At 45.8% G+C, this 287168-nt stretch overlaps 9 protein-coding genes across 15 annotated transcripts in view; 8 read left to right on the top strand and 1 right to left on the bottom strand.

Annotated features, from left to right (window-relative positions):
- The first annotated feature begins 72948 nt into the window (after positions 1–72948).
- Sin3A (SIN3 transcription regulator family member A) lies at positions 72949–123354 on the top strand. Of its 2 annotated transcripts, none has more exons than XM_077669233.1 (20): positions 72949–73084; positions 77343–77664; positions 80405–80501; positions 82336–82490; positions 84599–84890; positions 90075–90281; positions 93619–93705; positions 93802–93939; positions 96696–96884; positions 103994–104080; positions 104191–104309; positions 106806–106936; positions 107790–107887; positions 107986–108102; positions 108615–108905; positions 109867–110607; positions 112493–112840; positions 114884–115059; positions 121831–122158; positions 122732–123354. In XM_077669233.1, the coding sequence occupies exons 2-20, from the start codon at positions 77369–77371 to the stop codon at positions 122951–122953; spliced, it is 4119 nt and encodes a 1372-aa protein (XP_077525359.1). In that variant the 5' UTR covers positions 72949–73084; positions 77343–77368; the 3' UTR covers positions 122954–123354. The 2 variants fall into 2 exon arrangements, with proteins under 2 accessions (XP_077525359.1, XP_077525360.1); XM_077669234.1 differs by lacking the exon at positions 72949–73084 and adding an exon at positions 73965–74399.
- Positions 123355–123840: 486 nt separating this feature from the next.
- LOC144136700 (uncharacterized) lies at positions 123841–181385 on the top strand. 2 transcript variants are annotated; one of them, XM_077669236.1, is made up of 19 exons: positions 123841–124135; positions 125469–125545; positions 129995–130130; positions 130741–130863; positions 131572–131622; positions 133469–133519; positions 138010–138283; positions 145948–146172; positions 154586–154667; positions 158647–158707; positions 161098–161175; positions 163990–164181; positions 165091–165140; positions 174710–174792; positions 174870–174940; positions 175438–175539; positions 178309–178410; positions 179524–179578; positions 180980–181385. In XM_077669236.1, the coding sequence occupies exons 1-19, from the start codon at positions 124058–124060 to the stop codon at positions 181105–181107; spliced, it is 2019 nt and encodes a 672-aa protein (XP_077525362.1). In that variant the 5' UTR covers positions 123841–124057; the 3' UTR covers positions 181108–181385. The 2 variants fall into 2 exon arrangements, with proteins under 2 accessions (XP_077525362.1, XP_077525363.1); XM_077669237.1 differs by lacking the exons at positions 174710–174792; positions 174870–174940; positions 175438–175539; ... (1 more) ...; positions 179524–179578; positions 180980–181385 and adding exons at positions 169223–169278; positions 172280–174217 and having other exon boundaries at positions 123842–124135.
- A 1830-nt stretch (positions 181386–183215) lies between these two features.
- Positions 183216–211267, top strand: boi (brother of ihog). Its single transcript, XM_077669238.1, has 17 exons — positions 183216–183981; positions 188153–188238; positions 189638–189940; positions 191902–192048; positions 192305–192448; positions 193462–193635; positions 197345–197455; positions 197767–197922; positions 201166–201309; positions 201402–201494; positions 202079–202291; positions 203083–203258; positions 205282–205501; positions 207952–208140; positions 208679–208785; positions 209047–209131; positions 211099–211267. The coding sequence occupies exons 2-17, from the start codon at positions 188160–188162 to the stop codon at positions 211134–211136; spliced, it is 2379 nt and encodes a 792-aa protein (XP_077525364.1). The 5' UTR covers positions 183216–183981; positions 188153–188159; the 3' UTR covers positions 211137–211267.
- An 800-nt stretch (positions 211268–212067) lies between these two features.
- Nup44A (nuclear pore complex protein Nup44A) lies at positions 212068–228401 on the top strand. The gene is made up of 8 exons (XM_077669239.1): positions 212068–212315; positions 213649–213699; positions 213878–213983; positions 222418–222700; positions 224098–224337; positions 225983–226073; positions 226166–226244; positions 227948–228401. The coding sequence occupies exons 1-8, from the start codon at positions 212205–212207 to the stop codon at positions 228127–228129; spliced, it is 1143 nt and encodes a 380-aa protein (XP_077525365.1). The 5' UTR covers positions 212068–212204; the 3' UTR covers positions 228130–228401.
- On the top strand, positions 212324–213311 carry LOC144136703 (U6 snRNA phosphodiesterase 1). Its single transcript, XM_077669240.1, has one exon. The coding sequence runs from the start codon at positions 212413–212415 to the stop codon at positions 213250–213252; it is 840 nt and encodes a 279-aa protein (XP_077525366.1). The 5' UTR covers positions 212324–212412; the 3' UTR covers positions 213253–213311.
- A 1892-nt stretch (positions 228402–230293) lies between the features above and the next one.
- LOC144136704 (homeobox protein PKNOX1-like) lies at positions 230294–266054 on the top strand. Of its 5 annotated transcripts, none has more exons than XM_077669242.1 (11): positions 230294–230904; positions 231795–231921; positions 233453–233721; positions 234611–234782; positions 239893–240174; positions 246198–246305; positions 249382–249496; positions 251108–251241; positions 254447–254523; positions 254814–255028; positions 259778–266054. In XM_077669242.1, exons 3-11 carry the CDS (start codon positions 233492–233494, stop codon positions 259897–259899), a joined length of 1455 nt encoding a protein of 484 aa, XP_077525368.1. In that variant the 5' UTR covers positions 230294–230904; positions 231795–231921; positions 233453–233491; the 3' UTR covers positions 259900–266054. The 5 variants fall into 5 exon arrangements, with proteins under 5 accessions (XP_077525368.1, XP_077525370.1, XP_077525367.1 ...); XM_077669244.1 differs by having other exon boundaries at positions 230841–230904; positions 254814–255016; XM_077669241.1 differs by lacking the exon at positions 230294–230904 and adding an exon at positions 231062–231330.
- Positions 266055–273283: 7229 nt separating this feature from the next.
- On the top strand, positions 273284–277310 carry LOC144094675 (uncharacterized). Its single transcript, XM_077628596.1, has 3 exons — positions 273284–273436; positions 274135–274228; positions 274801–277310. The coding sequence occupies exons 1-3, from the start codon at positions 273284–273286 to the stop codon at positions 276150–276152; spliced, it is 1599 nt and encodes a 532-aa protein (XP_077484722.1). The 3' UTR covers positions 276153–277310.
- Positions 277311–284601: 7291 nt separating this feature from the next.
- LOC144094676 (uncharacterized) lies at positions 284602–285378 on the top strand. The gene has a single exon (XM_077628597.1). It carries the CDS (start codon positions 284653–284655, stop codon positions 285307–285309), a length of 657 nt encoding a protein of 218 aa, XP_077484723.1. The 5' UTR covers positions 284602–284652; the 3' UTR covers positions 285310–285378.
- A 794-nt stretch (positions 285379–286172) lies between these two features.
- Positions 286173–287168, bottom strand: part of LOC144094677 (uncharacterized) — a 4102-nt gene continuing 3106 nt past the window's right edge. The window contains exon 3 of the mRNA XM_077628598.1: positions 286173–287168. This exon is cut by the window's right edge and continues 1124 nt beyond it. The gene's annotated coding sequence lies outside the window, so the exon portion shown is untranslated.

The raw sequence follows: 287168 nt of genomic DNA on the forward strand, positions 1-287168 counted from the left end.
ACAATATCCGACTCTCGAATAAAAAAGGAACTCCTGCGCCTTCTAGCGCGGTCTCGTTCACGAACACTGCCGATGCCCCAACCGTACCGCAGCCTCGTTCGAGCTTTCTGTCACCATTGCGTGCTCACCGGCCCCACACGGTTTGAGCGCGGTGTGGTCGACGCGAGTATCGTGCTTGCTTCCTGGCGCAGCAGCTTAACTGGCAAGGTGTCCTCTCATGTTCGTAGCAGATTCATCGCACGATTCGACGTCTAGGAGATATATATGACTAAAAAGTGCGTATTTCGAAAGGTAGGTACATTCAGCGGTTTTCAGTGTCGCCTTGGAATAGAATTAAAATTTAGTTTTGTTAATTTCAGTTAATCATCATTTAATTGTTCTCCTAAGAGGAATACTTGGATGGCAATAGATAGAGCCCAGTATCGTAATAGGTATTGAAATTATCGATGAGGTTAAATACGTGCAATGCATTCTAGCCCTGGTGATGAGTTGGTTACGCATACATCTTTTGAGAAAGAACAAGTGAGGATGTTGCAATCATTGTATGAAGAGTAAGCTTCAAAGTTACACTAAATTTACAAACAGCAACATGCAGAGCAAAGTTTGTCCTTCGTGTTACTTTCTTACGTTTTTTTCATGTTCAAGGTTAGTTCCACACGATCTGCACCACAAGGCCGAGTTCCTATCCGTCTTGCATTCGTCGGTTTCACAGTGAGGACAAATTGAACTTGACTTACGTCCAATCATATTCAGTTTCTAATCCGGTTTTTCAGCTGTCAACAACAAGATAATATAGCTAAGCGGATACCGCCGTCTGAAAACACAAGCGGCAAACTTTGCTGTCTTGTCCACCCACCACTCACATCCACCCACCACCTATATCTACTTGCTCAGACCTCCACTCACTCACACTCATCTCCACTCACACTCACATCCATTCACTCAAAATCACACCCATGACCACTGCCACGTACTCACTCGCATGTTTATGTCATTAGGCTGACCTTAGGTTGGCTCGGCCTTTGAGGCTCGGGCTAGGGCCGTGCAGTGAACTTGCCAATATGCCCTCACTACCCATCGCTTCTTTGGTTGGTTGAAAAACGTTTATGGAACAAAATGGTGCCGCGCTGTTTTCAGTACCGAGGAGGATTGGGGCTGTTGTTTCCCCCGTCGCAGTCCGGATGTCCAGCTGACGCAGCCCAGCGTCGGAGTAAGTTTGCAAGCGAAGTTGAGAGAGACGGATCCTTCTTTTCCCGAGACAAAGGCGGGACTCTGCTGCCTCGGCTCGTCGGGGGCCGGCGCCTAGCAGTCGCCAGGAGGACGGATTTGTTGTCCGTTCATGGGTCGCGCGTACCACGGCCTGTGCGTGTTCTGGCTAACGTCTCTAATGCATGACCAGAAGCAGCACCAATCCGAGCTTTCGTGCCGATTCGAATGCAGCAAACGTTCTTTGTTGCTTTATTTACGCCACTGCGTTAATGTCCCACGGTTCTCCAGAAACTCTGGCGTCGGTGTCGGTGTTGTTAGCCTCGGCATTGTGAGCGAAAAATCAAGTGTATGACTCTGGCAGGAGGTCCCCAGAGAGCAACCTAGGCGGCAGGAGGACCACCTAGGCCATGTGACCTTGTGGCGTCCTCACAACCTGCCCACCGAAGCAGGCGGCAGTTAAATTAATGATTGGTCGCTGAGCAACCTGGCCACCACTGAGAGCACCTGCCATCGCAGGGCAGTGGGGCGCGCATCTCCTAAGGCTGCTGTGCAATCGTTTTTTTTTTCGCATGCGCACTCATCCTTGCGACCATGCGCGCGGGCGCGTGAGGGCGCGGAGCGGATAAGGCATTGTAGGATCAAGTTTGCTGCATGCGAGCGAGCGAGCGGACGACTCCGGCGTTCTGATTGGCGCGCTCGTCAGTGTCACCTGTGCGGCCGCACAGGCATGTGCCGTAGCAAAACACCAAGATATCTTGCCGCACGAATACACACACATTGATATTGTGGCTCACCCGAGACATGTTTAGCTGTGTGATTTTTTTGTAGCAGGTAAAACCGCGATCGGCTGTGATAGTCATGGATCTCGGCGCGGCCGATTCTGACGTCCGCGAACGAACGGCTCCAAAAAACACTTCGCGACACCGACACTGTTACGTCTTGCGTAGACAGCGTAGGTTTGAAGGCCGCTCGGTCAGCTCGGTGTAGACGGCGACAAAACAACTTGGGGGAGGCTGCCGCTTGCCACTGTTGCACACGGTGAAGCTCGAAGTCATTGTCAACACTCGTAATAGTTTGATGCAGCCAATACTATGTGCTTCTCGGCACAGCAACCACGTACAAGGCCTGGTTTCTCTCACCGCTTCGCGGGCGGCCATCTTGCTGAGGAGGCGCGGCCTGGCACCGCTGCTCTGCTATGCCACGGGACAGCAGCCAATACCGTGATGCGACCATCCGGTCGTGCGGCAAAAAGTTGACCAACTTCGTGCGCATAGGCGGATGCGTTCATGCGCCCCATTGTTCGGCCCTTGCGCACTGTCGCAACCACGCGTACGCATGCGGAAAAGAAGTGATCGTACAGCGGCCTTCAGCCTATGAATTACTGCGCCAGGACGGCTATGAGGATTCCCGGGCATGTACGAATGTAAAGTAGAGAATGTCCTTCTGCATATATCGGAATTAAATCATTACGCTATCGCGTAAGTCTGCTTGGGGAACCACCTCCAATTCTGCAAATACCACATGTCTGCTAAGATAAAATAAAGTCAACGTACTTAGTTCATTACTGAACTAATTACGCCGTTCTGCCTCTTACCTTGTGCCCGCCGTCGCCCCCAATGTAGACCCAATGCAAAAAATATATTTAAAGCAGGTTACTTTTTTTTACTGCCCAGCACTTCTAGTAGTCATTCCCCACATTTTTGTAAATGTTCTCTGAAACACCCGACATATCGTCTCGGGTTCCACGCAGAGCGGGCACATAGGGAAGACCGCCAGACAAGACCTATATTCGTAGAACATTAATTCACGCGCACGACAACGTTGACGCGTGAAAGAAACCTCAAGCTTGCGTGAACTCCATCCTTTACTGAACCACGGGTAGAGAAATAGCCGGAAGTCTGTCGAGGAGTTAACTACCTGCTGGTGATGCGAATTCTTCCAATTGCATATTACCTGCGAAACCTGGCCGCTGTAATATATGCGCAGGTTGGAAGGAGGGATATGACGGGGCCTTGAAGAGATGCATTCGCCAGAGTATCAGCAACCTCACTAAATGAATTCCTCTGTGCCCAGGCACCCTACCAACAGTAATCATCACACGTGGGATGGTACCAAGCATTTGAGTAAGCGGTGTGCCTGTTATTACGTAGACGCTCTGAGTGAGGAACACAAGGATAAAGAATCCACAATAATCGTAGCAGAAGACGAAGAGCTGTTTAACTTGAACAACGCCAGGACTACTGCTGGAAATTCGGGCCATATAATTGGGGATGAAGTCTGGTAGGCGGAGTGATAATGACCAATCAATAGAGAGAAACTACCCACCCCGGCCTTTTCTTCACACTGAAAGGCGTCTGTCGCAATGAGAACATGAGAACGAGAGCACACCAAGCAATCTTGTAATAAGCTGTTGAGCAATTGGAAGGGCATATATCTTGCGTGGTTTGGAAAGATGTCATCAAAGATAATCTGAGCAAATGCAGAATTGGCACATATCTGAACGATGTCCGAAATGAGGAGGACGTTTAAGGGGTCAAGGAGAGATTGCACAAAACAAATTTGTGGAGCAGGGAAGCGAGACCAGCTTTCGTTGAAAAATGCCCTAGACTGACGAAGAAAAATCAAATTTGAGGCATGAAGCGACGAAACGCACATATTTACAAACGCTTGGCCTGTCAAAGGTGCATTAAAGAGGAATCTGAACTCGACTTTTTACCGCAGGAGCTCTATCCACACGTTCCGGGCATTCTGAGAAACTTCGAATTATTTTCCTGTGTGGACGATTGCACTAATTAAATCGGATTAAACGTCCCGGCTACCGCCTTTTTTTTTTTTTAGTCCACGCGGTAGGTAGGCGGAGTCAACCGATGCGTGGAGTGCCTTTCAGCCAGTCCAGTGGCGGCTCCGCTTTCGCTTTTATTTTGCTTTTTAGGTTTCTGTGAATAAGCAGTTTAAGTCACAGACAATATAGCCGCAAATTAGGCCCACGGAAATAAGAATACACGAGGACTCTTTGTTTTACGTATCACTCCGCCTACAGCAGAGCGGCAAGCCGCTACGGGACAGCGCTCCGCTGTCCGACGCACCTCTGTCGACGCATCGCGTTCATTTCGTGTGCACATCACAACATCCTAGCCTGAAACCTATTTGGCAGGGGTTCAACAACCCATTCTCTGAAATGATTGACATTATTCGGCCATGCAACACCCCTTCAGTTAACTTTACGAGATTCGAAGTTGCAGAAATAGGCTTTATATTGTCAAACACGTAACAGTCTCCCTGCTTTTTAAGTACATGTGTAACCTTCGCTAGACGCCACTCATTTGGGATCCATGGCCCTTTTAGAAAGTAATTTAAAAGCGCCAGCAACTCGTGTGGAGATTCCCCTAACAAAATTTTAATCATACAAGAAGTGACATCATCAGGGCCAGGGCCCAGCGGTGGAAGGCGGGACACAGAGAGCTGAGTGACTGTGACCACTTCGAAATTGCTCAAGGCATTTCACGCGCTCGGCTTGAAAGTAGGAGCCCATGTATATGTGTATAATGGTGTTTGTGTGCCCGTGCCCTGAGATCTCCCTTCTTGGACACACGCATTCGCGGACCCAATGCGACCATGCGGGCGCAGCCACTGTGTTAAGCCGTTTATCGGCCCTGACAATCGCGGCGGGCGTCCTGCTCTATTGCACAGATTTCCTATCCTTTTACACTTTCTTGTTGCCTCTTCTAAAGAAACTTTGTTCATTCTCTCTCCTTCTTATTTACGCTGGTCGCAGCTCAGGAGCTTCAGGAATACGATGGTAGATATGTCGCAATAATAATAATAATAATAATAATAATAATAATAATAATTGTTTTGGGGGGAAAGGAAATGGCGCAGTATCTGTCTCATATACCGGCGCACACCTGAGCCGCGCCGTAAGGGAAGGAATAAACTACTATAAGAACAACTTTTTTTTATTAAAAATGGTTTTTCATGTATAATGAAATAAACAAAATCGTAGGAAATTGCTATTTTCGGAGGCGCAGTTTTTTCCAGTTGGCTGAATAAACATAAAGCTGATACGTAGATGACATGATTTTTGAACACGTTTCTGTCACAGTATGCTTTGAAATGGAACTAAAGATAACAGCAGGATGCTAAAAAATTATCTTCGCCAAAATCAATCTAGGAGAGCGTTTCTCACAATGACACGATAGACTATGATTTTTTATAAAGAAATCTTATATGTTCAAGAGCAAACTCTGAGTCACTGGCGTGTAATCAGCCCGCTTTGAATTCAGGGAACAGTGATAAGGTTTAACTCGATAGATACGTGAATCGCCAGCGGAAATCAGGGCATGCTTACCATCGGGATACCCATCTATCAGCCATCTCTTTTTTCTCGTGGTGGCTAATCAGGATAAAAAAAGAAATGACTTGAGTGGTAGCCCTGACATCTAACAACAATGCGCTGAACAGCTCTGCAGTGTACATTCGCGGTCGCAACCTCCGACTTCTCCAAGAAACACTGTTCGTCCAGAGGCACTGTCGACACCCTGAAGGCCAGTAAGTGATCGAAAAGCCGTTCTCAATATTTACTGAAACGACAAATACTTTTCCTGTCATTTACATGAGCACAAATAACTTTATTGTATTCACACCGCAGAGCTGATATGCAGTCGTTTTCTCTGGTTCAGCAATTTCATGTTCACATAACGAGCATTGCGCGTTGAAATGCCTTTTCCTCGGGTTACGTCGAACTCAGGTAACTTGGGTGAACTAAAGCCATTTAATTATTATTTTTTAACTGTGGTCCTTTTGGCGCATTTGAAAGCTGTCCAATGAAAGCGGAGTTTTTGGCTAATTCTCACTTCTTTCGAGAAAAAGCCCGCAGCAAAATCCCAGCGCGCACCCGTCCTTCAGCGTATCCTCCGCTGTGAAGGAGCATTTTTGCATCCTTGGAGGCTCAGTGCCACTGCTTTGGGCGCTTTGTTAGAAATGTTGAGATTAAGCCTAAGCCAACAAGTACGCAGCAACGAGAAGCGGGCTAAAAAAAAAATAAAAGTTCCTGCATCATACTTACTGAAATTCGCCGTTGTCACAAACATGGCACAATTTATGCTTTTCAATTAATTAAACATACGTAAGCGGCCCATGCGGTTAATAATACTATGCTTTGGGATATAGTTCAATTCTTAGTGTATTTGTCCATCCAAACACAGAGTACGGTGTACGCAGTTTTTTTTCTGTTGGTATTTTTTTTTCTGGTTTCCAACATTACCCCAGCGCTACCGAAGTAAGGTCATACGTGTTTCTCTTTGTTGTTGTTGTTTGCGATGTACCTTTTTGGCTGACCTTCACCCACCTGTAACAGGACGACCAAGCATTTTCAAAGTTTTCTCTGAACGTGGGCGACGGTTGAGGAGATTAAATTCAAGATGGTTCTTTGCGTTTCTTCGGAGGAGCACAGGACCTCTCCAAACGTGAATTCCATGGTGTTGAAGGAGCAGACGATTGATGCCAGATGATGGAGACAAAGAGAAAATATATTTACAGGATGTACAAAAGCAAACTGCTGTTTACAGGAGCTGGGTAACACAGACAGTCAAACTCACTACAACATTAAAACAAAATTCTCACACAGAGAAACACTCTCTACAAGACCTTGCACATCGACGCGAGGTTAAAGTCTAGGTCTGTAGAATTACGTGTCATTGCGCGAAGCCTCTAGCTCAAATAGACAGGACTGTTCTCCAATAATATTACATGCAATTCTAAAGCCTTTGCAAACAAAGAAGTTAGCGTGGTCATATTTCGAGGTCCGCCCTTAACTTCAATAACCAATGAAGGTAGCCACAGTCCCTGAAGGTTGGGCCCTTCTTCGAGCCCAGGGTTTGGCTAAAAAGAAAACGAAACACACAACGAAAACATTCTGAACACCCTGTCTCCGGGGGGAGTTCTCGCCCTTATTGCTTGATGCTTTCCTTTTCCCTGCCGCACCCGCGCGTCGCCTCTCCAAGGATGAAGGTTTTTTTTTTTTTCAACTAATTGGCGGGACCACTAATCCACTGGCTCGCCGCAGGAATGTCAGATGGCGGAGGCCCGTGACGCTTCGGTGCCATCGGGAGTGGCAAAAAAAAAGGGGGTCCCATCGCGGAATGCGAGGCTGTTCGCATATTTCCGCAGACGCGCAGTATTTGGATTCCGCCCTAAGACCAAGTGGCGCCATGTGCTCGTTGTGTGCGCCTCGCTGCTTTCTTGGTGCACTTAACAAAGCCAGGAGCCCTCGGCCGTCACAGTGGTGCTGTCAAGCAGCCTCTGACACCTGCGTCTTTGTTACTGTTTGCAGGGGACACGCGTGTGGGGGGCGCTCGAAGCTTCACTGAGTACTCTCCGCGTAGGACGGAGTCCGCAGCAACCACAAGCTAAAGGAAAGAAAAAAAATGAACGTGTCGATGAAGCAGGGTCTTGCAAGGAGTAAGGGGACTGGTGAACAAAGGACAGTGTATGAGAATCTCCATCGTCCCCCGCAAAGCCTGCAAAAAGAGGCACGGCCGTTGCCTGCTTTCGATTAGTTACGCTCCCTCCGCGTTTTCCTAGTACTTCGGAAACCGTAACTAATTGACGGAAATCGGTCCGGGGATGTTGGGGACTCGTCAGTGTGAAGTCCGCTCCTCGGGGTGTAGTATACCGCCGAGCACAAGTGTTGTTGCTTCAACAATTTAAGAGGTTTTTTTTTTTCATTTCTTCCTGGAAAACAAAAACCTTTTATTGGCGTCGTGTGTTGTTGCGTTTTTGCTACTATGGTTTTTGCACACTACGCTTACTCCGAAGTCGTCTGTGCGCGGAACACACCATGGATACGGAATGGGACATATCAGTAACGCCACTCTCTGTTCCTGAAAAAATAAATAAAACGACTGTCTCGAACCAAGTAGCTCATCGCTCTATGATGCTTTGAGCGCCCATGGTGGCGCAGGTGCAGCGCCGACAGCTTTCCCTCTAGTTAATAGTAAGAAACTCTATGCCCTATCCGACAGCGTCACCCTATTCTAAAGGTCTCTATTCACAACACTGAGCAAGAATCGACTATCGCCGGTCGTCAAAATCCACTCGCTTCTGCCTCGGTTCAAGAAGGTGCCTCGCATTTCTCCCTAAACGTGACGAAATTCTGGCGTCCGGGACAAGACTCTGACGCCACATAAGTAAGCGCTGCGAAAGGAGAACGAACCTCGAAACATGGTGGGATCTCGAAGGTTGAATTTTGTAGCGATTCGTACAAATCTGTCTAGCGAGTAGCAGATTTGCGCATTTTTTTTTTTTTGCATTGCACGGATCAAGAAAAGTTAGTATCCATGGGCACACAATGGACCATTTTGAGTCAGCTTCTCCCCAATGCTTGCTTTCCCACCAAAAGGTCGTCGTTCCCAAACGAGTCTTGCATTCTTTGTAGAAGCGAAAAGAGCAAAGGTCGCCCTTCTGAGTAAAGTCAGGAATGTTGCCAGGGTACTTCAAGATGTCCCCATGAGGGCGGTCGAAAGATTACAATAGTAATGTATAGAAAAGGGGATTGCAGTCAACCTCCTGTACCACTGCATTCCTGTGCTGACAGTAGTTAGCTACCTCATACTAAATTTTCTAAACATTTTCTGCTGAACAGCATTGTGAGTGCAAATTCCGCCCTTCACCACACCTCGCCCCCGCACCCCTAGCAAGCACAAGGAACAGCCCACTCCCCACAGCATGGTCTCCTTCCAAGAATTTCCCTCGGGTGCCGATGAATGGACGTCTCCCCCCTCCCTTTTCGAAGAATGCGAGATTTCTGTCCGCGGTTTCGGGTTGGAAAACTGTAGAGGGCGCTCAATATTCTGCAACCCGACGTGTTAAAAGGGGAGCTCGCGGCGGGAAGCGCTCTGTTGCCCAAACGACTCTGCCAAACGACGTTGCCACGTGCCAACCTGCCCTGACAGACCTCTTTCTGCGCGACCATCAGACAGCGACGACTTGGTGAGCTTACCGAACTTCTATTTTATCGAATAGAACATTCTTCCGCAGTGTGGTTTACCTCGCGTTGGTACAAAAAATATTTGCTGCGACTCTGCGCCACGGGTTGGGAAAACGTGTCGCGTACGAGTAACGTCTTCGTGTAGCTGGCAAGAAAGCTCGCCTTCCCGGCCGCCTGGACGTACAGTTACCCAATGTTTTGGGGCGAACCAGGCAGTTAACCACTTGTGGAAACCTGTAATACCCTTGTCACACGGGCGGTGTTAACCGCGATTAAGGTAACAGTGGTTTGCGCTGACTGTGGTTACTGCTGTCTGCGCAGCGTAACAAACCGCGGTTATCGCGAACCGAGCTTGGCGACCTCGGTTTGCGTCGCTAACCGAGAATGTGGCGGCGTCTGTGGGCGGAAAGTGCCCGTAGGCGTCCGAGTGCGAAAAGCGCGCGAGCTGTCCTGGTACAAGAACGTACTTTTTTTTCACACTAAAGTATGTTTGAAGAGCAACGCATTAAAATAGGCAGTGTGTACAGCGCCGTCCGACAGCGCGTTTAAGGAGCCTTCGAGTATCGTCCGACGGCGCAGGAACAGCAACGTCCCGCGGTGCTCAAGCTGCGCATTCTGCCGTCGTGATGTCGAAAAAGCCCCGGTCCCTGCCGCATCGTTAAAGTAGTAGACAAGTTCGCAACACCGGATTCCGCGAGCGTACAGCAATGGTGCCGCCCGCGACCGAAAGGGGACGACGGCGCTCTGGAGTGCTACTACTCCTTAGTCGTCACTAGGCCTAATTTGTTTCGCATTCAAGCTACAGTGGACTGCACTGTTGAATTGACCAGCGATATAGTAAATGGTTTACTGATGGCACTTCCTTACTGACAACCACACTGTCTCATATTAAAAGAAAGGTGTATTATCGATTTCAGGGACGCCTTAGCAGCGGAGCTGGCGTGCAATCAGGTCTGGTCAGACGCGCGGCAACGGCGGCAGCTGCTTCGTGGCTGCGAACATAAAGCTAGCTTGTATCGCACTTAATATTCCTGCCATCAACTCAGTACAGCTCAGCGATTCTCGAGGAAGATTCCCTTATTCCAGGGATTATTATTTGCGAGAACGAAAAGGGTTAGCACGGTTTTCTGTCACTGGCGCCAGGGATCCGTCGTATATAGAGATGTTGCCTTGGCAAGGACGGCTTGCGGGAGGCGCGGCGATGTACACGGCGGTTGGAGGCAGTGCTGCCACAGGATGGCGCTGTGACTAGACGCGACAAAATAATAGTGGATGAGAAAGTCCCCGATGAATGGCGATTAAGTATAATGAACATGATATATAAGGGGAAGGGGGACAAAGCAGACGTAAGTAACTATCGTCCCATAACAGTGACATCTGTGCTTTACAGGGTGGGGATGCATATTATAAAGGATAGATTGCAGGCTTGGGTGGAGAACGAGGGGGGTGTTAGGGGAACTACAGAATGGGTTCCGGAAACAAAGGAGGTTGGAGGACAATCTATTTTCATTGACACAGTGTATAGAAATTGCGGAAAAGGAACATAGGCCCTTATGGCTAGCATTTCTGGATATTAGGGGAGCCTATGACAACGTTACTCAGGAGCATTTGTGGGATATACTGGGCACATTGGATGTGGAAAATGGAGTAATTAATCTTTTAAAATATATATATAGAGGTAACAGAGTGCTCATAAAACGGGAAAAAATGTATCAGGGCCTGTAGAGATACAGCGGGGGGGAATTGATTAAACAGACATTACCGGGACTAATATACGCGGACAATATAGTGATAATGGCTGACAACAAGGAAGACCTATGCAGTACAGAGGGAGATAGATTAGGCTTCAAGTATAGTAAGGAAAAATCTGCAGTCATGATATTTAATGAAGAGGGCGGCGAGCATAGAATACAGGAGTTCGTGCTAAATGTAGTGAATGAGTACAAGTATCTTGGGGTGTGGATAAATAACAGTGTTGAGTATCTGACAGAGCATGAAAAATATGTAATGAATAAAGCTAGTAGGAATGCAGCTGTCATGAAAAATAGGGCACTGTGGAATTACAATAGGTATGAGGTGGTAAGAGGGATCTGGAAAGGGGTGATGGTCCCTAGCCTGACCTTCGGTAATGCGGTCCTGTGTATGAGGCCAGATGTTAAAGCAAGGCTGGAAATTAGGCAACGGGGAGTAGGGAGGTTAGCTTTGGGAGCACATGGCAATACACCAAATCAGGGGGTACAGGGTGATATGGGATGGGCGTCTTTCGAGAGCAGAGAGGCTAGCAGTAAGATAGCATTTGAGGAACGATTGAGAAAGATGGAGGAAAAGCGGTGGGCTAGGAAAGTTTTCAGATACCTGTATATAAAGAATGTTGACACGGAATGGAGAAAGCGAACTAGAAAATTGACAAGCAAATATCTGGACAGCAGTAAGGGGGCAAATCAGCAATTATCGGTTAAGAAAAAGGTTAAAGAAACAGAGAGAGCTTTGTGGAAAACAGGGATGCTGACGAAATCGGCACTGGGAACATACCGGACCTTTAAACACGAAATTGTCAAAGAAAATATCTATGCTAATTGTAGGGGAAGCTCTTTGTTGTTTGAGGCCAGGACTGGAGTTTTGCGGACTAAGACGTAGAGTCAGGTACCATGAGATAGACACTTTGTGCATTGTGTGCGGAGAGGAGGAGGAAACGGCTGAACACTTGATACTTTTCTCTAAAGAGCTTCACCCTACAGTGGAAAGCAGCGGGGCTGACTTACGCAAGGCATTGAGGTTTAGGGATAGTGAAGGGAAAGTGGATTTTAAGAGGTTAGAAGTGCCCCGCCGCGGTGGCTCGGTGGTTAGGGCGCTCGACTACTGATCCGGAGTTCCCGGGTTCGAACCCGACCGCGGCGGCTGCGTTTTTATGGAGGAAAAACGTTAAGGCGCCCGTGTGCTGTACGATGTCAGTGCACGTTAAACATCCCCAGGTGGTCGAAATTATTCCAGAGCCCTTCACTACGGCACCTATTCTTCCTTTCTTCTTTCACTCCCTCCTTTATCCCTTCCCTTACGGCGCGGTTCAGGTGTCCAAAGATATATGAGACAGATACTGCGCCATTTCCTTTCCCCAAAAACCAATTATTATTATTATGAGGTTAGAAGTAATCAAGCGAAGGTTATCTGATTGGTGGCTAAAAGCAAGACAGGAGTAAAATTTCACAAGACATGGCTAGGTAGCTTGAGCCACCGCCCGATGTAAAGGGTTCAGCCATATCCATCCGTCCATCCATCCATCCATCCATCCATCCATCCATCCATCCATCCATCCATCCATCCATCCATCCATCCATCCATCCATCCATCCATCCATCCATCCATCCATCCATCCATCCAGCGCAGGGCCAAGTTAATTCAGATATAGGCTTAATTAACATGCAAGGTGCCAGTTATAGACTGAAATGGGAGGAAATAGGAGAACAGTTAAGGCAGGAGGAATTAATGATATATGGTTTAGTGGAAATGCATCTTTTAGACATGGAGCAACCACCCTGTAACCCAGACTACGCATGGGAATATTGCAATAGAACAGAGGGCAGCAGAAAGGGAGGTGGAATTGGGGCATTCATTCATAAAAGTATGAATTTTCTTAGGGTTAGACTGGGATGCAGGGAACATTTATGGCTAAAAGGAACAGTGGCAGGCAAGCAAACACTCCTTGGCTTTGTATACCTGTGGACAGGGGTTAATGCCAAAGAGGAAAACAGGAAAATGTTAGAATGTATTGCAAGCGACATTGAATAGCTAGGAGGACAGGGCGAGATAATTATATTAGGCGACATGAATGCACACATAGAAGACCTGGATGGGTATACGGATTCTACAGGAAGCATGCTGCAGGACATGTGTGACAGGCATGATTTAGTTGTATGCAACAGCACCGAGAAGTGTGAAGGGCTCATAACATGGGAGGCGGGGAGTCTGCACTCGACGATAGATTATGCACTAATGTCACAGAGGATGTATAAAAGATTAGGGGTAATGAACATAGATGAAGATGGTTCCAGAAGTCTAGGTAGTGACCACAAGCGTTTCAAGTTCAGCTTCAGAAGAGAAATTAAAGGACTGAAGCGAGATGAACAATCAGAGGGGAATTTTTACTCAGAAAAGCAATTGGAAGCAGCAGCCAAACAAATTGAGAAAGTAATTCTTGAAGATAATGAAACAGAAGGGACATATACCAAATTAACGCGATTACTGGAGCTAGAGCTAGCTAATGCGCGAGTAAAGCTAAAAGGGAAAAGACGCAAACCCACGAGTTTGTGGGATGGAGAGGTCAAGAGGGCGATAGAGAAACGTCAGGAAGCGTCCAGGAAACACAGATATTCCAAGAAGAGTGGGGGAACCAGAAGCTTAACTAGACAAGAAATAGTATACCTTCATAAAGTGTAGAAGGGAAGCATCCTATTTGATTAATGAGAAAATTATAAGAAAGGGTGCCCAATGGATGTCAAAAGGAAATAAAAAGGATAGAAAAGCAGCTAAAAATTCTGGAAACACCTAAATGCAATGAGTAATCAGATTAGGCTAGAGTAAAGGTTTATTGTTACAGATCAGGATATTCGAAAAGAAGGGGATGAAGCAATAAAACACAAAGGAACAAGGATGACAAAAATTTAAAGAAAGGAATGTTGTTCATAATTTATCAAAGGAGGATAGACCGGTTACTGCAATAGCTTCACTTGAGCAAAGAGAGTGGGAAAGGGCAGAGAAGGTTCCTGGTGGCGCATCAACAGGACTAGATAGTATTCCGATTATGTTGATAAAGAAGCTAGGACCAAAATCCAAGCAAGCATTGATACAGATAGTGAATAAAATGATAGTGGATGGGAAAGTCCCCGATGAATGGCGATTAAGTAGAATGAATATGATATATAAGGGAAAGGGGGACAAAGCTGACGTAAATAACTACCGTCCCATAACAGGGACATCTGTGGTTTACAGGGTGGTGATGCAGATTATAAAGGATAGATTGCAGGCTTGGGTGGAGAACGACGGGGTGCTAGGGGAACTACAAAATGGGTTCCGCAAACAAAGGAGGTTGGAGGACAATCTATTTTCATTGACGCAGTGTATAGAGATTGCTGAAAGGAACACAGGCCCCTATGGCTAGATTTTCTGGATATTAGAGGAGCCTATGACAACGTTATTCAAGAGTATTTGTGGGACATACTGGCCAAGATGGAGTATATATATATATATATATATATATATATATATATATATATATATATATATATATATATATATATATATATAAAGGTAACAAGAGTGCTTATGAAATGGGAAAAAAATGGATCGGGGCCTGTAGATATACAGCTGGGGCTTAGGCAAGGATGTCCTCTGTCTCCTTTGTTGTTCATGTTGTACCTGCAAGGGTTGGAGGCCAAGCTAGAGAGGAGTGGACAAGGCTTCAACCTTTCTTTTTTGAAGCAAGGAGAATCGATTAAACAGTCATTACTGGGACTAATTTACGCGGATGATATAGTGCTAATGGCTGACAACCAGGAAGATTTACAGAACTTGATAGACATATGTGGTACAGAGGGAGATAGATTAGGTTTCAAGTTTAGTAAGGAAAAATCTGCAGTCATGATATTTAGTGATGAGGGCGGTGAGCATAGATTACAGGAGTTCACGCTAGAGGTAGTGGATGAGTACAAATATCTTGGGGTGTGGATAAATAACAGTGATGAGTATCTGACAGAGCATGAAAAATGTCTACTGAATAAAGCTAGTAGGAATGCAGCTGTCATGAAAAATAGGGCACTGTGGAATTACAATAGGTATGAAGTGGTAAGAGGGATCGGGAAAGGGGTGATGGTCCCCAGCCTGACTTTCGGTAATGCGGTCCTGTGCATGAATGAGACCAGACGTTCAAGCAAGGCTGGAAATTAAGCAACGGGGAGTAGGGAGGTTAGCTTTGGGAGCATATTGCAATACACCAAATCAGGGGGTGCAGGGTGATATGGGATGGGCGTCGTTCGAGAGCAGAGAGGCTAGCATTAAGATAGCATTTGAGGAGAGACTGAAAAAATGGGGGAAAACCAATGGGCTAGGAAAGTTTTCAGATACCTCTATATAAAGAATGTTGACACAAAATGGAGAAAGCGAGCTATCCGTTAAGAAAAAGCAATTATCCGTTAAGAAAAAGGTTAAAGAAACAGAGAGCTCTGTGGAAAACAGGGATGCTGACGAAATCGGCACTCCATGGGAACATATAGGATCTTTAAGCAGGAAATTGCCGAAGAAAATATCCATGATTAATTGTAGGGGAAGCTCTTTGTTGTTTGTTTGAGGCCAGGACTGGAGTTTTGCGGACTAAGACATATAGATTCAGGTACCACGATATAGACACGTTGTGCATTGCGTGCGGGGAGGAGGAGGAAACGGAAGAACACATGATACTTTGCTGTAAAGGGCTTCACCCTACAGTGGAAAGCAGCGGGGCTGACTTACCCAAGGCATTGGGGTTTAGGGATAGTGAAAGAAAGTGGATTTTAAGAGGTTAGAAGTAACCAAGCGAAGGTTATCTGATTGGTGGCTAAAAGCAAGACAAGAGTAAAATCTCATGTCATGGCTAGATGGCTTGAGCCACCGGCCGATTTAAAGGGTTCAGCCGTATCCATCCATCCATCCATCCATCCATCCTGCGTGGCAAGATATTTGAAAATGTCGCACCGTAACCAATAATGGTGGCAAGCCATGTGACAGCACGAGCCGTGAATGTTGATAGCCGCAGGTAACCACGGTTAGATTGCCCGTGTGACAAGTGTATAAGTCGTCTTCTCTGCAATCTTTGTTTTCCGACCGAAATATCTCGGAACCGAGACTACACAGTCACTTTCTTCTAGGCATGAAAAGGAGGGGGACCGTCCTTTGTCACAGAGTAGTGGGTGTGTTCCTTGTTCTGGCTTTAGGGGTGCGGGGAGGGGAGGGAAGCAGTGGAGTGAGGAAGTTGCAGCGAGGGTGTTGTTCAGCAGAAAGCAGCAGGAACAAAGGCCCATTTCCTACCTTACTGCACTGCTGCCCAAGGTTGACTGCAATCCTCTCTTCTATGCCGTACCATGTGCTCTCTCGACGGCATCACTGGGCCATCTTGAAGCTTCAACTGGCGACATTCCTTACTTTACTCAAAAGTGGAAACTTGACTCTTTTCGGTTTTACAAAGAATGCGGCAGTGTCGTCGAGGAACGAGACATTTGGGTTAGAATGCAAGGCTTTGCGGAGAAGCTGACTTACAGATTTATAGAGGGCTTTAGTCCGCCGTCAGCCGAAGTGCTCTCTGAGAACGGAGTGCAAGGAATGCTGAGCCTAGGGGGTGTTTTGCCAAAAATTTGTGAGTCCCGGCCCAGCGACAACGTGTTAAGATAGAGTTGACTACCTGCACGAAGTACCGTGAAAAAAGGGGCGCAGATGAGTGCGTCAACCGTCTACTGCATTATCACCAAAAGACAGGAATTGCAGAGGGAGCAAGCGGCTCGCTGGTACCGACTAGCCGGCAATCCTAAAGGTGCACTGCATCTTTGCAATCGGTGAAACAGCGCTGAATAGTTTCTGCAACATCACACAGCGGCAATTAATCGTGGTCACAAAAATGGCTTTTCTTGTTCTAACCGTGTTCTAACTGGAAATGTCTCGCTATGGAGTTTATAGAAAAATGTCTTGGTGCACGGAGGGAGGAGCATTTTACGCACACTTTTGTGTACGTCACGTCCCGGTAAACCAAAATATGTAGAATGGTACTTGAATGGAGGGAAAATCATACAGATTAAATTACTGCACAACCGTTTCCTAGACACTGAAAACAGGAACTGAGGGGACAAAGGAACAGCCAAATGCACCTCATGCATAAAGCCCCACAAAGACGGGCGATCAGAAACACAGAAGACACAGTGAGACAGAACTTGCAAGAGATCACACGATCGCTGCTTCGAACTGAATAAAAGTGGACCTAGTGAATGCGTTGCGGTCTTGGACTTCGTCAAATGAAACTAATGATGTGTACATGAGTAATACTCTGGCAGCGCTGCAACACGCTGCTGCGTTCCACTATGAAAGGCGAAGCTTAAGCGTCCTCTATTTTTTTGTATAGCTTTTATGACATTGGTAAAACACAGCAGTAGGTCGAGCCACCCATAATTAGCGCAGTTTGTTTTCGCCTTAGGAAGAAACTCCTCGCCGCTCGTCTCGATTACGGCAAACTGAACGAGAGAGCGGACTACAGGACGCGTTGTTATGGCAATCTAGGAGTGCTTCATTTCGCTATCTTACTTGTGCGCAAATTGTCAACGCATACCTTCACGCTGAAGGTGTTCAGTGTGTATCTACGTTTTTACCCTTTTCCAAAACGGAAATTACAATTACGTAGTTCCCAAGCAGTGCTCGGGAAAAGAGCGAAGAAAGGGTTGTCACCAATAACCGCAATCAAAAACTGATTACTGTTCTTAATTGCCGATTTCAGTGCGAGTGCCAACTGTTATGAGAGTGAGATCTATTCCATAGAGAGAACGACGTTTCCATCGTCTGTGTGCTGCTCCGGGTCAGACCTTCCCGTATCAGACATCCTTCCTGTTGTTCAGATGAGTATACGAATAACATGATGGTACTCATACCGCAGCGCTGAAATGCAGTCATTCTCTCTTGTTCAACAACTTTGTTTTCACATAAGGAGCATGCGCGTTAAAATGCAGTTACCTCCTGTTAAGTGCAACGTGTAAATTGAGTGGACTAAAACATGTCAGCGCACGTTAAAGAACCCCAGGTGATCGAATTTTCCGAAGCCCTTCACTACGGCGTTCCTCAGATCTTGGGTAGCTTTGGGACCCCCTGGTCAAATAGCTGGCAAAAAAATAAAAAATTTGCCCTGACACTGTCAGAAACCATAAAAAACGTCGCGTCCCCATTTAAGAGCCAATGCGAAATCCCTTCATCACATTTGCCAGCGGGCCGTAGCTAAATGCGCTTGGTAAAAATGCTTGAAATGCAGCGCAGTTTGAGAAAAACAAAACATAATTCTCACCGTGCCGCTGTCAGAAACCGGAGTGCTGCCCAAATCCGTGCCACAACAGCCGGCTGGCCACAAGCTGTGCGCGCCCCTTCACGAACTGCGCACTCCAAGACAGCGGCCGGCGTAGTCAGCCTAAAACACAGCATAGGTCGGGAAAAACATTTCTCACCTTGCCGAGAGACCGCCACAGTTCCGCATTGAAGACCAGCACAGACATAAAAGCACGCAACCTGCGCGCACCAACGAAAGGCACCGCACGCTCACTCGCGCTAACGACAGCCTCCCATTCGCCGCGAGGTCGACCTACAGGTGGCAATAATAATAATTGGTTTTGGGGAGAAAGGAAATGGCGCAGTATCTGTCTCATATATCGTTGGACACCTGAACCGCGCCGTAAAGGAAGTGATAAAGGAGGGAGTGAAAGAAGAAAGGAAGAGAGCGGTGCCGTAGTCGAGGGCTCCGGAATAATTTCGACCACCTGGGGATCTTTAACGTGCACTGACATCGCACAGCACACGGGCGCCTTAGCGTTTTTCCTCCATAAAAATGCAGCCGCCGCGGTCGGGTTCGAACCCGGGAACTCCGGATCAGTAGTCAAGCGCCCTAAACACTGAGCCACCGCGGCGGGGGCAGGTGGCAACGGTGGTTTAGAATTCTGGATATTTAATTTTTGTGTTCTCGAGGTCTAGCTAAAATCTATTTCAGGATGAATAAAGAGAAAACAAGAGAGAGGTTCAGATTCCTGTATATCTATTTCTTGGATTTCACAACATCCCTAAACCCTTTCTGGAGTTAATGTTTTCACTTTTTATGTTGTTTAACGTCCCAAAGCAACTCAGACTATAAGGGGGCACCATGTATAGTGCAAGGTTCCGCACGTCGGTCCACTAGTGTGGATAGGCAGCCGGCGGCGCCCGCCGAAACATACAATCGGCTCTTCACTTCAGAGTTTGCGGAGGGTTTCCTGCCGAAGAAAACGTGCCTTTTGCAATGAATGAATGAGTGATCTATTTGCTAAAATGGCGAGCGCGAGTGGCGCCATCTGGTTAACAGCGGTGGCGAAAGGTGGACGCAGCTCTCTGGTTCAGTTAGCTGTGAGCGAGGCGAGCGGTAAGGTGTTTCCTGCGAATGCGAAAACAAACTTCGCTAACTATGGGCGCTTGACTTACTGCATTGTTTACCAGTGTCATAACAGCTATAAAAGCACTGCAGTCAAGGTAGAGAAGTTTTTTTTTTATGGCTTTCCTTGGAGATCGTCCGTGCTTGCTCATCCACAGAGGGTCTACTGGAAAAGAGTGCATTGTGGAACTCAATTCATGACTGTGAACTGGGAACTGCTGTGGGACTTAATGTACAGGGAAGGAATGCGCTAAGTGAGTCACAGGAAATGGCCTACAGTGAAGTTCTTGGAGCTAGCGTCTCCAGTTTCAGTCTTCGTTTGTTATGCTCACCTGTAGTTCAGCGCGTCAATATCGTTTTTTTTTTCGTGCGTGTGTGTACGCCGCGGGTGCGACGTCGTACTTCTGACAGTTCTTATGTCGTTTTACACATTGTTTTACATAAGCTTTTATTTATGCATGTTTATAATTTTATTACCTACAGTGGTTTAGAATTCTGTATATTTAATTTTTGCGTTGCCGAGATCTAAATTAATTTTCAAGATAAATAAAAAGTGAAATAGAGAGTGGTTCAAATTTCTGCAAATGTATTTCTTGGATTGCACAACATAGCTAAACGCTTTCCGGAGTTAAATGTTTTGATTTTTATGGGGTTTAATGTCACAAAACGACTCAGACTATAAGTAGAGTGAACTAGAATATAGAGTGTCGCAAACGCCTGCGTCGTCTGAGTATCAAAATTGAGGAAAAAACGCTGCGAACGTTATCCTTTTCCAGGTGCCTTTTTAGAGGTGGCAGAACCCGCGCGCTGCGTCGCGTGGTGGTTAGTGAACTCGCTTCACACGCGCAAGACTAGGGTTCGATTACCGCTGAACAAGCAATTTGTTTTTCTTTATTTCATTTCAAATCACAGTTTGATTTCGTGCAAACAAGCCGTGGTAGAAAAAAAAAGGCAACCGAAACTGAAACTGAAATTTGTGCAGTGCCGCTTTGCTCCTGCCGCCAGATTATAACGGCCGGAACCTCCGTGCCACCTGCAGCGCCAATTTTGAATGCACGTTTAGAGAACACCCGACGTTACTCTCCAAGCTCCGATCTGTGATTTTAGCAGATCAGTCAGACAAACACGCCCTTCAAATAGTACTAGGAATTGTTTCGTTCAGCTTGACGTCTGCGAGCTGCACAGTGTACGTCATGCAGACGTGCGCTGTCACTTTAGAATGACGCCCTGTGGGGCGAGTTGGTGCATGACTGAAAAAACTGCGTCGCAATGAAGACAACACAAGGAAGAAAAAGACGACACATGCTCACACTACCAACTGTTTATTGGAAGAAAAGGGGCACATTTTTAACTCATTTACCGTATGCCCCCGCTCTATCGCTCACAACCCAGTAACAAGTAGTATGCAAATTACAAGAATAAAAACAAAACGCAGAAGGCTTATCTACAATTCGCTTAAAGCCCTAGCTTATGTAAAGATTACACTAAGCACTAGGGTATAATAGAAACATAAACCAAACAAAATCTTAGCAATAGCAGTGTCACTCGATCGTAGCAAATGCTGTGTCATGCATTCGACGTATCCAAAAGCAGTCAAAGCCTTCAACGTAAAAGAACAAAAACAAAATAAAACAACAAAAACAAACATAATTATAAAAGCCACAACAGTCCCACCCAGGTGTGGGAGTCGGAGGCCGGAAAGGAAGAAATAAGTGTTGGCCCAGACAACGCTGAGGCATCCTGGAAATGTCCCCAGGATGCCACCACTGGTATATTTGGTTGTCCTCAGGATCTCCTTCAATGATACTCAAAAAGGTCTGAGCAAGTCATTTTGTCCGGCCTCAGTATGTTTTGAAAACACCCTCAAAATTGCACCCCAGGCCTTTTATAGTGCATTTTGCAGGACATTTGTATCACCTCAGGACATACTCAGGACATCCTGACAAGTGCAAAAGCGACTTTTTTAGTACATTTTTGGGACAATATATATTGCTGATCTCAATTGCTTCATTCGATGTTCAGTGGTGTGTAGTTCATATCTGCGAGCCCTATGAGGTGTGCCAAACTGCACGTGCTGCTGGAAGTGCTCGATGTTGCTTAACAGCTGTTATACTCGAGGACAAGATTGTGCAATACTTCAGTGGAAACTGCACCCAAGGGGCACAAGCTGTTAAAAATTTAGCTCACGTTTCCACGTCAGTGCCAGAAAGTTGTCCTCAGGTATAGCAGCTTTGAGAAACGGTAATTCGTGTAATGTACCCCAGTTCAGCATGAGCATCAAAACAGGAAGGAAAAATAGCAAACAAAAACACACAGCTGAAATAATTTATTGCAGCACTCTTTACACTTGTTCAGCGCAGTCGGAGACTCCTTTTCTTGAGACTATTCAGAGAAGTCAAACTCTTGGGCTGGGCCTCAAAAAAATAAATTCCGGTAAAAACAGTGCACCTTCAAACTAACGTAAGTACACAATGGAACCTTATGCTTTATTCGGACAATTTGGGCGCTTTCGTGAAAGCAGTTCTTTTTGCTAACAAGAACTATATCGTGCTCTGAATAGTGTGCTGCATACGGAACAATAGGTTAGGTCAAAGTGCTGGAAATTCTCTCCAGTAGTCAATGCCTTCATTTGAAATGCATCACATCGCATTCGAGCTTCCATTGTACAGCACAGTGGAAGCTGAAATGCAAACTATAGCTAGAAGAATAAAAATGAGGTGGAGCGCGTTTGACCAGTTCTCTCAGATCATGAATAGCAGTTTACCAATATCTCTCAAGCTGTATCTTACCAGTGCTCACCTATGGGGGCAGAAATGTGGTGCTAATGAAAGAGGGTTCAGTTTAAGTTAAAGACAACACAGCTAGTTATGAAAAGAAAATGATAAGTGTAATGTTAAGGGGCGTACAGGAAAAGAGTAATGGGTCGGGAAGCAAACACGGTTAATGACTTCCTAGTAGAAATCAGACAAAATGGACTTGGGCAGGGCATGTAAATCAAAGGCAAGATAAGTGATGGTGGTTGAGGGTAATGCACTGGATAACAAGAGAAGGCAAACGTCGCAGGGAATTGCAGAAAGTTAGGTGGGCGGATGAGATTAAGTTTGCCGGGATAAGGTGGCCGCAGCTGTCAGATGGCAGGGTTAATTGGAGAGACATGGGAGAGGCCTTTGTCCTGCAGTGGGTGTAGTTAGGCTGATGATGATGATGTACAGCGCAAATACCTTGTATGAAGGAAATAAGCCTATACAATAACATGGAAAGAGTCCCTTCCACTTGTGCCCTGAAGTGGGGCACATATGAAGGAAGACAACACTCACCAACATCAATTCCAGCATGGGGGATCTTTTATTTTTGGGGTTAAGGAAAAATTAGCAGCACAATCATTTTTTACACTCAAGATAATTGATTAGAAAGTGACTAATAGAAGGTGACTGGATTAGATGACTAACAGCAATTATGGTGAACCCAGACAAACAGGCGATGGCAGCAATATCATATTAGAAAGCATAGTCTATCTCTAAGGACTACAAAGTAAAATCTTTAATGTCTGCACAATCCTTTTCAGCACACTTGTGCACTGCAACAGTAGCACACATAACTCTTTTGCTTCTACAATTGAAATACAACTTAACATCAACTGCACATGCTGCACAGCTTTCAAATGTAGCTTCCGGAACTTCTCTGGTGAATGCCACAGCCAAACCTTAACGATACTTTCGATGTCATTTTTTTTTGTTTCTGGAAAGCTTTGCTTACAGCCTCTGAAAAAGAAAAACTCTCATGACAGCATTTGCAATACTCAAATAAATTTTACACATGCTCACAGGTACATGCAGAGCATATAAAGGTAAATTAATATGCAAAAAACTGACTGCCACCCTCATCAAGATGCTGCCAGACAAATGAACAAATTATAAACCTGACAGACACACGCCACTGATCTGGATATTTTTTCCACAAAGAGCTACATGCACAGGGTAGAAAATTTGTCCCATTCGCATATCCAACTGCTGCTCTTGATGACGATGCGTAATAGGGTTCAAGTCCAGCATTTTGAAGGATGTTTTGCACCACAGAGTGCGCGCCAGGTATACCTGTCGCAACGTCACTGCCCGATGCTGATCCGCCATTCACTTTGCCACTTTCTGCTCCAACACCGCTTAAGAAGCGCCTGTTTGTCGACTCCGGTCCACACTCACGCGATGTAGGTTCCGAGGTGGTGACGAACAACGCTATTTGCGACGTGTTCCATTCATGAGAAGTAGACGGTTCCACGGCCAGTTCACTTCGAGCACAGTTTACCAGCTGGAGGCATGTGTCAACAACCCGTTTTCTTTCCCGGCGGAACTGCCGCTCGTTCGTCCTCACCATGTCCAACGGTGAACGGTAATAAAATCCTAAAATCTTTTGCCCGGATCACTAATTCGGGTGAGTTGAAAATGGCGCGAACGTATCAGTAGTGGTAAAGAAAAACAAAGATGCTACAGAAACAAGGGACGAGCGGCGTTGCTTATCGTTCTTGCTTCTTTTATATGGTGTTTCTATTAGCTTTCTAACTTTGTTTTTCGTGACAACACGCGTTGGCCCACCCGCGATGCCATTCTGGCAACGCCTGTCAGTGCGTGTCGTCTATGTGGCTGGGCTGACGCGAACGCACTCGAGGGGGGATGCGCTCTGTCCTCGAGACCGGCCGTGACTTGGCGTCCAGTTAACGCGGCGAGTGCCACAAGGCGGCGCAGGGGGTGTGTCACTTAGGCCTGAAATATCTGTCTGTCTAGGCAACATTATTTTTCTTTCTTTCTCTCTCCCCACACTAATGTCTGTCTGTCTGTCTGTCTGTCTGTCTGTCTGTCTGTCTGTCTGTCTGTCTGTCTGTGTCTGATCTGCTGGCACCACCATACCAGCCCACGGACCGTCCGCCCCGTCCATAGTTTCTTACTCTAATTTCGAGGGAAAGCCAAGCTGGCGCTCTTCACTTCATCCACCATGGACGCCCGAGGCATGTCGGGAACACAACACATCAGAGTGACATCTATGTTGACTGTGCTAAGGATAGGATTTTTTTTCTTGGTTTTTCAGTTTCGTTTTCATTACTGTGGTTTTTTTCTGATGTTTGGTGCGCTTTGTGGTTGTGTAGTGCTGTTAGTGCAGCTACGCACATAATTCATTTGGGATCACTGAATGTCCCTGAATGAAGGTTCACTGAATTTGGCAGCATGAAGAGAAAGCCCTCTTTCGCCGTGGGAAAATTCGCTGGTCGTTTACGCCTATCTGCTTTTATGCTAATTTACTGCGATGTGCAGTTACCATGATTTATTACCGGACATGGCAAAACAGCGGTTCCATGCAGCATATAATTTGCGAAAATTTGTATTTCACCTGTCGTGGTCATGTTTTAGGGCCAACCCATGTACGTCATGCGGTCTTCCCGGCATTCTCACGGTGGATGAAGCGCCCTTTAAGAAACTCGGATAGACGATGGCGCCAGATTTCGATATAGGTAATATTTAGAAACTCTCTGACCCTGTCGCCCGCGCTACCCGCGAGCGTGGTCCTATGCTTTTAGCGGAGAAACAACCATGATGCATTTCGTTTGGCAAGATTTCGTTTTCCAATCTGCCTGTCTTTCCTTTCCCGGCAGAGCCCTCTCCTTTTTTATATTCGAATTTTTGCCCCGTTGGTCGCGTGACCCTGTGACCGCATCGCCCTTACCCCCTCGGCCAATCAGCGACTATTGCGATTAACTCATGATGCACATGAGAGAGATGTGCACGCATCGCATGATGTGCACGTCAAAATCGCATGATGTGCGCGTCAAGTCTCCTGCTGTGCCATTAAAATTCACCTCGCGCCTAATTCTATTATGCGCTGGCAGTGCGATGGCATAACAGATGCTCTTGCCGGATGTGACGTCACTTCTGGTCCGCTTACGTAATTTTCCTCCAGCCAATCCCCGTTCCTATTCACATCAGTTCCCTCCCGCCAAAGGTGACGTCATTTCCCTTTAGCCGATTGGCGAATTTAAGGCTGAATTTTTTCCCCATGGTGCTCCTAAACGCTATAGCAATTAAGAACGAAAATGAGGTAAAGCACTGCCTTTCAGCAACTTTGATTCTAACACAAACATGCTTTCTTGCTGCAGGTTATGGGTCCGAAGGAATGGCGTCTGTGGAAGCACGCGAAACTCAACAACTGGCAGCTAGGCCCGGAGTACGGTGGCCCGGAGCTATTCTCCTCGGCGAACGAAGCCTACGCCCGGCTACAAGAGATCAAGTTGACACTTGCCAACAGCGGAGCCGATTTCAGCGCGCCATGCGCTCGAGGCAGCTGTCGCCCCTGCGAGTTGCCGCGCCAGCTGAAACAGTGGAACCACGTCCTGGCCCCAGTAAACATTCAGCTGAGAGAACGGAACTCCCCTGGCGAGCTGGAGCTCATCTCTTTCGACGTGGCCGGCGACCTGCAGGACCGCGCATGCCTCCTCCAGCGCGGCCTCCTTCTCTTTCACTGGCTGCTGACCACACACAACTGCGTTACCGCCATCCGAGTGGACGACTGGGGCGTGTTCCAGCTCCCCGCGTTCTTTTACTCTTTCTGTGACGGCCTGCACAAGAGCCGTCGCCTGAGGAGCCTCAAGTTGTACTCGGAACTTCGTAAACTGAGTCTGCACACGTGGCTGCTGGCTGCGATGGGCTGCCTGCGCAACATTGAAGAGTTCGCCTGTCCCAGCCTGCAGTTTCCTGACGAGCCAAACAACAAGGCTGCGCTCTGCGAAATCGTAGCGAAGAACGCCAAGCTGGCTCGGCTTGATGTTGAGCTATTCGTCGGCAGGCCGCGTAGGATGTGGCTTTTCGCTCAGCAGCTCGCGAGAAGTGCAGCCATCACCGACCTGCGCATTGACGTTACCTGCGTGAGACCGAACGAACACGAAGCGTTCTCCAACGCTCTCAAAGAAAACCACTCACTTCAGTCGCTACGCCTGGTCGGATCACTGCGGGTGCGCACTTTGAGTGTCGCTGCGATCACAAGAGCAGCGGAAGGATTGAGGGCGCTGATAACTTTGGAGCTGTCCCATTTTCGCGTCACCACCAGTGAGGCCTGGGCGTTGGCAATGTCCCTTTCCCTCAACCGGACAGTGCAGCATCTGGCGCTTCTCTCGTGCATGCAAATCTTCTCGCCCGTGACCAGCGAGCCAAGCACTCCAGACGAATCGTACGGGGGCGCTCACTGGCGCATCCAGCCCTTTGTGTACATTCTATGCCACGCGACATCACTGCGGAAGCTCACATTGTCTTTGAGTGACTTCTCCAACAGGGACCGGCGGGTGTTCTTCGAGGCGCTGGCGCTGAACGACGTCGTTGAAGAGGTGCACATCCAGGACCGCCGCCACTGTTACTCGCGCGATCTGTGCCGCGCTATCTGCGAGACAAACACTGGCAGCCGGGTCAGGATTGGCACCGTTAATGTAACCGGGAGGTGCTGCGAGGAGTTGAAGAGGTTGCACATTCGAGGTGCCTGCATACTGGTCGAGGCGACAGCACTCCCTGGAGTAACGTACAGCTGTTTAGCGCAGCTGCAGATGCTCTACAGTTTGACAACCCTGTCCGTGAATATAGCGGCAGACATTGGCAAAGAGTCAGCCGAGTTGCTCGCACAGTACCTGCAGGAGACACGGCTGCTGGTCGAGGTCACGATGAGCTTCTTTGCGGGCCGTTCCGACTCACTAGTGCTACTCGAGGCACTCGCTCAGAACACGAGCATCACGACGCTCGTCGTCGATCGCTGGTGTGACACCAGGCACACTGCACAAGAACTGGCAGGCGTCGTCTGCTCAAGCAAGAGGATTCGGGCGCTAACCTACCACTTGACAAGCAGGAGTCCCTCGCCAGCGTTCTTTTCGACGCTTGCCAGGTACATTAAGGACAATTGCACACTCATTTCGGTGAAGGCTTATCGGCTGAGAGCCTCAGCTAAAGACTGGAACATCATCCAGGAATCCTTAGCTCGTAACAGCACGCTCCTGGTCCACGCCGCGCAATACGTTGTCGGCTGTGCGGTGAGAAAAAAAGAGGGAGCAAAAGCTCTCGAGCTTCTGGGCTTGGACCACATGCTCGTCTCCAAAGTCCAGGAATTGGCTTCAGTGGACGAAGAAGAAGCTCAGAGGGCAATCAGTAGCAGGCTCGCCGACCTGAACGACTTGCACGTTGGCATGCACGTCGCCGGTGTCGTGGGGGAGAGTGTCGTTTGCCGAGACGGTGCCGGGGGTCGCCCTTGCCTGGACACAATGCCATACGAGTGCTGGCGGATCTTGAGGCGGTGTTTGCGAGTAAGGTATGTTGTAGACAGCCAAATGTGTTAGGAATTAGGCCAGTTTTGCACAGCGCAATCTTAAGTATCAAGTTAAGAACTTTATGTGGCGACCCATGCATTTAATTATGTATATGAACGCGCAGCTGCGGGAGAAACGCATTATGAAGAAATCATTTTATTGTGCGGCCTCTGCTTTTTTAATTACTTGTGCAGTTGTGATTTGTAACGTTGTGCAACAAAGCATGCCTGTGATTATGTACATAAATGCGCAGCGGCTGCAGGAACGCATTATGAAGTCAAGTTGTTGTGTGTTTTTGAGTTTTTTTGAACACTTGTGGAGTTGTGGCCTGTAACTTATAATAATTTGAATAAACATCTATTTTCTTGCTTGCTAAATTTGACCCATTAGTCATGGACCACTGGATTTGTGCATAATAGAAGAAATCTGCTTTGCTAAATGGTCCAGTGATCACATGCAGAATGCCCAACTGTGCATTTGCAGCTGCGGTGCGGTTTCCCAGCTACAGAGCATTTCATGAAATTGCTGCTTTAGTACTTGCATCATCTCCCGAGTATCAGCATCTTCACCATCTTATATGGAGTAGCAAATTCTGGCGTTCCCGCAGGCTGGAGGCCTCTTCCACGCGTTTGCGTTGCCGTGTTCCCCTGCTAAACTTCTACGTTAACAGATCTGCTCTGGCGCGGTCTCCCTGTTTTGCCCATTTTGTGCCGAACCTGAGACAATCGATCACTACCTCTTGTTCTGCCGCCGTCTCAAAGAGGGGACTCCTGCTTTGCTTTGCTATGCAAAATTTCCTTTAAGAACGCAGCAGCTCCCATTCTGAGACTTCTTTTTTTTTTGTCTTCCAGACCAGTCAATACGACCTCGAAGCATTACATGCAGTATATCTGAATTCGCACATAAATCCATTGTCCTGCATTCAATTTCCCGGTAGCTAATAGGTCCCCTATGGTTCCTGCTTCCAATCTGTCAATATCGTATTAATGGTTTTTCTTTCCTCAAAGCGCTTCTGTCTAATGCAGTCCACCGCCTGTGTCTTGGCCACTCTCCCGTACAGTGCAATACGTCATGTTTATCTGAGGCCAACAACAACCACGGCCGGTCTCGAGCGGAGCGCGCTTTTCTTCTTACGGCCTTCGCAATGGGGTCTGTTTCCGCCTCCCGCCGCACCTCTGTGGGGTCGCCACTGCCCCACCGCTGCGACCGCCGTTCACTCCGAAGGAGAACGCGCGCTCGCTCCCAATTCGGCCCGCGTCGGTGGTAACTGTCAAGCCTTTATATTTTGCCCCTTACGCTTTACGCAAAGACCGCGTAGTCGGCCCCTTTCCCATGGGCGAAATCTGAAACAACGGATTAACGTTTGCGCGCTCACTCCTTGAGCCGGACTGTGCATGCTCGAACGTATGCTTCGAGCATACACGTCAACACGTTCTACCCTTATATTTGGCTAAAAATCAAGGCTTCCAGCTTCTATAGTTCGTCTTCCGGCAGGTTCTTTGAGTGCGTAGAATGATATGCGGCATATAATACTTGGATGGCGAGTTTCAAGGAGTAAAGGATTCTGCAGAGCAAATATAGGTGCTGAAGTTTCAAGCGCAGCTGCTTTAAGTTTGCATAACAGCGGCATTAGCAAGAATTCACGATGCTACCCTGGAAAACGCGTCATGTCATTCGCGAAAGGAACGGTTATAGACGGAATCCAACCCTGGCTGCAGGAGCAGAGCACGTTGCAAGCACGCGACGTCCAAGATTTCCTCTTGGAAAGGCATTTTGAAGATTGGCGGCGTCTCACGACCGCCCATCCCACCACATCACAATGCGAAAATTAAGTGACTTGTTTACAGTAACTGCAAGCATGCACTAACTGCCAGAAAGCAAAATTAGGAACTGCGCTCTGTCTTAATAAAATCGGCCTTTACGAGCGAGCAAACTTATCTGAGAGGCGATGACTACCAGCTTTGCATTATTCTCCTGCATATCTGTAGCCTCGTCATCGCTTTCGATAAACCTCCCGTGAGAATGAACTTTCCTCACGTCATTCAGGAAACAAAGTAGCAGCACAAAAAGAAGTTTTCCGCCACTTAACGGAGCTGCACTAAACCTCACAGCAATGCGCGTTATACCAGCTGGCTTAGCTTACAATGTAAGGAACTAAAAATGAACATCTGGAATGCTGACATGTTAGTAAAATCCCATGAATTTAAGAGAATAGGGCATTCAAGTCCATAATCTGTCTTTTACAATGATATTTAATCCAAATATTTTAGGAAGTTTCAGGACACGCCACAGGTTGAATATACGTGGAGAACAAAAAATGGCGCTCTGTATGGTAGCTGAAGTCACTCATTGGACATACATACTTTCTGAAATTGTAATACTCAGTACATGTCAATATCTGTGGCAGCATACGCAGCTTGTACTGGTTGCTTCTGTTACGTTCTGTTAACGTTAGTCAGGCCAGAATGACGACAAGGAAGCTTGCGTCCAACTAGAAAACTGTTTATTGGGGCTAACTCGTGTCCTCAAACAGAAAGCATGGAGTTCGCCGGCGCAGCGACAAAACAAGTGCTCAGTCAACGAAGGTAAGAATGACGGTCGCTCTCGGCCTTGAAAAATTGAAAGGTTACCAGGAACTTAAAACATTAGACGCCTAATGCGCTTACGGCAATTTTGAACATGAAGAGAGACTTGCACGTGGCTACAGTCATTCCAGAGAAATCTGGTGGCCCCTTGTTTGACAACAAAAGCGTGAAGGCCGCGGGCCATTAGCTTCGAGCAGAGAACATTTTATTTCAATGCTTCTTGACACTTGCTCTCACATTAGTAATTGGCATTCTTGCATATTGATACAGGCCTCTCGTTTAGGGAAGTTGTGACGTATATGAGGGTGAAAATATATTCAGGACGTGCGAGAAGTGATATCGGTGTAATTAAGTACTATATACACCTCCCAGCAATCTTGCAATTTATTTGACAGTTCAACGACTCAAGTACCGTCTCAAACCACCCGCTACGGTGCTATCAGATTTACGGTTCAAGCGTCGTACAGAATTTTTTCCGCGATATAGTAAATTTTTATGGGACGAGCACAAAACTTTCGTTCTCTGAGATTTCATTATTGATCTTCCCCTTAGAATATATTAACTTGTCATTTAATCACGGACTATGACATATACGAGAGGAAATGATCAGAGTGTTTCCTTCTGGACTTAAGACCACAAATGCTCGACATAGTTCTGAGGAATGAAAGAGTGATTCCTCATTTTCAATGTTTTCACCGAGCAAAGTTTGCGACGAAGAATCAGTGCGCCATGTGGACTGTGCTGCAGATAGGCAGTTTAAGCACCTGCATTTTGTGTTTCTTTGATTTCGGTGCTGCGCGCTCACCATGAACCAGAGGGCTACATCGCGAGACCAGGCAAAAGCCACCCGCCGCCTCAGATGCAGGCGGGGAGCGAGCGGTGGGGTCGTCGCGCCTCTAGCAGCGGCCGGCGGCGTAATGCCGGTTTCACATGCAAGCGAACCGCTCGCGAACTCCGCCGCGGTGGCGAGTACACCCTCTCTCAAGCGGCGCGTTCACACTTGGACATTCGGCGGCGAGAGCGAGCGGAATCCGCTTCCGCGGCAGAGATTCCGCCGAAATACCCAGCGGAAAGGCCGATTGGCCCAAAACCGAATTCTGCCGCCGCAAAAAAATCCGCCGAATCTCGTCAGCCAATAGGAAGGCGAGTACCCGCGGCGACAAACATGGCGGCGCCCTTCGATGCAGGACGCCTCGCTTCGGACTGGATTCGTCGCTATTACTGCATTTTTCAGCACGTTCACAGGCCATAACAGAGACAGCGGTCTTTCGCTTTGTCTTATCTCGGCCATAAGAAAACGTTTGAGCGATAAATTTGGTTTAATTTTTATTTCGGGTGACGATTCTTTCCCTTTCAGGCTTATGAGGGGCGTCGAGTTGTTGAAAACAATGGTTCCTGTTCTAACCACCAGATGGCGCCACTGGGCGTTTAAAAAGTGAGAATGTTAGAAATGTCGTAAAGTCCGACAAAATCGCTTGCATTTAGCGTACGCAAGCGTGCATAAGGTTTTGGTATGTAGACAGTATCGATTAACCTCTTGCCACATCTGTGAACGCCGTGAGCAGACGACATACACACGATGAGCGGCGATGCGGTGGCCGGTAAGTGTGAACGAGACAGCATTTCGGCGGCCGCGGATTCCGCTTCCTCTCGGCGGAGAAAGCCCCAGCGGCTGGAGCGGCGTGGTTCGGGCAAGTTGGAAATTTTCGCGGCGGCGACGCGGCACCACCGCATCTCAACCAATGACGGCCCGGCGTTGCCAAGCGAGTTTGTACGCCGCACGTACGAACTTTTGTTTAAAAAATAAATTGTATAAAGTGCTGTTTAATGCTTAAAACGCAATAATTATATTTATTTAAAGGAACTGTGAAAAGTATTGACAAAATAATGCTTTTATATTACGCTTTTTTGTGTTTTCCGGCCAACAAAACTGGTTGCAGGCCACCAAAACCGGTTGCAGGCGCATATCTTTTGTCAGCAACGTTGGTTTTCGCAGCGGTGGGAAACGCGCAGCGGCGATGCATGTGAAAAGAAAGCTCGCGAACCGCTCCGCAGCGCCGCGCCGCTGTTCGCTCTGTTCGCCAATTCGCTTGCATGTGAACCGCCCTTAACCCCCGGAGAAAAAGTCGCATTGCTTCTGCGGCGAAAGCGAAGGCCGTATGAAAGAGCGCGCGCGCCCTTCTCGAGACCGGCCGTGCAACAACAAATCCCGGCGCGGCACATGCGCAGAGCATTTTAATCGTCAGCAGTGCAACGCGGCAATAGCGCTTCGTCCTCTCCTCCCCGCGACTCTCCGGCTGGACGTGGACACCTGCACGATGCTCCATTCCGTCCACACGGGGACACCCCAGTCAGCGAGGACCCTCAGTCAGTTAGCATGTTTGCCACAGGGCAAGTTTCCGATCACTTGTCGCTGACCGCGCTCACCAGCTATTAATGAAATCCGCCTTACCACAAGGGTAAACGTCGAGGGCTCCCTTCGTAATGTTTTGCTACCCAATAAAATTGCTGGGTCTAGCAATGTTGCTTGGGACACCGTCAGCAGTGTGGGCGCGAATTCCCCGTTTTGTACTATTTTGCTAACATCGCGTTGTGTGCCTGCAGGTGCGATGGCTCTGGGTTTTACGTACGGCACACGCCAATTCCTCCTTTGTGTCGGGCGTGACGTCATTCGAGCTCGCATCTGGCCCCGTCTGACCACATCTGACAAGCACTTTGATGGGTCGTAAGCATCCACGGCGCTGTTCTGCTCCATCCTGAATGTGAGCCACTGCTGCGCTCAGCGAGTTGTTGCCATGAACAGCATTTAAACATCGCCTTCGCTGCGGCGTCCAACGTGTTCGTCGAACAAAGTACTCCGCCGCCTGCATCTCCCATCACAATAACCGACTCTCGAATAAAAAAGGAACTCCTGCGCCTTCTAGCGCGGTCTCGTTCACGAACACTGCCGATGCCCCAACCGTACCGCAGCCTCGTTCGAGCTTTCTGCCACCATTGCGTGCTCACCGGCCCCACACGGTTTGAGCGCGTTGTGGTCGATGCGAGTGTCGTGCTTGCTTCCTGGCGCAGCAGCTAAACTGGCTAGGTGTCCTCTCATGTTCGTAGCAGATTCATCGACGATTCCGACGTCCTAGAGATATATATGACTAAAAAGTGCGTATTTCAAAACGTAGGTACATTCAGCTGTTTTCAGTGTCGCCTTGAAATAGAATTAAAATTTAGTTTTGTTAATTTCATTTAATCATCATTTAATTGTTCTGCTAAGAGGAATGCTTGGATGGCAATAGATATAGCCCAGTATCGTTATAGGTATCCAAATTATCGATGAGGTTAAATACGTGCAACGCATTCTGGCCCTGGTGATGATTTGGTTACGCATGCATCTTTTGAAAAAGAACAAGTGAGAATGTTGCAATCATTGTATGAAGAGTAAGCTTCAAAGTTACACTAAACACAAACAGAAACATGCAGAGCAATGTCGTCCAGTGTGTTACTTTACGATAGTTATAGACGATAGTTATAGAGCCCAGTCTCTTTATAGGTATCGATAGTATCGATCTGATTACACACACGTGCAGTGCATTCTGGCCCTGTTGATGATTTGGTTACGCATCCATCTTTCCAGACAGAACAAGTGAGGATGTAGCAGTCGTAGTATGAGGTGTAAGCTTCAATGTTACACAAACAGAAACATGCAGAACAATATCATCCAGTGTGTTACTTTCTTGTGTTTTGTGTTATGTTCAAGGTAGCTCCACACGATCTTTACAAAAAAAAACCTAAACATTTTGATAGATTTGCCTGTCTGGTTGGGTTTGAAACTTATAAGAAAGTGAACATCTCCAGCCAAAAAACTTTAATTTCAAACCCAACGAGGTGACTGGGGGCATTTGTTAGCATCTTTAAGTGTGGAGGGGAGGAAGGGGTCAAAGGAACGAAAGCTGTGATGCGAAAGGCGTGGAGGAGGGGAGGAAGGGAGGGGGGGGGGGGGGGTTAAGGCTGTGAGTCACGTTGTCACACTGTGGGGAGGCGGTCAATGTCGACTTTTTTTCGTTGAGTTCCTGGGCATATACTGGCCCCAGGTTTCCTTTTGTGCGGTTGATGTTGTTCAGGGTGATTCTGATGTGCGAGAATTCGAGAAGGAGCCTTTTGTGGTAATTTGTTTCGGTTCCGACGATGCTGGTTTCGTCGAAGTTGATTCTGTGGTCTGAGTCTTCGGAATGTTCGGCTACAAGATTGCGCTCACTTGCGAAGTTGCGGACATCGTTTTTATGTTGCCGAATTCTTTTTTTTTATTGCAGATGTGCAGTTGCTTATACTATCTTTATCAAAAGGCCGAGCTCCCACGTTCATTCATCGCGCGTTTCTAATCAGGTTTCTCGGCTGTCACAAACAAGAAAACAGATAAGCCGATACCGTCATCGCAAAATAGAAGCATCGAACTTCGCTGCCGCGTCCGCCCGTCACTCACATGCCCCCACCGCCTATCTCTGCTCACTCGCACTTTTACTCACATCTCACTCACACTTATATACCTTAGGCTGGCGTTAGGTGGCTCGGCCTTTGAGGCTCGGGCTCAGGCATCAGAATGAGGCCCCTGCAGTGAACATGTCAATATGTCCTCGCTTCTTTGGTTGGTTGAAAAACGTTCATGGAACAAAATGGTGCCGCACTGTTTTCAGTACCGAGGAGGATTGGGGCTGTTGTTTCCCCCGTCGCAGTCCGGATGTCCAGCTGAGGCAGCCCAGCGTCGGAGTAAGTTTGCAAGCGAAGTTGAGAGAGGCGGATCCTTCTTTTCCCGAGACAAAGGCGGGACTCTGCTGCCTCGACTTGTCGCGAGCCGGCGCCTTGCCACCGCGAGGAGAACGGCTTTGTTGCCCGTTCACTGGTCTCGCGTGCCATGGCCTGTCCGTGTTCTGGCTCGCGTTTCTAATGCACGACCAGAAGCAGCATCAATCCGAGCTTTCGTACCGATTCGAATGCAGCAAACGTTCTTTGTTGCTTTATTTACGCCACTGCGTTAATGTCCCCTTTCTCCAGAAAATCTGGCGTCGGTGTCGGTGTTGTTGGCCGTGGCATTGTGAGGGAAAAATCACATGTACGACTCTGGCAGGTGGTCCCCAGAGAGCAACCTAGGCGGCAGGACGACCACCTATGCCATCTGACCTTGTGGCGCCCTCACAACCTGCCGACCGTAACAGGTGGCAGTTAAATTAATGATTGGTCGCTGAGCAACCTGCCCACCGCTGAGAGCACCTGCCATCGCAGGGCAGCGGCAGGCGCATCCCTTAGCCGCTGCACTACTGCGCCAGGATGGTTATAAGGATTAGCAGGGATCTGAGAATGTAGAGAATGTGCTTCTGCTTATATGGGAATTAAATCAATACACTATCGCTTTAGCCTGCTTTGGGAACGAGCTCCAATTCTGCAAATATAACGTGCCTGCTAAGATAAACTGAAAAAGTGGATTAATGCATTTAGTTAATTAGCGAACTAATTCCGCCATTTTACGTCTCTTGTGCCCGCCGTGGGCCCCAATATAGACCCAAAGCTAAAACAAATTTTGAGCAGGCTATCTTGTTTAGGGCCCAAGCACTTCTAGTGGCAATTCCTCTTTGCGACTAATTTGTTTGGTTCCATGCTCCACAAATTTGTTTTGTGAAATCTCTCCTTGTTACCTTAAACGTCCGTCAGATATGTGCCAATTCTGCATCTGCTCAGATTGTCTTTGATGACATCTTTCCACACCACGCAAGATATATGCCCTTCCATTTGCTCAACAGCTTATCACAGGATTGCTTGATGTGCTCTCGCTCTCATGTTCTCAGTGCGACAGACGCCTTTCAGTGTGAAGAAAAGGCCGGGGTGGGTAGTTTCTCTCTCTTGATTGGTCATTTTCACTCCGCCTACCCGACTTCACTCCTATTTATTTGACCCGAATTTTTTGCAGTAGTCCTGACGTTGTTCAAATTAAGCAGCTCTTCGTCTTCTGTTAGGATTATGGCGGATTATTTATCCTTGTGTTCCCCACTTAGAGCGTGTACGTAATCAAAGGCACTCCGCTTGCTCAAATGCTTGGTACCACCCCACGCGTGTTGATTACGGTTGATTTAGGTGCCTGGGCACAGAGGAATTCATTTATTGAGGTTGCTGATACACTGGCGAATGCATCTATTCAAGGCCCCGTCATATCCCTTCTTCAACCTTCACATATATTACAGCGGCCAGGTTTCGCAGGTATATGCAATTGGAAGAATTCGCAGCATCAGCACCTACCTCCTCTACCGACTTCCAGTCACTTCTCTACTCATGGTGCTGTAAGGGATGGCGATCACTCAAGCTTAAGGAGAGATTGCACGAAACAAATTTGTGGAGTATGGAACCGAACCGACCGCGGTGGCTCAGTGATTAGGGCGCTCGGCTACTGATCCGGAGTACCTGGGTTCGTATCCGACCATGGCGGCAGCGTTTCGATGCAGGCGAAACGCAAAGACGCCCATGTTCTATGCGATGTCAGTGCACGATAACGATCCCCAGGTGGTCGGAATTATTTCGGAGCCCTCCACTACGGCACCTATTTCTTCCTTTCTTCTTTCACTCCCTCATTTATCCCTTCCCTTATGGCGTGGTTCAGGTGTTCGCCGAGATGTGAGACCGATACTGAATCATTTCATTTCCCTGAAAATCAATTTTCGCTTTAATTTTTTATGGTAGCGAGACCAGCTTTCATTGAAAAATGTCCTAGGCTGACGAAGAAAGATCAAATTTGAGGCATGAAGCGACGAATCGCACATTTGTACAAACGTTTGGACTGTTAAGAGCTGGAATCTTGAATTCAATGATGGAACCAGCGCCTCCAGGTGGAAAACGGAATCGGCCATTATTTTGGAAGGCCCAGACACAGGCGCAATGCCTCCCGCTCCAAGAGAAGAAGGGAGTGAAATTTATGCGCAGGCGGCAGGCGCTCCAGAGAAAAAGACACAGCCGGACGGTAATACTGGACGGATCGACATACATTTTATAAATCATCCGATGCGAGTGCCTTCTAATGCCGGAACGAATGTAGCTCAGCCAGCGCACCATGCCGACCGCTCGGATTTATTTCACAGTGATAAGCTCTATGTGGGTCCACGAGGAATTACATGGCGCCGATATACAATAGAGATATTAACTGGATAAGAGAGCGGAAAAACCAATAAAACATATTTATTTACATTTAAGGACAGGATAAAGTCTCCTGTCCTTTGGTCCAGGACATTGAGGTAAGACTGTAGGTACAGAGAGTATATCATTCTCGGAAGCAAAGAAGGCGATGCCTTCTGCCTACACATAGGTTGTAACCTTATGACAGCAGGGTATACTGCTAAGTATGATGTTCAAAAGAACACGGGAGAGGACCGCTCCCTGGGGCACTCCTTTCACCTGTCGAGATCTGCCAGAGGAAACACCGTTCTGGAAGCAGTAAAATTTTATGTCAGCCAGAAATTTAGAAACCCATGCCACAAAATAGCTCGGAAGTCCCACAGCCTGTAAACTTTGCGACAGCGATCAGTGCCCAACGCTGCCATAAGCCTTCGGCACATCAAGCGTAACAAGCGCAGCGTATTGCTTTCGGCGACGAGCTAATTGTATGCGGCTCTTCAGGTCGGTATGAGCACACCATATTGAGCTTCCTGGCCTGAAACCTAATTGGCACGGGTTCAACAACCCATTCTCTGAAATGATGGACATTATTCGGCCATGCAACACCCTTTCAGTTAACTTTACGAGATTCGAAGTTAGAGAAATCGGCTTTATATTATCAAACACGTAACAGTCTGCCTGCCTTTTAAGCACATGTATACCCTTCGCTAGACGCCACTCATTTGGAATCCATGGCCCTTTAAGAGAGTAAGTTATAAACGCCAGTAACACTGTGTGGAGATTCCCCTAACAAAGTCTTAATCATACAAGAAGTGACACCATCAGGGCCAGGGCCCACCGGTAAATGGCGGGACACAGTTTGTGAGAGTTGAGTGATTGTGACCTCTTCGAAATTGCTCAAGACATTTTACGCGTTCGGCTTGAAAATAGTATGTCTTTGTACAACAGTGTTTGTGCGCCGGCGCCCTGAGGACACCCTTCTTGGACACACGCATTCGAAGGCCCAATGCGACCGGCGGACATAGTCGGCACTGTTAAGCCGTTTATCGGCCCTGATAATCGCGGTAGGCATCCTGCTCTATTGTGCAGATTTCTTATCCGTGGTGGAAAATCTTCAAGCGCCGACCAATCGTTAAAAAGATGACGTTTCGGCCTCGACTTACGGGGGCCTTGTTCACAACAAGGCCCCCGTACACTTTCCCCTTACAATTTCTTGTTGTCTCTTCTAAACTTTGTTCTTTCCTTTCGCTGTAATTTCCGCTGGCCGCCGCTCACGAGCTTCAGGAGTACGATGGCAGATGTTGCAGCCAGCAAAAATATTTTCCTTCACGTATGGATTTATCTTGAAATAAACCACTGAGAAGAAGAAATTTAGAATTTTAATTCTTACATAATTTGCATCTGTTGCGGTACGCAGTATATTTATCGTTTCCTGCATCTTCTGGGAAATAGAGGACGACAGATATAATGGCTCCTGTAAGAACAACTATTTCTAAAAAAAAATCAAAATCATTTTTCATATATAAAGAAATTAACCAAGTCGTAGGGAATTGCTATTTTCGGAGACGCAGCTTTTTCCAGTTTTCGGAAGAAACTTAATGCTGGTACGTAGATGACATGATTTTTTCACCCGTTCCTGTCACAGTATGCCTTGAAATGGGAACCAGAGATAACTGCAGGGCGATAAAAAATCATTTTTTTCGCCAAAATCAATCTAGGAGAGCGTTTATCACAATGACACGATAGGCTATGATTTTTTTTTAAAGAAATCTCATTTGTTCGAGAGAAAACTTTGAGTCACTGGAATTCAGGGAACAGTGATCAGGTTTAACTCGAGAGATACGTGAATCACCAGCGGAAATCAGGGAATGCTTATACCATCCGGATACCCATCTATCAGCCATCTCTTTCTTCTCCTGGTGGCTAATCAGGATAAAAAAAAAGGGACATGAGTGGAAGCCCTGGCATCGAACAACAATGAGCTGAACAGCTCTGCAGTCTACATTTGCGGTCGCAACCTCCGACTTCTCCAAGAAACACTGTTCGTCCAGAGGAATTGTCGACACCGGAAGGCCAGTAAGTGATCGAAAAGCCGTTCTCAATATTTACTGAAACGATAAATACTTTTCCTGACATTCATATGAGCACAAAGAACTTTATTGTATTCACACTGCAGAGCTGAAATGCAGTCGTTTTCTCTGGTTCAGCAACTTCATGTTCACATAAAGAGCTTGCGCGTTGAAATGCCTTTTCCTCGGGTTACGTTGAGCTCAGGTAACCTGGGTGGACTAAAGCCATTTAAATATTATTTTTTTAACTGTGGTCCTTTTGGCGCATTTGAAAGCTCATCAACGAAAGCGGAGTTTTTGGCTAATTCTCACTTATTTCGAGAAAAAGCCCGCAGCAAAATCTTAGTGCGCTCCCGTCCTTCAGCGTATCCTCCGTTGTGAAGGAGCCTTTTTGCCTCCGTGGAGGCTCAGTTTCACCACTTTCACCAGTTTCACCAGTTTCACAGCGTGCTTTGTTACAAATTTTGAAATTAAGCCTAAGCCAACAAGTACGCAGTAGAAAGAAGCGGACTAAAAAAGAAAGAAAAATAGAAGTTCCTGCATCATACTTTCTGAAATTTGCCGTTGTCACAAACGTGGCACAGTTTATGCTTTTCAATGTCTGGTTTAATTAAACGTACGTAAGCGGCCAGTGCGGTTAATAATACTATGCTTTGGGATATTGTTCAATTCTTAGTGTAGTTGTCCATCCAAACACAGAGTACGGTGTAAGGAAATTTTTTTTGTTTGATTTTTTTTCTTCCAACATTACCCCAGCGCTATCGAAGTAAGGGAATACGTGTTTCTCTTTGTTGCTGTTGTTTACGATGTACCTTTTTGGCTGACCTTCACCCACCTGTAACAGGACGACCAAGCATTTTCAAAAGTTTTCTCTGAACGTGGGCGACGGTTGAGGAGAGTAAATTCAAGATGGTTCTTTGCGTTTCTTCGGAGGAGCACAGGACCTCTCCAAACGTGAATTCCACGGTGTTGAAGGAGCAGACGATTCATGCCAGATGATGGAGACAAAGAGAAAATATATTTACAGGATGCACAAAAGCAAACTGCTAGTTACAGGAGCTGGGTCACACAGACAGTCAAACTCACTACAACTTTAAAACAAAATTCTCACACAGTGAAACACTCTCTACAAGACCTTGCTCATCGACCCGAAGTTAAAGTCTAGGTCTGTAGAATTACGTGCCACTGCACGGGGTCTGTAGCTCAATTAGACAGGACTGCTCTCCAATAATTTTACATGCAATTTTAAAGCCTTTGCAAACAAAGAAGTTAGCGCGGTCATATTTCGAGGTCCGCCCTTAACTTCAATAACCATTGAAGGTAGCCACAGCCCCTGAAGGTTGGGCCCTCCTTCGAGCCCAGGGCTTGGCTAAAAAGAAAACGAAACACACAACGAAAACATTCTGAACACCCTGTCTACGGGGTAAGTTCTCGCCCTTATTGCTTGCTTGATGCTTTCCCCTTCCCTGCCGCACCCGCGCGTCGCCTCTCCAAGGATGAAGGTTTTTTTTTTTTTTCACCTATTTGGCGGGACCACTAATCCACTGGCTCGCCACAAGAATGTCAGATGGCGGAGGCCCGCGACGCTTCGGTGCCATCGGGAGTGCCAAAAAAAAGGGGGTCCCATCGCGGAATGTGAGGCGGTTCGCATATTTCCGCAGACGCGCAGTATTTGGATTCCGCCGTAAGACCAAGCGGGGCCATGTGCCCATTGTGTGCGCCTCGCGTGGGGGGTGGAGGGGGGTGGGGGCGCTCGTAGCTTCACTGAGGGCTCTCCCCTTAGGCCGGAGGTCCGCAGTGACCACAAGCTAAAGGAATGAAAAAAAAATATATGTGTCGATGAAGCGCGGCCTTGCAAGGAGGAAGGTGACTGGTGAACAAAGGACAGTGTACGAAAATCTCCATCCTCCCCCACAAAGCCTGCAAAAAAGAGGCACGACCTTTGCCTGCTTTCCATTAGTGACGCTCCCTCCGCTTTTTCCTAGTACTTCGGAAACCGTAACTAATTGACGGAAATTGGTCCCAGGACGTTGGGGACTCGTCAGTGTGTAGTCCGCTGCTCGGGTGTAGTAGTATACCGCCGAGAACTCCCGGGGCTCCAAGACCCCGACGACGGCGGAAGGACCACAGCCTTCGACAGCCGCTCCTTGACCTGGCGAGTGGAGTGGCACTGCATCCACGTCACCGTATGTTTGTTTACTCCGGTTCGTTGTGAACGTTTCGCTCCATTTTAATATTATACTGCCTTCGTTAATTGTAGTCGATTTTGTGTAATTTACATGTGCTCCGGAAGCAATGTGCAAATATGCGAATGTGCATATATTGTGCTCTGCTAGTAGCTATCACTACGTATTCATTGATTAATGATGTAACGACGCGTTTTATTTGCCTGTGTTCGTTTTGCTGAGAATACATTGTCGTTACCTGAATTCATGGCCCTGTGGGCGACACAAGTGAGTTTTAAAAGAGGGGGCCCCCAAGGAAATAGCGGGCCCCAGCGCTACGCACGACTGCGCCGGTGAGTTTGAGAATAGGGGTCTCCGCTATGCCTGAACCTAGAGCCTGAACCTTGGGACGCACGCCTCTTTGAACCTCCTCCGGTTTCTGACCTCAAGCGACGCGTACTTGCTAAGCCTAGCAGCTCTCTAAACACGGAATCAATATAAAAATGTCGCGTATTTTATCCCTAAAATTTGTGGTTCACGTAAGTTCACAAAAAGCGAAAGCTTCGTGAGCCCTTAGTTGGCCGTGAACGTGGGACACAGCGTAGCGGCAACCACGAATCGGTAGTGAAGCGAGCGGTCCCCGCCTCGATGGACTCCGCGATGTTTCCTACGCTATCCGGCGTTAAGGGCGGTTCACATGCAAACGAATTGGCGAACAGAGCGAACAGCGGCGCGGCGCTGCGAAGCGGTTCGCGAGCTTTCGTGTCACATGTGTCGCCGCTGCGCGTTTCCCACCGCTGCGAAAACCAACGTTGCTGGCGAAAGATATGCGCCTGCAAACGGTTTTGGTGGCCTGCAAACACAAAAAAAAGCGTAATATAAAAGCATTATTTTGTCATTTCTTTTCAGTTTATTTAAATAAATATAATTATTGCGTTTTAAGCATTAAACAGCACTTTATACAATTGATCTTTTAAACAAAAGTTCGCACGTGCGGCGTACTAAATCGCGTGGTAACACCGGGCCGTCATTGGTTGAGATGCGGTGCTGCCGCGTCGCCGCCGCGAAAATTTCCAACTTGCCCGAACCTCGCCACTCCAGCCTGTCCTGGTTCAAGAACGTACTTTTTTTCGCACTAAAGTATGTTTGAAGAGCAACGCATTAAAATAGGCAGTGTGTACAGCGCCATCCGACAGCGCGTTTATGGAGCCTTCGAGTATCTTCCGACGGCGCAGGAACAGCGACGTCCCGCGGTGCTCAAGCTGCGCATTCTGCCGCTGTTACGTCGAAAAAGGCCCGGTCCCTGCCGCATCTTAAAGGGCAATTCACACGACGGGCCGTTCGCCCACAGCCCGCGCATCACGTGTTCGTGCGTCACCAAATCGAGAGGCGTGCTGTCGGCCCGCGGACAGGACAACCAAGGAAGTTCAAGTGCCTCTCCCCTCGTGGGAATGGGAATTAGTGGCGGCGCGCGAAGATGCGCGCGCTTATTATATGGAAGTGAAAAGAGTCAAGTTCTTTCTTCAGAGTAAACTCAGGAATGTCGTCATTTTTTTTCTCAAGATGCATGGCTCCGAGAGAGCAGTCGAAAGAGTACAATGGTACAGTATAGAAAAAGGGATTGCAGTCAACCTTCTGTAGCAGTGGAGGCTAAGCAGGAAGTGGGCCTTTGTTCCTATGCCACCAGTAGTGAGCTACATCATACTAAACTTTCTTAAAAAATTTCTGCTGAAGAACACCATCGCTGCAACTTCCTTCCACCCCTCCCCAACTCCCGCATAGCTATACTCCGTTTCATGTGTGTATGCTGTGGGTGCGGCGTAGTACTTCTGAGAGTGCTTATGTCGTTTTTCACTGTTTCACCTAACGTTTTATTTATGTATTTATATCATTTTATTGCCTACAGTAGTTTAGAATTTTGTATATTTTATTTTTGCGCTCCCAAGATCTAAATTATTTTCAAGAGGAATAAAAAGTAAAATAGAGATTGGTTCAAATTTCTGTAAATGTATCTCTTGGATTGCACAGCATAGCTAAACGCTTTCTGGAGTTAAATGTTTTTATTTTTATGGCGTTTAACGTCCCAAAGCGACTCAGACTATAAAGCTTCATTCACACTTGAGAGTCGCAGAGCTCGCGCGACCCGCAGTTGCCTGCGACTACACCGCAGCTCGACAACACCGATGTTCACACTTGCAAGGGCGACCTGCGGGTCGCCTTCTCGTTCGATTCTCTTTTGAAATGAGAACTCTTGGGAATGACGCCGTTCGCGCGCTTTCGAGAGTTTCGTCTGCTTTGGCCGCGTCTCCTGCGCTCGCGCTTGGCCCTCAGAAGTGCTCTGGTCCCTCGATGTTAGCTATGTAAGTACGCACTGTGACGACCTGAGCGAAGAGGAAGATATAGCGGCAATGTGCACCGCGGCCGTACAGGCGGCCTGCCAGCCAGCCTGGATGCCGACCGCTAGCGTCAGAAAAATGCGCTAGTATGTTGTTCGCGTTCATACCATGCTCTGGGAAGTCGAACTTAAAAAATGAATCAATTTTGAGTGTCGTTGACCAATATCGAGCTGCTGGATACAAGCAAATTTCTTCTCATAGCCGCTTTGCTGCTGTTGTCCAAAGCGGCTCGATCGCCTGTCGTCTGCTTTCTCCGCTGCTGAAGGCGTCGCGGAAATCGACCATATTTCTATATTATCACGAGACGGGGTCCACAATAAAGCCGTGACAAATGTAGCATCTTGGTTGCAGCGCTGGTCAGTTCCGAAACGCCCTCGGCTGCGGCATCGACGTGAAAACGGCTAGGCTTAGCGACGACTACGGCAGCCAAGGAGCAGAGTTCGTCGCTCGGTGCACCCGCGAGCGGCGTCGTTGCCGAAGTCTCGGCTCGCTCGCCGATTGGTTCAGCGGTTTGCGACTCGCAATCGCGAGGCTGAAAAATCGAGCAGCGAGCGACTGGGCCGCGACTGTCGCTTTTCGACCAACGCGACCGTTTGCGACTGTCGCTTTTCGACCAAAACAGTCGCGCGACCTCTGCGACTCTCAAGTGTGAATGGGCCCTAAGGGTGCACCACAGTGCAAAGTCCAGGTCACTTTCGACCACTTGAGGTTCTTTAGCGTGCACTGATATCGCACAGTATACGCGGGCATCTAGAATTTTGCATTCATCGAAGTGCGACCGTCGCAACCGGGATCACACCCGACTCATTTGGGACAGCAGTTGCGCACCAAATTACTGAGCCACCGCCTCGGCCTTTCTGGAGTTAAGTAGTATAAAAAATACGACCAAAATAATTCATTTATTTGGTGCCTTCATGAAAAACCTGAAATAAAGGCCCTCTAATTTCGAAGATCCTTTGCAACAGTGACATCGTCTTCTTGTCTGCTTAGAGCTATGCTTCTCTCAGGGGAATACACATGAAGTAAAACAGCGTCAATCATCAGGATATAGAGCATTATCATCTCTGTGTAGTAAGCTTGCGTCTTTCGTTATTCACAGTGAATGTAAGCTACATAGTTGATTTAAATATCTTAGTTAATCAGACACTTCTTTCTCGAACTCTAAATGCAGTTATTCTCAGTAAGTTTAACAGTGCTGCCGGATGTCGCAGTGACGTGGGGACTGCAACGCGGTTGCTCGAAATCGATGATCAGCCCAACCTGAAAGCTATATCCGCAAAAGAAACGCGCGTTGACCCACTCGCGATGTCATTCTGGCAACGCCGGTCAGTGCACGTCTTCTATGCGGCGGGGCTGACGCGAACGGACACGAGGGGGACGCGTGCGCCGCCCTCCAGTTAAAGGGCGGCTCATATGGAAGCGACTTGGCGAACAGCGGCGCGGCGCTGCAAAGCGCTTCGCGAGCTTTCATTTCACATGCATCGGCGCTGCGCGTTTCCCATCGCTGCGAAAACTATTGTTGTTGGCAAAAGATATGCGCTTGTAACCGGTTTTGGTGGCCTGCAAACACAAAAAAGCGTAATATATAAGCATTATTTTGTCATTTCTTTTCAAAGTTTATTTAAATAAATATAATTCTTAAAACAGCACTTTATAAAATTTATTTTTTAAACAAAAGTTCGTACGTGCGGCGTACAAACTCGCGTGGCAACGCCGGGCCGTCATTGGTTGAGATGCGGTGCTGCCGCGTCGCCGCCGCGAAAATTTCCAACCTGCCCGAACCTCGCCGCTCCAGACGCTGGAGCTTCCTTCGCCGCGAATTCGCGCGCGGTTCGCTTGCATGTGAAACAGGCTTAACGCGGTGAGTGCCACGAGGCGGCGCTGGTGGTGTGGTCACGTTTTTTTGTTTTTTTTGAGCACGTGGTTGCAAGTGATTTTTTTTTTCTAGCATTTTGGGGTAGGAATCATAGAGTGCTGCTAAGATGGTCAAGCAACTGAAGGTTATATGCAAGGAGGGTGAGGCGTCGGTGAATGTGAAAGAAACGCGGTACAAATCTAGTGGAAGCCGAAGGCGCGGATTTTATGTGCAAATGCTGCGTATTAGGTGCACGCCTGGACAGGGCTGACGAAGCGAACACCAGCCTAGTGTTACGTATGGATGTTCTAGAAAGAGAGCTTCAGGTAGCGAGGGCGGAGAAGCGCAAACTCCAAGAGCAGCTTAGTAAATTGTTGAACGCAAAAATGGCTGACACCGCCAAGCGAAGCTACATTGGCGGACATTCCAGCGCCAGCCACGTGGATGGGGCCTGCGCTGGCATGGACAGCGATAAGGAGTTAGGTCAGTCGGGTTCAGACAGGAACAGCTACGCACACCTGGCAGCTAGGAAGTCTGGAGGAGATGGAGAGAAGGGGAACAAGCTAACTTCCAATAATGAGGTCGAAGCCACAGATAAGAGGCGGCATAATAAACCGAATGTAATAAAGCCAATGTAATCAGAGCGCCAATGAGAAAGACAGCAGTGCACAGCAATGCGTCATCCCGCCAGTAACGAAAGATGAAGTAAAGAAAGCCTTAGAAGCAATGAAAAGGGGAAAAGCAGCTGGGGAGGATCAGGTAACAGCAGATCTGTTGAATGATGGAGGGGACATCGTGCTAGAAAAACTAGCCACCCTGTATACGCAATGCCTTATGACCTCGACTGTACCAGAAGCTTGGAAGAATGCAAACATTATCTTAATTCATAAGAAGGGAGACGCCAAGGACTTGAAAAATTACAGGCCGATCAGCTTACTATCCGTTGCCTACAAAGTATTTACTAAGGTAATCGCTAATAGAGTCAGGGCAACGTTAGACTTTAATCAACCAAATGATCAGGCAGGCTTTCGTAAAGGATATTCTACAATAGATCATATTCACACCATCAATCAGGTGATAGAGAAATGCGCAGAATATAACCAACCTCTATATATAGCTTTCATTGATTACGAGAAAGCATTCGACTCAGTGGAAACCTCAGCAGTCATACAGGCATTGCGTAATCAGGGGGTAGAAGAGCCTTATGTCAAAATACTGGAAGATATATATAGCAACTGCACAGCTACTATAGTCCTCCATAAAGTCAGCAATAAAATTCCAATAAGGAAGGGCGTCAGGCAAGGAGACACGATCTCGCCAATGCTGTTCACCGCATGTTTGCAGGAGGTATTTCGAGGCCTGAATTGGGAACAGTTGGGAATAAGAATAAATGTAGAATACCTAAATAATCTGAGATTTGCTGATGACATTGCCTTGCTGAGTCACTCAGGAGGTGAACTGCAAATCATGATCAACGAGTTAGACAGGCAGAGCAGATCGATGGGTCTAAAAATTAACATGCAGAAAACCAAGGTAATGTTCAACAGTCTAGCAAGGGAACAACAGTTCACAATTGGCAGCGAGAGCCTAGAAATTGTGCCGGAATACGTCTACTTAGGGCCGGTAGTGACAGCTGATCCGGATCATGAGAGGGAGATAACTAGAAGGATAAGAATGGGGTGGAGCGCATATGGCAAATTCTCGCAGATCATGAGTGGCAGTTTACCAATTTCCCTCAAGAGGAAAGTGTACAACAGCATAATCTTACCGGTACTCACCTACGGGGCAGAAACGTGGAGGCTAACGAAAAGAGTTCAGTTTAAGTTAAGGACAACGCAGCGAGCCATGGAAAGAAAAATGATAGGTGTAACGTTAAGAGATCGGAAGCGGGCAGAGTGGGTGAGGGAACAAACACGGGTTAATGACATCCTAGTCGAAATCAAGAGAAAGAAATGGGCTTGGGCAGGGCATGTGATGCGAAGGCAAGATAACCGCTGGTCTTTAAGGGTAACGGAGTGGGTTCCAAGAGAAAGTAAGCGTAGCAGGGGGCGGCAGAAGGTTAGATGGGCGGATGAGATTAAGAAGTTTGCAGGCAAAGGGTGGATGCAGCTGGCAAAGGATAGGGTTAATTGGAGAGACATGGGAGAGGCCTTTGCCCTGCAGTGGGTGTAGTAAGGCTGATGATGATGATGATGATTATGAATAAACCGAAACTTAGGATGGAGGATGGTAATACCCTGGTGCTTATCGGGGGTGACTCAAATATGAGTAGGTGCAAAAGAACTATAAGGGAGCATGTAAAGGGTGATAAGCCGGTAGAAGTCGGGGCATTCCCAGGCAGGAAAATGGACGCAGTACTGAGGGAGACAAAAAACAAACTTTCTAAGAATGTTGAAGAGCGCAATTTGGTAGTGATAGCGGCGGGACTAAATGATGTTTTGAATGGTGAAGCCGCAAAAGTAGTGGAAAGATTAGCGGAGAGAGTTGACGATTTAAGGGTGATAGCACAGCAAGTCCAGATCGTGGTGTGCACAGTGCTGGAAGTGCAAGGACGGAAAGGATAAATTGCCAAGGACGTTGTGGCTGTTAATCGTGAGATAAGGAAGTTAAGCCAGGAAAAAGGCGTTGAAGTGGCAGACATAAACAGGGAAGTGCATAGAGCAGGCTTTGGCGGAGGCTTTACACGAGATGGCATCCACTTTAATAGAAGGCTAGGAGCCGAGATCGGGTGGCGCCTGGCAGGCCGGGCAGTAGCTTTTTTAGGGGGTCCACTGCGGCTCAGGGCATAGGGGTAGGTAGAAGCAAAGTAGAAAGTGTAGCAATGAAGGCTGACGCCAATGAAATGGCCACTAGGAGGTTCAGGAAGAAAACTACAAAAAAGAAATTTAACACCAGGATCAGGTACATAAACATGCAAGGCGGTAGAAGAGAGCGAAGTGGTTAGAGATAGAACAGCAGTTGAAGGATGAAGAAGTAGGTGTATACGCGCTATGCGAGACACATCTCAGGGATCTAGAAGACCCACCATTTATTGATGGCTACGTCTGGGAAGGGAGCAACAGAACAACAACGGAGAGGAAAGGGAGGAGGAGTAGGTATGCTGATACATCAAGGAAGAAATTGGCAAATAATAAAGTCAACTTGCAAAGAACGTGTCTGGGTATCGGGTACAATTGCCGGTAAAATGACATGGCTAGGAGTAGTTTATTTAGAAACAGGGGACGAATGCAGGCAAGAGAACACGGATCTAGTTAAGTGTCTCAATGACGATATAAAGCAGTTTGGAGAAGGCGCCGATATTATTCTGTTGGGGGACATGAATGGCCGCATCGAGGATCCGGGTGCATACACAGATTGTAACGGGAAGTTGATGCTACACTTCTGCGAGCGACACAACCTAGTTATTGTAAATAGAGACACTAAGTGTGAGGGACAAATCACGTGGGAATCCCGTAACAGGCAAACGACCATTGACTATTGCTTAATCTCGCAGGGGATGTATATTCTCGCAATGATGGAAATAGACGAAGAGGGGAAGTACAGCCTCGGTAGTGATCATAAGCGTATTACTCTACAGTTTGGAGCCATGCTCAAAAGAGAAATGAAGGGAGTCAAAAAGAGTACGCAAAAATTAAATGAACAAATAGCGCAAATAGCGGCCTGCATAGAGGAAGCAATAGAGACACATCCCATGGAAAAGTGGGATTATAATAAGTTAGAACTACTCATTAGTACGAAAATAAAACAAGTCAAAGGAGTAAACCGCTGGAGAGGAAGGAAGGAAGCCACGAAGTTGGTGGAATAAGGAATTAGGGAGGCCATCGAACAACGACGGTTGGCATCACGGGAACACAGAGAAGCAAAGAGGGGCGCAGTTATCTGAAGAGGAAATAGGCCGAAAATGGGTATCTTATCGACAAAATAAACAACAAGTGCAGGTCCTCGTCCAGGCTAAAATAAAGCAGTCCTCTGATCGCTAGCTGGCTGAAGTTCGCGATGCAACTAAAGGGGGGCCAAGAAAATTCTGGAACTATATAAGCTGGCTGGGCAAAGCGAATCACAGAAAGCAGGAACAGATTCACGATGCCGAGGGAAAATGTTTAGAGGGAGATGACGCTGTGAACTACATTTCATCAGTGATAGCTGAGTCATTTAAGAAAGACGATAGGGTAATCACCCCAAATGAAGGAGCAACATCGGACAGCACAATAGAAAACAGCGTGGAACTAAAGAATCATAACTGGAAAAAGGCGGAAGCAAATATTCCAAGATGTACGTCCGCAGGGATCGACGAAATTCCAATCAAGCTAATTAATGAACTTGGCCCAAGAGGCAAGGAACCGCTGGTGAAAGTATTGGAGGCAGTCATAACAAACCAGCAAATTCCGCACAGCTGGAAACAGTAAAATGAATTTGATTTATAAAGGAAAAGGCAAGAAGACGAACATAAAATCCTTCCGACCGATCACGATAACATCAGTTACATACAGGCTGGTGATGCAGGCAGTGAAAATAAAAATGTAGTCATGGGTAGAAAGTAATAGAATACTCGGAGAACTTCAGAACGGGTTCAGAAGTGGTAGGCGCTTAGATGATTGCCTGTTCGTGCTTACCCAGTGCATAGAAATAGCTAAGGCGGAAAACAGACCTTTGTATTTAGCCTTCCTGGACTTAAGCGGTGCATACGACAACGTGAACAGGGAACTCCTGTGGAACATATTAAAAGGTGAAGGTGTCGGTCATGAGGTAATTAATTTTCTACAGGAAATATATCGAGAAAATGAAGTTGAAATAACATGGGAAGGAATTAAGAGTACAACAACTGTCCAGATACACAAAGGATTAAGGCAAGGTTGTCCTCTATCACCGCTGCTGTTCATGCTTTATATGATAAGTATGGAAAGAAGGCTACAAGGAAGCAATCTAGGTTATGATCTGTCATACACATTAGGCGGAAAGGTCGTTGAGCAACGACTACCGGGTTTAATGTATGCAGACGATATTGTACTGTTAGCAGATAGCCAGGAAGATTTGCAAACTTTGGTGAATTGCTGTGGAGACGAAGGAGACAGTCTAGGTTTCAGATTTAGCGCAACTAAGTCAGATGTGATGGTTTTCAACGGCACAACTGATCAGGAGCTTACAATACGAGGCCATGAAATACCCTGAGTGGCCGAATACAAATATCTCGGGGTATGGGTAAACAAAGGGCATATGTACACTGAAAAGCACGAACAGTCTCTCATAGCAAAAGGCCGAAGAGATGCCGGGATAATGAAACATAGGGCATTGTGGGGGTGCAACAGGTATGAAGTCCTCAGAGGTATTTGGAAAGGAATAATCGTGCCGGGGCTTACTTTCGGGAATGCGGTTCTATGTTTAAGAGCTGAAGTTCAGTCGCGATTAGAAGTAAATCAGAGAACTGTTGGAAGATTAGCACTAGGTGCCCACGGGAAAACCACAAACGAGGCAGTACAGGGGGATATGGGCTGGGCAACGTTCGAAGCACGGGAAGCTCAGAGTAAAGTACTATACGAAGAACGCCTGAGGAAATTGGATGATAACAGGTGGGCAGCTAATGTATTTAAATACTTGCACAGAAAGAGCGTTGACACACAGTGGCGGAAACGAACTAGAAAGCTGGGCAGTAAGTTTGCCAGAGATGAGGAAGGAGAAAGAAAGAGCACTAAACGACAGGTTAAAAACGTCGAAGGTAAAAATTGGATAGATTCAATGGAAAAGAAGCACAGTGCAGAACTATATCGATGCTGAAAAAGGCATATCAGGAAGGAAACGTTTTATGATAACTCAAGAGGCAGTGCCCTCCTCTTTGAAGCTAGGTCAGGGTGTCTTAGAACGCGCAGCTACAGAAAAAAAAATTAACGAAGAAGATGACACATGTGTTGTGTGTGGTAAATCTGAAGAAACAATAGAACACCTCATCCTAAAATACGATGGTATCCATCCCGATGTCGATGCAGGCACAGTCACTCTTTCTGAGTCCTTAGGGTTTAGAGATAACAATAGCCATGTAAATAAATCCGCGGTGGTAATCAGCAAAAAGCGATTGGAGGATTGGTGGCACAAAAGCAGAGAGGTGACATAAGTTTTAAAGTGTAGGAAGACGTTTTTTGAAGAAAATGGCTAATTTTATTAACAACTTACAGCAGAGTAAACAAAAATAACGAAAAAAACTGAGCATAGTGGCAACCACCACTGCCCCGTTTCAAAGGGGACGCTCCTAACTTTCATCCATCAATCCGTTAGGGTCACGTAGGCCTCAAATATCTGTCTGTCTTTCTGCCCTTGGGCAACATTATTTTAACGCGACAGCGTTAAGGAGCTCCTGTCGCAGAAAAGTCAGCGTCGGCCGTGAGCGAAAAATCCCTCCTCCTGCTCATCCTCCTCGCAATGTACGCCACTGCCCCAACAGATAGCGCGCGACTGCAGCGCAAGGAAAGGAAGGGACGCCTGTCACATATTTCGGTGGACAACCCGGACCGCGCCGCAAGGGAAGGAAAATGAAATGAAAATTGATTTTAAGAAAAGAAAACCCGCCGCGGTGGCTCAGTGGTGTAGGGTAGTGTTTAGTGTAATTGGTTTTTGGGGAAAGGAAATGGCGCAGTATCTGTCTCATATATCGTTGGACACCTAAACCGCGCCGTATGGGAAGGGATAAGGGAGGGAGTGAAAGAAGAAAGGAAGAAATAGGTGCCGTAGTGGAGGGCTCCGGAATAATTTTGACCACCTGGGGATCTTTAACGTGCACTGACATCGCACAGCACACGGGCGCCTTAGCGTTTTTCCTCCATAAAAACGCAGCCGCCGCGGTCGGGTTCGAACCCGGGAACTCCGGATGAGTAGTCGAGTGCCCTAACCACTGAGCCACCACGGCGGGTCTTCTCTGCTACACGAAAATTCGGTTTTAAGATGACCTTGCCTCATCGTCATTGCACTACTTGTCCTAATTACGCTCGGAAGACGAGAACCAGATACTGCGCCATTTCCTTTCCCCAAAACCAATTATAATTATTATAGAAGAAAAGAAAGTGAGGCCTGTCTCACATATCTCTGTGGACACCCGAACCGCGCCTTAAGGAAGGGAAAATGAAATTAAAAATTGGAGGATGCTTAAACTTCGTCTTGAGTGAGACGCGACAGCGTGTCGCAGCGTTGCCGAGGAGTACACGGAACGCCATCGCCCGTTTGGCGCGACGCGTGGCCCGTTGGACAATTTAAGGAAAGGACACCTGTCTCACATATCTCGGAGGACACCCGAACCGGGCCGTAGGGCAAGGAAAATTAAATGAACCATTGCTTTCAAGGAAAGGGAATGACTCCTGTCTCACATTTATCGCTGGACACCCGGATCGCGCCTTAAGGGAAGGAAAAATCGATATCAATCAATCAGTCAATCAGTTGTTCAATCAATCAATGATCAATCGATCGATCCATCAATCAATCAACCCTTAACGCTGTCGCGTTAAAATCCATTCCCTTAGGCGCGGTTCAGGTGTAAACAGAGATGCGCCATTTTTTGTTCACGGCCAAAGACGCCGACGACACCGGCTTTTCTGCGACACGAGCTCCTTATCACTGTCGCGTTAAAATGAATTTTAATGAAAGGAAGTGACGCGTCTGACATATATCTCGTTCGGGCGCAGTGGGGCTGTGCGGGCACGCAGGAATCACGCGGTGAGCGGCGATCAACGCCGCGCACATCCAAAGCGCGTTCACCACGAAGCTCGCGGCTTGCTGCCCGTTCGTTCGGCGCGGAAGCTATGCTGGCGTTCGTGGCATCGGGTTCGTCGAGAACGATGTGCCGACGAACCACGACTCCAACTTGAGTCCCGCGCGGTTCGGCAAGGCGCCTGGCAGCGCTTCTGCGTGGTTTGCCGTTCCGCGCGTCCGTTTCACCGTACGTAGCGTAAGGCCCGTCGTGTTACTGATCACACCATTCGAGTTTCGGAAAGTGCATCTGCGACCCGGACATTTCAAGCGTACATGTCTCTCATTGCTAAACATACAGTGCCAACAACAAGCTCAGCCAGGGAAACGTACCTCCCACTGCGTATATCCTGGCATAGCGGAGCTAAGCCACTGCCAAATTTTCTTTCTTTTTCTCTGTCCGCACTAATATGTGTCTGTCTGTCTGTCTGTCTGTCTGTCTGTCTGTCTGTCTGTCTGTCTGTCTGTCTGTCTGTCTGTCTGTCTGTCTGTCTGTCTGTCTGTCTGTCTGTCTGTCTGATGTGATGTGATGTGATGTGATGTGATGTGATGTGATGTGATGTGATGTGATGTGATGTGATGTGATCTGATGTGATGTGATGTGATGTGATGTGATGTGATGTGATGTGATCTGATGTGATGTGATCTGATCTGATCTGATCTGATCTGATCTGATCTGATCTGATGTGATGTGATGTGATCTGATCTGATCTGATCTGATCTGCTGGCACCACCATACCAGCGCACGGACCATATATGCCCCGTCCATAATTTCTTACTCTACATTAGAGGGAAAGCCGGAGCTCTTCACTTCATCCACCATGGACGCCAGAGGCATGTCGGGAAGACAACACATCAGATTGACATCTAGTAGCTTGTTGACTGTTCTACGGATAGGATTTTTTCGTTGTTGTTCAGTTTCGTTTTCATTACTGTAGTTTTTTTCTGGTGTTTTGTGCGCTTTGTGGTTGTGTAGTGCAGCTACGCACATAATTCATTTGGGATCGCTGAATGTCACTGAATCACGGTTCGCTTAATTTGGCAGCATGAAGAGAAAGCTCTTTTTCGACGTGGAAAAATTAGCTGGTCGTTTACGCCTACCTGCTTTTATGCTAATTTACGGCGATGTGCAGTTACCATGCATGTTTTATTACCGGACATGGCAAAACAACGCTTCCTTGCAGCATACATTTTGCGAAAATTTGTATTTCAGCTGTCGTAGTCATGTTTCAGGGCCAAGCCAAGTAAGTCATGCTGTCTTCCCGGCATTCCCACGGTGGATGAAGCGCCCTTTAAGAAACTCGCATAGACGATGGCGCCAGCTTTCGATTTAGGTGACAATATTTAGAAACTCTATGACCCTGTCGCCCGCGGTACACGCGAGCGCGGCCCTATGCTTGTGGCGCCACTAAACGGAGGGCGGAGAAACAGCCATGATGCGTTTCCTGAGGCAAGAATCCGTCGAGTGCCCACTCTCTAAGATATTTCTTTACGAGAGCATACGATAACCTGGTCCAATCTGCCTGTCTTTCCTTTCCCGGCTGCGCCCTCCCATTTTTTAAATTCGAATTTTAGCATCGTTGGTCGCGTGACCCGGTGACCGCATCGCCCTTACCCTCTCGGGCAATCAACGACTTTTGCGATTAAATCATGTGCAAAATCATCAGGGCACCTAATTCTATTATATGCTATCAATTCGATGGCATAATAGCTGCATGCAGATGCCCTTGCCGGAAGTGACGTCATTTTCCTCCAGCCAATACTCGGATCTAGTGACGTCAATTCCGTCCAGCCAATGGGGACGTCACTTCGCTCTAGACGATTGGCGAATTTTATGACCGAATTTTGGCCCTATGGGGCTCCTAACGCTATCGCAATGAAGTACGAAAATAAGGTAAAGGACTGCCTCTCAAAAACTTTGATTCCAACAGAAACATGTTTCCTTGCTGCAGGTTATGGCTCGGAGGGACTGGCGTCTGAGGATGCACTCGAAATCCTTGCACCGGCTGTGCCCGGTGCTGTTCTCCTCGGCGAACGAAGCCTATGACCGGCTGCAAGAGATCAAGTTGATACTGCGCAACAGCGGAGTCAACTTCAGCGCGTCATGCCCTCGAGACAGCTGTCGCCCCTGCGAGTTGCCGCGCCAGCTAAAACAGTGGAACCACGTCCTGGCCGCCGTAAACATTCAGCTGAGAGAATGGAACTCCCCTGGCGATTTGGAGGTCATATTTTTCGAAGCGGTCGGCGACCTGCAGGACCGCGCATGCCGCATCCAGCACGCCATCCTTCTCTTTCACTGGCTGCTCACCAAACACGAGTGCGTGACCGCCCTCCGAGTGGACGACTGGGGCGTGTTCCCGCGTTTCGCGTACTTTTGCCTTTTCTGTGACGGCCTCCGCCAGAGCCGTCGCCTCAAGAGCCTCAAGCTATGCTCGGAATTTCTTAACTTGACTCTGCAACAAAGGCTGCTGGCTTCGATGCGCGGCCTGCGCAACATTGAAGAGTTCGCCTGTCGCAAGCTGCACATATCCAACCAGTCAGGCAACACGACTGAGCTCTGCAATCTCGTATCGAGAAATGCCAAGCTGTGCCGGCTTGCGGTTGAGGTATTTGACGGCAACTCACATGGCATGTGGCTTTTCGCTCACCGGCTCGCGAGAAGTGAAACCATCACCGACCTCCGCATTGACGTGACCTGCTTGAGAGAGGACGAAGAAAACGCGTTCTTCGACGCTCTCAAAAAAACCCGCTCACTTCAGTCACTACGCCTGGTCGGATCACTGCGGGTGCGCACCGTGAGTGTCACTGAGATCGCAAGAGCAACGGAAGGCTTGACGGCGCTGGTAGCTTTGGAGCTGTCCTGTTTTCGAGTCACCACCAGTGAAGCCTGGGACCTGGCAATGGCCCTCTCCTACAGCGAGACAGTGCAGCAGCTGGCGCTTCTCTCGTGCATGCAAATCTTCTCGCGCGTGACCAGCGAGCCAGACACTCGAGATGTCTCGTACGGCGGCGCTCACTGGCGCATCCAGCCGTATCTGCACCTTCTGCGCCAAGCTACATCACTGCGGAAACTCACATTGTCTATGAGTCAATTCGACAGTGGGGAACAGCGGGTGTTCTTCGAGGCGCTGGCGCTGAACGACGTCGTTGAAGAGGTGCACATCCAGGAGCGCAGCCACTGTTACTCGAGCGACCTGTGCCGCGCTATCTGCGAGACCAACACTGGCAGCCGGGTCAGGATTGGCACCGTTAATGTAACCGGGAGGTGCTGCGAGGAGTTGAAGAGGTTGCACATTCGAGGTGCCTGCATACTGGTCGAGGCGACAGCACTCCCTGGAGTAACGTACAGCTGTTTAGCGCAGCTGAAGATGCTCGACACTTTGGCAACCCTGTCCGTGAATATAGCAGCAGACATTGACAAAGAGTCAGCCGAGTTGCTGGCACAGTACCTGCAGGAGACACGGCTGCTGGTCGAGGTCACGATGAGCTTCTTTGCGGGCCGTTCCGACTCACTAGTGCTACTCGAGGCACTCGCCCACAACACAAGCATCACGACGCTCGTCGTCGATCGCTGGTGTGACACCAGGCGCACTGCACAAGAACTGGCAGGCGTCGTCTGCTCAAGCAAGAGGATTCGGGCGCTAACCTACCACTTGACAAGCAGGAGTCCCTCGCCAGCGTTCTTTTCGACGCTTGCCAGGTACATTAAGGACAATTGCACACTCATTTCGGTGAAAGCTTATCGGCTGAGAGCCTCAGCTAAAGACTGGAACATCATCCAGGAATCCTTAGCTCGTAACAGCACGCTCCTGGTCCACGCCGCGCAATACGTTGTCGGCTGTGCGGTGAGAAAAAAAGGTGGAGCAGAGGCTCTCGAGCTTCTGGGCTTGGACCACATGCTCGTCTCCAAAGTCCAGGAAATGGCTTCAGTGGACGAAGAAGAAGCTCAGAGGGCAATCAAAAGCAGGCTCGCCGACCTGAACGACCTGCACTTTTTCATGCGCGTCGCCGGTGTTGTGAGGGAGTGTGTTGTTTGTCAAGAAAGTGCCGAGAGTCGCCTTTGCCTGGACACAATACCATACGAGTGCTGGACGATCTTGCGGCGGTATTTGAGAGTAAGGCATGTGGTAGACACTGAAATGCGCTAAGAATTAGGCCAGTTATGCACTGCAGCATTCATAACTTTCATCTTTAGAACTTTGTGTAACAGCCCATACCTCTGATTATGTATATAAGTGTGGAGCGGCGGCAAAAACGCATTATGAAGAAGTCCTGTTATTGCGTGTGCTTTGTGTTTTTTAATACCTATGCAGTTGTGATTTGTAACTTTGTCTACCAACCCATGTGTGTGATAATGTATATAAGTGCGCAGCGGCAAAAATGTATTATGAAGAACTCACGTTATTGTGTGCCCTTTGTGTGTTTTTTAATACTTGTGCAGTTGTGATTTGTAATGCGCTGCTGCGGCATAAACGCTTCGTGCAGAAGTCATGTTATTGTGTGCCCTTTGTTTTTTTTTAATACTTGTGCAGTTGTGAATTGTAACTTATAATAATGTGAATAAATTTCCATGTTCTTGCTTGCTAACTTTAACACATTAGTCTTGCAGCACTGGGATTTATATATAATAGAAGAAATTGCGTTGCTAAATGAGCCAGTGATCACATGCAGAATGAGAGGGTCATAAATGTTACGAATAGATGGGTTTACTTACCAAAGGTTTCGGACAGTCCGAAACCGTTGGTAAATAGACCTAGTTAACTGGAAATTCCGGCCAAAAATGAGAAGTTGAGACTGCATAGACTGCAGCAGATTGCATATAAAACTGCGCATGGTGGCGGGCACCGCCCGTAGAAACTCGCACAGTGGACTTATCGTCGAATAATTGCGTCGTTAGCACCACACACTTGTAGTGTGTCGTAGAGCGTTACAGAAAGAGCTGCGTCCGTGTCAAAGCCTCAGTTTGTAAACGTTAAACCCACACTGAAATCATATTTGGCGGACGTTCCGAGGGAATTTGTCCCACGCATGTACTTTTACTTGCCGCGGACACATTGCCCACATGACCGAGAGCTGTACCCCTGTGACACTGGCAGTTTCAATCTCCATTGAGCCAATGGACATCAAACTCGACAGAGATCGACCACTGCCACACTACGGCTTTCAGAGACCATTGAACTCTGTGGACATCGACTCAATGTAGGTTCGCGGGTGGCACTTGAATCTCAAGGGCCACTGAGAACAACCTAGGCACATTACGTTGTAGAAATAACATGAAAACTGGAATTAAACAAAAAATTGTCTTATTTTATGGCAGAATTTTACCTTACCTATAGATTACATTACATTACCGAATTCATAAGCTAATTTTTATCCGGTAGTCAAATTACAGCTCCGCGGAACTTCCGCCGGTCAGATGTAAACAAACCCAGGCTATTTCTGTTGTGCGGCGTCGCCTTGGGTATAGTGAACTAGAATACTGTATTCTAGTATTCTATAGCAATGGGCTTCGCGGCGTCCATGCGGGGCTCCCTTTCGTTTCAGCCCTCAGGGCACTTCGCGACAACCGAGACCAAGAAGTGCCCCACAAATGCCGCAAAGACAGTAGCTATGACCACGACAAAGAAGATCACTGATCGGTGGCAGCTTCGCCGGCGAACAGTGAATGCTTCTGAAACGAAGTGCGCTTCGCTGCCAGTCGCCGCCCCGGAATTGCTGTCTCGAGATTGTGCCCAAATGTGAAGTATTTGAACAGCTTTTTCTAGAAGAAAAAACTTCAATTACAGCATAACTTAGGCCAACATTGGCTCGTTTCACTAAACTTCGTTTTTTTATGATTATGTTGCAGTCTTCCCTTTGTAACGGGCGGGCGCATAATAAGGGTGCCATGGCTGGATACTTACACACATAAAAACTGCAACACTATCAAGCGCGCAGAGGCAAATAGACACTAAAATACCGACGAAAACAGCTCTAGTGTCGCACCAGCGTCCACCACTCAGTGAATAGGCACGTCGTCGCTGCAACGGTCACATGGTTTGCCGTATCCGTTGTGCAGCCCTCGTTCGAAGAGCGGAAACCCAGTGGATGGGTGGGTAGGTGGACGGACGGACGGACGGACGGACGGATGGATGGATGGATGGATGGATGGATGGATGGATGGATGGACGGACGGACGGACGGACGGACGGACGGACGGACGGACGGACGGACGGTAGGATGGATGGATGGATGGATGGATGGATGGATGGATGGATGGATGGATGGATGGATGGATGGATGGATGGATGGATGGATGGATGGATGGATGGATGGATGGACGGACGGACGGACGGATGGGCAGTGGTTGATGCCACTATGCTCAGTTTTTTTCCTTTATTTTTGTTTACTCTGCTGTAAGTTAATACAATTCGCCATTTCCCTTAAAAAAAAAACGTCTTCCTACACTTTAAAACTTATGTCACCTCTCTGCTTTTGTGCCACCAATCTTCCAATCGCTTTTTGCTGATTTCCACCGCGGATTTATTTACATGACTATTGTTATCTCTAAACCCTAAGGCCTCAGGAAGAGTGCCTGTGCCTGCATCGACATCGGGATGGATACCATCGTATTTTAGGATGAGGTGTTCTATTGTTTCTTCAGATTTACCACACACAACACATGTGTCATCTTCTTCGTTAATTTTTTTTTCTGTAGCTGCGTGTTCTAAGACACCCTGACCTAGCTTCAAAGAGGAGGGCACTGCCTCTTGAGTTATCATAAAACGTTTCCTTCCTGATCTGCCTTTTCCAGCATCGATATAATTCTACACTATGCTTCTTTTCCATTGAATCTATCCAATTTTTACCTTCGACGTTTTTAAACTGTCGTTTAATGCTCTTTCTTTCTCCTTCCTCGTCTCTGGAAAACTTACTGGCCAGCTTTCTAGTTCGTTTCCGCCACTGTGTGTCTCTCTTTCTGTACAGGTATTTAAATACCTTAGCTGCCCACCTGTTATCATCCAATTTCCTCAGGCGTTCTTCGTATAGTACTTTACTCTGAGCTTCCCGTGCTTCGAACGTTGCCCAGCCCATATCCCCCTGTACTGCCTCGTTTGTGGTTTTCCCGTGGGCATCTAGTGCTAATCTTCCGACAGTTCTCTGATTTACTTCTAATCGCGACTGAACTAAAGCCCTTAAGCATTGAACCGCATTCCCGAAAGTAAGCCCCGGCACGATTATTCCTTTCCAAATACCTCTGAGGACTTCATACCTGTTGTACCGCCACAATGCCCTATGTTTCATTATCCTGGCATCTCTTCGCCCTTTTGCTATGAGAGGCTGTTCGTGCTTTTCCGTGTACATATGCCCGTTGTTTACCCATACCCTGAGATATTTGTATTCGGCCACTCGGGATATTTCATAGCCTTGTATTGTAAGCTTCTGAGCCTATTGTAAGCCTGCGGAAGCGTAGCGCCCTCATGCGGTGGCGTTGGCAGCTTCCGGCAGAACAGGACGATGTGCTCCGTTGTTTCTTCGTGCGCTCCGCAGGCTCTACACAGGGTGCATTCGACAGTAGTGTCGAAGCACTTTCGATACGTGAGCGTTGGCGTGGCACCCGCGCGTGCCTCAAACAACAGGCGGCTGCCAACACTGTTGTCGTAGAGGCTCTCGACGCAGACGTCCTGCTTGGCTGCCCTGTACACTTCCAGCGCCGACTTCCCCTCCGTGGCAGCCCTCCACGCCTCTCGCTCCTGCGCACGCACTTGGGCGTCAACTGCCTTGGCCCATTTCCTCGCGCTGTCGGCCCGGACTTCATCGCTGAAGAAGCCGATCTTGCGACGAAGGTGTTGGAGTCGCTCCGCCCATGTAATCCGCAGGCAGTTTTGGCTGACATAGTCGAAGGCTCTGCGCGCCCACCTGTCTTTGTGCATCAGGCGCTGCCGTCGTAGGCTATTTTTCTCCTTGCCTCGCGAGCCTCGAAGGCATAGACCGGCCGAGGTCTTTCTGCACCGCCTCGTTAGCCACCCGCCCATGGCACCCCGGCGCCAGACGACACACCGCTCGTTGGCCACGCTCAAGCCATTCCCCTGTGGGCGATGTCACGCAAATGACTGCCTTCGCAAATGACAGTGCGGGTGCATGAACTGCTTCCTACATCTCGAGGACCATAACAAAGCGATTGCAGCCCCATAGGCACCCGCTTTCGCAGTATGTTTCCCGCTCGCTGTGAAGCTTGTTTCAAGTGCTCCTTATGTCTTGCTGCATATGCTGGCTGCCCCGATTTTTGCTAGACCCGGCATCTGCCATCGATACTGAAGCACCTGAGCTGGGGCAGCGGAAATAAAGGATAGCAGGCAGAATGGAGAAATGAAATGACAGAGGTGAGGGTACAGGAAGAGAGGATAGGGGGAGATGTAATATACACGAACTATTTACACAATAAGAAATGCGTCAAGGTTGTGCGCATGATTAGTTCATGATGGAGCAATAAAAACACGCGCGCACAGCACTATGTCGACTACAACTGGAGCGGGCCGGGCGTCCAGTTGTTAATCGTCCAAAGTGGAACTCGCGGAGCGTTCGGTCGCTGCGTGTAACTACCTGGCGGAGGACAGACGGAAAGTCAAGGCCGTCTGTTCGAGGGCTGCACAGAGGTTCACCAAAGTTCGCTCACGGGTGCGCGCACTGCCCTGCGGCCACAATAGCGTTTTGAGGGAGTCTGGTAGTATGCCCAGCGCCTTATAGGCCGCAAGCATATCGCGACGAGCATCGGTGAACGCGGCACAGTGAAGGAGCAGGTACTCTAGTGTTTCCACTGCACCGCATCCGTCACACACGTCACTCGTCACGATTGCGTGAAGCTCCCGTCGTTCCCTGGGCCAAACGCAGCCAATGCGCGCGCGGAGGATCATTGCACGTTGCGACCGCGTAAGTGAGCGACATCCGGTGATGCTGTCGATGCGCTCACCGCCTGCGATGCGTGGGTCCGGGTGCTGCTTTCGGAGATGGCCGTGGACGGCCGCACGCACGTCCTCCAGCGCAAGGGGCAGATCGCTGGGAGGTAGTTGATGTGCGGCGGTCGCGAGGTCGTCAGCTTCTTCGTTGCCGGCGATTCTGCAGTGACCGGGCACCCACTGTGCACGCAAGGCGCGCATCCTCTCTGCGCGAGGCGCTCGATGCGCGAGCGAATGTCCCGCACTAGTGGGGTACCGCGGCCGTTAGACTGCAGGCGGCTGAGGGCGGCGCGGCAGTCGCACAGCAGTGCACTCCTGTGCGGCGGAGGGCAGAGGGTGAGCAGCAGGTCCGGCCCGAGCCGGATCCACTTCAACTCCGCCTTGGTGGAGGAGCCCAGGAAGGTTGCGTGTTGCTGGCTGGGCAGTCGCAGGGCGGGGATGGTAGTCGCCGCTGCAAGGGAGCAGCTGTCGCGGGCCACGTAGCTGTCGGTGTGCACGAGGAGATGGTCCTGGAGCTCTGACTCTCTATGAATACATAAATGTTTTCATCACCACCACGCTGCCGCAAAGTTGCCGAGTCACGTGTTCGGCTGCACGCGCACCGGCGAGCTGCGCGCGACTCCAGAAGCGTTGCCGTCAACGTCCGGCGCGTCCCAGTGGCGCCTATTACCGCCAAGTCGCGAGCTGGTCCGTCCGCAGAAGACAATTGTGGAATACTTCCTCTCCCGACTAATCCCGTAGACGAGGAGGGGCCCACAGGATGATTCGGGCTTCTCGTTCCCACGGGGCCAACGGGGTCGCCCAAGGCCGCAAGTTCGTCGATGGGAGACGCTGCGTTAAGGCGCGCATCCCGGCCCCTGGTCTAATGCGACGCAGGAACCGAAACGCGCAGCAAAGGAAACGGACGGAAGGCTTTACAGAAAGAAACACGCGTCCTCCCAGCAATAACACTCCACCTTCAGGGTTAAATGCAAAAGCGACGCGACGAGACGCTGGTCGGGCTGGTGTGCAACTTCAAAGCACGCCGCCACATCTCCGGAATACCGAGCGCTGACAGAGCATCGTAGCAGCGTCCGAAAAGGCACGCACGCCGCAGCAAACGCAGTTCCCAACAAGTGCTCACCGCCATCTCCTGTCACTACCAGCTTTACCACGACCGACTCAAGGAAATCCGAAAACGTTTGGCGCCACGTCTGACGCATATATCCCAAGTTCGCGCAGAGGCTTACAAATGACAACGCGACTGCAGTACTATATATTCTAGGTACTATAGCAATACTGAACCACTGCCCCTGCCTCCTCGCGCTCGAAAAGGTTTCCACATGCCATACGCTACGCGGGTTGCATCCGCTGCAGCGGCTCTGTGGTAACGGCACTCTCCCGAGTGCCATGCAGTATCAGTGCACGTTAAAGATCCCCAGGTGGCCGAAATTATTCCGGAGAACTCCACTATAGGGCACCTATTTATTTCTTTCACTGCGCGTGATAGTTCATGATGGAGCAATAAAAACACGCGCGCACAGCAGCGTTCCGAGATAGTGTGCTACCTTGGACGATTAACTGGACGCCCCACTCCATTTGTAGTCAACATAGTGCTGTGCGCGTGTGTTTTTATTGATCCATCATGAACTAATCACGCGCACTACCTGGACACATTTCTTATTGTGTAAATAGTTTGTGCATATTACATCTCCCCCTATACTCTCTTCCTGTCCCCTCACCTCTTTCATTTCTTTTTTCCATTCTGCCTGCTATCCTTTATTTCGTCTGCAGCATTCCGGGTACATTTCCCGGATGTACCGCGAGGAAAGGTGCATACTGCCAGAACCGCACACAAACTCAGCAGGCAACAACAGACGATCCTGCGTCGAGCGTAGGCCGGATCGCTTACGCATACCGTACTGTTGAACCGCATGTACCCTGCGGAACACGATACGCTCTGTCCTTTTTGCAAACGAAAAAAGGGCACCCTGTCGCACGTCTTGGCAGAGTGCACAAAACTCAAGACCTCCCCCTCCTCTCCTTCCCGCCAACACCCCCACTCCCCAACCCCTTGAGCGATAAGAGACCTTGTTATCCAGCCCCGCGCTACCGATTCAGCTCGCTCTGACGAACAAGGGCCAGGAGCTGCTGGGAACATATGGGTCCCGTAACTAGGGGACCACCCCGTCTGGTGCCTGCGTGCACCACCGATTTATTTCGGGCTTAATAAATGTTGATTCATCATCATCATCCGCTGCCCCAGGTCAGGTGCTTCTGTGCTAGCAAAAATCTTTTCCTTCGTTTTTATTATTATTTTCATAAAAAAAAACACTTACTACTACTTACTACTCTCACCTTCCCCCTTCCCTCACGGCGCGGTTGAGGTGTCCACCGAGAAGTGAGACAGTTACTGCGCCATTTCCTCCCCCCACCCCCCAAAAACAAACACTATTTCGGCTAGTGAGCCAGAGAACCCGGGTTCGAACCTGGAAAAGGCGGCCGCGTTTCTATGCAAGCGAAACGCAAAAGGCGGCCATGTGCTGTGTGATGCCACTGCACATTAAAGATACCCAGGTGGTCGAAATTATTCCGGAGCCCCCATTACGGCACCTCTTTCTATCTTTCACTCCGAACTTAGCAGTGACATTAGTGACCATTTGCCAGTTTTCTTCATTATCAAGAACACTCAGCCTTCCAAAGCTAATAGGTCAAATACAATAACAAATCGTGAAATAACGCCTCACACAATAGAGGGCTTTCAACATGCAATCATGCAGACCGACTGGAGTGATGTTTTCGCGCTTATTGATGCAAACGAGGCGTATGATAAATTTATGGAAATTTTCAAAGGTCACTATTTCACTTCCTTTCCAATCAAGTCACATCGGCAACACAGAAAGTCGCGTAAGTCTTGGGTTACACGCCAACATGTCAAGCTTATTAAACAGAAAAACAAACTTTATCATTCATTTATCCAGTCTCGCGACGAATTAAAATGGACGGAATTCAAGTCTTTCAGAAACAAACTAAATAAGAATTTAAAGCAAGCAAAGTACAACTACTATCTGCGCATTTTTGACGGCAACTGCTTGAGAAACTGTGACGTAGTGTGGAAAAAATTAAATGACATCCTTAACAAAAACAAACAAATGGCAATCATCGACAACCTTGTTATTGATGACACAGAAGTGAGTGGCATAGATTTAGCTAATAAATTCAACGATTTTTTTTGTTGAAGTTGGAAACAGTACATACTGCTCTGAAGCAGTCAGAAATATTTCTAGAGTGCAAAATACCTTATTTTTTAGCCCCGCTTCTGTATCGGAGGTAACAAGGCTCTTTCAGGCCCTTAAAAACAGCAGGGCTCACGATTCAGATGGTTTAGAAATTCAACCAATCAAGCAAGTAATAGATGAAATAGCGCCTGTTTTAACACACATTTACAACATTTCACTCTCAAGTGGAGAATTTCCACTTCAAATGCAGGTTGCTAGGGTAATAATAATGCACAAAAGAGGAGATAGAAATGAACTGACAAATTATCTATACTGCCCATATTCTAAAAAGAATTGGAAAAAGTAATAAATTCACGCATTATCGCTTTCGCAGAAAAGTACAACTTGATAACCGAACATCAATTTGGATTTAGGAAGTTTCGCTCGACAGAAGACGCTCTCTTTAGTTCATAAGGAAACGGTGTTAGAAAACTTTGAAAATAAATTAGCGACACTAGGAATCTATATCGATTTCAGAAAGGCGTTTGATTCTGCTAATCATCTCATACTAGTTAACAAGCTGGAACGATATGGGTTTCGGGGAATTTCTCACCGCCTAATTAAATCCTATCTTCATGGGCGTCACCAGTTCGTGGAATTAAACCGCCTTAAGTCGAGTGTAAAACCTGCCAGATCCGGAGTTCCACAAGTCATTAATCTGGGACCTATCCTGCTCTTTTTTTTATATAAATGATACTGTAAGAATTCCCGGAAAATATAAATGCATAATATATGCAGATGATTGCACAGTGCTGGTTTCAGGCAAGGACCTTTCGTAAATAAAAGGTTTAGCAGGTACTTTCTGTTATGGGCTTCAGGAATGGTGCCGTATAAATAGATTAATTATGAATGAATCTAAAACATTATGCATTATTTTCCGCATACCAGGAACCCCAATTACACCACCTGAGAATATTCACTTAGGGCCCTACTGCATAAAATCAGTAAAACACGTAAAAACACTGGGAGTAATCTTTTCTGAAAATATGACTTAGAACGAACACATTAAAAGGATTTCATTGAAGTTATGCAGGGTCGTAGGTATGTTGAACTGATGTCGCCAAATACTTCCCAGTAACATTAAGAAACTTTTATACAACGCTCTATTTAATTCACAAATATACTACTGCGCCTTAGTGCGGGCAAACACCTGCGGAACTAACATTACCAAACTTTTATTACTTCAGAAGAAAGCAATCCGTGCAATAGAAAACAAATCTAGGCTTGAACATACACAACCACTTTTCCGAAAACACAAGGTTATGACAGCAAATAATATTTACACACACAAACTCCTATGTGCCTACAGAAAAGCAGTGCAAGGAAGATCAGGAACAGTTTTAAATTTAGCAGACCTTACAAAAAATACAAAAACGTACTCTTTTCGGTACCAGCCGCCATGGTTTGTTCCCTTTTCGCGTACTGGCTACGGCACCGAAAGAATTAGACATTCATTACCATCCATTTTAAATGATTTTGACTTCCAGAGCGTGGATGTTATTTCAATCACGTGTAGACACATCGCCAACCTCTTTGTCAGGTGAACCATGCTGATGTTGTTTTTCATGTCCGTTTTCCCCTTCTGTTTCAGTCTTTCGGTGTTGTTTCATCATCTCTGTGTTGTGCACATGTATAACAATGAATCCTTTATTTCATTTTTACATTTCGTTTTACAAGTGCAGTTGTACTTCAAGAAAGGCCTGTGAAAAAAATAAACAATAGTGTTTCAAATATGCACCGTATGCCTCGCCATTGCGCCTGATGTAAAGGTGGCTGGAGCGCCGTCAAGCTGCCGATAGAGCAGCCTTTTCTCCAGCCACCTATTTTCGCTCCTCTGTATTCAGTGGCGAAAATAAACATGACTATTATTATCAACTTCTTCCCTTCCCTCACGTTAACTTATTCACCGAGAAAAGAGACAGTTGCAGCGGCTTTAATTTAAAAAAACCCAGACACATACACACACTAATGACGCCAGACTATCAACACGACATTCGTGGTCTAGCCGGAAGTCCAGATTGCACATACTGCCATGCACATTAGCAAGCACACCCTTTGAGAGTGCGCGCACCCCGTCTACAGTGGCGAAAAGCTGTAGATGCGATTGTTTCATCTATATCTTCTCGTCTCAATGTGATCCGCAGAATTGCACGTGAGCAATGGGGAAACCATCCTTCTTCAATGGTCAAACTTCATGAAGCGCTGGTGGTCAGCCGGATAATGTATCAATTGCCTTTAATTTCCCCCTCGGCATCACAACTTGAGCGTCTCGAAGTTGTCCACAGAAAGTGCCTAAGAAGAGCCATTGGAGTTCCCCAGGCGGCTGCGAATAAGGCAGTACTTCATGAGTCCCTATCGAAACCTCTTAGCCTTATCGCTTCTCAAAGACTATTAATGCATCTTGACCGCTTAGGAGAGACGGTAGCTGGGCGATCCCTTCTCCAGCGGCTCTGCAAGAGATATGAGTCGAAGGCTTACTTGGCACTCAATACTCTTAGTTCTTTAGGCATTAATGTCCGAAGGCAAAGGAAACGGTTGAAACCCCCCTGGTCTTTTCCGACCCTCGACTGTAAGGTCACAATTCCCCATGTGCGCTCAAAGCGCAGCTCTCCTTTGGCAGCAACGCGTTCGCTTGTACTGGAATACTTGGAAACAGAGTATGCCTGCCATCTTCAAATTTTCACGGATGGTTCTGTGGACAAGGTCAAACAAGCTAGCGCAGCGGCTTTTTACATTCCTTATTTGGACTGTAAGTGGTCCGTACGCTGTACTGCTGTGTATCCTCCACAACGGCTGAAAGTGTTGCTATTGAGGCGGCTTTACGGAAGTTAGGGTCTTGTCCGGCTCAACCTGTTGTCATCCTAACTGATTCAAAATCTGCCCTTCAGAGGTTAGAGCGCGGATTCCCTACTGACGCCTTGTCTCTAAGCTCTCGGCGCTTGGTGCAGAATCTGTACAGCAGAGGCTTTACATTTCCAGTGGGTGCCCTCTCACATAGGAGTCAACGGTAACGAGGTGGCAGACAGTCTCGCCCATAAAGCTCTCTCAAGGATTCCATCAAAAAAAGTACCTCAAGATGGGAAAAGTCTCTGCAGGAAAACGGTGCTCGATCACTTCAGTACCCTGTGGAGTGCGTCCCACAAGCCATTCGTGACCAAGGGACTGAGAAGATCTCAGGCGACCCTTCTACATCGAATTCGCACGGCCTCTGCTCGCACTCCTGCATGGATGCATAAGACCGGCATAGCATCGTCTCCGCTCTGCTCTTTATGTGGTGTGTGCGGGGATATCGAACATTATATTATGTACTGCCCAAAGTACAACGCGGAAAGGCATATGATGTTCGCTTCCTTCAAGAAGACGAGAACCCGTCACAGCACAGTGCAGGACGTTGTCTACCCGAGTGGAAACCAGACATGCAGAAGGGAGGCTGCACGCCTTCTTTTAACATTTCTGCAGAACACGGATCTTGTTTTTAAATGGTGACAGCAGGAACGGACTATGGCCTACTGTGATTGAATGTGTGCGTAGATGGTGTCTTCCGGAGTGGACTACTTTATACTGTGAGTGAATGTGTGTATGGAGTGTGGCACTACAATGGCCTATGTTCTAGTGTGACTGAATATGTGCATAGATGGTGACTTCTGGAGTGGACTCTGATGTGAACTGTGTGGATTGATTGTGTGCATAGCTGGTGACTGCGGGAGAGAATGTGTGCTATTATAAGAGACTGTGCGCTTAGCGGGGTAGATGCGGCATTGTTAATATCGAAGGAACGCTGCGGTGGAGCAATTGCCGGCAGACAAAGCAAGGCTAACCCCACCTGTAGCATTCAACACCTCAACCTCAACCTCAGTGCGCGCACATCCAAGCCACCAGAGAGAACACCCTCAGAAATATACCATTGAATGAATCAGTCAAGCTTTATTTCCACACTAGGAAGGGCTAGAGATGATGACTTGGGCACTGAGCGGTCTTCCCTGGCGCTCGCGGCCAGCGTTGTCCGCTGAACCAGCAGAAGCTGGTCTTGCAGGTTGGCGTTGGTCAGAAGCGTCTCCCAGCACACACTGGGAGAGCTGGCTTGCTCCCACTCAAGGGACTGCATCATGCCTACTGCCCCTCCTGGTATGTCCGCGACGTGTTGGGCAAGGAGTGGTAATCCAATTTCCCTGGGAGGTCGGACCCGACCTTGGAAAAATACGATTGTTTTATCTCTCTCTTATAACCAATTTATATTTTCTATACCGGTTGCCCGGTCTACAAGATCGAGAGAGGGCGTTAAAAGGATATTATTACAAGAAAAAAATGGACCTGGCAGCCCTATCCGGTAGACCTGCCCAATCCGCTGCCTTGCCCCTGCCCGATGGGAGACGGTGGTGTCCAGCTCCGACCCGGACCACCAGCTCCAGCTGGTGAACCCGGCGCGCTAGGCAGCTAAAGCCGCAGGGGCCCTGGACTGGGAGCTCCTCCCAAAGATCAAGGGCAGCAAGATGGAAGACAACCGCATCGCCTTCTAAATAAAACCAATAAAGTTTATTCCTCCTCCTTGAAGGTCAGGGTGCATAGAAATGCAGAAATATTCTCTGTAACGCTGTTTGTGCAAGCATTTATGGCGGTGCCTTGATGGCGCCGCATAGTGTTAACCACCGTGGTGTTAGCACAGCTCCTCCCCCTTTCTCCTATTAATGTTCGGCTTCGGACCGCATGAATCACAAATGGGCCTATGCGGAGCAAGCGCTTCGTTTCATGCGTCCATGATACAACACTGCACCCACATCCAGAAGACAACCATTTAGTGCTCGGCCCAGTCGCCACCCCTTCCAGAAAACAATCCATCAGCTATCGGCCCACGTGGGGATGGACACTTCGTCCGTCACCACGTGCGTCGCGCGCGTTATACACCGTTGCTAGTTATAGACTTGAAACTTACCTGCTATGACCAGCACGGCACCGTGCACTGTGTGGTTCCAGCTGGAGCAAAGTGAGGTTGAATAGTACTATGCCGTTTCTAAGCTGAGGACCAGCCTGTGAATCGTTTCTAGCTGAAACCACATCATGTGAGAAACAATATTTATATCTGAGACAAGTTCTGCTTCAAAGTGCGACGGTGCCACTTGGATCCCAACGTTCTAGGGCCCCTACTGACAGCAACTCAGCTGGAACCGTTCTAAGAATAAACCACTTAATTTGTCTAGTATACAGTGTTGTGCGTTTTTATCATGAAGACCTTAAAAAGTTTCCCCGCCTCAACCGCTGGCTCATTTGCCGTGAAACTGCACACAGAGCTTACTTATTATGGTAACTTTTGTATTGTAGCAAGTTTGACAACGGTACTTACTTAGTTGAGCCGTGCATGATGCGAAAACGCAATCGTCTACGTAGAGATCGGCGAACCAAACCCCGCAGACGACGTTTTTTCGCTGAGCTGCGGCAGTGGCGCCATCTGTTTTTGGCAGTCAAAAGCGTCACGACAAGGCCGCCGAGGCGAGCGTTTCGAGAAGCGCTGCCCTTTGAATATGCCGTTCCGGCCGTTTCGACTGCTTCAACTGAAGCGCTTGCAACAGTTTCGGCTAATTGAGCGAGCGGAAAAAAATTATCAGAACAACAAATTTAAAGAGGCTTTACCTTTCAAAGATTATTGTTTGCAACGCTCGTGTCGGCGGCCTTGTCGTGACGTTTTTCACTGCCGAAAACAGATGGCGCCACTGCCGCCCTTCAGCGAAAAAGCGTTGTCTGCGTGTTTTGGTTGCCTCGCCGCGGTGGCTCAGTGGTTAGGGCGCCCCACTACTGATCCGGAGTTCCCGGGTTCGAACCCGACCGCGGCGGCTGCGTTTTTATGGAGGAAAAACGCTAAGGCGCCCGTGTGCTGTGCGATGTCAGTGCACGTTAAAGATCCCCAGGTGGTCGAAACTATTCCGGAGCCCTCCACTACGGCACCTCTCTCTTCCTTTCTTCTTTCACTCCCTCCTTTACCCTTCCCTTACGACGCGGTTCAGGTGTCCAACGATATATGAGACAGATACTGCGCCATTTCCTTTCCCTCCAAAACCAATTATTATTATTATTATTATTTTGGTTGCCGATCTCTACGTAGACGATTACGTTTTCGCATCATGCACGGCTCAACTAAGTAAGTACCGTTGTCAAAGTTGCTACGATACAAAAGTTACCATAATACGCAAGCTCTGTGTGCAGTTTCACGGTAAATGAGCCAGTGGTTGAGGCGGGGAAATTTTTTTAAGTGTTCAGGATAAAAACGCACAACACTGTATTAACGCAGGTACACATTTTTGTATGAGAATCTTTTTTAGCATTGATGTTTCTAATCATAGGTAACATCCTTATGCATCTGAAAGTTGTCGTGTTAACTATGTGTTATCGCTGGGCGAGCCAAGGCGAACCGCTTGTACGCCGTGAGCGTGCATTGGCCAATGAGAGAGTACATCGTGAACTGTTACAGCGTTCAGTCACTGTGACAGAATATTCTGAACGCATTATGCAGATGGATACTTCGATATATCAACAGAAAAGTGACATTGCAAGCGAAATCGATTCTATTAGCAGCTCCTAAGGTAGCCCTTCTGATCGTTAATTAGATCATCTTGCAGTATCGCTAAGTAAAAATGTTCAAACAGGAAACTAATAAAAGTGTGCAACTCCTTTGGTGCCATTTTCTGTGGTACCAATATTGACTAGAACCAGCCGAATTAGAGTCATTCTAACTACAAATGAACATAATAAGCGGGTGTTCATGAACATTAATAATAATCAGAACTTTGGCACGTTTATGCAAAAAGCAGGACTTGATAAAACAAGAACTATGGCAAGTGCCCTGCTATAGACCGCTCTGAGGCATTGGAAACCATCAGCAATCGTATACGGATCTATTTTCAACATTGTTTCAGTACACAAAACGTTTATGACAATAGCGTGCATAGTTTGCGTTCATTAAAACATTCGCAAAACTTCGAAAAACCAGCGACACAAGACATCCAGCCGCAAGAAACGAAAACGAAACCAAAACTGTTTTAAAAGTTCTAGCCAATCCGTAGCCAGTTTTTCAGCTTCCCGCGCAAATCTTTCTTTTTGCGCGCGTGTTTTGTTCTGTGTTTTTTTGGCGGTCTAGCCCAAGCTGATTGGCCGAAGGCAACCCAAACACGAGTGACGTAGTTATTCAGGAAAGGATTTCATGGCGGAGGTTTTCAGTTGTTCGTTCTCGCGTCTTTTAAATTCGTATTCATCGTTACCAAAAGAAAGGTAAATACACTTACGTTCCCAACTTTCATGTTACGGAGTGTTCAACTTTGCGGGCGCGCATGTATTTCTTGTCAGGCATGTATTTCTCCATCTTTGAGCTGCATATTTTGATGGACCAGCAATTCTCAAAACATCCAAGTTAATTGGAGATATTTTCATGGCGACAAAAAAAAATATGGCATTTAATGCCAGCGGAATGTTTCTAGTGTGTATATAAACCACCAGACTTAACGCTTGTTTCCTAATTCAGCGGTTTCTCAGCTGGTGCAACGTCTAACTGTACGACGCTAGCGTTTCTTGCTGAACTGTGCCGTTGCGCCGGGCGTTCTGCCTGAAATCACTACAGTTTTTCGTCGATTCGCATTGGAATTTCTCGTCTGCTGTGCATTCTGCCTAGACTCGCGGTCGTCTGACGTCAGTGCAGGCTACGGAGCCTCGTTCATCTGTAGCTGTGTGAACGCGTAGTTCCATTTCGTGCAGATACAGCTCCCGCGATAACTTTGCAGCGTTATTACTTGTCCACTGTCCTGTGTTCCACTTGCGAGATCTGCTTCGTAAAGGCGCTTAAAACAGCTGAGTCGCCGTCTTGTTGGCACTGTTCACTCGCAGACGCTAGCTAGGCGCCTTGAGCGGATTAGCATTCGCGATTCCACACTTGCAGTAATGCTCAAAGTTTCACCTTGTGCTAAGTGAAATAGGCACGCTAAACGGTTGCGATTAGGCTTGCGGGTGCCGCGACAACAGCAATACCTATTTTGCGTGGACGCGTGCGAGAAAGCGCTGTTCCGTTCTCTCGGGAGCGATACGCTTGTCATACGTTCGTTCGGGCCAGGTGACTCTCCCAAGCGTCGTGGGCGAGTCTACTGGGCAGGGTAGGTTGGAAGAGGGCGGAGCTGCCGCTACGATCGGCTGCACGGAGCGCGTTCCTAATCTCGCAGCTTGCTTTGGGCAGCGGACACTTTACAGAGCTCTTACGTTGTCGCAGTGAGACGACGCCCAAGGGTCGTTTTTTTGGTCGCTGTGAAAGTTCGGGATGAAAAATGACGAGCGAGCCGCACCGCGACGCGCTCAGACGGCTTCGCAGCCGCGATGTGCGTGCTTCGGCGAGAGCGCGGCTCCCTCGCTCGGCGGCGCTTTTGGACTTTCCCCGTCGTGTGTGCGTGCGTTGTAGTATTGCCGAAGAGCGTTGTGTTAGTTGTGTGTGTTGCTCGTGTGGCGCGGCCATATTTGCTTCGCGAAGATGCACAGCGCTCTGCTGGTAATCTGTCACCGATTCCGCAGCATGTTGTCGTCGCAGGCCGATACGTTTGATACGGTAAGCAGTGCAGCACAGCTGTTTGCGCGGGCTTTAGAAACGAGCGAATCACGGCGCTGATCTCTGTGGTACCGTCTCGCGGGGTTGGGCGGCCAGCTCTTTTTCGGGGCGAGACTTTGAAAACGGCCGCGCTTTTTTTTTTCTTTCTCTGGCACTCGGCGTGGCGCGGACTTGGTGTGAACAGCCCGTGCCGCATGCGATCCCAGAAAACGTAGCCCTTGTGAGGTGCCTTACTTCACTGCGCTGGGCACGATCTCGATCCTTGGGCTCGGGTATGACCTTTCCGCTGACTGCGTTTCGCGTCGCGGTTGCCATTGAGTGGCACCAGCTGAGCTGCTGCATGTGCCGCCGACGCGCGAGCTTCTTCCCCTTCTTCTTGGAGGCTCCGTCGCGGTCGCCGCTGGTCCGCTTCGAAATTCCGGCCCGGCGGGGGTATGATGCCCCGGCCGCGTTTCGCCGTCGCCCCCGTGGCTCGGACAGCCGACGGACCCCCTGTTCTCGGCTAGCGTCCTGGAAGAAGGGGAAGGTGGGGGGTGCGGCGGCGCGGGAGGAAGTCGTTCAGTGCGTGCGGATTCGGGTGCCGCTTTGTTGTCCCGCGATAGAAAGTCGCCCGGGCGAGGACGTCTGATCGCGTAGGACCTGAAGCAGGCCAGTTCGTCTGGTTCGGAATAAAAGTGGAACGGCGTGCGCGGAACTTTTCCTCCGAGCCACACGCGTAGCGTCCCTTGGACGCCGAACGGCTGTCTGAAGGCTTGCTTACGGGCCCGCTTGTCGCCAGGCCCTGTGCCGATGCCTGTAGTGGTTGAAAGCGTTCACTTCGGTATCACTCGCCGTTGCATTTGGGGTAGAATGCAGGTTCATGCTGTCGCGCTTTATCCTGCGAAAAACGGCTTTGTTTCCTCGCGCCCGTCTGAGGTCTGCGTGCTGGAAAAAACACGTTTGCAAGCTTCATTTGCAGCAAGGGGAAAAAATGTTTACTTATGAGTCGTTTTCTTCAATCAGGAGCTTGGAAATGATAGTGTATTTGTAGCAATTGCCCGTGCTGAACGTTTGAGGTCAAGGTGCATGCATAGGCTTGTATAAGTCACTGTGCCTGCCATTTTGTTAGCATAGCCTCGCTACTATTTGCAGTAACTGCGAAACGCTTGGATATATGCTGGAAACTGCCAGAAGAGTCGATCTTAACTCTGCTGAGCTCAATGATGCAGCCCAACATGTGCATGTCATGCTCTACCTTATTCATGTGTGTGAATTTGAGAGGGTTCTTCATTGCATTTTGTGGAAGGGAGAGAGCTTTCAGTAGCTTGCTTGCGGATTTCCTTGGGTTATGTAGCGTTCATTCTGTGCACATATATTTATCATCCCTTAAATGCAGGTTGTCCAGTTTTTCTCCGTTCCACCGAACTGTATTTCTTCCCATAATTGAGCATGGTTGTCCTGCAATTTATGAAAACATTTTCAGATTGCTTGCATTGTTTTCTGATGTATAAATTTGTGGTCACGGTTATGTTTTGCCGTGATGCAACTTACAAGGTTCTTGCACTTTATTGAAGCAGGATAGCGAACATTGTTGTAACTGTGGCTTTCACTAGCATGCATGTGTTATTGCTTGTGTGCACATTATTAGGGAAACCAATATGACAAACACACACACATACACACTTGCATTTCTAGATATGCGTATGCTGGTCCAAAAGCACGTGCTTTAACACCATTGCTCTGCCTCTGCCTATAGACCTTCCAAGGAAGGCTGCTGCATCTCAAACACTGGGAAATTGTGAACACACTAGAGGGTGTGTACTGTGTGATGCCATGAATGTTTATCATGTTTGTGTCAGCCCAAAGACTAGTTGTTTTTAGCTTTGTAAACAATGTAATGTAAAAATGCATGGTTAGGCAATGGAGGTCTTTTGCAGGCAGTGCATTTAGCGTGTCACTTAACGTAGTGAGTAAGCAGCAAAAAACAAATGTATATTGCTACACTAATTGAACCTTTAAGTTGAGTACAAAATAAAAAAACAAAAGTATTGATCTAAGTTAAGTCTCTTTGCAGGAGGGGTGTTAGTGCGCCATTTGGTGCTTTGATGACAAAACAATGGTTGGTGCAGATATTGACTGTCACCCTCATTGTTGTCAGGACAGGTAATGGCAGTCCATTAGATTTTCGCTTTCATAGACATTGTAGGCTTTGTAAATGGGTGGCAGTTCACTGGAAGTTGCAGAGTCACTTGGTGCTGTCTCAAAGGCCTTCACATGTGGGAAGCATCTGTAATGTTAGTGAATGTAATGCGGCGTTTGAGCACGCAGCTTTAGGTGTGTTCGGCTCAGAGTGGAGGACTGCTGGAGGACTTCCACTAGAAATCATTCAATTAAAGTAATGACAGTGCTTGTTCACTTGTTCCAGCTCCTCCTGGAACATGCGTGCTTTACCGCAACATAGAATTTATTGAAGGCTATGTGCTTGCAGTGTTGACATTTTGCAGGAAGCAAGAAAATGTGACATATTTGAACAGAAACAGCGTAGGGACAGGGACAAGAAAGAAGACGACTGGACAAGTGCTGTTACAAGGCCCAATGTACAAGAAATGAACTCAGTAACACGGCGAGTTGAGCGAGTTGGTACATACTTGAACAAAAACAGCGCAGGACCAGGGACAAGAAAGAAGAAGATGGGACAAGCGCTGTGCTATCTTGTCCCTGTTCCTGCGCTGTTTTTGTTCATGCGCCAACTCGTTCAACTTGCCGTGTTACGGAAGCATGACATAACATTACTCGACACTAGACAAGAACATATTGTATGGAGTTTAGAGACTAGTACATACTGCCTAGCTCACTTCACGTCTTGTGCATTGTTCTTGTGCTGTATGGTCTGATGTTGTTTGCTGTTTCTTTTTTTTTTTTTCGCTTTTAACACACCCTGTGTTGTCTTTCTCGGTGGCACAGCTGTGCACTCTGGAGAGGATGAGACGATGAGTCGCCGTCCGGACGAGCACCATCCTGGACAGAACTCGTCGAACAATGCTGGGTTTGCGGGCCGCAATCATGCGTCAGGTGGCTTCCACAGGCCTTCGCTTGGGGTGCCCCCTGGTGGGGGTGGCATAGTGGGCGGTGCAGTGGGGTCACGTGCCAAGCCCCCCTCGCAGCGGCAGCCCCTGGCCCTGCTGCAGGACTCTTCTCACAGTGGTGGGGGCCCCGCTGTCGCCGACAACCGTGAGAACATGCAGGGCCCCAACGTCCAGTTCACCGTGCAGTCGTCAGGCTTCCAGTGAGTCCCTGGCCATCAGGAGGTCATTAGTACTGCCTTAGAGTAACGCTGAGGGCAAATTGAAGTTGGCCTGTATTGACTGGTTACTGTGTTCTAATGAGAGACCGTGCTTTCACTGAAAACAAGTCTTTATATTTTAGGACGGACAAAAAAAAAACAAAATAGTCACCACACGCCATTTTTATGAGCTGTGGTGTAGTCACTGATTTTATTTTGGTCGCTGGTCTCCAGGTCTAGGCCACACCACTGTTTTATTATCACACGTTTGAATCTATTGGTGTGAAAAAAGCAATTGTTTATATTTTACTACAATTATCTAAGTAACAGACAGCAGGCACACCTTTTGGTACTAAACGAACATCATCTGAGCAACAAAAAGCCACACAATCAGTTTTACTAAGGATAGATATTCGATATGTCCTTGGTGCCTCTTTGGGTCCATGAATTTATGAAAATAAATGGGCAGTGATGCTCAGTATGTGTGATGGAAAAGCATGTATTATTGTCCTGTGGCCCGTGAAGGCTCATTGTTACTTGCAGGTTTGCTTATTAGTGTTTTGTTTTTCACTGATGCTGTTTTCACGTGTCAGGTCGGTCAGCCATAAACGCGGTAAATCTGGCATAGATTTCAGAATGAAAGTTCAGCTTTTGGAGAAAATTTTACTCTCCAAAGTTTGTAAAACAAGTATGGCTTGCCGTAGTATCTTCAGTAGCTGTGTATGGTGTAACTAGAGATTAACCAGTCATTAGTGTGTGTTTTGCTACACGAAGTGATTGAAATCTGGTCAAGTAATTTATCTTGCAGTTTTATGCAGCTGCACATGATTGTATGTTTGTCATCCATTATTTGGTGCATTGAAAGCTTAAGTGGCAAGACCGTGTTATGGAATTTGTGCTAAATGAATAAATTGCGATTGCAAATCATGAGTTCAGTATAGTCACTGCGGCTATATCATTGGAACACTATTGAATACTGTTCTGCCGTACTTGAAACAACTGAATCATTTTTGCAGCATGAGGTACTTATCTAAACTTTCATAACAAACACAACACTTTGTGCCATTATTTTGAAACTTCATCTTTATCCAGCATGATACTTTAATGCTGCAAAATGCAAGTGCTCCGCTTAGTTGGAGGGAAAAGTTATCCATGCCACATTTGCTAGGAAGAAGCGAGTGTGAGCATTCTTTGAGTCTTGAGTTCTACTGTGATTGATGTGTGTGCAATTAGAGTAATGCTGTGTTTTACCTCCATCTGCTATCTTTTGCATCAAGAGAAAATTGGTACGCATGTTCAAACTTCCTTCCAAGTAATGTAGAGAGCAGTGTGAAATTTATTGTGTGATTGTTTTTGTCATTACTAGGTGGTTCAAGGAATGCGTTATAGTGAGCTTGGCAATGGGGAAAGTGATGAAATTAGAAATTAGATGTCCAGGCCTGCGTCATCCTAATGTGTTGGAGCAGTTTTCTGCTTTTATTCCTTAAGTAATGGCAGGTGGTACTGTTTCCCTTTTTGGGGGCATCTATCTGTGATTTTCTGTGTGCCATGTCTTCTGATTGTATTAATTCCACTAGTTGCTTCCCGTAATTAGTGACCAGGCTTCAGCTAGTGATAAATGTTGAACAGGTAGTGCCCACTGCAGGTGAAAACAGATGAGATTAGAGTGAAGTGAGCCATGCCAAGAATCTGAGACAGTTCGCTTCGCCATAGACTGCCGTGAGCGATTTGTCATGCATCGTGATGATGTCGTGGTGAAGATGCGCAGGCCTGCGGTGAAGCAAGCCAGTTCCAAAACGAACCATCTTGTGGCTTCTGCCCCTAGTGATGGGGGCACAGTCCGTGCCACAGTCTGTGTCATAGCCTGAGCTTTTCAAGTGCTATTTATAGGTAGCTGTAGAAGGCCAAATTATTTTTTTTTCTATAACTTGATGGCAAAATTTAAGCCAGTGTGCTGCCAAAAAAGGAATACATTACTTTGTTCTCATATTTTCTTTACATTTTACTTTTGCATCTGATGCAGGCACCTCCAAAGCCTTCTTTTTGATGTGGTGCGCACAAGTTTCTATTTATGCAATGTCTTATGCTTGCAAAGCAACACTTGTGCATTGGTTGTGGTGCTCTGTTGTCAGCTTGTCTTGTGGTGACATTGCTGTGGTAAAAAAGCAGACCAGTACTGCACAATACTTTGAAACCTTTTTGTAGCAGTCTGTTTTACTGCTCGCCTCTCATCCTGCCACTGTGGGTCCGTGGTTAGGGCGCTCGGCTAAGCAGCTGGCGGACCCGGGTTCATTCCCAGTCGTGGTAGCCGTGCTTCCATGGAGGCGAAATGCAAAAGGCACCTGTGTGCTGTGACATACTAATCCATGTTCAAGAACGCCAGGCGGTGTAAATTAATCCGGAGCCCCTACACTACGGTGTTCCTTACAGCTCGTGTTGGTTCGGCACGTTAAACCCCACAATTTGCAAGTTAGTTTACCTTTCGAAAAGCTTATTTTGGTGTTTCCAGTTTTGTTGCTTGTATCCCTTACAAGCAGCCACATTACATAAAACACATTTTACTAACCTTTCCTGCATCTGTTCATGAAGTTCAGAAAACGGCTTATGATTTGAGCAACTTCAGTGTCCTTCGGTACAGCAGGATAGTTGCACGTTTGCCCTAAGATGTGACATTCCTTTGCCTAGCAAGGATTGGTGCCAGTGCATCTTGCCCTGAGCTTTTGTTATTTTGTCATGCTCACAGGCCACGCTTGGGAGCTAGCAACCTCTCGCAACTGGGTCACAACCACAGCCCATCGTCGGTGCATCATCCCTTGGGCGGACAGCCTCATGCAGCTCAGGTGAAGGCTGGAGCCAGGGCTTTTACTCCGTGTTCTTTGACCTGAGTGTTATAACAGATGCCACAATTAAATATCCTTAATTGTGAAAACTTCCAGTGGCCTGCACTTTTACCAAGTGTGAATTTCTGCCCAATTACCGTAAAAACCGGAATATAGGTTGAACTTTTTTTCAAAAAACCATGGTGAAAAGTCGACCCCTGTCTTATATACCGGTCATTGGCGGAAAAAATACGGAAGTCTTGCAACAATGGGCGGCTGAAGTCAACAGCCTCCATCACCATCGCCATCAGCAGCAGTGCCGCCATTTTGCGTTTCAGTAGATGCAAAGCGGAAGCTAACGGCAATTTTCCGTCGCCTTCAAGAAAAACACGATTGAGTACGAGGAAGCTCACGGGAGCCTGGCGGCACAGCGCGAATTTGGAGTATCCGAAAAGAGCATTCAGTACTGGCGGAGGCAGAAGCTGCGTATTATAACTTGCAGCAACCAGAAGAAAACATCATTTCGTGGGCAGACCGTAGTGTATCGAGAATAGGAAGGAAACGTTGCGCTGCGAGCAAGATCCCTGCCTGTGACTGCTGAATGCATCCGCGTGAAAGCGGCAGAGATCGCGCGTGCCTCTAGACTCACGAGGGCGCAATTCAAAGGCTCGCCATCCTGGTTGCGGCGATTCATGAAGAGGAGGGCTTTGCTCTACGGCGCCGTACTTGCCTGTGCCAGAAACAAACACGCGGGCCGATTGGTGCGCGATATTGTTAAAAAATTTGCCGGGTGTACATACAAGCAGCATTTAAATGAAATTAAATACTGTCACCATTGTGCAACCTCTCGAGTCGCATTTGTTTCAAAGTAAGGACTTTCCCATTGAAAAAGATTTTTCATTTTTAGAATTGGTTGGTTAGGGGGTCGACCTATATTCCGGTCCGACCTATAGTCCGGTTTTTACGGTACATTGCATGTTTAGAAATCACCCATTTTGAGTACATTTTCTCTGCTCTTTCTTTTTTTTTTATAGGGCTAAATAATATCAAGAAAGCTGGCTAGGTACTTTGACGTGTTCATGCTAAAATGGATTGTTTTGAACTTTATGCTTTGTGCCTACTTGAGACCGGTAGTGTGTGCTTATGTTGAGCCCTTTAAACTTTGAATTTAGCTGATAAAATTGTGGCTTGTTTAGAATCCTACACAGTCTGTTTCTCACCTTGCTTTTGCCCTCTGATATTGAATTTGAAGTAGTTTATGTAGGATTGTAAATGTTTTCCATAAGTAGCGCTACATTTATTTTGCTCTTCGTCTTTTACAAATCTGACTACCATTGCAAACTGCTAAGGTGGTGATTGCACTTGCAGAAATACCAGACAGCATTTGTGCTTAATTGAAGCTTTCTTTTTTTGCTTTCGAGTAATAGATACGTCTTTTATTTGGTGGAGAAATTTTTATTTGTCTTATAGAAAAATGGTTTCATTAAGGGCGGTGCATGTGAAGTGAAGGAAGATGAAGTGACAGTTGCCACGTTGGCAGCTGTTGATTGGTTGGCTCATTAAGCTAGGCCTTGTGTTCCTGAGTGCTAGTCAAGGCATCTCCCACCCATGCCTTCAAGTGAAACAGTCATGGCCCTGGATGGCTCTAATCAGGCAAAAGGGATTTTTTATCACTTCTAGTATATCCAGGGCACCAAGGCACATCCTTGGGCTGACGTCTGCTGTTGAGATTTTTCTGATCACTGAAAGGGGAGGCCAGTGCATGCTGTACTCGGTTCACATCTGTGCAAGATGAAGGGTGGCTGTAAGTAAATTGGGGTTCGTTGGTTTTGCTGACTTGTCTCCATACTTGCAGGCACATACCCCTCAACTCCATGGGCAGCAGCAATTTCAGAGGTTGAAAGTGGAAGATGCTCTGTCATATCTCGACCAAGTCAAGTTGAGGTTTGGCAACCAGCCTCAAGTGTACAATGATTTCCTGGATATCATGAAAGAGTTCAAGTCTCAGAGGTGGGTCTAGTTCTTGCATTTCTTTATGCCCTTCACATCTTGCACATTTATGCTTGCCTAGTAGCAGCCAAGAAAGTCTGTGTAGGTTTTTCTGATGCAGTTTGAGACAAGCAATTTTTGTAACACTTTTGAGTTGAAGGTAATATTTCATGGTAATTTTGTGAGGTGGCGACATTGAACATACTGCTCGACCAGCGCTGCGTAGAAAACCTGCTTGGATAGCAGCCTTGCTCAGGGACAGCTCAAGGTAGCATATGCTTAGAGCTAGTTTAGGACTACACCTACAAAATATTGATTTTTTTTCCCCCTTTGACTGGCAAGAAGTCCTTTCTCCCATAACCACAGCAGGCATGCATGGCAAATGCATTAGTTCTCAAATTATTCTGTATAGTTCATAGACCAAATTAAGCCTAGCAGTTCACCATAAAGGGCATGAAAGATTTTGACGTTTTGAACAGTTCTAGTAACTGCTGATTCCTTGCTAGGCATTTATTTTGTTCTTCTAAACTGGAAAAGCTCATTGTGTAAACACGTACACATTGAAATAGAGAACATTTTTAAAATTTTATTGAAGGCGGGAATTTTTTCAGTGGTACATTTAACATCTCCTGCTGTATGAAAAGCCATGGTTCGATTTATTCTTGCTGCTTCATGCTGTGTTGCGCTCATGGAAACAGCACTTCAAGCATCTTCATTTGCTGAATATTCAGTTTTTCGTCATGATATCTTTCCAGATTTCTGTGGTTTGCCTAGCTGTACTGTGTACACAGGCTGTTTTCTCTTGCTTTCCCCGTTTTCATCTCTTTTGTAGCAGCAGGGAGTTTGCCTGTCATTGCTTTAAAAATAAAAAGATTACAATGTGTTATGGTTGCACAATTACCATACCAACAAGGTTGATGAATGGAAAGGGCGCTGAGAGTATTATTTCAGGCTGATTGCTGGAGCAAGATCTTACAGTTATGAATTTTTCGGCATTAATCTTGTTTTGAAATTAGCCCTGTGAATGAATTTTTGAGCCTTGTTACAAGGGCCTGGACAGTAAGACGGCAGAACTTGAGACTGTGGAAGCTCTCTGTGCAACATTAGGTCCTTTCGTATATTCCTTAGTCACTGTGGGTTTTGAGGTTTCTTCTGCGCATTTTTTATTTTCAAGGTCACCATATTAGGAGTCCCATTTGCAGCATTTATAAAGGCGACTGTGCAAATGTAGTGAAAACTGTGTGTCCACCACTTAAGTTACGTTCAGCCATCACTTTGTGGCCTTCAAGATGGCTGAAGTAGCATTTGCAGATAGGCAGGTAGCATGGGCATCAGACATCTTTATATGTGGATAGCATTATAGGTTGCTGAAGCAAGTTTGGTGTCTGTAATTGAGCTTACTGGGAGCTGCAGTGTGAAAGCTCAACCACTATTGTAGTGTGAAAGCCCCGAAGCAGTATTAGTGGATGAAGAAGACTGTGCAATGCACAGCACAAGAGTGGGTTGCAGTTTAATGCGAGGCTTGTTTGGCTGCGGCGATAGCCTAGTGCTCTCGCAATTATGGATATTGATTTGATTTCTTTTTTAACGGGGCATGACATCGCTGTTGCTAGGCAATGCAAGGATGGTAGCTAAAGCAGGCATTGCAGTTTGGCAAAAACAAAGCCAGTTAAAAGGATGAGTTGTGCTGAGTGAATGTGAACGACCTGCTGTGTTGATGGGGGGGGGGGGGGGGTAACATGGAAAGAGCTGGGGTTTTTTGTGCAGCAGAGAGAAAAGTGGTTGAGCAGCAAGGATAACTTTTATCAGGCAGCAGCATTTCTCTTGTGGCAAGGACCTCGACACAAGGGGCGTGGCAAAATACGCAGCTAGTCTATGTGCGTAGTGTGGCAACACTCCCAAAATAAACGTAAGTAGAGTGCCTCATTTTGACAGCTCTTGCTTCGTTTTCTCTCACTGCATGATGAGCCACTTAGTGGTTCTCGTTGAAGTGCAGAATAGTGATTGTATTTCTTGAAAAACCAGGCATGCTGTGCGACCAAGTTGGCAGGGTCCAGTTGCGGCAGTGAAATTGAGACTTCGAACTTTTACCGGTCGCATGCTTATGTGCTTGCTCTGTGCCTGTGCAGCATTGACACTCCTGGTGTGATCCAGCGGGTTTCCAACCTGTTCAAGGGACATCCAGAGCTCATTGTGGGCTTCAACACCTTCCTGCCACCAGGCTACCGGATCGAAGTGCAGGCTAATGAGCAGGTGAACGTGAGCATGCCTGGATCCTTGTCGACGACCCTGACGGCTGGGGGAGGCCCCGTGGGGCCCGCTCAGCCAGCAGTGCCGCAGGGTCCCCCAGCTGCTACGCCCGCCGCTCCCGGCATCACACCGCCAGTCTCAGCTGCGTCATCGCCACCGACGGGCATCAAGGTAAAGTAGCCTTCGGGTTATTTATTCATGTTTGTCTGTCTTTACAGTAAGTGGTATTACAGTGCCATCTACATAAACGATATTCAGAAAACCGGAAAATCTGGTTCTTATAGCCGATTATCGTTATCTCTGGACTTGCAAAAAAAAAGCAATAAATTAGCTCTGGTTCAACCCTGCTGAACCCAGTAAGACGAGCGAAAGCTTTGTTAATGTAAGTTAACATAGTGAATGGCACGTCACGTGATTTCCGGCAGTTGCAAGAGTACCGTCGGCTCCTCATGCGCAGCTGTGGCAAGGCACAGTGAGTCACATGATTCAGTAGCTGCGAGGTAAGCGAGCGCTGTCGGCTCAACGCTTGCAGCTGTGGCGAAATGTGGCGGGTCACGGGGCATGACATCAGAGCCAAGCCTTCGCTCCTCCTGGTTTGAAGGTCAAATTTCATAGCCACATGACCTACAGGTTTGTACGGGAGGAGTCGCACTTTCACATGTAGCCATCGTAACTGACCCTCCTGTGAAGGACACACAGCGTCTCGGCGCTCTGCCAAGTTTGCCAGGCAAGCCGCTCCCACTGGAGTTCCTCTCAAAAAATAAACGCCCTGCCGTTAAGGGGGGACATGGTCGTTCAGGCCGAAAATTCGCGAAAAAAAATGGGTTTTTCAATTTTGTCATTCGGATTCACGGGGTCATTTTGCACCTGACGTCGTATTTTTAGAAAGAAATAGCCAGTATTTGCTTAGTAATAGCCATTTAAGTTTCCGAAGGCACATGAGTTGCCTTTTAAATTAAGGTGAAATCGCGCCTCGCCGTCGCTCGGTACCTACGCGCTCCCCCGACGCCGTTTTGGTCTCGTTCGCAAGCTCACGCCTCCAGCTTTTTTTAAAAATAAGTAAGCAACGCTGGGATTCTTTCGTTAGCAGACAAAAAATGACCGCAAAGGAAACATGCGCGCCGTGTTATCATTGGTTAGAAAAGCCATGTGATCAAAATGGCGCTCTGTGATTGGGTAGGCCTCGGGTTAGGCTTGTCCGCTCCTGAACCGCGGCGCCACTTTGAGTCTGCCGCGCGTCGTGTGTGGATGAAGTAGAAGTATCGCTTGTTTCATCGGTTCAACGGAGAAAACGCAAAAGGCACAAGGAGCCTGGACTATCGCAGCCTCCGCAGAGCAAAGGTCAAAGTGCGGATGGCGCGCTGCCAACCGCACCGTGAAGCGCGTTGCGGACCCGCGCCGTCAACAGCGACGCATCGCTAGTGCCGTCACCGGCTCTGCTCTCTAGCAAAAACGAAGAAAACGCGGTTCGAATTGACGCTGGAATTGACGCAGCTTCAGCAGGGCAAAGGCTAAAGTGTTACTGAAGCGCTGCCAACCGCATCGTGAACGGCCGTGAAAGCGCGTCGCGGACCTGCGATGTGATCGCCAGTGCCGTCGCCGGCTCCGCTCCCGAGCAGAAACGAAGAAAACTCAGTTTGAGTCGACGCTGCAATTGACACAGCCTCAGCAGGGCGAAGGTCAAAGTGTTACTGGAGCGCTGCGAAGTGCGTCGTGAACGACCGCGAAGCGTGTCGCGGACTCGCGCCGTGGACGACAGCGCACCTCCAGTGCCGTCGCCGGCTCTGCTCCCAGGCAAAAATGATGTGCAGTTCGAGTCTACACCAGCCCCATATGCATCGATGCTGGAATTATGACCGATAGCGATGTGATCGAAAAACTAGGGCCCATGAACGAGTGATACTTCGTTTTGAATTGACGCTAGCGACAACGTGAAAGACTGAGCCATTCATCGCGTCTGTTTCTGAGGCTCCACCAAGAAGCGAAAGTTATCTGTGGGCATCATTAAGATGGCAAAAATGCGGCACAGAGATGCAATGCACCCTGATTATGGCCCTTGTGCATTCCTATGAGTTTTAAGTTGTTCCTGTCGCATAAAGATGGTAGGAAACGTTTTTTTGTCGTTTTCTCAAAACACCAATTTTGACTCATTTGCAATAGTGCAGGGATGATATCTCTGGTTCTAGGTGGGCTAGCTTCACAATTCTTTTTTTGTTGGAAAGATGAACTCGCAGAGAGAGATTGAAATAGGACTAAATCAGGACCAGTTGCCAATCAGCATAATTTTAAAACAATACATTTCGTCTGAGCTTCCATATTGAATTTTTCCTTGTAAAGTTTAATGTGCTGTAACTTCCTTTCAAATGGGCCTCAAACAACCATTTTTGTCTTATTGCACTCCATGGACATTCTAGATAATGTCTGTATGCTGAACTTCACCATGGCATTTACCGTTACAAAATTAATGAGGGACGCCCCTCTTAGAACTATTTTCTTTATTTATGAACAGATTTGCGCCAAATTTTCACTGTTTGTACATTTCCATGTGCTGATTACAAAACTGCAAACAGTTTTCTCCTGCAGTAGATAGTTTTAGATTTCTCACGGATAGTATGTCTTTTGTTTGGAGGAAGCTTGGTTAATAAACAAAAGATCTTGTGAAGACTATTTCTATTTATAAATTATCTAGAGTCACCAAGGAGTGCAGTAAGGCATAAATGAGCATTCTAGGGCAACTTGGACGAAAGTTACAGCTGGTCAAACTTGAGAGGGAAAAAGCTCATTATGATGACCGAGACAAAGGATTTATTTTGAAAATTTTCCTAAGGATGCAGTGGTTTAAAATTAGCATTACTGCGCAACCTGTTCATTTATCTTTCTAGCACAAAAAAAATTGTAGTAATAGCTGGTATAGAACTGGAGATATCGCTCCTCCAAAATTCTGAATGTGCCAAAAATGCAGTTTTGAGAAATTGGGGGAAATCGTTTTTGGCATATTTTTGCGGTGCCAAGGCTAACTAGAAATGGCTGAAGGGTGTTCTGGCTGGTCTCTGATGTGGAAGCACTATTTCCCGTCGACGTAATTGCGCTTGCAACAAGGAAATTGCTGGTGAACAGATGTCATGGGGTGGAGGCTGGAACCTGAGCCAGGTGCCTTTGCACAGCAACCTCCCCAAAGTTGCGGCGCGTGACTGCATAATGACGGCGCTCTGATCGCAGTCAATCCCTAACAAACGATACCAGTGATATGTGCTCTTTGCTTATCTTGCCCCTCAATACATTCAGAAGCGAGTTCATTTCGTCAAGGTTTCCGATTCCGAACATTGCGGGACACCGTTTCGCGACAGCCGCCAGTGCCGCGCTACTAGCATTACTTAAAAGTTTGATCTATCGCGCCGTTGCTGGCTATCCACGAAAGTTGCTTAGGTATCGCTTCTTCATCTCCACAATCACGATTATGCTGTCTGTATGCAGCAGGAATTGCCCTGATCACTCCTCGCCGTCGCGCTAAGCACTGCCGGTGACAGCGTTATCGGGCCATTGCGAAGCGTCGGTGCTTCATTGCCGATTGTACTCAACGCGCTTCAGACCTTTACCTTTCGCTCCCTCATGATCACTCCTCGCTGCAGCGCTAAGCACCACCGGTTACAGCGTTACCGAGCCATCGTGGAGCGTCGTCGCTGATTGTAGACACCAGTATGCGACGATGCAGCGTACCCAGCGCGCTTCGGATCTCTATCTTTCACTCCCTTTTAGTGCTTTCAGCCTAAGGGTTGCTTGCGCAAATCGAAATATTTCGCATTTAGCGGCCAAAGAACCTCACTTGGCCATGGCAGTGGGACAGCGCAACTCACTCAGAATAGCGCCGGGCTACAAGCGGTAGGCGCCACCAGCCAACCAAATGTCGCCATTTTTGGTCATGTGATTTGGAAAACCAATAGCAGCGCTCGTTTTGTTCAATTTTGTTTGCTTGTTTATTGCCTCCAGGGCTTGCTCATAGTAGCCAACCGGAATATGGGAAACGCAACCTTTCAAACGAAACCAAAATGGCACCGGCGGAGCGCGTATTTCTTGAACTGATCGGTGCGATTAGACCTCAATTTAAAGGGCTGCGCCCACGGTTTCACATCTATAGAACGCTATAACGCATGAATTAGATGGTATTTTTCAATGAAAACTCGTAGATAGCTGCGTAATGACCTCAGGATCGTGAAAATGAAAAGATCAAAAATCCGATTTTTTGACCAATTTTCAGCCGCAAAGAGCCGTGTCCCCCTTCAATTAACCACAATGTCACTTTCCCAATCACGGGCATCTGTGCTTAGAGTCCACCTCGGCGTCCCTTGAGGGTTTCACGTGTTCAGATAGCATCAACTGCTATCGTAAACAGCATTTACCAGTGTCGGCCAGTGTCACCCAACCTCTTCGTCGCACGCGGTTGGAAGCTTCCTGTTATCACTACTCACTCTGACAGTCTGTGTCAGCTTTTCTCTTGAATCACTCACGTAAAGCGCAGCCGGAGAAAGGTGCAAGGAACAATGGTCAACTGTTTTAGTTACCAACTTTGCCCGACTGTGCATTGACGCGGCGGTTCGCGATCTGACACCACTTTACGCTATTGCCAGTTGTCGTCGGTGCTGACGACCACAGATTATGGTTTTTCTTTGCTCTGCTGCCTATTTTTTACGCATTTATTGAAGTTGCAGGCTCGCCCACTTGTACTTTTAGATTGTTCATGGTGATGAATTTTTCGAAATGGCAGCACCCAAACGTGACTGAAAGTGCCAAAAAATTCAAATTAGCCAATAAAAAGCACCAATTTTGTCACGTGGTACAAGGCAGCCATTCGGAAAGCTGCGTCATCTTTTTTGTTTTTTGGTGTTTTTCTCGGCTTCGAATTGGGTTGGTTGGTGTGAAAGAAAGCCAGTGAGCTGCGTTATCAAAAGAGACCAAATAGAACACATTGTGGCAGCTGGTTTTGAATTGCACAGGTGTAGAAAAATGGACATATTTTGGTGCATCCCCGAGAGTTCCTCCCCGTAGCGGCACATTTATCGGGCAATTTTTCAAAAACTGCACATGGTGGAGAGCCACCTCAAGAATCCGAATATGACAAAAGTGAAAAATCAATATTTTTGCGAATTTTTACCTCTTGAGACTCATGTCTCCCATTGATTTTGTATCTGGACGGTCATTTGCTTTTCGTTAAAACTATGGGAATGGGGGCTGCATGCAGTAAGCTGCTGCGGCAGCATGGAGCTGGGAGAGTGGTGCCATTTTATTCAGCGTGAGAAAACCATTTGTAGTTGCGGAGAAAAAGTGCTTACATTGGCACTTTTTTTACTGTGGTTTCAGGGTGGCCATCTGCCTATGAGTGGCCCACCTCCCAGTGGTGGTGTGGGTGGAGGGCAACCACCACATGGTAGCCCCCCTTCGCATGCCCCTGTGGTGCCCCAGCCGGCCGTCGGCAGCGGTGGCGGGCAGGGTGCTGCGGCGCCGACCTCTCAGGCCAGCCAGCCAGTCGAGTTCAACCACGCCATCAACTACGTGAACAAGATCAAGGTGGGCACTCAGCTGTGGCACAAGGTGGTCTGTGTACTTTGGAGCTACCTGTCACGGTGGCTCAGTGACAGTGGCTTAGTGGCCATAGCATGAGGCTGCCAAGCACGAAATTAGCAGGTTTGATCCCAGCCTCATTGGCCACATTTTCTGTGGGCAAGCCCGTAGCGGCCAGCTAACCAAGCCCTGCTGCGCGCCGTATATGTCGTTGATTGGCACGATTGCGATTGTCCGTGTGGTTCTGCCTCCGGTGCACCGAAACTGCGCTCTCATATATGTGCCGTTCGCTGTTTGTGCACTGAAGCTGCCTCACACACGACGCTGCCGCTTGTGAGTGCTGTGACGCAGTAGTGGTGGAACTCCAGCGCCTGTGCGTTGCACTGTCGGGGAGCCCCTTACCACCTTTGATCAGTTCTGCTTCGACGCTCCCGACAGTACCGTAAAAACCCACGTATAATAAGAACCCGAATATAATATGAGGTGAAGTTTTAGAGATGCGAAATGGAAAAAAATTTTACCCGTGTATAATACGAGTGACGAAAGCTCAGAGAAGACATTTATTCAAATCGCATCTTGCACTTCATTTCAATCGCTTTCATCTTCAGCAGCACCTTCTTCGGACATTTCTTTGTCTAACAAATGATCCCAAATGTACTCATCTTCCGTGCCATTGAGGGCATTCAATATGCCGCACTTCTTAAAAGAATGACGCACAAGATCTGGGATGGCCACCGACGCGTCCATGATCCATTTGCACAGCTTGGCTGGCTAAGCCCACTTCAGCCGACCCGGTTGGCGTCACTGCAGGCTCACCTGAGCACATTCACTTTGCGCAGCACCACTTGACTGCGTCCTTGAAGGGTTTGTTTACACAAACATCAAGAAGCTGTAGTTGTGACGTCATCCCACACGGAATCACAACAAGTTCAGTGCCGCAGTCGCATAGCAGCTTCTTCACCGAGTCAGCCAAATGGCAAAGAAACGCATCCAGCACAAGGATGGACGGCAGAGACAACAGTGCACCAGGTCGCCTACACCACACGGACTACCCAGTCCAAGACTAGGTCCTCATTCATCCACCCTTTCTCATGAGATCTCACGATGACATTTTTTGGCAGCTCCTCACCTTTTGGCATTGTTTTCCTCTTGAAGGTCACGTAAGGGGGGAGCTTGCGGCCATCTGCCGTGCACGATAACATGACTAACTCGCGTCTTCTCGTTGCCAGCGAACCGGACGCTAACTTGTTTAGACCCCTTCTCGTGCACGGTGAGGGGAGATAGCATGTCCATGTAAACTAGCGTCTGATTGGCATTGCCTATTTGGCCCAACGGAAAGTTCTTTGACTTGTGCTGGTGTAGTGAAAAGCCAGCACGGCACATGTAGCGATGGATCCAGTGCTTCGCACGCCGCTTTGAAGGCAGAGCGCGGTATCCCTTTTTCTTTTGCAAGCTCTCTAGCTTTCATTTCATTTCATTTCATTTCATTTTATTACCTTAAAGACCCCTCGCGGGGTATTACATAAGGGGTGGGATTAGCAGAAAAGGCACAAAACAATGCCACTAGTGATCATGAACAAAAAATGTTGTTTAGATTGCTTGCAAATGATGAAGGACAGGTGATGTCGACGATATGCTGGGGAAGGCCGTTCCAATCTTTAGCTGCATGTGGGAAGAAGGAGGCTTTTCTGAAAAAGTAACAGTTCGGGCACGTGGGCGAAAAACTTGAAGCGTGTGGCTAGTGCGATGAGAAATGTATGATGCTGGCGTGATGTAAGGGGCACGGTTAAGTGATGAGTAAAAGAACTTGTGGTACAGTGATAGCGTGGCTATGCGACGACGAACGGAAAGAGGCGATAGTGCTGATTTGGTTTTTAAGGCTGAAACACTGACGTCGTAGGAGTAAGAAGAATGAATGAACCTTGTAGCGCGGTTTTGAACGGCTTCTAGATCGTTTACGAGGTTAATATGATGCGGGTCCCATATGGCGGATGCATATTCAAGTTTAGGTCTAATGAGTGACTTGTAGGCGAGCAATTTCACGTGATGTGAGGTGAGGCGAAGGTGACGTTTAAGAAATCCCAGAGTTTTGTTAGCCGATGATATCACGTTAGTAACATGTGCATTCCATGTTAGGTCATTAGATAATGTGACGCCTAAGTATTTGAAAGATGATACAGATTCTACGGACTCGTTAGCGATTTTGTATTGGAAGGCATGAGTCTTTTTGCGACGGGTGATGGAAAGAAGCTTGCATTTGCTAGGGTTGAGGGTCATAAGCCAATCTGCGCACCACTGTTCAATTTGGTTAAGGTCCTGCTGGAGGGCTTCATGATCAGTTATATTTGTAAGCTCCATAAGCTCCACGCTCACAGCTAGATGCGCGGCTCGCTGTTGCCATACGAACTCCGTCAGGCCAAGTTCAATTTCTGGGAATGCGCCATTCTTCGGGGCCGTGAAAGTTGCGTTGTGTTCCGCTGCAGGCAAAAAGGGCTTCTTTCTGTCGTCGCCATCCGCAAATGCTTCCCTCGATGACACCAAACTGCTTCCCAGCCGCACTGTTGCCGATGCTCTCCGCAGCTAAAGTCACTTTTCGCTTGAAAGCAGTCGAGTACTGTTTTCGAGACCCTGGCATCTTGTTCCCAAAAAAACATCCACTTCACGAAGCGTGGCTTATGCGAGCACGTGCGTTGTCATCAGGCACATGGCACACCACAACCCCCGGCACACACAACGGATCAACAACAAAGAAACGACATCGTGACGTCGTTTGTTGAGAGTAACTAAGCCAAGCCATAGCCACGCGCCAATAGCAAAGCCAAGCTGTAGCCACGCCGCATAAAGGAAACCAAAACGAGCGACTTCGAAAATTTTTGTTCTGATCCGCAAATATAACGAGGTGGAAAATTAGGACGCTAATTATGGGGAAAAAAAACCTCGTATTATATGTGGGTTTTTACGGTATGCATGCAATAAAGCATTTATGAAAATGAAAAATAATAATCGCCGTGTTGTTCTCATCTCGTAAGCAAGCAACCATTGTACAGTCTTTCACCAAAGGAATATGCCCTGATGCAATTGGTTCTTTTTAGTTTTTCATTCTATAATTTGAACATTTTTCTGGTCTCCTGAAGTTCAAATTAACGAGCTTTTACAGGCATTGGAACAATCAAACCCCTCCGGGTCTTTCCTGTCAATAAATGCTCTAAAGTTTGTAACTTTTTCATTTTTTTGGCACAGCCTGGTTATAACAATGGTATTTCCATGGCACTTGTTATAAGTGGGTTTGACTGTACTTTTTTTGTAACCTTTCTTTAACGTGTTTGCTTTTGGCTGTCAACAGAATCGTTTTCAAGGCCAGCCAGACATATACAAGCAGTTCCTGGAGATATTGCATACATACCAGAAAGAGCAGCGAAACCTCAAAGAGGTTGGTTTTATTTCCTGTGGCTTATTAGCTGAAAAAATTGGTTCCGGTTGCTCGTGCATGTCTACAGCATTTGATTTTTTTTTTTTTTTTGTATAGGGTGTCCAGACAGGGGCAAAGCCACTGACTGAATCTGAGGTGTATGCTCAGGTGGCCAAGCTCTTTCAAAACCAAGAGGACTTGCTTCAAGAGTTTGGCCAATTCCTGCCAGATGCCAATGGAGCCTCCACACACCTGGTATGTGAAAGTCTGTTGGGTATGCTTTTTTTAGGTGGTGAATTAAATATGGCATGTTATCCAGCAGTGCCTAGCTGTCCTTTCCGGGAAATCTTGAACATTTGGAGTTATTTTACTTGAATTGACAGTTTAATTGTGTCCAACAAACCATCGTTGATATGCTTGCATTTCATGAGCTCACAATTGTTATAAAATATCTCAGACTGTGTTTCTTCTTCTTCCTGGATAACGTAATTACCAGTTTAGTAGTACAGTCAAGCCTTGTTTTAGTGAGCACACCAAAATCATAAAATAGTTTGATGTAGCCGAAATTAGTGATATAAAATTTAGTCCAAAATGAGTACTAGAGAATCGTCTTCGTCGATGATGGGGCGTCACCTTAGGTGATGCGTACTGAAGAAACGGGGGGTCCTTTTCTGAAGTTATAGATTATAGTTCTGTACCAAGGCGCTCAGGGCGATTCCAGAGGCTGCAAGAAAAACAGCGCCAGGTAGGTTGGCTTCCCCATACAGCACCGCTAGCACGCAATGGCATCAGGCCAATTGCTAGCTAGCATAGCTTCCTCGCATTAACAGTTATGTCGCATGGAAAATTGCAGGCCAAAGCAAAAGCTATCGCTGCTTACAGCACCTCTGGAAAAGCCTACATGAGTGCAGGGAAGTTGCTGCATGACTACACCTGTAGGAGCCGCTGCTTTCGGGATGCTCTCCGACGAGCGTGAGAGGCGTAATACTCGCTGACTGCCTCGTCACCAACCTTCCTCACTGGTGTATTTATGTGGCATTGTTGGCGAGTGCAAGATAAAACTGCGAACCTTGGTGCGAGCTTACCGCATCGCCACCAATCGCTTGTTTAGTGCAGCGAAGCCTGCCATCTGAGTGTGCACTGCTTGGCACTGGGGAATTCTGTATATGCATTTTAAGGCCACTTGTATTCAGTATACAGATGGCAACCAATTTTTTGGACCCTTTAGGGCCTGTGAAAATGTCCGAAAAATGATGTAAAAAAAAATTGCACTGCACAGTAAAAATCACTTCATGTTGACTTCTAATTGCCAGAATGCTGGAGGAGGGTGTCAGCAGTTTCGTGCAGATTGTGATACTTCGCAAGATTCTAAATCACTCTGTGCATTGTGTTCAGAGTACAGAGTTGACTGGTGGCAACCACTTTCATGAACTTTGCATTCGATGGCTGTACTGCCTGTCATTGGCTCATTGCGGACAAACACGCGGGCTGGGGTGGAGTCTAGACAGGAAAGCCAACTTTCTGCTGCGGGAACTGCGCTGCACTTACCGTATGGAGGGCGTGAAACAAAAAGTTGGAAGATGGCAATAGAGATAAAAAGTGACGAACGGCTGAAACCAGTGCTCCGTCAGCATCGGCTTTTGTAATTAGGCCTAACGACTACAGCTGAAAAACTATTTTAGAAACTGGCGGTGCGTTAATGTATGCATGCACTCTGTGATGACGTGTATAATGAGAAGAGTTTTGACTCTGTTGCAATAGAATATAAAAGGCTGCAATTTGTTTTCTTGTGGGTACAAGCTCCTCACTTCGAAAAGCAGTGATGTTTTCTTCTCGCCGTATCTGTGAAGCCTCCCATGCGCTTCGCTGCTGCATCTTCATCTATGCGGGATGAAAGGGCTTGACACAGATGAGTTCCGCACACTTTGACTACAGTTCAAGTTTTAGCAGGGACAGTGTTCGAGAACGCAACAAGCTTTCAACCCCACACGTGTATGCGATGTGCAAACCCGTCGAGATTATCAACTGTGCTGCTGAAGAGGCTCCTTTTTATCTTGAATTCCTCTTTTTTCGATCAAGGGTTCCATCTCCTTTGCGGTTTTAAATAACGAGGTTCCACTGTACACATTGGTTGCTTGGTTGTTGGCTGCGGTGCTGCAGCGACTGCGAACGTGGCCCGAAAAATTGAGCAATCAGTTGCGATGGGTCCGAAATTTAAGGTGCTCTACCTCTCTTATATTAGCTCTATGGGGCATGTTGTTGTGCCGCGAAAAAGTCCAAAAATTAAGAATGTCCAAAAAAGGAAGTGTTTGATATAGCCAGTAATTCGAAATGACGGTGTTCATTATATTGAGGATTTGTTCTTTCATGATTTCTTTGAATTATGATCGTGTGATAGGTTTAGCAACCAACAAAAGATGCGCTGACATATGAGAGCGGGAGGGCAATGGCATTCGTCTACCCGCTTCTCTCTTGTCCTCTGTCCTATGCAGAGACGCAGGTGCAAAGGTGCCAAGTGATGACAAAATAGAGATCCCAGCAGTGTAATCTCGTTAGAGAAGACCTCGATAGTGTAAGATTTCGGTCTATGGTGAGATAAGTATGTAGGATCGAAATACGGTTACAACAGACTTTTATTGTAACCATAGGCGCATCTGTTATAACCGGCAATCTTCAAGCCATACATAGCTGCATACAAAGCGTTGTTTATTCAGTCTTAACACCTCGAGAAGAAGGTAACTGTATGATTATTTGAGCATCCATGGTGATTCGGGTCAAGCCAAGTATTGAAAATGAACGTACAGAATCTGGAGAGGGGAAGTGACCAGTGTTTGGAGCTGACCTATGTGCCCTGTATTTGGGTGGTCAAAAGGCACTTTTGGCCTACTTGCAGTTAGCAGCAAGCCCCTTGTGTGCATAATTCTGTACATAGCATCACAAATTTAACAGCCTTGGCGTTCTGCTGGTGAGCCCAGCATCGTGAGATGAACTCTTCATTTCTTGTGTTTAAGGTGTCACACGGACTGGAATTTGGCTTCCAGCCAGTGAAGGCTGTCAACAATGACCACACTGCTGCAGCAAAGAAACCAAGCGCAGGTCTGACCAAGCCAAGCCTAGTGTCTGGCCTGAGCAGTTCTCTCAAGCAGGCCGGCCCACCACTGAAGAGGCCACTGTCTCACTTATCAGGGTCCGTGGCAAAGGTATGCGTAACAGGGTTCGCTGCACTTGTTTCCTTCATGGACAGAATTCAATTACTCTGCTCTGTCCTAGTGGTTTGAGCATCCGGCTCACATGCAGTAGGTGTGGGGTGCGATCCCCAGTGCCTCTGGGTACCTACGGGTGATGCGGTGGGCGCAAGCTTTTCTCTGGCCTGGTGCTCAGCTTATATGCAGTGGAATGCTTATAAAATGGGTCTCTGACCCCACTTTGAGTGAAGAGTAAATGTCTTGTACAATGGCGCTCTTTGGCCATAGCTGCCCTCGAATCATAAATGTTCATCATCATGAGTTACTCTTTCAATAGACGGTCACTCCTGTAACAGAGCGCTCATTTTATTTGGCATTTGTTTTTTGGGCAGGGGGTGCCTGTAGATGAGACTCTGTAGTCAAGTAAGATGTATTGAGGTGTGCTGGGTCACATTGTCTTGGAAAGCATTTAGTCCCGTTTTAGCACTGGAACTGTAGATAGGAAGATTAAGGTGTTTTGTTCTCAAATTTCCCATTAAAAATGTTGCTGCTTACATGAGAGCAATGTTATCATTAGCAAAAAAGTACAGTCGAGCCCACTTATAAACATGACTAATGCGCCTTTCATTCGTTATTATATCCAGATGTTTGCAGGAAGAGGACCGATCAAAATATAGACTGCTAGGGGGACTGCTGTGGTGCCTCGTTTACACCATATCCGCAAGTCGCCATCAGCCTGGTGAAAATTTGTTGCTGGGTTGGCAGCTTTAGTCCTAGTACATCACGCGATCAAAGACCGCTTTCAGTTATGCCGCATTTATCAGCCCGGCGCAGAATCTGCATCCAAAAAAAAAAATTGTCAGTGGCTTAGCTTGGCTATGCCAGGATATACATAGCGAAAGCTAAGGCATAGCATGGTTAGCCTTGGTTAATTTTGATTGCAAGTCCAGGTTAGTCTGGTTGTCTAGCTATGTTGTTGCATTAAAGATGACACAACTGTGGTTGTGGCACACGAGAGCTCTTCTTTTAATCCTTCTACGTGTTATTAGGCATGCAATGCAGCTGGCGAAGCGAGCAGAGGCGAGCGCAACGACGAGGAACGCGATGTGACGTCATACCAAACGGCGACGGTGGCGAGCCGCGCGGTGTGCCGTCATGCCAGATGGCGCGGCAAGTGCGCAAAGCACAGTAACCGTCTCGCATATCTTGGTGGACACCCGAACCGTGCCATAAAGGAATGGGTAAAGGTGGGAGGGAAAGAAGAAAAAGGAAACTGAAAATTGAAAGTTGCATTTCGAGGAAAGGCACGGCAGTGCCGGCGGAACAAGTGTGGCTCACAGGCTCGGTGCTACTAGTGGAGCATGCGTAGTTGTGACTAGGTAGCGAGACAGAGAGATAAATATCTGCAGCGAGACGCGCGTTGCAACGTCATGTGCCTCATCGGAGTGCGGCCACGGCGAAATCGCAAGTTCGCGGCCAGTGAAGCTTTCACTTTAATATAGCGACCTTTGCGTCTACGGCGCCTTAGGTTCTGTGAGGATGCAGTCTTTCAGAGCGTTAACTGATGAAAGCCCTTCGCACAGATAACGTCAACGCTGCATGCCGGTGCGATGCCAATGGCGGCTGGTTTCTGCGCGCAGAAAATGCCCCGCGCCATCCAGGCTTTAAGACTGCACTCCATATTGTGCAATGTGAAACACACATAGCGTGAACGCGGAGCACCGCTCGCTGACGGCACTGACGGAATCGAGCAGACGCAGAAAGCGCGAGAGGCGGGGCCACCAGTGTGTTGTCTGCAATGGCACGGTGGTGAAAAACTTTTATTGAAGTAAAGGCCTAATAACGAAAATCACGCAGCAGCATTGAGGGCAGCCTTCAGGCTGTCGGTTGTGTAGTCTAGGCGGTGCCTAGTCGCAACGTCCTCTGCCCAGGTCACCAGCCGAAGTTAGAGATCTGGCTCGGTGCTGGACAAAGCAGCCTCCCACTGCTGCGGACGGTGTAGGTGCCAAGAGGCAGGGGGCAAGTGTGCTGGGCAGGAGAATAAGATATGAGCGTAGTCGGCTCATGGGCTGTCACATCAGCGGCAGGCCGGCGAGTTCATTCCGCTGTGGAGAAGGGCAAGACTTGTGTGAGTAAGAAAGGTGCAGGCTTGACTGTGGCGCCACAAGCATTGGTGGTGTTGGGAAAGGGATTTGTGCTGAGGGGGGGAAAGTGAGCCGAGAGAGGCGGTAGTGCAATGCAACGGCACGGAGCCTTGCCGTGACGTGGGAAGCCACCGTTCGCGTCAGACCGATCGGATAAGCTTGTTTGGCGTTGGGATGCTTCTCCGAAACTCGAGGTCATAATATAGGATTTTATCATACCGGAGGCATATTTGCGCAGTACGCATAATGGTTCACCGGACACTGGCTGCGTACGTGCAGTGGTCCCGCCTGACACCAGCAATAGACGCCTTTAGCATACCGTTTTACCGTTACCGGAGTACCGGGAGCCCGCCCACCGCCGGTGAGTACGCGCTGATTGGCCCCCCATGCTGCAGGCGCGCGTGCAGCTGCCAGGTACCTGGCACTGCCAAGGCGATTTGCGCATGCGCATTGGTTGTGCGTGGGCTTCCGTTACTCCGGTACCGAAAACATGTACAGTACGTGGTAGGCTAAAGGTGTCTAATGCCACTGCGCGTGTGCACGAGGGGTCCGGTAAACCGGTATGCATCTCCTCTAGTACGTCTTCGGTATGCTAGAAACGTTTAAAAGAGGCTTTTAGCATACCGGAGACATAATACCGTAGTACGTGTGCCGGTTTATCGTACGCCGGCTGTGCACGTGCAGTGGCCCGAGCCATGCCAGTGCGCTTGCCCAGGGGGCGTCGGGTAATCCGGTAAACGCCTACGCTCCGAAACTCGGCTAGCGCGTGCCAAAACAGTTGTAGAGCTCTGACTGCATACCGTAGAAATCCGAAATGATGAATTCCTGCCACGATGCAATGCCGCGTGCTCCTGTTATCACCGCCTCATATTCGTGCGAAGTCAAAACGCAGCTCGTCCACAAACTAATCGAGGGGACACGCCCGAGCGAGAGCGCTGCAGGGCAGACGTGCTGGTAAAAATGAATGCGCCGATCTGCGAATCACTGCGCTTAACTCTGCTGAAATCGCCTCCGACTGGGTCACGTGTGCATGACGACACACTTTAAACCAACGACGATAATGGCACTCAGATAACTGAGCTATATTTCTGAAGTAGCATCAGAGCGTGTTGCAAGCTTAGTCAATCCCGATGGGGCAGACGACGGCTTTCATCACATGCCTTAGGTAAGTGCGTTTCACGGCAAGGCATTGCACCATGCACAGCACCGGCAGCTGCAGCGATGGAGTGCTGTATAGCGGCGGGAGCTAGGCGGAAACGTGTTCACGCAAAGCGCGGTCCACCCTGAATCCGAAATATCGCTCATCGCCTGGACGTGCCTCGGGGGGGATTTACTAATCTGACCCCCCGCTGTGGCCGCACATGCTTCCTGTTTGTCATTTTGCTCGGCACACCGAGTTCTGTTGTCGCATTGGCTAGAGTACTGGCCTCAGGGCGGCCCGGACTTGGCCAACTCTGTAAGGAAAATATTCCTTTTGCCTTAGCCGTGAGGCAGAGTCGCACAATTGAAAAAACATTCAGCTTGTTTGTAACGTAACAAGCGTTTGGAACGGCCTACAGGTGGCCGCACATGGGGGGGGGGGGGGGGGGGGGGGGGGGGGGGGGGGGGCAGACTCGTGTCGTGTCATGTTCGTTACGGGCGCTCGATCTCCAGTGCCGCTGCTAATTTTTTAGCAGTCTGTGCAGAATAATTCACGGGTCAAAGTGACATTATGGGCAGGTTTACTTTGCCGAAGTGCGTAAGCATGGAACGAAAGCACATCTCTGCTGGTGCACGTCACGTATGTCGTCGCCTGCGTGAGGTTCACTCACTGAGCGACAGCGGACCAAGGGACATTTTTTGGTAGGCTCGTATGCAGCGCGAAGCGTGACTGCATATCAGCTCTCTGCTGGCAGCCATAAAGGTGTGTAGATTTGGTGAAGTAATAATAATAATTGGTTTTTGGGGAAAGGAAATGGCGCAGTATCTGTCTCATATATTGGTGGTAAGGGAAGGGATAAAAGAGGGAGTGAAAGAAGAAAGAGGTGCCGTAGCTAGCGGAGGGAATTTCGACCACATGGGGATCTTTAACGTGCACTGACATCGCACAGCACACGGGCGCCTTAGCATTTTGCCTCCATAAAAACGCAGCCGCGCTGTCGGGTTCGAACCCGGGAACTCTGGATCAGTAGCCGAGCGCCCTAACCACTGAGCCACCGCGGCGGGTGACGAAGTAGGTGCAGAAGGTGTTTTCAGCTTGGAAGTTTTAATCGGGCTTCTAATCGGTTTTCGGTGCATGAGGCACAGGCGTTAACTAGAGCTATTGAACACGCTCCAGTGCAGGGTTGGTTCGCATTTCTTCCCGTAGTTCCGTTGGTGCGCGGTAAGATCTCCTTTCATCACCCGCCATAAAAAGATTCTCGGAGTCCCGTGTTGGAAGGGGAAGACTGGCTCCTTTTCTGTGCCTCAAGGTCGTTTCCCGAAGTTTATCAGCTGTGGTTACTTGATCTTCGTTTAACCTGCGCCCTTTTCAGTTCATTGTGTCCGCTGACGTTCTCGTCAGCACGTCTAGAGCGCCCGAAAGGTCAGCTTTTGGCTGCATGCACGCCGCCTACCGATAACGCCTGGTTTGAGATATCTTGCATCTGAGCATGCGTCGCCATACTGATGACACTTGCCTTCCTCTTTATCGCCGCGCCGGACCGGAGCCGCAATCGCAAATGGTCGCCGGTGAAGGCGCTGCAGGCCACCAAACCAAAGCTGCGATTTTTGCTGCAGCAAAAAAATTGTCATGTTATCTCGGCTTTGGTTCCATGGCCTGCAGCGCCTTTACCAGTGGTTGTTATCTATCGCGATAAAGCAGAAGGCAGTATCATTAGTGTGACAGCGCACGCTCAGATGTAAGCTGTCTCAAACCAGTCAACAGTGTGCAGTCAACAGCTGGCCTTTTGAGCACTCTAGACAGACGTGCTGATGATTGTGTATCGTGGTGGTCGCGTCGTCATCGTTTGTACTAAGCGAATGTGTTATAAGTGGGGTGTGCCCTAGATGCCACTCTCATTTGGGTGGAACATGGCTCAGTGCATTTAAATTATGCAGATTCCTGTTGATGTAACTAAGGCTCCTAATTTTCTGCAGCAGAAAATTAGAAAAACGCAATATGAGGACAAAAGCCTGCAATATTCCGCGAGAATGGTCCTGCGCGTTAATGCATGCAGCCTCAATGGCCCAACGTCTTTGATAAGTTGGCTTTTCCTCGCAGCTCATGAGCAGAGTGGGTGAGCTAGCTGTGGGCATCTCGAACAGAGAAAAAAAAAAATTCGCGATTTGTTCGTAGTTTGGTACCAGGTTTTTTGTGAGGTGGTTTCTGTAGCAGATTATTTTAAAAAGGAGCATGTTTCTGAAAATACAGTAATAGCGCTTTCGACAGGCACTAGTGTCGTGACTATTCCCATTGAAGCATGCCGCAGGTTGCTGCCAGAACTGCAATGCTTGACGCAGCTTGCTCGTGTGGATGGGGGACATGCCTGTCATCAACAAAACTTTTGTTTCCAGATTCTGAATTGTGATAGAATTCAGACAATTAAATTAGTCACATTTCCATCATTTCATTATTCTTGCCGACACCCGCAAACACAAATCGTCAAAATGTGTGGCTGCTAACGCGGTTCTGCGAAAAATGCTAAAATCCATGGTTCTTGCGCAAACGCTGGAAACATAGGGTCCTCCAATATAAAGCTCTGAAGTGAAGGTTGACAGATATGAAAAACAAAAGAAATGGTCATGCCTTGCTTTTGTAAGAGAAAAAAAGCTTTAACAACGCTGACCTCTTCACACCTAAGTCTAGCTTTACCAGAAAAGCATCACTCTCAAAGCTTAAATTCAATCATTTGACATTATTTAGCAAGCCTTTGCTGCTAGTGGAACAAAAACTGCTGTCTTGCTACAGTTCATAATTGGCAGCATCTCTTCTGCAGTGGGTAATGTGTGCTACACACTATAACTAGGGGTTGGACTTATCGGATTTTGAAAATTCAGCAGACCTATTTTGGTGCTTATTTCTATTGCAACAGTGAATATTATTTTCACCGGATGAACTATGGACTTCTTTAGGTGATTTGATACTGCAATCCTATGTGGTCAACTCACTTAGTCGAACTGAGTGTTTGTCAGCATCAGCAGTTTATTTACCAGTAATTAACGTACAAGTGGTAAAATTTAGGGCTTTGAATTGCTGTCTTGATTATGAAAGTATCACTAGTTAAATGAGATTCCAGCAAACAAATAGCAGTGGAAGTTTATTTCTTGTAACAAAGCTGACGTTTTATTGGGTTGTCGCACTGGGTTGAGCAAGAGCGAGAGCATTACGTGGTCTGCGTGGTGATGACAGCGATAGAACTGCCACTTAGTCATAGCAATAGCCAGGACATGCACTACTTCGGGACGGCCATGCACAGTTTCGGATCAGTATCCTACATGCAGTTGATAAACCTGCTTTACCGGCTAACTGCTCTAAGTGGGTGATGATAGCGATCAAACAGTGCTTAGCTTCCATGCGACGATGAGGTGGTGATTCCCGATCTGCAGAGGCGTGTACGCTACAGGAGCAATACCTTAAATCGTACAACTGTGCTACCTATTCAACATTACAACAGGCTTCTCTACCTAGGTAAATTTCACCTTTGACTTAATTTAACTCCCGCTCAACAGCCAGCTAGCTACGGCTCGCTTGTTAAAAATAGTGACCTTTCTCGGGTTAAACCGAAAAGTCTAACCCCTAACTATAACGTACACCATCTCTGCTACCACATTTGTAAGCTACATCTGGCATAAGTTTTTTTCAGGATTTCATCATGTTTTAGGTGACAGTAAATGAAATACCAGTATGCTGTGTGAAAAAAAAATGCTGTCTTGTTGGAAAAAGTGTACCATAGTAAATACGAGTGGCTGAAGGGTAGAGTTGGTTTTAGTAAAGAGACTTCCTTTTACCTATTTTTCCAGAAGCAGAAGATGACAAGTCTCAAGGATGTGAGCCTTGCTGAAGCTGGAAAGCATGGCACTCTCAATGAGTTCGCTTTCTTTGATAAGGTAGGTCCATCATTTTACTTTTTTGTACGAAACGTGCACAGTTGATTATACTGGTGTGATGGCTTTGTGTAAGCAAGCTGGAGAGTTGAGCATTTCGTGTTATTCAACAGGTTCGCCGTGCCCTGCGTGGCCAGGAAGTCTATGAAAATTTTCTTCGTTGCTTGATTCTTTACAACCAGGAAATTGTGTCTCGACTGGAGCTCGTTCACCTTATAGCGCCATTCCTTGGGTAAGCTGTGCAATTATTTGTGCCTTTCTTTTAAGGTATTTGTTGTGTCGTGCGAGCTTGGCTGATCAGGCTAGTTAGTTATTCATGACAGCTAAAGATACAACATAGCACAATCTTAGACAAGGGCAAAGAGAAGATGGGACGCCACCACACTATGGTGTCTCATCTTTAACCACTGTTTGGTCGGTGTCCTTGCCAGGTGCAAGCTTACCTTTCATTGCTAGTGATAATAATACACTAGAACCCCTCTACAGTCAAGTAGCGCGGACCAGCAAACATGTTTACTGTATCAGTTGTCGGTAATGGCATGACTCTGAGGATGCTTTCTGGTAATTGCCTACTTACTAAACACAGTATTAATTTACAAGAGAAACAGTCAGATCACATTTATGTTTTCGATGTTGCTTACGTCTTGTAGAAGTACTGCATTTGCGCGAAAACAGCGCGGCCATGAGTATCACTAGCCAAAACTTTGCGTGAACGTGGCATCGTCATGCGCAACCTCGGTGTCGTTTAAGAGCGCCGGGGGCGCCGCTTCCCTGTGCTTTGCACTGCCCTGTGCTGCGAATGTTTGTCCCTCTCTTCACTTCCACTCTCCTCACTGCTTTCTCAGTGACCCTTGCCGCATTTTTTCCCACCGCTTGTACACCTTTGTGCGCGCTGTGCAGATTGCCTTGCGGTTCTAAAGCCTTCGAAAAGTTGGCCTCTCCTCACAGCTCTCAGGCTTGTTGAAGCCATCTCGAAGACCACCGTTTTTAGCATCTTTTGTAGCCATCTGCCACCAAATGTTGGCACCGCGAGTACATTGCCAAAGCCAGACACTCTTTACTGTAGCCGGTTCTTTGAAAAAAATTTTTACTATAACAAAAAAAAAATGTCTATTGAAGGCAAAATGTGACCGCAGTTTCACTTTACTATATCAACGTTCCGCTGTAGTTAAGACAGCCCAGGGCAGTTACGTACACCACTATTCTGCCATTGGGGATTTTGTACTAAATTCCTGTTTTGCTATTTTATCGTTATAGTGTGGTTTGGTAAATGCTAGAGGTATTTGAATATCGGTGGCTGCAAAGCATTATGTACTGAACAAAGTGTCTTCAGACGTGAACATTTAAGATCAAATTATGATTTGTCCAAGAATACAATATATGCACTCACAGTGTTACATCAGACAGTCAGCTGTCGTCATTGCATAACTCACTAGTTGTGCGAGTAATCCTGAAATGTTTTATATGCTGCAGTTGCGAATTCCTGCAAAGCCAGGTGCACTTTCTGAACAAGCTTTTTAGCCTGCTTAGTTAAATCACCTAGAACAGTAATTTATCGTTATACCAGGGAAGTAATGATTGGCCACGTTTCAAGACTTACTGTGGCCATCCATGAACTGAATTTTTTTTAACCTTGTGCGGTGGGCATTCTGCCTTTTTGCATGTCATATGAAAATTTTAAAAAATTGTAACGAGTTATTAGCATTGTTTTTAAAAGGTATTGAATGTATTGTATAATAACTGTTGGAGTCAAGAAAATGTCTTGGAACTAATCCAGCCTTGAAATATGTAGGGTCTGCATTGCTTTGCGTCCTTTTTGTATGCCTGTCTGTTATTTTTCAAGGGACCCTGAAGTGATTTCGATGGGCATGTTCTAGTAGAACAGATGTGTAGAGGTGGTCTTTTTAGGTATTCCAGTCAAATTCACATGCATGGGCACTTGCATTGTCAGCTACTGTGGCCGATGCTTTTTCTGCATAGTGCCTGTGCAAACTTTTGTGTCCCTGTCTTTTGTTAGGCCCAGAGTTTGGTTCACACTCATTAGAATACTAAAGCCTGAACGGTGGGGAGCGTTCTGTGCACGAGAAAGCTTGGTGCTACGTCCATATAGCAGTGTTGGATCTGGGAAGCTCATCTGTAAAGTGATCGCTGGTCACGGCTCAGTAAGGACTGCACCTTGATGAATACAGTGCGCAGGATACACAAATGAGATTTCAGCATGAAAATTTCAGTGTTGGTGACATTTGCACTCCAGATAACAAAATTTATGCAAGTGCTAATAACTAATGTCTGATAGCACATTTTAAACAGTAATGCTTTTATTTCACTGTTTAGAAGGCTTCGAATCCCAAGGTGTTATAGTTGGATACAACTCAAGCATACAGCAGCAAAACACCTCTAAAGACGCCCTCCAGCCAGTAACATCTACAGATTATCAAGGCATCATGGTCAATCCCATTCCGCGGAGGCACTTGTCAGTAACCTGCATTGTCAGGCTGTGTGATTAAACACGTCATGAGTCTAGGCGATAGGCTGGAGGGGGTCTTTTGAGGGGGTTCACCTCCTAAGTTTTTTAGTTGTATGAGGCATAGTTATTTGTCACATAGCAGTGTGACATTATTCCTTACAAGTGGCTGCGGTAACTGCAGTGTATTTAATTACTGTTAGTTTTATTGTATTAATATTATTGGCTTGACTTCAGAGGAGTTTCTTTTATGGCACTTTGTAGGAAGTTTCCAGAATTGTTCAAATGGTTCAAGGACTTCGTTGGATACAAGGACCTTGGTGGACAGATAGAACCGATCCCCAACAAAGTGGTCCAGCAAGAACGCATCTCAGGGGATCCTTCTATGGAAATTGGTATGCCTGTCTGCTACTTTTCAAGGGACCCTGAAGTGATTTCGATGGGCATGTTCTAGTGCAACAGATCTGTAGAGGTGGTCTTTTTAGGTATTCCAGTCAAATTTGAAAGCTCTGTGTGGACCCTATAATTTAGAAATCCGTTTTAAAAATCGCTGTTTGCAGTTCGATTAAGGCAACACCTAACAATGCAGCTTCCCCTACTGTAATAACATCTGCCTACTGATGTCATCGGGCTCGCTGTTGGGAAATTGGTAAACTTTGTAATATCGTGGAATTCGCTACATGGAGGTTCGTTACATTCAGGTTTAACTGTATTGGGGTCTGACTCTTGGTCTCTGCACGTGTGAATCTGATCACAGACCTAATTATTTTGATTTGATATTTCAATTGCCGGTATTTACATTTGCAGATTTCAGTACTTTGAATAGGTGTTCATGGCAATGTGGCCATTGCTGTTTGCTGCCTTACTGACCTTTGAAGCCACACAAGTGTTTTCTGGTTACTAAGCAAATCTGGGAAAAGCACAAGTTCCAGTCTAAGACCTTTTTATTTGTTGTTGTTTGCCTTCTTTCTTGGTTTCTTTCATTCCGTACATGCCCTATGAGCTGCATATTGTTGTGGCTCCTGCTGTATGTGATGCCAGTGAATTGCAAAAAGAATTTTCGGTATTTGATATTCCCCCCGTATGTTTTCCAAGCACTATTGACTCCAAATTGCTTCGGCCTCGCATGCACCCGGTAATCATTGATAACAAAGTTGGCGTATTATGATGTGCCCAGTTTTTCTCTTTGCTGAGCAAGAAAAACACCGTTGAGGTTAAGCGTATTGTTAACTCTCATTTCGGTTTCAGATTACTCAGCCTGCAAACGTTATGGTGCCAGTTATCGAGCACTCCCGAAAAATGTTGTACAGCCGAAGTGCAGTGGCAGGACGCAGCTTTGTAAAGAGGTGGGATTTTGTCTAGCATACCAACATTTTATTTTTTGTTCCATCGGGCATTAGTTTAGCGGTATAATTCTCACATCATCCCTCCTTCTTATCTGCAGGTTTTGAATGATACCTGGGTTTCATTTCCTTCATGGTCAGAAGATTCTACATTTGTGAGCTCGCGCAAGACCCAGTATGAAGAGTACATCTACCGTTGCGAAGATGAACGCTTTGAGGTGGGTACTGAATGTGTGCAGAAATGTTCATGTTACCTACACTGGTGTAGCAGTAGCAAAGGTTGCACAGCTGCGTGAAGGGTTTTATCCAGGCTTTATGGGGGCATCAGCAAATCGGGAGAGTTTCACATTTGCCTGCTAGCAGATGAAAATGCGATCCAGGTGGGCCCAGGCTTAACCTGCACACAGAGAGGTAGCATGCCAAAGATTTCACCTTAATAACAGCACTTTCAAACTGTATTCTGTTTGGTAAATGCGGTTTTTGAGACATTTGGCAGCCATTATTATAGTTTCCTTGTGTACCAAAGGAGCTGGCATATTCAGGTTTCCATTTTTAGCCCCGTACCAATAACTGTTGCTCATGAGAACAGGCTTACTTAAAAAGTGCTTATAAAAGAATGTAACTGAGCTGTTTATTTTTTTTTTTTCCAGCAGTTTTCAAAAATTGCTTTTCGGATAAGTCTTGTTGAAAATGTTAAAATTTTAATAAACCTTACGAATATTCTCCACAGCTGGACGTGGTTGTTGAGACCAACCTGTCGACAATTCGCATCCTCGAGGCGGTACAGAAGAAGCTACAGCGGATGAGTGCGGAGGAAAAGCAACGCTTCCAGTTGGGTGACAACCTTGGTGGTTCGTCAGCTGTGCTGCAGCAACAGGCCATCAGGCGCATTTATGGAGACAAGGCGCATGACATTGTTGAAGGACTCAAGCGCAACCCTGTGGTGGCTGTGCCTCTAGTACTGCGCAGGCTCAAGGCCAAGGAGGAAGAGTGGCGTGAGGCACAGAAGAGTTTCAACAAGGTCTGGCCACTCAGCTTACAAATTGTCCTCTCTTGCAGCAGTAGCTTGAGTTTTCTTGGTATTGAGATGGGGAACCTTAGTTTACCCCGGTGGCAAGCCGAGGAGTTGTTTCTGTTGTGCGGTACTCATTGAAACGAAAAAATGGCTGTATAGCATTTCATTTGTCCAGAGGAAAATTGCTTGGGAAGAGAAGTAATTTATCATTGGTTCCAGGGAAGTAATGATTGACCACGTCTCAAGACTTACTGTGGCCATCCATAAACTGAATTTTTCTGCACCTTGTGCGATGGGCATTCTACATTTTTTTGCATGTCATATAAAATTTTTTAAGAATTGTAACGAGTTATTAGCATGCCTTTAAGAGGTATTGAATGTATTTTCTTTATAACTGTTGGAGTCAAGAAAATGTCTTGGAACTAATCCAGCCTTGAAATATGTAGGGTCTGCATTACTTTGCATCTTTTTTTAACATTATGGGTTTTTTATTTTACACTAAACCTTAACAGGCAAGGCTTTGCTTAGTACTTGGCTAACATATGACCTTCTGCATTCTAACCTCCTTCATGCCAGAAAGAGGAAATTTGTTAGTTTGTCTTCAAGCCCGAACTGCACATTACATTGTTTCCCAGCGCGAGTGAGCCAGGTAAACAACTCAGAATCCTTTCCTCGCCACTCGCACGTTTACAGCCGCACATTGCGGCGTGGCCATGCCAATGTTCCCAAGCCTGCCTTGTGCACATAAAATGTGCGAGTAAAAGTTTTTTTTTTGTATGAATCCTTCTAATAAATCCAGGTGCACAATTTACACGAGGGCGGAAATTATGCGAGTAAATACGTAGTGTCACTGGCTCCATATTTGTTATTTAAGCCTGGTTAAAATACTTAAATTGAAAATTATTTTTCTGGCCTATTAAAATATTAACTTGCACATTATAATGTTCTGCTCATTTCCTTTGATCAGGTGTGGAGAGAGCAGAATGAGAAGTACTACCTCAAGTCACTAGATCATCAGGGCCTCACGTTCAAGCAGAATGACATCAAGTTTCTACGCTCCAAAAGTCTTCTGAATGAAATTGAGGCCATCTATGAGGAACGCCGGGAGCAGATGGAAGAAGGCGCAGGCGAGGTGCCTACGGGGCCGCACATGAGCCTGTCCTATCTTGACCGATCCATCCTGGAAGATGCAGCCAACCTGATAATCCACCATGTGAAGCGCCAAACGGGCATCAACAAAGAGGACAAGCAGAAAATAAAGCAGCTGCTGCGTCAGTTCATACCAGACTTGTTCTGTTTACCACGGGGTGAGCTCTCTGACGACGAGGTTGACAAGGACGACGACATGGAAACTGAAGATGGGGAGAGCCAGCCACTGCCCTCTACACCCAACCACCGGCCAGATGACTCGTTTCCCAAGGACAGTGACAAAGGTACTCTGCGGACAGGCACGGAGGATTGCATTGGTAGTGTGGACAGTTCACAGCTGAGTGCACAACCCATGCAGAATCTGTACTCGGACGACTCGTATGCACTATTCTTTGTCAATGACCATTGGTACCTGTTCTTTCGGCTGCACCACCTGCTGTGTGAGCGGCTCACCAAAATCTACAGGCAGTCGACGAACCTGGCAGCTGATGAGGCAAAGGAGCGCAAGGACCGGAAAGAGGCTACGGCTGTAGCACTGCGGCTGAAGCCTCGGAGTGAGGTTGGTTTAACCTGAACGGCCCAGTGCTCTTCATGCTTGTTCATTCTTTGTTGGGAAGTTTTTGGAACCCTGGAATGTTTTGCATGGAAAGCCGCTTATTTCTGTGCTGTAACGTGTATGTTGATATGCAGTGCATTCGGGTGCATCAAGCAGCATAAGGGTACAAGCGCTTTCACAAGTTCCCAATAGTAAAGATGATGGGGGAGAAGGTTAGCTTCATTTGTGGCTGCCTAGTCGAAACTGATCATATTAGCACCCATACTATTAGCTGTGGTAAAAGGCTCAGAATTGCAGTTGCGCACAGCCCTGTGGCATGAGGCGCAATTTCAGATCTGTAAGATAATGTCCGCTGTTACCATTCTTAAGAATAATAGTTGAGGTTGTATCTTGAACGTTGAGGTCTTGAACTGATGACATTTTGCGGTAATGAGTTGCTTGTATTGCTGTCTTACTGGCTCTTTAATAATTTCACAAAAGCAGTGTAGCTTAACAAAGATGAACAGGTAATTTACATGTTGTGAAAAGTTCGTTGGGCTTAAAAAGTTTCTTTTGTTACTAGTGCAGTGGCTTCGGGGATTTTTGTCATGACTGCATGCATTTGCATCCTGTGCACTACGAGTGCTGAAAAACTAATGGTACGTGGGTAAACTCGTGTGCTTTCCAAGGCAGCCTTGTGTGGGAATGTGTGAACTGGTTGAATGTTTGTGCTTTTGGTTTGTGTTATGTAGCTCTTAGTATTAGCCTTACAGCTACAGGCACTGTAACCCCCTTGTTGCTGTCATTATGCTTGCACAAATGAAACGTCGAGACAGCTCTGGATGCACACACTTAGGGGCATCCATGGTAATTGCAGAAAAAGAGGGCCTTCATCCTGGTGGGTCCCCCTAATGCACCTTTGCCAATAATGCATAGCACAGCTGTTCTTGCTTCTCTGTGCACTTCGTAATGAGCTGCTGCGCTATGGTGTTCAGTTACCATGCTGCAACTGTGTCACTGCTGGACTAAGGGGACAATACCACAGACCATGAAGTCTGAATATTTTCGTCCCCTTTGCTGTCACTGTTGTAGCATGCTAATTGTACATTGTGTACAGTCGTCCACAGACCTGTCTAAGAGTGCTCGAACTCTGTGCCGTCTGCGCTCGGCAGCGCGCAGAGCAACGTCTAGCAGCAGGTTTGAGATAGTGCGTCTTCGAATATCATCTGAGCATCAGACATACACTATCTCAAACCAAATGCAGCGGGGCTTTGGCTGCCGCTAGATGTCGCTTTGCATGCTGCCTAATGCAGACTGCACGGAGTTCAGCACTCAAGACAGGTCTGGGGATGACTACAACCAAACGGAGTTCAGCGCTCTAGACAGGTCTGTGGATGACAACCAACGTGCACTCTATTGGCACAGTGCTTGCAGTATCCCCTAATAAGGTGTTTAAACGTACACTACAGTAGAGAGGCAATTAATCTTTCCACACTTGATGCTCCGTTGGGAAAATACCCTCAGTCTGTGGGGCCTGGCATCTGGCTTACCGGAAGGTATGTGTATGTCGCTGCAAAATTGGGTCATCTTTGATTTACACCTTAAAATCTTTGCATTGTGGGCATAGTCACCTTTGTTCATTGAAACATATTTTGTCCCTGTGTTGGCAAGTTCATGCCGTGACCCCTGTGTGTGCGGAAAGAATTTGTGCTTCAGACTTTTTTCATTTGCTTAAATGTGTCATTAGTACTGCCCGAATAGCAGCAAGAAAATTCGGGTATTTGTATTCTTCAGAAAAGTGCATCAGTTTACCAAATTTGTATTCAGTACAATCAGGGAAGAGGTGAGGTCTTCCCCAAATAAACTTATTTTGCATTGTCTGAAAGTGTGCTTGAAAAAATGCACACAGGTGGAAATTGAAGACTACTACCCAGTGTTTCTGGACATGGTGAAGAACCTGCTGGATGGCAATGTGGATGGCACTCAGTACGAGGACACCCTACGAGAGATGTTTGGCATCCACGCCTACACCGTTTTCACACTGGACAAGGTGGTGCAGAATGCGGTGCGGCAGCTGCAGCACATTGTGTGCGACGAAGCGTGCCTGCGCTGCACCGATCTCTTCATGGAAGAGCAGCGGGCCGGAGCTGCGGGAGGACCTTGTGCCACTGCTGCACACCGAGCGCACCTTGAGTCCAGCTACCAGAAGAAGGCCGAGCAGGCCTTGGTCAATGACAACTGCTTCAAGCTGGTGCTGGTTAGTGCCTCCTCCTCTGCCCTTCTTTGAGTTCTCTCGCAAGACGGCTGCAAGCAGTCCTTTGGCCATGAGGTTGCAACCCTTTTACAGCACTGCGAATGTTTTGCACTCTCTCTGCTCCAAAGTTTGTTTCCTTTTTGTCCCAGTCGCTGTCATCCTGCTAGCCCTTTCTAGTGATCCTTCATTAGTCGTTTTATGTATCTGGCCACTGTTAGCAATTTCATATTTAAATTTACCCCCAGCACACCGCTGTCTCATGTCCCTGTTATACTGGAAGATTTAATGTCGTTTTCGAGGAATGGAGTTATGCAGTGCCAGTGATTGCTACTCAGAATTATTTAGTCGTCAGGTTTGAACGACATTTGTGGTAGAGTTCATTGAGCTCATTCGCATTAGATTCTGAGCCATATGCTTGCTCTACACCCAACGCCATTTGTCAAAAAAGCACTGCACAATGAAGATCAGTATACCATCAAAGAAAAAAAAACTTGATGCTATTCTGCTCTTTTTGTTTACATCTGCCAGATTTATATGCTTGAGAGCGCAAGAAGACGAAGGCTAGAGGGGTTTTCCACTATGAACCAGCACCAACTAGGCCACAGTTTATTGGATTCTCACTTGGGGTGTGGCATGGCTCACGTTGGATGGATATTCTTGAGGTAGTGTTGTAGGATTGAGTTATTGCTTAGAGTAAATATAAGGAAGACCTTGAGGTATTTAACAATACTACAGTAAAAGCTCATTAATTCAGAAATTCGGACTGCTGGCGTGGTCCTTGTCAACACCCACGTAATTCTATGGTGCCAGACCGCTAATTTGGACGCTGCGAGTATCTCACTGGGTGATTCGAACTGCCTGCCGAGAGACCACGTCTAGGAATGACTGGCATGGCAAGCAGCCGTCAAAATAGCCCTGCTCAAACCTGAACTGCTTGCTGCAGAGTTGCACGCTTCTCACGTGTGCACAATGGCAGGCGTGGCAAAAAATGGACAGCCCCATCTTTATGAATTGTCGAACCGTATAATTTCGGTTTTGCTTTGGTTTTCTGACCTGCGTGTCAGCCCATGTCAAAGGCGGCTATCGGCCGTGCTTCAGCCGGCCAGCTGAGCCCAGCTGTGCAGCGTTTCGGACACTGATAAGTGCCGCTGCACATTTCCTTCGCTTCTATCTGCGTGGTTATTCCATTGTTCTGTTGCACCGAAACTGCACGCTCTTCATGTGCCGTTCGCTGTTTGTACGGTGATGCACAGACACACATCCGATCCAAGCAGCCGTGCGTGAAGCCTTCTCACAACTGACACAGCCGCTTGTGAGGGTGCTACTGAGCCTCACCATGAAGGATGCTGGGGAGGCCCTTACCATTCTGGAGCAGTTCTGTTTCGACTCTGCCAACAGTGTGCAAGCAGTAATGCGTTGATAGACATTTGAAAAACAGTCATTGTCTCACTGGTCTCATCTTAAATGCGGGCAACCGTTGTCCAATATTTCACCAGATAAATTTGTCGTGATGCAAGTGGTTCTTGTCAGTAGTTTCGAGGTTGTTCAATAACTTGAACATTTTTTTCGCTCCCTTAAAACTCAAATTAACAAGCTTTACTGTATTTTAGCATTATGCATGCACATCTTTATATTTATCGTAATTTTATCTTGCAACTACTATTGTAGTCATCTGCATGTGACATCATTTTTTTTACTGTGTAGCACCGAAAGAACGGAAATGATGTTCAGTGCACTGAATCTCATTCAATTCAAATGACATTAAACCATTCATTGTCATAGAGGTCCTTTTCAGAGCTACAGCCCCGGTTGTCCTGCCGTTGTCATGCACCCAGTCCTAATGCTACTGTTGCTGCCCAGTCAGTATTGGCCAGCAACACCAGCATATCCAAAGCATTTTTGTTTCATGGTTAAGTTCTTCTGAAACTTCGGCTTTGGCAGCTGTTGTTTGAGAAATGTTTTATTTTTTCCTGATAGTGCGCCTTTGACATAGACATCTGTGCTTATATTTACTCACCACACTTTTTTTTTTTTTTTGTTCCGCAGTACCAGAAGGAGACCAAGCTCACAATAGAGCTGATAGACACTGAGAGCGACATGTCTGAAGACCCTGTTGAGATAGAGAAGTGGTCAGAGTATGTCGACAAGTATGTTGCTGGTGAAGATTCCATCTCAGATGAACTGCGAGACCAGCTGGCAAAGAAACCAGTCTTCCTTCCTCGGTGAGCAATTTCTTTGTGTGTGAATTTTGAATTTTGTATTTTCATGCCTCCTCCATGTGAACATGGTTTGTTAGCCATTTAAAGTCATGAGCAATGCACAGGGGATCACTCGAGTATGACAAGTTTTAAAGGAATGTGCATAAGTGTGCACATGCCAGTCTTACTTCCTCCCCTGCTTTTTCATTCGCAAAGGGGAGAGATAAGAGGAGTGTCACTAGTGTTTGAAACCAAACTTATCAGCCTCCTATTTGCACTCAATATGATCTGCAGCAAACAGGGTCTTGTAGGAGCCCTGCTGAGTTCACGAAACAGTGAGAGCCCACCAGTCCTGGAAACGTTATTCATTTACCGGCCCATCCTTGAAACTAACAGAGAGCCCTGAATGTTGTGCATGTTGGGTGCTCTGTATAAAGGCGCATTGATTTACTTGTAAAGCAGAAACCTCGTTTGGCTCACTGTGGTCACATTGCAAGTCACACTGAGCGCGACAGTGTGTGTGTTTTAGAATTGGGGCCAGCCACATTTGAATTGTGTTAACCACTCATAGCACCATTTCGGCCGAAAAGCAGAATTGTTACTTATGAGCTATGGCCGTTTGCAACTGTTGTTAAGACTGCAGCTAAGCAGCACAGCTGCATTTTCGAGTTTATGTTCTTAGTGTTATGATGGAAGGTGTGTGAACATTTGGTACTAACGCGAAAAAGGGTGGAGCGCCTGGTCTTGAAAAAAAAATCGTCAGGGAACATGTATTTTTGTGTGCAGATTCTAAATATGTCATTTAATTTCATGTAAAGCAATTCCTTGAGCACTTAAGCTATTTTAATGCATGTATTTTGTGAAGAGCTTTGAAGAAATTTGCTGCTGGAAACTTGCTGCAATATATGCTTTCGGGTTCTCTTGACACCAAGGAATACAATAAGGGTAAAATTGTCCTCCTGCCTATCATAGAACTTAAGTTAGAGAGTTTTGGAGCTGTTCTTCAGAAATGTGAAGCAAAAGTGTGTATTCCTGATCCTGAAATGGCAGCTTCAATATCTATAATTCAAGTTCTGTGATAGCCAGGGTGATAATTTTACCTTTATTGCATTCCTTGGTTTTAAGAGAGCCTGATGGCATACATTTCAGCGAGTTTCCCTCAGCAAATTTTCTTAAAGCTCTTCACAAAATACTTGCATGAAAATTACTTGAGTGCTCAAGAAATTTCTTTACACGAAATTAAATGACATATTTAGAATCAGCACGCAAAAATACATGTTCCCTGAAGGTTTCATAATTATGATTACATTAATAAAACTTTGTTTTCAAACAAGACCAGGCTCCCCTCTTTAGGCTCCCGTAAGTGGGAAATCATGTCGTTCAGGCAGCAACGTTTTGTCGAGAAACCCAAGTCATGTGTGAATGTCTGTCATGAAAATAATTTAAAAGAGGACTTGTAATGTGAATAAATGCAAAAATGCTAGGTGGGTAGAGCTTAAGTCCAGAACATTGATGTGAGCACTGTACTGGTCCACAAGGTAGAACAACTTGCTGTCTGATGACGCAAGCTTGCGATCCAGCTTTGTTGTCCAAACCCTGAAAATGGTGGACACCATCCAAGCTTTCTGTGGCATGCATGTCCACGGGAAGAGGCTTCATGCCTTTAAAACACCTTGTCTTGATAACTTTTCTAATTGCAAGCAGACGGCATCGTTCCATGCCAGTCATGTTCGCAGTAATCAGCACAGATACTTTTTCCTTGCTCTGTTTCTCGCCTTTAGAGGTCGGGGTCTTCTCTGGTAGGAGCTGATAAAAGAGCAGTCTCATCTGCGTTGAAGATATTTTCCGGTTGGTATCCAATAAGTGCTCATGAAGCTTTTTTCTTTTCCCATGTTGTGCATGTTTCCTGGTCGACTAATGCTTTCTCCACACGTGCGCGCACATTCACACACGCACACACAATCTGTCTTAAAAACCAGAAAGCACGTCAGCCACCCATCAGAAAAAAACATACTTATCAATCCCCAACATTGCTGCCAGCAATCAGTCAATGGCAGTTTGTTGCTTCGGGCAGGCGCCGGTGCACATTTGCTTCCGGGATGACTTGAACCGGTCACGTTCAAAAACATCCAGTGTTGAGCACTTGTTTCTAGTGAAGTAGGAAAGAGTGTTCAGCCTAATCCTGTACTGCCTCTTACTTGGCGATGCCTTCCTTCTGTACTTCTCTCAAAACCTTCGCTTTCTTCGCCAGGTCGAACGTGCGATAAGTGCCACAAGTTGCCGTGATTATCAGCGTTGCAGCTACAGTCAAAGTGTGAAGCATGGAACCGACCGCAGAACAATTAACTAAGCTGCTGCACTGCTGACACTTTGCAGCAAAGAAGCTTCAAGAAATGTGCAATGATGCATGCTTTTAAGAATGGTCACGCACAATCTCACTAATGCAAGAATGCTGCCAACCAACACTTATGATGATGATGATGGCCAGGAGACTAATTTCTCCATTTGAAGAACTTTGTCCCTGTGGACAGCTGTGATGGTGATGACTACTGATATGGAGCATGGAGCTGTTGTGGTACTTGATAAATTTAGCATCTTATCAAAAAATGACGGTCATCTCGACGTTCTCAATTGAAACATAACTTAAACGGTAATATAGGTTTTTAAAGTTAGAATTATCAAGCAATTCTTTTCTATGGGACTGCATACAAAAGTGATGAGGCTTGTGCTGCACTTGTAATTAACCAAAATTTCCAATTGAGTGAGTTCAAATTACGGAGGGTTCAATGTAGTGCAAATTCAGAAATGTTCGAAACTACAATGGAGCCCCGATTATGCGTACCCCGTCCATGTGACGACCTGCATTTTACGACGAATTGGCGTGGGCCTGGTAAATCTCTCATAGGGATAATGCATTAAAAGCCTCAATAATACAACAGAAAAATATGCACGCCCTGCTTCATACGACGGCCGGCAGGAATCACCCGGAACAAGGGATGCTGGCGGAGCACTTTATTGGCAGACATGACATCAACCAAGTTGGTTCCAGATTGGAATCAAGACGGTGATGTGCGTGCAGTGATATGAACGAGAGCACGACAACTTGTAATGACAGTTCTGCTGACTGCGTACGACCCACGGCCATTGGTGCGAGTCGGCTCGCCTGGCCCGTTTCTCGGCGTGCTTTGCCGGTGAAGGAGTAAGGGAAATTGCTGTACGTTCATACCAGCAGGAAGTTATTGCAGAGGCGGTAATAAGATTAGGCATTTCTATCATTGGCGGCTAGTTCGAAAGCGCTTTCCGCCACAGCTTCAGTGCGGAGCACGTTAGGCCTAGTGACACCAAGCAAGTCGGGGAGTGAGCGGCGCGCTTTCACCCTTGGGGCCGCACATCGCTGCAGAAAGCACACTGCCGGCGCATTCATGTCACAGGTGAACATCATGTCTCCCCCACCCTATGCACCATTTTACAAGGAGCGGGCAGGAGAGGGAGAAATACTCTCAAACACGTGCACTGCGCGACACCGCAGTGTTGCCATCCTCCCCTGGACTGATAATCCGACGTGCGGAGCAACGTTCGGCTGGTTAGCCACCGGTCAAGCGCATGTTTGCGTCTGTACAACAAAAGCTGCAATGTTGTATGGAAAGCCAACATCCTCTAGACATCAATGTTTTATTGCCGGTTGCCGCAATAGTCGACGGAAGTAAAAAAAAGGGGCAAGTATGTACGCGCACCATGTTATGGGAAGGTCTCAGCGTGTCTGCAATGTCCGTTTCTTCACCGCTTTCCCGCCGGCCCCAAGTTGCATTGGTAGTGGACGTAGTTGGCGAACAGAAAATACTTGTAAGGCATGTTGCTGGTGAAGTTGGTTAAGCATTTTTGAAACTTGGAAAGAATCCACCTTGGCGCAAGTAAAACCACACACACAAAGGAAAGACAAGGAGACAACGGACAGGCGCCAACTTCCGACTGTTTATTACTCAAGAAAACCACACAGATAAATAGTCTCAGGATACGCCCACTTTTTTTTCACTCCATGTGCCTATCACAGCCATAACCTATCACCCTGCATTATCAGTTTTTGCACAGAAAATTGTACTCCGCCGCATACAAATTCACTGACGTGTCACTCACACACAATACTTGTGCCAACAACAAGAAAATACTTGTGACAACAACAAGCTTACGCATCAGCGCATTTTGTAAATGAAATGCTGACAGAAGCAAACCCATTGCCCGTGCTTAATACTACCGGGGCGCTGAACGAAGCACAGCACCTGGTTTGCCAAACTATACCCTGTGTACATAATTTTAAGATATCTAGCTTTTGGGTGGTCTTGGCAAAGCTATTTTAATTCAGCAGTACACGATGTAAGGACTTCGCAAATGTGGCCACAATTTCGTTTCGCCACCAGACGTGTTCACGAATATCGGGAGCGTGTGGGCATCACCACCTGGAAAAAAAAAAAAAACATGCTGTTAATACAAAAATACTAATTTCGTTTGCACAAAGCATGAATGATAGCGGCGACACGAACTTTTACCCAACTGCAAAGTGAGCGTTCAAAAATGCAGCCACGCCAATGTAAGAAGAACAAACGGCATGCGCGGAAAATCGCGTCGAATGCACTGTAAGAAAATCCACTATGCATGACCGTGCCGGAGATAAGACAAACGCAAGGACTTGAGCAGTGCCTCTACCCTACCGAGATTGGAATTCTCAACACAGGTGTGGCTATTTGACCTGTTAATAAGCGGTAATAGCGATCCATTAGTGTACCAACCTTTCAGTCCGTGTAATTACACATTTCTGGTATTTGTGGACCATTGAGTACTGGCGGGAGCAGAGTAGGCAAGGATGCGTGTTGTTTTCAGTGAACTGGCTTGTAACACTCGTATGAACAGCCTTATGCGAGCAGCAGGAGGGAGCGAATTTCAATTTTATCGCGCGTATCGCCGCAAACACTGCAATGATCAGATGTGGATTCGTTTCGATCACAGAGCTCGCTGTTGTCTCCCAAATGTTCAGTTTGTGAACAGAGTACTCTGTCGTAAGCTCTGCATCTAAATTGTCTCACTCGCCATGTCCAAGCAGGCAACGCAAGCGTTAAGAAACTGTGCTCCACGAAAAACGAGATATTCGATTGATCTATGCGATCTTGAGTTTCAGCACATTTCGGTTTCGTTTTTCCAACATGCAACACTGTGCAATGTTTGCCGTACAGGCAACCGGCAACAAAAACTACACGCATGAGCTGCGAGCGTGGCACTCACCGATGCTGATCGTTCCGTCGAAGCATGGTCGCTTGCTCCCGCTGGTTGTTGCAGGCGCTAATGGCACAGCACACACGAGGATTAACACGAGGTGAACCCCCACGCACTATTTTTAGGCTTGGCAAGAATAAAACGGGCGGATGACGCTGCTAGAAACCACACGCTGTTTCGTCTGCAGCCCATGGGCTGCAGATATCAGGCCATGATGTGGCGTCCGCTGTAGGCGGCGCTCGGGTAAAACAAGCATGGCGGCTCCCAGGTATTGTAACTAAAATCATGTATAGTAAACTCTGCTGCTTGCTGCCGCAGAAGAGGAAGTTGTTCATGAACAGGAAGGCATGTCGCTGGCATGGTCGTACTGCGCACCGCAAAACGTCTTCGAGGGGTCGGAGCAGCCATATATCTTGCGCATCATCCATGTCGTTTTCAAGGCGTATGTGACGTCTATTTACAACGCAGGGACGGGAGCACTCGCGTACCTCGTCTAAAGCCACCTCTTCGATGCCGAAAAGCCTGGCTGCATGCACTCTCAGAACTAATTATCGCAGAGCGAAAATGATTGCTTTTATGACACGCGAGGAAACTACCTAAATTTTTGAAAGCCAGAGTAGCGGATGCCTTTATTATGCAAATGCGTCATTTCTGTGAGACTTTCGATTATATGATACCCACATTATATGACGATTTCGCATAGTCCCCTGAAAGTCATAATCTAGGTTCTACAATATTGAATATGTTCTGAGGTTTTCAAATGTTGGACGCAAAGAAATGCCTGTTTTCCTCTGCAACTGTCTTGAAAACAGGGTCCACTCGGATGCCACAAAGCCTGCTGCCATGATTACTCTGTGCAGTGAAGAGGGCTCAGCACGGAAATGCAGCCAATTCGTATGGCAGTGTTTATAGTGTTCATACATGGCCTCAAGGTTTTGCGATGTGACAGGGCTTAGCCACGTTTAGCAGACCCTGCCACAATGTCCCATCTTGGATGTTTAGCATGTAGCTCATGCCTCTCTCTCACCTGCTGAGATGTGGTGCTGGTTGACTCACCGTCACATTATTAGCAAAGATTAATAATTTTCATATGCATATGACAGGACTGCCTTAGGGTTAATACACTGGCTCTATGTTGTGTCCCCCCTTGGGGTGATCACTGTTGAGTCTTGTTTCATTCGCACACCATAAGTAGTGAATGTTCTATTATTTGACTTGTATTTGATTTGGTTCTTTCACTGTTTAGTTCGTATTCAATTTGGCTTTTATATACACAATTCTCATTTGATTCGGTAGAAAAGGTACAGTATTCATACTGCGTTTGATTTAAATATACTATTTGGCTGGTGCGGGCTTGCTATATACCTGTTCCATGCCTAATTATGTTCATTCTAAGTGTAGATGCTGTTGCCTTAGTGTACTGTATTTTGACCTTGTTTTTATTGGTACGAAGTGAGTTCATTGAGAGGTTAGGTTGGTTGTGCTCAGATAGAGTGTTGAGCTTGTTCGTTTTCCCATTTCCTTTTCTAGCAATGTGCGAGCACGTCGGCAACAAGTGAAGAAGCAGGAGTGTGAAGCCAAGAAACTGGCATCTGCTAGCACTAATGGCAATGGCAACAATGGCACCTGCAATAAGAGTCCCTGCACCAACGACGAGAGCACCAACGATGAGGTGCCCTTTGCGGCGGCTGTAGGCAGTGGTGTGTTGGGGTCGTCATCCACGTCAGCTGGTTCAGGCAAAACGGACATGGTGGAGGACACTCAGTGCAAGTTTAACCTCAATTCCTACAAGATGGTGTTTGTTGTCAACAGCTCAAGCTACATCTACAATCGGCGAGCATTGCGCCGGGCACAACAGGTGAGGAATTTAGTTTGAAGGCATGCCATAGCACCCACATTTCGGGCTTATGGGGGTTCAGTTTTTTTATATACTTTGAATGGTTGGTGACCAAATCATTTATTGTGACATGCAGTCTCTGAACTTCTGCCTGAAGAGATCCATGTTGTTTGGACCTACAGTATATGTATATACTGATAGTATGTTTTTTTTTATTTGTTCAGGGTGCAAATTCTCGACCATTTAATGTGCTAAGCAGTACATGATTGAATTAGTTGCCTCAGACCCGAAACATGCATGTTAACATGTTTGGACTGTGAATACTAATGAAATTTCTCGGTCGTATGTACAGTATGAATTTCTTTAATTTTGCCGCTTAATATGGTGGACTTGTCAAATTTGAGCTTCCAGTTTGTTCAAATTGACTGTTTGGTCTTGTCAGCATAAAAGGTGTCAAAAAGTGTTCTCTTTATTCAGACTTCTTTATTCGAGCAATTTTTCATTCCCTTTCAAGCTCAGATAATGAAAAGTGACGGCTGCAGTTTGTGCTTGCAACAATGACAGAGGACTACTTTCCTTTCCTCCTTTCTCTAGTCCCATCGAAAGGTGTCTCAACGGATGCATCGCAGCTTCAGCAAGTGGCACCAAGGCTGGCTGGACAAGAATGTGGACAGTGAGCAGAACAGCTTGTGCGAGGACTGGCTCCTGGGTCTGGGCTACGAATGCTCAACAAACTGCATCCAGGTGCAAGACTGCTCACGGCCACCATACCGCCCATTCCGACGCTTCCGGACTTCGCCCTCTGTCCGCTCGTGAAGGGCGTCCAGTGCAGAAAGTGTACAGTGGGTGTGGTTGGGGAGTTGCCTTGGGGTGTGCTTGTACAGGGGCTGTAAAATGCCCATCCTGGAGAAGCTGTGTATCATGTTTGTGCGCCCAGCAAACCACCCTGCAGGCAGAACGGAGGGCAACCGTTTCTTTTTGCCTGTTCAGCTTTCCCTTGCAGGCTGGCTTGCGAAGTTCATCACACCAGCAGTGCTAGGTTGCTGTTGGCTGTTTGTAAATTACTCATTGGATCCTGAAGACAAATGAAATGTTCTCTGCAGTGTGGAAATAAATGAGCCACAGAAAGTGACTGTTTAATACGCATGTGTACAAAGTATTTATATTGTCACTTTCAATTTGAAAGAAGCTATAAATATAACATTTCATCATGTCTATTGTGTTTGGTTTCACTGAAGCCCATGCTCCCAGAGCAACAAGTGGCGAGAAACTGCGAACAGTATGCACTCGCCACGGCGCAGTACCAAGGTAAGTACTGCACCATATTTAATAACCTATCAGTATTTGCTACAGGGAAGTTAAGGCTTGCATGCTGTGTTCTAATATAGCGAGTGCTGCGTGGAAAGAGTATAGCATGGTGTAATGGGTGTGTTAAGTTATCAAAAGAACAAAGCAAGTTGTTGGGCGAGTTGTTTTACGCGCACAAGAGCTTGCGTAGTGAAGCGGGAAATAGTCTGCAGATTTAAAATTTCATTGCATAGTGGCGTGCACGCGGCGTATAGAATAATTTTGCATTTCGCGCTTAATCGTAAAAAAAAAAAGCTGAAGTGCGATTAATTATTACCGGGTGAACATTTAAATTGGAGGTGGTGCCAAAGTCTGGAAGTTGCCTGGACCGCGTCTCCCCTCGCCCTTGCCACAGTCACGCAGTTGTCAGTTGCGTACCGCCGTTTTAGCGGGCTGGTTAGGCCTAAAGCGGTTGTCGCCGCTGAGGAGTTGCGTGCGTTGTCGCTCGTAGTGGTGCTGCTGCCTGTGTTCTCAACTAATGCGCTTGTGCAGCACCAGTCTTTAGCAGCGTTTTGCGTTCTTTGTGACATTTTGTGCCGAAGCACTTGTCACAGCGGTGAGACTCTCGTCAAAATGTCTGTAAAACAGTCGTTTAGCGTCGGAGATCGCGTGTTTGCCAAGGTGCGCGGTTATCCTCCGTGGCCTGCAAGGGTGAGTTTATTCAGCATGGTTTGCAGTTTCTTTGTTTTGAATAGCGGACTTGGCGCATCTGTGCTTCAGTAATGCGCACTAGGCAACGCGGTTTTCTGAGCGGTACTAACTTGCCGCCTCCATGGTTGAATACGTAGTGTTTCTGCCGGTTCGTCTTCGCATAGCTTCTTCCTCGGACTTGCTGGAAACTAAATCCCCGTTGCATCATAGACTTATCTTCACAGTACACGCACATCTGCTTTGGCGCACTATATCACCGACGTCAAATTGTACTGAACGCTACCTGGGCGAACGCTTGGCGAATGCTGCGTGAAACGGACTTCACGGCGTTGTTACGATCGGCCTGTGGTTGCGCGGCACGCTATACTACAAGCGGTTCTGGTAGTGCCTGTTGGCGTAAACGATATAGCACGCCAGAAGGGGCTGTCTGCCTACTTTGATTAGCGTAGTGCTTGGCATCAGAGATGACAGCGTGAGTGTGGAACTATTCTGGTTTTAAGAGCGGCGCTTATTCCTGAAGAGAGACCGCCGAGGTGCCATGTTCTATTGTGTAGCTTTTAATTTTGCATGCCCGTTTTGAAATGCCTGGCTAGAGGCAACCGGTTTCAGAATTCCATAATGCGGTGCAGTCCGAATCATTGACGTTATACTCGTCTGCTGCACACAAAGCATGGTGTCTGGAAGTACCGGTCATAGCGTGGTTGCATCAGAGCGTTACCTTGTAAATAACGCGCCATTTATGTAGGGGTACCTTTATGTAGGGGTTTGCTGTTTCACCTGCTTGCATTGACTTGACAACTCACCTAATTTTCTGCGTACGGAGTACAAAATGTTCTTTGATCCCTGCAGCCAGCTGCAAAGCATCATTAATAGAGACAGCAACGTTATCAGTTAAATGCTTTCAACCGTGGATTGCTTGTTTTCGACACCAGGAGTGCTGAAGATTTAACCTTGATGCTTCAAGTACAGTTTTCCATTTTGCTGTCCAAACACTTCTTCTGAACAGAGCCAGGTGGCACATCTTGAAGTTGTTTAAAAGGTTACATGATATGTTCTAACTGGAACTGCCTCATATTTGAGGATCTGGTCTACCATGCTATTTATTCGTTCCAAATGAGCATTCCAAGTGGCTGTTCTATATTGATGCCAGTCTGTTCAGAAACATGCAGCTGATTGTAAAATGACCCCGTATTTAGTTGCGTCTGCCCTAGAGCAGTTAGCATGGTAGTTGCTCCGATTGGTTTGCACTTACTGCGTTCATAAGATGGGTGCCCCATTTCTCACAAAAAAATATTTACTGAATGTCTGCTTTTTAATTTGCTTTTCTGCTTAGGTTGAAGACTGTATTGGTGACAAATCAAAGCCCAAGAACCAGAAGTACTCCGTGCTCTTTTATGGCACATACGAAACGTAAGTTTGGGGTGGGACTTATTTTATTTGTGGTTTCTTGGTTGTGTGTTGCAATCACAAAGAGAACCTGTCCAAGCTATAGGCAGCTTGCACTGATATTACAGCAGCTGCCATGATGGTGAATCAGGAGCACTGTGTAACCTGCGCATTGCTGGGATATACCTGTCGCTACTTGCTCCGGCCTGCGCCGTGGAAACTATGCTTGGTTCACCATCATGACACCTGTGACACCACAGAAAGTCATCTATGGTCATAGAAATGCAACATCTTGACTTGGGTATTATGAAGTCTTCTCTTATGCGTGACCTAGTAGAATTGTTTGTTAGGCAGTACCTGCGTATAATTACGCATTTTCTGGTGAGCAATAATTTATATTTATTTATTCATGTTACCCCTAAGGGACCTCGCAGGGAGGGTATTTAATATGGGGGCAGGGTGGTACTTCTGACTAATAACGCTTTAATAAAGAGTAAATAAAAATTAAGAAAAGGTCTAGCACAGACTAGTTGCACAAAATACGACAAAAACACGAGCAGACTTCATTGCACATGTCCATCACAGCAAACAATATGTTAAAAATTTTTGATGTCCATTTCTGTGGCGATGTCTGGCTGTAAACTATTCCATTCGGTGATAGTGCAGGAAATGAATGAGCTAATATAAAGAGATGCGTAGCTTATTATACATTTCACTTTGAAAGGTTGATGACATCATGGACGGATGACTTGGGGTGACTGAAAGGATCGCCTCAAAGTGATGGGTGGTGATGAATTTTAACTTAGAAGGACTTGGTTATAGGCCAGTTGGTAGAACATCGTGAGGAGCAAAACCGCAAAGCAGGACGGGACTGAGGCAGGCGACAACACCGCCCTGTGTTGGCGCAGGCGACAACACCGCCCTGTGTTGATGAAGTTTATGGAAAATTGTTAAATGAGCACATGTTAACAGTGGTGTAGGTTGCTTTTGTATTGCCGAAGTTTGGTCTCTCTTCTGTCTTAATTAAGTTATTTGGTCGAATCTTCAATTTTGCTGTTGCTGCTTCACATTCTTCATGCTTGCAGCACTGGCCTTCTCCCTGTTTTTTGTCTGCTTTCAAAAATTGCTTGCTATGCTTTTGTGTAGGCATGTTTGCAGGGCCTTGTGAAAGATATTGCACTCTTGTATAGCAAATCCTAGATGCTCCAATAGCTGCATGACATGGGCAAGGCTATCTGCAATAAGTGTACGTTGTACTCTGTTTTGTGAGGCCACTAATTTTGAAGCCCATGTCACGTAGCCATATATAATTGCATAGCATGCTGCAGTGATAGTGAATATCGCACACTCCTCAGAAAAATTTCGTGTGTTATGGGGAGAAAAAAAAGTTTTTTTGAGTATCACAGGGATGACTAAAATGTAATATTACTAATATTTTACAGTGCACAATAAAATTTTTGCATGGTTTTATGAACGTCTGCCAACAAAGTTGGCAGCATTAAAACCAGATTAAAGTCCACTGCAACATGCCTCGTTGTCTCCAATGTTGCTTTGGCACGTAAGCGGCCACGTGCCCGATTGTATTTTTGAAATTATATTTGACAGCAGCCGAAATAAGCACAGTGAAGCCAGTGGGGTAGCATTATTAGTCTCCCCAAAGCATTTGATCAGATCAGTGCATTGTTTATAGAGTGCAATGGTTAAAGCAACTGAGTTGCAAATTGGGGAGCTCAGTGGGGCTAATGCCATTGAATTGGCCCATGTCACACTACACAACTGGCATTGATGTTATAGAAATTATTTTGCCTTGGCTGAACAATTGTAATGTATGCTTGACACAGTTGCAACCACAGAGGCACAATGAACAGCCTGCTTTAACGAGCTGAATTTGAAGGAGGTTTTCTATTGTGCCTTAAAGAAACGTAGAGGCAGCCGACTGAGCCATTGATAAGGATCATGGCTGGGATGCGATAGCCTCTCACAGTAAACTGATTTCATCGTGCATGTCCTCTGTTTATGCAGTGGCCATGATACTTATTCTTTTAGGCTTGTTGAGGGGGTTGTTGAGCCGAGCCACAGCCAGCCTAGACAGAAAAATTGAGCAATGAATGAAGATTTAGTGAATGTGATTAAGAAGTGGAAATGGGCATGAGCAGGGTATGCAGTGTGGGCAGTGGACAACAGATGATCCCTTAGGTAATGGAGTGGGTTCCGTGGGAAGGCATGCATATCAGAGGATGGAAGTCAGATGGGTGGATGAGTTTAGAAAGATTGTAGGTATAACATTTGATTGATCCGCCTGCACTCGCTGCACCAGTTCTCTAAAGTGTGCAATGCCAGTTCCATCGGTTCAAGTGCAGTTGGCACTGGCTGCGTCCAAAACAAATGGTCGAGTGCAGGCCTGGTCGTTTGCTAGCCTTGGCATTGCCAGCAAATTGCAGCCAACTGTGTGCCACCCACCTCAATGGCCGCCAACATCCTGAACCGCTTGAAAAATTTTTAGACTGCTCATAGCAGCGAAGTGTTGCCATGAAGCAGCCGCGGTGCATGTGCACCTCGAGGTAGCATGGCATGAAACACGTGTGTTCTTTTACTGAACACGACTGAGGTGTGCACAAGGCAAGAGACATGTTACGCATTCTTTACAACAACGTGCATTATGCTGCAGGCATTTCCTTTTTAATTAATATACCTGATATTGATTATTCATATAAATTTATTGATCTAAGGCCAGTGACGGTTCTGTCGAGATGATGCAAGGTGCTGGTGAGACCACCATCCCCCTCCCTTCGTCGCTGCCTTCTCGGGTGGAGCCCTAATTATTATTATTACTATTAGTAGCAGTAGTGATTTATTTTCTAAAATAAAAATACAAAAGGAAGGCAGAGGTTATTGGTGGCCGCGGCATCTGCTATCATAACTGGAAGCACCTGAGCTGCGGCTGGCGGAATGAAAGGGGTAGTGAGGGAAAACATGAGGAAAGTACAGTAAGAAAAGACGGGATGAATTGGTGACATAAAACACTGCGCAGTAAATAGTGCCGCGCCTGGCGCGATTGTCTCATCCTGGAACGGATCAAGACAGCCGGCGGGCAGGCATTTTCGCATTATGCTCACACGAGTCTATCCACAAAGAATAGTTTGTAGTGCACGGGCACACAAGCTCAGAAGTATACAGAGTGTTCCGTATTTATCTGTCTGGATTGTATACTCTCCTGTGCAAACCACTGTTCTATTTCTGCTCAAGCACAGACCACGGTGTAGCTTATGATAGTCTGCGTTTCGCAATAAATAATTTAAACATCAGAACTTGCCTGAATTGTCCAGGATTGGCAAAAAATTGCAGTCATCTGCGCGAAGACTTCGTCTAGGCGAGCTGAGCAGCAGATTTGACTGGCTGCGCCATCTGGGGTACTGCGAGACCTACCCCAGTTCCGAGCAAGGATATCACTTGCCTCGCATTTCACCAGATGGCGCAGCCTCTCAAGTCGGCTGTCCTGCTCGCCTTAATGAAAATTGTGCGTGCAAACGACTCCAGTTTTTCAACAATTCCGGGTAGTCCAGGAAAATTCCTATGTTAAATTATCAAAAAATGCAGACTGTCATAAGCTACCCTGTGGTCTGTACTTGAGCAGAAATAGACCAGTGGTTTGCGCAGGCAAATTTCTTGCAGTCCAGGCAGACTGAGTGACCTATAGACACATGCACAGTTCACTGCACACACACCACACAGAAATCAGCGCAAGTACTTGCAGGCTTATTAACAGGGCCTGAGTGGGGCGCCGTTCTCATCGACAAGTAGAACAACTTCAGTCTCTTCGCCGCGTCTATCGTAACGCGCAAGCCATCGTTGTTCAAACCATTGTCTGCTTCCATAGTGGTTGCAGCTGCGTGGTCTACATGATTTCGGCATTGACCACTGTGGAGGTGCACAGTTCTGAACTAGACCTGCTCGACGTCTGCACTTTTCTTAAACAAATGGCATCATGCAGAGGTGCCATATTGCACCACTAAAACGAATTGCGATGTGCAGCACTGCAGTAACCATTTCTTGTAGTGCAGACAAATCGAACGGACCTATGGGTGGCTGCAGATGGCAAGGGACAGGGTTCATGGAGGTCAGTGGGGGGGTCTTTGTCTTGCAGTGGGCATAGTGTGGCTGATGATGATGAAGTGCCAGATTACCAACATTTTTTGTGGCAGCAATGACCTGCTGAGACTCGAGGTGGGATCAGTCTGTTGCTTGCCAGTACAGCTTATGTTGGCTGATACATGTACAACTGTACGCTGCCTGGGTCATGCTGGCCAGAGGGGCAGGTTAGAATGAGCGTTATATATCAGCAGGTCTAGGTGTTGGAAAGGTGGGTGCTATTACATGCACTGTAGTGACTGTACAGCCGTGGCTACCTTCCATGCATCTGTTAACCGTGATGTATGTGTGTGGTGTTTTATTTGATATTTTGCGATTTCCTAGTGCAACTCTGGGCCCAAAGGACCTGTTTCCATACAAGGAGTTCAAGGATAAGTATGGCCAGCCACAAAAAAGAAAGTTCTTCAATGACGGCCTCTGGGAAATTGAGCACAACCCTACAGTCAAGCCTGGGTCTGGGGTAAGCATCGGCATCTAAGAGCATTTCCCAAACAATTTTCTAGACCTCTCTGTAGGCTGTGCTGAGGCAGTGTTGAGTCGGGTTTGCAGTATGTACTATTGAGCCAGTTAGTTGGCCACATGCATGTGATGACATAAATTACTCATCATTGCTGCTGTTTGTGCATGGGAAAAAAAAAGTACCTTGTACCTAGCGTTACTTGGCACCATCTAAGTCATGTGTACTTGTAGTTACTAGGCTCATTAGTTGACTTATTCGGGATTATAAAACTTTTTATAATTGGAACAGTTTGAAAATGCAGTTTGTGCTATTGCTAGGTGGTGGCGCAGTTATTTCCTGGCCATGGTGGCAACAAGATTACTGCGTAGTAGTAGTAGTAGTCGTTTTCCAGCTTTGTGCTTGTAGGTGTGTTTGGCATTTTCACTCTGTGAGATGTTGTCATGAAGTCGAGACACGCAGGGTTGATGTAGGTGCTGTCATAGTATGACCAGTGTCATTGCGGGTAAAACCGACTTGACCTCGCCTGGAAGCGGTAAGAACGGGTGCTCACAAGATGGTGCACTGGCTTTCGGTGCGAGTTGTGTATTTGAGCTCTTGCTGTTGTCATCAGGGGTCTGGTGGCAAGGCTGCGGCAAAAAGGGATGCCAAGGAGAAGCCGCCCTCTGAAAGTGGGGAGGAGCCAGAAGAGCAGGAGGACTCTGAGTTGGTCATTGATGAAAAGCCATCAAAAAATGTGAGGCCTGTTCTGCATGCCCACAGGTCTGCTGCTGATTGGCAGTGCCTGCTCTTCCTCTCCCGAGCTTGCAAGGCTGTCTTCTTCCACTAGTAGGCTTTTCCTCCGTATCACAAACTCACGGGAGCCTTTGGGAGTTTGCGTTATGCTGTTAGATGTGGTCATTTTATTACTCCATGTTCTGGCTTGGCTTTTGCAATGTCTGCTTGTTTTTCAATGGTCTGCTCGAGCATTTTGCTACTCATTAGGACTTTAATGACAGAAGCAGGAGGTGTAATAAAGTTCGCACAAGTGTGTGCAGCATGTGCAGGTTGGTTTTGGTAAGTTGCATGCAGCTTTTCTTTCATTGGGAAATGCATGTTATGTGCCGGAACTAGTTGGAAAATCCCGGATTTGCATGCAATACCCTGGGGGGGGGGGTTCTGTTGTTCAGCTGGTTGCCTTAGCATGTGCTGCTAGTTTTCTGTCCAACACTACACTGGTGTTAGGAGCATGAAAAAATGAATACTGTGCTTGAGATGTTCTTTAAAGTGTCAAGAAAAGGTCACTTTTAAGAAATGATGTGCTCTCTTCTTTTCCGAAATAATGATTGCAACGTATTTGTACCTTTGTTTGTTTTAAATCTTTTAGTTAGACTGATACAATGTGATGTTTAGATGAACTGTATTAGTGCAGTGCCTTATTTTATTGTCTTTTTTTTTTCTGAAGAAACCTGAACCACAGCCCGTGAAGAAAAGAGCGGCCAAAAGAGCATCAAAGGTGGGCTTTTCTTGGCATTTCTGTCTGTACTATTTATATTTCTCGGGAATGCTGGAAAACAAACTATTTGTATTTTGTCCCCTCTTGAAACTGTTCTGGGAGGATATAGCTGGAAATTCTCTCTTATTCAGAATGCCTCTAGAAATGTTAGCACAAGGGCTGTTGGTAGTGTTGAGGCTCTGGTACTTAAATTTGTGGCTGCAATTTTCTCACCATTAGTGCAATGTGTGGCAGTGATAAGCATACTCTTATTTATTTATTTTTTGCATGTTGAGGGTATGGGAAGTTCAACTTAAGGAGAGTAAGGTTGCAGGCCAGTTGGTGAGACATAACGACTAAAAACCACAACAAGCACAGGACGGAGGCAGGCAGCAACACAAGGCGGTATTGCCCTGTGCTGTCACCTGCCTCTGTTCTGTATTAGTTGCGGTTTTTAATCATTATGGGATGTTTATTTTGGTATATTGTTTTGAGCAGAAAGACAAGGCAGGCAGACTTGTATAGGCTAAAAGCTTTCTCTTCCCTCAAGCTATTCTTGCAATTCATCACGATTCCAATAAGGCGGCTGCAGACTGAAATTTTTTGCAATTAAAATGGCTGTAATATTTGGCTTTGGTAATGTCTAAAAAAGAGATTTTGCTGTAGTTAGTTTCTTCGGAGCTGCCTGTTGTTGCTGAAATGCATTGATCATGCGTAATTTAAAGTTACAATGTCAAAAGATGAGAATACTTGAAGCTAAGCTGCTGGTAGACGAGGTAGACTTATTGAAACTTGGATACTGGTGTTTTTGCCTGGTATGTCCAGTGAGGAACATGGTTCTTTTGTTTGTTTGTTTTTTTTTCTTCTTTTAATGGGCAGTGAAAGACTTTAGAAGGGAATCTACTGTGCACTTTCCTTTGCTCTGTCCAGCATATTAGAAGTAGAGCACTTCTCATTTAGCTCTTGGTGTGCCCTAATGAAGAGCTTTGGGTAACACAACAGCGAGCTATACTACCTTTCATACATAGCAGACAACGCTGCGAAAGCTAGTGAACCTGTTCGCGCAGGCTAAGTCCGCGCCCAGTAAGTACCTAGTTGGCCATACAACGAAAGGGAACACAAGCATATTTTGTTGCCGCAAACTTAAAAGTGTAGTCGTGACAGGCACCTTATAGGCTTCGTTTTACCTCTTAGCACAAGTTCATTCTGTGACTCACAGAGACTTCGAGAAGCAAGAATTACATGTGGCGACATGATACACGGTTGGTAGGGCGAGTCACTCTTACTCAATCCACGCTGAAAAAGTAGTTCACACTCACTGAAGAAAATTGCAGCCAGAGGGCCCAAACCCTGAGCGCCTCATAGTTTCGACTGTGACATTCAGTGCTGCCTCTTCGGTTTATGCCGCTCTTTGTTTTCGTCCAAATGCTCACCGTAGTTTTGAGAAGAACGAATGATAGTGGTGGAGTAATATGGTTTCTTGGACGCACGACTTCCGCAATGTTGCTTGCTGTGTATGGAATGGAGTTTACGTGCCAGCTCTCTTGCACAAGAGGAGAGTGCATTCGTGAACACAATTGAGAACGGCAATAAAAACTTGAAGGGTCATGGCCATTGATTGAGTACCAAGAGCAATGCATGCATTGCTGTGGCCCTGCCCCTGTAGTTTCCAGCACACTTGGACGCCTGGGAACAAAGAACTTGTAGCTTTGATGCTATGTGGCTCAGGTCCTCCCACTTGCTTTGATGTTGAGGAAGTCCAGCATAGTGTGTTCTTCGATTTTGCCTTTTTGAGTTTCATTTGTAGTATTAAAGGTACAATAGTATCCAGGAAAAAAAACGACATAGACTCGCCTTCATCTTACAGGATTCTACCGATGACCAGCGAGCTACTGAAGAAGAGGTGCCTAAGAAGAGGGTACGTTGCTATGCTTGCTCAAGCAATATAGTGTCTTGATTGGACTGCTTCGCATTATCATAATTTTGAAGAATTGGGACTTGTACACATGATGGAGTTGCGGTAACTACCAAAGCAAAGTCTAGTGTTATACCATGAGTTCAGGTGATAAGCAGCTTGTAAAGCTGTTTCACTTACTATTTGATATATCTCTGTATAACTTCCGCAGCCTGCGGGGCACAGTCTCTTGTCTCAAATCTGGTTTCAATTTTGCAATAGGCCCTGCGGTTGAATTCTTTGCAATTAGTACACATTGAAAATATGTGCTTGTTATCATGAGCTCTTGGTTTGGTAGTGAGCAGAAGAATGTGTCATATAAACAGCGCACATGGAGTTGGGGAGAGAATTGAGGCCTCTTTTATTTGTATTATCAGCAAAAAACCATTCTTAATATTTATTTTTTTAAATGAGTAACTACTGCTTTCTGACGTATTAACAATAAAGATGGTATTGAACTGCAATTAAGTCTAGGTAATTGCACTCCACATATTGTAACAGTCATGCGGGTGAAATTTGGCTGCGATTGAATCATGCTAAATTTTTAAAATTTGTGCGCAGATCATGAGAACAATCAAAAATTGTGATCAAAAGGTGATCAGTGCACTTAAAAGGTCTGGAAGGTGTTCCAAAATAATCAATTTGGTAGCACTGCTGGGAACATTAAAACTTGAAAATTAGCAATATCTCAACTCGCCATGATGCAGTAGGTCGTATGCAAAATTTAGCAAGCAGACTTGCCTTTAGACACGTTACCCAGATCTTTGAGTGCATATCAGGGTAGCATGCTGCTTCAAGTGGCAACTGGCACTTGGCCTCTAGCATCAACAAAGCTTGATCGTAAACTCAGCCTTGGGCCAACAGAAACATGTTGAGAAGTCTGCTGGCAGTGGTACTTTTAGGGTCCATTGGGCACATTTTTTATGGATTTCTAGTATGTGTTTTGCCGTGATTGCCTTGGTACTTGCAGAATTGGGATGTCTGAATTCACTTTTGCGTGTGAAAACTGAAACAATCTTTACTGAAACAATCTTTTCATAAATTATTTTTTTTACATGCTTCTCGGTATGACACAGATAACACGTAACCACTTATTATTTCTTGATGTGTAGTGACATTGGAGAATATCAGGAATTGTAATTTGTACTTTATTGAAGGACTTCTGAACAGGACCCATATTTAGCGTCAATCCCTGAAGGGCTTTCAGGTGTTCTACGACTAGCAGTAGTTGTATGAAAAGTGCAATGGTGCAGCCATGCTGTCTTATCATGATGGAAACCAGCACAAAAATAAGAATGAAACACAAAGACAAGAGGAGAGACACCACAAGCGCTGACTCGCAACTGAAGTTTTAATGAAAAAAAAAGGCATGTAAATATACAGGATAACAATCAGTAACTGTGCACGTCATAGCCAGGCGAAAGCGAGGTTACGCCCATGGCATGGAAAAAGGTTAGTAAGCAAGGGTAGGGCCAAGTGCAGCCGGTCATCCAGATAGCCAAATTCCCAATCTCAGAGGGGGACAGAAGGATCGCTGACGCACCTGTTAGCATTTTTCCTTATGAAAAAGGCTTCGATCACTTCGCGAGTGAAGTTTGGCAGAAACAGAAGTTTGGCATTTGAAAACCCGGCAGTGCGCAGGAAAGTTATCCCGCTAGTCACTATCGAGAGAACTGCGGTGCTCGAGCAGCCTCATATAACACAGTGCCCGGTCTGACCGGGATAAACTTTACTGCAAAACTGCGGCAGACAGCAAATGACTCCGTTTATACAACTGATGAAAAGCGACACATGTTTCGTTGACCAGGCCCTCTGATCCTTGTGTCTGGCGGCCCCAAACGTCCGCTCTGCTACATTCTGTCTGCACCCTGGCTGTGAAAAAAAAATGTGAATCTCGTCGCAGTTGCACCGTCCACTGCTTTCTGCTAAAAGCACAGCACACAAGTTTTAACAGAATACATTTGGAATGATTTCTACTCATTAGCAAAAAGAACCAAAGTTTTTATTGCTGCTTTTCAGTGCTGCTGCTATGCAACTATGGCAGGCTCCAAGTTGCTTTCATGCCACTGGTGTTTCCAGAACTGGCAGGCCTCTGAGTCTGTTTTGTAGCTCTCTGTGTAGCATCATGAAATGGCCACAAAATTGGGTACATTTCGGCAGCAACGCATGCCTCATTGTGTTGACAGTTGGTCTAATGACGCATTGCGCTGCTACTAAGTACCACAACTGCTTCCACTGGAGGCCCAGATCTGGACATTTCAAATAAATAAGTGCAGTGCATAGACAGTGCTGTTATGAGTGTCCTTGTAAATATTATGCGACAGTGTACTATACAGCTCGTTTGGTCAAAAAGCTTCCGGCGTAGTAGTAGGCACCGCGTGTGGGAAATTGGAGGCTGTTTAAAAAAAATCGTATCATGGTAATTTGTGGCTCTAGTGAATGATGATTGATTGGTGTGTGATAGGCGATGACAGGTTTAAGTCATTGTAATTAATTTATTAATTAAAGGAATAAAAATGGAAAAGGGTGTTTCAAGATGCTCAGAATTAAATAGCCAGTACTTGTTGAGCTAATCAATAAAATTGAGTGTGTAATTGATCAGTTAATTGATTAAAACAATTGAAGAAAAACGAAAAATGCATTCAAAGGTGTTTCCAATGCCACGGCGCCGCCGATGGCATTCCGTGGACTCCCTGGCAGCGCTGCAACACGTTGCATTCCGCTCTTAAGTGCGAAGCTTTAGCTTCCTCCAATTTTTAGAGCCACTTGCACTGCAAAAGGAGCACCTGAAGTTTTATTAAGCACATTTTTTAATTGCCCTCGTGCATTACACGGCCAGGCCACTCTCAGGCTGCACCGAAATAGATTGAAGGGCTGCAAATAAGGCTTTTGCACCTTCACTTGCCCAGAGAGTGCTCATTCATTGTTCTTTTGTGCCATATCTGCCTTGAGCCCCTCATATTTCGGAGGCCCTGGGGGAGCATGCCTGTAAAGCAAACTATTATCTCCGAAGCTCGACACACCCTTTTGCCACTTGTGGGCTTAGAGCATTTGTCGTAACCACATGGTGCTTTGAAAAGTGGTTATCTTCTCTGGGTGCAGTCTCATTAAATGAGGTGGAGAATTTCATTGTTATATGTGAGAATTTTAAGTAGGTTTTTCTGTTTTAAGGAATTGCAAAATGTTTCGAGGTAATGCTCTGAGGTCGACTACTTATTCGTACTTACTTGCTGTTTGCCAGGCCCAAAGAGCTAGCGGCACTGAAGACAGGAAGTATGATAAAAAAACGGCCGTGGCTTAGCTTGGTTAAGCCTGGGGATTGCGAAGCAATAGTGTGTTATTCTCGGATCAGCTGGTAGTATGGCTGGTGGTAGTCTTGGGTTATGCTAGTGTTACGGCTTACAGTGAACCATCTAAGAGGAAGTCATGCGTCGAATCCATGTATGCCGACAAACATTTCCCTCACCAGCGTGCCCATTACAAAATCTTCCAGTATCGATTGGCCGAGGGTGCGGTAACACTCCATTTTCTCCGCGTCGTAAGATATGCCCACTCGGTGCTTGCAGTAACGTTAGTTAAAGTACGGTAGCGTTACGCCGCAATAAATGTTGGGGTTATTGTCCCCGTCCAAAATGCGATACAGTTTGTTGTACGTCTCCTCGTCGTCTTCACGATGCATTAGTGGTAGCTTGTATGTTTCGGCCACGTTGTAGATGGCCAAGTTGTCTGCATAACACCCCCATCGTTCGTCGGTCATCTTAAGTTTGCCCCACTTGTGCATCTGCGTGTCCGGCGTGTCGCTGGTTGCCCCGGGGTCCGGCGGTAGACCCATCTTGCGACTTACAATGTCGTTCTTGTAGCGTGGTACGCGCTCAAACACGTCGCCTATAGAGACCTCGTCCAGGTAGCAAAACACGTTTTTATTGTTTTTGTTGAACATGGTTCGAGTAGACCGCTTTATGGGGTTGGGCGGCGTCTTTGACGGACCGCCGAGACGACGGTATGGCTCGAACGGCGTGCACGACGTGGCTTCACACCCATCTGTCTGTATGACTGCCTTGGCGAGAGGAGCGGAGCTGTTTTATACAGCTGGTGTGACGTCACTCTGACCGTAGCGCCCCTGGTGAGAGGAGCGGGAGTTAGGCCGCCGTTGGTGGCTACCGCCTCGCCTTGCGACGGCGTGAGATGGGGCCCCGTTTTTACACAGCTGGTGTGACGTCACTCTAGGTCACGTGGTGTGACGTCACGCAGCTAGGTCACGCCAAAGGTCAGTGGTGTTTACCACCGCCTCGCCACGGAACGGGCTGAAGTGCGACCTAAAGTAGTATTGCTTCGCAATAAAAATATGCGGAATAGGAAGCAGTCATTTGTCATTCTTCCTTCACGTCCCCTTCTTGGTGCTGTTTTGGTCTGTTTAAACTCGCATTCTGTTATGCTTTTGCCGTTTCTGTCAGGGCTCCAAGTCCAAGGAGTCTGCAGGCAAGGCCACACCAAGTCGCAGTCGTAGTGGCCGGAAGATAAAGCGTAAGAGATTTAGCTCTGAGAGCGAAGGAGAAGGGGCTCCTGAGGCTGCTGATGTTGAGGAGGAGGACGAAGGCCACAAGGAGCCCAGCGATGAGGAGGAACCGCCGCCGCCACCACCTGAAGAGGACGAGGAGAGATCGGCTCCAGAGTCACCACCTCCGGTGCAAACACCTGTCAAGGAAGAGCCCCCTGCTCCTAAAGAGAGTGAGGATGCACGCTTGCGTCTTGTGCCTAGGTAGCAAATATTCTGGGGCTGCAGGTTGATAGTGCACTGGAAGGAAAACTTGTTCTCTGGTGGGGCTTAAGTGCTGACTCGATGGACACATCCTAGGCGTAGAACCTGTGCGTAGAGCATGTGCAAGGCACAACGCGCAGATATCTTTGGAAGCAAAAGCTTCACTGAGCTAGCTGCGGCTCATTTCGCGTACGCCAGAGTTTGACCTTCAGCCCAACCACGTTTATCCTTTCCTTATGGCCCCTTCCTTATGGCGCGTCTCCTGATATATATGAAACAGTTACTGCGCCGTTTCCTTTTATTAACACCAACTGAAGCGCTAGGTGAAGCAGTCATCCAGTCATCGCGTAGGCCGGAGAATGACCTTAAACAGCCTTCAGCCCAACCCCATTTATCCTTTCCTTATGGGGCGGTTCAGGTGTCCACCAATATATGTGAGACAGTTATTGCACCATTTCCTTTCCTTAAAACCAATTTTCAAAACCAGTCTTCAATTTTCTTTTAAAGTAAAGGAAAGGAAAGGCACATAACTAGCCCCCTGAGGCAGTGGACACCTCAGTCACACTTTAACCTAAGTGGGGGTAGGGACAGATGTGCGCTGCATGCATTGGCATTCACAATGTTGTAGCAGAAACGTAGCGCTGAAGCTGTAGGTGGCAGTAGATGGCATTCATTGTGTTCATTGCCATTGTCAACACTAGTTCTCTGGACTGGATGATTTTGAGGAAAGGAAGGCACATAGCTGGCTCCCTGGTACAGTGGGTGCCTCAATAGACAGTTTTAGCTGTGCGTACGCAAAGAGTTAGCGTACGCGAGGAGTTTGCGGGGACGGTAGTGCGCATGCGCAGAACACAAACGCAAGCCTTGCGTCTTGCGTGCGGTAGCCTTGCGTACGGTAGCCAGCGGAGTTTGCGTTGCGGCGCTTGCGTGGCTTGCGTACGCTAACTTTGACAAGATGGCGGCGCCCTGCTCGCCCGCTTCGGAATAAATACATGTCGCCGCTGGATTCTTCGACGCAATAGCTCGCTCAAATGGTAGCGGTTCGCTTTTATTTCGCCTAATCTTGCCCACACGTAGTGGTATAAGCGATAACTAGCCCCTGTTTTTCAGATAATTTGGCGATCTTCAAGCTCCTAGGCCTAACTATATTCAGTGTGTTTTCCTCGTAGCAACGACACCTGGCGAAGCAGTTTTCTAACTTTTAGCCAGATCTTGCATTTTCTTCGGTTTGCATAGTTTTTCTTCTTGGAACAAAAAAGGCTCCCAATGCACTCACAGTAGTTATCAGTAATCACGGATGAAATTTTCTTCAACCGAGCGTTGATGTGGTTTGACTTCTTGTCACTAGATGGCGCCACGTGCGCCTGAGGGACGCTACGGCACGGTCAGCTAAAACTATACTTCGGAGCGGACAGCGTAACGCACGCAGCGCCGTAGCTCTTTGGGTACGCAAGCACTTGCGTACGCACAGCTAAAACTGTCTAATGGCACTTTGAGATATGTGAAGGTAGTGAGAGAGAGATGTGGGCTGCATGCATTAGCGCTGACAATGTTCTAGCAGACAGGCAACCCTGCAACAGTAGGCCACAGCGTTCATTGGGTGACCATCCTCTCATGATCAACCTTTAATTTAACTGCCACCTGCTAGGGTGGCAGATTGGGCTCACTGCAGAGTGGGCTCACTGACGCGTTACAGATGTCAAGCCCCATCTAGTTGCCTGGTACACCACAGCTTTCGCTCTCTAACCGGGTTTAGCAGTAGTTGAACAGCAGCAAATTTTTTTTGCTCTCGGCATGACATTCAGTCGGCTTGCGAGGAGGGAGGGGGGGATGCATGCCCCTTTTCGACGTCTGCCGCGGTGGGGGTGAGCGAGCCAGCACCAGGAACATGGAGATGCATGCCCCTTTTCAACATCTGCCGCGGCGTGGCGCTGAGTCAACACCCCTTAGATTACTGAAGGCCTCTCCACGCCGTAGTGACGTCACGGAAGTGAGATCCCCCTGGTAGTCGGCTTCACTGCACCCGAATGCGCTTCAAAAGCCTGTGAGCTTAAATTTACCATTCCAATATTTATTAGGCTCTAGGACATGAATACAAATGATTTGTCATTATTCTTCCGCACTGGTGCGTGAAAAATGCATCCGCAGAGCACCACTGCCTAGAATCAACATCCCATTTTTTTCTCTGATATTTACATATACGATTCTTGATTTTTTTTTCTTAGTTACTTCTCTTGATAACCGCCAGCAATTCGGAGAGTAGCAGATAAGGACATTGCTGCATGATTTCGTGACTCATCGAGATTGGGTGCAGGAAGCCATCCTATACTTGAAACTAATACCCCAGTCTGTTGTATGGTATTTGAATCTAACTACAAAAACAAGTAACAGACATTTTTATTCAAACGAAAATAGTGTCATTTACGTATTTACTCAAATCTAACGCGCACCCGTTTTTTCGTGACAGGCTTCGACGAACGTCTTGACCACAGCTCCAGATCGCTTCTTCTTCTTTTGAGGCGGCGTGTGCTAGCGGAATGTTCTTTGTCACTGGCCCCCTGGAAAGAAAGAGCATCATCCCGATGCATAGCCTGTGTGTTTTAAAAAAGAAAAAAGTTCACTAGGGAAAGCATGATGTGCGCGTGAAAGTCCAGTTCTACCGCTATCGCTCGTAGTAAGGCTTGAGACGGACAGCGTGTACCACCTCAGGGTGCAGGGATCGCCGAGACTTCAGAAAGCCGTCAGGAACGACCTCATAGTTGGCCTGATCACTTTGTAGGGCCCAAAATATCGGCAGAGGAGCTTTTCGCTAAGTCCGTGTCGGCGAATAGGAAACCAGACCCACACACTGTCTCCTGATGTGTACCGAGCATCACGGCGTCGGAGGTTATAGCGTTGGGCATCTCGGCATTGTTGGCCGAGAATCCGCACTCTGGCCTGCTGATGAGCCTCTTCAGCGAGGTGCAGGAAGGTGTGAAGATCCGCATTCGGGTCGATGTCGTCCACATGCGGTTACATGGCGTCTAGCATCGTGGTCACGTCGCGGCCGTAAACGAGGCGGAACAGTGGCATGTTCGTCGTTTCCTGTACGGCAGTATTGTATGCGAAGGTGGCGTATGGGAGCACTTCATCCCAAGTTTTGTGCTCAACGTCGACATACATTGAGAGCATGTCACCTAGCGTTTTGTTTAATCGTTCCATTAAACCATTCGTCTGAGGGTGGTACGATGTCGTCTTTCGGTGATCTGTATGACTGGGGCGTAAAATCTGCTGCAGGAGGTCAGCCATGAATGCTGTACTCCTGTCGGTGATTAGGATCTCCGGTGCACCGTGACGCAAAACAATCTGATGGATGAAAAATTTTGCCACGTCAAGGGCTGTGGCACTTGGCAGGGCTGATGTTTCCGCGTATCGTGTCGGTAGTCAGTTGCAACGATGATCCACTTGTTTCCCGAATGAGAAAGAGGGAATCGGCCCAGCATGTCCATTCCGATCTGCTAGAAAGGCCGCGATGGTGGTGCTATAGGCTTCAAGAATCCAGCTGGTTTTGTTGAGGGCACTTTGCGACGCTGACAGCCTCAGCACGTTTTAACGTAGTGCGCAACGTCCGACTGAAGGCGGGGCCAGTAATACTTCTCTTTGATCCTTGCAAGCGTGCGGGCTACACCCAAATGTCCAGAAGTCGGTTCGTCGTGTGAAGCTTGAAGGATTTCATGACGTAGGCTCGTCAGTATGGCAATAAGATATTGCTGATTGTTTGTGGCGAAATTTTTCTTCACGAGGACACCATGGCGAACGCAGAGTGACGCTACCGAGCACTTGAAAGCCTTCGGGACAGTCGGGCAGGTACCGTTAAGAAACTCCATGAGGTGCCGAAGTTCCGGGTCCGCATACTGTTTTTCAGCGACGCTCGTTGAACTGATCGCATTTAATGATGTCGTCGTCGTAGTTACTGTCCTCCGTTGGGGATTCGACCGGAGCGCACCAGAGGCAATCGGCGTCCGAGTGCTTCCGGCCGGACTTGTGCACCACTGTCATGTCGTATTCTTGGAGGTGCAGACTCCATCTGACAAGGCGGGCTGGCGGATCTTTGAGGGTCGCGAGCCAACACAAGGCATGATGGTCCGTAACTACAGTAAAACGTTTTCCATAAAGGTAGGATCGAAATTTCGACGTCGCCCACACTATCGCTCGACACTCTTTCTCAGTTGCTGAGTAGTTAGCTTCAGCGTGAAGCAAAGAGTGGCTGGCGTAAGCGATGAATCGTTCTCGATTCCTGTGGATTTGAACCAGAACGGCACCCAGGCCGACGTTGCTTGCGTCAGTATGAAGCTCCGTATCTGCGTTTTCGTCGAAGTGAGCCAGCACTGGAGGTGCTTGTAGGTGGCGTTTCAGAGTTTCAAATGCTTGTGCTTGAGGCGCGTCCTACATGAAAGGCGTGTCTGTCCTCGTCAAACACGTCAGGGGTTCAGCGATTCGAGCAAAATCTCACAAAGCGACGGTAGTAGGCATATAATCCTGGAAAACGGCGGACTGCCTTTTAGTCCTGCGGTTGAATGAAATTGGTAATAGCTTTGGTTTTGTCTGGGTCCAGCCGAACTCCCTCGTAACTGACGACGTGACCCAAGAACTTTAGCTCAGTGTAAGCAAAGGGGCATTTCTCATTTTTTAACGTTAGCCTAGAACACTTTTAAGCCTGGACTCCATGTACGCGAATGCTCACGCGAAGGCGACGGCGGCGGCGACGGCTGGCGTTCGCTCCGTCGCTTGTGGGCAAGCTCCATGCAAGCGAAGGCGGCAGGCGACGCGAACCCGCGACATGCGCAGCGGATTCCGTGCTTTGCGCACTGAAGCTTAGAAACACGCCCGTAACCTGTTCTCTCTCTTAAAATTGTGTTAGTGTGCCTCATAGTCGGGGCCAAAGGAATATTTCCTCTACGGCAGCGGTGTAGCGGCAGTGGAGATAGCCAAAGGTGTGCTTGCGGAGACGAAGTCACATCACGTGTTCACAGGGGGGTGTGCTTTCGTTCGGTGCCTGTGCACTCCGGCTTAGTAAAAACACTCCCATAAACTGTCACCGCAGTTTGATTGTAAGTGAGCAAACTATAATTTACCAGTGAGAATGAGCGCCGCGAGTGTTTCTGCACAGTTGGAGCGCAGCGGCACGGTGGATCGAGCGCCGGTACCCGCGGCTCGGCACGCATCTCTCCCTGCAGTACGCCCGCTTGCGTAGCCCGCTCCAAATGCTGTTAGCCCTCCGCACCCAACAAGTAGATTGTTTTAATTATTTACATCATGCGGGTCTGCCTCTCAGCTACAAAACCAAATATTTTATCGACGGTGGCGATGACCAAGACGACGGGCGGGTTTCGTGAGATGTACCCGTGAGAAACCGTAGACAAACCGGAAACGGCTTTGTGTGGCTCTGGTTGGCCAGTCGCGTGGGGGACTTCCGGGCGACAAGCGAAATTTTCTGTGGGTGCAGATCCGAGCGACGCGGCAAGCGACACATGCATTTTGCTTCGCGCGACGGCGTCACTCGTCGCTTGCCGCCGTAGCCTTCGCGTTCGCGTGAGTTTTCGCGTACATGGAGTCCAGCCTTTATGGCTTGCAACAGAACTTAGAGGCACCGAAGGTGCATTTTTAAGCCTATAAGTCACACCCACTGCAAACGGCAGTTTTTAAGAAAAAATTCGCACATAACTTGCAGCAGTCTATGAGACACACCTGTTCATTTGGTAAGCGTTATGAAAGCACACCGAGAGAGAGAGAGAGAGAACTGCTTTTATTTGTCCAACAGAACGACTATTCCATGCTTCAGTGGTTTAGACCCCGAAGGTTGGGACAGTTGCCTTATTTGCAGGCCGGTAGTTCTTGGAGCCGGCGGCATCTTAGGCCAGTCAAACGATTTCTTGTTGGGCTCTTGGGTCCGAGCTTCGCAGAAGGGTCTTCCAGTTGTCTTTTGTTATTATGTTTTCAGCCCTGCCTGATGGCTACTCACATTCCCACATTATGTGATTTAGCGATCCCCTTTCATTGCATGATGAGCATCTGAGATCTCTTCGTCAGAAAGTGCTACGATAAAACAACTTCCAGCTGCAGCAGCTGCCATGTGCAGATGATCCCTAAGCTCTGACAAGGTTCCTTCCCGCGGCCTGCCTTTTTTGTTGGCTTCATTGGCCAGGGCACTGTTGTAGTTTTGGGCCAGTCCCGGATACTTTTTTCACTTATCGAAGTTTCCCCCTCCTGCCTGGTTCCCATTCTCCAGCGCGTATTCAACTGCACACAACTTTAATTTAGATCATAGCTTCTTCGCCAGGTAACATCACTTTGAACAAGAACAATGCACGACACGTATGAAGCCGTACGGATGTGACACTGAAAATCAAAATTTTTGAGATTATAACTGGATTGGACGCAGTGGCATTGCATGCTTTGTGCCACTGCCACATTCAGTCCGGTTGTTGCAAGATTACTTGAATTTACTTGTGCGACGACATTTTTAAAATGCAATTTTAGCATACCGCTTTCTGCGTTCCGCTACCGTGAACCGCCTTCTTGGGGAACAATCTGCACATGCGCAGATTACCCTGGGGAACACACACACCTATTACTTCGAAGGTGCAGCTGGGCCCCCTAGAAGTGGATCACGGTAGCACATTGCACTATGCTAAAATTCTCTTAATAACGAATATCTTTTCTCTTTTACACGCCAATTTTCTTTTAAGGGGGAAGCTGATCTTAGAAAAAAAAAATGGCTATGGTTCAGCTCTGGTTAAACCTGGAGTGACGCAATAGCTACAGCTGGCCGAGTGCAACTTGCTCAGTCGAATTGCAACGTCAGTCTTTCGCCGCTCCATTTCGCTGGGCGTTCCTTCATCATCTTTGTCCCTGGACGTGGATTCACTCTCTCCCCCTCTCCACTCCCCCCATCTCGGTTTTGCCGGCGCACCGCGCCACTGGCAACTGCTCCGCACCACATGACCATGTGACGGCGCCGCCACACTGAAGGCTCGAAATGCTAGCATAATGTAGCTATCGCTACAAAATTTTATTAATGAGTTCACGTTCACGAAAATATCGAGGAATATGTATACTATTTGTGTGCTGATTCCAAATATGTAAATTCATTTTATGTAAAACAAATATTTAGGCACTTATGTAATATGTTATGTAACTTTTTGTGGACGGCTATAATGAAATTCTGCTACAGGGAATGTCGAGCTCAGTGAGATGGGGGTTCCTCTGGCAACGGAGCCCTCCAATCATTGTAACGCCTGGCATGGTGTGCATGTCAGAGGTGTGCAGGCAGCTATGCACCATACATTTGAGGCTTTAGGAAGGATATTTGGACGATTGCTAGCATTGCCGGTCGTACCTCATCGCAGCTCCGCTTTGGGAGCATCTCTTAATTATCTGGTGTGGACCAGTTAATTCACTGTTCTCAAGTTGTGAGCGAAATCGAGCATCCATATGCACTCGATATAAATATCTGTGCATGACTGGAATGCCTCAAACTTTGCAACAACTTGAGGTTTTGTTAAGCCTTGTGCCAACCCTTTCACGGGCAACTAGAAGTACCTTTCAGAGTTTCTACAAGCAGCTTGCTTATGCTGTCGCGTTTTCTGTGCAGCCCCACATCGTGGGAAGAAAGGAAGACACCATCACAAGGACAAGAGTGAAGAGGTGGTTCCTGAAGCGGCACCGCCACCCGAACCTGAAGCACCAGAAGAGAAGACGGACGAAGTTCAAGTGCTGCCCGCAGAAGCCGTCAGCACCAAGCCACCAAAGAAGTCAGGCCGACGCCGGGACAAGCATGCAAATTCTGAAGTAGCCGCTGCCGCCAAAGAAAACACTGGTAGGTCGGCCATTTGAACAAGGTGCTCATTTTCTGCACAGCTTTGAGTTCTCTCCATTTTTCCTCGTCCGGTGATTGGGTGTGAGCATTCATGTATCTTAAGTGGCATAGGGCGACTATCCTTTTATATATCTAGTATATATATTACTGTATGGGTGTGCTCGCTTTTTTTTTCTTTCTAAAACTGAAGAAAATAAAAAGATATAAAATTGAAGGAAAGCGTTTTGTTTGCGGGCATCGCCCCTTTGGTTGCTGAATTCCAGGCTGCTGTTCTTTTTGTCCCCTGGGCAAATGCTCTCGTTCTTGTGTGTTTTTCTTCACAGCTTTATGATACGGACAGTCATATGATTGAAATGCGGTCAGGGGAACTTGCACCTCGTTATGTATGTCAAGTTAACTTCTCCCACGTTGTCTTGTGTGGAACATTGGGGCGTGCTGTGCAAATTGAACATTTTTCTTTTGCCTCTGGCTCTTGCCGACTTTCTTTTTTTCTTTTATAAAAGATGGCGTGTTCATGTTGCATGTGCTTACAGAAATGCTCGTATATTTGTACTCTGCACAGGAGTGCACTGAGTCTTTGTCTAAGCAGGTGCATGCTGCACTGGCAGTTCGTATTTAGGCAAGTGCTTTGAATGACATAATGTAAAACAGAACTTCTCTACTGAAACCTGCCAAACTCATGTGAAAAGTTTGTTGTTCGATTAAGTCAATTTTAGACTTGGCAAACATGTGCTTGCTCAAGTTAGTAGTCGTATAGTGTGGCCTTCCATATTTGTTTCTAGTAGCAGTGCCACCCACAGGTTTTAGGAGTAAATAGCAGAGTAAACATCTCAGTGCAGTCGAATCCTGCTACAGTGAAATTCACGGGAACTGCGAAAAAATTCACTCCATTGGAAACGTCATTGTCATGAAATAGGACCAGATCGTTGTTAGATTGGGCTGCATGGTTCATTGACAATATTCATTTTCAAAAATCTGTCGACATTCTCTTTCACAGTTTTGATATCAGTACCTTAGCGGGATTTTCATGGAGCTCCGGAAATCTTGGGCGATGCACATCCAATAAAAATGCACCCGCTGCACTGGCTGTCAAAATGTATAATTTTTTTTTTCCCTGCAAGTGTTGTAAAAGCGGCTCTGCTTTCGTCCTGTGCCGAGACCACACTGCCTCGGGGCATTTTGGCATGGACAAGGTGCTCGTGCACTCACGTCACAGTGGGTTAAATAGGGGCCGGGCCGCATTTGCTTTGGATGATACGCCAGATATGCAGTTGTGCTGATTCTTCGAAGACGTTTTGCGACGCATGGTACGAATATATCAGCCACCTGACTTCCTGTTGAGACTGCGCCTAGAACCACCGTAACTCTGTTAATTATGCAACAGTGCTTGTACTAAGTACACTAGAGACTAGAGTACACCCATGCCGGCAGCGCGCTTCCTACAATGATGTGCTGACCTCCGGCACACCGGGCGATGGGGGGATGCGCCCTGTTTGCTTGGTGTCACTAGGCCTAGTGTGCTCCCCACCGAAGCCACAGCAAAAGTGCTGTGGAACTAGCCACCACTTATCACAAAAAGCCTGAAGGTGTTACCTGTCACCATTGACGCAACAACCGTACATTGAATTGAACCCAAAACTGACGTCCATTACGCCTTTGTCAACAAAGCAAGCGGAAAAGCTGCAAGACAAGGTAGCAAGTGCAGAGTCCAAGGCCCCGAGCCGTTGGCACCGGACCGCATCTTTACATGTGCTTGTCCGCTCATTAAATCCTATTCCGCAGGATGTGTTGGCAGCATTACCGAAAGCGCAAACCGACTTTGGCAGGCGTTTTTGGTGAAACCATATTGCATGGTATTATATTTGGACGCACAGAAAAAAATTGCAAAATAGAAATCTGCTGGGCTTACTCAAAAATGTTTCGCCAAAGCTGGTCCTGTCTCCAAAAATTGTATGCTGTAGGGGAAATAATCGCATTGCGTTGTATGGTTTGCTGATGGGGAATCGGAACTACTTAGTTATGGCAGAAATTCTGTTGTAGCAGGGTTTGGCTGTATTCCTTGCAGTGGAAAAGTAGCTGTAAGAGCTGGGCAGTGGCCTCCATAAATATCTGATTGGCGTGTGAATGTGCAAATAGCACACCTCTTGAAGCCGTTATATTGCTCTCTTAACTTCCACTTGCCTACACAAAATAGTGAGATGGAGTATAGGTTGATTTTTCATACTGCAGATTTGGCACATTCACATTTACAGGGCTGCTTTTAGAGACATTATCTGTTGCTCTGTTGAGGCTGGTCAAGTTTGGAAGATTTTAAGACTTGTAATGTTGCTTAAAGCTCCTAATAGAAAGTTTGGGCTTTGATTGTGACAGGACATCCACTTGGGATATTTTTGAAGTCCGGAGTTTGTTTAAAGTTGTCGTTCAAACATCTTTGGTGATAAATTGCTCACATGTGTTCAGGCAAAAGTGCAATTTCGCTTCTTTGTCATCACATTTGGTAAGATATCAGCAGACCCTGGCCTAGTTTTTTTTTGTGAGCTAAGCCACCTATCAAACCTACAAACTGTGCTCCACTTTTCTGCACAGTAGCTTGTGTTGCATTGCTAGAATTATTATAAAGGCAGGTAGAAATATTCAGTTGTTGATAGTATCTATGTGCCATTAGGAAAGCACTCCTGTGGCGGTGAAGAATATCGCCAATTCATTGTACTCTACTTGTAAGCATTCTTAACCACTCATGTTTGTCAGGCAATTTTAATTAACATGTCTTCTCCCATACCACCAACTGTTGACCATTAGTGCTCTACCTGTGAGCTTACCCAACATCATATCGCTGATATTGTTTTAGCAGTTTATTTACTCATACTGGTGAAGGTGAGAAATGTAGCCACATTTGCACTTGGTGATGGCTGTGCTTATAAGCACCATTTTAGGCACCCACTTTAGCACTGCCAGCACTTCTGTTTGAACATGAGCTGCATCATTCATTGGAGTAGTGTAGCTTTCTTTTTCGTCATCCCCACCCCCTTATTTTGCTGACAGTGGAATCTGCTCTTGCACTTCAGAGCTTGTATTCATATTCTGGACATGTCCACTAAATGGTCTTGTCCAAACTGGCACGGCTTAAGGGGGTATGAGGGTCTTCAAATTTTTTTTCTTAGTTAACATATCTTGCTGAAACTTAGCACGCAGGTATATCATAAGATGCTGATTTTCTACATGTATTAATTCAAATATCTCACCTGGAAGGAAATATATGGCAAATTACCATATCCTAATTAGGTCATTTCTTACGGGCCTTTATAGTAATATATGAGTTAAAGATAAGCAGACATTTGCAAAGGCCCACAGCACATTCTAAACCTAATAAAATGTCTATAAATTCATTTTGTTGATCATAAATGAATAACAAAGTTGGGAAAAAACGTGGCATTAATTGGCCCACACTAGATCTTATTGCTAATCTATCATGTTTAAAGGAAAAAGGAACACTTTAGGATGTGCGGTGGACCTTTGGAAATGTTTTAATATTCTTCGAAAAGCTTTTTTTAACTGAGAAATTATCATAAAGGCCCTTAAGTAATGACCTAATTTGGATGTTATTCAGGTAAGATATTTGAAATCTAAATGCGCATTTGAAATCAGCATTCTAAGATACATCTGTGTGCGAAGTTTCAACAGGTTACGTTGACATATAAAAAAGTTTTTAAGACCCTCATCCCCATTTAAGCTGGATGCATTCTCTTGCAGCAATTCATGGCTCATGCCACCAGCTTAGATCATGCTAATTGTGTCAAGGCGCCTACTGCCTTCAAATCAAAAGCCGCCACTGTGGCGTAGTGGTTATAGTGCTTGGCTGCTGACCCGAATGACACTGGTTCAATCCCTGTCACGGCAGTCGCATTTCGATGGAGGCAGAATGCTAGAGGCAAGTGTACTGTGCGATATCAGTGCACATTAAAGAACCCAAGGTGGTTGAAATTAGCAGAACCCTCCACTACAGCGTCCCTCAAAGCCCGAGTCACTTTCTGACGTTAAACCCCTTCGCATCAAGCATTGCCCACCCGTTGCCGCTTTTGACCATTTTATTATAAATCATGGGTATTGTTAGCAAAATTTGTGTGACATTTGTTTTAATTATTGCTGCGGCGGCAAGTGTGGTTCCAGTTGAGATGCTGTGACATAGAGGTGTAGTGAGCTGTCATCATGCAGTCGTCACCTCTGTATTTGAGGCTCCAGCCAGTCTGCTTAGTGGATGCTTCCAGAACGCAAGCCCGGCTTCAGTTGAATGTCGCTGAAGTGCATTGTAAGCTTGGTTTTAAGGCTGAGTGCTACGTATGACACAGTATGTCGCTCAAGAGTCGTGTTTGTGACATCATAAGGACATTTTGAAGCTCACTGTTTTCCCGCATCAGCTTTCTGTTCACTGGAGAGAATGTGAACAGCCAGTATATTGGTACTTTTTGTTTGGACCATACTTTGCCTGAAATGAGCATGGTTAATAGTGCACTTCACTCAGGATAAGCTCATTTCCACTATATTTAATGTGGCATAATAAAGTTGTGTTCTGCGACTTAACAATGTCCGTTTCTTTTTCTACTCAGGCCTGAAACCATTCATACATAAAACGCACTGTTGTCATATGAGAGTGAAAGTGCTTGCTCTACTTTATTTACTCCCACTTACTGCAGTTCAATGTTTGTCTTTGTTATGGTATCCATGGCTAAATTAGCAGCTTTTCACTGAAATACGTGCTTCTGTAACAATTTCTCAAGTTAGGCGGCACTAGGTTGCTACAGTTCCACCATATGTGAGCGACTCTTGGATTAAATCTTTTTCTCGAGTTGTTAAATGCATTTGTGTGCTGTGTACTGTTCTTAAATGTAGGTAACAGCAAAAAGTATGACTAGATAACCCACCTCCGTCATGACCAGGACATAGGAGGTACAGTTTTGGTCAAAAAATTTCAGGCCACTGTAAATGGGCCAGGAGTGGTTGCACTCTGCTATAGTAACACTGGCACCACCGGTGAGCATAGCTGCTCGCTTGTGCCGAGGATAAAGAGAGCGAGAGCCTCTCACTCACGGGCCCTTGATAACAGTGCACATGGAAACGTAGTGCGGCATTTGTTCTGCTTGCTGTGTGCTTATTTTACAGCCGCTGCGTTAATGGCGGTTCACATGCAAGCGATTGAGCAAACAGCGGAGTGGCGCAGCGATGCTTTTCACAAGGTTCCGTTTCACATGCGTCGCTCCAGGGCGTTTACTGCCGCTGCGAATCCCAGTGTTGCTGGCAAAGAATACGAGCTCGCGGTTGGTTCTGGCGGGCCCGAAACCATCGCTTTAATACACAGTATTTCAAAAATGTAGAGCAAACTTCTTCACTGAGAAATGACTGTACATTCTTGCTCGATGTTGCCATTCTTTTAAAAAATCCACAGTAAGATTGTGAAAACATTTGGGAATTAAAGGACTTATCAAACCCAACAAGCCAATGACCAAAATACATGATGATTAAAACATAAAATGTCCAAAATACAAAATGAAAACACAAGACAGGACGCTCACCCTTCCCGCGTAGCCGATAGAGTTACAACCACTCCCTCTCAGCTTAAGTGAGTGCCGACTGCTTAGCCTCTTTTAATGACCTTGAGAATACTGACTCATTCCCATTAGTGGCAACATCCAAGCACACTTGATCCAGGCGCAGGTTGGTTACGTCCGGACTGGGCGCCGCTGGAACGTGAAAGTTATTAGCCTCACGTCATTATCTCATAAAGGAGCCTGCGGCCACGAGATGATCCCTTGATGATCACGAGTTGACGAACGCGTCCCTGTTGGAGAGGTAGCCACCACTCATTTTTATTTTTTTCGTCCTATTCTTTACAAAACAAGTGTATCAAAGTAGACAACCCATTGTGCATGAGCACAGTATGCAAAAATAAAAACAATGAAAAGTCACCACGGTTTTCTATGCGGTAGCACGTTGCATGAACAGTCACAGCTGCTCAAAATTCATCTAGCGCGAGGCAGCTTCGCCATAGCCACCGCATGTACTCGCACAAAGCGGTGTAGCGTAGCGGCCATAAGACAAGCGGCAGCTGGCGGATTGAACGCCACACTACGTTTTCTTGGGCGCCAATATCAAGGGACAGTTGAGAGGGAGGGGCATGCTTCTCTCGCCCTTCTTATCCTCAGCACAGGCGAGCGGCGGAGTGCGCCGACAGTGGCAGCGCTGCAATAGCAGAGCGCAGGCATTCCTGGCCTGAAGATTTTTGACCAAGGCAGTACCTCCTCTACAGAAGCCTGATCTATGAACTAGCTTGTGTACCTTGCTTTGCTATCTGTGAAAAATGTGCTTGAAAGGCAGGCGTATGTTACTGACATGTTCTTGTGGAAATGATGTTCAGATTTCATCTTCTGTGTTAACTTAAACACCTGCTTTAAAGTGTGCATCCAGAGCTCTTGAATGCACTAGTTTACAGGTTTCCAACAGGTCAAGTGCAGTGACCATGGGTTTCAAAACTCTCATTTCTGTGCGCTAAGGAGCAAAAGCTTTGCTATGCACATCTTCAGTTTTGTAGCTTTTAATGATATATGCTTTCCCCTCATCATCACATTGTATTCAAAAACTCTGAATGAAGAAATACATATTAGTGCTCAATGTTTTATGTGATACAAGGTAATGCCTGCTAGTCACAGGCTGCATGTTACTTGAAAGATTTAAAGGGACACTGAGGAGAAATTGAAGTTGGCTTGTATCGATAGAATAGCAGCTCCTGATCACAAAAACGCCACTCTTACTGAAAACAAAGCTCTTGTAATGTAGAAAATAGCAAGAACCAAAATACAGGTGTCGCCGCCACAGGCCATTCTCGCAAGTACAAGCATGATGACTTCCTAGGACAAGAGGCGCCACCTTGGAGGAATTTTCCTTACTTCGTGGTAGCCACGAATCTCTGAGGCTGGCAAAGGAAGGTTGCGCACCGCACCGCTAGCCGTCAGAAATCACGGAGTCTGCGTTTACGTCACGTATCACGTCACTCCGTTCTGTGACGTCATAAGAGTTCTCGAGTTTGAATCAGAGCGGCGGGAAAAACTTTCTCAACTTCGAATCCAAATTTCTTTGAAATAAATGCATCTTTCGCGCCCGGACAAGCGGCAACAAAGCCATGAAATGCCAAACTATCAGATTTTGCTAACAAAAAAAAAAATGATAGAGTTCTCCTCAGTGTCCCTTTAACTCTCTTGCTTACTTGGTAATTGTTTAATTGGACATGACGAGCAAATATCCGATGCAGTATCTTGTATAATGCAATTTTTATCGAGAAGGAGGAATTGTTATTTATTTTTTTTTACTGTTTGCATGGCAGGAGCAAGCCTTTATTTTTCAAAACGTTTCAGAACATGTATTGTGTCATGATTGTTTATGCACTTCGAATTCAAAATTTGAGATTCTGTGCATATCTTTCACTTATTAGTTAGTGGTTTGTATATAAATGTCATTCTGTGCTCCATTGAAGGTTCTTTTTGTCATGCTGGCAAACCTCATTTTGAGTGTGTTATTTCAGCTCAGCGCAAAGGAGCTGAAAGCAGTTCAGTGCAGAAAAAATTGCTATTGGTTAGAGGCAGATTTTGTTTTTGTTCTGGGCAGTAAAATGGAAAGAAGGCTTATTGCTGAAGCAGGCTTTCTTTTTTACTCTTTCATTCTTTGAAAACTCTTCACGTGTTCAGTCATGAAGTGTGCTAGTTGTCACATTATTCACTATGCACCTGGGTGTGGAAGCATATGGGTACAGTTATTTATGTGGATGTGCCTACAAGTTTGTCTTACAGTTAATAAAACTGTTGTTTTACTGGGAATTTACGTCTGTGCACTACTTGCAGTTGACTTGTGTGCTTATGTCATTGGTTATATATTCCTTACAGTTACAGAATGCATGCGAGCAGTGTGTGGAATGCTGAAACATCACTCTTGGTAAAAGTTGCTTTCTGTCCTTGCTTACACCATCTTCGCTGCCTTGTTGTGTCCAGAGACATTGTGCACATGTATTTGAAAAGCCTTGCACACTTAGAGGACATGGCAAGGTATGCATCCGACCATATAAACACCTTAAAATAAGCATACAGACACAGAAAGCAGCAACTTTAATTTTTGCACAGCATTTGTGCATTCAGTTTTGCTTGCTGCCACCTTATCGTGTCAGTGAAGTCAAGAGTCGAAGGAGTTGGAGAATGAATTGCATTGTTGGCCACTTGGTCGTGTACTCGTAGCGTTTGTCCAGTGGCCTTCCATGCAATGCGACACCAACAGTTCTTAGAGTTCATGTATTGCCTCTTTTTCTTCTTTGCTTCAAAGATTTGCCTGAAGCTGTAATGAAGTAACGGTGGTGTTATTCTCGAACTCTCTTCAGACCTTACTAAAGAGAACGACATTTCTGCTGAGCCTTTGGTTCCAACCGAAGTTAAAAACGAGAAAGGGCAAGAAGAAACTGCGTAAGTGATCCTTTTATATTCCTCTTTTCTTGTTTGGAGCATGCTTCCTTTTTCTGTGTGCGTGCTTTCTAGCTCTCAAGTTGGGCCTATGAAGGAGCGCTAAAGAGGGCTTTTGAAAACAGCATCTCTCAGGAAAACAACTGTACATTAGTTGTGCTTTGATGCTTTTTTGTGATGAAGCTTGTGGCATAGTTTATGCTACCATACCCATTTGCTGGAGAGGAGCTGAAAGGTAGGTTTGAGTGAGCCTATACTTAATTCCTTAACTGGCAGCTTACTCAACCAGGTGGCATCACCTACCGCGGTCCCTTGGCCTGGAGACTAAATGCAAGGAACACTCGTGTGCTGTGCGATGTCAGTGCACATTAAAGAACCTCAGATGGTTGAAAATAATCGGGAGCCCTCAATCGTAGAGCAGCGAGTTCGTGCTATACTGCACAAAAAGGCCTAGCCTTGTACATGCTGCTACATTAAGATAAAATACGAGTAATCGGCACCAAGCCTGCGCCATAAGTCCATATTTCCATGAGAAAATTCTCGGGTGCCACATGTACTACACCTGAGTTAGATGCGGCACAAGTGGAAAACCTCGTTTTTCTGAGAATTCCTCAGACATGCATTTTTTAGTATGCATATCCGGGCCCGTTGTCGGCCCATGTAATGAACAGAAGCAGATCATGCCTGCAGCACCCTGGTCATCCCGTGGTGCGGAGGGAATTGTGCATGAATTCACAAACTGCGCCAGTGTTAACCTTCACATCCTTCATCGAAATGGAGAAACTGCATGCTACCGCAAAGTTGTCAGTGGGCGTCTGTTTTGAGGTGTGCTTCGTTGCATCAAAAAGAGGCGGTTAAGCTGTGTGCGACTTGCATATGGACACGTGGGAGAGCCACCTTTAAGGGGCACTGAGGACAACAGCCAATTATTGTTTCCAGCAAGTATTGATTCTGTGGCTCATTCTGGCTATGCATTTGTCCTGGAGAAGAACACTCGTTTATCGCCGAGAAAAGAGTATTTAAAGCTCTTCCCGTCAGTCGACTCACTAATGCCGTCTTTATCGAAAAGGACTGGTTGCCACCGATTTTGAAGGGAATAGCAGTGGAGCATAGCCTCGGTGACCCGTGAAAAAAAAAAAAAAAAAATCGGTATTGTCAAAACTTAGTAAGTGTTATAAAACGCACTGAGGATCACTTTGTCGGTGAGTGTGACAAAAATACACACATGCAGCAGCTGCCGTGAGCTTGACAGTCATAGAGTTCTAACAAACGTGGACTTAATTCTCCCCGAGGCCTGCTTTTTTGTCGGCTTCATCGACTGTAGCATTCTTGCGGGCTTGCACCAGTCCTGGACAGTTTTCTCACTCACTTTGAACTGCCTCCCTGCTGCCCAGTTCCCATTCTGCTGCACATATTCAGCCTCACGGGACTTCAGTTTTGCATCGTAGTTTCTTCACCACACAGGCGAGGCCATATTGAGCATGAACAACGCATGACGCACGAGATGCAGTACGAATACGATGCTGAAACCGAAATTTCGAGAAAAGGCGACGATGTGGGCTTTATGCCCGCATCGCCCTAATAGCTCTATTCTAATAGCTCTATTCTTTTTTTTCCTTTTACACATCGATTTTCATTTCAAACATAGTTATAGGGAACGCAAAAGATGGCGCGTAAAGGCACGTGATTTTTTGCCACATATAAGTCACACCGATGAAAAATCCACCAAAAGACCACAACTTATGCACTGGAAAACATGGTATATATCTGTGCCAGAAAGCACTTTTGGCTGCTCTAAAAGATTCTACAAAGTGACTTTGGCCGATCAATCACATCACTGATGGAATAACGTCACATGCCGTACCTACCAAGTGACATCAAATTTTGACTACCATGCTCTCCACACTGCAGTGAAGACAACCAGCAAGAGCCTGCACTGCTGCTGCTTTTCAGCAAGTTGAAGATGCCGTTGCCTTGTGCAGTTTTGCAAAGGCATCCGTGGCATTCTCTGTGCGCGTGCTTGGAAGTAGAGAAAACTGTTGAAACTTAGCCATTCGTCACCCCAGGCAAACCTGATTCATCTTTGGCAATACTCCACATACAATATTTCTTGAACTGCAGTATATCGACATTTCAGGCCATTATCACTCGTGGGAGCCGTTGCAGACAGCAGAAGCACTTGTACACTCCCTGTTACTTTATAATTGTATCATAATCACCATTATTTTATCCACAAAAATGAATGCCTATAGACCTGGTCTGCAGACAAGGCTTTATTGCCTCTTTCTACTGTCGTGTGTCTGAATCCCTTTTTGGGCACAAGGGAAGTACAGGCTGTGTGAAGCGCTGAAGGCCAAAATCAGTTTCTCTTTTCCTCTGCTAGAAGGTAGCACAAACAATTTTGTAGCACTTCTTGTAAGTCCTAGGAGGTGCAGCAACTCCCGAGGAGCATATATTTTCAGCATAGCATGGATTTTTAAACACAAGATTGCAGCTGTACATGTAAGGCAAAAAACCATTGTAGGGGTGGTGGTGTTTGCACTAATGGTCCCTCCCTGTGGCCAGCAGGTGGTGTAGGAAGAGGTCAAATGCGAAGGCTGAGATTGCACACTGCAGAACTGCATGTGGTTGATACCAATCAAGCCCTTTGTCATGGCGTGCCTCATGATCGTTTTGTCGTCTTTGGCACATAAAAGTTTATCAGGAAATCAGGAAAACATCAGCTGCATTCAGAGTGGGCCATTTCCAGAAGCTAGCATGCTAAGCATTCATAGAGTCTTGGCAGCCTTGAAAGTATGAACTTGGAAGGGAAATATTGAATGTGGGGAATATGTACTGTTGAAAGAACTACAAAGTGCGAGCACTGCGTGCAGCTATTACTCTTTTGAGGTCTGTTTCAGTAAACAGGCACTGATGTGCAGTCACAGAATGCAAACATTGGATGCAAACCACACACAATAAAGAAAAATGTCAAATTATTTTACAAGAAAAATGTGAAAGAAGTTGCTTTGCTCGCATTTCTGTGTTCTCTTTAATGCGCATACTGCTATATACTTCTATTTTTGCTGCCGTGTAACAGTGCGCAGATTAGTTTGAATTGTTTAAAGAAATTGATATTTGAAAGTAGAAATTAGAGGCATCTAGGCCCTCCTATGGGTGTGCCCTTTCTTTCTGCTTTGCACGGCTTATTTCATACTGCACTACCAGCTGCATAGCAGCCAATACCTTCAGGACATAGCTGTCGCCTGTTATGGCACCAGCATATGGTGCATTAACTGCCGTAAAGGATCGCAAGAACGGTTGCTAGGTGTGCAGTTGAACTGCCTCTGGTCAATTATGGTGCTGGTGCCAGTAGTGCAAAGGTGCGACCTATGCCAAGTTGATAGCCAAAGTAAATGTATACCAAGCTGTCAGCGTCTTGTCCTTCTCTTTTATCCCTTCTTGATCAGACCTTGGCACAAACCTTTTTACTGAAAATCTGGCCAATTCTCTTTGCATAGGAGCTCTGTTGAGACGATGGCTAACCTTAAGCCTGTTGTAAAACGTGAGAACAGAAGTTTTTTTTGATGCGTCTCTTCATTTTGACGTTTTTGAAAGCTTCGGTAATATGAATGAACGTGATTTTTAAATGCGAAGCATTTACTGGTGCTAATCTTCACACTTTTCTAGCGCTTGGTGTTGCCTCAATTTAAGTTTGACCAAGGAGGCTCAATATAATATAGAATAGCAAATAGACAGAGCCTCAATTGGGTACTTGGGTTTCTATGAGAGCTCCTGTTCTAATTCACAGACACGTCTATATGTGCTCGGAACACTTTTCTTATGGTGTATGGTTTTCCTGATGGGTGCAGCTTCTGTAAAGGCCCCAGAAGTGCTAAGCGTTTAGAATGTCTCTGAGACATGCCTGCCTAAGTGAAAGCCCAGAGCATACATACGTGGTCTGCAACTTATCCTGTCATTTTTTTTATTCCTTGCTTTCCAGGGAGCCAATTCTAGTAGAGTCATCAAGCAGCTCAACTCCAAAGAAGAGGTACCGATCAAAGGTTTGTAAACTATTTTAACTTTAAATTCAGTCTCCTCTATGGCACAATAAGTGCCACAAAAGGGCACAATATAATGCAGGTGACCTAGAAAAATGCTCTAGAATGCCCTGAATTTACGTTTCTTTGCCTATACTAACAGTTCTTTCTTCACACCGTACAGCAACAGTATGCCCTCCTCGTTAATACTGAGGCATTACAATTAAAAGCTCAAAAGAATGTTCCCTCTTATTATAGAAAGGCAATTAAAATCTCAAAAGTATGATTAAACTCTAATATTGCCCACTTTTAGCTATGCGGTCACATTTTATGGGAGGTTTCTGCCGCAATCTGACATGACTGGCTTTTAGCAAGGTGAGGTGATCTTCTGTGCAGCATTGGTCAAAAGCAAAACTGCTGTATGGATAAACAAAGCCAGGAATGTATCTCAAATGCATTTACAAAGGCAGCACCAGCACTAACCAAAATCGGTTACAGCTCGCTTTCATTCAAGTGGAGACGCTTGTCTTCTCCGTCAACAGCTGTGTTCCAGAGCACTATCCCCCGCATCAGACACGATATTCTGGTGCAATCTAAGGGATTTTCAGACTCCATATTACAAGGCTTAATGATATGTGCTACATTGGATTATGTTGCAGTACTCTGAGTGCTGTCTTATTCATAGCAATTGCCTGGCATGGAACAAAGTAAGATTCTGTGTACCAGAGAACCAAGTTTCTTGTAGAGCTTCGCAAAATGTTAGAACCAAGTGAGCACGAGAGAACGTAGTCAAATGCGACTCTTATGGTGCTGGTATGCTCGTGGTTTATTTGCAATGGCAAGAACCAGTAGCATAATAGCTCTCATTCTTGAATATATAGCTTTTGAATATATAGCTTTTAGCATGCCTAGCAGCAGCCAGTAAAAAGCTGTTTGCTGGCAGGGTTGAGTGATGTTAACATCTATTCTGTGTTTCACTACTTTCGCTAGAGTTTTAAACCAGCTGAGTGGTTGATTTGACTCATTGCAAACGTCCTTACTCAGAATATTGCACATGGTGAACCTTGAGTTGGCTGGGCTGTCTGAACTTGGAGAAACTGTTGTGCCAAAGCTATGGTAGCAACTTTAGGTTTTCCCCAATATGAGTTAAGCAGTGTCACACTTTTCACTGGTAACAAAAATTATGGTCCGTTTGTGTAGTTAGGCCAAATGCGAATTTGGTGCGCTAGCAGTTTGGTTTTCACTTCGGTTCTGGTGTTCAGATGCAGTGTTCACGGATGGTATTTGTTTGGATAGCGATAATCGGTTAATGTGCATATATGCGGAATTGGTCATTCTATACATTCATAAATCCCTTGGAGTCTTCCTACCACTTCTGTCGCAGTGGTGCAGTGGTCTAGCGATGCGACACTGCCCTTCTATGGCAGGTGCTGCCATCGATGGGACTTGGGCTGCTTGGGTTGGGTTGCGATTCAGGTTTCTCTTCCCGAGCAGCCTCATATTATACATATACTCACGTGATGAGCCCGCTTTTTTATCCAGAAATGTTGACATCAGTTTGGGCGGAGGGTTCATTACAGGGGGAAAAAGTTTCAAGAGATTTTTCGGAAGGGTCGAAAATTCATGTCATACCTCCGTCCATCCTTTTGTCGTCAACAAACACGCGGTCTGACGCGTTCGTGCTGCTGGTTTTTAGCATCGTTCACTATGACGCGATCCTACAATTTTGCAGTAACCGACGGCGCCGGCCAATCGTGGCAGGATAATGCGAGCATGACGAACGCCGGTCCTGAAGGTCAGACGCGCGTTTTTTTATGCGAGGTTAAAAAAACACACGGGACGGTTACGAGTGCTTAATGGTAATGTTTAAGCCTTAGCTTACAGCACACAACATCTTGGCAAAGTTTGCCAAGCGTGTTGCGGGAGCTCTCCTGAAAAGATAAACAAGCGGTGATGTTATTGACGGGCAGCATCTCGGCATGCTGCCAAGGTGAAAACTGAGGAAACCGCTACAAAAAGCTTAGAAAAAGGTAAATTATGGATGACAAAAGTGGCAGCTGGGTTCATTACATGAGTATATACGGTATACCTGGGCAGCTGTGCAGGCTGCCACAAAACTGGCTTCACAAACAAACACACAACGGCTAAATGCAGGGAATGGCCACTATAAGTGATAGCGCACTAAAAAAAATTAGTTAAATTAGTGTAGAAGACCAAAGCAAATGGGCGGTGTGCAAGTTCCCGGTGATTTTGCAGTGTTGTGTGTTCTTTAGGAAAAGGCCTGTAATTTACTGCACTGTGGCAACTGAAACTGGTGTTTCCACATTGCAGAGCTCCATTTGCTAGCCATTGTTTTCAAAGTTACCCCGTTTTGACCCTCCGTTGAATATGCTTTGTCTTCTTTCTCACTCTAGTCTTGGTGGGAATCGAGGACCAAGAGGAGACGGCGAGAGTCTGACACAAAGAGCAGCTCGGACTCGGAAGCTGAGAAGGTCCAGAGTTTGTCCATCTTTGTTTGCCGATTGCTTTGTTCACCCTCCTTGTGTTGCACATGCCTATGTGTAATAGTTGTGTGGTTGTGCTTACCTTTACTGTGACTGGCCATTGTATTGCATGCCACACGGATAGCATGGGCAAGGCACTTGGAACCTTCTAGATTGGGGAATCAGGCTGTGAAGATAAAATGCAGGGCAGGAGCTGAAGCATGAAGTGCATACACATAGCACATTACTTTCAAAGATACATTTCTTGGGAACATTGTATATGTGCCCGCTGCTCATATTGATAGAACCCTGCTATCCTAAACCGCATGTGGTAAAGTGAAACTGCAGTCACATTTTGCCTTCCATGGAAGACTGCACACTTGCGAACTCTCCCCAGATGGGGAGACTCCCAAATTTCGACCGACCCTCCTTATCGTACGAGCACACGCCTATTTCTCCTTAAAATTATCCTTGACCTTGTTCAGCATCATTTTTTCCGGAAAAAAAAAAAAAGGCCTGCATGCAATTAGGTGAACCATATTTGCTAGTATGCGTGTGTTATCTGGCCAAAGCTAACGTGACTGCAGATACTACACCCACCACCAAATTTTCCGGACTTTAAAAATTCAGACTTACTAGCGCTTTTATGATGAGCCACCAGCTTTACTGTGTGGCTAATGCATGTTTGTGACCAATTTTTCAAAAGCAGCGAAGTCAGAAAATTTGGTTTTTTGAAATTAATAGCGTGTTTCTGGTGCCGATGCCGCAGTGCATGAGCCGCTGCGTTAAATTTTCTCTTGGTTTAAAGCGTTTTTATGAGCTCTTATGGCTCATTTCCAGTCTGTTCAGCAGTTTCCTCATTCTCATTGGAATGTGTTGCGAGAAAGCAGAAGGCAGGCAGAGAGTGTTCAACTTCAAGGCCATGTTGGCTGCCCCAAACCATTGTCATCCTCACATTCGATAAGAGGAACTATTCAGTGCGTGACCTGCAATACCATCTGTGCTGCTAAAGACCAGCATAGTTTAAACTGGCGCGGTTACATACCGTATTTACACGATTGTAAGTTGACTCGAATGTAAGTCGACCCGACCCGCCCACTTCACAATTCTGAAAAAAAAAAAAAAAAAAACTTGGAGGTCGTTTATGCTTGGCCTTTAATAAAAGAACGCAATAGCACTAACCTGCGGCCTCCCCTTATCGCTAGCCGCTATCGGCTGCCACGCACGGGAGCGCCCGTGGGCACATTTCAAAACGAAAATGTATTAGTCACTGGACTACTCGTCCACACTAGCGCTGCCGTCGTGATCGCTGCTGCAGTCCCACACCTCGTCGTTCTAACATCGGCGTGCAGCGAAATCCCACACTTCACAAGCAGCCACATCACGACATCGCGGTGAACAGCTGAAGATTTTGCCTCGCTGTAGCTGCCACACATGATCACCCATTGCGAACGTCGAACTTGCGGCCCGGCGCGGAGTTGTTCTTTTCTTCGGCATAAAGAATGACAGCCATCTCGAATGTAGCCGTGAGCGAGCGACGGTCGCTTATTGGACCCGGAGCGCAAATAACGAATGACGAAGCACTACATTAAAAACTTGTGAAACGTGGCCGGCAGTAGTCAAATGCGTCAGAACCAAAGAGAAATTATGCGTGAGTGGCATCGCTCTTCCATCGGCTACCGACACTCCCCGGCGCCGCTGCGTTTCCAAGTGGGGATGCCGCCACGATTGGAACAGCGGCCTTTCCATCAACTATCAGCGCTCAAAGGAGCGCCGAGTGCGCGGTTGGAAGTAAACAGAAAAAAAACTTGGACGATGCCTATTAAGAGTAGAACGTGAATGCGTTATCGGGCCGCCCCCGCTTACGAGCAACCACAATCTGCGGCCACATGTGGGGAGTGCGCTGGTGCGGTTTGCTGCTTATCGACAGCCACCTCGCACGAGGTGGGGATGCCGGTTCTGCGCGTTGTAGCAGCTGCTCAGGGCCAGCACGAAAAGCGATGCGATGGAGCCGCGCAGCAAAAATCCTACCACGCTGTAGCATGCCTGATATCTCGTTTGTCTCGCCTTTATTGATGGTGCAATGCTTTGGTTTCGATTTTAAGTCGACGCCCACCACTTCAGATTTTCAAATTTTGAAAAATAGGTCGACTTACAATTGTGTAAATACGGTATGTGCACTATGCAAATCAGGCACCAATTTTCGAACCCCGTTCACTTTGGGAATGACAAAATTCGTGGTTCTTCAGCACTAGTTAAAACGCGGAGTGAAGATGGCACCACTCGTGGGCGGTCCGCATCGTTTAGTGCAACATCCATGAAATAACGAAGAGTCCGTCTTCCAGAAGTGGTTCACTGTTGTCGCTGCGACCAGCAAATTTTGAGAGCAAATTATCTCCACACCCGCCGTCGTTTCTACCTCGCGTGACGCAATGCTCGAAACGAAAGCACCGGAGGCAGCTGGGGCACAGCTTGACAGTGCAAATCTTCTGTTAGTGAAAAGCCGCCACTTTTTAGAATTTTGTCGTAAAACATATAGTGAGAAATTCCTGAGGTATGCAAGGTCTTGTATGGTGAAGTTACTCTTCAAATCGACAAATTCAGCCCATGAAAACATGCACTTGACTGGAATGTCTATACAAATTAGCTTTACATCATGATTTTGAAGACAGAGAATATGGTACGTTCAGTGGGGATTCCTGTCAGGTGCTATGCACAAAATGGGGATTGCGTGGCAGCACCAGCTGTCCACTATGCATTTTTTTTTTTAAACAGATTACAAAGCTTTTTATTTAGTGATCCTCCCCTGTTCTCTCTTTTTAGGATTGTACAGTGGTGCCTGCGCGGCAGTCTCCGCCAAAGAAACGCAGGACTGCACCCAGACCCCCTGTAGAAAAGAACCAACAGAATCCTGTGGTGCTGCTTCACGATATGTCTGAGATGATAGACCCAAACAAAGGCACCTCCTTCACTGTGGAGCAGAGCAATGGCGTGGTGACCTCAGTCTCTCATCAGGTCAGCAAAGTTACCAAAACATTTTTTTTTTGCTGCCTTCTTTCTTTTCCTGCAACGAGAAATTTGAATTCACAAGTGGTGCGTGTGCACCAAAGCCTTTTTGCTATGAGTTGCTGAGTTCTGTTTTGCTTGTGGTGTTTTTGTTGTTGTTGTTACAGCGTAATTAACCAACAGTTTTTATAAATAAAGTTTGCACACACACAATTCTGGCTCTTTTTTTTTTCCCCGTTCGGAAGTATAATCGATAGGCAACAGTTTGATGCATTGCAATGCTCAATGCATTTGGCACTTCTTGAAGAAGTCATCTTTAATTTAAAACGCTCAAAATCTGCCTTTTTTTTTTTTCTTCACTGTAGCAAAAGAGTTTAGGGAGACATATAGGCGATGTGTAATTTTCAATTCATAAGTATGCAAGTTTTATGTTGATAGAACTCATATTCGCTCAATATCTGTTTTGCAATAGTCTGCCTGCACAGGCCTTGACTGAAGTCTGTACTGGGTCTGTGCTGCTCTTATGTCTTACGATGGCAAGATATTGCACATACTTAAGAGCTTGCAATGTTCCAGACATCATGGGCTTTAAATGCTTCCAAAGAAGTGCTTTGGCGCAGTTGCCGCACACTTCTTAGACCGTAACAACCCACCCCAGGAGTGCCATGACAAGTAGCAGATGTACAAGCACCCTCAACAGGCACATGGCTAGCTGCCGAACGCAACCACTGGCCAAACTGGTCGATAAAACCTTGCTTCCTGTGCATGCTGGGTGTCCACTATGTGTAGGAGAGCAGTACTGCCAGCTATCGGTGCGTGCAGAAATGTTCACTTCGTTCCTTCTCTTTGTAGTATTTCCTCTTGCCACATAATGCTGTGCGTAGCCTTCTATGTACCCCTTCTCTTTTTTTTCTGCAGGATGGCCTGAAAGAAGCATCTGCAGCTTTTGAGAAGCTTCAGAAGAAAATGTGAGTTATATAGTTTTATTTTGCAGCTTGAGTGCTTAATGCTATGTCTTGTGTGTTTATTGGAAGCTTTAAAGAAAGTAAAATGCAGGATACGTTAGAGGTATTAGAAGATTTATCTAGAAGGGCACAGGTGACAATCTCATGTTTGTTCAATTTACTAACAGCAGTAGTTGAAGTTTAGTCATTTTCGTTCTGCTTTATTATTTCTTTTATGAGAAAAGGTTCAGTAAAGCCATTCATGTGTCTTTGCATGCTCTTGCTTTCAAAAACAAAGCAAATGATAAGGACCGCGGCACAGAGTGGACACGCGGTGCTGTTTCTCTGTTCTTGTCACCTATGGTTTTTAGTAACCATGAACATCCATCTAGCCTGCACTTATACCTGTGCTCTTACTGTTTGGTGACTTGGTGACATCTTAGGAACCGGTAGTGATTTACATGCTGGTGGCAAACAATTCTGCCATTGGCCATCTGGATGCTCATTATTTCACTCAGCTATGCACAATGAGTCAACAACACTGGGGACATAAAGGAGCTGGACAACAGAATACTCTAACGCATAGCAGCTTTGAGACGTGAACATATTGTAAATTTTGGCACACACAGGGAACACGTTTGGCATAGGTTTCTGTTTCTACAAAGTGGTAGCGTTCAGCCACTGTGCTTGTTATGGGACCAATTTTAACATGTGAACTGATGAATGCGTAGGTGATTGACAGCTTCTGTGGCTGACGCATGCATCTTTTTCCACTGTTGAATAGACCTTGCAATGTCTTGCCTCTTGCTTTGTATCAGCAGTGAAGGATAAAATTGAACTTTTTTGCCAAAGGGGAAGCTTGACACGTATTGGCAGGCTAGTTTGTTCAACATACTTGCAGCACTGCATATACAGACTGTACTCGTGGTTGCATGTCTGTCTTCTTTCATCTTTTCATCCATGTGTGTGCTGTTGTCTACAAGCGGAAAGAATGGATAAGAAGTGAAGCCGAAAAAATTTTAGTGCAACTTTTTCTTTGCTACCAGAGAAATTGAGAAAAGGAGTCTTAAGACTAGCACAGTTGTATTCACGTATAAACATCGTCCAAAAAATAATAGCTGAACATAACCGTTTTGAAAACTAATTGGTTATAGGCACATTAGAGGTGGAAAGCGTGCTACGTTTACCTGCACCATCTGTGGGATACCAGAATGCAGTGCTGTTGTGCAGGCACTTGTCTTTTCTGGCTTATTTGTGAACAGGCCATAACTCCATAGCTTGACATATTGGTCTAACCAAGTTCGCAGAGTCTCCTCTACAGTGTGGTGTCTTAAGAGAGTTCCTTTCAACGTCCCTTCAGTTGTATTCAGTCAGAACAAAGAAAATGCATGCACTCGAATGAACTAAATGTGGACTAGATGTGCTAGACACCTGGAGCTATTAAGATTTACATGACTCATTATTGCTTTAATCTTGTCAAGATGCTTAACACATGGGATTTCATCCACCTTGTATCAGCTCAAGTATACTTGAAGTAAGTTTGTACAAAACAAACAGGCTTGGTGTTGTGTTTTGAAACGCGAGCACGAAGGCATCCCAATACTTAAATGCAGTGTGTAAATGTGGGAAGGTTGACGTACACTGAGCTTATTTCTAGTCTGGAATGAAAATCAAATTTTTATGCATAGCATTAAAGTTCTTTATTGCAGCACTTCGTGTAGGTGCTCATTTGTACATGAGCTGTTGTCCTCTTTATAATGTGTGTCTACTAAATAAAATCAAATGGTTCATCTCTGTGCTTGCAAATTAGGCTGCAACTGAGGATGTTTATTTCACCTTAGCTTGCTAATGCGTGTAGCATGGCCGCAGAGCAGTAGAAAAGAAGGAAGCAGTACTGAACTTATATTTTTGTGCCTAAAGGAACACACTGTGTTTCCAACATCATATTTACTGAGCATGTCCCGAATGTTTATTTAGCAAGCGTTCATTTATTGGATGTTTGCAATATGGGTGCATTCTGAAATGATCAATCGTTGCTTTCTGCTGAGGCAGGCTTTTCTTTTTGGCAGCTGCAATATTAGGTGAATTTGGATAAGCGTGTGCCATTGCGCCTTACTAGCAGCATCACTCCTACAGATAATTTATTTGTGACTTTCATTGTTTCTTACTTGTACACTTAATGCCTCATTGCTGCATAAACATTAAGTAAACTTGGATCCATCGCTGCTAAATGGCCTGTTGTTCCACTAAAGTACTAGGTGCCACTGGTGCCTGTGCAGAAAAGTATTTGTGGTATCTATTTCATGTCCCTTGCTCAGTAGGGAGATAAGGTCATGTGAAAGACTAAAATACAGTTAAACCTGGATGTACAAACCTTCATGTTGCAAATCCTCAATAACAAAAATTATTAATTCCTCAATGCCGCCACCATTGAAGTGCATGTAGTTGCGAAATCCACGTAATGAAGGTGTTTTGGCGGTCAGCCTTGTTATAATGAACTCACCATGCCGACTATCTATTGACTAGTGTTGCGTTACTTGAAGTAAGGCCAAATCATTCAAAAGTGTAATGGCTGTAAAACACAGACTGCTGCGAGAGGAATGTGCACAATCACAGGAAGCGAACGCAGCTGATACAACATGCCGTGCTCCAGCAGAGCAGTTTGCTAAGTTTTCACTTTTGTAGCATCACACCAAGTGGCACTACAACGGCTCGTGACACAACAGGAAAGATGAGCAGCGCACATCCATTGCCGCCGCTCGGTTGCTCGCACCATTCAGGCGCCGACAGCAGACACACAGCGAAAGCAGGAATGGCGAAGAGTGCCAGCAACACAAGACACAGTTTCCAAGGCCTACGGCAGACTGGAAGACCTAAGGGCCCTTTTTCTCATTTTGTCCACGCCGCACCTAGTGACATCGTGCGATTCCCAGTGTAGGTGGTGCCAGCTGCTGCCACACTCACATTATCAACACAATCGCGAAATTTAACTGGTTTAGTGGGAGCATTGGCGATTCCATTTCATTACATTTATTTTTTGTTTTGGCATCCGTTCTGCATCGTCCTTCCAAGTTCTGTTGCGAAAACTGGATGCAACACAAACCTGCATGTAACGAAAAATTGTGGATTTTTCTCAATTTTATTATATCCAGGTTTAACTGTGTCCCTTTTGATAGTGCATCAAAACGGACATTACTTCATGTTGATGGCCTGCGGGGACCACAGGTAGAGTTGTGGTTGATTCCAAATAGTACATGTTGTGTACACACCTCGCTTGCATTGCCTGTACAGAGCATAACCTGCAACATCTTCGCGTGCTTGAATGAAAGTGCGCTTGAATTTCGAGCCTTCGTGTTCACGCTTATTGCGCCACTGTGCGCCTGCTATTTGTCTAGCCTCAGAATCAGCAGTTGTAACGCTGTGCCTTTCTTGTCTTCTTCAGCAGCAGTTTGCAAAGTAAGGATTAACGGAGTACAAGAGCATGGCTGTGATAGAATACAGTGCATGTGTGGTATTGAAAGCGAGTCATGTTTCTTCCAGTTCTTGATACTAAGTTTAGTGACATGAGTACAGCTTTCTCTGCATAATAAAGAACTGGACTGGCAGTTAATTCTTATGGCTTCTTTATGCTAGTTCATAAAATGCTGTGTACTGAAAAGGAAGGTAGCTTACAGGTCAGATGTTAACCATGAAACTGCGTTAGTAATCAGATCTTGTAAATCTGGTCCTTTTTAGTCGTCGTTGTGGTTATTCATATATTTGCCTAATTCTTGCGAAATTTTGAATCCACTTGTCACTTTGAAATTATAGATAAGCTGCGTTTCTGTAATGTGTTAGGCTTGAGTAAGCGTCGGGAACAATTTCTCAGCACTGTTGTATTTCTCTGTGTGAACATTGCTTTAAATGGCAGCAGATGCTGTGTTTCTTGTGTCTGTAATCAGCGTGCTGCAAATTTGCTCTTAAGAGGGAAAGGAGAATGTGTTTGGCCATGGTGGCCACTTCTGTTTTACTAGCCTTTTTTTTTTTTTTCTTCTTTCTTTCTGCCTTGCACAAATTCAGAACGCGACAGTTCCTTTCCACCAAAACAGGGTCATTTTTGTTTGCAGAAGTAGCATCCCGTTAGCGCATTATGAGCAAAAGTTGAGGCACTACGAACAACATGGTGAGTGTTGAAATTTTCTCTTTTGTGTCCTTTCCGTGTTTTCTGCACGCTTGGTAAAAATGATGCACCCTTGTTTGTGCCTGTTGTGTGCATGCTGCCCGCAAGCTTATTGGTGCAGCCAGGCTTTCCCTTGCGCTGTTTGTGCTTTGCAGTCCAGATCACAGTTCTGGCTTTGAGTTCATCTGTTCTCTCATTTGAAATGCCTCTCATTTGGAGCACTTGGGAACCTTGTCTGGCTCAGTGCAGGAAATACTGGTAACTGAGATAAGTAGGTTACGAAAGGGATCTGTATGAATGTGCTCGGGAGGTTTTGCCCACCCAAGTGCTTGTGCACACCAGTGTTCCCACAGTTACTTATTATTTTGTGCTACAGCCTATTTTGGGACATATGAAAGCAAAATATATTTCTAAGCTGACGTAAATAATGTTAAAAATGTGAAAATAGGGATTCTATGTAGACCTTTCTGTTGAGGCTTGCCTGGGCATCGCCACATATCCTCATTGGGAGCTGTTGTGGGCACTTGGCTCCAGTGCGGTGGAAGTGGCAACCGAATCAGTTTGCAACAGCCCAGAGAGGAGGCATTTTCACATCCTTCTTGCCCGATAGAAAGGTGCATATAAGAGGGATATAAGAATTTTTTTATACTTCCTACAGTGGCATAACTTCATTTCTTTTCTTTTTTTTTCTGTCATCATTTTTTTTTTTTTGACAGGAAATTGCATTTATAACCGCATTGTGCTGGCATCAGTGGCCACTTGAAAATGTAAAGGTACCAATTTTATTAGTTTGTCAGCAAGCTAGCAGTATTTTGATTGAAGCATTTCAGCTAACATTCATTGGCAGCATGGCTTGTAATTTGTATGCAGAAAATCATAGGACCCCTCAAAAAGTTGTATTCGGCTTACAGTTGTGAAAGACAGTGCACAAGTAAATTGATAATTATGTTGGGGTCATATATCAGCATAACCTTACTAATGTGTGACACTGTTATCAGGGTGGGCTTTCGCCAAACACCAGGCAGGATGAAATTCTTCACTATACAGTTCATGAAAATTTTTTTTACACTGTGGACTAATGTTACTGTTAGGTGAGAGTGGAGCAAAGTTTTTGTTATTGCTCCTACATGCCATCTAAATTAGGTAGTCATCAAATTAATAACGTTTAATTAACTGGTTACTTGACAGCATAGTGCTTATTGCTTTCTTCCGAGTTTCCACTATGTGAACCAATGCGGCCATTTATATAAAACACACTATATTTCTTTTTTGATTCATTTTAAAAGCTTGTTTGCCTCTTTAATGTGTATGCATGCGCATGTGCAGTTTCTTTTTGTTTGTTTGCACAACATGGCATTTCTTTCTGGCTGGCCTTTAGTCTGGGAATGCACAGCTTTGTTATTGTTGTCATAAGACACCTGCCTTCTTCGTTGCACATCTGCAGTATGCTGCTTACATGTGTTCAGTTGTGGCAAAGTTCGTGTTCTCTTGTGTCTGGTTTAGACGAACTTTGGTTATAGATGCTGTTGCACCTTTACCATTCAAGTTGCAGAGTGTGTGAGCCGAGATGAGGGTTTTGCCTTCAGTTTCTTACCTTTTTGCTTTATTGTATGCACGTAGGGTAAATAAAAGAAATCATGCTCAGCCTGCAGATTAATTTAAAACTTGAATTTATTCTAGGTACAGTACTTTATTTGGATGGCATGTGCAACTTGTAAATTATGCGCGTGCAACACTGTGTAGATAGCGCATGTTTATAAGCTATAATTACATAACAGTGTATTGCTGTTTATATTATACTCCCTCAAGTATCATTTCATGAAAAAGAAGGCGAGGGGTGGAGGATTGAGGTGTGGTGCAAGCCTACATGCTTATCACTTTTGGTGGAGATGTGTAATACCACTGTCATTACCGGGTTCATTGCTTCAATTAATGTTTGTCTTCACACTTCCGGCGTTTAAGTAGTGCAGAAAGTTGGGATTGAAGGAAGCAGATGCGACATGTGCATGTTCACTCGATTTGATCTTGTGCACTATTCATGCCAATAGCTGCTGTGTTAGGTGCTTTTCTCTCTGGCTCACTTTGTGCATGAGAGGTGCATGTCTGGCTTGTAGCTGTAATTTGCTTAGAGCTTTTTTCATGCATTCCCAGTTTTTTCTTTCTTGTCTTCTCAAGATGTATTTCAAATGTGCAAAACTGGACTGCTCATGCTTACAGAAAGGAAAGGAAAGAATGAGGCTTGAGCCTCATTCTTTTCTCTCTCTCTCTCAACGACCCAGAAACGATGTTTTCTTTTGCACTGTGCACTTTTTGCAAGCAGCTTCCTACCCATGTGTGTTGACTGAAGTTGTGTGGTCATTATTGCCCACGCGGAAGCACTATTGTGGGACTGCTTTTTGTGGGCACACAGTTGCTGCCTTTGCTGTTTTTCCCCTTCTTAAAGGCGGCTTCCCGTCAGTGCTAACTGCACCTGGTGAAATTGAAGAGTATAACAGCCAACTGAAAAATCCTGTTCTGAAAGAATGCACAGTTTGACGGGTGACATTTGCACCTCACACCAACCATAATAAGAATTTTCAAAAATTATATAAAGCGCACTTAGGACAACAGACAAGGGAGACCAAACAACACAAGCGCTTAACTGTGCAAAGAAGAGTCAAGTACCATACGCACGAACTCCTTATGTGTAGTATGTGCTTGAAAACAGTACTGTTTTATTGTGCCTTTCAGAAATAGCTTTATGTCATGTGACACACACACAGAAGCACACAGGACTATGTGGGCTTGATAAAGTTCAGATAGCTAGTGCAGTTGATATTTTTTGGGCACACCTTATAAATCAGGTGCATGTTCTCTCACCTTCGACTGCAGCAGCCTGCACGGCTGTGCATTTCATTACGTTTAAAAATACATTGCTTATAACTGCCTTGTAACAGGCTTAGCAATGCATGCATGTATATTTTGTGTGGGCGCATGCCATGCTTAGAACAAATTTTGGTTCCAGGATTGCACAGCGGGAACAACAGTGAAGAGTTCAACACGTTCCTCCGAGTCCTAAACAATTACATCCAGGAGCACCAGCGGCGTGACGAAGAGCTTATGGCCCTCATTTCCCGTGTGTGCAACCTGTTCGCTATCTAAAGCCACATTCTTCCATTTTTGACAGTTGTCATTGCCCACTCACCCTTTTTTGTTGTTTTTGCGTTTTTTTTTTCTTCCTTTCAAGATTTAAGGGGGGAGAGGGTCTTATAAAAAAAAAATTTTGTTAATGAAGTCACAATAATGAAATCTTCAGGGAAAATGTACTTTTGCGTGCTGATTCCAAATGTGTCATTTAATTTTATCTACAACAAATCCTTGTGCACTTATGCAATATGTTATGTAACTCTTTATGGAGAGCTTTCAAGAAATTCTGCTGCAGGGAACTTGCTAGAATACATGCCATTGGCTTGTCTTGACATCAAGCTATGCAATCAGGGCAAAATTATTATCCTACCTATCATAGAAGTCGAGTTACAGTGTTTTGAACTTGCTACTTCACAAATGGGAAGAAAAATTTGTATTCCTTTTTTTAAAGTGACAACTTCAAAATCCTATAACTCAACTTCTATGACTGGTAGGATGATAATTTTACCTTTATTGCATAGCTTAATGTCAAGAGAAACCAATGGCATGCACTCTAGCAGAACTTCTTGAAAGCTCTCCACAAAAAGTTACATAACATATTGCATAAGTGCACAAGGATTTAATGTAGATAAAATTAAATGACATATTTGGAATCAGCACGCAAAAATACATGTTGCCTGAAGATCTCATAATTGGGGCTTTATGAATAAAAACTTTTTTTCTAAGACCAGCTTCCCCCCTTAAAGGAGCCAAATTTCTGGTTTGTGTGAGCGGTTGCATCATATTTTGCACAACTGTGGCACAAAATGAATTGGCCAGAAAATATTGTGTTCAGCTTTGTGGCACTTCATACACTGTGCCATACATTTTCTGTTTGTTTCTTTGCTTACACCCATGCATTTTTACATCCATGCATTTTTTTCATTGTCTGTAGCAGCTACACATAGCTGCGACTGGCTTCTGTTCTGTTTGTTCTCTTGAATGTTGCTCGTCAGTTACCTGGTGTACTAGAATTGAGCAACTATTAGTGCTTGCCCTTAGTGAGTGCCTGAGAAACTGGTCAGTCTAGCTTTTTTTTTTTCATTGCTTTCTAATTTTATTTCAAAACGCTTAAGTTGCAACAAATCTGTGCATTTCCATGCATTTCCGCACTTTCTGAAGTCGTGTATGCTCACAAAGTCATGTGTCACATTTATTGCATTTTCATTGCTGACCATTTCAAGTATACTCTCTCTTTTGTTGCTGGGCTCTTTTTCTTTTTTTCTGTGACTCAGGCTGCTTTGTCCATCGCATTTACACTTTGTTGTTTTATTGGACAAAACTCGTAGCAGTTGCGTGTGTTCCCGAATTCTGAACATTTAACCTTTCTTGTTTGTCATTCCACTTGGGCATTACTGATGTTTTGTCTTCTGTTGTGCAGCTGTCACGTAAATTGGTGTTTGCTCTGCAGAGACTAGCAGAGGCGAGGGAAAATTTTAATCAGTTGCATACTTTTGCTTATGTCACCGGAGCTCAAAGCTTTTTGTTGTTCCTCATTTCTGTCTCCCTGGAACGTTTGGAGAAAGGGTCAAATTTTAAATTTGGTTCTTAAAACACTTGTTGCTGCAGATTATGTTTAGTGGCGTCTTGCTGTCTCTTGTATTTTGTATGTTTTGTTAGGTGTTTTATCACTCCGTATGAGTGGCTCTGTGGAAGTGCACATTTTGTAGTCATGTGACTGTGCACAATTTTTTTTCTGATCTCACAAGTATTGTTCTGATCCCTGTTCTTCATCAAGCTTGTACATTGTGTTCAATAAACAGTTCTTCAAAAGGAATATGTGTGCTACCTGTGTTTCTGCTGTTCCTGATTTTAAAAGGACGAATGTGCACTTGATGCCAGATTTGGTCAGTACAATCTTTTCCTCATCACAGTTACTGCTTGTGCAATATGTCATTTTCTGGGGCGGTACTGGATGTCCGAGAGATATCTGTCTTAGACGTCCTACTGATTCCCAGATCTCAAGATGCAGGTGTGTTTCTGCCAGAAGCTTACCACAGTGGAGAAGCGGTCGATCATTTCAATGCACTTTGATAAGAAAAAAAAAGACGACAGCTCATTATCCTTGGCACCAGTAATGTAGTGCCTTTGGTTCACTGCAAGCTAGTTGAAGCACTAGTGCTGTAGCAGCTTGTTTGGTGATCAAACCAACTGCGCAATGTGCAAATTGTGCACTGGAGCTAAGGTATATAGATACACATGCTTTGCATTATATTACTTTCACGCAATGTGGTAATCAGTTCGATTAACTGTTATTTTTCCCTTCTAGCGCCGAGAAGGAAGAGGAAAAGGAAAGAATGAAGAAGGAAAAGTTGGAGAGGAAACGCAAAGAAAAAATAGAGAAAATGAAGCGTAAGGATTGCATTGTTTCCAATTTTTTATAATCGATGCTGTAAATATTTGACTTTTTAAATTTTTGACTGATGCAGAAACACAAGTGGAAAAACGAGTCTGTGAGCTGGACAGAGATATCAAGAACAGTCTTGGCATCAGCGTCAAGGTAAAGACCGCCTTGCTGCTCTCGTAAATTGGTCTCCAAGGGCTATTGACTACTGAATTTGTTTTCCTAATTGCTTCACATATATTGAGCAAATTTGCTGAAGTACACTCGGCCAACTCAACACGCAGTGCTTGTCATTCTACTGCATTTGATGCAAAGTGCATCCGTGTTATGTGCTTTGAATAGACAACTTGTGCATATTTTTAAAAAGTGATTAGAACTGCATTTTATCAAGAGGTGAATTTAATGAAATTGAAACTTCAATAGAGTTCATTATGCTCACTCCTGGCATTGTACACTGAAGCTCACATTAGTTGAATGCAACCCAACTAAACTTTTTTAATATCCTAATTATGCTTTTACTTTTTTTTAAGTTAAGATGTGGTTCCTTACCTTTAAAAGTAGTAATAAAGAACTTATTGTGAAGTTCCCAAAATGCATCGTCAGGGCTTCTTTTGCAGTTATGCACAGTGGTAACAAGTGTCATTTTTCTCCAGGATGTGGATGCAGCACTCCAGGCTTTTAATGAACTTGACAAGCTTCCGTTGACTCACTCTCTACTTCTGAGAGAGCAGGACATTATTCACACTGTGAAAAAGGTGACTATTAGTCATTCCTACCTGAAAGTTTGCACCATCTGATTTCTGCATCCACTGCTTCAGCATATGCTGGCGTGGGGACACCGGTCTTTGAGGCCAAAAAAATGACCCAAAAATCAATTTATTAAAAATGACATTTTTGGAGCCTATAGCTATTATTCTTAAACTCTACCAGTTTTCTCCTCCAGGAAATCGGTATCTTGACCATAATATTAAATTTAGATCACTGTGCGGGCTCAATTTGTGTAGGAGCACGCGATTTAACACCATGAAAATTTTGGACACTTGGCAGTCTTAGTGCGTCAATATCTCAACGTCTAGGAAAGATAGACATGTCATATTGTTTGCTAAGGGAAGCTGAAGGCACAATGTATGCAATAATCGAAGCACAATTGTTCAATCACGTTTCAGGAATTTATAATTTTGCAAAGTTTATCTGTGCATGATATTCACACTGAATGCTGCTATTCTAAGTGCTGTAAAATTACTAATAAGGGTAAAATGGAAAAACTGCTTTGATTATTGCACTATTTACTCACCATACTATGTAGCCATGGGTTAGAAATTTTTTAATGAGCCATTTTTTTTGTGTGTGTGAGGTACTAATAAATGACTAATTGAAATTAATTATCTTAGGAACTAACGATTTAATTAAAGAAACAATTTCATATTTGAAATCAGTGTAAAAAATTGAGCAAGGTGATACAGTTTCATTAGGATTGGGCTAAAAATAAGGAAAATGGGTCTAAGACCAGTGTCCCCCCTTAACCGCTGCACCACTGCATCAGGAGTGGTATGAGGACTCCCAGCAATCTATGAATGTAATGAAGAGAATACCCAATTCCCATTACATGGGCACTAACCCTTTAATGCTATTACATCATGTCCTCAAGGCGGAGCTTAAGTGGCTCCTCCAGTTTTAGTGCTCTAGCACTAAGACCGCCACTCTCTGCTCACCGATTTTGCTCACCAATTTCGCTCAACTGATTTTGCTCGCCGATTTTGTCGATCTGTGTCTGAAGCCTGCTTGACCTTGATAGCCTAGTCTCGAACCGAGACTGAAACCAAAGTGCTAGCACACCCAATTTGCATTTAGCCTAACTATGCTAAACCGTTTGTCTTTTTTTTTTCCAATTTTCTCAAAAAATTGTCCTTACAATTGGCCTTTAGAGCTTGAACTACTTGAAGAGGTGCAATTTAAGTGCACAGTCTTGAAAACTTGTGACATATCAATTTCCGAACTAAAATTAGCTAGCATGAAATTAGTTTCTGAATGTTGGTGTATTGCCTCACACAGTAAAATAGTTATGACTATTTTTATTTGCAAAGTTTTTTTTTTTTCTCTCTCTTAGTAAATTGGGCATTACAAGGTTAAAATTCTTCCTGGAATAAGTCAAGTGTACATAGGCGCAGCCACTTTGTTATGCTGTGCCATTTGGTGCATTTGTGCACGCCTTTAAGGCAGCAGAATTGTGTTTGTAGATTTTGCAAGGGGTTCAGGATATTCACGTCTGTCAGTTAGCCTGCAGTTATTGATATTTCATCATGCTAGTTGTTACAATCTGATAAAATTCTTCCTGGAATAAGTCAAGTGTACATAGGCGCAGCCACTTTGTTATGCTGTGCCATTTGGTGCATTTGTGCACGCCTTTAAGGCAGCAGAATTGTGTTTGTAGATTTTGCAAGGGGTTCAGGATATTCACGTCTGTCAGTTAGCCTGCAGTTATTGATATTTCATCATGCTAGTTGTTACAATCTGAAAATCGTGTTGCGATACAAATGTGTTTGCGCTGCAAAATGTGCCGCGCTCCTTTGCCAAGCTCAGAACACCTCTGTTCTTCCATGGTTATTGTTGCAGCATCACTAAAAGCTAAAGGCTCAAATGAGTTGTGTTGATATGCGGAGAAGCCCATCAGAGGGCTATGTGCAGCAGGAGCAGTACATAAGCACTAATCGGGCTACATCTTGTCAAGAAAGCATCATTTGGGTACAGTTCTGAAAACAGTGCTCTCCAGTTTTTGCAAGGAAACGTACAGAAGGGATGGTGCCGTTCAAACTATAGGCCGAGCTGCTGCCTCCTGTTTGTTTCGCAACCTGTCTCGTACTGTTTTGCCAGAAGACAAGAAATAGTACCTGAAGGCTTTAAGTTCAGGGCTGTCACTTTTGCTTTTTGTGTAATTTTTTCATGTATCTCGTTATTCTTCACTCTGAAAAGGAAATTGTTCTGTTGAACAAAATATTTTTTTCCATTTGCTCCTTTTAGGGTGTTTTTAAAAAAAAGAGAGCTATAGTGATTACACATTGATTTAGAGTGCTTAATTTTTTTGTTGTCGTTTTGCAGTGATCATAGTGAACATCTGAACTTGCTGACTGCAACAGCCTAAAATTTTCTATAACTCTCTTTTTTATGTGTTGCAAGAGTTGAAATTTTATTACGAAGCACATTTTTTTTTCTGGTACAAAAGCTGGAATGGCTGCTGTAAAACTGAAGTTACTGCTACAAATTGCAATTTCTTCCGCTACAAAAGTTGCTACAAGGAGCCTGTTGTCAGTTCCACCACTGCCAGGTATTGAGCAAATTGCTTCATGCTATGCTTAGCTTCAGGATAGTTAGGCGCTAAGACTCCTAGGCAAGAAAACAAGTTTGTGCAAGATTAGGCAAATATTTGGGCATCAGAGTTTTTGTGCTATATGTAATCTACTTGTTCTGTGTGTCACATAATTTGTATTGACCAAGCATGTTTGCTCATACGTCGTACTTCTTTTCAGTGCACCAAGTTCACAGGTGATGACAGAATCAAGAAGAAAGCCGAGTATCTTCTGAACAAGTTCAAGAACATGCTGATTGTGCCAACAGCAGAGGCTGAGGGGGTGAGACCAGATATTGCATTTTCATGACATTTACTGTGCCTTACATAATCTGTGGCCTAACATTGCTACTGCACACTATAAAAGGAGTACAGGTTCAGCCAGAATAATGCAGAGAAGTTCACTTCGACGTTTGAACTTTTTTGACTCGTTACATACACACGAGTGCACTAGCAGCATTTATCAGCTTATACATGAAGTACTTCCAAATTTAAACCAGGTAACACCTTAGATCAGTGATCACCAACGTATGTTTCATAACATTGCGACCACAACTGTATTTCTGTATTGACTAAGATAGTTTGGCTCCCTAGGCACCCAATAGCAATGTACAATGCACCTGTACCCAGCCTGCAACTGATTTTGCAGTTTTCAGAGTATGGGGGTAAGACCTTTCAGTAATTTGTAAAAAGTGTGTAGTAGTCACACACCTAATCTGCATATTTTTTATCACCACAAGTTTTGTTATTCAGGCATGAAGTTTAGCATTTGTAACAGGATTCACAGGGTTGATTCCCATGGAAAACAGCCTGAGGGAAGCTAGCAAAAATGGCTCCGACAGTGAGTGCAATGATCTCGTGCCGTGCACTGGTGGTGTGGCTGCCACCACTGCCCATCTTCCTCTTCATAGTCACCCCCAGCTGAAGCGAAGCTATCCTGACGGGTCAGGGGGACAAGCACACACACAGGTCACACACACAGCTTCAGGCGGGACAGATATGCAGTCTCGCGGCTACGTTTTCATAGATCTGCCGCGGGTGTCACAGGGTCTACAATGTAGTTGACCGGGAAAATGCACTCTACGCCATGGTAGGGTCCGTGATATTTGGGAAAAAGTTTTTGAGGTAGGTCAGGTGTGGTGGAACGCACGCAAAGCCAGATGAGAGAGCCGGGTAGAAAACTGCCAGGAGTGTGGGTGATGTTGAAAGCGGAATTTTTGACGTCGCTGCTCAGCAGACTTTAACCACCGAGCAAGCTGACAGTACTCCTCAACGTGCTTAGAAGCTTCTAAGATAATTGTGTACTCAGACTCATCAGGCCATTGGTTAAATCAATGGGAGTTTAGAAATTCCTTTCTTTGTACTCATTAGCAGCTTTCTTTCTTCTTATTTTCAGATGAAAGAGTCGAGAAGGCATGCAGAGCACAAGAAGGTGGAAACGACTAAAGACTGTAAATATCTTTACATAATCTGTCAACTGACAACATTGTTCAACTCCAGCCATACTGCATGTAATGCGTATGTTATGTAATGTGCTGTTGATTGCAACTCGCATACCTCTATCTCTAACAAGCTTATAGTTGATGCTGTGTGTTCGTAAATTCTGAAGTTTCCAGTGCTTACATGCCACTCTTAAGGGGATACTGAAGACAGCCCCATACAATTTTTGTTCTTGATTCTATGGCTATTTCTCAGTATGTGGATGTTTGCTCGGCAGCAAAAGACACATTTATTGCTGAGAAAATTTTAAAAGCTTTTCCGTCCCTCAAATCAAACTGCTGACATCTACACTGGAAAGGCCTTGGTGATCGCCATTTCGAAGTGAATGGTGATGTAGCGTAGCCTTTGGAGTCCATGGCAAAAATTCCTTGTCAGTGTACCACAAAGCTTACATGCAAAATCGGCCAGTGACGACGACACCTGTATTTCATTTTTCTGGCCTTTTCTAGCTTATAGAAAGTCAATTTCTCAACGAAAGTAACGTCTTTGTCATTAGGATGCAGTAACCTGTCGATGCAGTCCAACTTCATTTTGTCTCCAGTGTCTCTTTATGTAGTGAATGTAGTGTTGCTGAGAGAGATGAGTTCCCTTTGCTAATTTGCAGGCTGGTTCACACATAAAGAGAGGTGCCGTTTAATGGTGGCTTTTGCTTCATGCAACATTTGAGCGGCACATGCTTTTTTTTTTTTTCCAAATAAATCCAAGTACAACATCATTTCCAGCAGTGCCAGCATCTGTCGATAGGGAAAGAAGTTGTGGCAACGTTTTCAGTGTTGGTTTGGTATCCCTGACAGCAGATGGCGTCACCATTTTTCTGGCTGATATATTGTAGTCTTCTGGCCAAAGGTCACTAGGGGTGATGCCACGCTTGAATTTGTAGAAAACGGGCAAGTGCCACACGTAGTCGTGGCTTTACACAAATCCTGTCGCCAAATCCCGCCTCCTCGTGAAATTCAAGTGGGAATGAGCAAGTGGTTTTACCAGGAAATGCATTAATAGTTGTCACACTGAGGGTTGCAATGTGTGTTGGATGTAATCTTTTTGAATTAAGTTTCACATTGCCATCAAAGCAGTCCTGTTTTGTAATTTTATTTGTTGTAAGGTGCTGCTCAGTGGAAGGCACTAGCATGTTAAAAGGGTGCCGAAACACACAAATGTGGATGTGTATATCTGTAAGTGATTTGATATTCTGTAGGCACAGCAGCATGCGTCACAAAGGAAAATCATTGCTTGAATGGCTAAGGTAAAAACTGTACTCAGAACATTCTACGGTGCATTTTGACGGTGGCGTTAACAGTTAGCGGCACAGTTCTCTTACTGGATGTTTCACTACTCTCTTTCAAATTCTCAAGCATCCAAGCAAGTGGCTGAAGAGCAGCACATTGAGAAGCAGGACACCACTGCAAAGATTGAGGGTACGCAGCCTGAAGACTCAAAGGCAGGACAGGACCTCCAAGAGGAAGTGTCAACGTCGGCATGAGTGCACAACGACCAGTTCCATATGACTTGCCAAGTTGCCGTGTTTTCTTTTGCCGTCTTCTCCTTTAAAAAAGGAAGGGGGGGGGGGGGGGGGGGGGAACTTGGGCAAGGACACGTTGTACAGTCTGGATGCATGGGAATTTTTCGCCTAGTTGAGAGGAGTGAATGAGGATATCTGTGTAGCAAAACCATGTGCTGATGCAACATATTGACCTGTTATTGTGGAAGTCACCTTTCAATAAACTGTTCCCATCATTAAAATGCATGGGTCGAATGAAATTCTGTGAATAAGTGTGCTCATGTTAACATATACATTTTACAGTAAACTTAATGCTTAAGCATGTGAAGTAGCACATACTGTTGACTCCCGATAACAAGAACTTGAAGGAAACTGAAAATTTGTGTGATTTGAGGGGATTTTTTTTTTTTAATACATGATGTTGATAAGACCAAGGCACCAGGTCAAATGCTGAAGTTTTGAAGTAGACTAGTTTCACTTAACAGCGAACTGTTTATTCTGGTGCTGAAATAGTCTGTTTTGAAAGCCGTAATTTTCATTCTTTTTTACAATTTTACACTGAGTCTGCAGCAAACAGTTTTAATGAAACTGGGCATGCAAACATGTAAAAAACATTCTAAGCTTTTCATCCCAATGGTTGTGGTTATCGGCCTTGGTTCCCTGCCACAGGAAAGTTTGCATGCTGTTTTTGTGTGCGTGCATGGGATACTGAAGACAAACTGAGAGTTTACGGTGAGAGAAAAAAAGGCAAGTGGGGGGGGGGGCCACAACTTCGTTAATAAAAGAGACCTGGTGCAGTTGACAGGTGAGTGCTTTAGACAAATGATATGATAGAACTGGAAAAATAAAAACAGGTCCCAGCCTTTGCCATTTAGTGACGAGCTAAGCACATTTGACAGAAGGATTGTCTTTCAAGTAGTACTAATTTGCTAAGCAATTAAACTAATCAAGCCTGTTCATTCAGTGAAAAATGCCTGCAGAGTTTAGAACAAAATCCCAAATGAATTCAAGTTGTCCACAAAAGTGCATTAGATTTTTTTAAGCTTAATGTTGAATATACTTTGCATATTGTGGTGGTTTTGTGACGACTCTCCCAGGCCCCTGCACATACAGCAGCTCGGCAGATCTGTAGGCACTAGCTGTGAAGCTTTATTGCAGGAGAAAAAAAGGCCTGTAGCACAAAATGCTACTAGAAGGGCAACTGCTATGTCACTGTGGTTACTTTGACCAGCTATCTGAAGGTATAAATGATGTTTCTACAAACTGGAACAGGATTTCCACATGATTGCCCAGTGAGCTATAGGCCAAGCATATTCGGTGGTACTGAGAATTGCATGTTAGGATTTGGTCATAATATCATCTGTGCCGGAGCAAATCTGCTGCTGGTTTGCCAAGCTGATCTGCAAGCACACTGGGCTTGTTGGAGCTTTTGCACATGTGTATACCCGCGTTAATGTGTCTGGTAGAATTGTGCTGATTGGTTGTTATTGCTCATCAAAATGCAAAATGGCATAAATTAATATCACACTTGCATCAAGGTCGATAGTCAGTCGGACGATATATCTTCGAGCATATGCCAACCGCGTAGCACGCGGACGTACCGCGAAAGAATGAGGCAGTTCCCCTTAAGTGTCTGCAGTTTGCTGCATTGGTAGTTAGTTGCTTGCTGCACATTATCATTCATCATTCGCGACCGGATATATAGGGATAGGTCGTGGTGATCATTAACACCCTCTCCCCACCGTAAGGGGTTGTGGATGTTTACTTTTTTTTTTTCGATCAGGGTATTTTGTGTGCATACCATTTACAGTTTGAGCTCACTGTATTTAGTGCCACTTGTGACAGCATTTAAAGAAATCCAGTTCACCTTTCATTCCGAGTTCGTTCATGGCGTGAGCTTATGCGCGTATACCCTTGCTTTTATCTCGGCATTACAGTACCCCGTTTAACCAGATATAACCGTATAACTCGTCAGTGCGCGTGGTGTAAAATAGAGTGCCCACAAAAATGCGTCCGAACTCAGCGCTGGATACTTTAGGCGGGGGAGCGACGAGTGAGGGCGAGCTGGAGAGAGGGCACGTACACTTCTCACAACGCAGGCGGGCGCACAATACAGCTGGCACAAAATCACGCTGGTCTTTACAGATCGCGAGAGCTTAACCCGACCGCAAGCGCGGCTAATCCGGAATCGTTCGCGAATAGGAAATGCTCCGCGCGGGGCCTCATTTGTATGCGACGGCGAATCCGTCGCGCGCAAGCCGACAGGTTCAAGATAGAACAGCGCTGATAGAGCGTAGCAGTTCCCACGCTGGTCCGCACGCTTTTCGGCAACCGCACAACGCCCAAGAGAGCGCCGGAGCTATTTGAAATGAGATGAGCATCCGTTCAGTGTCTCTGCGTCTGGGAAAGTGGCTGCGAGTCATTAAAGCCGCAAGCGCGCATTGCTCGGCGGGAGATCTGATAGAGACCGGCAGACGAGACGCCTTTTTCTTTTCTGTTTAGCTCCCGAGAAGGAATGCACCATGGGCGACGGGCGAAGGGAGACTTGGGAGAGGCGCGCCGGCTCAGCAGCTGACCCTCTGTAACCTTGGAATTCTGAACCCTCTTCTTGTCGGCCGCCCTTTCCTCCTCGCACTCCCTCCTTCTTCAAAAGTAACCCCGCTCAAAAACTCGCCGCCGTCGCGTCATTCCTCCTCACCCGCGACTGGCCGGCAAAGATGGCCGCATAGAGACGGCGTTAGCAGCGTCATTCAGGATGAGCGATCCCTGCGCGGGACGTCTCTTTCTGCGCGCCGTGAAACGAATCTCCCAAACGTCGGCTGGGCGACGCAGGACTACCTAATGTCACCGACAAAGGCAAGTAGCTTCGGGTGCGCGCTTGGCAGAGCGGATGAAGCGCAGCAGCCCACGCTGCGAGCAGCTTGGTGTCGCGCAAGTAAACAAAGCGCGAGCGTGCCGTTCCGCTTCAGCACAGCGGGTCTTCTAATTTGTTCCGCGCTTCTTTCAAAACTGCGCTAATAGGAGGGCCGGTCGCAACACGCCCTTTCGCGTCAGCGGCGCCTCGCGCAGCTGAGATCGAATAACGTGATTTGTCACGCGAAGGGTTCATCAGCACCGCGGAGGCGGCGGGGAAGAGCCGATGGCAACAACAAAAGTTTTTAAAGCGGAGTAAAGTGGATTCCAAAGTAGTCACTTCCGGGACGCGGATGCCCCCCACTGTTCGCAAGGCTTTGCTCTAACTGGAGACGTCCTGTGGGCAGTGGACGTGATTGTGATATCGCATTTACGGTCCGCAATTTATTCTGTGGTAGTAGAAGTTCACGCGCTGCCGCGGGACAAGTTTCTGCGTGCCAGCAGGGAAATAAAAATGAACGAAAGAAAGGGAGGATTTTTATGAACGAGGCAGTATTATTAATTTTTAAATGTCTGTGTTCTGTCACGCTTTTAATGTTAAGGTGGAATGCGCACAATTGCATTAGCTCGAAATTACTGCAGATTGGTGACTCATTCATGAAGTGAATCCTACTAACTGCGCTGATCACTTCGTGAATGGATTACGTCCAGGTGTTCGAATGGAAATTTTCTTTTATTGAAAAATGCCCTGTTCATTCTACCTGTTACGCCAGTGATTTAATGGTGAGACGTAACAGTGATTCAAACGGACATTTATATCTGCTTCTCTCAATAAATGTGCAAAGGAAAAGCTGGGCCACAAGTGCTGTTGCATTTTTACTCGCATGGACCTTTCCTTGTATAAGTGGTAAAAGCCTAATTTTCGGAAAGCTATGACCACATCCAATTTAGTTTATGTGAACGAATAACAGCATATGTGCAGTGCCAGCCACGATGGTGAGAAGTGCATATTGCTAGGAAGATATTGCAGTTTCATTTTCAAAGTAACGAGTCAATCAGCTTATTCTGTGTTAAGGAAATACTTGAACCGCTTATCTATCATCAAATTTTTTTTTGTGGTTTGGAGGGGCAGCACAGCTGCTTGAAATGAGCTACAGTAGAATCTTGAAAATTTTAATTTGCTTAATTTAAACTTGTGGTTTATTCGAACTGGTGATTTGGTTGCTAACATTGTGTTAAAAAAAATCTCTTTATTCAAACAAATTTCTATTCCCTTCAAGTTTGAATGATTAAGACTTGACTGTGTATATATCACTGTAAATATCAGAATTTTCTTAGGTTGCTTGGGGACACGTAGCTTAAACCTGCACTTGGATGATTTTTATGGTTTCAATATATATATAGTCTACAGAAACACCGGTTTAATGGAAATATTTCGCTAATAAAATCACCCTTAATACTCCACTTGCCCCAGATGTTACATTGTATCTGGGTATACTTATTGCAGTATTAAAGAGCAGTGTAATGTGTAGTATTCCTGGACAAGCAGCACGAGACATGTAAATATTTTTTGTTTTGGTGACATGTCCTACACCCATTACTGTCTTTTTCCCATTTCTGGGCAATGTAGGTTAGTTGGGCTGACACATTCTTTCAGCAGTAAGAATTTATATGACAGTTGTTAGTCAAGAAGCAGATACTAAGTGCTACATTGCAAATGTAGGTTTATTTATATGTTTTATTGTACCTCAAGGCTATTCGGCTGATTTTTTTATGTCTGTAATTCTTGCAGTGTCGACATTTTTGCTGCCGGTTTGTGAAATAGGCTATTTCACAAACAAAAGAGCAGTGGCACTGTCTGTCAGAAAAAAGGCTGTCCAATTGAGACTTAAAACCAGTTATTTTCTCTTTCTAGGGACGGGTACGTGTGCTGCTTGTTGTAGAGCAAATTACTGCATTTCGTTTAGGCCGCGCCATGGACACTGATGTCCCAGTGTTTGGATGTTTTGGAACGAAGATATCTCTAAGTTATCGAACGTCTTTTCACTAAAGCTTACAAAGAGCAGTTCTGTTTGCTGTGAAAATCAAAGCATTTTGCACAGCTGAAAGTGGCAAAAAGAAGGGTACTCGTGTGGAGCCAAGGAAGTAACAGTTCAGGTTTAAATGCCTAGCTTATATTCCTTCCCCTGTGCCTTGGAGTTTTTGTCGTGTCACTTCAAATCCAAATTGAGCTCAGGCAGGCAGCACTATCATGCCTGACTGGCAAAGAGCGTTCCTTGTCATTCATTTTGCGTAGGCACACCCAGAACCACTTTGTGTACTTTGTGTGGCACTCTCTTCGAAGTCTCATGTAGGCCAGCGGTAAACAGGTCTGTAGTGTATGTATACGGCCCTTCATTTTCAGGTTTTATTTTTTCCACAGTTCGGGTGGGAAAAATCGGGCGATATCTTTAGTGCGGTAGCGCTAGCTAGGCGCATTTTCCGTTTTCGGGCATATATATGTATGTCCCTGAAGTCTGCTTTGTGGCAGGCGGCCCACCTGCCTACCGGGTTGTGGGCAGCCTGCCAAGTGTGTACACCTGGCAGGCCTTCACCCAGGTGAAGGCCTGGGTGAAGGGTACACATGGATGAAAGATTTCAAGGTAAATGCCTTCATGGTAAAGGCCTATAGGTCAAATGCCTTTGGCACGTACAGACCGTAAGTGCCCACCGTAACTAGTGCTGCCACACGATATTCCATGCTTAGCCATGCTAAACAGCCTGCTTTTTTTTTTAGTTCAAGTTGGGTACAAAATGGATTACTTAGCAAAGATTTCTATACTTCAAGTTTTTTTCGAGATTTTTTTTTTTTTGTAGCAAAAATGTTTGCTACAAGTGCTCGTTTTTATGCTTGTTACAAAGTAACATATTTTTGCTCATATTTCACAAACAAGAGAAAAATGACGGGTTGTGCAGAAAAAAAAACTGTTCATCAAATTAGGTTTCTCTCATTTTTTACAATTATTCCGTCACGTAAACTGTCAATCTCCTATGCAGCACTTCGTGTGCATGCAAAACTGCCTGTCTTGTGCACTGTGAAAACAGTCATCAAGTTCCACAGAGTCCGTTTTGAACTGTCAAGAGACCTGGAGAAGGTTGTCAGTAGTGCGGATAGCGCTTGATACTTGATACTGAATAAATGCCTGGTCAGTACCTATATTTTGACCTCTTGCTTCTAAATGTTTCTTTTCAACCGCATCCTCAAACTCAGCCACGTCATGAATAACAAGCATTAAAAGAGGTTTAAGATCGCCAGTTGAATGAACACTCCTCCGAAATAAGGACAGGATATTAACTAATTTCGTGCGACACACCTCGCCACGCGTCCCCTAGCCCGATGACATCGGTGGGCAGAAGAGCCAGCCTTCAAGCTCGCCCTGCCTGCCCATGGACGTCATCGTGGTAGGGGATGCGTGATGAGGTGTGTTGTCCTAATCGGTTGCGAGCTACTGCGAGCAGCGATTTTCTAAATTGTATTAAAATTCTAAAGATATTATTTCTAAATTATACGGTCTATGCAGAGATTTCAAATTTGTCTCGATACCCACAAAGAACCCAGATCTGTTGCACTAGAATATGCCCATCGAAATCATTTCAGGGTCTTTTTAAACCAAGTGGGGTTGAGAGCTTCTTTTATTAGTAATTTCTGGTACCAAACATAGCAGTTTTACAACACATTCCCTAGCATTGTCTAAAGTAGAAGAGTCAAGAAATGCTATGAATCTAGAATGCACATTTTGCCATTCAGAGTACTCTCTCATTTTCTTTACAGCCTGGCAGCCACTGCTGTCAGCTTTTAGCTGTGGCCATATACAGCATTGTAGCTGTCATTTACCTTGTATGTCTTAACACACAACTTTGTTGTGTTTTGCTACATGGAGCTCCCCATAACTGATACTTTAGTAATTTTTTTGGCACTCAGGACTACACAGCTCGTGTAGCTATGTAACAAAGCTTGACAAGCTTTGTTTGAATAAAGAAAAACGCTCAAGGGTTTACTAGTTTTGTGTCAGCAACAACAAAGCCCTAATATCTGTGAAACCTCCACTACATTGTTCATAGCTTGCATTTTTGCCTTGGGTAATGCCTGTTGAAATTTCTGCATGAATTATACTGTACAATTTTTTTATTTCAGGAACACAATGGGCTCCCACCTGTTAACTTGGGCAGTGTATACATGCCTTTTCACACATCTTCACACTGCTGCCCATTCCTTGGAAGGTATGCTCTTCAGTGTTTTTTTGTTGTTGTTTATCGTGGTTTTCAACAATAAGTGCTATTACCAATACAGGACTCTGCAACTCGGTATTACTCTGTAGCAATTTTAACTGCACAGTGACTTTCTACAATAACTGTGTCGAATACAGCTCTGGGTGAGGGACCAATGCGCCAGTGCAAGAATTGGCATTGTAATTATCTAACAGGGCTGTACTTAGGCCTTTCATGATCTTTGACTTCTTGTGCTTCTTTGTGCGGAAAAGCTGGTGAGGAAAACACTTCTTGATAAGTGGGATTTGTGGCACACTGCATTCATGATACAACCATTTCCACTTAGTGTTCTTGGTTTAATGAGCCTCTGATGTCGATTTGTGCTCTTAAAGAACATGATGCTTGTTGTCGTTGACGGCTTTATGTTATCAGGCACGGTTCCTTCACAAATTTTTCTTGTCAGACTAGCCGTGATTGCATTTGTGCACTTTTGCATGCTTTTTGAGGAGGCTAGCTGCATTGTTTCCGTTAATATGGAATCTTATACAACCTAAATTGTTGAGCCCGTTTTACTTACAATGTTCATTTGCAGCACACAGTTGTAGCTGAAGATTGAGGGAGTGCAGTTGTGCTGCCTTCATGTACAAAGATCACGTGAATAGAATTCTCTACACCTTCGCTGAGTTCAGTGGTGTGATGACCGTTAAAGCCACCTGTGTACCATCGAGTAATTGATAGTCTACTCAACAGTAGTAAAATGCATGTGCAACATTGATGATGATGATGCTAGTTTCATTATTAGTTTCATTATTCTGTGTTTTAAGCGCCATTCTTTTTCTATTCGTTTGCTTTGTTTCTATATTGTTGATAATCTCAACCATGCCGTTTTCATGGGTTTTTGCATTTTAAGTCTATTAGGAAATGTTAGGATTGTCATTTATAGGCCTATTTTCTTTGTTTCATTGCTACGTTATTAGATCAGCACATTATGGAAATCTTGTACATTTATGAAGGAAAGACGGCACAGGCATTAAGTAAAATTGTAGCTTGTAGCTATAAAATAGAAATAAAAAGTAAACAATGTTATCGAATCAAAGTTTTTTTAGTCAGCTGTCTATAGTCTGAGGTTGAAAAACCACCACGAGATTAAAGGCGTGTTTCGTTCAAAGTTAAAAACGTTTACTGTGCTGTGCATGGTAACCTAAGAGTGTTAACGGCAAGAAGCAGGAACATAATTTTTTTTTACACCCAGTCTATGGCTAGGTTGTTAAGTTTGTACGGTGCACTTAATTGTTCACTTCGTTTAGTTGCTTAGCTTGAACATTTAGCTTCTGGGATCATTGTTGCAGTACATGCACTCTTAGCAAAGTTGTTTTGACAAGTGAGGCCGTTTTTGCATTCTTGTTTCCAGATCGAGAGCTCAAGTTTCTGGAGGAACCAAGCTCAGTGTTTGTGAATGCCGAGAACCACGAGCTGGCTTCTTTCCGCTGCTCGGTGTCACCCAAGGCGGCCGACACCCTGTGGCTGCAAAATGGTAGCGTCCTACTCGAAGGGTCAGCTGGTGTGGTCAAGCTATCCAAGCACCGGCTGCAAGTGCTGGTCGCTGGCAGACCAGCCAACTCATCTCTGCACCATGCTCGTCACTCGTACCAGTGTGCTGCTCAGCTGGGCGAACTCCTCATCTTGAGCAGCCCAGCCACTGCCATAGTTGCTGGTAAGGGCCTCTGTGTTGAATTCTATTGCCTATGAGTAGGGGTTGGAGTTTTCAGTTTAAACAGAAAAAGAACTGATGAAAGCACGCCGAATTCCCTTTTCAGAATTTGGTTTTAACCCAAAAAGGTCAGTACTCACGCCACGGTCAGCAATTCATGGCACCAAATTTGACATCATAAATGTGAATGCTGTGTCTACATAACCGCAGTCTTCTTCTCCAACATTTTCAAGTTTTCTGTGCTGTGCAGTCTGTCATCCTTGCATCACCCTGAAAGTACTGCTCCAAAAAAAAACGTGTTTGCCATGGCACTTGCTTTGTTATTCTTTACAAACAGTGAAGCAGAGCCACTCAACTTGCTTATCATAAAACACATTACTCATGGTGCAAAAAAGTTGAGTGAACGTCGCCACGATTACTGAACGTTTTTGTTTCCCTTTTTAACAAAGCTCTGATCTTGGCTAAATTTGCTCATTTGACCATAAGTGGAGCCTTCTCGCCTGTTTACTCAATGCACTGCTGTGATACAGGCGGGGGAGTTGCTTGTGTAATGCTACTGTCTTTTGATGCTTGTACATTTGGCAGCAGAAGTTTACAGAATGCGGAAGTTCAGAAAGAAAGTTATTTTAACGAACACATGCAAGCGAATCACCTGAAATGCCTGCAGCTATAAGAGGACGTGCTTGGTCCATGCACTGATTTCCACCTGCAGAAAAATATCTCGCCTGTGTATTTTTCATAAAATATTTTATCACAACTCATATTTACTTATAATTCATCCCGCCTTAACCACCGCCAAAAGGTAAACTTTCCACATTGCTTGCGAGGACATTTTTGCAGGCTAATTGGTGCATTACTGGAATTGGTTTTAAGCGCAGAAAGACAGCACTGTCATCTTCATTCGGTCAACTTCGTTCCTGTCTGTGCTGTCTTCTGAACTTAAAACCAAAACGAATTCCAATTCCGACAATGCAACACATTCAACTATTCATATACATAGCTTGACAGTAAAAACTGGTAGAAAGTTTCCGGCAGTCAAGTCAAATGCATCATACAGAGCCAAAGAGAAACTACGCATGAGATTCTTCCTACAGCTATGGACACTTGCCAGAGGCACTGCCGTTCCGAGTGGCGGTGCAGCCGCGATTAGTACAGTGGCCCTTCCATCAACTATCGGCACTCCTATGAGCGCCGAGTGCGCAGTAAAAAATATTAATAATAAAATAAAATTTTTCGAACAAGCTTAAAAAACAGCAGGGCAGAACTGTAGAGGAAACGTAAAATTGCAACCATGTCGTAGCGTCCCTGATGTCTCATTTGTCTTGCTTTTATTCATGGTGTCATGCTTTGGTTCTGATTGTAAGCCGATCCCCCAACTTCAGTTTTTCAAATTAAAAAAAATAGGTCGGCTTACAATCATGTAAATACACTAAATAAAGTTTCAAACATATTGCTTTTCTTATAATTTTCATTGTCCAAAATATTTGTGAATCCCTGACAATAAATTTTGGCAAGTAAACAGCTATTTCATGAATGTTAGTGTTAAAGGTGTTTCGTCATGTTTCAGCCCTTTTCAAGTAGTAGCATTTGTTTTGGTCATCCTGGTAAGGCTCGTAGCAGGTCAGGCTCCTAATTGAGTACGATTTCAGTCATTGAATGTATTTTGCATTTTTAAACAGCTTGTTTACAAGGTTTATGCAACGAAAATGTTTATAGGATCCAGGCACTGTACGACTATTAAAGGCACCAAAAATGTCGGAATCAAGTGCAGCTTCATATCTTAAATAATGACAAGGGAATGAGAACCTTTACATTCCTTTATACTGTTTCGTTGTGGGCTAGCTAGTATGGATTTAGAAGGAATTTTTATTTATTTGTTTGTTTGTTTAATTGATTTCAGAGCACACCAAAATTATTCGCATGCTCAGGTTCAATTTACGATTATTGCTCTTTTTCTTTTACAGCTTTGGAACCCTTTGTGCCTCAAGAGGATGTTCACGTTTCCGTTACTGCTGGCAACACTGCTGTGGTTCCTTGCAGGCTGCCTCACAGCAACCCTCCAGCGGTTGCAGAGTTTCGTTTCAACAAAACATCTGTAAATAGAACAGTTGGTGAGCCATCTTTTCAAAACTTGGTGCTGGGCTTTTTGGTAAAGATCATTGTGAAATGCGTTTGCGCCTGAAACTAGTAACAATGAAGACAGGACAATTACTACTGCAACAGCTTTGTTTTTGAGTCTCTCATCTTTATTAGCGCTACAGTGTTTTGTAATGCATTCCTTTTTTTTTTCTGTTTTTAAATTTTGGCTGTAGAGCACATCGCCACTTTTAATTTTGGTGTGCTCGTTTTCTTTTTTCTTTCTTTCAGATCGACACCACATAATGCCTTCTGGGGACCTGCAGATTCAATCGAGCACAATCTGGGACTCTAGTGTGTATGTTTGTACAGCTCACAATCCACTAATCAGAAAGAGGCTGACGGCATTGCACAAAATCTACTTGACAGTGCATGGTAGGTGTGCCATCCTTATCTCCACACTACTCTGGTATAGTTGAAAGGAAGCATGATTATTTTAATGATCTAAAGGAAAAGTGGTGCAGCTAATGGGAAGTACTTAGTAGATCTTTCCTGTCCAGAATTTTATTGGTTAAGTATTTACTTCTTTGCCAACAAGCAAAATAAATGTGCCTTGTTGGTAAATGCGTGGCATGTGAGCAGGTGTTTGATGATAGCCTTGCAAATTATAAATACGACATTCTGGCTGAGTCATACGCACTGTTATTTTTGTTTGTAAATTGCAGCCATACATAATGGCTTCTTAATTAAATCAACTAGTCTGCTTTGCTAACCCTAAAGTAACAACTGGAGCAAAGAGTATAATCTCCAATGATACCTCTAGTCATAGCTGCAATTGTTGGCTGTCTAGGAGTTACGTTGCTGTCTGCATCTTTCTTTTCCAATTTTGAGCATATCACATTGCATGTAGCTGTGCAGCCACAACCATAGGAATAGAAACAATGAGAACTTCTCAAGTCTCTAGTTTTATCTGTGAGCATAATGAAAGGAACAGAGTTGAAGATAGAGTGCAGTCCTGCTTCATGAAATATGCTGACTGCAATAGTGCTCATGTGATGCTTCCTTTTTCTTCTGGTTTAGTTTCGGGGAACCGTCATTGTCTGTAGCACTGGACTAAGTTTAATAAGTATAACATACTCGTCATCAAATTTCAATTTCATCGTCAAATTTTGAATCTGATACTTTTGTGAGAGCTATAGGCCTAGTTTTGTTGCACCTACTAAAATCCAATAATGGCAAAGGAGAATGCAGTTGTTGAGTGGAACAGCACAGTGACACTGCCACTGCAGCTGGTTCGTTTCTGCCTGTCAAGAGCAGCACAAGTTGATGTCATTGAATTCCTCCATATTGTATCTTTGCTGTCACCTTTTGCGCTCTTTGCTTTGCGGCCATGTTATTGCATACACAATGTGTAGCCTGTGCAAATGACATCTTCTTTCATTTGATAGAGCCAGCAGCTGAAGAAGTGCCTTCTTTTACGTCCGTGCCACCAGAAGTTATGAATGTGGTCACTGGGAGTAATGTAACTATGGAGTGTGCTGCTAATGGGAATCCTGCCCCTGTCATCAGCTGGAACAAGGAAGGGGGCCATTTGCCCAGAACACGCCACAGGATGGTGCTTGGTAAGCATGATTTTAGGATGAGGGGGTTTAAATTAAAGGGCCAGGCATCCATCCTTCTGTGAGCACTCGTAGAGCCATGTTTGTTTGGGCTGTGTGCTGGCCTGAAAATGCTGTCAGTAAAAATAGGTCAGTAAACTAAACAGCTTGAATCTGCAATGTGAGACGGTTCAAGGTGTGATTAGCTTGGATAGTGCCGAAAGACTTATGAATACATCGTTTTTAAAACCATGCCACGGCTTTCATCTTTGACATGGAAAAAGGGAGGGTCTTATGCATTGAGCAGCAGCTGCAAAGCAGAGATTGACAAGAAGTAAATAGTCAGTTGTGTTCATAGAAGGGTTGCGTAGAAAGCAATGCCCCACATCTTTTTTGCGATCATTAAATTTGGGTAGAGACATCAAACCACAAAGGTTTCAAAAGTGCTTTTTGCTTGCACACATGCTGTTATGCTGCTTTACAGATCCAAGATCCTTACAAACCCATGAAAATGACTTGTATTAGTGACAGTGATGTGCATCAGAGAGGGTTTGTTGGGATTCAGTTTCAGTGGTATAGAACAACAAACTGTGGGGAGCACTAACAAACATTTCTGCACTGTATGAGAGATGAGTTGATAGGGGCACCAATGGAGGGTAAATTTAGGCATACTGTATTTACTGAAATCTAGGCCGGTACTTTTTTTTTTAATTGTTTACGAAAGTCGGGGGTTGGCTTAGATTCAAGGATGCGGTTTGCCCGCAACCGCTAGACATGTAACGCCATCTTGCGGCCACAGCTTGCAGCTGCTTATAGCTTGCAGGTTTGCAGGCTCCATTTTGCTTGTTGGCGCTGGCTTGTTCGAACGTTGTGAACTAAGGTCTCGCCGTCCCGTACTTGCTTGTGTTCGTCGCCATGTGACTTCAAGAAACGCCCGTGTTTGCGGCGCAATGGGGCCCACCAAGCGATGCCATTACACCGCGGCTTTTAAGCGGAAAGTAATTTTGGCGGCGGAAAGCACTTCAAACCTACAAGCCAAGCACGACTTCGGCGTGGACTAGAAGAACGTGCGCCGGTGGCGAAAGCAGCGGAACAAGCTCTTCAACTGCGCTGCAAAGAGCGAATGGCTTCACTGGACCCAAGAGCAGGCAACACCACGAGGTGGAAAAGGATGTCGCCAACTTTATCAAAGGAAGCAAAGGGGAGGGAGGTCGCTAACGTTAGAGGCGTCCCACAGACCCAATTTAAACCAGCAGGGGCTGGGTCATGCATTTCATGAAGCGTTTCGGACTTCCCTACGCCAAAACCTACCACCTGATTTTGAGGGGAAGCTGGTGGCATTTCAGTGCTTTGTGATCAAGAAGCGGCTCGAGAAGCAGTACAGTCGTGGCCAAATCGGTAACGCCGATCAGACCCCAGTCTGTGAAGGGCGCAAAACAGGTGAAAGTAAGAACTGCTGGGGTGAGAAGCAACGTCTTACCGTGATGTTATGTTGCATGGCCAATGGGTGAAAACTGCCGCCCTACCTCATTTTTAAGCGGAAAACGCTTCCACCTGAAGAGGTTTTCCCTAAATGTGCCGCGCGCGCACAAGAGAGTGGATGGATGAGTGATGCCCTAGTCGAAAATTGGGTGAAGACCGTTTGGGAACGTCGTGCCGGGGCCCTGTTGTTCAAAAAGTCACTCCTAGTTCTCGGCTCCTAACCACGGCCTCTTGACAGATGCCGTAAAGTTGGTGCTTTCGAAAGGCGGTATGGACATTGCGGTGATACCCGCAGGAATGACGAGCCTGCTACAACTGCTCGACGTTGCAATCAACAAGCCCTTTAAGGATAGGCTGCGGAAGCACTACAACGTCTGGCTGACGCTTCAGGACCATCAGCTCACACCGACCGGGCGCATCAAGCATGCTTCGCTTAGCCAAGTGGCAAACTGGGTTGCCGCAGCATCGGAGGAAATTCCGGCCGAACTGATTGTGCGGGCCTTCCGTAAGTGCAGCGTCTCGAACGTGTTGGACGGAAGCGAAGACAGTGCGCTGTGGAAGGAAGCTAGCGACAAAGAGGACGGCGATGTCAGTGATATCGATGGAGACGATGAGTGAGCATTCGACGTGCTACAACGGGCGTCACAAGCCTAATAAAATGCATGTTCTCGTCCTAGTCAATGCCTTTTTTCATTTGGCTTACATTCGAGTAAACTTATTTTATTTTGTGACTTTATGAATTTCGAGGGTCAGTCTAGAATCAAGGCCAGCCTAGATTTGAGTAAATATGGCAAATGCCTCAGAAAGCACGGAAACAAGCGTGCATTATCAGGCAGGTTTAGTATAGCATACGCAGACATACACAAAGGAATACACTAAAAATAGCGTGATGTGCAGTGCACTTGTGCTAAACGCTAACCGAGACCAAGCTTTTGCATACATTAGGCTAGCGTACATTAAAATTTGAGTTTAGTATGCCTGGCCCTTACATACGCTAAGAGATTAGCATTGACAAGATTGCGGTGTCCAGGTGGCCCGCTTCAGAGCGAATAAATCGTTGTTACTATGTTTTTTAGCGTCTCATGCCTATAAATGCCACATGGGGCTTTTGCTTTGCCTCTTCTCGCCTACAGCACAAAGATTTAGTGATGAATTTGCCCCGTTTTTCCTTTTGTTTGGCGGCTGCGGTGTCCAAAATTCGTCGTTTTTAAGTGGATCACCTTCACTTATATTTTTAAACCCACGTGGTCATGAAGAGAAATTGTACCCACCTCACTGTCTCAGTCGTTTTTTTGTCGGTGTTGTCACTCAGCGCAGGACAGTTCATTTTTTACAAGGTGGCAGCCTTGCAACAACAGCGCAGAGAAAGCGCTCTCCTCATCTGTGGTTTGTACTCGTGAATGATTTAGCACTCCTTCGGGGGGAGAGCGCACAAACACGGCTAGGCTGAACCGGCTGCCGGCGTGATACGATTGGCTGGTCCTGGCTTACATGTAAAAAAAAAAGGCTGAAATTAGTTTTCTTATTTCAGTAGCAGATGTCATTACTGCAGTTTGCATTTGTGTTTGCGTGCGTTAAACTTAAAGCACCAGTGTGACACATAGTGTAAAATCCCGCAAAGTGCCTGCATGTAGCATACGTAAGCGCCTGTACTTGCTAAAACTATCTATTCGCCGAATACTTTTGCACTGGAATGTTTATGACCACTGTCTCCTGCTGGTACTGAAGGTGTGATTCTTGTCAGTGTCTCAAGAGTCAGTTATCAAATTTGTTTATGGTACTTTCCACCAGTGCATAGACTTGATTTGCTCCATTCATATTGTCATCATTTTTTGGCAGCTGGAATGTAAGGACAGTGTTTTAGGGTATTGAAAGCAGAGTATTTCGTACAGTTAGTGCGCGTTCATGTTCGCTGCAAGTTGCCATAGCATATTTCCATGTTTCACTCTAGTATATACAAGCTTGTTCAAATTGAAATGGGCTACTTTGAAAAAATGTCATGTCTCTAAAAGGTGTGGAGCAATTTTTACTTTGAATTTAATGCATTTTAAATGGACAGCTTGTAAGAAGGAAAATGGAAGAGCTTTGCATTATTTTCAGCCCTCCGCATTTGTCCCATCTTTTTGTTGGTCTCTGTCCATGTTCTCTCGTGGTAGCGATTATGTTTTCCTACACTATTCTAGTGGCATGGTTATTTACTTTCCTTTTTGAGTGTGACATGCAATGAATTTTCATGTCCCCTTTTATGCAGGCAACCTAGAAATTTTTAGTGTGCACTCGAGAGACAATGGCATATACGTTTGCCAAGCCGCCAACCGACTTGGAATGATTTTTGCTCACAAGACGCAGTTGGTTGTTCAAGGTAAGGGATCATTTCGTCAGAATAAAAATAAAATACTCTTGCACCTGCTCAAAAATGTATTTTTGCACTTGCATGTTCAATCAATACTGATTGTATCGAAATGCATGTGAAGATTCATTTTCTTAATTGCATTTGTCATGGCTTCATGCTTTGGTATCCAAGTGACAGTGTTGCACGAACTCGCCATGATAGCCTGCTTGTTGAAAGCCAGTGTGAAACGCCAGTTGAGTTATATGGAGATGTGATTTCTCAAGTAGTCGTGTCTGGTGCGGCATGATGCTCACTGTTCGTTCGTATCAACCATTTTTCAGAGCCGCCTCACATAGTGACACCGTTGCAAAACCATATCGTATTGCATGGAGGAGAGCTGCAGTTGCAGTGCTCCGTACAGGGTAACCCAGTGCCAACCGTCCACTGGTTTCATAATGGCAAAAGAGTTCATCACACATCCCACATCACCATTTCAGGTCAGTATATTGTGCACTGGGTGGAGTCTGGTGGCGTTAAGGCAAATATAAAAAATGCTACAAGCTGCTGTTTGTGGCTTAGTACTTTGCATAATCTAAATGTGTGGCGATATGGGAGTGGCCTTCCACCCCACTCCCACTTCGTGAGTGCTGCATTTCTCTTTGCTAACGCTTCAGGAGCGTAGGCAGGACGACAACATTTATGCACTCAAATGCTATTTATTACTCTTGAAAATAATGCACGGAGCGGGCCAGCTAGCTACTAAACATCAAGGCATTCCTCGAAAGCAGAAGGCTACGTAAGGAGAGAGCTTACTGGCTTGCCTAGCAGACGCTGTCCCTGCATGTGATGGGTGGTGATCGGCCACGTTGGTGCAGAAGGGGAAAACAGGTTTTCCACAAATCCTAACCTCACTTTGAACTGTGATGTCATCAGTGGTTCTGCTCAATCGGCAAAATAAACGTAACTGTGCAGAAGGGCCTCTTATACATATTTCTTCTGCGTTTTATCTCTTGAAGGCTGATAAGCGGACTCCTGACTGACTACACCCTGAACTGTTAGGTTTTGTGGTCGGCAACTAACGTGGCCATATTGTGTTGGGACCAGCTCCAGCTGAAAGTAGTAGCAGTAAAATACAGTAGAAACCCGCTGTTACGTTCCCGAATGCTGCACTTTTTCTGCTGTTACGTTTTCCTGAGCCAGTCCTCCCAAGCTCCCATAGAAGCCCATGCAATACAGACTGTGCTGCTAAGTCGCAACTGTGGCAGCATACTGGCATGCTACATCGAATGGCACTTCGCAGTAGCGATTTATCCCATGCCACAGCATTTTGACTGCCTATGTTTAACGCGAGTGGAAAGGCCCCAGCAGACTGGGCAAGGAAGAACCCTAGACATCATCAGAGCTTGGTGGCACGTGTTCGATGCCTTCTGGCATGTTATACCCATGCTGACGCTGAACACGTTGAAAAACAGAGTGAATCTTGTTGCGGCTGTGAGTGCTGTTCCATCGCGGCTGTAGCGCAAGCGCGAATGACCGAAGGTGCGAAAACGAAACTGTGCTACAGCAAACGCCGCGCAGGCAGCACTGTACAAGATACAGTTACTGTACAGTTGCACTGGTTGGCTCAAGGGCATGTTTCTATCAGTGTTTTCCTTATTGCCTACAGCTTAAAAACGCTGTTTCTAGGTTCCGATAAAGGGTATTCTGTAGGACTAAAGCGGCTACCTCGTAAACACCGCAGAAGCGCATGTGCGTGCCTAAGCTTCACCCACTCCATACGCCTTCTCATCACTGCTGCCTCCCTTCTACAGACAGCTGTTCAGGTAGATGGGGCGCCATCACGAGGCATTGAAGACATTCTACGCATGGGAGTGATCACGAATGCTGCTCTTACTAGAAGTAGACAACGATGTACATTTTTCTCACGCGCGCTCTGCAGCTACTGTGTTCCCCACCTGGTACATTTTTTTTCCGCAGTCCCATGAAAAACACAACAGTGGGGTTCTGCTGTATGCAGTAAAACCTCATGGATAAGTCTGTAAAAAAAAAAAAATACGGAAAAGATAGAACATTATCTGGGGAAACTTGTGATCCAGACTGCCTAATTTTGAAAAAGTATGAGCTACACTTTTGGACTGACGCTTTCATAAAAGCGTTGATTAGGCTTTCTTGGCGCAAAATATGAGCAGCTGCTATTCTCGTGCTCGCAGAAATCTGTTCACATTTGCGTTTTCCTTAGCGTGGAAGATACTTCACGACACGTTTGATCCGCCGATGGCAATAGCAGAAGTCACCAGGATCTCTTTTACGCTGTTTTTGGATGCTTTGTATCCTTGCATTAGTGCACTGTGGGGGAACCGACCATGGCAGTTGACTGTCACAGCATTCTAGCTCAATATGCTGCATTTCCCAGACCGTAGCCTAGACTCAGCCCACTCGTATGCAAGCACACTGTTGTAATTCTTTGATGCTTTGGCCCCTTGTGTCTAGGCACTGCGAAGCAGTAGCCGTGGTTCTCCCGTTCATTCCACATCCTCACTGTAATGTCCAGCTCATATGTTAGCGCAGTATATTCTTGGATGCTTCTCCTGTTTGCACCCGTGCACTGCAGGGAAACCACCATGATGGGAGACTGTTACCACATTTCAGCTCTTATGTGCCCCCAGGTTCAGTGCACTTGAGTGTTTGAACATGTGCATTTTGTTGCTAAATGTGTTACACGACCAGAATTTGTCAAACTTTTGAATGTAGTAGCCAGAAACTTGTGTTCTCCGAGAACGCAGTAACAAGAAAAAACAAATATGGTGCATCTCAGTGGGACATTTTTATTGCCTGCGATTTTGGGCCTATGAACTAGGAAACCGTATCAGTGAGGTTTTACTGTATTCTATTCCTTAATGGGGAGGGCACTCCTTCAAGCTTCTTTCACTGCGTGTGAAGGAGTGCATGGCTGGAAGAATGCATTAGAATGGTCCTAAAGAGAGGTGGGTTAGTTGACCACGCTCAGAAATGTGCTAAGGTGCTTGCAGTTTTTTCTTAAGTGGGCTGCCCACTCGTTGACCACCCAGGACCTCCACAGTATGCTTGTCACACTTGTGATTGATTCAATGTGATATGTAGACCTTGTTGCGCACACACATGGTCATCTCACACTGCATTGTTGAGCAATGTACGCTCAAGGATAAAACCTGACTTGTTTTTCAAGTTACTAACGTATCGCTTTATTTTATTTTCATAAGAGGCATGCATAGCAGTATGGTCTGTAAAGAAGTTTGGCTAGTTTAGGATCTCTCATGAAAGTTATTGGTGTTATATATTTAAACATTTTCGCAGGCTGATGATTTAACGGACCTCTCCTTGACTACATCATTTGTGCTTATGGAGCTGGTCTGGTGGTCAAGACATGCAGTTTCTGACAGCATGGTACAGCAGGTGCGATGCACAATGAGGTGGCTCTAGTCGAGAGAAGAAAGGCGGTGGGGCAATGCACAGCACATGCAAAAGTGTTTAATGGGCGAAAATGTGTAATTTTGCCCACCGGGCCACACCCCTTTGGCTTCACATTGTTTACAACAGGGAGAGGTCTATTATGTATTTGTGCAGGTCCCACACCTCTTAAGCAGCATTTCACCTTAGCTAGGCACATGCTTTTGTTTTTATGGCTTGTTTCTTGCTGAATGGTACTGTGGGGCTGATGCTTAACATTCTGTCGTTGTTTCTTCTCATTTTGTAATGCTTAGAAATGGGAATTCACATAAGGAAAATGACCAAGCACCAAGGAGGCATGTATCAGTGCTTTGCAAACAACTTCTTGGGCACTGTCTACTCAACGGCCAGAGTCTCTGTCCTGCCGCTGAATGAATCTCATATTCCAGACAAGAGCGGTTCGTCATCGGCTTTTTTATCGTGTGCTCATTTCATGGCTTTTCAATGATCAACGTGTGTTAATAAACTTGAGCAACTTTTCTCCATCTAGGTGATGAGGAAAATGAACCTGACAGCATCAACGGTGCTGCGGAGAATGCTGGGAAAAGAAAAGATGGCCACAAAAGAAAAAAGAGCAAAGGAGGTATGTTAACCGAAATCGGAAGCAAGAATGTTCTTAATTCGTTGCCGCATGGAATTATTACTGCATTGATACAAGTGCTGTAGAAATGTGTGAGCGACAGTTTTGGTTTCAGCAACACAACATTGTGTAACAGCCTTTGTGAAAGCTTGTAGGACATTACGCAGTTGTGTTTTGATTTAAATTAATTCAAAGTGCTTAAAAGTTGCTTTCGGGACTGCAGTTGCTGTTCAAGTAAAGAACTATGAAATTCAAGAAACTGAATTGTAACCACAATGAAACTTGCTAATTACAAACTGTAGGATGCAGGGAGATTGTTTTGCACGTCCACCCCGTATTGTAGAATCTGCATAAGGGAACTTATACTCTGGCTAATACACATGTGCTGATTGAAAAACAAAGCTATTATATTTGTAGTATCATATTCCTGAAAGTTGAGGAATGCATAATGACTAAAATAGATGATTCCACTAGCTCGGGCTGCCTTTGTGTAGATCGACTTGTGAATCTGAAATAATGCAGCATGTTACTTCTTACTTCAGTGTATTAAAAAGAGGGACACCTGTGTGGTTATGCCTTAATTGCAGTGAAACTGGTGTTGCCATCCCGGCCAGAAATATCCCGACTGTCTGACGACTCGGTGATGGTCCGCTGGAGCGTGCCTCACAACGATGGGCTGCCCATCTCGTTCTTCAAGGTCCAGTACCGGGATGTCTCCTCAGCACACTCTCACTGGAAGACAGTAGAGGAAGACGTGCCTCCGCACATCCATTCGCATGCGATCACTGGCCTCAAAGCAGGTGCTTACCCATTGTTAACATGGTGATTGATTTCTTGACCGAGTGCAGGCAAGCCGCACTGGCTTCTGTTGCTGCTGAAGGTGCACCCCAGCCAGCAGACTAAACCTCTGTTCTTGTCTTGTCTCTCTGTGGCCCTAAATCAGCAGTTCTCAAAGCATGGAGTGCTTTTTGGGCACCGAAATTCATGCAAGCCTCAACCTCGACCTTTCCTTTGCCCGCCTTGTTCAGGCACTAATCATATCATTCAGTCACTATTAATTGAATTCGGGCATCTTTTTATAAGCCCTGTGTGTGCATGTTCTATAGTTTGTATGACTGTTCGGTAGGAAGAGACAGAAACCAGGACAGATGGACCTCCCCAGCACCCTTCGGAGGCCATTGGTGTTCCCTGAGGTTGACAAGATTGAGAAGCCCTTCTCAAAATCGCTCTTTGTGCCGGTCGTCTGCCAAGAATCTATGGGCAGCTCAATTTTGTGCCACTGAGTCATGTGACATGCAGTTTGTGAGCTTGAACAATGTTTTTATTATCATTCAGTGATTGACGTGCACAGTGTCTTATTACTCTATGTGCACAGTTTCCACTGCTGTTATCGCTGTGCACAGAAAGCTCAAACATGGCTGTAAGGTGGTGCGCATGAATAACATTTTTGTTTTGTTGCATGGAGAATAAATTTGAGCTGCTCTTGCAGCTTTGTTGTTCCTGTAAACTACAACGTCGCCTTGGAAAAGTCACCGATTTCAGCCATCTTGATCTTGTGATTTGTTTGTTCATATCCTTTTTCTACCTACAGGAGGAAGATATCGATTTCGCATTGTGGCTGTTTATTCCAACAACGACAACAAAAATGGGCCGAACTCAATAAAGTTTCTTCTGCACAAAGACCCTCCAAAGAGGAAACCCACACAGGGGCCCATTATTCGCCGTGTCAAGGCCGAGAGCTCGTCTGCAATCACCCTCTTCTGGGAGGTACATGGCTGGTCTTGTTTCCGTTAGAATCCAGTTAATTTTTATGCTGCTGTTGTCTCCCTTTTTTTTAAATGTACCCAGTGTTGCTTTCTGTGGCAATGTTGTGGTGAATGCACTGGTGAAGCACATTGAAATGCTCTTATTATTTGCTAAGATAAAGACTAGCGCATTTCATTCATTGCACCGAAAATTCCTACTGTTTTAGGTGCCTGCATGTGAATTAATTCACCTGTATTTAATCAGATTTTAGTGTTATCCACTCATTTGTCTGAGTATAGGTAGAGTGGCATTACTGAACAAAAGTGAAAGTAGAGCAAGTTGGCGGTCGGGTTTCGATGGAGGCGAAATGCAAAAGCGCCCTTGTGCTGTGGAATTTCAGTGCCTGTTAAAGATCCCCAGGTGGTCAAAATTATTCCGGAACACCTCTTTCTTTCTTCTCATAGTCCCTCCTTTATTCCTTCCCATAGGAGGCGGGCCCAGCGCAGAGGTGGATATGTGAGGCAGATACTGCACAATTTCCTTTCCCCAAAACCAATTTTCATTTTCAATTTGGCACATTTTTATTTTAGGAAGGCTCAGCGCTTGTTAAGATGGAGCAAACAATGAGCCAGTTGTGAGTTGGGCATGTGCAGCCTCATTTCCTTATTCTTTGTCCCCTGTCTTGAGTTGGTGTGAACCTTCCTAAGCTGAATGATATTGAAAGCTTTGCTACAAAATGCAGTCTGTAGCTATTTGTGTATGTTCAGTAGGTGAACAAGCTTATTCGCTTGCACAGATTACTAACAGTGCAAAAGCCTGGCATTTACCATATTTACACGATTGTAAGTCGACTCGAATGTAAGTTGACCCCCCTCCACATCACATTTCAGAAGAAAAAAAACTTGGGAGGTCGTATACGCTTGGTTTTTAATAAAACGCGATAGCACTATCCTGCGGCCTCCGCTATCGGCTGCCGCGCACAGGTGTGCCCGTGGGCACATTCCAAAACGAAAATGTATTAGTCCCTCTACTACTCGTCCACACTTTCACTATCGTCCTCACTAGCGCTGCCGTCATGATCGCTGCTGCGGTCCCACAGCTCGTCGTTCTGACATTGTCGTGCAGTGAAATGCTGCACTTCCCAAACAGCCACATCGCGACATCGCATGCAACAGCTGAAAATTTTGCCTTGCTGCAGCTGCCACACCTGTATCACCCGTTGCGAATGTCGAACTTGCGGCTCGGCGCGCAGTTGTTCGTTTCTTCGGCGTAAAGAATGACAGCCACCTTGAATGTAGCCGTGAACGATCGCCGGCTAGCAGTAGTCAAATGTGCACAGAGAAACTACTCATAAGCAGCTTCGGCTCTGCCGTCGGCTACTGACACTCGCCGGCGCCACTGCGGTTTTGAGTGGCGGTGCCGCCGTGATTGGAACAGCGGCCCTTCCATCAACTATCGACGCTCCCTTGAGCGCCGAGTGCATGGTTGAAAGTAAACAAAAAAAACTTGGACGACGCTTATTAAGAGTAGAACGCAAATGCGTTATCGGGCCGCCGCCGCTTACCAGCAACCGCAATCTGCGGCCACGTGTGGGGAGTGGGCTGGTGCAGTTTGCGACTTATCGACAGCCACCATCGGCTGCCTCGCACGGGGTAGGGATGCCGGTTCTGCGCGTTGACTTAGCAGCTGCTCAAGGCCAGCACGAAGAGCGATGCAACAGAGCCGCGTAGCCAAAATGCTACCACGCTGTAGCATGCCTGATATCTCGTTTGTCGCCTTTGTTTGTGGTGCAATGCTTTAATTTCAATTTTAAGTCAACCCTGCCAACACTTCAGATTTTCAAATTTTTGAAAAATAGGTCGTCTTACAATCATGTAAATACGATAACTGCATTTGAGAGATTTAGAATGGCCTGCAAAGGGTTGACATGCATGGTAATACATGGATCATAGCCCTTTTACTTTTTTATGATGCTGTTTGTGTGGCCTCCACTTTATAATTTGCTCTTGTGTGACCGTGGCCTTGTTTTTTGTGCTTTGTGCAGTACTCGGACCTAGACGCGGTGGATGTCGAAGGTTTCTACATCTACTACCGTCTCACCCAAAGTGCGGGCGACTACCTTAAGATCACCGTGGCTGGCTCACACGCACGCTCATACACTGTCAGTTACCTGTTGCCTGATACTTCATATGACATCAAGATGCAGTGCTTCAATGTGGCTGGAGCCAGTGAATTCTCCAACATATGCACCCACAAAACATTGGGTAAGCAAACCCTGCTTCCAGTCTCTCTCGCCTCTCCTCTTGACATGATATGTATTGCTGTTTCTGAAAAACCAGAGAAATCTGTGTTGTCATCATGGCATTCTTTATGTGACCAGAAGCCCTCCCCACCTTAGTTATGCAATAGCTGTGCCAAACAACTGGTGTGCCAGCTGTGTGGTGGCAGCACAAGTTGTTTCACATGAGTCTCACTGGTCGTATGTCGTTCAGACCACTGGGTGGTCCAAGTTGCCTGTTGTGCCCATTCAGTGTTGTGATGCAGCTATTCACGTTTCTTTGTTCAGTGTGATTAGCTTGTATTTAGCAGGAGCACCACTATACTTGTGATTCTTAGAAAATGGTGTTGTTATGGAAAAGAAAGCTAGTGGAATTGGCCTTCTTTGCTGTCACTTAACCGTACCTATTACCAGAATGCTTCCTGTATCTCTTCTGAGGAAATATATACAATTGAACCTCCATGTAACGAAGTCGAAGGGGTGCTGCAATTTCTTCGTTATAACCATACCTGGCCTCTGCTGGAACTTTTGTATTCCAATGGGCTTTTTTTTATTATTCGTGAAGTGTGCCATGAGGCTTACCTACGGCCATGCAGACCAAAAACAACATGGCTGGCATTTCTGCCGCTGAATATGTGCTGCTATTATTGTGGCTTGTATACTTGTGCATCTGGTATGGCCGTCCATTCAAAGACATCCATAACGAGTGCTCACGACAAAATTGCTGCCTTGCACCCTCTTTTACAGTGGCTTGTATTAGAAGACTTTAGAAGTTGGGGCCAAAGATTTGGAAGATGTCTTTTCTTGTGCACATTATTCATACATGGGAGCGTTGGACATGCTCACCAAATGCCTTCGATGTGGCCAAGTATAGGTAAACCGACAAATATGTCAGCCTCGTCAATGTGCACTTATTTGTTGCTCGTGCCACATAAGGTTCACTGCCTAAAAAACTGGTCTTAGAGGAATAATGTCATAGAGGACAAGGAAAGACCTGTTTCGAATATTTAGCTCTTTAATGCTGAAGCATTATATGGCTTGTCAGCAACAAAACCTGGCGTCGGCGTTGACCAGCAGTAGTGGTCCCACAAATCCCAGATGATGTCGCCACGGTATCAAAGCAAAACAAAATTTCTTCCGATGGTACAAGAAATTGAAGCGTGGACTTTTAGGAGAAAAAAATTACAATAAATAAAAATAAAATGGAAATAATTTTTTTAATGCTTTTGCATTCAAAGCACATAAGTAGTCTTAATTGCACTTTGTAATTCTTTCTCAGCGCTGAAACTAACATGAACCACAGTAAAAGTGGGCGTGCGAGAGCAATCCTTTCACTAGTGTTTAGATGACATGCCTGCATGATGCACAACCATCTTGTTTACAGCACTGACACTACATGGCTTCACTGCGTGACAGCAGTGACCTTGGGTGGAGAATAGATATGCCACAGTGCAGGCTATTGGTGCTTTGCTCATCACTGCCTTTTGTTGATCAGAAATGTTCGGAACTTTCATTTTTCATGGCTGTTGCTCATCGTGGCCTTGTGAAACCAGTGGGATGTTGGCACAGTCAGGCACACCAAATGCACTTCCGAACGACCACGGCTCACAACCATGACACCAAAATGGAAACTGAACTGCACATGGCTCCTGAGCGGCACAGCGTACTACCAGTGGGCGATGCATAGCAAGGAGGTCGGAGAAATTGAGGAAAAGAGAATGGGGCACTGCAGTAGCCTTGGGAACTCTGTTGAGGCGCAGTGGGCCGTGTGCACTGTGTTGCATGGCAACATTCAACAGGTCATTACTTGTGTTTCAGCACAGGTGGGTGTGCCAGCATCAAAATTTTGTCGTGCCAAAGCAAGCGAATTGTCCAGAGAAACACCCCCTGCTGGCACCACTTGAAATGGGAAAAATGCTGCTCATGCTTTGTGTGCTGCTCGACGAAGCTGGTTGTGTACATTAATTTCAGCTTGCCGCATTTAATGGCCATGGAATTGTTGTACACCATCGCAAGTCGACATACCCAGCACAAAACGACCAGTGGAGTAGTTCATTTGAGGCTTGTTATATCCGTCACAGGAAAATTTAACTTAACAAAAATGAAGTATCAAATACAAAGTCTTCTTAGGGAGCTTCCAAGGGGAACAGTTGTTCCTGTGTTACATCGATTATTGCATTACGAACCATTCTGTTTATTGTGAGTCATGACTTCGACCCTTAACAGAATGCTTTCTGAAAGCTATTGCATTGCGCCTGCAGAAATCAAGCTTCCTTGGCAGTTTATCAGCCGGTTATGGTGCACGAATGCTTCCACCATCAGGTCGTTTATTGGCCCAGATTTCATCTCGACTGAATTGGCACTGTTGTAGCATTCATCTGTTCACCTGCTGTACCTCTGCATGTTACTACAGGTGTGGCTGCTTTCACTTTCCAGCACTGCCTTCCATGGGGGAGAAAAAGGTGACTCCTGTTCCAGACCTGTTGGAGTCTTCGGTGTCTGGAGACAAGGACCTCCTCTACATTGTCCTTGGAGTGGTGGGAGGGGTGCTGGTGCTTGTTGTGGCAGTGTTCGTGGTGCTGTTCATCCTGCGACACAGGCACAAGAGGAGAAGATGCGTGCAGGGTCAGTGCACTTTCTAGCCGCGGTGATATTGAAAATGAACAAGGTTTAATCTGATAGCATTCCAGTGTGAATGCCAAATTTATCTCCTGTTAGCAACAGTTTGTCTTTTCTTTCATTGACGATGGTAATTAGAAAGGTTCTTCAGGGCAGGCTATACACCTAATACGAAACTGGTGTCTGCTGGGCACTTCATGCATATCTGTCATGTTCAAAAATGACCTTGAGAGCACGGCAGGCTGTTGTTTCAGTAGGAATTGAAGGCTTTTTGTGGGTTCATTTGTGGGCCAAGGTATCTGCTTATCACTGCTACGTGGCATGTTTTCAAGTATATAAATGTAAAAAAAGTTGCTGTGCATCTAGAAGATTTTGAGTGAACTTAAAAATGAGGCCAGAGTTTCTCTTCACAGTTGACACTATAGTACGACTATGCCACTTTCAAATGTTGAACGCTGTTGCTTTCAAGTGGGAGAAGAGCCTCTGGCGCCTTTTAGCTTTTCACTTTCAATTGTTATTATGCTGAGAAAATAATTTGTTACAGGCACGAGTGACCACAACAGCAATCTGCAACAGAATGGCCATATGGGGAATGGGGATTATTTCACCACTCAAAGTAGGATCACCATCAATCCTCTGGACTCAATGGAGGTAGGTTTATATGCGCGAAAGCTTTTTGTCCCTCACTTACCGGACACAGTGTTGCATTACCGAGCAGTTTTATTGCAAGCTGTTCACTTGCTTCCAGTTTTCATTGCACATTGTAACAAGTCTGTTATGGTGGAGTGCATCCAGTGTTGTGCTTGTGCATGTTTACATTTGTCTGGTAGTGTAAAAAAAATTGTAGTCACCATAAGGTGACTGCTTTGCATCAATGTCACTGTTTAAATATGCTGGCATGTTCTATTGCAGCTTTCAGAGCTGTCCAGGGAGAAGTATGCAGCTGCCATAGTGACACAGATCTCAAATGGCCACAGGATCAGTCCAATGAATTTGAGTAAGGTCACTATAATTCAGTGCCTACTTGCACTTGCTCTTATTGTGGTTTTTGATGACGTGAGTTCAAAGAGTCGTGCGATATAAATGACTAGTAATACTACTACTAATTGACATAGATGTTCCAACTTTGCTGTTAAAAGGACATGGTAAGCATGAAAGGAGCCAGAGTTGTCTTAAATATGACACATCAACAATTTAATTACTAATTCTCAGTCGTAAGTGCTTGAATACCAGTCAGGTTTATTGCTTGTGCTGTTTCTGCTGTGTTTCGAATGACCAAGATTGAACAGAATGAAGCCTTGCACATTTCTCATCTTTATTATTCACTTATAATTAGTTTGCAGTCGTCTTGAGCATAATTTCGAATCTTTGTGAGGATACCTTGGTTTACATATCAGTGTAGCAAATTTAGTGTCATTTTGCATGTTTAGTGGAGCCATAAAAAAATTTGTTTGCCCTGCAGCTGAAGTTTACTAGGACTGTACGTCCAACCCTAACAAAATAGCTAAAATAGCGTTGAGCTAACGGCTTTTGGGTGTGGGTTGTCTTATGACCCTCAAACGCACAACTGAGCTGCTTAATCTGTTAATTTTCTCCTTTGTATGAGTGTAACTCCCATGGATAGCCAGCTAGTTGTGGCACCTACGTTAAAGGATACTGACCTTGTTTGAGTTTTGAAAACTGAATTTCTAAAACTGAATTCAGTATACATTAATTTTTTTCTGGTTTAAACCAAAAAGTCCAACCCCTAGTTATGACACTACTACTACAGTTACTAGAACAAAGCATAGGCCAGCCTGCTTAATGAGCCGGAATGATAACAAATGGTTTATCAGCGGTTATATTGCAGTTTTTTTTTTATGCCTCATATGATCTAAACACTCTCAAAGCGTCTCAGCCATCGTTCAGTGGATGAAACTGGAACCGAACAGCATCAAAAAGATATTCAGTTTATAAATTATTTTGTGGTCGTACACGCTGATGAATACCACACGGTGAACTATGCATTCTAATGCCCAAAGCATCATTTGAAAGACGAAAACATGCACATAAAATTAGAAGCGTGTGTACCTTTGAAAGCTGCGTTTTAAGTTACAGTAGCGTCTTTGTCATTAATGTGCAGTAATCTATTGATACAGGCCATATTCAGCTGGTCCTCTTTGTCCTTTTGAGTGTTGTCTCCTTTCATCCTTTCAGGCCGTACCCACACAAACATGTCGGACAAATCTGATTGTGCCCTAGCGAGAAATGCATTTGTTTTGGCCTGTCCATACATTTGTGAGGGTTTATGAAATAAACCTGTCTCACTAGTTTGGAAAAAAAGCCCTAAAAAGGGGCCCATCATCGCTTCATCAAAAGGGCGCCCACTTGAAGACTTCCCGAGAACTGTGGTGTTTACTTGTGTTTGACAATGTGAAGGAAGTTGCTTTACATTTTTTAATCCCAAACTCTTAACAAGTCCTGTACTGATGCATCTTTGAACGCTGCTGGGGTGACAGTTTCATCATTGAAAGCCATACCCGCACGTAGATGTGAGTTATTCCCGCAATTGAGAATTTAATTTTCTGATGTTCTAATGCTAGATATTATCTCGTATGACTTCCAAGTGCAATAGTTGCACTTTGAAGAAAGTGGAACTTTCTGGTTAGTGTACTTATGTGCCTGAAAGGGTTAAGTACTAGGTCCTGTGCAAGTGCCATCACATATAGGCCTCACTTTTTCCTTTTCTGTCCTTTCTCTCTCTCTTCCTTTCTGGAGTAGGTAGGTGTCGTGCCTTTTCTGCTGGCAGTTGTTTGCCTATTCCTTCTCCTTTTTCTGCCTTCATGTCTTCTTCTGTTTTCTGTTTTGAAATGAATAGGTGATGGATATGAACTTCATGGCATTTAAAATATTTCAATGACTTGATGCAGCTGACTACTTTGTGTTCATGCCTCTCTTGATCACCTTTTTTTTTTTCTTTTGCAGGTGCCGAAGACATCATAGTGAAAGCAGAGGACGTCTAGGAGAATCTCATCTGTATTTATGCTTGAGAAGTTGGAGTTGAGCATGGCTATGCAATTTCTGCTGGACATACTGCATTGTACAATGAATTTTATATACATGTTTATTAAATATTCGTATCATTTGTCTTTCATTTTATTTTCTTCAACTTCATTACTACTATGCACATGCTTCATTCATGACTGAATAATTGCATGCCAAGCAACAGACTTGAGAGGAGCACTTGTGCCTTAGGGCATGAACTGTATGACTATTAGTAATGTATGTATACAGAATACTGAAAGTTCCTGAGCACGCTGGAAATGCCCCATCTGCACGTTATTGCAGCAGAGACGCAACAAACTTTATGCTTTGCATATCTCTACATTGTTCAAGTTACAGGTGCTTGTGAGGTGACAAGGACTTGGCGGTTGTAGAAACCTGTGTGGCTGCTCACTGCCGTGTGCCGCACTGACTTCATTATTAGATCATATGCAGTACTGGTTAGCATATTAATGACACATCATCCAGCGAAATAGCTTCCTGGTTAACCAAGAGGGTCGCATTCGCCTGGGGAGTTTCATGCTGCTAAGGAACCGGGTTTTATGACTGAAAACTGTTGGGTAGTACGGGAATGGCGCGAGACAGCCTGTCTGGGTATGTACGAATACATCACGCTGTCGTAATCTATCGCTGAGTGACGGGCGAAACCCTCGAGTACCGCCATGCGATACCAAAGTGGTACTGCTGGCACGTGGTACGGTGTACTTGCTACTTGTACCACTGGTACTACCTCCAGCAACTACTTGGTACCACTTCTACAGAATAATAGTTATTTGCATAAAATAATTAGCTTTATTTGCAAAATTGATACGTTTATTCATATCGCACGGTTTTGTCGGGGATCGGTCGGGTTCCTGGAGTGAGGTCGCTGGAGTAGGGGTCCGGTGATGGGCGAGGGGAGAGCTTCTCAAAATGGCGCTGTGCGTCGGGAAAGTTTGAAAAATAGTGAACTTAAAACTTTCATGCGCATTTGAAATTGGCATTGAAAGTGCTTATCGTACCGCTGCTGCCTGCGTTACCTTTCAGGCATGTTCGTCGCCAGAAGCATTGCCGCTGACCACAACGACTTAATTCACGACGTCGCATACGACTTCTACGGCAAGCGTCTAGCCACATGCTCCAGTGACCAGACAGTGAAGGTGTGTAGACCTTTGTGACGGAGCGATACGTCTGCCAACTTAATTAGCTGCCGTTAAGTACTGTACACGTGTTTGTGTGTACGCGGCTGCAGGAGTAATGAATTCGAGTGGAAGCCTGTCTTTGTTATCTCAGTACGCCTCCTCCGACGAATGCGGCGACTCGGGAGACGAAGGCCCGCCGTCCAAGGGTGACTCGCCCCGCAAGGATGAGTGTCAGCTGAATGTTATTGCAGAACGTCGGCAACTTCGAAAGCGCAAGCTAGAGTTACCGGTCGAAGTACTGGGCCTGTACAAAGATCGCATCGATCCGTTTGCTTGGGAAGACGACCAAAGCCTACACGATGGCAGAGCTCGCACGTTTGCTCACGAACCTGGCGTCTGGGCGTCTTACGCCTTCGTCTCTGGTGCTAAACAGATTCACATTGAGGGTTTGATATCTTTTCTATGCCGGGACGTTGACTACTTAAAACCGCAGCAGCTCAGCGCGTGCCATGTGAGCCTGTCGCGCACTGTCAAGTTGCGACACCATTGGATCCAGCCGCTGGTGGAGTCGCTGAGGGCCGTGATAGCGCCGCACTGTAGGTTTACCATCCGTTTCGGTTCCCTCGATGTCTACACAAACGCGGAGAGAACGAGGACGTTTTTGAGTCTAAAAGTGCACAAAGGGATCGAGCACCTCAAGAAAATGGTAGTTGAAGTTGACGGCTGCTTGAAGGAGTACGACCTGCCGCTCTTCTACGACGACCCGTCCTTTCACATGAGCGTCGCGTGGTGTGACGCCAGCGAGGAAGTCCGACTGCAGCAGGCCTTGCATGAGCTGCAAGTTAGACTCGAACAGTTTGCGATCAGGCATCCATCGTCTCTTGTCATTGACGTTGCTTCTGTGTGGTTTCGCACTGGAAACAAGCTGTTTGAGTTGCCGCTCTTACAGACGTGAACTGCACTGTGTTCAGTGGCAACAAGCATTTGCTGTAAAAGCCCCGTGTTCAATCCCTCAATCATTGCTCAATAAACGAAGAATATTTTGCAAAGAAACATGTGACCATGATCAAAGTAGTCTGTTTTGTTCCATCTCATTTGAGTAATGAGAATGTATGTTCCAGTGATGTGTACAGCGCATATTCTCTCGTCATAGTGTGTAGCTATGTGTGTGAGCTTTGGTTCGCACTCGGCAACAGACAGTAACATAATTCAGAGTGAAATATGTCGTTGCACAAATGACACTTAGGCAGCATTGTTCTGAAATTGATGCTAGCAGATATAAGCTGAGCAGTCAGAGGAAACCTTAGTATCGAAGTCAAGCTACTGCATGTGTGTTCCTCCTTCATTTAAGGTATGGGACCTTGGAGAAGACGGAGAATGGCGCTGCACAGCAAATTGGAAGGTTGGTGTCATTTTTTTTTTTCAAGTAAAAGGCAAAAGTACACACCTTGCATGCTGCATTGTTAATATCTAGCCTGTCACCTTCAGTATAAAGGGAAGATAGGCTTTTCTGTTGAGTTGGTTTTCAGTTGGACAATTATATTTTTGTGTATTACAACTACTATGTTCCTGATGTGCAGACGCACAGTGGATCTGTTTGGAAAGTCACATGGGCACACCCAGAATTTGGGCAAGTCCTGGCGACATGCTCTTATGACCGCATGGCCACTGTGTGGGAGGAATTAGGTAAGTATTGTACCATTTGCCGTGCTTTAAATTATTGATTACTTGTTCATTCTAAATATCTACAATATATATGTTCATTAAAACAGCCATGACAATTTTTTTTGTCAGAATAGTCTGAAATCAATTGCATCATGACAGCTGGAAGCCATTGAAAGTGCACTAACAACGTGTTATATGTGCCGAGAAAAAGAAACTTGCATTTACCTTAGTTGCTTGTAATGGGAGAGCTGTGTTTAGTTTGTGTTGGGCGTCCACCTAGAAATAGTAAACCCTGTAAAACTTGCCGAGTTGTGTCTAAATATGCAAATAATGCCTTGCCCAGTTCTCAGTAAAGCGTATTCCAGTTGTGGAGCTTGTGCATAGCTCTTGAGGAGACCTGCTTTGCTAGGGATCAAATCGGTTTTTCTGGCTGTCATGAGGAGCACTAACACCCATGCAGTCTTAAGGGGATGCTGAGGTCAACTCTGTGGAGTTAATGTGTTCGCAGTAAAAATTTATTTTCCAACAGGAAAAGATACATTTATGACCGACAATATTGAAAATTCAGTGTCGATGCACACATTTTACTTGCGAAAACAGCTGGTGATGGCAACACCTGTATTTTGTTTTTGGATCTTCCCTGGCTTATAAAATCTCCGTTTACAGTGGGAGTGGTCTCTCTCATTAGAATGCCGTGGTCCGTTGATACATGCCAACCTCAATTTGTCCTCGGTGTTCGTTTAATGTGGTGGATGGATTAGGTAGTACCATGATGCGTCATGTCAGCACAAATACAGCTAAAGGAAGGGCTCATAAACTAGGACTTATCGATGTTATAATTTAACACGTTCATTGCATTATGGGTCAAGTCGCGTATTCCTGCTGTGCAGCACGAATACTGTGTGGTGCTATGAAGCCGTGGGACAGCTCAGATTTTTCAAACAGCCACTGCAAAATGCACATTCCAGGTTGCTATTACCACCTCTTGTCAGTTCGACTGAGGTGACTTAGCTGGTAGCTCACTGGTGACTCACACCACACTGACGGAAGTCTACGAGTAGCCTACCGGACCACGGACGGCCACGACATGCAGGGATTACGGTCCCGAAACTCGCTGCTGCAGTGAACGTGTTCATGGCCATATGTTGCACCATGATCAGATAATGCTGCATTAGGAAATAAATTTTTCCAGAAATGCCTAAATCATTTGTAGTCCGCAAATTTGGTACCTAATGGGAGCGTTGCATGTTTTTTTTTATTTTTAATTGTTGTCTTGCTTTGTATGTAGGCGTTGGACTTTTCACTACTTCAGAGCACAGGTTTCGTTTCTTTTTTTTTTTACAGATAATATTTTCGACAAATGGATTACTGATTTCAGGGTGTCTACCAACCGGAAAAACCGTGAAAACCGGGAATTCTCAGGGAATTCGGATAATCTGGGAAAACTCCGGGACAACTCAGGGTATTTGTGCTTATATCAGGGAAAACTAGCTGCAGTTCTACAAAAAAGGAACTAAGTCGCGATAATGCTCCCTCGTGTAAACTATGCAGACTGGCATTGCACGGATTGTCCAGTGCAGCGTTACGCGTCCCCTCCTCAGCGGCTGCTGGCCTCCAACATTGTGCTGTCAAGTGCAAAATCCCAGCAAGGCGGCAAAAGCTTTGCGACTCCAGCGGCGCTTCCAATTTCGAAGCGTACTACGTCGAAAGCGGACACATTCCCGCGCTTCCCCGACACTGTGGCCGACGGCAGAGCGCGCGCTTCCTACGGTTCGCACGTGCGCTGTTTGACGGCCAGCGGCCTCCCCTTGTTTTTCTGTGTTTCCGAGTGTACAACTCCAACAAGGCAGCAGGAAACGTTCTGAGAAATTGCGATGGTCCCAAATGAACTCTTCCTCCCTGTGCATCTCCTTGATGGAAGCGTCCATTTCTGCCGCAAGGGGTGCATGCACGCGATGCAGGCGGCGCAGCTTTGGGAGAAAGGGAAATAGTTTCGCGTTTTTCGTGACCTGCCGACGCTAGCAAAGCAACGAATTCTGTCTGTACTTAGTTTACTTAATTTTAATGACTGCTGTGGTGCCGCAGGCAAGCTGTGTGCGACGTGTCAAGCAAGACAGCCTTCAAGTGCACTTTCGTCCAGGACCAGACGAATGCGAAACATTGAGAGTTTGCAGCCTGGGTTAGGCCCGTCGAAAGTAACCCGAACGCAGCGTACTGTGCGCTATGCAGAAAGCAGTTTTCGCTCAGCAACATGGGAAGAAGAGTGGTGACAAGTCACGCTGAAAGTAAGAAGCACCGACTGGCTATTACCGGAGCCGGGACACCCTCTGTAGCCTCATTTTCGACACCGCCGTCCACTGTTGTGACCAATGCCGGGACACCCTTTGTAGCCTCATTTTTGACACCGTCGACCATCATTGTGACCAATGCCGGGCCAGTGCCGTCAGTTTCTGCGTATCCTTCAAGCGCTTCAACTACTGTGACGGACGTCCAACCCGATCGTACAGCAAAGGATATCTTTCAGCGTGACTTGGAGGTCATAAATGCTGAAGTGCTGTGGTGCCTCAATGCTGTTATGACGCACACATCACTTCGTGCGGCCGCAGCATCGGCTTCTCTGTTCCCTTTAATGTTCCCATCATCAGCTACAGCCAAGAAAATGCAGCTTGGCAAGGACAAGGTAGGATATACTATTGTCTATGGCCTCGCACCTTTCTTCGAGGAGAACCTCATGTCAGAAGTAAGCCAAGCCTCCCACCTCGGGGCATTTGACTAATCGTTAAACAAAGTTTCACAAAAAGAGCAAATGGATGTGTTGGTCCGCCTTTGGTCGGATGCAGAACACAGCGTGAAAACGTGCTACCATTGGTCACAACGAGTCGTCATGCTTTCTGGGGCGCACATGGGCGGAAGAATTGGTGTCCGCTTTTAAAACTTCCACAGATGGACTCTCCCAATAGAAAATTCTTCAGATCTCAATGGATGGGCGAAATGTAAATATAAAATTTCTCCGTGAGATCAAACAAGAACTTTGTGAATCCAGCAACGGCCGTCGTATTCCCGAAGTTGGTAGCTGTGGCCTTCATTTTGTGAATGGTGCTTTCAAAACTGGACACGCGGCAACAGGTTGGCAACTCGTGGAATTCCTTCGTGCTTTGTACAGCTTATTCAAATCTGCCCGACGCGCTGAATACGCACGCATAACCGGAAGCAACATATGCCCTATGAAGTTTCGCGCTGTGTGGTGGCTTGAAAATGTTCGTGAAATTTCAAGAGCTATTGAGATTCTGCCGCACCTAAAAGTGTACGTCGAGTCGTGTCGAAACGCGAGCAACCGACCAACTTGCTCCAGTTACTGCGTGGTTGAAACAGCCATTCGCGATCCTCTACTGTCTGCAAAGCTAACCTTTATGCTTGGCATCGCGGAGGAACTGCAGCTGTTCCTGGCTCAGTTCCAGAGCGACCCGCCTATGCTTCCATTTCTTGGCGCAGCATTGGAGAACCTTCTATGATCACTAATGAGTAGAATAGTAAAGAAAGAAGTAATAATGGCGGCGGACAGTCCGTTGAAGTTGATCACAAGGACTTTACTGCAAACGTAGTTGCGACGCCAAAGGTTGACCTTGGGTTTGCTACGAAGAATGCGCTCCGAAAGGCCCCGAAACTTTCAGATTCAGCTATCCTAGGGTTCAGAAGGGACTGTGCCACTTTCGTGAAGAACTGCGCCAAAAAGATTGCGGAGAGGTCGCCGTTGAGGTTCAAGCTGGCGAGGGGATCATCATCTCTGGATCCCGTGTGTGTGCTGATTCCCGATCTCGGGGAACGTCGTCTAAATGATGCACTTGAAGTTCTAACGGAGCACCAATGGATGACAGGAACAGAAGCTGACCGGGCGATGTGGTCCTACAAGCATTTATGCTCCCTAGCCTCGATGCAAATGGCATTCAAAATTTGAATAGGAGCACGCATCGGCCGTATGCCCTTTGGGCAGGGATCTGTGGTTCGAACAAAGAACTGTTCACAGTTGTGAAGGTGATTCTGTCTCTTTCGCACGGAAATGCGGCTGTCGAGCGGGGATTTTCTATTAACAAGGAACCTTGTTGAAAATCAGAAGGAGCTTCTGTGAAAGAGCTTGAGCTTAAAAAACAAAGTGCTGGCTGACGCCGAGATGCAAGTGTCCCTAATCCAAACGAAAATAAATTCTCTTAAGTAGTGAAACAAACAACACTGAAGCGTTTTGCATGAACTTGAGGTTGACTTTCCAGTGTTGCTTTGAGGTTTGTCGCTCTTTCACTTCTATAAGCCAAGGTTTCTATAATCTGCAGTTCGTCTGAATAGACTTGCTGAGAGAGAATCGCATTTTTGACGCTTAAGTTCAGGTCCCACACCATTGTGGTTATTATCAGCAGATAGAAATATCTAACATTTGAAAATATTTGTTTCTGCATGCATCTTCCTTTTAGTTCGTATTTGAAAATGTTCAATTCGATTCGCAGTTTGTTTTAGCATTTTTTCGAAGGTATTTGATTTGTTATGCATTTTGCTAATCTCTCCCCTTTATTTAAATGAAATAAACACAACTCCTTACTATTCAAATAGGTTTAAATCATTGTTTTCATTTTTTAACATGCTTACTGGAGAGTGATACCATCAGGAGGCTTTGTGTGAGCTTGTTTTCGCATAAAACAAAGCACTGTGTCGCTCAGGGTATTTTACAAATGCACTCAGGGAAAACCTGGAAAACTCAGGGAATTTGGAAATGCCAACTTGGTAGACACCCTGGATTTTTTTTTCGGTGACTTGATGTGGCAATCCTGTGTAGCCAAAAGTGACTTAGAGTCTATCTAACTCTGAGTATTTTTCAGCATGAACAGTTTATTTACCAGTAATTAACGTGCAACTGGTATAGTACTTGGAGCTGTGGTTGTAGAAGGAATTACTATCGTCATTAAAAAAGTAACGCATTAAGTGAGATAGCCGCAGACAAAAACGAAACGCAGGTGGAAGCTTACTTGAACAAGGTTGCTGTTGGTTGTTTTACTGGGTTGAGCGAGAGGGTGGGCATCGTGCAGTCTGCATCTTGATGACATGGATGGAACTCCTGCTGAATCGTCGTGGTAGCCAGAACAGTATACTTTTTCGTGACGCAAATGCAGGGTTTCATCTCAGTGACCTGAATGCAGTTGATAAACCTACCTAAATGATTAACTGCTCTGAGCGGATGGTGATAGTGAACAAGCAGTGCTTCGCTAGCAGGCTGCAAGGAGGCAATGCTTCCCAGTCTGCAGAGACATGTAAGCTAGTGGAGCAGTACCTCGTATTGCACAATTGAGCTGCTTATTCAATAATACGACCATTGCATCGTGCCCCTGGCTTCCCTACTTCGTTAATTTCAACTTTGACTGGGTGTAACTCGTACTCAGCATCTAGCGAGCTATGTCACCTAGCTATGAATACTGGCCTATTTCGGTTAAAACTAAATTTAACAAACTGTGTTCGGGGTACTTTTATCAGTCTTTTTCGGTTTAAACCAAAAATCCAACCCCTATTTATATATGGTATATTGATCCTTAATGGAAGTTGCATTCTTAATGAGTTTGGACATGGTACTATAAGGGGCACCACAGTGGAAGTACAACGGCATGGCATTGAAATGAACAATTGCTGACTTGGGAGGGAAGTAATGGAGCAGCTGAAAACACTCCAAACGGTGCCTTGCAAAATACTATCTGTGGCATAGTTTAGTTGGAGTTGAAGAAGAAGAAAAAAAACTTAAAATGGCATTGTTTCCTGAACAGTGGACAATGATTTTTAGCACAGCATTAAAGGAAAGAACAATAAGATTTTTTTTATTTCGTAAAAAAAAAAAAAATTTGTTATATGTGCGTATATCCCCTTCAGGCCCCAATTAAATCTGCTGAAAGGAAGTCTTCTTTTGAATAAATGTTGATCAGTAGACTAAGTAGAAGTGATGTGCAAAAATTATGTAAAAATATTCATATTTATGAATATTTTATATGCATCCACATTTGTGGACATAGCGCCTTAAACCTGATACATGAACATAAACACTGCTACATTTGCTTGCCTTTTCTAACTGATCGTTAGACATGAATAAATGTTTAGCTCTGGAAATACACACTTCAGGGAATTATTCTGCAGTTCATGGACTTATAAAACAGATAAAACCAGTCATTCTGGGATGACAGGCAGAGGAATATTCGGTATTTCGAGCCCCGAACATGGCTTTTAAATCTGCAGCCTTCACTTCGGCACCGTTGTGTAATTAACGTGTTCAGAAGCTGGGGCCAATCGTTGCTTCCATCATAAGTAATGCTTCAAGTCCGGCTGCATCGAAGGGGTCTCGAGTGATCTGAGCACAGGCGGAGAGGGGGGAGAGAGGTAGCATCTTGCTGCCTGCTTTACACTTGGTTTTTTCAAAAATGACAAATCATTTTTAAAGGTCGTTGTTCAGTTTATGTCAGAGACCTGAAACAAACTGCCCCCTCGCTCTGCGAATGTGCTGATTATTGTTTTGTAGCCTTGTAGCTTAGCGGCCAGCTCTGAACTGACCATGGTGTGAGGGCATGGGTTCCCCTTTTTCATCCTCCCTTGTGTAGTGCTGCCACTTTGTATTTTTTACCGTCTTGGGTTTCATACATAATGTAATGATTATTGCTAGAAACAGTAGCGAAATTTTCAGAATGATAGAGAAAAAATGTTCTGACTGTCACTGTAAATGGTTGCTTCCTTCGGATTCATGCATTCTACAATCAGCACAAATGGTCTCAGATCCCTTTTTGAATATTGTTAGGGGCCTAAGACCCTCCCAGACCTCCCTGACTTTAAGCACTGGTCATAGCTTGCTGTGTTTGCCGGCAGCGGCTCAGCTAAGTCGTGGTTCTTTCCGACCATCTGCAGGTCTTCATTGCTCAATTGGCCGCACTGCTTTGGAAGTGCTTCTCCATCGGCTATTTTTATGAAAAACGCTTCAGCGCTGGAGTCGTCCAACGTTCTCTTTGTAGAATCATAGTTTTCAACGCCCTTAAGGAGTAAGCCCATATCGTATCATACGCGCACAAAAAAAAGCGCATTCTGGGGAGAAAACGCCACTGATATTTTCGGCATTCAGGCGCCATGTCCACATTTGTGGACGCACCACTCTGAGCGTCTACTGCAGCACTTTTTCTTTGTCTGTGATGATGAAAATCGGTGTGCCGTTTCTACATCAACCTGCCGACATATTCTGAGCCCTAAATTGCATCATTCACGATCATCTGTAAAGATAGAATGCCAAAAGGAAAGCTATTTACTCTTCCCGTCAAAAAACGATGTGATGCACATATTTTCTTTTTTTTTTACAAATGCATTTCGCTCTAGCTGCAAGAGATGGCGCCACAAACTTGACAAGGAGGGTCAAAATGGTAAGAGCGCGGTATTCAAAGCTGGAAATTCGCCTTGCGTACGAAGATATGAGGAAGCTTAAGTCGCGTCCACATATGGGGACCCAGCGCCTGAAGGGGATATAGTATAAAGATCTAGTGCGTATTTAAAGACGAGTTTTTGTCCAATTAAGCACGTCATGTTTAACAAGAAAGTGCGAAGGAGTTAACTAATGCTGATAAAAAAAAATTCATAATTACTTTACAGTGTTACACACAAATGTGATGAAAGTTTTGACGCCACCTAGCTGTATGTTTACAAAACAAATACTGTGTTGCTATTGGTGAGGTGTTTACTGTGTTAAACAAGAACAGTATAAAAATTGTTGGGTAGTTCTGGTGGAAAAGGCAGGTTGTAAGTAATAGGCAAGTGTTTTCCCAATGACATGCCGTGCTCATGTTGGACTCCTTGCTCCTCGAAACACTATTCTGAATCATAGTAAGGTGAAACAGCACAGACGATGGAACAGAGAATAAAGATACAGGACAAGTGTTAACTTTTGACTGAAGTTTATTCTGCGGAAGTGCAAAATACATACGGTGTAAAAGGTATGTGAACAGACAAAAAACAACTAAAAATTGAAGTGATCAGCCGTGATACACACTGCACGAAATTCAGCCGTATTTTTTCACGTGGTTGCAAAACCGTAAGGCAATTATAATGCGGCTTCATAATAGTGAGATCACCTTTTTCGACCACGTGTACAAAGACTGGTGAACTTTCCATTTTTATGATACATTTGTGCTGTACTTTTCATGCCTGATTACTAATTTTTCATGTTCTTCTATTGTTTTGTTTGTTTTTATGGCTTTCACATCATGTGTATTTTCTGGTTTCACAGAAATAAACTTTATCTGCGAGTCAGCACTCGCCTTGTGTCTTCGTTGTCAGTTTGTCATCTGTTTGCACTGCTCCACTTCACCATGAACTGGTACCGACTTGCCCAAATGGATATTTTGCTACTGTACTAAATAATTGGTTGACATTTGATCACTTGCATCTGTTTCTACAGTGGCAGGTAAGAGTGGCGTTCTCAACGGTGGCGGTGGAGGCGGGGCAGGGGAACGTGGCCAATCCCATTGGATCAAGCGCACCAGCCTGGTGGACAGTCGAACGTCGGTGACAGATGTCAAGTTTGCACCTAAGCAGCTGGGCCTACAGCTGGCCACCTGTTCAGCCGATGGGATGGTGCGTGTCTATGAGGCTCCCGACGTCATGAACCTGAGCCAGTGGTCCCTGCAGAGCGATATCAACTGTCGCATGCCACTCAGCTGCCTCTCCTGGAACCACTCTTTGTGAGTACGCTCCATTCTCAGGGAGAAATCTGTTGCATTAGGTCTATTGGTCGCTACAGCGTACTATCAGAATTTGACAAAATTATAAACGTAGTTTCCAGGGAAATCATGTTAGCTGGGAAATTATTAACCAGAAGAGAACTAGTGGAATTCTAGTGGCATTGCTATTGCTCACGGTATTGAGCATATGAACTGGGAAATTGTAAGAATCAGGAATTTATTACTGAGGTTGTGCTGTACTGAATAAATCTCATCTTTTGCCTTGGGAAAAGAATCACATGCTAATAACTCTTCCAAAGTGGAAATTTTGTATCTTGCCTCAAACATAAGCCGAGCTGATTGTTACGAAGGCACTGAAGTGTGTTCGCCACTAATTAAGTCGCTTACTTAGTGCCAGAAGCATTTTTTATTAATTTGAAGCTGTCACTATTTACATCAGACAGCATGGGAGGCATTGACGATGAAGCCAATAACGGGAAAGCGTTTTGTGCTTCAACAAAACGAGAAAGGAAAGGAGGTAGCTTGGCTGGTTCTGGCATACTGACAATGAAATTATTACATTCTATGAAACAACACTGTGGGGGTGAGGTTGCCCTCGTGCATTTTTTTTTTTTTCCTGTTCTGCCTACACAGTAGCTATAGAGCTTTGAATAACCAAAGTTTTTATTCTTAGATGAACCAAAACAAGGCAGGACAAATCCAAGTATTACTGTACAGTTCAGTATCACAAGACCATATGCCTAATTATTGTCCATACCCTTCTGTTTTCGTGACAACACAAGTCTCATGAGGGTATAAATACTTGTGGTTGTGTCGGCTTTGTTAAAGCACATGGAGCAGCTTGTATACAATGAATAAGTATGGTCGCCATTTCCATGATGATTAATATGCATTGCCTGTGCTAATCACAGAGCAGTAGCTTTTATACTATGCCTCAGTTGGCATTCCCAGGACAGATGAAACTCTTGAAAAAAAAACCTCACTGTGTCAAACTTCATTATACATATTATGCATGGCTACTGTATACTGGAAAAATTTTTGGGTAACATACTATTCGTGTCTCTATAAGCCTACATACATGTTTTTGTAGCCTTGCAGTGTTCTTCAAAGCGTGATGAATTAAATGTGAAATCTGCTGGAATAAATGGTAACTAACAGCGCATTTTTATTTGATGTATTGTTTCAGATCCCTCAGTGGGATAAAATAATGATGGTGGCTGATTTTTAGTGTAGAATCAAGGTGTTGCTTTTTTCACCATGCTACTCTTATGGCAAGGTGAATAAGTGACCTAGTCAAAGTTGTGCACTTCATTGTGCACAATGTATTGCATCCTGTGATGTGCCCGCTAATATCCACATCTAACCTCAGTGCTTGCTTGTGTGGTTAACCATTACAGCAATCGCAACCATCCACCGATGCTGGCCGTTGGCAGTGACGACCCAGGGGCCTCCGGCACAGGGAAGGTGCATGTTTATGAGTACTGTGAAGGGAGCCGCCGTTGGACGCGTATCGAGACTGTTGTCACAGTTGTGGACCCTGTGCACGATTTGGCTTTTGCACCCAGTGTAGGCCGCTCCTACTACCTGCTGGGCATTGCCTCTAGAGATGTGCGCATCATTTCTTTCAAGCCTCTCCAGTGAGTACATAATGCTGCTTACAAATTTGGATAGTGTCCTACCAGTTTCCTATAAATAACAAAGCTCTTGAATACTGGGCCTGCCGGTTGCTAGACATGACATTTTAAGTGAACAGGCAAAAGTAGCTACTGGCAAATAGGTTTGAGCCGAGATATCTGACAGATTTAACTTCTTTTTGACTGTGCTGGTTTAAAGAAACAGGACAACAGAAAAGGACAACATAACCATGTGGCTGTTTCTTGCGATGCAAGATGCACAGCTTGCATTGCTAATCCTGTTGAAAAGGTGTGCCATGAGCTTTGGGAAGCCTGTATCATGGTGGGTGTCAAGGAAAGAGGTGCATCAGCATGCCATTGGGGTCGCTTACTAAAGAAACAAGTTAGATATTTAAGTGTAGGACGTAAAAGGAAGTTCCCTGTGCATGCGTGAGTGTGTGTGCATGTGCGGTACATTTCCAGCAAAGAAACACTTGCTCCAAAGAAGAACGCAAACACTACCAAAGGCAAAGCCCTCACTGCATTCCTTGACGGCATTTGCCAAAGCACGGAAGAGCATGGGTGGAAGCAGCGAAAGTCTGTTCCGTTCCACAGATGGTCTAATTTCCTAGCTTCTCCACATAGCTTGGCACTCTGCAGAGAAGCCTAACTGTAGTTGCAGCTTTCATCGATGATTGAGTCAGCATTTTAAATGGTAGCGCAAAAAAAAAACTTTGCATGCTTTATCTACGTACAAGCTTCTTTCATATGATTCCATGAAGCTTGTGAAAATCTAAAAAAAAAAAAACATTTCAGCTTCTCTTTAAACCTCTAGTTGCAGGTTGTACTTCGCCTGTGTGTTCATGTTGTCCTTCTATATTGTCCTGTTTTCTCAAGCCAGCGCAGTTCTAATATCATGCAATCAGATGAACTAGTCATGTTTGAAGCTGTGTTGGCATTAATGTCTAGTTGACAGCTCAAAGCTGAACAAATTTCACTTGAGCAGTAGTGAACCCGGAGCAGAGGATGCTTACTTACGTGATTTTGAGAGGGGCCCTTTTGTCGTGAAGATGCTGGGAAGCATTATATTGTAGAAGTTCTGCTGTCCCGTACAACACGTAGAAGAACAGAGTTGTTTGCTTTGGATGGCACGAGATAAGACTTCTTAAAACATAACCAGCAATACACTATGTGTCTGACTCCTGCAAAGTAACTTCGATGTGGCACTCTTGCACTTTAGTCCTTCGCTGCGAGGCATATTGCAACATAATGGTGACTATAAATATTATTCTGACCCATATTCTAGTGCATACCTTCCAATGGAGCAGTTTTCCATTCACAGTAACCATGTTGCTAGAAAAAAGTAGTTAAGACCAGTGCATCAACAATGCAAATATCCTGCTGGTGATGCAGCCTCCTGGTTGTTCATGCCCTGTAATGTTGGTACATGGGAATTTAATGTCCCAAAGAGGCACATGGGCTGAAGCATCCTAGTGGAAGGCTCCGGATTGTTTTTGAACTCCTGGGGTTCTTTAACATGCGCTGACATTGCATAGCACATAGGTGTTTTTACATTTTGCCTTTACACCCTGTAATGTTGCTGGTAATATTGCTATTACATGGTTAGGTTTTGGTTGCTTTTTTTTATTTTATTGTGCAATTCTTGCAGACCTGAAATGATGATGTCTCAGTTACAAGATGGAGTGGCTGCTAAGTTTGAAACCAAAGTTGTGGCACAATTCGATGACCACAACTCTCAGGTGAGAGATTGTGTGGGTTCCTAGATCCAGGTGGTGCTGTTTGTGGCTTATTAAATGCTTAAGTCGGTTCGGCTTTTTGTGTGTTATAACAGGCCTGGAGGGTGAGCTGGAACATCATTGGCACTATTCTTGCATCTTCTGGGGACGATGGTTGCGTGAGACTGTGGAAAGGTGTGTCTGCTTTAGTTGTACTTTATATGCTTGTGGTTCATAAGATTAGTTGAAGTGTTGCTCAGAAGCTATTTGCTGCATAAATTTGTGCAAACTTTACAGCTTGAAGTGCATGTCCTTTGAAGGAGAGTTGCTGAAGAAAACGGTTACGTATACATGTGTAGTACCCTGGTGGTAACTATGCAGTACCACAAATTTCACAAAATCACTTTGTGTTCAAGAGCATATATAACATTGGAAATAAGAATGATGCACTAACTGTTGCTCATTACTTTGCTAATGATCAGCTGGTTTTATTTATGGAGCATGATTTTAAAGTTCACCCCTGAGTAATCCATGATACCTGCCACAAACCACATAGACCAAGCCTAACAGTTTGTTGTTTAGACAGCAGCATTAACACATTGTTATCTTGATAGTAAGAAAACTAAAACGCATCTTCATAAGGTGTTCACCTGTATGCTGTTGTTAAATGCTGTGTTTGCTTTCATATGAATACTAAATTTCATGCTCGTTTATTTCTACATGTGCTTGTCTGGTTTGTTCATGTTCACGTAATTAATTCCCCTTGTGGAACTAAAGAGACACTGTATTTTCCTATTAACATGCTCAGTGAATGCAGTGCACAATTCATTGGTGTGGTCTAACGGGTTTTTCACATTATGCAGTGTTGATGTCGTTGCCCATGCCTTGAGTAAGGGCAACCACAAATAAAGTGCCCAGCTAATATCCCCAAACTAATATCTTGCAAGATTTCAAGGAAAATGGGGAACAAATCACTAAAAGTAGCCTGTTGTACTTATTATGGTGGTACAATAAATTTTAAGCAAAGATTATAAGCATATTTTGTGTTCATGATCTTCAACCGCTGTGCAAGCAGGGCTGGAAATTTCTAGCAAAATTGCTTTTTAAGTGCATGAGTGTTTACAGTTTCTTTCCACTTAGAAAAATACTAAAAAAAATATACATTGTTCATTTCTTTCCAGAAATTACTGTTGTAGGCCTTAGGACAAAGCTCACATTAAACACATTGAGGCATATTTTTTGCAAGAAAAATAAAATTAGCAGGTTGTGTTCGCTTTGCTCTTAACGTGGATAATTAGTAACATCATCAGAAAAGTCTTAGTGAGTAAGTTCCAGGAGGCATTTAATTATTATAATAGAGGCTGTCTGCATGCCACAGTTTGCTCCAGTCAGCGTAGGTAATGACATGGGCAACTGCTAAAACCAAAACACCTCCACCGATGTAACCAAAATGGAATCCAGTTTACTTCTACATCACAATGGTTCACATGAACCCCAATGAAGGTGCCAAGTGTTTTCCCCTTTTTTCGCATTTTATAATCAAGCGAAAGATTGTATGCCATTATTTGACACCTGACTTGTCATATTTGAACCTGTTAAGTTCGCTGTGTTATTCTCATGCCTGTGCCATGGGCTGCACGTCTTGATTTTTTTAGTCGTTAGGGACATCTGCCTGGCCACGCAGAAGATGGTACCACACGAGGAGGGCATAGGTCTCACATAGCTTATACACACTGCTGTAATTGGAATTCAGTTTAGAGTCCCTTTAAGTGCAAGGAGCACTCTGTGCAACTGCTAAAGTCATGCTGTTTTGCAGCTGTTAGGGTTTGTTGTCTACTGCAGTTTATATTTTTTTTTTCTCAAGTGACTCACATATGAATGATATGTCCTCCCAACAGCCAACTACATGGGCATTTGGAAATGCATAGCAACATTACAAGGCGATGGGGGTGTGGTTCAAGGAGACAAGCAGTCTACTGACACATCCTCGTTTTCTGGCCAGTTGGGAACTTCGAGTGGCATTGGCTCACCGTACTACATGGTCCAAAGCAGTCATCTTATCAACAAAGCATGGTCTTGAATACTCTGCCTTTGCCCTTCTGTTTTTGTCACTGCAGGAGTGTAGCAAGGCTGAGCTCCAGTGTTTGTGCAGGGGATGATTGTTCTGAATAAATATTGCTGACCAGCTGAAAAGTTTGGGTGGCATTTGACATGTTCCAAAGCAGTCGTCTTATCTACAAATCATGGCCCTGAATACTCTGCAGTTTCAGTCACTGCTCGAGTGGAGGAGGGCTGGGCTCCCATGTTCGTACAGGGAGTGATCATCTGAATAAACATGCATGTTGTTTTGTATTTTGCTGGTGTTGAGTTGTTTCTCCTGAGGACTCTAGTGGAGAGAGAGAGAGAGAAACTTTATTTGGTCCATTAAGTGTTTAGCATTCGCTATTCTGTACACGCAATGTTGGAAGCAAAAAAAATTAATTGCACACAAAGATAGGTTAAAAGTTCACATTGGAGGATAAGGAAATATATATGGAGGTTTGCTGAAGAAAGGAAAAAGGCAAAGGATGTAATGAACTTAGAATGGACAGATGGCCATTCATCAACTTTTCTTGTTTTGACTACTGTTATAGACTGTGTAAGGCACTGTGTGGTTACCTTGTGCAAATGTAGCTCAACTGAAACAAAATGAAAGACAACTTCGTCCACACAAAAGGATTTAGAAAATGGAAAGTGCAATATTTATTTTGTTGTCAAGCACGCAAAGAAAATATGTACATAATGCCACTGCTTGGCATCTTCTGAGGTATTTATTTCAATGTACACAGTCATTTCCAGGTCTGGGCCAGTGGCATGATTTGTTAAATGTTTTGAAGCATGTATTGACTGCATCACTACTTAGGTTAGTAGCTTCATGTTTGTCTTGCATATGTGCCATGAGGAAGAGGAGGAAAGGCAGGGAGGTTAACCTCACAAGCAAACACAAATTACGAACACTGTCTAGGATGGTAACGTGGTCCTTGTAGCACTGCAACAAATGAAGTACCTTTCTGCATAGACTCACAAACCTATACAAACTTGGCACCAGCCTTGATGCTGGTTGTTTTCGAATATTGTCACAAATAATGAGAAATCAAAACGCATGAGTGAGCATCATAACTTGGTGGAGAATAATTGCTCCTTATCAGTTTGTGTTGGAAGAACCACCTTGTTAATTTCAGGCGAGGTGCCTAGCCTGGACATGAACAGCACACTTCAGTTTTCTCAGTGTGAGAAAGTAGACTGCATGAGAATGATATAGCTTTGGTAACTGAAAGCTACACCTATTGCTATCCAAGTGCTGCATATGTCAAAAATTTCCAGGCCACTACGTCAGTAACTATGTGGTTGCTGAGCAATGTGGAGTTTATCCCTTGGGCTTTGAATGAATGGTAGAAGCACTCGTTTGCTGCATACGGTACATGGACATAGTATAGGTCTCTCTCCAGGCCCCATGAACTTTCGGCTTGGAGTAGTACACATAATTTGCAACTGCATACGGATGTATGCAGCTAATAGGCTGAAAACTTTTAGTGTTTAGTATGTTTTAGAGCTAGATTAACAGAAACGTGGGCCTTTTTTTTTATTATCCCTGTTCCAGTATCTGAATGTTGCTTTGTCATATTGTTTAACTGAATTATCAGCGTAATTACCACGGTTATTATCGGCTCAATTTGTGAGCATCGGACTCGGCGGGAACACTACTGTCAATGAACATCGGACTTGGCGGGAACACAACCACAGTCAGCCCGATTTAGTCGGTTTTCCGCAGAAAGTAGGCAAAAATTTATAGCGACGTTGCGGCATAACGCAGAAAACGACGATTTTACGGCGTAGCTGGGCTGGACGAGCCGCAAAGTTGGCCAACAAACGCGCTTGTCCGGAAAGAAGCAATAGAAGAAAGATCGTGGCCTTCCAATCTCTTAAGATTTTTTTTTTTTCGTATACAGTTATTTAGACCTCAGGGTCATGCAATGCGTCATTACCGTTGCACGATCGACAGGCATGAAAAATAGAGCGCAAGCATTCTTCCACGCGCCCGAGCGCGCAGGTGTTTTCCCTGCAAGGCGGAACACGATGCTGTCGCAGCGCGGCCAGCGCGGCAGAGCGCGAACGTTGCGAAAACACCTGCTAAAGTAGTCAAAGCAGCTGTGAAAATGCAGTTGGCAGCCGCAGGTGTTCGCTAAAACGCCGGGCTTTTCGCTGCTTTCGTTGCATACGCGCCAATGCGCGCACCTCCTCTCGGTCCCCACGAAGGCAAGGCCAAGAATTAATTTCTGTCAAACTCAAATTGTTACCCGGCCCACTGCGGAGAAATGCTACGCCCCCTTCGCTATCCCTCGTGCATTGCGGACTCGATTATGCGGAGAATAGTAATCTTTCTGCCCTCTTAAACGATCCAAAAGGTTGCATAGAAGGAAAGGTTTCGCTTGGTAGATATATTCTAGTCTTCGTTTAAGCACAAATTTGTACAGACCAAGGGTCCCTTTGCATGCCAACAAACAAATTCTGCCCGGAGGACGTGCTTAGGATGGCTGGAAAACTTCAAAGGGATTTCGTATTTGGTTGCATTACATATTAGAAGCTTACCCGAGGATACCTGTACGAAAAGTGCAAGCATGCTTCCATTTAATGCTAATCTCCAAAATTTTTCTCTGCTTGCAACAAAAAGCACCAGTTGGAAAAAAAATTAGCAGTCGTTCTTCGAATCCGACATCCCTAACGTGCCCCGTCGTGACGTCAGAAGCGTCAATCTGAGGTGGGCTGTAGTTTTCTGTAATTGACGCCGCCATTTTTGACGAAGACTGACACCTTGGTAAGCTGCCACTCAAACCATCGAATTACCGCTCCCGCTTCAAAGCGCGCCACGCGCGGCCCTAAATACCGTTGTCACGATCGCGGGCAACGAATGGGGAGGCTTGTGATGCGTGCGGACGTTACGCAAATGCGCGAGTGCGCTGCGAAGCGTGCGACTCCTTGACGAAAGGAGGAGTTTGCGCGAGTAAATTGACAGGTGTGGGTTCCCCCGCCGCGCTGCCGCTGCTGAGCGCCACTGGTCTTTATTTTGACGGCGAATGCAGATTTTGCTCCTGTTCAAAGGCCGTAGTAGACAAAATGGTTGCGACTTTGGCTGTGCGGTTTATGCATGGGCAAAAGTGTGAGCGCACCCGGTCAACTCCGTGCCGTACCCACGCGGGGCTGGGAACTCGCAGCAATTCGGGCTTCCAGCGCGATAAAGCGGGCAAGTATTGTACGATAATTCATGCACTAATGGCAGTTTCTGCACGAGCAACATTCCGCCGTTACCGCGGTGTCGCAAACGCGCGACGCCTTGGTACGGACTGGTTGCTTATTTAAAACAGGATTTCACAGGAAACCTGTTTCAAGATTCTAATCAGTTTTAAGCGGCCTCGCGATGTGCTGCGTAGCGTGGAGTTTTTCCTGAAACATTTGTTTCAAGGATTGCAAGGACGGTTGATTAACGGTTCTCTTCACTGAAGGTTTATACCCGTTTATTCACATTTGTTGCGGAAGGTCTAAAATGCGTTGGTGTTGCGGTCTTTTTTTATTATTCGTTTGAGCTATTGTTGTGCTCGGTAGCATCGCTCAAGGACGCCTGGTGAACGGCGTTATTCATCGAGCGCGACGTGTGGGCGAGATCGGCGCCTCATCTTCTCGTATCTGGCCTGTTCTCATTTCCTGCAGAGAACTTCGCACGGTGGCTAGTGACGCGTTCACCTGCAGGGCGAATGGATCATCGACTCGCGCAGTGATGTCTGCAGCCGCCAATGTGTCGACGTCGGGATAGTGATACGCGCATCGCCTCGTTCGGGTGAGTGAGCACGTACTAGGAACTCGCGCCGATGTAGTGACACACTGTGTAGCACTTTTCCCAAGTGTTTACTCGGCGGATTTGGTTTGCTCACGATCGCTGGAGTGGTAACATTTCCAGGTAGCTTTTTTTGGTGAATTGGTTACAGTGAGCTAGTTTGCTCACGCATTTTCTTGTGTGGTTGTGGTCTGTGACCGCCACATATGCGATGTGCTATTAGCGTGCGGCCCTTGATTTTGTTTCTGAATTACACCCACACACACACACACAAAAGTCCGCCTCTAATGGAACGTGAAGTTATTGCGACGGTACCTCTTGATACGGCGTTATGTGTGGGTTTAATTAAATTCAGTGCTCAACTGCTCGAAATGTAACGCCGTATCAAGAGATATCGTCGCAACAACTTCAAGTTCCTTTAGAGGCGGGCTTTTCTGTGTGTGTGGGTGTTTCTTAAGCATAAAATTAGCTGCTTGAAATGTAGTCTGCCTGCCGTCTCACTATACTGTCACCGTGCAACTCTCATGGTTTCACCATTGTGTCCCGGGACAGGGGTTCCTTATTATTGATTTCGGATGTGTGATGAATTTGGTAACAGAAACTGAAAACTGGGTACACCAAGATTTTTCTTAGAAGCTAACTGCAGCCACAACAGTGTGCTTGTCACTCAAACCTTCATGTTTGAAATGTTGCAGGCGGCCATGCATATACGCTTGCCCTCCAGTTTTGCATGATTCGCTAGCAGAACATTCATACCTGGTATCCATACGCATGTTTTCAAATGCTTGGTTGGCATTTCCATTCCTTGCCAATTTATTTGCCCTGTTAATTTTCGGTGTAAGTTCAAACAGTCATACATGCCACAAAACATCTGCTGCACCTCTTAATATTCATTCAAGAATGGTGTCAAAAATATGTTGATCATGTGCCATTTTTTCATCTCACAGAAATTAATGTACAAATACGTTAATTAAACAAATTTTCCATATGCAGTGTTTTACTAAGTTATCTGTCACATGGTGCAAACAAGCTCCCCATTACAGCGTGGCACAAGGATAGGCACATGGAGGATGGTGGTGGCGGCGGCGGCGGCAGCTCGCATGCCAGGCCACACTGGGTGCCACTGACCATAGTGACGCCTCTGCCTATTGGCTACCGTATAGATGAGCAGTATTTAGGGAGTGAAAAAAAACAGAATGAGATGGCAATTGAGTGTGTTGGGATGTTGATGTAGATTTGTGAAGATGAATTGACAGAAAATTACTAATTTTTAGCTTTGGGCCTCTCGCAGTCATTAAGAAGCCGCAGCACCTTACTTCCTCACGAAACGAGAGTAGCTGGGAAGTTGTGGTGCAGTACAAGGATTTGAAGCACTGGACAACGGATCTCTCGGAATTAGTGCGCTCCTAGCAGTTAGGGACTGTAGTTCATCAAAAAGAATGTGAATGGCATTAAACAGTGACCTCAGCCTCACCAGGAGGACTTGCCGTCGGGTAAAGCTTGACTCCTCTACCATTGCCTCTTTCTGCTTCAGTTGGCTGCTGAGGAGGCCCCGGCTGGCGGCTGCAGCGTGATGCAGGAGGCATCGAGCAGGGGCGACACAGTGGTCAGCATGCCCGGCCTGCAGCAGCCACTTGGTGGCAGCGGAGGAGGCAGCGGCCACTGCTCGGACCAGGACTCTGCACCATCAAGGGAGTCTTCGCCCGCTCCCGTGGCCCCTGCATCCGTTTCACCATCCCCCCTCGCAACACCCGATGGCCAGACCCAAGCCCAGCTTGAAGCTGACAAGCGAGCAGTCTACAAGTGAGTGAAAGCAACCTGAGCCATGAGATTTATTTGGAATGCACACCTGTCACATGCTGTGAAACTTGAGGATCTGCAGCCTGTTATGTCTTGCTGCTTCTTTTGTGGTCCTGTGTACTTTTAGTTCGTTTATTGCTTTGGTGCCTATATTTGTCTAACGTGCAGCTGATTTGTTAGACTGTGCTTTCTATTATTTTGTTTCTCGTTCCATGCTTTTGTTGCTATTTTATTTAAAATTGAAATTTAAATATTGTCATAGCTACCTGCAGTGCATGCTGTTTTTCCTAGTATCCTATAGGTCGCGTCACCAGTCCATCCCTTGGGTTTACACAGTGCGGTTTGATTCATAATTCTTACCACAATTGCCATGTTCAGGCCGCGAGCAGCGCACATAAGAGGCATCAGCCACCGCACACAGGGGACGAGTTGCTTTATGTAAAGTGTGCTAGCATTCTTTAATTCTCCTTTGTGCAGTTGGAAAACCCCTTTGGTGTACTCGCAGTGAATGGGCTGGTGGTGTAGCCATAGTCCTTATTGGTGCCTTGGCATGTAAAATCCTGTTGACCATTCCAGTACAAGTAAGACTAACCTGGCCAACATGAGTGTCCCTATCTGTTTATCCAGCCACTTCAATTTGTGTCACACCTTTTTCATTGCCGGATCTTCATGGACAATTGCACACCGTAAACATTATAATCACGTGCCGTTCTGTAGCGGTCTGTCCTTTTATTTCTTTATGTAGCACCTGTGTGGTCTCTCTGCTCACTCTCATCTGGCAGGCTATGCCATTGTCAATAAACAGGCAAGAAATGTTAGCTAGGACCAATCCTTACTGCCTTAGCTGCCTTCCTGTTGCACCAAAGCCACAGCAGAGCTTCATCCCTTTCAGGCACCCCCTGTTTCCCCTGCTTGCCTTGCTGTTTGAAAAGTGCGAGCGGGCCACCCAAAGTGCCGAGGTCCCCTGCTCCGAAAGCTTCAGCACCGACATCCAAGCGTTTGTGCAGCACCAAGAGCAGGACCGCAAGCCTTTCTTCAGCGATGACCCTGAAGTGGATGGCCTGGTGAGCCCCTTCATCGTTTTTGTTTTACACACCATCAGGACATGTGACAAGAATTATGGAAGTTTTCTTATTTTGCAATGGCGGCTGCACAAGGAACTTCCTGTGGGCTAGACAGAATCAGCATTTCCGTATATCATGACAAAAACTCCCACATTTAACTGCTGGCCGATGGCAGTGTTATCTAGAGGGGATGTGGAGCAGTTGCTCTTGAAAATGTGCCTGCTCCATGTGCCCAAATGAACCAGACAGCCCTTGGAATGGGTGCTGTCGTGATGGGGCACAGTGCCGCGATAGTCGCATATATTTTTTTCTGGGGGGAGTTAAGTGTGTTGCCAGAGCCTGCTGCCATCCAGATTTTGAAACTACAGTTGACTCCTGCTGCAGCGAAATTCAGGGCACGTATGAAAAATTTCGCTGAAGCGGGAGCTTCGTTGTTGTGAAATTGGGCGGGCACATTAACAGATTGGACTGCTTAGTTCATGAAAAAAACGTTTATTTTTCAAAAATCTGTCAGCTTAGATCACTGTTTCAAAGTCAGCTCCATGGAGAAATTTTCGTGGTACTCCGAAAGTCGCGGAGACTGAACGTATTCACGTAATAAATGCGCCACTACATTTGCTATCAAGACATTTTTTTTTCTGCAGCATTATAAAGCACTCCTACTTTCGTCCTGCGAGAAACCGTACAGAAACCGCGCTGCCTGGAGGCATTCCGATGTCCACTAGGCACGCTTGCACTCACGTCACTGCATGTTAAACAAAAGTCAGATGCACCTTAAAATCAATTATTTAGATGACGTGCCAGAAATGCCGTTGTCCCGATTTTTCGAAGATGTTTTGCGATGCGCTGTGCAAACATACCGGCGGAGTGTCGTTCTTTTGACACTCCGCCTAAAGCCACCTTCACATTGCCATTTATACAGCAATGCATGTATTAGGTCAGTGCCCAGGTTCACTAGGAAGGAAAAAAAAATAAAACGTCACGATGCTCGCCTGCGGCGCAAAAGTGTCCTTTTCATGTCAGTCAATTGAAGCGGACATGTTAAAATTGCTCAGTTTACCATACAACTGTTTTGTCATGTAATCCTTTGCCATGAATGAACATATTAGTGCAAAACCAGGCCCACTTCCATGCTTGGCAGTGCAGTAGAAAGAATACAGTGGAACCTTGTTGATGCATTTCCTAAAAATTCAGGAAAAGGGCATTATCTGGTAAAACATATCATCTGAAACCACCAAGATTTTGAAGATGGGATTCAGGAGAGCAAGCTGCCGGGCTAGTTGGTGATGCATGTTGTTTAGAAGGCAGCACAAAAAATACGGAAGCGCTCGTGAACGTCTTTTTGTGTCCTCTCCTCAGTCCCTCATCCGTATTTTTGCACTGCCTTCTAAAAAACTTGAAAATGTGAATTAATAATGAAATACTACTGCATACTATATAATCTCTTGTAAGGGCCACACCCCCATTTTGGACTAGATAACTGTAAAAAAAATAATTATACATTTTTTTAATTCATGTATAGGCACACCTTCAAAATTCACACCAGAATTGAAAAAAGAAAGGTGCTGCCTTACACAAATTTATACAGGATATTGGCACTTTCACTTGTTATGAATACCCCAGTCATTGCTTGTTAATGGAAGGCCTGAAGATCTCTTTTAAGAGCATTTATAATGCTTATAGACATGCAGCCACTTATGCTATGTCCTTAGCCCAGCGTAAACTTTACAAGATCGTTTTGAAGAGCATTTCTAATGCTTATAGACATGCAGCCGCATATGCCGTGTCCTTAGCACAGCGTAAACTTTGCTACACATCCAGTTTGAAAATGGCTCCTTTGAAAGTAGTCATTCATCTTTTCATTGTCACCATCTTTATTTTTGAGCGCTTCACAGCCTTGCACCTCTGCGCTGCTGAGAAGTTGCTAGTGGAGCTGTCTAATGGTGCTCTTCTCCCTTTCGTGTCACATACCCACTAGGCTCAGCCTCATTTTTCTATGCTTGGCCCCATTTGCACTTAGGCAGTGTAAAGATGCCACTCTGGCAACTGAATGTCACTGCAGTTCGGCTCTTGTTGCGCGCTCTAGGCTTGGGCCACTTATACATTAGCGCACCTTCTGTTGGTCACTACAAACATAACAATCACGATTTGGTGAAATTGTTACGTGGACATTTATTAACCAGAAGAACAATGTAACTCTATGAGACATTTTTATTCCTCATGGTTTTGAGTGTGAACTGACAACGAGGTTCCACTGCATGAGAAGCTCAGGCTGGCAGTACCTAATACCATATATACTCGTGTAAATGCCGCGCCCCCAACTTGGCAGCTGGTAATTTAAATAAAAAAGTCAGCCAAAAGAATTCCTTCTTGTGTGCATAATTTTTATTATTTTTTAATTTGATTTAGTTTTTTTTTTGTATTCTGACTGCTTTTGCTTTGCTTGTTTGACGCTGCTTTTGCTAAGAATTTTCTTCTTTTTGTTAAGACAACGATAGCAGTGCTTTATACACAAGTGAGTTCGGTTTTATAAATGTGCCTCTTTTCTGTTAAATAAACAGTTGGTATGTGCGCGTATGTCGTGTTCTTTCTTATGTCTTGGTTGCGCCACTGTTCCCTTACATTCTTTTTTCATCCTAATGTGTTTGCATGTTGCTAAATTTACTACTTTTATATCGAATTGCACGTTATATCGATCGCGAACTTGTAGGCGTTTTTTTGTGTGTTCGATACATGTGCAGGTTCGACTGTACAGTAAAACCCTGTTAATTCGGATTTCACGGGACCGGAGAAAATGTACGAATTAACCGAATGTCGAATTAACGAGGTTTCGACAATAATAACTCAAATAATGCCTAAAACATCAGCATACCTTTACTTCATAAAATAACTGGTTATTTTTGCTTGTTGTGCGTAAGAAATTTGCGCGGAAAGCACAATTTTTCGGAGTTCTTGTAGGTGGTGCAGTCCGCACAGACTGTCGGGAGAAATGACACAGGTGTCCTCCAAAACTTTAAGGGCATCATCGGCCTCTTCAGCAGTGCGGCGCGGCACTTCACACACATCCATGACGGGCGCATTTTCGTCTGCCATCAGAGTAGGGCTCTTCGTCGCCTAGTACGTCCAGTATTTCGTCGTTGTTGAGGCAACCGGCAATGGCAACGTCACTGTCGATGTGGATGTATTCGTCCAGCGGGATGTCCGGAGGCAGGGGTCTGTCGAAGCGACTGTCATCTTCCTCGGCATTTTCGTTACCATCCAAATCCCCGGCTTCCAAAGAATCACCATCACGGACAAAGCCACTGTGTCGGAAGCAGTTCGCAATTACTGCGGGCGGCGTGTTGCTCCACACATGCGCCAATATGTGCACTGCACTGAGCAGAGTTACTTCATATTTTTTCTTTGCCTCCATACAGAGCAACATGCGCTCAACCACTTGTCTTCTGTATCGGCCTTTCACATAATGAATAATTCCCTGATCCAGAGGCTGCAGGGAAGCCGTTGTGTTAGGCGGCAAAAAAAGCAGCTGTATGCTTGTCAGCCCCGACACATTATTGCGCGCACTACAGTTATCTAGCACAATTAGCACTTTGCGCGATTTTGCACAAAAGCGCAGCCAGGCCTGAAATATCGCTGAGGTCATCCACGCCTTTCGATTCGAGCGATAGTCTACAGGAAGTTTCTTTATGCTTTTGAAGCATCTCGGCTTTTCTGCTTTGCCGATTATCAGTAGCAGTAGCCGCTCCGTGCCAGACATGTTGGCAGCCAGCAAAACTGTTACTCTGTCCTTGCTTCGTTTTCCGCCAACGCAAGGGTCCCCCTTAAATGTGATGGCCTTATCCGGCAGGGCTTTGTAGAATAGGGCCGTCTCATCTGCGTTAAAAATGTCGCAGGCATCATAATCGGCTAGGCGTGCGGGTAATCCGGCCCTCCAATCTTCGACAACGCCTTCATTCACAGCCCCTTTCTCGCCGCACATGTTCGGGAAGACCAGGCCGTGTCTTTTCTTGAATCGGTCGATCCAGCCTTCCGATGCCTTAAAGTCTTCGATGCTGAGCTTCAGTGCGTACTTTTCGGCCTGCGCACAGATAAGGGGGCCACTCAAAGGCAGCTGTGCGTCGCGTGAATCGGCATTCCATCTTAGCAAGGCTTCTTCAAGTTTCGGGTGCGCTGCCGTTCACAGTCTCTTCCTGTTGTCAGCGAACTTGTCGCTGTCGTACGCCTGAAGAATCTCCGCTTCATTTTTCACGCACGTGCTGAGCGTGCTTCTCTTCACGTTGAATTCATTCATTATGACGTGCCGAGGCACGCCTGCCTTCATGGCTTTCAATATTTCTACTTTCGCTGCCAAATCCTTCGCCTCGTACTTCGCCCGCTTTGGTGGGGCATGAGAGAACATGTTGGCATGGCTAGGCGTGGCAACGAAGCGATGGGTACACGCACGATGTCATGAAAAAAAGGTTAAATGGAAAAAAAGAAAATCGCAAACGAAATTTCACACACGCACAAAAGTTCTGCAGTCCTCGCACACGCGCCTGACGCAAACCGATAAACACAATAAAAATGACAACGAAAAAAAACTGCACAACTCCGCAACCACACAACTGCGCAAACAAAAGACAACGTCGGAAATGGCGGACAGCAATAGTACAAAGAAGAAGAAAAAGCAGGTACCAGGGTTGCTAGCATAGACCGATAAATACCGTGCTGATAACCGTAACGGTGCAGAGGTAGTGCCAAGCGCCAAAAGCGACTGCAAAGCCAGAAGTACATCATTGCCACCATGTTGTTCGAGACATAGGTTTATCTATTAAAACATGGCGGCCTTGACGTCTTTCCGGCCTTTCGGCATTCCCAGCACATGCAAGCATGGCCTTTGAGATTGGCGCACTCTAATCGGAGACGCCATTGCTGGCGGTGCGATTTGAACACGACTCCATGAACTGTCTGAATTAACCGAAGTTTGACCAAATATGTCCAAATTAACGGGAGTTTCGTGCCGTAGGGTTACGGACATGTTTGATGGGACCAGATGGCGCGTCCGAATTTCCGAATTAACGAGGTTTTACTGTATTGTAAAGGCCGGCCTTGACTTTACCACCCTGTGCAGATGGTGAAGGCAATCCAGGTACTTCGCATCCACCTGCTGGAGCTGGAGAAGGTGCAGGAGCTGTGCAAAGACTTCTGCAACCGCTACATTGCCTGTCTCAAAAGCAAGATGCAGAGCGAGAACCTGCTCCGGTCGGCTGACTTCCCGGGCTCGGGGGGCCACTGCGAGGGTGGCAGCCTCAGCGACTCGGCCTCTTCTTCTTCCTGCTCCTCGCCCCCGCCACCAGCGCCAGTTAGCAACCCGTCTCCCCCTCCTGCCCACTCCCTTGTCACTGCCACACAGGTGGGCCCCAGCCCCTTGGTTCGCGCCCAAGAATTTTTCTGCCGAGGTTTAAGTCCCGGGTTGAAACACATGAGGGAGGCTATGAAAAACCTTTTGTTATAGCTGCCATCATAGCCACGTTTCACTTTTATTTCTTCAGTGGGCTTATGAGCATGCCCTCCTCTACAGTCGAGTCCACTTATAACAATATTCAATTGCCACAAAAATTCTATTGTTGTAACTGATAATTGTTATAAACGGGTTGCACGAAAAAAGGCATAGCAACTGCAAAGAGGGGTCACGGATGGCAAGTGACATGCGAGCTCCACCAAGGCACCGTTTTGATGGCCTCGAAAGGGGCCTGTAAAAAATACGAGAAGGTTGCCGCGGCCGCCTCTCAGCTTGAGAAATCCCGAAACAACGCTGGAATGAAATCGCCACAAGCATCTCGCCACATACTTCTCACTGGCTTGCACAAGAAAACCCCATGTCCGTCAGCCTTGCTTGCCTCATGCGAAGCTTGCCGACATCCTTCTCCATGGAATCCAGGTACTCCACGTAGTGCAGCAGAAGGTCCCTCCTGCAGCATTTCCTGCAGCCACTCCTAGTTCGCCCCCACGTCAAGCGAAGCTCTGCCGGTGACGGCTTTGTAGACAATGCCGTGCCCCTCTTTGAAGCACTGTATCCAGCCGCCACCTGGCTGGAAGTCCACATTGTTAATCAGCAGGGCAAACTGCTTTGCCTTTGTGTCCAGAATCGGCCTGGTGGTAAGCAAGTTCTGGGCACGGGCACCAAGAAACCACTCGTAGAGGGCCTCCTCCACCTCCTTATAGGCACCTTGTCGAACGCGTTTGCGCCCACTGTAAAGCAAGCACTTTTCTTTGTCGAACTTCTCAATGTAGATGATGATCGTCGACACCGTCGGTTGCGATAGTGCGTACTTCTTAATCAAGTCACACACTTTCTTACCGTCTTTGTAGTCCTTCATGATACTGCACTAGTTCTCCAAATCGATAGCCATGCGCTTTCTTTTCACCGGCAAGGTCGTCCGATAATCAGCGGGCGGATCAGCCATCTTCCGTTTCGGCGGCAATTCAAACGGGATGGAGAAACCACGTGGCTAGGAACGACTTCGACGCAATCAACTAACACAAACAACGAAATCCGTTGGCAGAACTGCATAGAATGAGGGGTGAGCAAGCAGATCGGCGCATTCGCGAGGTCCATTCGTGTTTCGGAAGGTGGCACGGCCTAGAGCTATGGGCGCAGCCCATTTGTGTTCGGAGGTGTGGAAGGGCGACGGAAGAGAGGCACGCAAGGCTGGCGATGCGGAGAAGGCCGGAAAACAGGTTCTATTGTATGAGCAAAAGGGGGGGGAGGGTGCAGTGGCTGGAATTTCTTTCTTTTTTTATTTTCAAGGATTTCGCATTCCACTACCTTTTGGCAGGAGCACTCAGAAGCCAGACTTCATTGTTATAACCGATAATGCGGCATGGGGGCATTGTAGTAAGCGGGTTATTTTACCATAGAAAACATACAAAAGTGGACGGTGAAGCAGCTTTTCATTGTTGTAACCGATATATTGTTAAAACCGGTATCGTTATAAGTGGGTTTGACTGTATTCTTGTATAGGAAAACTGGCCATATGTGTTATTTTGGTGAGAGCTGTATCAATTGTGGTCTCCGTGCAGTAGAAGCCATAAAGAACGGTGAGGGAATGAAAGAAATACCAGATGAGCTGTGAAAATGTTTCAGGGTCCCAATGAGTGGACTAGTTGGTGGCATGCTCTCGGAAGGGATTTTAAAAAACCTTAATTTAAAAAAAAAAGCATTCCCTCTCATGCTTGCAGATGCAACATGTCAGCAGTATTTCATAAATAAATAAAATAAAATGTATTCCTAGGTTGCATGCAAAAAAAAAAAGGAAGCTTAAAAAAAACTGGAGGTGACACTTAAGCTCCGCCTTAAAGTGGTCGTGACATGGTCTTCCAACAAGTCTTGCTTTTACATTGAAGCTATTAGCCACAAAATTATTATACATATTTTAAAGAATAAGCAGGGTTCTAAGCGCGCATTTTAGCTAGAAATTGTAATTTGAAGTTATCGGCTCTAAGGCCCTTCCCCGGCAGTGACGCCCATTTTGAAGCAGTCTGAGTGATGTCATAGACTGGCAGTGTCGTCTGCTACAAAGCTGCATGCGCACGCCTGCTTGGTCTTTGTTGCCTTTGTCCTTCTCCAACTTCACCCCACTGCACCCCATGCTTGGACAAAGAACTCACTCCCCTGCGCTCATTATCCGCAGTTCAGTTCAGCCACAGTCAAGCAAGCACATGACGGTCAGTCTATGTCGTCGCGAACTGCGAGCGTGCCAGTGTTGCCTGACTTCCACACAGTTCAGGACAACTTTTAAAAATTAAATTACAAAGTACTGGCTTCACCAAATGAGCTCATATTTTGTCCAGTTGTTACGAGATGAATAGCAAACAACATGCAATGAACAGCTTTAGTCCGAAAAATGGTGTCATGAGCCCTATGAGGGTATGACACAGTAGCATTAATGGGTAAATGTCCATATTTGCAGAATTGGTTATTCTCTACTTTACATTTATAGATCCCTGGGAGCCCTCATACCATTCCTGGCGCAGTGGTGCAGCTGTTAAGTGATGCACTTCTGCGCTGCGATAACAAGTTCTGCCACCAGAGGGGCTTGCGTGACCTAGGCTGCTTTTCCCGAGCAGAGTCTCGTGACCTATCACTAATTTAACGACCACCTGCCATGGTGGGCAGTTTGCTCACAATCCGATGGCCAGGTTGTGATGACGTCACAAGGTCACATGACTTAGGTGGCCCACCTGCCACCTATGTTACTCCTCTGGGGATTTTTCATAGATTTTTCGCTCATGGCCAATAGCACCAACAACGGTGCTGGCTTTTCTGTGACATGGGGCCCTTAACGCTGTAGTGTTAATACTATGTATTCAAGACTGGAATGGCGGGCGGGGGGGGGGGGGGGGGGGGGGTGGATTTTCTACTGGCATGATGCCTTTGTGGCATTGCTCCTCAGAGGGGTGACAACTTCACACATCTGCTTGCCCGGCACTACCAAATGCAGGAACTAGATGTTTAAGGCACTTGCTAGAGAATCAAACCCCTTAGTGAGCAACTGAGCCTGGGACCTGCTGTTCCTCGCCTCCCTATGGCACCATCACTGATCCAAACCTGGTTGAGCTTCATGTAGTGTTCTCGCAATATGGTATAGCAGCTGGCTTTTTATGAACTGTAAATGTTCTAATGCGATAGCATTAAGGTTTCCTGTTCTGCAGAAAATCTGGCTTGGCATTGTGAGTGAAATAGCAGGTGGCCCACCTGCCACTTAGGTCATATGATCTTGTGACATCATCACAACCTGCCCACCATGGTAGGTGAGAGTTAAATTAATGATTGGTTGCAAGAGGTTTCTTAGGAAGAGCAATGTGGGTTGCTCAACCATTGCACCACTGCACAAGGAGTGGTATGAGGACTCCCCTCGACCTATGTATGTGAAGTAGAGAATAACCAGTTCCTATCAATGTGCAAATATTTTAAATTTCGAATATGAATCGATTATGTTTATTCTTGTACTCAAGAAATTGATAGTCTAGAATTAATATTTGGATATTCGCCAGCAAAATTACACCGCACCGACTTTCATACATTCTATCGTGGAAAAACCACAATACCATATATACTCATGTAAGGGCTGCATCCATAACTTGGCAGCCAGTGATTCGGAAAGAAGAAAAGTCAGCCAAATGAATTACATCATGTGTGCATAATTTTGCCCACGTGGTACCTTACGTTGGGAGCCTGTAGATGGTAACTGCCTGCAGCACTCGATATGGCCACGCACACGCCGTCCTGCGCTTCAGACTCCGCCTGGAACCGTGAACATGCCGTGCCGCAGCGCTGCTGGCTCGTCTTGTGCATTCGATGTCCACACCAAAAGGTTATGCTACGCAAAAAAACTGGAACGGGATGCACCCATGCTAGCGGCACATTTCTTCGTGGCGATGCGCCACCCGCCTGGCTCGGGTGCTATAGCGGCGCACCGCTCTCCAGTTTTCACTAGGCTTAATGTGCTTCGCATTGAAGCTGCACAGAAAGTGCTTCAAATCTAGTCACAGTTTACTATAAAAGGTTTAACCTTGTTACCAGTTCACTATCACACAATAACCTCATATTAAAATGAACGTCTAATGGATTTCCACAAGGTCTTCGACAGTGAAGTGCGTGAAAAAGCGGGCCAGGCAAACGCCACCTCACACTAACTGCCGTGGGTTGCACGTGTGGCGCGCCGCTTGTAACCATTGGTCAGTCGAGCACCAGATTTTCAGAGGATCTTGATCTTATCTTCGAATCACATGGTGTCTGCCGGTAAACTGATCAAACCACCTGTAATAATTCATGCCGGTGGTCAGGCACGTGTCCTATCATCCATACTTTCAATGCATTGTGCATTTGGAGGATTCGCTGGTACTGCGCTAATTTGTCATCAAAAATGTGTCTCAACATAAAAATAGAACGCATAATTGGGTCTCCGCTGCAGTTGGAAAAATTTCTCCGAAAAATGCCGTTCCTGTGTAAGGGCTACACCCCGTCAAAACAGCAAGGAGAAAGTACTGCCCTTACGCGAATATATACGGTATCTGTGCAAATTATCCGACAGTGTGCTACATACACATCATGTGCATATGTTGCATGACTTGCTTGGTTCAAACCATGCAAGCACAAAAAGCCACTGCAAGCGTAGTGATTGACTGTAAAACTGAGTATAAGAGGTGATGAAACACATGTAAGCAATGCATAGTAGAGAGAGGCTGTGAAGCATTCAAATTACTGTATTTACTCGCATAATTTGCACACTGTTCTTTTTTTCTTTAAGGCTTCAAAAAAGGGATCGCAAATTACGCGGAAGCTTTGCGAACACATTAAAAGAATGCGATAGAAAGGTTGCAACACGTAATGTATACCGTGTGTTGCCGCCTTTACATCGACCCCCCCCCCCCAACTAGCACCCCTTGCTGGCCAAAAAAAGTTTACTCAAAATATAGGATGCATACCCCCTCCCACCTAGCCCCAAGTTATGTAATTCCCCGTGGAATGGCTTGACAGCGCGTTCGCAACTCAAAGGAGTAAACACGCAGCAATACAGTTGCAAAGCCAGCAGTCAGAGGCAAATGGAGATAAAAGGCAATAGAACGGCGCCCTCGCATATGCGGCCCGGCTGACTTCTGACAAACTGAACAGCAAACAGTTCGGTAGCTTAGTTTTCCGGCTTGCACGAGCGGTTACAGGATGTTTCCTCTCGCAACTGTTGTCTGGGAAAGTGACCGCCAGTGCGAGCGAGCCGGGTAAATGGCACGCAGTTCGTCCCCTCGCCACTTGCATCTTTTTGTTGCCGCACAAGGTGACACAACCATGCCAATCTTCTCAAGCCTGCCTTGCGCGCACCTGTGTGCATGCTGGCAGACTGGCACTGCAGGGAGCATAAAATGTGCTAGTAAAAGTTAACCCAGGTAATAAATTGGGGGTGTACAAAAATGCATGAGGGCGCAGGGTTTGCAAGTAAATACAGTGTTTGTGAACCTCAGTTTTACGTGCTTCAAAGCTGAGGCATCTATTGAGTATTTGACTTTAAGACATGAACACTGACTGTACAAGAGCACACTGAGCAGGTCTATTTGACAGTGTGTACAGCTAGTTTTACGTAGCTAAATACATTGTACAGTGTAATGTCAGATGTTGACCAAGTACTTGTAGTCAACACTTGGTATTGGTGCAGTGGCGCAAGTGACTGATCATGCTGTTGCCGTAAAATTTGTTTGCAGTCCACTACAGCCACTTCATTTCCAGGATGTGCCAGCATTTTTTGGGGCTCGTGTGCCAAGCCAGTGATGCTGTTGGGTTGTTGTGTAAGGGATGGGAGTGCTTGGTTTCTCTGGCCACACGCTGCTGACTGACGCCCCTTCCCTCTGCTGTCCTTCTGCCCTCTGGTGATGGTGCAGGGCAACTGCCTGTCAGCTTCTGCTCTGAGCCCTGGTCAGGTGGTCTCGGGGGGAACAGTGTTCCAAGTTGTACACACCACATCTGGGTTCGTGGCACAGCCCATACAGGTAGGGAGCACAAGAAGGGCGCAGCAAGGTTCAGGGTATCTAGGCTGCCAACGCTTGGTCTAGAGCTTGGAAGTTTCTGTAATTTCGCCTCTGTTTCCTGAGAAGAACTGTTTCTTTTGGCTGCTTGTGGTTCTCACTGCTGCGAAAAAATGGAAATGACAGAAATAGATTTAGCTCTTGTTTTTTATCCCATTCAAGTTGCTGTAGGATACTGTTAATTGTATGCAAGAGGGAAAAAAGATACTGTGAAATAAAAAAGACTGAACTTGAAAGGGCATACTTAGCAGCAAAGTACAGGGGAGGTGGGATTTACCGCCGTCAGCATGTGCTTAACACGAACGCACGACATTTTGTGGCTTGGGCTGACGCCAGTGCCGCAAAGTGTTGGCCACTAGAGCCGAAACAATGCTTTCGGTATGTTTGCAACGGCTGATGATAGCTAGATCACAGTTCGATTTGACTTGTCCTTCACTTTTGCCTGACCGATGAGGAGAGTGTGCGCTCTCAACGAGCCCCGTTTCGCCGTGTTTCACTCGTGGCTGTGGTGCCGCGTGCACACAGAAACACCAAGTTTGCATATCTCAACAACCCGACATGGCGCTCAACAGCTTGCGTGCTTTTCGAGTTTGTCCTCAAAGCTGGCATTTGAAAGAAATAAAGATGAGGAAAAGCAGAGCAAATGTGGATTTGTGTTTCCTTGCTCAGGGCGTACACAGCTCTTTTGCCCCAACACACCAGAATGTATGACCTCCTGAGAAGCGTGGACAAAGCCAAAAGTCAGGCACTGCGTTGCGTGCTGTCAGAGAATGAGAAAATCAAGAACCTGAAAATCTCTAACCAGTAGATTTATTTGCTATCCAGCCTTAGAAACGCCACAAACCCACATTTGCTTTGTTTTTCTTAATCTTTATTTCTTCACACGGAAGCTTTGAGACTAAACTCAAAAGGCGACTGTGAGACTGCAGCCACGAGCAAAATGTGGCGAAACGGGCCCAATGGGCCGCGCTCTCTACTGATCAGTCAGACAAGCAAGAGACAAGTCAAATCGAACTGCGCTCCAGCTATCCTCGGCTGCCGCAAATGTCTCGGCTCCAGAGGCCAATGCTTTGCGGCGCTGGCGTCGGTCCAAGCCACACTGTCGAGCGCTTGTGTTAAGCGTGCAAACGGCGGTACATGTGAGTCAGGCTTCTTTGCGAAATGTTTAGAGTGTAGGCTACATTGAGTATGGAAAATCTTGCTTGCCGCAGGGACTACAGTCAACTGGCTGCTTTATGGTGTTATATGAGCATTGCTGCATGCTGGTGCTTGGCAGGCTGTAGTTTTGACTCATGGGGCCTGTCCCCCTGGTGTTGGAGTCTTGTGTGAAACACATCTATTACTGTCCATGCTTTGAATACATGTATAAGTCACTTTGAGATATCAACATGGATAGCGGAGAGCTAGATACAGTATCATTTTAGTGATACCTTCTCAATTCACGTGCTCAAAATTGTGACCAATAAAAATGTCCCCTAGAACTTCACTGTTTTTATTTTGGTTTATCATGTTCTCTTCTAACAGGATAATCTGGTAAGTATGTTCATATATATTTTTTTTTAATCTGGTCGTATATGTTTAGTGACCAATAACAGGCGCACTAACAACGAGGGGGCCGACCTGGGGGTTTCAACACAAGTAAAAACACGGCGGCAGTTGTAGGGCGGCTTCTCTGCAATGCAAAAGTGCAATGGGGTTAAGCATCCATAATGACGGTAATGCGCTAACACATGGGTAGGCAAAACCAGGGGTTGCACAATATGAGCATGATATTGCCAGACTAGATACGTTGCAAAGTTTCTTTTTCACTAAGGACAACGCGAATGAGGATAGAAGCCTGCAGTCACTAGGAAAGCTCTTCAGACTTTCATGCCAGAAAGGGCTGACTGGCCCTTTTAAAAAAGCAAGTGAAAATGTCAATGAAAGCTTTGTGCTATGCTTTTGATTTGCATTTTTAAAAATCTTAGTGGTTTTGGATGGTACATCTTCCTGTATAATATGTTTTCCTCTGCATTCTTTTTATCATCACGGTTCTGTACTGGGCATTAGTGACACCCTGCCTAGTTAATGCGGCTTTGTCTTGCCTGCATTCTCTGTGTCGTTTACCATAATGCAACTTGTTGATCGTTCAGACACTTCCCCTGTCCACATGCATTTGCCTGTGAGGCCAGTGTGTCACTTATTGTTACCTCGAAGTTTGTATTAGTCTCAAGAATCTGGTGGAGTTTAACTTGTCCTTTCCTGTTTTGAGCTTTAACATTTTGGTCATGGTGTCATTTCTCTGTTCTCTGCTGGTTGGAATGGCTAACACAGTGCACTTTATTGCTGGGGAACTGGTATCTTCACTGCAGTCGAAATATCAAGGCTTTCTACTGTAATGATAACACTTCACTTTGCACTTTTAAAGTAGCAATTTTACTATTAAGTGCCGCCGTGGCGGCTGAGTGGCTATGGCGCTTGGCTGCTGGCCCGAAAGACGCGGGTTCGATCCCGACCGCGTCGGTCGAATTTCAATGGAGGCGAAATTCCAGAGGCCCGTGTACTGTGCGATGTCAGTGCACGTTAGAGAACCCCAGATGGTCGAAATTTCCGGAGCCCTTCACTACGGCGTCCCTCATAGCCTGAGTCACTTTGGGACGTTAAACCCCCATAATTCAAATTAAAATTTTACTATCAAGTGTGAAATTGTAGTCACTTGCATACCATCTCTTGGCGTTTTCGCTGCTTGCGATTATTCACAACAGTAGATAAGTTGTGGCATTCCACTACCCCACACCATACCTTGGGTTCGATGTCTGAATCACCAGCCATATTTTGGTAGAAATAAAATTGAACAAATGCAGATATACTGATATTTCTTTGCATGTTAAACGATCAATGATTTAGAACCCCTCCCTCCATTAGAGTGTCTTTCATAGCCCAGGTGTAGCTTTTGGGCATACTTGCAAACTGTTAGCATTGTGAGGGATTTCTTCACTTGTGCTTTTGGCTGCTTCATTGTTGGAATCTATGCCTCAAAACTGCTGTTTTTCTCTTTCAGATTCAAACGAGTGCAACTCTGCCTGTGATAGCATCAATCCATGGTGGGACACCACTGTCTCAGATTGGTGCAAACATCTCCGCTTCTAGCCAAGACCATCGAGTCTCTAACCTCGGTTAGTTTCAGAAAGAAATCTGAACATGCATCTGGAAAAAAAAGCCTTTATGTGACATTTCTCTGCATGCATTATTTGTGAATTTTGTGAGCCATGTGACGCATTAAAATAAAGTGATCAAAAAATCTGATACTCGCCTTTATGACCTATTACTGTGAGTAAATCAATGTACTGACTACACTGTTATGTTGCAACTCTCCTAATAATTCAACATTCATATTGATGCTTTACTTTGTGCCATTTGTGAATGTAGCACGCCCTTCTGTGATCTTTTGTAACTAGTGTTGTTGAATGGGTGTTGATGATGACGTAAGTTGACATAGCTTGTTGGCTTCTGAGAGCCTACCCAAGAACTACAGTTTTCTCAGTCTTTTTGTGTGAAGCTCTGTGACACAGTTGTGCCTTTATTTTGTCTTTTAACTTGCATTATGTGGAGTCTTCTGTGTATGCAGTTTTCATTGCTGTTTGGTCCTGTGCAATAATTGCTAGGTGGCTGTCACAATTTCATTATGTGCTGAGCATAATTGACTGTCGTGTACCTTTCTTTGGGTATTTTATATGTATGGTTAAGGTTAAAGCATGAATCTTAGTCATCCTTTTAGAGTTGTTTTTTGTTCATTATGCTATGTTGCAAATTTGCTGTTGATACTCGGCGTGTTCTTTATCAGGATTTGCAGCAAGGATAATGTCTGGACAATTAGGAAGTGAGAGCAGCCACGATTTCTTTATTATTTCTCACCCTTGCTAAAGGCAGTTAATGACCACACTGATGTTTTTTGTTTTTTTTTTTTTTCGAATTTGGTAGTACTCTTCTTTCTTTTAGAAAGGGAGACATCAGAATTGTAATGCTGTTCACAATGCTGCCTAATATTTTAATTATTCATGCTGCATGTCTCTGATGGAAACTATTGTGGATGAAATGTGTCGTAAATTTTGCGTTTCATGAAATAAAGTGTGGCTGGCGTCAATAACTTCTTACCTCCTAATATGTAGGTTTCTTGAATGCCTATGATATAAATTCCCAGGTAAAAACGGGATCACAATTATATATACATGTTTAGGGGTAACTTGCATTTATCTAAGTTAAGCTCAGGTCTTTAAATTTGCAAACTGATTTCAAGTAGCATGTTATTGTCCTGTGCTATAGAGTAGTATCTGTGAATGCCATAGGTGGTACAGGGCATTCTCAGCCTTTGTCAAAAGTGAAATGTCCTTTGTGTTTGCTTGTAAACCTTCAAATGAAGCTATGCAGCATCCATGGGAGTCCATCACTTTTGGAGTGGTGAGGACAGAAGTACCTCCCACCTTCAAGAGGTTCGGAACGCCACTGATACGGAGTCTCACAGTATGGCCCAGACACAGACCCCTTGGGCTCTATACTTTTGAGAGAGGCCGTATGTGCTTTAATGTTGAACACTGAAGTGTAATGAGGTTATTTCTTTCACTTGCACCCAGCCTAAATGCAACAAAGCTCTCATCTGATAATCGGGATGTTTTGAACTGGAGGCTGCTATTTCCTTTTCATTCTGATTTCACTGCTGTGTGATGGGGAATATTTGCAAACGCACATTCGGATTTCGCGAAATAGGGCCTGTTGTCAACCTTGTGCAGGTTCGAGGTCTCTCTCGTTAAGCGGAGATGATGATGAGGAGGACCTCCTAGGCTCCAAGAAGAAGCAGAAGCGGGGAGTGCTGCCAAAACAGGCCACCAGCATTATGCGTTCTTGGCTGTTCCAGCATATCGTGGTCAGTTGCACTCTTGACATCTGTCTAACAATTTGCTGTGTGTGGCTCCTTTTTTCTTTGTCCTTTACAGTTTCTGCTGCACTGTTCTTTGCACAGCATGTCTCACTAACTCGCCCAAACCTTTGTGCTTCTTATGCTTCCTTTTTGCGGGCTCCCCTACTTTTCTGAGCTTCTCTGTTGGTATTCTTTCTGTTCTACTCTTTTGCCATTGCAAAATCAGCATGTTTAGGGGAAACTGCGTTGTACCACATTACTGCTATTTCTCCTTATCCTTTGCCTTTGCATATATCATGAGTGTCTGCACTTGCGACGCTTGTGTTCTGGGGTATTGACGCAACTGATGTTGACTTTTGGCTGTCGTGCTCATTCATTTGCACATCAAAAAGTTATTCAGTTCAGTTTTTTGCGTTACTGTAAAATCTCATTAATCTAAGCTGTAATTTAATTAAAACTGATGCTATGGTTCTATCAAACTCGTGCTCATTGAAATGAGAGAAAACTTCTGAGAATTCGAAGGCATGGAGTGTATGCTGCAGTTATTTAGAACAGGCCATGCAAACTTCTGAGAATTTGAAGGCATGGAGTGTATGCTGCAGTTATTTAGAACAGGCCATGCAAACTTCTGAGAATTCGAAGGCATAGAGTGTATGCTGCAGTTATTTAGAACAGGCCATGCAGCTAGCATGCCCCACCTGGTGTAGCATAGCGGCTCACTTCCAGCTCAGCAGTGAGCATGCACACCATTAACCATGGCAACTGATCATGTGACTGCCATATGCGCATGCATCATACCATTACAGTAGAACCCCGCTATAGTAAAAACCGATATAGTAAAGTGAAACTGCGGTCACATTTCGCCTTCCATAGACGACTGTGCATTCTTTTTTTTTTCGGTTGTTATAGTAAAGATTTTTTTTAAGAAACTGCTATAGTAAAGAGCGCTTGGCCGTTGTGATGTACTTCCCGCACAATGATAACATCGCGGCACGCGCGAAGTCTAGCATCGCGAGGCAGATACCGAATGCGCTCTTTGAGGTGGCTTCACTACCAAGCTAGAGAGCCGCGAGGAAAAGGCACCGTTTTGAAGAGCTTGATGCCGTGAGGCAAAGCGCGCGGCGCGTATGGAATAAGTAATGCTGGCTATGAACGAAGAAAGAAGGCTACGCGGGTCAGTGAGAAAGGAAAGCCAGTCAAAGTGCAGTGAGGACTAGAAAAGGGCGTGCGTTCGTAGCACAGCAGCACGAGAAGCGGACATAAGCAGCAGCAAGAAGCAGACGCACGATGGAACTGCATAGGCAGTTTTTCCGCGCTTGACTTAGTTTCGCGCGTTTCTTTACTCCCTCTTAAATGATGCTAAGCCACAGAAGACAATGCCGCGATCATGGAAAGCTTTGGTTTTCGCATGGAATCAAACTCTCTCTATTTTTGTAGCCATGTATTCGTGTAAATGCGATACTTCCACAAGACGTAAACAATGTCGAAAACGTGATAACATTTGATAATTGATTATAAATATCACATAAAGGGACGATAAGAGCAGGATGTGAGGCATTTCTGAGTGTTTGTCTTATAAACCAGCACATCGTTATTAGTAAGCAGCCAGAGGGCATAGTCGGAGCCATGCCATCACCAACAACTGATAAAGACTCTGATATAGTAAAGATTTTTGCTTGTTCAAGCTACTTTACTGCAGAGGGGTTCTACTGTATCACCAGTGGCCATCAGTGCACATCACTTATTGCCAACTTTGTTTTCACTGCCCAGCATGTACAGCTAGCCAAATCTTAGCTATCTCACATGATCACTTAGTTTTCTGTACACCAGTGCTTGTGACGCAGCGAACTTGCAAAAATGTCAAGGCATGCACAGCTGGGAACATTGTCTACTAGGCTAGCACTTCCAGCCGCTGGCTTACAGAAGAGTCTGCACTCTCTCAAGATAGCTAAAGATTTGGCTGACTGTACTAGGCACATTGCTCCAGCACTGTCCTGGCAACTTGGAGTGCGAGTCAAGGCATTCCTCACTTCATTCACATTTTCCCCCTACCCTTCTCTTACACCTGTCATGGTGGGGAACCTGTGAATTTTAGTGGCTGCAGACAAACTGTGCCAAAGTTGCCCAACTGCAGTGACACAATACCGACATGCTACATCGCTACATGGCATGCTGATGCAATGCTACAATGCTAAATCAAGCTTCACCACTAGACTCGCGAGCTGCAGGAGAAGCCATCTTTTTGATGGTTGTGGGGTCGTGCGGTATGCACAGGCAGAGGAGAGGGTGGTTGTCAACATGGAAAGAATGCAGCACGGGCCATTGAGAAAGAGAAGGCACTGAAAGAATTGAGTGCAGTAGGGAACAAAAGAAGTGCAACCGGTCACAGGACTTGGCAGCACAGGACACAGGGCAGCAGTGCACGCTGGTGACAGGGGCCACTGCTGCATAGGAGACTGCGTGCATTAACGTTTTGAAGGTTTTGCTGCGCATGGTGATGTTGCACACATTTAAGAAATGCTGCCTTTCAAGTAATCATGGCGTGTCTGCTGCTTCCATATTTTTGCATGCCGTCTCCATGTTTTCCAAGTCCTTGGCTGCAATTGGCTTGAACAGGCTGCTATTGCATTATAATCGTTTTTTTTTTTAACTGTTTGTGAGGTCTCTAACTCCCCTCACACTGTATTTTTGGTCGCATTATGTACAAATATGGTATTTTAGATTATGGAGATTTGGCTTTACAAGCAAGTGTAACTGTTAAGCACACATTTTTTGTTCTATGCTTTAGTATTTTATGCCATGCTAATTATGCTTTTACCTTTTGTGCAGCATATGCAGCCTTGAGGTTATGAGCATGTACTAGTTCCTGGTGCTATGTGCAGTGCAGTGAACGTGCATACTGTAAAACATTGTCAGCGGGTACTGAAACATTGTTATAGTTCCTATTGCACCTTGCTTTCATTATGGCCGAAAGCATATGTGAAAGTGTATAAATTTCCTGTTGCATACCAAAGCAGAAAATATCTTAGATGAGTTGTATAGTGAATTGGAGGAATATTTTAAGGTTATTTGTAAGAAAAGTTCAAATTTTATCACTGAAATGCTCATGCAAAGCTGCTGGGGAAAAGTTTCCTGTTGCATGGACACTTCTTTTATTAAAGTGCGCCTAGCAAAATGTGATACCTTTACCTTTCTTTCATTACTGCTGCAGCACCCCTACCCGACAGAAGATGAAAAGAGACAGATAGCAGCTCAAACCAACTTGACCCTTCTTCAAGTCAACAACTGGTAAGTCAACAGCTATTTGTATTGCTCGTTGACCTGCAGTAGCTTCTACGCGACATTGAACTTGCAATTGCTCTTAAAATATTCTAGCCCCTTGAGGAGGCATGATTCAGTTGGCATCCTCAATTTGAACAAATTCCCTCAGCTGTATCTGGTCCCACTATCAGGGTGACAGATATGGGGGCTTCAAAACATTTTCAGAGATTCTAAAAGGTCACCAAGGTATGATTTGAGAATCACTGCCTTAAGAAACTCGTTTGGCTGTTCAGCTCACTGCTCTGCTTACTCTGCAGGTTCATCAATGCACGCCGGAGGATCTTGCAGCCGATGCTAGACGCCAGCAACCCGGAGAACAGTCAGCAGAAGGCGAAGAAGGCCAAGGTGCAGACAGTGCGGCCTGTCGAGCGCTTCTGGCCCGATGCTATCGCATCCTTGCAGCCTCGCGCCTCTAGCCACAATGGTATGGCTCCTGCGTCGCCCTCCCCCAGTGCTCAAGGCAAGCCTTCCAGTGAGTGTGCATGCTCACCACAGTGCAGACTGAAATATAGGCCCTGTGGCTGCAGGTGCCATTCGTGGCACCTGCAGCACCTGTGATGTGGTGCTGCAGTGGCATGTGCTGGCATATGTATAGAGTACTTCCTCGTTTTCGCTAGGCTTTGCACCCGAGTTAATGACACGCTCTTCGTTGCCATCAAGGTGGCGTACAGAGAGAGAAAGCATGAACTTTATTGGTTCCAGGGTGTCTGCCAACTGGGAAAACCGTGAAAACCGGGAATTCTCAGGGAATTTGGATAACCTGGAAAAACTCAGGGAATTTGTGCTTATATCAGGGAAAATTAGCTGCAGTTCTACATAAAAGGAACAAAAGTAGCAATAATGCTGCCTCGTGTAAGCAACGCGGACTGGCGGACTGGCATTGCACGGATTGTCCAGTGCGGCGTTACGTGTCCTCTCCTCAGCGACCACTGGCCTCCAACATTGTGCTGTCAAGTGGAGCATCCCAGCAAGATGGCAAAAAGCTTTGCAGTGCCAGCGCTGCTTCCAATTTCGAAGCATACTACGTCGAAAGCAGGCACTTTCCCGCGCTTCCCCGGCGCTGTGGCCGACGCAAGAGCGCGTGCTTCCTACGGTTTGCACGTGTGCTGTTCGATGGCCAGCGGCCTCCCCTTGTTTTCCTGTGTTTCTGAGTGGACAGCTCCAACAAGGCGGCAGAAAATGTTGTGAGAACTTGCGATGGTCCCAAATGAACTCTTTCTCCCTGCGCATCTCCTTGATGAAAGCGTCCATTTCTGGCGCAAGGGGTGCACACTCGCAATGCAGGCGGCGCAGCTTTGGGAGAAAGGGAAATAGTTTTGCGCCTTTTCGCGATCTCCCGATGCTAGCTTAATGACTGCTGTGGTGCCGCAGGCAAGCTGTGTGCGACGTGTCAGGCATGATGGCCTTCAAGTGCACTTTCGTCTAGGACTGGACGAATACGAAACATTGTGAGTTTGCAGCCTGGATTAGGCCCATCGAAAGTAACCCGAACGCAGCATACTGTGCGCTATGCAGAGAGCAGTTTTCGCTCAGCAACATAAGAAGAAGAGTGGTGACAAGTCACGCTGAAAGTAAGAAGCACCGACTGGCTATTACCGGAGCCGGGACACCCTCTGTAGCCTCATTTTCGACACCGCCGTCCACCGTTGTGACCAATGCCGGGACAACCTTTGTAGCCTCATTTTTGACACCGGCGACCACCGTTGTGACCAATGCCGGGCCAGTGCTGTCAGTTTCTGCGTATCCTTCAAGCGCTTCAACTACTGCGACGGACGTCCAACCCGATCGTACAGCAAAGGATATCTTTCAGCGTGACTTAGATCAGAAGTGCTAAAGTGCTGTGGCGCCTCAATGCTGTTATGACGCACACATCACTTCGTGCGGCCGCGGCATCAGCTTCTCTGTTCCCTTTGATGTTCCCATCATCAGCTACAGCCAAGAAAATGCAGCTTGGCAAATACAAGGTAGGATATACTATTGTCTATGGAGTCGCACCTTTCTTCAAGGAAAACCTCATGTCGGAAGTAAGCCAAGCCTCCCACCTCGTCGTGGCGTTTGACTAACCGTTAAACAAAATTGCACAAAAAGAGGAAATGGATGTGTTGGTTCGTTTTTGGTCGGATGCAGAGCAGAGCGTGAAAATGCGCTACCGTTGGTCACTATGGAGTCGTCATGCTTTCTGGGGCGCACGTGGGTGGGAGAATTGGTGTCCGCTTTTAAAACTTCCACAGACGGACTCTCCCAATCGAAAATTCTTCAGATCTCAATGGATGGGCCAAATATAAATATAAAATTTCTCCGTGAGATCAAACAAGAACTTTGTGAACCCAGCGACGGCTGTCGTATTCTCGGAAGTTGGTAGCTGTGGCCTTCATGTGGTGAACGGTGCTTTCAAAACCGGACACGCGGCAACAGGTTGGCAACTCGTGGAATTTCTTCATGCTTTGTACAGCTTATTCAAATCTGCCCGACGCACTGAATACGCACGTATAACCGGGAGCAACATTTACCCTATGAAGTTTTGCGCTGTGCGGTGCCTCGAAAATGTTCGTATAATTTCAAGAACTATTGAGATTCTGCCATACCTAAAAGTGCACATTGAGTCGTGTCGAAACGGGAGCAACCGAGTGACCAGCTCCATTTACTGCGTGGTCGAAACAGCCATTCGCGATCCTCTGCTGCCACAGTAGTGCATTGCGGTGGAAAGAACGAAAGAGGCACAAGTCACGTAACATGAAACTCCGGGAGGGAGCTTTTAAGAGGGAGAAAGCACGCAGGCGAGAGTGAAGCCGCACGGGGAGAAGGAAGAAAAAGAGCGGAGAGGAGAGGAGTCCAGTATTTGCAGATGAAGCCGGTGCGTGGGCGGGAAATACGACTTGGACTCTCGACCGCACATGGACCTTACTGCGAACGTAGTTGCGACACCCAAGGTTGACCTTGGGTTTGCTACGAAGAATGCGCTGCATAAGGTCCCGGAACTTTCAGATTCGGCTGTCCTAGTTCAGAAGGGACTGCGCTACTTTCGTGAAGAACTGCGCCAAAAAGATTGCGGAGAGGTCGCCGTTGAGGTTCAAGCTGGATCATCATCTCAGGATCATCATCTCAGGATCCCGTGTGCGTGCCGATTCCTGATCTCGGGGAACGGTGTGTAAATGTGGCACTTGAAGTTCTAATGGAGCACCAATGGATGACAGGAACAGAAGCTGACCGGGCGATGCAGTCCTACAAGCATGTATGCTCCCTAGCCTCGACGCAAGCGGCATTGAAAAATTTCAGTAGGAGCACGCATCGGCTGGACACCCTTTGGGCAGGCATCTGTGGTTCGAACAAAGAACTGTTCGCATTTGTGAAGGTGATTCTGTCTCTTTCACACGGAAATGCGTCTGTCGAGCGGGGATTTTCTATTAACAAGGAATGCCTTGTTGAAAATCAGAAGGAGCAATCTTTGGTCGCCCAGTGAATCGTGTACGACACTGTAACATCGGCAGGAGGAGTTGCCAACATTCAGCTGACCAAAAGGATGCTCCAAATGATTCGTGGGGTAAACGCACGGTGGAAAGAGGAGCTGAGCAGGACGAGAGAAGAAAGGGCCGATGCACTGAGGAAGGAACGGGAAAGGAAGTGTGCCGCCGCTTCTGTGAAAGAGCTTGAGCTGAAAAAACAAAGTGTTGGCTGACGCCGAGATGCAAGTGTCCTTCAACCAAACGAAAATAAACTCTCTAAAGCAGTGAAACAACACTGAAGCGTTGTGCACGAACTTGGGGTTGACTCTCCAGTGTTACTTTGAAGTTTGTCGCTCTTTCACTTCTACAAACTAAGGTTTCTATAACCTGCAGTTCGTCTGAATAGACTTGCTGAGAGAGAATTACACTTGTGACGCTAAAGTTCAGGTCCCACACCATTGGGGTTACTATCAGTAGATGGAAATATCTCACATTTGAAAATATTTGTTTCCGCATGCACCTTCCTTTAGTTCATATTTGAAAATGTTCAATTCGATTCGCAGTTTGTTTAAGCATTTTTTCGAAGATATTTAATTTGTTACACATTTTGTTAATCTCTCCCTTTATTTTAAATGAAATAAATGCTACCCCTTACTATTCAAATTGAGACCGATACCATCAGGCGTCTTTGTGTCAGCTTGTTTTCGTATAAAACAACGTACTATGTCACTCAGGGAATTTTACAAATGCACTCAGGGAAAACCTGGAAAACTCAGGGAATTTGGAAATGTCAACTTGGTTGACACCCTGGATTCATTCTGAAAATGATGCAGTCGTCTACAAATAGCCAGAGTGTGTGATCGCGTGAAAAGAGGGGCGGCAGGTGCATCAGCTGCGACTTAAACAACGCTGTTTGTGGTGTGGAGCCGTTGGTGGGGGGGGGGTGTCATAGTCAGAGGCGCTCGCACATTCCTCGAGGCTCCCCTCTTTTGGCCTTCGTGACCGTTGTTGCCCAGAAAAACTCTGTTCTCACTTCCCGCAGCGCACATAGAGCGTACAGTATGGTAGTGAGGATAATGATGTCGTGCAATCATGAAATCCTCTCTCTGGATCAAATACACTCGAATATTATCACTTGCAGCAAAGTTCGCTGTTTTTGGAATCGGTTATTCGTAGCAAAGTGTTTTTTTGTAACTCATGGGTTTTTCAGCCAATTCCGAAAAATTGGTTGTCAATTGTTAATACTTTTCACTGGACAAATCTCTGGGAGCGTTGCTAGAATCTGAGTGTCCAACTTTTATTTTGTTGCACATAATGAGCAGTTGCACAAATAAATCAGTTTCTGCACTGTAGTGCTTTCTTCAATTTTATTTTCTTACCCTTTATTTTAGCAGCATAATAGTACTGCGGGCAGAGATGTCTAATCAAAATTTATCTGCAAAGTTAACTGTCTATTTTACCTAGCAGTCCAAGCAGGATGTTTTGTGAGCCTGCTTTTCTGCTTTGAAGTTGAAAAGTTCGCTCAGTTTACTGCTCTGCTGTTCCTCTCATTCCAAGTTGTGTTGTAGGTATTGCATGCATCACCACGACGAAGAACTCGCTGTGCTACGTGTTAGATTAAAACGTGCACTGGCCATGTTACTGCGATGCCAGCAGCGGTCTCGCTTTTATTTTCTTGTGTAAGCCCTGTATGCGAACCATGTCTTTTCACAGTGCGAACAAGACATTTCTTAGGGGCTCTTAACTTCCGTGTTGTGCTCTCAATTGTTTCCAAACAGCCAGTGGTACAAGCCTTTGTTCAGAAGCCTCTGACGACAGTGCCTGTGGAGATGCTGGCCACTCAACCGCAGAAGAAGAGAGCAGGGATCAGGGCAGCGGCAGTGGCAGCGGGAAGCCCTAGTGGTGAACTGCTCTGTTCCAAATGAGGACGCACTGTGTCCGACAGAACGCAAGCGTGCAGTTGTGCTGCAGTTCATCATCAGTTATTGGAGTCTTTGCTCGCAATTCAATCCTCTTTCAGCTTTTATTCATTCAGGTAGCTGTTTTTTCTTCATCCATTTTTTTCTCCATTTTTTTCTTTCCTCCTCCTTGCCTTATTCTCTCAAATACAAGGCTATGTCATGTTGTATTGTGTGGCTCAGCCCACAACATATGCCTGAACAAAAGGCAGGCTTCTGCTCATTAACGATACAGCTCATGCCTGTGCCCCTTTGAGATTGCCTTAGAGGTGCCTCTCATTGTGTGTGGCCCTTCAATATCCCAAGGAACGAGTGTGCTCTGTAGTGGCTAGGGAATGGATGAGGCTTTCCGCGACCTGTTTATAAATACTTTTTGCATCATTGAAGGCATGCTTCAGCTTTGTGCCATATTGTAAAGGCATTCGTAACATGGCTTTTGTCACTATGCTCCACTGCATATGTTTGGAGTGAAGAGTGAGTCGATCTCAGTTGAAAGGTTGCCATTCTCTTTCAGCTGACTTTTAGTAACGTTTCATACCATTCGCAAAGTTTGTGTGTAGCACACAGGTGAAATTCTCCCGAAACGCACAGTGTAAAAGGGGCCTGGAGCATTGTTCTTGGGTTCTGCAGCTTCTTTGTCTGTAGGGGAAATTATCACTTTCGTCTCGGTGTTTTTTGCAAGCTTGAGTATATGGTCTCAGCGCATGCATGAGCGAGTGTTGTGTATGCAACGCTTTTTATACATGGGTGCTTGTGCACAAGCGCACTATTTTTCTTGACCCTTTTTTACAGTACAGCTGTGAGCATGCTGTAACATGACCTGTCATGGTGATAGTCAGCGTTCTGTAATGTAGCAGCATCTATGCTGACAAAATAGATGGAGTGGGGTTGAAAGAAAAATATGTGCATGAAAGCGCCAAGAGGGTGTTCCAGGGCTCAGAGTTGTTGGTGAGAGTGAATGGCAATCATTTTCTGCTGCTCTTGCTTCATTTGTCTTGTGACATGGATATGGATGATAAAAAAAGGAAAAGAGGAATGTTGTTTGGAAAAAAAATGTATGATAGCAACACACACATAATGATGTATGCAAACTTCATGGAATGTCTGAGCATGAGATATGAGAATTTGGGAAAATTTGCTTCAGTAACGCAAGCTCCCTGGCATTTTTCTCGCTTTTGGCTGGCATTATTGCTCTCAAGGCACAATCGATTGCTAGTCATTGCTGAGCAGCACAAAACAAACGCTAAAGAATGCAATCTTGGCATAATTTCTTTTGCACATTCTGCACAAGCGGGAATTCGTGCTTGAGAAGCGCAAGTAGGATTCATTGCAACTATCTCCTTGGTTTGGACCTAATAGTACTTGTTAATTTTCTTTCTTTTTAACGTGTCCTGTAGTCGTGCAGAAACCACATACCATATTTACACGATTGTAAGCCGACCTATTTTTCAAAATTTGAAAATCCGAAGTGGGGGGGTCGACTTAAAATTGAAACCAAAGCATCGCGTCATAAATAAAGGCATGACAAACAAGATATCAGGCATGCTACAGCGTGGTTGAATTTTTGCTGTGCGGCTCCATGCCATCGCTCTTGGTGCTGGCCTTGAGCAGCTGCTATGTCAACGCGCAGAACCGGCATCCCTACCCTGTGCGAGGTGGCCGATGGTGGCTGTTGATAAGCAGCAAACTGGCACCAGCCCACTCCCCACACGTGGATGCAGATTGCATCTGCTGATAAGCGGTGACGGCCCAATAACTCATTCGCTTTCTACTCTTTCTTTTTACTTTCAACCGCGTACTCTGCGCTCAAGGGAGCGCCGATAGTTGATGGAAGGGCTGCTGTTCCAATCGCGGCGGCACCCCCACTCGGAACCGCAGCGCCGCCGAGAAGTGTCAATAGCCGGCGGAAGAGCCAACGCCGCTCACGGGTAGTTTCTCTTTAGCTCTGACGCATTTGACTACTGCTGGCCGCGTTTCACAAGTTTTTAATGTAGTGCTTCGTCATTCGTCGTTTGTGCTCCGGGTCCAATAAGCGGCCAGTGCTCGTTCATGGCTACATTCAAGATGGCTGTCATTCTTTACACCGAAAAAACTAACTGCACACCGGGCTGCAAGTTCGACGTTCGCAACGGGTGATACAGGTGTGGCAGCTGCAGCGAGGCAAAATTTTCAGCTGTTCCACATGATGCTGTGATGTGGCTGTTTGCAAAGTGTGGGATTTCGCTGCACGGCGATGTTAGAACGACGAGCTGTGAGACCGCAGCAGCGATCACGGCGGCAGCACTAGGGAGGACGAGTAGTCCAGTGACTAATCGATTTTCCTTTTGGAATGTGCCCACGGGCGCTCCCGTGCGCGGTAGCCCATAGCAGCTGGCGATAAGCGGAGACCGCAGGATAGTGCTATCGCATTCTATTATTAAAGGCCAAACGTAAACAACCTCCAAGTTTGTTTTTTCAGAAATGTGATGTGGGGGGGAGTGACTTACATTCGAGTCGGCTTACAATCGTGTAAATACGGCAACTATCAGGTGTAGCTGCATGGAGCTAAATTTTCAGTAACCGCAACATTCCTGCTTTTCATTGATACACATGGGTGTACAGTTACCGTGAACATTCATTGCTCAAAGACGGTGAAAAAGGGCATTTTATTGGCAGAAGTTTTGAGCGCTTATTTTGTTTACTGTGTGACATGTGGAAATTTCGATACGCTGACCTGTTTGGGACAGAGTTCTCTTTTGAGAATGGGGCATGTAAAGTCTTCCTTGAGCATTATTTTCTAAAATTGACTTATATATTCTCTCTGCTATTGATATTTTGTTCACATACAAAGGAGCATAGTCGTGGGGGTTCCTTGGGTGTACGTCTTGCTGGGCTCAGTGTCTCCACTGCTTCAGGGTGTAAGTGCCAGGAAAGAGGCAGCTTTTCTTTTTGCTAATCCAGCACCTGAGGCATAGCAGATAAAGTATGTAACATGTCAATGCTTTTTGGTGTGCAGAAGCATCTGGTTAGTTTTTTTACAGGCGTGTTTTTTTTCTTTTCTTTTTTTTTTATACCCCACATTAAGCCTTATCAATTTGTGGATCTCATTACCGAGTAGTGATGAACTGAATTGTATGAAAGGCTTTCTGGCACCTAAAGTAGAGGTGTGTGAATAGCAAGACTTCATCTTAAATGGAATTCAAATCGGGTAGTAGTAGTAAAGACATGGATGTTGAATTAGGCCCAAATATTGAAAATCTGACACAATATAGAGCTCGAAAGTTGCCCTTGGATTGGCCAGGAATCAATATAAACAAAATGGGCAATTCTAAAAGCTGTCCGCCTGTTTGCTTTCAAGTATACTAATAATTATATCAGTCATTGCTATCAATATTTCTGGGGCAAAATTGTTAATATCATAAACAATGGTCTAGATGACTAAAGACAATTTAAGAGGCATATATGACCTTCACTTGCTTATTGTCCTTGGAGAGACCTTGCATGAATGTCTTTAGTTTTTTTGCACACCTTCTGGTAAACCAAACATACAGGCATTTACTATTACTGTTCATATAGCAACAACTGGGCTGCAGCATTTGCAGTGTCATCCAGTAGCATAAGCTGCTCCTTCGTCTTCTCGACATGACATATACTTACTGAACACTGCCACAGACTTGGTGGGAACACATGGCCAAAGCATTTTTTTACTTCTGGGATCAGAACTATCGTCATGTCTTCAGTTTAGGCAGTGACTTCATGTCTGTCAGAGCTGCTGTGCTCGGCGGTTTGATATGCCATTCATGACACATGAGTCACACAGGTAGACTGCAAACTGCATTCAAGTGAGCTAGTTTTGGTAGTTTCATGCGCCAAGTTTCTGAGAGTAAAAAAAAATGAGCACACATTATATAATTTATTAGTGCGAATACCATGGTGTCGGATCCAAGTCAGCTAATGAGGATCTTAGTGGCCACGGTGTGCGACCTATCTTGGAAGTCTTGCCGCTGTGACTACCTGTTTGAAGATCAGATTTTTAATTCAATTACCAATCAAATAAAAGTCAAATTAGACTACTGATCTGATTATTATTTGATTCTAGTTTGGAATCTGAATATTCACACACCTCTAACCTTTTTATTTTTTTTGTGTGTGCATGTGAGGTGTTGTGGGAAAAGGATGCCATTGACAATATTGAAGTAGGAATTGGCATTATTAGGTAGATAAGCCATGCCTTTAAATCATAAGCAGAATGTTTTTTATCATATACTTGCATAGCTCATGTAATATATTTGACATTTTGGTGTTTCACTCCTGTAATGTTGTCAGGGATTCAGTATACAACAGCGCACAGTGTTATGCCTCCTCTGTAACCTTTTTCATTTTGTACATCCACTTTTGTCTTGACACTTTTTTGTCATGCCTTGTCTCTGTTGGGGACAGTGTATAGTAAATGTTGGGTTTCTCGATGATCCCAGTAATTATTGCTCAAAGTTTCCGGTTTGGAATGTTTCTTTCAGGCACACACGTTGTAGCGTCCGCACCATCACACGTTTATCATTGTGATTATTTCCATGCTATGTGGATATCCCTTAAGTAGTCTAGCTTTGTTAAGTTGTTTTTTATTTTTTCTCTTTTTAATGTTGTGTCAGTCAGTTGAAGTCATGTTGAATCTTATTGTTGTGTTTTCTCGCCACTATTTAGTGCAGGCTGCAAGCAAACTGCACCGTGCTCAACAGTGCACATCTGAATCATGTATAATAATGAAGTGCACCAGGTGATGTGTGTCTTTCCTTTGGTGTGATGTTTTTATTTGTGTTTTTACACATGCATTTTATTGCTCCCCTGCTGGTGTGCAAGAGCTGACATGTACGTAGTAATGTGGTGTTGTTGCAGTTCAGTCTGCAACAAACCACTCAGTTGTTGATCTTATTTTCTCTCTCTCTCTATCTCTCTCTCATTTTATTGCCAGGAGCATCAAAGAGTAGCATAAAACTGATGCTGATGGGCACAGTATGTAGATATACTATTGCAAGCTGTTGTACATTGCAGCATTATTTGCTCTGGTATAAGGCAGATGGCGTACTCTGCGGGAATTTTCCTTAATGAAGCTGTAGGTGATAGGCGCAGTGAGATGATATACATGTGCTGGTACTATGGAGGCTCCATCTGTATTTTACTGACAGCCACCTGTGGTACTACATCTCTGATTGTTATAAATGAATCGTGATTCTTGTACAGGTTTTACAGTGTAGAGTTTGTAAAGCCCCAAATGCAATACCTAGACATTCAGGCAAACCAAATGCGCATACCAGCATGGTGTTGCCAGTCTCTTATGCAATCTCTTTGTAACGGTGTGGGAGGGCACCACACGTCTCGGTGTTTCAGTTACTGGGCTTTGGATAGAGGGTAACGCGAATCCTGCTGAGGAAAATGAAAAGTTCTAGATTTAATGAAGGCCCACTGCTGCACAACAGCTCTGGTGGAGGCATGAAATATTGCTCTGGGGGTAATAGTTCGCACAAAAAAAAAAAAACTACTGGCTACAGGTTTTTGTGTTGTCTCGTAACTGAGTGAAATGCTTAAGTTGCTGTGTTCATTTTTGTGTTCAAACCTAATTACACATGTCAGTGGTGGTGAAGCACTGTTGGCCACAAGAATTCGGTGCATGTCCTTGTGTGTAGCATTTTTTTTGTATGCTGGATTTTGTGCTTTACTGCTGATTTTATTTTGCATAGTGCACAGAGAATCTGTGGTTAACCAACCCTGTCAGGTGCACATAGAATGGGCTGATTTTTATAAGAAACCAAAATATGTCTGATGAGGTGCAGAGCTACTGTACTTCCCGAGGTCAGCTACCTGGCTTAGAGCTGCTGTTTTTGTTTTGTGGCAAATTATTGCTTTACTTAAAAGTTGCCAATGTATTTTGAGCATCTTTTTTTTGTGACCGAATTATCATGTATTTAAAGTTCAATCATTTCCGTGCCACATTTGCAGGTTTCAGCCTGAGCATTGTGTTGTGCGTGCAAATATTCTTTGATGCTGTGTTATTCATAGCAGGCACTCTTAATACTTTGCACTGTTGTTGTTACCATTCCTTCAGGGTTATTTCCCATGCATCTTTGTTTTTCTTGATGCCATCATTTATGTTTTGTCTTTGCCATGTTTTTATAAAGGGTCTGCCAAATAGCAAACTATATGATATAGCCTAGGAGTGACGGGAGATTACCAGCAGCGAGTTGTAGGTTTCTATTTAATATAGAAGATAATAAAAGAAACTATTAATATACTTGTGAAATGACTGCGACCTTCAGCACTTCAGTGCTTTTTAATGCAAAAGCATTACTAGTCCCATTACGAGAAAAGCCGGCGGCATGTGTGTGTTAATGTGTGTACTCGCAGATGGTGGCTCGTTTCCCACAGTGCTGCGACAGCACGATCGATATCGACATTGGCAGGCAACTTCGGCGATCAAGTCGCTTAACTAATCTTGAAAAGTTCTCGCTCTTCGGAACAGTAAAGCTGAGACAAAGTCTACGAACGCATCAGAAAGCTGACGAGCCACTGCACATTGCCTTTGTCTGGCAGGAGCAGAAGAAACATGCTCTTGTGTTGGAGCCTGCTTGTTCACTGTGGAGACCGGTATAATGGTGTAGTAAATAGAACATAATTGGAATATAATTCAAATATAGTTGTTGCATTTCGTGTTGTGAGAAGACTCCACCCACAACTGGGGACAATACTAAGCATCGCTTCCTGTATAGTATAAGTACCCCTAAAATGATGCATGTAGGTACTATCGTGCTCAATACAAGTTTCAAGTGTACTGTGTGATTGCAAGTTGAAAGTTGCCAGTGTACTGTGCGATGTCAGTGCACGTTACAGAACCCCAGGTGGTCGAAATTATCTGGAGCCCTCCACTGCAGCATCCCTCATAGCCTAAGTCGCTTTGGGACGTTAAACCCCACAAACCAAACCAACAATGCAATAGGTGGTAAGCGACCGGCGCTGGTTCCGTCGCATGCCCCCAGCCAACACTTGCTCGGAATTCTGAGAGAAAGTGCCGTTCCAGGAAGTGACCACATCTCCTTGCAAGAGGTGCATTCTAATCAACTATGACATCCAACCATGTCGACAACAAAGAATGGATTTCACTGTGGCTTACATAACCAGCTTCTGGTTTGGTTTTTGAGGTTTAACGTCGCAGCGTGACTCTGGTTATGAGGGACGCCGCAGTGGTGGGCTTAGGTAATTTCAACCGCCTGGTGTTCTTTACCGTGCACTGACATCGCACAGTACATGAGCCTCTAGCATTTCGCCTCTATCAAAACGCGACCGCTGCAGCTGGGATTGAACCTGTGTCTTGGGTAAGCAGCTAAGTACCATAACCACTGAGCCGCCGAAGTGGCTCATCACTGACTTCTATCAGTTACCTATAAATTTCCTACCAAGAGCCCCATCAAGTTTGCAGGACAGGTATTTCAAAACAAACTGAATTTGATCAAAACGAATTTAATTGCATGACCAAGTTTAGTACAGTGCAACATTTTGCAACTCTGGCATGACGCATATCAAACGAAATGTTTTTTGAAGCCCTTTTCTGCTGTCATTATAATGAGCTCACATGAACGAGTTGCAGTGATTCTGGCTAGTGTCAAGTTTTGGCATGCTGCCTTCTCTCTGAGCACAGTCGTGATGCATATGAAAAGAAATGGTTTTTGGAGCCGTATTTCGCTATCGCTAAACGAGTTTGCATGCACTAGGCCCTATACTTCATTTCACAAGCTGTTTGCAGCGCTGTGAAAGGTAGAGCTTTCTCGTCCAGTTAGGGCCAAGAAAGACAACAAATAGTCCCTCAGATATTTGTGCAGTGTTGTGACTAGTTTTCAAGCAATTATTGCAATGATTGAAAAAATAGCTCGGTATGGTGTTTCACAAGTACAGTGAGCGTTTCATTCACTGGCTAAATTTGCAGAAAAAGTGCATAGACATTCGTAAACTTGACGCCCACTGAGTCGGCGAAGTCACCTGCACGCAGTAGCTGGAGACTGGTGGTGCTTTTCGTTCCTAGAGATGGAGCTGCCAGTCGTGGAGTAAAATGGAACGGGAAAACGGTTCTGTAGCACACGGTGTTCTGAATGGCCCAGATCACTGCAGCCTTCACAGTGCTGTAAACAACTTGTAAGATGGAGGGTAGTCATTCTTGTCACGTGACCATGCACACGCATAGTTAAATCCTTTGCTACCTAGGCATGACGAATATCAAACCACACGTCTTAAAGCCGTGTTGAGCTTTCAGCATGAAGAGTTCGCATGACCACCGTCGAACATAGTGCACTCTTTGTATGCAGGCATGATGCATAGAAAATGAAGTATTTTAAACCCCGTTCGGATATCAGTGTATCGACCTCATATGATGTAATCACTAGTGATTTTGTCATGTGACCACGCTCACTCAAAAAGAAAAATTGTTTTCTACCCAGACGTGGCACATATCAAACGACTGGGGTCTTAAAGGGGCTCTGAAAAGGACTCATTTTGAGGTATGCCTAGGATGTTAAAGGATGCCGCTTCACAAATATCCTTTGGCAAAAATTGTTTTAATGCGTTTTGTGGAAGCTGAATTATCTGGAGTTACCTGCCGACGCGCGCGGGAGTTCTCGGGAGCTTTCCCGCGGTCATGTTAGCTGCGCGTGACGTCAGAAAGAGTTCGCACGGCGCACCAATGATATAGCTCCCTGCTGCTGACGTAATGAGCGCTCCATGACGCGTTGCGCGTGGATTCGGGCGAAAGCCCGGCACCGCTGATCGCCCCGAGGCGTAGAAGCGCGAATTTTTAAAGGTATAAATAATCGGCGCGCTTTTGAGCTAGGTCTTATACGCGGCATGAACGCTTCGCTCGGTGGCCTATTGTCTATACAATATGCAAGCGTATTATAGCCAACCTTGAACAGCCTTTTCAGGTACCCTTTAAAGCCCTGTTCGGCTTCTGGCGTGGTGAACTCGTCTGGCTGTCTCTCTAGTGATTCTGGTCAGGTGACCACCTTCGAACGTAGTGCTATTATTTTTCTCATAAATGGTGCGTATCAAACGAAATGGTATTTGAAGCCCGGTTCGGTTATCGGTGTTCTGGCGTCATGTGACGTGATAAACCAATGACTTTTGCCACATGACAACGCTCGCGCATTGTGGAATTTTATTCTAACCAGGCATGACATATCAAACGACTTTGGTCTAAGCCCTGTTCGGCTATCTGAATGACGAGCTCACATGACGCAGTCGCTAGTAGTCCTCGTCACGTGATCACCTTCGAATATACTGCACTACAGTCGACGACCGATTTTTCGGACTCTTGGAACGTCTGAAGTATCGGGCAGTCCGAAAAATCAAATTTCACCGAAAAAAATCACGAACTTCGAGCCAATATGCCGGAGGAACGGTCAGTAGTTCTGTGCACGTTCTGAAGCTCCTCGTGATAAAATCTCGCCGCGCGTATTGTGCACCGACGGCCGGCGGAGGCAGCTTTCATCAGCCCGGCTTACCGTGGCTGTGCTGCCTGCGGAATGTCGCCGACGATTGCCCGGATTGGGATAAAGTCTAGACGCGAAAGCGAACCCGCCGCTGTGGGAACTGCGCTGCGCCCGCAGTACGAAGGGCCCGGAACGAGAAAGTGAAGATGGCGAAACGATAAGAACCGACAAACGGCCGAAGCAAGCGCTCCGTTGGCATTGGCCTTCGTAATTAGGCTTAGCGATTAAAGCGAAAATCGGCATCGTAACCGGCGATATGCGGGATATTGTTGGTTGCATATAGCGAGAGGCGTGTTGCCCGTCATCGAAACGCCAGTTGACGGTTTTGGGGTAGAAAACTCGGTTGCGGTGCGTTTGGCCGCGAGCTCGCTTTGAAATTCAGGACCATTTTCTTCCGCGTTTTCTGTCTCCGTGAAGCCGTACGCCTCTCACGCGCTTCGCTGCTGCCTCTTCCCGTATTCGGGACGAAGACTCGATCGTTACAGATGTTTCCGCGGACTGTGACAGTGTCTAAGAACTGTATGAATTCGAAACCCCGCGGGTGTCAATGTGCCGACTTCCTGAGAACTTCAGAATTTCGTTTTTGCTTGATCAAGTTTTCGATCTCCCTTGCGGTTTGAATTGACGAGGTTGCAGTGTACGCATTATATGGCGGCTCAGGTATTGGCGGCGAGTGCGAACGATCGAGGTCCGAAAAATCGTGAAGTCAGTTATTGCGGTGCGTCCGAATTTTCAGGCGCTGTTATCTCTTTCCGGCCCAAATTAAAACTTCAGTATAAAAAATCGATATCCAAAAACTAGCATGTGCAGGAGGAAGATAACTCTAAAATATCGGAAGAACATTGTTTCTTCGGATATATATCATAAGCTTCTTTTTTTTTTTTTGGCGTGATTCCAAATGGAATAATTGGGACTCAGGGGGTGCAAAATGCTTAGTTTTTGTAACTGCATTGAAAATTTAAATAAATGTCACCTGCTTTAAAACTACTCTAGCCTCTGCTGGAGTAGAGGATGCCGCAGTTCTTACCAAGAATACTCGAGACTGACATGACACAGCTGGTTACCTCTGTTATGGGGCAGAAACGCAGCGAGCTATGGACAGGAAAATTATAGGTGTAACGTTAATACCCCTGTCACACGGGCATTTCGAGGGCCCTCGAACCGATAGTCTATCGACCCAAAGGCGATCGAGCGCTGCCACACGGGCAGTTTCAATGGCGATCGAGTCAATAGCCTATCGAGTCAACGGAGTAGCGCAGAACTCCATCGAGATTTCGAGGGCCTTCGAGCGCTGCCCAAGGTTGCTAGCGTTGCTCCGAGCGGCGCCAAGCGCACTTTCGTACACGACACATTCACGGTGCAGAAACATGAACAAACATTATTCGCATAAAATTTAATGTAAGCAGCTTGTAAAATTATTTTAAAAATATATTAGAGTGGTTTTAAGTGCATTAAGAGCATTAATTTTGCGTTGCAGTCTTTGCGTTGCTTGCGTACTTAACGTTGACAACATGGCGGCATCCTGCCCGCCCGCTTCACAGCGATAACAGCTTCGTCGCTAATCCCTCAAAGCAATATCGTGTTCTAAGCTGTTGTATTCGCCTTCGATTTGCCCATTCTTACTCTCGCATAAAGTTTCAAGAGAAAAATAGCTCTTGTTTTTCAGATATCATGGCGATTTCCTCGGTCTTAAGCCTGACGAAGCAGCGCTCCGACGCAGTTGGACTGGCATGGTTTTGGCTCGTCTTGTATTAGAATGGCTACAGCAGTGTCTGCATCTGTCCGTCGCGTGCGCCCAATTAAAAGGATTTTAAACGACATGCGCGTATGCGTGTATTTAAGCATTTCGTATACATTTATCAAATATTTTTGTTATTTTTGTAAAATATAAAGTAGCGATTGTGGCGCCGCACAAGCGTAGAGTGAGACACGAGAACCATTTCAATGGCCATTGAGATTTGCCGTGTAGCAGCGGCGAGTTCGATGGCGATTGAGAATCTCGAAGACCCTCGACTCGAGGGTGATTGAAACTGGCCGTGTGACAGGGGTATAAGAAACAGGAAGAGGGCAGAGTGGGTCAGGGAAAAACGCGGGTTAATGGCGTCTTAGTCGAAATTCAGAGGAAGAAATGTGTTTGTTTGGGCAGGACATGTAATGTGAAGGTAAGATTACCTATGGTCGTTAAGGATAGCGCACTGGATACGAAGAGAAGGTAAGCGTAGCAGGGGGCGGATGAGATTAAGAAGCTTGCGGGATGAGGTGGCCGCCGCTGGCACAGGACACGCTTAAAGATATGGAAGAGGCGAATTTGTCCTGCGGTGGGCGTAGTCTGGCTGATACTGCTGCTGATGACGATAAGTGACTTGATCAAGTGGGCTCATCATGCGGATAGCCAAACAGGGCTTAAGACCCAATTAAGTCTCGATGTGAATCATGGCTTGGTAGAAAAAAGACGGTTTATCATGGCTAAGTTGATTATGGGCAAAAGGCATTTGACTTATAGGCCTTTACTACAAAGTCCTTCTACCCAAATAACTTTACCCGGAAGGCATATGTGTGTGTGTGTGTGTGTGTGTGCGCGCGCGCGCCATGAAGGCCTTCACCCTAAAGGTATTTGGATAAAGGCCTAGCTGCCAGTTGTACGCATCTGGCAAATTTCCCACAACCCGGGGGGCCAGGTGGGCTGCCTGCCACAAAGCAGGCAGCAGCGACGTGCTTACGCACGTACGTATTCCTGAAATCACAAAATGCGCTGCTACAGCACCAAAAGGTTCTGTTTTGCATGAGCATGGTCACGTGACAAAAATCACGCGATTACGTCATAGATAAATAAACTGATAACCGAACCGGGCTTCAAATACCATTTTCGTTGATGATTCATGCATGGGCGAAAAAAAATAGCTGGTGTACTGTGCGATGTCAGTGCACCCCAGGTGGTCGAAATTTCCGGAGCCCTTCACTACGGCGTCCCTCATAGCCTGAGTCGTTTTGGGACGTTAAACCCTCACAAGCCATCAACAATAATTATGCCGCCACCGTCTGGAAGACGAAGTAATGAGCGTTAGCTGTTTGATAGCGCAAGCTATCGTCCATGTGATGTATTAACACGGGATTAGGCTACGTTATCATTCCTCACGGCGAGCGGGCGCCTACCGCCTAGTGAGCTGCAGAGTGCTAACGTCACGGCCGCCATGTTAAGCCTAACCATAACTAAATAGCTTAATTAGGAGATATTGGCGTGCAACATGTTCTGCTCATCGAGCCCATTACGAATATGCAATTAGATCATGACAGCATCGGTTAATAAGTTATAAGCAAATAAATTTAAGCCTATCCTTAACTAAATATTAACTTAATTAGTTAACATCTAACGTGTTCTCCTCATGTAGAGAATTCCGAATATCTAATTCGTTTTATGATGACCTCATCAATTACTGAGTTATAAAGATTAAACATAGTCACGTGACTAGTTAATTGCCATCACAAAATCAGTGACCTCATTAATAAATCACCAAATCAATATACTAATGACGTCACCAATCAATCACCAATTGGGTTGATATATTGATTTACTATAGGGGCCGCCATCTTGAATTCCTCGGACTTGGAAATTTTCACGCCGAGAGGAGGCGGTAGCTAGGGTGCCTCGATGCTTGCCCGCTCTCCGCTGAGGGTGGTGCCACTCTTTGAAGGGGTCGTCGCCGCCAAAACCGGTTCTCGGGAGGCGCCGCCGCCATTTTCTTGCATTCCGCTCCCGTCGTCCCGCTGACTCCCACGCTAGACACGGAAAGCGGCATTCTTCATACAGTCTCTTTGCAGAATGCCTGGGTGCTGCGTTCTCCAGTGCACTAACAGCGCTAAAAATGGCTGGAGGATGTTTTCGTTTCCTGGAGACCAAAAACGACTTCTTCTATGGACTGTGAAAGTGAAGCGGGACAAGTGGCAGCCGACGAACTACTCCTGCATATGCGGCGTAAGTACCGGACTTCTCTGCAGGGCTGAATTTATTTTGGGGCTTATGTCAGCTTGTCTGTGTGACTCTTTCTGATAACCAGACGTGCGATCCTGTGTTCCTGTCGGAGGCTCCATATCATGCTTTTTCAGCCTTTTGATATTTGATCGCTGCAAACGGACGTAGTCTCTTAATTAGAGCTTGGGGTGATATGGAACCTCCGGCGCATTTACGCCTCCGTTCATTTCACTTCGCATCACGAAATAAGGCCCAGCCTTGCAAAAGTATTACGATCTTTCTCGGCCACGAAGCTTGAACAGCAGTGCATCACGCTTCTTTCACAAAAAGCCATCGCTGCCCGCTTAATTTGACAGGCGCATATAGCAGTGCGAAAAGTGAATCCCGGAGTGCAAAAAAGCATACGACGGGTTAAGCTTGTGTTTCTCCGCGTTGCATCAAATTCAGATCTTTTATACTTTTGTTCGCACTATGTTATTCATGACATTTATTCTAGTTTATCATATGTCACGGAAGGAGCTCATGGAAATGAAAACAAAAAAAAATGAGTGTGAAGTAATCTCTATTTTGTGCATGTGTGCGGATATGAGCCTATATGCGTGATGATGTGCGTTTGTTTGATTTTCTTTATTTATCGTAATTTAATCTTATTTGCCGGGGAATAAAGCATTTAAATTAGCAACACATTTTTTTTGGTCCAGGCTCACTTTGAAGAATCCTGTTTTGAACAAAACCGGGTAGATGGATGGAAGAAGCTGAAGCCGAATGCAGTACAAACGGTTTTCCCATTCAGGGGTAGGTGTTTCCCATTCGATTCACTGCCTGATTCTGTATAAGTGCATACATTCGTTGCTAACAAAGTGGTGGTCGCTCGGAAACATTTGAATGGCATTTGAGCCGCTGGCCCGGCATGGGTGACTTATTTCGCCTTTAACACGTTATGTGTTCATGTATGTATGTATCCATTCTGCTTCTCAAGTTCTTATGGAGAAGAAACCTTCCACTTATTCAATTCTACTGTCGATCGGCTCACGCAACAGCCTTCATCTCAAACACCCACTTAACCCATTTCCACTTGAAAAGGCAGAATCGGTCGCCTTCTTTAATTAATACAAATGTAATTAATCAAGGCGACACAAAATAATTCAGGGAGCGGGGAACAAGTCAAGTACCTATGTGCACCTTTTGGCCCCAACCCTTATATTTTTTCGTGTGGAAAACTAAAAACTAAAAAAAAATGCCGAGACGCTGGTCACGCCTTGTTTTCGCTTTGCTCTTTGTCTTGATTTTCCATATTCTGTGATTCCCGCATTTTCCCGTTACTGAACGCTGTTTGATCATTGGTTTGTACATCTTTCTGCTTCCAGTTGCTCCAAGGAAGCGAAAATCACCTAGAGACAGAACGCAGCCTGTGCCCGCATCCGTCAGTGAGGAGGTGAACAACCCCGCTGAAGGATTCCACACCGCATCAGAGGCAGATTTCCTCGCCAAGTCAACTCACATGGTATCACAAGATACGTCATCGGTCAACCTCCAAGTCAACAGCTCAGATGTAGAATCTTTGAACGTCGGAAATCCAAGCTCGACAGACGAAACACCCACAGCTAGTGAGACACAAACGGATTCTGTTGGGTTGAAAAAGCAGTTGTTAGACATGGAAAGAAAATACGCCACGCTTCAAGAACATCACACAATTGCTAAGAACACAATCCAAAAGCTCAAAAAGCAAGTTCAAAAGCATGAAAGCAAGGGTGATAATTTCGCAAAAAATACACGGTTCTTGAATGCAGACCAAATTTCCGCACTTTCTAAAAATAGCACCCAGGGTCACACGTGGTCTGCGGAGATGGTTAAGAAAGGGTTGCAAATTAATGTTGCTTGCGGAACGACCGGGTATGAGACATTGAGGAAGTTGGGTTGCCCTCTTCCGTCCAGCAGGACGTTAGCACGGAGGATCCAGGGACTGAAGTTCCTTCCAGGAATTCTTCAAGAAGTTTTTGACGTCATGAAGTGTAAGGCTGAAACTATGGAAAACGTGGAAAAAGACTGCGTGCTGTTTCTAGACGAGATGGAAATTGCTACAGCGTTTGAACTGGACCTAGGTGAAGATGCCCTCCTTGGAAGTATAACACTTCCTTCGAAGCCAGATGAGCCCGCCAATCACGCTTTGGTATTCGTGTTGGGAGGAATCAATCAGCGGTGGAAGCAGGTCATCGGCTATGAATTCACTGGCCATCACGTGGAAGGTGCCCTGCTCAAAGACTATGTGCTCGACATCGTCCAGCGCTGTGGCCAGATCTCCCTCAGAGTCCGTGCTGTCACATGTGACATGGGATCAGCGAATCGAGCAATGTGGCGAGAATTAGGATTTTCGAGCCACAGAAATTCTACCGCAGTGTGCTCAATACCGCATACACGTTTGGACGGTAAAGAGCTTTTTTTCACTTCTGATGCAGCACATGTGTTTAAAAACCTACGAGGGCAACTTTTAAGCTCCAAAGTCTTTGCACTGAGCGATGCCACCGTGCTCGAAAACAACCTCCCATCACCTAACGTAAAACTGGAGCATGTCCAGGCAGTGGTGGACTATGACGCAGAGAGGGAACTTAAAGTAGCCCCTGTCCTATCTGATAGTCATTTTAGCTCCGGCCACTTTACAAAAATGAAGGTTGGAGTAGCTCTTCAATTGTTCAGAGAAGCTGCACCGGCTATTTGGTGAAAGAAGGCCTGCTTGACCCATCTGCCGAAACAACAGCGTTGTTCTTGGATCTGTTATCAAAGTGGTATGCCCTCATGTCATCACGCCATCCCACTTTAGCTTTAAGCCACCGAAACATGGAGAAATATTACTCTGCTCTGAAAACCTTGCGCCTGGCAGCAGAAACAATACAAGGGATGAACATGGGCGCCACCTCTCAATGGAAACCATCCCAAGCTGGCCTGCTTATTTCCACGACAGTTGTTCTTCGCCCCCAAGAAGTTTTCCTGGGCAGTGAACGCTACGAGTTTTTCTTAACAAGCAGGCTGCTTCAAGACTGCCTCGAAAATCTTTTTTTCGGTTGTACGCCTAATGAAGCCGGTGCCGACGGCGTATGATTTAAATTGCGATATGAGGCTTTTGAGTGTGAGCCAGTTTCTGCATACACCGCGAACAACAAGCTATGAGCTTGATCATCCAGAGTACCTCGTCGACCTCCTTTCTCAAGCAAAGAAGCAGTGCTCAGAAAATTTGCCTGAAGAAATAGACGACTCTGAGATTTTGTTCATTGAAGAGCTGACGTCAACGGAATGTTCCATTTTATATTACCTTGGAGGCTTCATACTGAAAAGCATCTTAATGTCCGTATCTTGCTCCCAGTGCAAGGATGCCCTCATCGGAACTGTAAGCAATGAATATGTCGCTTTCACAGTTCTCAAGGAGTATGTGAGTGATGGACGGAACTTGATTTATCTGAGCAGTGAAGTGATCCGCACTCTCAAGAACTATGAGGAATACTTCACAGGCGCTGTCGCATGGTGTAAGAACAAAAAACACACGATGAAGTCCCCGCTGAAATCTCTCACAAAATACTTTACGAAGGTAGACCGCCCGTGCCTGAACACATGCGCAAATCACAAGGAAGCAATAAGCAAAATGCTGATAGCCACCTACACACGACTGCGGCTACGCATCCATTTACGTCACTACCCAGCCACACGTGCTGGTGGTTACGGAAGCAAAACTTGTGCTGGTGTCAGTCTTCCTTAAAGACGCTGCAATGAGTGTGAACTTTTCGTGCGCATGCACATAAGCGTGAGAGAAACTTAAGCGCAAGAATCATAAGCTGTGTTATACTTGCAGTGAATCGTCGTTCGTAATCATTTTGTAGATATTGTATCTGTGCTTTAAGGTATTAAATAATCGTTCTTGCGTGCGCCTGTCTTTATGTTTTAATTGCATAGTGTATGCATGACACAGTTTGCCACCATTGGATAGTACTGCAAATGGACGTAAGCATGCCATGCGTTCGTACTTGAATATGCAGCTGTTCATTTGGCGTACTTCATTTTCTTTCCGCTATATCTACGCGCAAGCGCAATGACAGCAAGTTCACGGCGCAGGTATGACAACGACGGTGAGCAGTTGCCCAACCAAAGCAAAGATACCCGCCATAATCTCGCTAATCGTCTCGAAGTAGCGAAAGCATCAACGAATCTTCACTCTTACTCTTCATCCAAACTAGAAAAGGATTGATTACCAAAGGTAATGTCCAATTCAAGCTCCCACTGCAAGTGGGGCCATCTCTATCTAGGCGCGTCACGCAGCAAACGCGCGCCTCGCGACCCTCGGATGCAAGAAAATGGCGGCCGCGCTAGCAGACGACGCGGTTGTCCTCACCCTAAACGGAGAGCGGGCGCACATCGAGGCACCCTAGCGGTAGCAGACCCCAAGAAATCGAGAAACGTGATGAATAAGAGCTAACGCTCTTAAAATAGCATGGCTAAGCGCTGAATATCGTGCGGTAGCACTATAGTTAGGGTGAGTACCTGAGCTTTTTACGTGATGACGGCCTTCACCATATTGTAAGGGCCTTTAGGGTGCTTGGGTAAAAAACTGGATAAAGGCAATGGAGGCAGGAAGTTCTGGAAGGCCTTCACCCTAAAGGCATGTGGAGGTTGCCTAGACCGCGACCACATTTCGCAGCATTCTCAGCTGTGCGAGCCCACCGCTTCGTCTTCGTTGGCCACAACCCTGGGCAGGCAGGTGGGCCGCCTGCCACAAAGCAGGCTTCAGGCACGTACGCCCGAAATCGGAAAATTCGTCGCCATTCAGGACCCCCGCACATCACAAGAAAAAAAATTACAAGCTCTAAAATTTTGATCCTAGCTTGTTAATAAAGTCAAACGTTGAAAAGCTGATTTTGTTCACTGTTATGACCGGTTAGCGTAGTTTCTGTATCTAGAGGATGGAAGACTCCGCAGACGGGGCGCAGACCGTGACCCAGTGTTACCAACTGCTGTTTTCTTGAGCGCCATAACAGGGCTAGAAAACTCCTAGTTTCGGTTTCAACAACTGCGGTGCACCTGGCGACTGGAGGAGAAGGCGTTTTTTAAAACGAATAATTCTTGCACATACTGCATTCTTATTTTATTTTTATATTCGGATACAACTTAAGCACAGTGAATTTAAGTCTGCAGTGAAGTTGCGCCAGTTCCGCCCATATTCAGGACCGCCGCACAGAATTCTTCCTCGACAAAAAAGTAGTCCGTAGTTAAAACTTGTTATCTAAGCAAGAAACTAATCACATGAACAAAATTAAAAGGTCAGACTTTTGATACCTCGCTCGTTTAATAAAGTCACACTATAGAGCACACAGTGCGCTACAGTAGTGTGCTCTACACAACTGAATTTAAATTATTGTGTAGAGCACACAATAGTTTTATAAAATGACCTAAAGATTTTATAGTTATTATGTTTTCACTTTTTCTCTTGGGTATTCTCCTTCATCTACACTTTTTTTTGGACCTCGAAAGCAGGTTCGCATGCGCGCGCCTTCGCGGCTGCGGCGAGCGGTGATAGATGAGAGCACGTAAGCGGCGCGGTTTCTTGAGCGAACACGGGTTTCGCCACGCAAGGCGCACCGCTTGGGTCAAATTTTCGACTATCATCGCGTTTCCAGCGTGCCTAAACCTCTTCCATGTACAGGGACCCTATCAAGTGTCTTGAGTTTCAATGTTTTGCCAAAACACGGATACCAAAAGGATCGAGTGTCAAGTTCTTACGGTTCCCACTTGATAAAAGGTAAGTCAGCGGTCACTTGCGCTCGAGTTATGTCAAGTGAATAATTATGTACGAAACCAAAAAAGAAGGCAACCATCCCGTTCCGTGAAGCAGCCTGTTTGCTACATCGTAAAGAATTTTGGATGCACGCGATATAGGCCTTCACCAAGCTTGGTGGGAAGGAAAATATCTTTATAAGTATATTTGTGCATCCACGAGCAGTTATATGCGGTAAGTATATAGATTTTTCGAGGAATCCTGAAGTCCTGCTGTATGCCGCGCAAAGTCTGCAACCTTAGTACACATTTCGAGCTTCCCTGCGGTTTTGCTGTTATGCTTTACGTGTGCTGAGGGTGCATGCCACTTTATGACGTCATTTGAAGCAGCTAGGAGATGTTAGATGTAAAGGTTTTCTTCTAACCTTTTCACACCAGACGCTAATACAAAGCAATAATTTCGATTTGGTGGTTGATAACATTCTTCGGCAGGACGTTTGTAGCTTTCATATGTTACCACGTCTGACGTCGACAGCGGGGCGCGATGCCCAGCAGAAGGGATAATAATAATTGGTTTCTGAGGAAAGGAAATGGCGCAGTATCTGTCTCATATATCGTTGGACACCTGAACCGCGCCGTAAGGGGAGGGTAAAGGAGGGACTGAAAGAAGAAAGGAAGAGAGAGGTGCCGTAGTGGAGGACTCCGGAATAATTTCGACCACCTGAGGATCTTTAACGTGCACTGACATCGCACAGCACACGGGCGCCTTAGCGTTTTTCCTCCATAAAAACGCAGCCGCCGCGGTCGGGTTCGAACCCGAGAACTCCGGATCAGTAGTCGAGCGCCCTAACCACTGAGCCACCGTGGCGGGGCCCAGCAGAAGGGATGATTTTGTTTTGAAAGCATATTCACGCTGTGGTGACGATCGCCAGATAGAGAAAAGGCAGACAACTTTGAATAGCTCACTGCTAACTGTGCCCTTTCGACCACGAAAGCAACACTAAAAACTCTGCGGCGACAGCGAGGCTCATGCTTGGTGCGATAATTTCTGAAGCTGTCTGCCAAGCACTGCTTTGCGTGACTCAGAAATATGAGAAAACCCGCAGTAAACATTAAATTCATTTCTGAGGGAAAATAAAAGAAGTTTAAAGAAAGAGGCCGTCTGTCGCGGCGAGAAGAAAGTTCCGCGGGGCAGTACTACATGCACGCTGGTTGGTGCCGACGCGGCAGGCGCGCACGCAGCACCTATGCCTACCACCTATGGTGGCAGATTAGAACATATTAGGCTGGAGCGCAGAAAATACCCACCCCCTCACAAAAAACTCGACTCCTCCGAAGCCATAGACTGGAGGGAAATTAAGACCAACACTTTCCCTAACCTGTTCATCCTACACGAGATTAGCCCCACTCAATATCAGAATACATGCCCTTTGGTGTGGAGCTTGCCCTACGCTCTACCACATATCGTGGGAATGCACAGCGAAACCAAAGCACTTGACTGTGTCCAACCCGACATATGAGCAACGGGAGGTGGCCCTCACCAGAGAGGCCCTGGATCGGCAACTAAAGTTGGTTCAGCAAGTCCGTCAGTCAGTGGAAGCCAGTGGCGCCTTGGACTAGGGGTGCCACCCAAGTTGCTCGAGCAACCTTCCCGGATTACAATAAAAGTTTTATCTCTCTCTCGCGCACGCAGCTGACGGGAGCATGGTGCCATCTGGCGCCCCCATGGCGTTCTGCGCACGCGCAGTGGTGCCCCGTGGAAGCGGTTCGCCATTGCGCATGCGCCGATCGCCCTGAATGCGCCAGGTGCCGGCAGGCTGCGGGACCGCCTGCCGCGTCGGGACCAATCAGCGCCTACGCAACGGCAACGCGCGGTAGCAGATGACGGTAGCGGATCGGTGATCGCTCTATGCTATAACGCTTTAATGATGGTCCATAAGCCGGTGGCAGCGGACTAAGAGCAGTGGAAAAGTAAACTGTGCCAAACATCGCGGATTTATTGCTCTGCCTATTTTCAAACACTTTCTCTTTATTCCAATCGTTTTAATGTCACAGTTGTGGGATAAGTGGCTCAAATGCACCACTCGGAAGGGCTTGGCGGGGCATGCGAGGTGTCTGCTAAACAACGCCTATCGCATTTGCTCCGACCGCTCCACGCACGGTGAATACGCGGACAGGATGAAGAACAAGCCGCTTTTGTTGGCAGGGCCGACGGTAAAGGTTACCGACGCATGTCTATACGTTTCGTAGCAGGTGCAACTTTTCCAGTCATGCAGTGTTTAATCTCGTGCTTCTCAGAGATATAACTGGTGCTAAGATGCCATATAGTCTCAGTTTTTCCATTTCCCCAGCGGGGTTAGTTTGCCAACGTGTTAAGAATTTGTCTTTGGATTATTTAGCTGCAAGCCGCTTGAGATCTGCGTCGGTTATTTGTTCGCGGATACCATTAACCTGCAGTTGTTTTTCTATTCAAGGCGGCATAGAACGACAAGAAGCCGACCGTGTGCTTCTCAGAAGGGAAGTGTCGATCGGCTAGCTCAAATGGTCAAAGAAATCGATGGTCGACGAATGGTCGGTAATTTCGTCACGCAGAAAGCGCTCCTGCAAGCACTGCATGTGTTGCCACCCGACAGGAAGCACTTGAAAATGGCCAAGATATGCATCTCGGCTCCTTAGCCGATGTTACGTGAGTTGTGCACAGAAACAAACAATCCGGGGATATGAGAATTTAGCAGATCAGTTTTTGGCAGCTATTTATCGCAGTTTTATAGCATCGCAGCTCAGCACACTGGTACGCAAAAGGCTAAAGCGAAAATTACAATGCCAACGCTCTCAGGACTGAAGCGTGGCTGCATGCTTGATGTTGATGAAATGAGTACGTTAATTTCATCGCTTTAGCACTCGGCCAACAGCAGAATTCCTCCTAGACACTTTCCGCCGCGGTGCCTCAGTGGTTATGGCGCTCGTCTGCTGACCCTAAAGACGCGGGTTCGATCCCGGTGGCGGCGGTCGAATTTCGATGGAGGCGAAATTCTAGAGGCCCGCGTACTGTGCGATGTCAGCGCACGTTAAAGAACCCCAGTTGGTCGAAATTTCCGGAGCCCTTCACTACGACGTCCCTTATAGCCTGAGTCGCTTTGGGACCTTAACCCCCCATAAACCTTTCAATTGCGAGAGCCTGAACCAGTGACCATCACTGCGTCTGTGTATACAGTATTGTGCGTTTTTATCGCTGACACATTCAAAAATTTCCCCGCCTCAACCGCTGGCTCATTTGGGGTGAAACTGCACACAAAGCTTGCGTATTATGGTAACTTTTGTATCGTAGCAAGTTTGACAATGGTACTTACTTAGTTCAGGCGCACATGATGCGAAAACATAAGCGTCTACGAGAGATCGGCAAGCCAAAACCCGCAGACGACGCTTTTTCGCTGAGAACCGGCAGTGGCGCCATCTGTTTTCGGCAGCGGAAAGCGTCACGACTAGGCCGCCGAGGCGAGCGTTGCAAGGAGCGCGGGCTCGCCTCTTTAAATCAGTTGTTTTGATATTTTTCCGCTCAATTAGCCGAAAATGTTGTAAGCGCTTCAGTTGAAGCAGACGCAAATTCCGAACGGCATATTCAAAGGGCCCGCGCTCCTTGCAACGCTCGCCTCGGCGGCCTACGTGACGCTTTCCGTTGACGAAAACAGATGGCGCCACTGCCGGTTCTCAGCGAAAAAGCATCATCCGCGGGTTTTGGCTCGCCGATCTCTAGTAGACGCTTACGTTTTCGCACCATATGCGCCTGAACTAAGTAAGTACCATTGTCAAACTTGCTACGATACAAAAGTTACCATAATACGCAAGCTCTGTGTGCAGTTTCACCGCAAACGAGCCAGCGGTTGAGGCGGGGAAATTTTTGAAAGTGCCAGCGATAAAAACGCACAATACTGTATACGTGCCCGCGCCCTCTTCGGATGAAGGTGCTTAATACCCCTGTTACACGGGCGTTTTCAACGGCAGTTCAGTTGACTCTCAGTTGAACTGAACGGCAGTTAGCGGTGTTACACGGCAGTGCTAACTGCCGTTGAAATCTCAACGGCAGTTGAGTTCGACTGAGATCGGGGGTCCCAGTTGAACGGCCAACTGACAAGATGGCGACCTAGGGACCGAAAAACTTGCCTTCTTACTGGATTGTCTTGGCTCAGTGTGCTTCGAACCCGCAAATTTCTACCGCAAAGCAAAAACTACACAAAAATAATTGTCACTATAGTAAGGAATATATACACTGCGATCATTTACAACAAGAAAAAAAATGCACACACTGCTTTTTTCTTATTTAAACTTCGCTCTAGACGCGAGGTCATGTGGTTAGAGTGCTAACTGAACTGAACGCGAAGTGCTCGTGTAACAGCTGGCGATTCCAGTTGAGTTCAACGGCAGTTGAAATCCTCAACTGGCGGTTAACTGAACTGTCGTTGAAAACGCCCGTGTAACACGGGTATAAGCCTGGCAGGCTTTGTTATATTGTAATACGCGCGATTCGGAATTCGTTTTGGAATTCCTGCTTGCTCCAAAAGAAATAAAATTCAGCGATTACGAAACAGTTTCTAGCCAGTTTCTCATTGATTTCATGAAGCCTAATGCGTGATAAGTTTTCAAATGTTGAAATGTTTTCGTTAAGATTGGACATAACACTTTGCTGTGGAGGTTCCTTCTAAATCGAATAATGTCAATGTTGTCTTACGTGATCGACAAGAGTTCACGACTGAACACACATGTGCAGTTTTTGTTTGCTTGAAGACAGTGTGTGTTTTTGTAGCGATCGCTACACTACGCTACCTCTTCGACCCTTCAGCGTGGCACCACTTGAGCTCCGTGGCGGCGCCGTTGGTCGCGTGGTTGGTCACGTGAGTTGATCACGTGGTGCGGCCGTTGGTCACGTGGTGCGGAGCAGCTGCTGCTGCCGGCGGCGCGCAACAGCTGCAACAAACAGCTGTGCGCATGCGCCGCGTCAAGTGGGACGAAGATGTAGAAGGAACGCCCAGCGAAACGGAGCGGCGAAACACTGACTTTGCAATTCGACTGAGCGAGTTCCATTCGGCCAGATGTAGCTATCGCGTCACTCCAGGTTTAACTAAAGCCCCTCCATGACGTTTTTTTCCGACCATGGAGGGGCTTTAGGTTTAACCAAAGCTAAAACCCCTGTCACAGGGGCACTTTCGATCCTCATTGAACTCGATCTGCATCGAGATTTTCGAGCACGCTCGAAACATCCGGTGCTACACGGGCAATTTCAATGCTCATTGAGAAGTTTCGCTCATGTGTGTTAGGTGGCGCCAAATGTTCCACTGACAGCCATAACATGGTGATGTCCGGCAACACTGTGCAGTCGGGGGCAGCGGCAGCCAAATCCGTAGCCAGATGTGATAGCGGTTGGCGCCAAAACCACAAGCTTTGTTGTCACAGCTGTGTAGATTATTATGAGTCTAGAAAGGGAGCGTGAGATTGCTCTTATGATGGTGGCGGCTGCTGACCTCGAAGTAGAGATTGAGGCGGCTAAAAGTCAGACAGACAGTGTGAAAAGGCGGCTCCTCTTTGCGAACGGGTTGTGTATCGCAGCTGCGGTTGCGTGCGATGGTACAGTCCAGCGGGAAAGGTGGATGTACAATCGAAACGAACGCTGGTTCGAGGACACTCTCCCCCACCTCGGTGAGCGGTTCTTTAAACAGAGCTTCCGTGTGACTCCTCCGACGTTCCGGTATATAGTCGAAGCTTGCCGGCCCCTGCTGCAGCGCGTCGACACGAATATGCGGTTGGCCATCTCTGTCGAGAAGCGCGTTGCAGTGGCGATGTACAAGCTGTGCTCCTCGGCAGAGGATAGGTCTGTGGCCAATCTTTTCGGACTGGGGCAATCTACTGTGGACACCATATATCGGGAGTTTTGTGACGCCGTAGTGTGCCTACTCGAGGACAGGTGGATAAACATGCCCTCTCCAGGCGCAATGGGCGACCGCATTAGAGAGTTCGGTGCCGTTTGCGAGTTCCCACAAGCGATAGGGGCACTCGACGGTTGCCATTTTCCCGTGTCGCCGCCCAAGGAAAGCGCACCAGACTACTACAACTACAAAGGCTGGTGAGTTATCTCATATTTGGCTTATGTAGAGCTTACATGTTGCAGCCATAAAGGCAGCATTGCAGCAGTACGAATTTGCTAATGCAAAAGTCTTCAGTTCACAAGTCATTATGCATGTCCATGATTTGTGAAGAATTATTTTAATGTTTTTTTTTTCACAGGCACAGCATCGTGCTGCTCACCTTGGTAGATCACCGGTACTGCTTTCGGTACATGAACGTTGGATCACCAGGGCGCTGCCACGATGCCTACATATACCAACGCTCCCAGCTGGCAGAGTTTATTGAAGGGCCAACATTTCAGGCTCCAGCTGTAGCCTACAGTGGAACAGCTGTGCCTCCACTAATACTCTGCGACCAAGCATTTCCCCTCACATCACACTTGATCAAACCCTTCAGCCACAGCGCCCACTTGGATGCCGATATGGAAAGGTTAAACTATCACCTGTTGAAGGCTAGAAGGGTAGTCGAGAACGCCTTTGGCAGACTGAAGGCAAGATTCAGGTTCTGCATGAAGAGGATGGAGTGCAGCATAGATACAGCTCCACTGGTGATCCGCGCCTGCTGCACGCTGAACAACATCTGTGAAGCATTTGGCGACCACGTCATACAAGACTGGACCTCTGATGCACAAGTTTCCGAGGCCCTGTATCAGCAGCCACAGAGTCGCAGATGATCAAACCGCAACTGGTGCTGCAGTACGAGCTGCAATTCTAGAGTACTACAAGCAGCGAGCACAGAACTGAGGTAAACTATGCTATCTATTTACAATAACCGTGTTTGCTGGCTGGCTAGTTGGTGCAATCCATTCGCTTCAAGAAACTGTGTGAAAAGATAATGGAACACACAGGAGACGCACACAAAATTTGAAAAGTTATACCTTTTTATAGGCTTCACAGCCAACACTTTACAAAAAAATGTACATATCACATTCAACGGAACCAAATCAAAAAGATACGAGGACAAGACAAAAAAGACACTGGCTGGCTTTATTTTGTCATTCGTCTTTGTACGCTGGTCCTGTAGTTTGACCATGAATTACCAACACGCCCACAATGCTTTGTTACTACAGTATATATCACCCGAAAAATATCACAAACTGCTGCGGAATATTGCTCAGGTACTGGAACAGGCACAGAAAGCATAAAACAGCAAGAAAGAAAAACAATAAGAGACAAAATCGAAAGGAGTAACCTCAGATGTCGCACTGCATGTGGTTAACATAGCCATGATTATTTCACTCAGGTACTGCAAAAAGTGCAAAAAATGCTAAACAATAGATAAAATCGTAAGGAGTCACATTATAAAATGTCATATTGCACATACCGTAGTTAACACAGCTGTGGGTACCACAAATCACCGCACCACATTGCGCAGGCACTAGAAAAAATGCTGCAGTACGAGTTGCAATCCTAGAATACTACAAGCAGCGAGCACAGAACTGAGGTAAACAGTGCTATCCATTTACAATAACCGTGTTTGCTGGCTGGCTAGTTGGTGCAATTCGTTCACTTTAAGAAACTGTGTGAAAAGATAATGGAACACACAGGAGACGCACACAAAATTTGAAAAGTTATACCTTTTTATAGGCTTCGCAGCCAACACTTTGCAGAAAAATGTACATATCACGTTCAACGTAACCAAATCAAAAAGATGTGAGGACAAGACAGAAAAGACACTGGCTGGCTTTATTTTGTGATTCGTCTTTGTACGCTGGTCCTGTAGTTTGACCAAAAATTACCAACACGCCCACGATGCTTTGTTGCTACAGTATATATCACCCGAAAAATATCACAGACTGCTGCGAAATATACTCAGGTACTGGAACAGGTGCAAAAACCGTAAAACAGCAAGGAAGAAAAAC

This window comes from Amblyomma americanum, chromosome 6 (assembly GCF_052857255.1).
Source record: "Amblyomma americanum isolate KBUSLIRL-KWMA chromosome 6, ASM5285725v1, whole genome shotgun sequence".
Lineage (NCBI taxonomy): Eukaryota > Metazoa > Arthropoda > Arachnida > Ixodida > Ixodidae > Amblyomma > Amblyomma americanum.

What these genes read in the sequence shown, in the direction of transcription:
- LOC144094675 (XM_077628596.1), top strand. Translation starts at nt 273,284, where the DNA reads ATGCCTGGGTGCTGCGTTCTCCAGTGCACTAACAGCGCTAAAAATGGC. An exon ending in ACTACTCCTGCATATGCGGC is followed by an intron (nt 273,437 to 274,134) that starts GTAAGTACCGGA and finishes TTTTTGGTCCAG; the next exon opens with GCTCACTTTGAAGAATCCTG. An exon ending in AACGGTTTTCCCATTCAGGG is followed by an intron (nt 274,229 to 274,800) that starts GTAGGTGTTTCC and finishes TTCTGCTTCCAG; the next exon opens with TTGCTCCAAGGAAGCGAAAA.
- LOC144094676 (XM_077628597.1), top strand. Translation starts at nt 284,653, where the DNA reads ATGAGTCTAGAAAGGGAGCGTGAGATTGCTCTTATGATGGTGGCGGCT.
- Nup44A (XM_077669239.1), top strand. Translation starts at nt 212,205, where the DNA reads ATGTTCGTCGCCAGAAGCATTGCCGCTGACCACAACGACTTAATTCAC. An exon ending in CCAGTGACCAGACAGTGAAG is followed by an intron (nt 212,316 to 213,648) that starts GTGTGTAGACCT and finishes CCTTCATTTAAG; the next exon opens with GTATGGGACCTTGGAGAAGA. An exon ending in TTGCGTGAGACTGTGGAAAG is followed by an intron (nt 226,245 to 227,947) that starts GTGTGTCTGCTT and finishes TCCTCCCAACAG; the next exon opens with CCAACTACATGGGCATTTGG.
- Sin3A (XM_077669233.1), top strand. Translation starts at nt 77,369, where the DNA reads ATGAGTCGCCGTCCGGACGAGCACCATCCTGGACAGAACTCGTCGAAC. An exon ending in ATGGAGCCTCCACACACCTG is followed by an intron (nt 93,940 to 96,695) that starts GTATGTGAAAGT and finishes CTTGTGTTTAAG; the next exon opens with GTGTCACACGGACTGGAATT. An exon ending in CTTATAGCGCCATTCCTTGG is followed by an intron (nt 104,310 to 106,805) that starts GTAAGCTGTGCA and finishes GGCACTTTGTAG; the next exon opens with GAAGTTTCCAGAATTGTTCA.
- LOC144136704 (XM_077669242.1), top strand. Translation starts at nt 233,492, where the DNA reads ATGCAGGAGGCATCGAGCAGGGGCGACACAGTGGTCAGCATGCCCGGC. An exon ending in ACCCTGAAGTGGATGGCCTG is followed by an intron (nt 234,783 to 239,892) that starts GTGAGCCCCTTC and finishes CACCCTGTGCAG; the next exon opens with ATGGTGAAGGCAATCCAGGT. An exon ending in CTTCTTCAAGTCAACAACTG is followed by an intron (nt 254,524 to 254,813) that starts GTAAGTCAACAG and finishes CTTACTCTGCAG; the next exon opens with GTTCATCAATGCACGCCGGA.
- LOC144136700 (XM_077669236.1), top strand. Translation starts at nt 124,058, where the DNA reads ATGTCTGTAAAACAGTCGTTTAGCGTCGGAGATCGCGTGTTTGCCAAG. An exon ending in AAGAGGTGCCTAAGAAGAGG is followed by an intron (nt 133,520 to 138,009) that starts GTACGTTGCTAT and finishes CGTTTCTGTCAG; the next exon opens with GGCTCCAAGTCCAAGGAGTC. An exon ending in AAAGGGCAAGAAGAAACTGC is followed by an intron (nt 154,668 to 158,646) that starts GTAAGTGATCCT and finishes CTTGCTTTCCAG; the next exon opens with GGAGCCAATTCTAGTAGAGT.
- boi (XM_077669238.1), top strand. Translation starts at nt 188,160, where the DNA reads ATGGGCTCCCACCTGTTAACTTGGGCAGTGTATACATGCCTTTTCACA. An exon ending in ATGCACCCACAAAACATTGG is followed by an intron (nt 205,502 to 207,951) that starts GTAAGCAAACCC and finishes TTCACTTTCCAG; the next exon opens with CACTGCCTTCCATGGGGGAG. An exon ending in ATCCTCTGGACTCAATGGAG is followed by an intron (nt 208,786 to 209,046) that starts GTAGGTTTATAT and finishes GTTCTATTGCAG; the next exon opens with CTTTCAGAGCTGTCCAGGGA.
- LOC144136703 (XM_077669240.1), top strand. Translation starts at nt 212,413, where the DNA reads ATGAATTCGAGTGGAAGCCTGTCTTTGTTATCTCAGTACGCCTCCTCC.